The 234,223-nt window shown below is 32.4% G+C and overlaps 6 protein-coding genes and 2 long non-coding RNA genes across 12 annotated transcripts; 5 read left to right on the top strand and 3 right to left on the bottom strand.

The window, feature by feature from the left end:
• Positions 1–54,378: 54,378 nt before the first annotated feature.
• Positions 54,379–56,181, top strand: LOC121121973 (uncharacterized). Its single transcript, XR_005865641.2, has 2 exons — positions 54,379–54,680; positions 54,749–56,181. It is a non-coding gene; the product is annotated as an uncharacterized lncRNA (long non-coding RNA).
• On the bottom strand, positions 56,055–56,743 carry LOC121121974 (uncharacterized). Its single transcript, XR_005865642.2, has 2 exons — positions 56,488–56,743; positions 56,055–56,442 (listed from the first exon to the last, which is right to left on the bottom strand). It is a non-coding gene; the product is annotated as an uncharacterized lncRNA (long non-coding RNA).
• A 5,314-nt stretch (positions 56,744–62,057) lies between these two features.
• LOC121121599 (dnaJ homolog subfamily C member 27) lies at positions 62,058–79,528 on the top strand. Its single transcript, XM_040716560.2, has 3 exons — positions 62,058–64,573; positions 78,597–78,820; positions 78,873–79,528. Exons 1-3 carry the CDS (start codon positions 64,332–64,334, stop codon positions 79,364–79,366), a joined length of 960 nt encoding a protein of 319 aa, XP_040572494.1. The 5' UTR covers positions 62,058–64,331; the 3' UTR covers positions 79,367–79,528.
• A 2,945-nt stretch (positions 79,529–82,473) lies between these two features.
• On the bottom strand, positions 82,474–83,148 carry LOC121121767 (histone H2B). The gene has a single exon (XM_040716747.2). The coding sequence runs from the start codon at positions 83,085–83,087 to the stop codon at positions 82,713–82,715; it is 375 nt and encodes a 124-aa protein (XP_040572681.1). The 5' UTR covers positions 83,088–83,148; the 3' UTR covers positions 82,474–82,712.
• A 2,128-nt stretch (positions 83,149–85,276) lies between these two features.
• On the top strand, positions 85,277–85,935 carry LOC121121781 (histone H2B-like). The gene has a single exon (XM_040716756.2). The coding sequence runs from the start codon at positions 85,331–85,333 to the stop codon at positions 85,703–85,705; it is 375 nt and encodes a 124-aa protein (XP_040572690.1). The 5' UTR covers positions 85,277–85,330; the 3' UTR covers positions 85,706–85,935.
• Positions 85,936–91,574: 5,639 nt separating this feature from the next.
• On the top strand, positions 91,575–97,167 carry LOC121121810 (probable glycine betaine transporter). 5 transcript variants are annotated; one of them, XM_040716787.2, is made up of 10 exons: positions 91,575–91,885; positions 92,269–92,419; positions 92,475–92,710; positions 92,780–93,006; positions 94,018–94,286; positions 94,335–94,821; positions 94,878–95,181; positions 95,746–96,102; positions 96,170–96,361; positions 96,442–97,167. In XM_040716787.2, exons 2-10 carry the CDS (start codon positions 92,312–92,314, stop codon positions 96,797–96,799), a joined length of 2,538 nt encoding a protein of 845 aa, XP_040572721.1. In that variant the 5' UTR covers positions 91,575–91,885; positions 92,269–92,311; the 3' UTR covers positions 96,800–97,167. The 5 variants fall into 5 exon arrangements, with proteins under 5 accessions (XP_040572721.1, XP_040572722.1, XP_040572723.1 ...); XM_040716788.2 differs by having other exon boundaries at positions 91,615–91,869; positions 92,312–92,419; XM_040716789.2 differs by having other exon boundaries at positions 91,653–91,885; positions 92,312–92,419.
• A 7,295-nt stretch (positions 97,168–104,462) lies between these two features.
• LOC121122239 (uncharacterized) lies at positions 104,463–123,187 on the top strand. Its single transcript, XM_040717227.2, has 5 exons — positions 104,463–104,600; positions 115,059–115,163; positions 116,501–116,534; positions 119,625–119,790; positions 122,956–123,187. The coding sequence occupies exons 1-5, from the start codon at positions 104,508–104,510 to the stop codon at positions 123,185–123,187; spliced, it is 630 nt and encodes a 209-aa protein (XP_040573161.1). The 5' UTR covers positions 104,463–104,507.
• An 8,611-nt stretch (positions 123,188–131,798) lies between these two features.
• Positions 131,799–222,663, bottom strand: LOC121121647 (uncharacterized). The gene is made up of 4 exons (XM_040716616.2): positions 222,371–222,663; positions 135,732–136,024; positions 135,326–135,657; positions 131,799–134,283 (listed from the first exon to the last, which is right to left on the bottom strand). The coding sequence occupies exons 2-4, from the start codon at positions 136,006–136,008 to the stop codon at positions 134,041–134,043; spliced, it is 852 nt and encodes a 283-aa protein (XP_040572550.1). The 5' UTR covers positions 136,009–136,024; positions 222,371–222,663; the 3' UTR covers positions 131,799–134,040.
• Positions 222,664–234,223: the final 11,560 nt, after the last annotated feature.

Genomic DNA, 234,223 nt, shown 5'->3' with positions numbered 1-234,223 from the left:
CTGCCCTGTTTGTATCTAATATCTTTTGGTGGGTCTTAATTTTCTAGCGACGCCTATAAAGCTCCTTTTACCAAACTGAGTCTGCATAAAAAATAACTGAGACTGAAGATCAGAACTGAGACCGATAAAGCTGAACCAAGACCAAAACCATTGAAATGAAAGAACCGAGACAAGAACCGATAGAACCGCCGAGCCTGAACTGGGCACAACTTTGGTGATTATTCTATAACTATAACCATTAATTTTTTTAATAGAGTATTAATTAGGTAAATTCTACAAAAGAAATATATAATTGTATTCGTCAAATGAATCAGTTACGTCACACGTTTGGTACTTAATCATAGACATTTTACAAGGAAAAATCATTTGTGTAACCAATTAAATTAGGACATAAATTTGATCGTCATTTTGTATTTCTAAACAACTGAACGGATGAATTAAAAGAAATTAGCGAACAAAGGCCTGAACGGGAATTTTTCAATAATGAACAGATGAACGAATTAACGTAAAAGGGCGAAGGGGTCCAAGCCTGGATTGATCATCAAGTGTAATAACAAATAGAGATCAGTTTGAAAAATTACTTAAAAATTATGATGATGGCAAATTTATTTGTTATACTAATATTTAATATCGTCATTGTTAAAAGCTGTTGCTTGTAGAGTTATAAACAGTGATGCTAATTGGGAGCCTTTTGGGCATGTTAGAAAAGAAGAAACAGAAAATCAACAATATAACCCTAACAATTTGACGAATATTTTTGAGTAGAGCAGCTTAACTATCATGCTTGATGTTACATTATATCAGCTACAAGGAGTTGTGACAAGGGGATGAGGAAAAGTAAATACTTAAGGACATAGGCTGGAATTACTCCAATGTCGATCCCCAATTGCATTCTGAGTCCAACAAGGACTTATAATTATAACTAAGAAAATTAAATATAATTAGACTAATTAAGAAAATTTACTCTTCAGTTTGACGGTTAAAAAAAAAACAAAAAAAAACAACCGTTGAGCTAAAAAATGCGCCCGATTTTCATCACTGTTCATAATACATGTTATGTACCTTATTCACCAATGCTGGCTGCTCCTGTTCGATCGTCAGGTTCAAACAGTCGAGTTGTTCACAGTAGAGGGCAGAATTGACAAAAAAAATAGCTCGAACCAATGTTGTGCAACACGAACTGACAAAGTATCAGCCCCGTATATATCAGAAATTAACTTGGTCATTTCAACGCTTTTTTCCCTTTCATATTTTCAAAATCTATAATAGCGAATTTCTTCTTTTGAGACCTCCATACTCGACGCAAGATGATTCACAACTGAAACGGCCAAAGACAATACTCTGCGAAAAACGTTGGTATTACACACTCACACCTTTACAATGGTGTATGGTATGATCTTATGGGACCAATAAAGAACAAGATATACTTACTTAAAAAAGGGGCGGGAAATACAAAATTACATTTTCCCATCTAAATAACAGGCTTTGAGAACTTTTTTAAAAAGGTTAGTGGCGAATAACTATAATTTAAAACAAAAAAAAAATGTTTTTTTGCTACTTCAGGTTGCCGGACAAATCGACTTCCTTTGCTCGGATATGTCCTCATTTTACATTCTGTCCAGAGCGTCTGTCCAGAGTGCCCTGCGGATTTTTTTATAAATTTATGAAATGTGCGGGTTTTTATTGCTAAAGTTATTTTTCATTGCATTTTTGTTGAAAAAGAAAACAGTCGATCTCCTTAATTTAATATACAATATGAATTTTTGTAATAGTTAAAAATATAAAATACAAGTCAATTTAAAAATTAAGAAGTTCAAAATCATTTTTTTCCCAATGACATAAATTCTAAGACAATAAACATAAGGTACTAAAATTTAACCTTAAAAACCTAGAAAATATGGAGATCTTATCTATAGTATGTCAAGAAATTGATGATACCTTCATAAAGAGTAAATAACACAATAAAGACTTAAAAGAACACATTATTTTATTTGTGTATCTACCCACCCTTGAGTTTTATACACCTCTTTAAACGCTTTGCCCTACATGAAATTACGTTATCTAAAATATCCGGGATTATTTTTGACTAGGCCAATTTTACAATTTCAATCAAAGACTTTTCACTTGTTACTGGATGCAAAGATTTGAATTGATTTTGGCAATGTGCCATAGATTTCCAATTGTAGACAAATCTCATCTGTTGCTGGGCCATGTACCCTTGGACCAAAATGTATGCAATTTTTTTTTAAGCCAATCATGTGCCAGTTGAGAGTTATGCTTCTTAGTATTGTAGGATGATCTCCACATAGTATATTGCTGTAACAGTTTGCCATCGTGGAACAAATATGTAGCTCACTCAATGCTGTATAGCTCATAAGTCTCCATACTTGAATTTTCTAGGGAAATTTCACAGTTGTAGTGGGGTCAACGTCTTCCTTACTACAAGCCCATACTCCATCAGTTTGCAGATTGGTATGGTGGCACAACTGAAGTGGGGAATTTTCAGAAAATATAATCTTCCTCCACTACAAAATACCCCAATGTCTTCTCTCCTTCCATAATTCAAGGCATTTTTCCATTTGAACTTTGTTTAATTTTGACTGAAGCTGGGGCTTGCATGGAATACATTTGAGATATTTCCTCAAGTGTTTTCTCATAGTTTCATGAGACACCTGATTACCATTCTTTGTGAGTTTTGCAGCCTTTTTTCTTGTAGATTAACGTCTTTTGGTAAGGGATTTTGCAATGGGGATTTTAACTCTTCTTGAAAGTTTATTCTTCCTTCCTATTATTTACTTCAGTTTGGCCAACTATATATATGATAATTGTAATCATTCATTATCCCCTATTGCACAGCCCCTGTCAAATGACAGATAATCAGCTCTACTCCCAAACATTCTTCAAATTGTCAGGATTACCACATGAATTTTCGTGTATGTGTTTTTTTTTACACAAAAATTGCTTACGATTTACTACCCTATTAACAAACATAAGTAAGTACTTTCCCTTATAAATAGTTCATATGTATACAGTCATGATATATGATATGTACAGCGTAAAACTAAATGTCAAATGATCAAAAATGTAATCATGTTAAAATTAAGTCTACATACCTTTTTGTATTTTTTTTAATGCCAAAAACAAACACTTTAATTGAAGATACTTTAATTAACATTAACTTAATCATGAGTATAATGAATTAAGATACTTATTGATAAAAGTAATAGTAGGTAATGAATCCCCCTTCAAAGTAAAGAAAGTCTGTTTCCTCAAGAATTGATGGAGGAATAATTTAATATGTAAAAAAACTGCAATGTACATATTAGAATTTCTCTCAGGATCCCGTTTTTCCGGTATTTCTCGGGGTTTTACACCTACAAGATATTTCCAGGACATCCTGCATTTAATATAAGCTTCATTTAGCAGTAAATAATTAATTAATAAATGACGATTAACAAATTACCAAAATATTTCGACTCATGGAACTTTACAATAAAATCAATTTTATATAGGATGTTTAATGTACAAGAATAGACACAGGAGACCTTAGATCCAATCAAAACCTGACATGATCTCAAATTTTGAACACTAAGAGGAAGGTCGAATTTTTGGTCACAAATTCAAATTATTCCGTGTCATCATTTTGAAATAGAATATGTATTTTTAAAGCAGTATGAAATCTGACATTTCAGATGTCTCATAGTCATATTTTATAAAAACATTTACATGGATTCTAGTGACGCACGAGTCGATTTTCATCTTATATAGATGACAATAGAGAATATATTAGTTGGAAAAAAGTAATGTCGTATTTTTTGCTATATTTCAATCCTGTATAACAAATGTTACAGTCATCCGATTTAAACCAAGGATGCCCCGTTCTATTTTATAAATTGTCACCAACAAGAATCCAACTTCATAATGTCCTTCTAGTAGAAGCCCTTGTCACTATTGACGAAAGACTCCATAGACAGGAACAGATGGTAGTCACCTGGTGCCAGGTCCGGAATGGAGGATTGATTCATAAGAACTAATTCATTTGAGCTCTGTGAGCTTCTGGCGTGTCATCAATATTTGTTTGCAGCGTAGTGTTGACTTGATGAAGCACAATTCTTCTCGTTTTCGAGTTTTCTTTTGTATTCAGCCTTCTGCAAATCGTTAAAAAAAGAGTATGGTGATGGCCTCCAGAATGAAAAATTATCGTATTTTCGTCTCAGAGCAATCCGCCATTTAAGACATGTAGTTTCATTCGAAGGGAATCGAAATTATCCTCTTCTCGAGCACCCAGGGACAACACATTTGTATAAATTATTATAATAACTGTCTTACAATTTACAAATATGAAATACTGCAATGCCAATATTGCAATTTGTAAAGATGAAATATTATTAAAAAATAAAATAGCTAAACAATATACCGGCTTCACACAACAGTTGACATAATCTTAAGTGATACCAGCGCGTTAAGCAATCCATCGTTATAAGCGACTGTAAGTCACACCCCTGGCAGATAATGTATATTTTTTGTTTGATCGTGCCCATTGAGTTTACGTGAAGCGGGTGAGAGGAAGTATACTTTATTATTATATTAACACCTTAAAATTCTGACATGACTCACAAGAAAGGTACCATTTGGACTGGAGAAGAGGCACTTAACCTCCTCGAGTTAGAATTGGGATTGGTTCATGAAAGTTATTTGAATGGGGAGATTGGTGCTCCTACAAATACTAGCCTCACCTTGGCTATTGGTGGGATAGATCCATCAAGAGTCAAAAGTAAAAGAAATACGAAGGATTAAAGGTATGCTATTCAGACCTGCCTTGAGACCATTCTTCCCGAGCAGGGGTTGATACCAAGGGATACAGGTGGGTTAAGATATAAGGTTGGAAGTTGGACTACTTTGGAGAAATCTAAAATAGCAGCTCTAATTGCAACCAATCCCGGTTACAATACGAGCGCCATACTGGAAGCACTGGTACAACAACTTGCGGGCAGGTCCCGTGAGAGTATACTCCAGCAACTCAACAATGCTGAGCAAAAAGTGAAGATTAAAGGTGTAGCCGATGCTATAAGTAGTGCCCAGCCAATAAGTTTCTCGGACTGTTAGCAATATTTTGATGACGATGCAGGACAAAGGGGCGAAGGATGTAGAAGGCAGGCAAGCCATCCTAGATTGCTCACCCAATCGGTAAGTAATGAAGTTGAAACTAAAGGCACAGATAAACCGCTCCTGTCGTTGAGCATGCAGAAGAAATGAAACGAAGAGTATAGTTCTTAATCGAAAAACTACAAAACCCCTCTGGTTTGAGGATCCTCGAGGGCTGGTGGGGCAATTTCTGCTGAAGGGTAGTTATGTTCCTAAGGTGGGTGGGATAGAGCTTCAGATCAGGAAATGGTGGGAGGATTTCGTCCGTTCACCGTTACTAACCACATGTTGCGTTGTTTTCACAAGGCTTTAGCAAGACAGGTAGGAGAATACTCTCTGACGGAGGATTATTTGCTCGCTAACAGATACCCCAGATAGCCGTGGAAGGGGGTTAATGCTATTAGACTCTTTTATCCGTGAGCAGAAGGGCAAAAAGCTGGATCTTGGAGTAGCTTGGCTGGACTTTGATAAAGCTTTTTGATTCTATCACCAGTCTATCGTTTAAGTGCTAAGAAAAAGATTGGTACCAGAGGGATTGTTTCTTATAATCAGAAGGTCTATTTGAACGCGACCACCTCAGTTGAGGGCGGAAAAACTACTAAAATAAATTTGCATATGCAGGGGGATCCACTTATGGATACCTCATCAATATGATCTTAGATGATGTGATCATGGAGTGTTCTGGTCACCTAGGCAGTCTCTGTCTATAAGGGGACACCTTTATACACCTACTGAGGTGTATAAAGCTGTCGTCCACAGTAATGAAGGACTATGCATATGCAGAACGTATGCTAAGACATGTAATCAAAATATGTAAAGGGAGTGAAAGAATGAGGAGGGAAAGACATAATAACATGGGTTGGCGAATAGCGAAGGCACTTAAAGAGGCCGGATGGTTCGTTGAGCAGGAAAAGTCCTTGGTACTGAGTTTGGTTTCGCTTTGAGACCCAACCTCTTTGCTGTAAAAGGCAATGTCACTGCTATAATTTACCCGTCTATTATAGGTAACCTTTTATCTCTGGAACGTGTCTACAGAGCAAAGAAGTTCAGTTTCAATAAGAAACTCGTTCGACGATGCCCTAGTCAGATTAATGGCTTTGAAAAACATGAAGTGCTACATGTGATCCCTTTAACCTTTACCGCCCGTATGTTACTAATTCGTCACATCATAAATAAATACATATATTATGAATATCGATGATCGATGTTCAGCTCCTGGACGATGCCACGACTGTTAATATGATAGTATATCTAGATATTTTCCACGATTTTATCAACATTTCCGACAACAGACCTGCCAGTGCATGTTGTATCATTCACCTCCACTACACTAGAAGGAAATCGAAACCACTGTTGTTCAGCACGAATCAAAATAGTATTAGTTCCGTATACATACCAAAATTTCTTGGTCGCTTTTGATGCGTTTTTTCCTTTCAGGTAGTAAAAATCAAAAATATCACGAATTTCTTTCTGATAATCCACAACTGAACCAGCCATGTGTAATATTAAATTAATATTGTTTCTTATTATGATAGAATCGAACTCTTCTTTTACTGATGTACTTTAGATGAGAGAAAAGGGGAAGAATGAACGCAAACAACGAGATCTGCAAGGATGTTCCTGTGGAGCAGCACGAATATGGTCTGAAAAACTTCCGACTTAACAAAGATACAAGCCATTTTTTCTTTTTTTTAAATTTATTTTTTCGGCATAGTCTCCTTGTAACTCTACACACTTCTCCTAGTGATGTTCCCATCTCTATAACCCGTCCAAATAATACTTGGCGTTTTTCTCTGTAAAATAATTGTTTGAAAAAATCTTTGTTCTCCGAGCACAATTTTTAGATGAAGTAACAAAAAGAAGTAGTTTAGGGCCCAGATCTGGTGAGTAAGGTGGATTTTCAAGGAGTTCAAAATGTAATTCGTGGACACACTCAATAAAACTCATTCAAACGACTATTACATAACAACTACTCAGAGTACAAAATTGCTTAAACTTTGGTAAGTAACTGCAACAGATGCTACATAGATGTAACTAGCTTTTATTTGCGATTGCTGCCATCTTCACGTTGAGGTCGGAAACTTTTCGGACAAGCATCATATACCTACGAGGGTTGAAAGTTCCCAGGGCGAAAATTCCTGTGGCGAAATATCCTAGAACCAGAAATAACATCTCTTCTTGATAAGAGAGCTACTAAAACCTGAGCACGACACAATCCATTCATCCAATATCGTCAATTTCTGATTTTCCACTCACTCTACATACATACTACGTATCAGCAAAAGGATCAAACAATTCAGTTTAACAATGGAGAAAAGCTATACATGAGTGTATGTATAAGTAGGTACATATATTGGGTATAGAATACAGGTGTATGACAGGAAATATACCATATCAGACCATCTGCAGAGTTGATCGATCACTACCAAAAAAGAGATCCAATTCGGGGAACAAAGCTCCTTGTTTATTTATGGTCCTTGGAATCTATAGTTAAATATATAATATTTGGCCGAGTTTATACTTCCCTCATTTGAAGTTTTTCCCATGTAAAAAAAATTAAAATAATAAGGAATTAAAAAGGACTTCAACTGCAGAAAGAACCATTTTATTGATGAAAAAATGAGTGTAAAGATACATTTATAATATAATATAAATAAAGGCGAAATTTCTGAATGCAAAAAATCTCCGGTAACCGTTATTTCGATGCAGGTTGAGCTGGTATAAATCATCTTGCATCAATTTACCTATTAACGGAGGTAGGCACCCCTTAATTTTTCATTAATTTGTTAATTTTCTTGGGTCTTCCACAAGCACTAATTCCACTAATTTTGTATCTTCATGCATCCACTGCAATTTTAATCCACGAATTAAATTATTTTAATGCAAAGGTCTGTTAAATGACCCGTGGATTACCAAGGAATCTGTATTGACCAGAGGTTCCTATAAAAAAAAGGAATTATAAATATTCAGGGGGAACACAGATGTGTCTTGTTGTTCACCTAAAACTCTTCTAAATGGCCGGCACCCCCCCCCCAAAAAAAAAAAAGGTTTTTTTTTTTTTTTTCAGTCTTCATTATAATTTGTATGTATGTTCCTTGAGATTTCTTCCTCTTTTGACCTCATGGAAGTGACGCTAACAGAGAGCGAAAATACTAAGGCAATAGCTGTATATATCTGTTCATTTGGAAATTGGATTTTGGTGAGCCAATTAAGAACAAAATCAAAGCGTTACTAAAGCTATAGGCTCCAATATCAAATCTTCTAAACAACAGTAGATATCTTAGTCAGCAAAAAACAATGATGGGATTAGTGTTCTTAAAATTTGAATATTCGGCTAGTCACTAATCCACTAATTCTTTCTTTATCCACTAATTAACGGATTAACAATAAGTGCACTTATTAGCTGATTGTCATCTCTGTTTATTAGCATAGAGGTGAGCTCGGGACAGGCTGATATATTGAATATTGTGATTATGACCTATGATTTTAGTTCTAATAAATAATTTTTATCTACAATTTCCAATTGTCGAATAAAAAGCTAGATCTTCTAGCGGGTTTACTTAAAAGTTCTACCGTTAATAGGTCTAATCAATCCAAAATTGAACAAACAAGTTATAACTTCATTTAGTATACATATGTAGATGTGTGTTAGAAAACAGTGAAATGAAATGAAGTATTTTCATGTAGTTCAGAAAATTATAGACGTAAATCATTCTTTTTGATTGATAAGGTATCTAGTATCCAAGCCTAAATATTGCGAAAATTTGTAATACTTTAAAAAATTACATGACAAATTCCAGGACAATTGAACTTACATTGGAGGATCCCCCTTCAGTTGAAACCCTATTTATAACATACATATTTTGTGTATTTTTGAAATATTTTTTCTCATATTACCCATTATGCTCAGAAATTTGATTCCTGGAGTAATGTGACTGGTATTTTTAAGCCATTATAATGAAATGGTTGAATCTTTGTTATTATTAAAGAAACGTTATATTTCCTATTTTTTATGCATTAAGAGAAAAAAAAAGAATAGTTTCAATTTTTTATACCTTAATTTGTATAATAGTAAATATCCAAGCAATAGTTACTCCTTTAAAAATAATATAAGTAGAATTATTTTTGTCTACACGATAGAATAAATGGGGTAATTGAATCATCCTTACAAAAGAAATCAATTATATGAAAAAATAGGCATTTTAAAAGGGTATAAAATACCATGGAAGTGCATCAATGGTATTTTGTTTTTCCTTCTTTTTCCACTCGGGTCAAAGACCTTTCTTCTTTTATACAAGATGACAATTTTAAATCCGGAACCAGTTCAGGAATCTATATCTTTGCAACCCTGATGGCTATGGTTTTGAAAGTGTGCTTATCAGATTTACCTGACAAAACTAATTAAGGAAAAATACAAATCCTTTATATGTCCTCGGAAAAGGAACGACTTGAGGCCATAACTGTCTGCCTTTACGTTGGACTCACGCCTAAGAAGATTATTGAGTTTACATATCTTCCAAAATCAACGGTTTATGATGTTGCCATGGCTTTCAAGAAGTCTGATGCGTCGGGAACACGTTCAAGGAGAACATTTTGGGCTAATAACTTATGATAAATTAATGGAATACACGATTGAAATGGATGGGCATGTGACCTCCTAGCTCTGTGGATCTGAATCCTTTCGACTAATATGTATGGTGTGTCCTAGAGAGAGACCCCAAATACAAATTTTGCTTTAATTATAATATAATAAATAACTCCAGTAATACAAATCGTTGGTATTACTCTCCGTTTTTTTTTAGCATACTCGCGAGTAGGTATTCCCTCAATAATAAAGAGCCAGGAAGTACTTCAACTAATTGTTAAACCTGATCCAAAGTCAAATTAATTCTCTTAAAATTTTATATCAAATATTTCCAGTTTTTTAAAATATGAGTTGAAGTAAAGGACTGAGAGATAAAATTCATTTTATAAGGTGCATCTTGTACATTATACACCTTAATATTTCTTTATACTGTATTGGTATACGATATACATCAGTGCAGCCTGCGACTGTTTGGCATACATTCATACATACAGATAAACTTTGTTTTATAAATTAGAAATAATAAAAGAAAAACTTACTCCTTTGGGAAAAGGAAAAATCCCGACTTTATTTCAGATTCTTTGAGTTACACAAATGTAGAGGTTATTTAACAACCAACACAATTTTGTTTTTCAAATGGATTTTCCCCATTTTTATACAAAACAATGCCAAAGGAAGGCTGAATAAAACAAATGTACATATTATTTTCTATATAGTTACAGTTAGCGTCAATAATGGCCGCGACTCGACCTCATAAATGGGGCCACGTCTTGATGACAATCTCCTATGGTAAATTTGAGAATTCTTCCAGGATCCTAGACATCAGCCAAGATTTTTTGTTGCAGGAGGATCTGTTGATATTGAGGTCCGATGAGCTTGGAGGTGAAACACTAGGTCCAACAGTATCAAAAAGAATTATGACGACTATGTCAAGGTATGTCTTCTTTGTTTTGCACAGTTTATGCCACACACATAATGATCAGCCCTAGAGAACAGATTTAGATTTCAGTGCAATGGCTCTGATTGATTTGGATGGCTCATCATCAATGTTTTTTTGGAAATTTGCAATGAAGTCCTGATCCCTCCGGCAGTCTGATCTCATCTTCTGATCAGTAAGCTTAGCTATTGATTCATAATCTCCTCCAGACTCTTTCAGTCATTTCTTAACTCTCCAGAAAAAGGACTTGTCCAGTTTTAAGATGTTTGTTATCTCAGTATTATCTCTCCGGTGCAGATTGCAACAATGACACTCTGCCTTTTCCCTGATTTCCGAATAAATACTTTGTTGATAGATGCTTTTTTTTTTAATTGAGGCTAAACACTTTTGGCTAGCCTCAAAACCAAAGGCTACGTACACCTCTACAGTCCCTCAAATTTCGTTGTTTAACTACGTATACAGCCTGTACATACATGCATTGGGAAAGTCCTAAAACCCAAGTTTATATTTGACAGAAATTATTTGTTATAGCAAACCACAACTTTCCCGGATACCCCGATTTCCAAATTGAAAAAAGTTGTCCAAACTCCTCCCCAAAACGACCTACCCTAATTTGCATGTCTGACACATTTACATTTTATTAAATGAAGGAACTTCATAGGAAGACTCCCTCCTACAACACAACACACCTCAATGAAATTTTCTTTTGAATGAACATTGTTCATACACATTTGTATTCGTATATTTGTTTGTTTGTTCGTTTCTCGGTCCTTTGTAGTTTGTATACATTGTCTTTCACCATCCAATGTTGTTTTCATTATCAAAAAAAATACGTACGATATGATAATCAAAATACATACAATAGGTACCGAGTGTTCCATTAAAATCTGAACACTTTGAATTTTAAAATTCAACTTGATATAATTCATTAATTAACAATAGATTTTCATCAAAATTAATACTATAAATAGATATGTGTCTTAGCAATTTTAATCATTAATGTAGATCTCTTTGGCGGCAATGATGGCTTCCAGGCGGCGGCGAAAGTCCTGGCACCCGCTGCAGATGTAGTCCTCTATTATGACGTTTCAGTGATTGCTGAAAATGACTTTGAGGTCCTAGGTATTTGGATGACGGATAGTGTAGGCCTTCTTCTCGACATGCAACTAAAAGGTGTAGTCGAAGGGCTGTAAAGGAGCCAAAAGTATCAAAAAATGAGTTCAAAAGGACTCAAAAAACTTATTCAAAAGAGTCTTGTAACGGAGGAGATGGGGTTCTTTCATTGTTGTTGTCAAAAGTGGTCTCTCTACCCCAACAAGGCTCTTTTGACACACTTTTTTTATAGAGAAATGAGCATCACTGCAGGTATACGATGTTTCTATGTATGATATGAATTGGGGTGGAACCTATAACATAAAAAGGTGGAGAATATATCATCCGACGAAAAGTTTTGTGAGCATGTGACTGGTCATGTTTGATATGATCTATCTATTTCAATATAAGGCGGAATCTAGCTACACTTTGAAGGACAGGGAAACAAACTAACTCACTCTAATTAAAAATATCGAATAAATTTTTTATTGACATTATGAAGATTTAATTGAATTTCCTCGACACTATACCTACTCTCGTATACATATTTATGTAGATATTTTAATCTATTTTCAGAGATGATTATGCAAAATACAAAACCTTTATTGCAACGTCATAACCTTTTACACCCTACTCCATTATGTATATAATTTTAACGAACATAAAATGTCTCATTTTATTGGTTGGTTTTCCAAAGGAAAAATAGACAAACATATCATCTAGTGTTTATCTCCTTGGATCACAATTTCCGGGATTTCACTGGGTTATACACTCTTACCCGGTAAATCCCGTGTGTTTGTCTATGGAGGACTCATTTTTAGCAAGAAGCGTGTGTTGCTTAAGCTCCGAGCCTCATTTTGAAGAAAAAAAAAGATGAGTACATATAAAATTGAGTATGTCATATTAAGAAAAAATAGGAGGGGTCATATATTTTTGTTTGTAAATCCTTACCATTTTTGAGGGGGCAAGTTTGCTCCCCTGAACAATTTTATTTTTTGTTATACATAGCTATTCTTTCAACATCGAGAAGAGAAAATTTATGTATTAAGTAACTAGATCTTAGTCTGCAGATGGAAAATGAAGATTAATACTGATTATTTGTTGGGTTGGTATCTTCTAAATTAATAAATCAAATATATATTATTAAAGCAATGCGTGTCTTTTGGTCGACCCCTAATAAGTCCGAGTAGTGCTGAATACTGGCACTAGTTATTTTATATAAACTTCATTTAGTTAAATAATTAATTAAGTACAACGTTAAATACATATAAGAGGGTCGTTTGAAAAGTCTGTTCAAAGTCCCAGGGACGGTACTACTGGCGCGTATTGAGACTATTTTAGTTAATACCGTGTCTAGAAAGGGCACACACCAACTTTCAACCAGATAGATCTATTTCTTTCTGTTTGGCATTCGTTTGAATCGAGGAATCCTTGGAAAGATTATGGCGACTGTCTTTTGGATTCGCAAGGAATAATCCTCATCGACTATCTGGAAAAGGATATGAATCATACAGTTGCATATTATTCATCGTTATTGAAGCGTTAGAAAACTGAGCTGCGAGAAAAACGCCCACAATTGGCCCATAAAAAAGTCATTTTCCATCATGACAATGCACCAGCTCACACCTCAGCAGTTGTGGTCGTTCAATTAATGGAAATAGGGTTGCAACTCGAGATGCCCACAGCACTATCAATCTCATGCACCTTCACTCTACTATCATCAATCACCATATCATGGATTTTATCAACGATTTCTGAATGTGGTAACCTCAATAGGGCATCCAGAAGGTTCAGCGTCATTTGTGCCCATATGGCACTCCGAAAATTTTGAAACCACATACAAACTGTTCTAATCGAAGGTGCAGAGTCCCCATAATGTTTATCAAGCTTCTTTTTAATCTTCTGAGGCGTTTTTTCTGTCATAAAGTAATGTTTAATTAACAAACAAAATTCTTTTTCGTCCATTTTTTGAAAATCCCTCCACTTCCTCCATCCAAAAGAATACCAAACAGAAAGAAATAGACCGATCTGGCTGAAAAATGGTGTGTGCTCTTCCAAAAGAAGCTACTAACTAAACATAACTTCGATATGCGGAAGTAGTACTATCTCTTGGACTTTGCACATACTTTTCAAACGACCCTGGTAATCTAAATGATCAATGGTCTTAAAGCTATATGGAATATGCTTTGTATTAATGAATTCTAGTCATGCATAGAGACATACTCTCTATTTCACAATTATAAAAGCCCCTGCTTCATTATAAATTTAAATCCTTCATCAATTGTTATTATTATTTTTTGTGTGTGTGTTGCAGGTTGTATCGGGCTAAGGAATTCCAAAAAGTGGGACCCACATGCTCTAAGAACCCCAACCCTTTCACTATATAAGTGAAATTGATAAAAATGAAAATTGAGGATGTATTATTGGGAAAATCTATTTTTACTTCTTTGAGTATAGAAGGAAATCCATAAGGTTAACAGTATATATACAGATATTATATTTTTGCCTCTGTGTGTGAGCAGGATTAGGGAAAAGAATTGCGCACTGATTTGGACAAACTCTTTAGGAAGATTATATGTATAAGTTAACAGTAAAATCCATTACATTTTGAGAAGGGAAGGTCACACAAAGCGTAAAAAAATGCATGATCAGTCATAAATTTGGACCAAATACAGGGTTTGGAAGTTTGCCGTGGACGAGGGGACAGTCAGGAGGGCTGTGAAGTAGGACTTCGGGCTGTTCTCTTACACAAGGACCCACGCCACCTGTTGACGGACACTCTGAAGGAAAGAAGACTGTAGAGGTGCAAGAAAGTTCGTGCGTGGATCAAGGCAATGGATCCACAGTAAAAAAAATCTCTGACGAGAAGATTTTCACCGTGGACCAGGTTTACAACCTGCAGAACGACCGTTGGCTTGGGGGATCACCAGAGGAGGTCAAGGGGGGTTTCTGTACAAAAAAAAACCTGCCCAAACAATGGTACTGTGGGTCGTGGCGTGGGAAGATGCTTCCCTTCTTTTTAAAGGGTTGGAAGAAAATCGGCCAGGAGGCCAACTATAAGGTGCTGAGTTTCACCATACTGACATGGCTCAAGGCCACCTATCCAGACGACAACTATGTATTTACCCAACATGGTGCACCCTCACACACATCGGCCAAATGCAAGAAGTTCTGCGCCGACAACATGGTTGATTTTTGGCCCAAAGACATGTGGCAATCATCTTTGCAGGATTTAAACCAGTTGGACTTTGCTGTGTGGGGCACTTTGTAGAGGGAGACTAACCGGACATCTCACCCGAACGTTGACTTCTGAATGGCGTTGCCATTGTGAAGGAATGGAATAACTTGTTCGAGAAGTTCATCATCAGTTCCTGCAAAGTTTGCGCCAACGTGTGGAGGCTGTGATTGCTGCTGAGGGCGGTCATATTGAGTGAACATGTTGACAAAGGTCTTGTCTAGAAGTTTCGTGAACAAAAAATTTCCAAATTATTTATCAGGAAATAAAATTATTGACATTTTCTAAAATTAGTCATTCAGTCCACGTTTTGCTTCCAAATGCTGTATATGTTCATATATTATTATTTTCTAAATTATACAGCATTAGGTTAAGGCAAAGGTCACACAAAAAGATCAAAAAATGTTCAACATTGCATTGATATCACTTGGCCTAATACAGTTTTGAAATTTTTTGCATTAAACTTGTATTCCTTGAAAAAGTACAACACCGAGAAAAATGGAAAGCTTCTTTTATTCAAAACTGTGTATATTCAAAAGATCTACTAATTCTAAAACCATAATATGTCTGTAAAACCAATATTACCAACTCTGGGACCGTTTATGCCATATGAATATTTTTCTTTATGAAGTACAATGGTTACTCCGTGTGAGAATTGACACAGTCATTGAGGTCCATGGAGGGCAGGCATATTGAAAATTCAAATGCTATTACAATCTATGTTATTAAATAAAACCAAAAAAATCGTCAATATATATTTGTTCATGATCAGAATGAGATCAAAGTTTGTTATCATTTTATTGCACAAAATTGGGACAAAATACACAAAAGTGCGTAACTTTTTTGTTCCTGATTAAAAGAAGTATGTTTTCCCGAAGCATAATGAGCAACTAACATGATAGATTGACATTCAAACCGACTTAATCTAGTGAAAATCTACACTTTTCACAATTAGTCAAATAATCAACTTTATCATATTTAATTTCAAAATATTTTCACACAACCATACATTGCTTAATTTTACTAGTCATTTCTGTGTTCTATGGCCTAAATAACAATAATAATTGTGGGTTTTAGCAGGAGGGCAACAGTATTGTTACATAGTTTTATTTATGACGTAAGAAAACAAATAAAAAATAAATTTTGTAGAAAAATGATTCAATATTGCTGAAGTGTTAACAAACTTCCATGTAAATGCCATAACGAGTATTGTCAATATTCGTTATGTATAAATTAAAAAATTTGGATTGATGTAGCTATGTATAAATTCATTTCCCTGATGGCATACATATTATTTATGAGTGAGTGTGTACAATATATGTACTTATATAATAGGCGGTTATAACCCCCTTTCAAAGTATAAAACAATGAATTTAGATATAATAGTTTGGGGGAAAAGTAATTTAGTATTTTTCGCTTTATTTCAATACTATATAAAAAAGTGTTAAAATCATCCCATTTAAGCCAAATATGCCCCTTTCGCTTCAATAACGTGTTGTCAATTAGGATCCAACTTCATAACGCCCTTTTCTTTTTCGTTTTCTTGTCCCTACAGGCAAAAAGCTCATACAACCAATTTTTACAGGCCTCTTTTGCCGCCAAATTTGTTCCACAAGTGCAATGAGCATAGACATGGACAAGTAGTAGCCACTTTGGTGTTTAGGTCCAGAATGTAGAGTGGATGCATTAGAAATCCCCATTCGAGCTCCCAGAGCTTCTGGGGCGTCATAAAAGATGTGTGCAAACTGGTGTTGTCTTGATGATGTCTTGTTATCTTCTACTCACCAATGCTGGTCGCTTTCGTTCAATCACCAGCTTCAAACGGTCGAGTCGTTCACAGAAGAGAGCAGATAAACAAATCGCTCGAACCACAAATTTTCTTGGTCGCTTTTCACACATTTTTCCCTTTCTGGTAGTAAGAATGTAAAACAGGTTGACCTCCATACTCGACGCTCAATAATTCACAAATGAACCGACCAAGCGCAATATTTTCTAAATGTATTTTTTGTATAAACTCGCACCTTTGCAAAACCGTATCGTATGATCCGATGTGACCAGTAATGAACAAGATATACTTAGTTTAAAATAAGAGCGGGAAATACGAAATTTATTTTTCTCCAACCTAATATTTAGCATATACTTTTCTTTTAAAAGAAGGCACATTTATCATTGGTAGTAAATTGCTTAATATTATGCATTTCATAAAACATAAAAATTTCGGTTGTTATGATTAAAATACTTTAGCAAAGAGTGTACAGGTGTAGGCAGGATTTAGTAGTTCTCATTTCTGATTGACTTAAAATTAGAAGCTCCTACAAGTTCCTCCAGTTTGAACAGGCAGTCTCCCCCCTAGTAAAAAGAGAAGAATAAGGGCGACTTCGTCACAACAATAACACGATCTCATAGGTCGGTATTATGAACATAGTCTTCCTTGTTCATAGACTGAATTATTTATTTTTCCCTTAACCACTCTTTACCTAGAGTCCTTTAATTATGACTAGGGTTGTGGGAACCGTGTTTTGCGCAAAGGCACCCGCACTGGTTCATCTGTTTTCTTTGGGACATAAACAAACCTATATTCATAAATCATACATGATGGACGATGGGTAATTTCGCTCATACTTATATAATATCTCAATTATGATTTTTTTAACATTTCAACTTATCTGAAAATTTACTACATATAGAATCTTTCCTTCACCAAAATATAACTTTACTTGGTACTACTTAATCAAAATAATATTATCCAGAAAATGTCTTAATGTTAGTTATAATTTATTGTATGATACAAATAGTATTAAATATTAATTGTCATAACATAAAATTTTGGTATGTAAGTATAGAGAAGCACAATTAAGATTATTTGACGACGCAAATAAAATATGTGAAGTATATATTAATGGAGAAAACGGCGAAGAATAATCAAAATAGTCTAAATGATTTAGTATCAAAGGGTATTAACGCAAATACAAAGTCATGTGGATTCAATATATATCGAAGAAGTCAAAGCTGTAGGAGATTGTGGAACAAGAGTCAAGAAAGATTTTGTAGGCATTGTAGTTTCCAATTTCCTCATAAGAATGGGAAAGTTTATTTTCCAAAAAGTGTCGAATGCTCAAGATGTGGTAAGAGAGGTCACTATGCAAGAGTATGCAGGTGTCTAAAAGAAAGCTCTATTTCGATCATCAACTCTATTCAAAAATTCCAATTGAATAAATTACCCATCGATGTATTGAATGACCATTGAAATTATTTCAAAAATATAATAGCTGCATATGAGTGTGGTGCAATTGTATCTGTGCTGGATCAAGAGTTCAAAGTAAATATCGATTCCAACCCAATTAAAAGAGAATCGTTTAGAATATATCTTTAACTTAAATTATTTATTTATTTACACATGAAGGAGGAGAGATTGTTGTATATTATTAATATATAACTTCCCTATAAATAACTTTATAAATGTATATTATATTCTGTAAATTTATGCAAGACAAAATATATTGTTCGTTAGAGAACATCAAACCCATCATTACAGGAAGTGTACTCATAACTTATTTGTGACCACTGACCATAAAGGGTGTATAGAAAACTTTGGCACGAAATCTAAAGAATAGAAATGAGGCAATAAAGTAACAAATTATTTAAAAAATATTGTTCATATTTACGCATTGATAATTAAATGATAACAAAAAATTCATTTCATTTGGTAATCAATAATTCCCTCAATTTCTTAGTACTTAGTTTGGACCACCTTTTCGTATTGATGATATTCATCATACTAAAGACTCTCTCAGCATCACAACTGACAATAGGAGTATTTTTGTATACAAGGTGGTTTTCACTTGTAGAAGAGTTCCTTTAGTTTTGTGTAGCCAGGATTCTTTTGAAGCACTTCTTTTAACTTGGTCTTGAATAGCTCTTCCTTCAAATCTTGAGACAGATTTTCTACTATGGCTAGACTGGTAAGAAGAGGCAATCTTTCCTCAAGTGCAGTTATTGCCAAAGGTATTTGACAAAAATTTTCGTGTATAAATACGACTTCTTCTCTTAAGGAATCATCATTAATTACTTCTTGTGCTCTTCTGGTTACTGCCAAATCATCATCAAGGCTGTTGAAATATTCTCTGAAAACGTCGAAGTGATGGTAGTAGTACTCCACTGCTTTTAACTAAGTTCCCTATCTTGTTATAATTGGTGATGGAGGGAGGACAATTTCGTACAAAGGAGTAAATACTCTCTTTGGGATGATCCAGAACATTTAAAGGGATGTTACACGACACAAATAACTTTACTACGTCCAAATTGAATGATGAACCGTGTAATTCTCCTTCGTCTCTTTGAATCTTGTGTTTTTTGAAGACTTTCAAGTTATTGATGTGATGAAAGGCTTTAGTGGCGGATTAATTACCATAAAGAACGAGATGGGCACGAGAAACCGCAAAAACGGCAAGATATACTTTTATTTTCCAAATCATAGTTCCGCAAATCAGTACCTCTATTGTTAGAAACACATGAAAAAAGGCACGTTTTCTTCGGCATGATGATTATGCACGTGAGAGAGCAGTAAGGGGAAACTGTTTTGCTGATGATTATTACAATACTGAGGAAAATTTGTTTATAAGATGCAAGCGTACCAACGTGTTTTATTCCTTTTTTTATATAATCTCTTTCAACCAATCAAATTTGGGTTTTTCTTTCCAACGATTCCAACAACCCTAGTTATGACAAGACTTTGTGGAATACCTTACTTAACCAGAATCATATATTGTGAAGAATCCAAGATAATTATAATTATCTGGATCTTTTTCGACAATAACGAAACATTCATATTATAATTATTTGTATACTAGCCAGGCTCCGACAGCTAGGACTGCTGCCCTCAGCCTTTTACTTTACTTTGCTTCGCCAAGATTGAGATAATATGTATGGCGATAACATAAAAGTAAGCTGGGATATTTTTTCTCAATTTTGCGACAGTAGGATAAACGTATCTGTTGATATAAGTACTATAATTTATATTAATTCAAAAAAGTGATAAAGTCCTTAGTAGCCGGGGTTTTTAAGGTTAACTGTACTTGATAAAAATCGATTATATTGTAACACAAATTATAAAAGATAATGTGACGTCCTGACGTGAAAATTATATTAAAGAAGAGTGCATAAGTATTCACGTTGCAAGAATAACGAAAAGAAAGGGATTAGCTGGTTAAAAACAAGCCTCGCCAACTGAAATGGATTATATTGCTGATATTGAAATTCGATTTAAAGTTCAAATAGCGCACAATCAAATGACTGAACTTGTATAGAATATGTTCATGTAAAAATTCAAACAAATATCAATCATATTAATAACTTGTTGGACAGTTTTTCAGTGGTTTAATACTGTATTTGACTCGTTAAAAAATCCTCTTCTGTTTTTCATTGAAGTAAAAAACTTATAATGCGTTTTTCTCTATTTCGTCAAAACAATCCCAGCTTGCTTTTATGTTATCACCATACATATGTTCCTCTTCCATCCATAATGATTAATGAAAACACATACTAAGACTAACTGGCTAATCTTATACTTCTTTTAAAGTAATTTATCTTACCCCCTTTTTATATGTATGTAAGTAATATATGTATATTTTTCCTTTTCCTTACTACAATATTTCATTTTTTAGATTTTTTATTTTTTTGGTTCATTTTCGGATGTACAACCCATACCTCAAAAAAAAAAAAAATTGAGACACGGAGAATCGATCTTGTTTTATTAAAAAAATCAATTTATTTGCGAAAAAACAAACTTGCCTTCCAGAGACCATATACTTACGATAAATTGGATCTATCTTAAAATTCGACCTGCTTGTAAAAATGGAATTTGGAGTAAATTTGTTAATTTGAAAAAGTTAGACATGATATTAAACATTAAATTTATTCAACATGTCCTCCCTCAGCAGCCACCATCTTCTCCATCCTGCCCCTAAATCATTTGCATGCCCGGATGACTTCCGCGGAATCGACAGCATTCCATTCCCTCGTAATGGAGCCCTTCAGGGCCACGATGCTCTTGTGGCTGACCTTGCACACCTCCCTCTCCAACTTCCCCTACCAGTAGTAATCACACGGATTGAGGTCGGGTGAGTTGGAGGGCCAGGTGTTGCGATCCCAGAAAGTGATGTCGTGGGAGTTGAAGATGTTAGTGCTCCTCATGGCGATCTGTTCGAGCGCTGAGTCTTGTTGGAATATGAACTCCCTCCCAGCGGCCGTATCCTTCATCCAGGGTATGATGAACTCCTCCATAACTTTGCAGTACCTTATCGTGTTAACCCTTTCTTTGGGATTGAAGAAGAAAGGAGGCATCACCTCTGTGCTGCAGATGACACCCAGGGTCATCACGGAGGCTGGGAACTTTGTAGTGAAGACTGCAGGGATCTCTTCTCTCTCCTTGGCAAGCCACCTGTCATTCTGGACGTTGTAGCTTCTGTCGACAGTCCAGTTCTTCTCGTTGGAGAAGAAGATGATTCTTCCTCCATGGTTCTTCAAGTCATTGAGGAGACGCTTACGCCTGGTGGCCTTCATGGATGCCGTTAGGATGTGTTGTTTGGCCATTCGGTATGACCTGTACGCAAGGTTCTCATTCACAGCCTTGGAGACCAGCTGCTTGCTCACTCCACGGTTCTTGGCCAACCTGGACAAGGAAGTCCCCGGTGAAGCCTTGATGGACTTCCGGAGGCCTTCAAGGAAGCGGGGAGTGCGGATTTGGTCACTTCTCATGTTGTAGGGCTTACGGCAGACCTTCCCCTCAACCTCCCAGGTATTGAAGAACCGGTACACCGTGGTCTTGGGGTAGTTAAGAAGCTTGTAGATAGCAGAGGGATTGTGTCCCGCGCGAGCCAATTCGAGGATGGCTTCTCTCCTTGCTTGTTCCATGATGACTATTGTTTGTTGTCAAAACAATTGTGGTGGAAGTTATAGTGTATTGTTCACACAACCTTTGATATTAGTATGATTTAACTCCGAATATTCACATTATGGATCTGGATGAAGTTTAAAGTAGTTCCGATTGATCGTGGACACCCTGTAATATATATATATTATAGAAGAGACTAGACAGGCTCCACTGGGGGCCGTGGCCTTTTTCTTGGATTCCCCAAGTTTAAGATAATATACCTTTGTTTCAATAAACTTGTCGACAGACAAACATTTGAAGTTCCTTCATCATAATCAATGTTAATAGAAATAGAAGGTTAGACCATCATGTAATCGTGCTTTCCAGAATTTTCAATTGGATTTATCATACTGACTGCTGGATAAGACAGGCTGATTTTGACAAAACACGTAACCACTCATACACTATGACGTCAATATTAAAAAGTGTGGTGGAAGTCAAACATCAGTCGTACACGTGCGTGCTATTGTATAACCTTTGTATTTCTATTAAACTTGATAATTATTAGAATAATAATAAATATGTTCTTCCTTCATCCATAATGGAAATATATTCTAAGATTAACTGGTTAATCTTCAACTTACTATACAATCATTTACCTTAATGCTTTAAACCGGAGCCCTATAATTAGAGTTACGTCACAAAATTTAAGTGCCCCTTGTGACAGATGTCAAATGGCTCAAAAAGAAATGGAATACAATAAATGAATACTAAAAAAATGATTTTATTGAGCTTACATAAACGATTAATTATTATAAACAAATGGAATAATTACTTTACTAATAATTTCTTTAATTTACTTTATTTCGCATACGTATTCTTCGTCTTCAGAGAGTAGAAGATTTTCTTTGATAATCGCAGTTTGCGTTCGTATATGTATGTGCATTCTTTTCCTAACATACTGAAACACAGTGAAATATAAAATGTTCTAAACTTTTATAGACGACACAATTAATGGAACAGCTACTTCGGCTATTGAGTTTAGAATTATTATTTTTTTTTTTTTTGAACTTATGGACATCAGATTTGAACTAAGCTCTATTTTTGCAAATTAATCCAAACAATTCTTGCCACCGTAGATTAATTCTCCTTTGAACGACATATAATTTCTCAACAAATCTTAACTAAAGTGAATTTTCGATGGTTTTATTAGACCAAAGGTGGATTTTGGAATGTGAAGACTTGCAACTTAAAAGTTTTATCCAGTCTGATTTCAATACCGAAGAGAGGGGCATTTTTAAAGACATAAAATTTGATTCTGCGTCCCGAATTTTGATATCTTTCTCCTTCAACTTCTTCTTTAATTCCTTTATTTCTGTTTCATAGACTCCAAGTTGGATTTGTAGGTTGGTATTAATATCCTTTAGATGTTTTACTACTGGAGAAATATCTGGTATATATATCAAGCAATTATTATTTTTTAGAGATAAAGTAACTAATCCAAAAACAAAATTACCAATATACAAAAATTAATCTTCTATTGTTGATTAAATTAGATTCATGTCCACTAAGTCTATTTCTCCATTTCCCGAAGTAGGCGGTTCCAAATAAGGAGTAAAGTATATACGATCCTGAAACTGTGGAGTTTTTTTTTTACCTGAAATTTTATCTAAAAAAGTTGTTTAACATTTCCTCAGTTATTAAATTTGCTTAAAATCACAAAAAATGGGTTGGTTGGAGTTTTTGATGAGCCTTAGAACTTTGGGTTTTATATGTTTCAACACTGTTGAAATGGCTTGAGAATTGGAATACTTTATATATTGATTTTCTTCAAAATGTTTTGAGCACAATCGAAAATTATCTGATGGTTGCCAAAGATAACTTTTCATTTAAATGAACTATTGCCTTCAAAGAAATTCGTCCCTTGGATATGAAAAAAAAGTGTAATCCCCTCAGCGCGAGAGCGATTCCTGTAATCCACGGCCTAAGAGGGGGATATTTTAACAAAATATATCGCCTTTGTAGATTTCTTCACCTAAAATATAGTATTACATTTTGAATGTTTTGGGCCGTGACTCAAATACATGAGGAAGTCAGCTATCGTCAAAGTGGTTAGCCTGGTGACGTAACTCTACTTAAATGGCCCTGCTTTAAACCAAGTAGCGAAACACGACAGATAGCCTCAGGAAATACCGGGTGCGGCGAAAAAATCTTTACACTTTCAATCTAGAAATTTATCAAGATGTATTTCAGAAACCAGTTGTAATAGGGTATGTCGACAAAATAAAAATAACTAATGTGATGTCTTGGCTACCTTAATCATTGCCCCTTGGCAGCAATGATGGCTTTCAGGCGCCACGGAAGGCTTTGTACCCATTGCAGAGGTAGTCCTCAAACATGGTATCCCAGTGCTGGTTGAAGAACCTGTCCTCAAGGGAACATACAATCTTTTGATTTTTGATGATGAAAAGATTCATTTTGAAGTGAACGAAATTAATTCCCCATATAAGCCATCAATCAGATTGTCATCTTAGGTCTGAGTTACGTGAAATGATGATCAAATTTAAGAAACTCGTGCTCTCCTATCCTCCAGAAATTCAATCCTTATTTAGAAATGAATACTGATGCATCAACGTCCAGGTTTCCCATCTCTTTTTCGGATGGGAGGTTTGAACAAGGAGAATGGTTTCTAGAGGAGATAAAATTATACATGTATATCCCTACAGGCATAACTTTTACTCAAATTATTCTCAAATTTGTTAGTACCATCTTTGAAAATTACGATTGTATACCTACTGAGAAGAAATCAGAAGAGCTGAAGGCGCCGTTGCGGGATGAGTCGTTTCAATGTAGTTCAAAATATCTTTATAATATGATACAGACTTTGTATAAATAATTTTTCCAGGAAAAATTGACCTTGAATGTGCTCTTATACATGTGACCATTTAATGTTTTAATATGAATTCAAATTATAAATAGATACATTAAATAGTCATGAACGAGATATCTAACTTAATTAAAACTAAAGTAACACATCATTAATAGTAAACCTCTTGAGAAATAAATTAAAATTGTCGATATATTGTTTCAATTATTTTATATTATCATTGGAGACTAATTAATTTTAATTCTATTCGGCGGATTCTTCATAAAAAGATCCTCTACGTGGTGATACATGTGTGAAGTGAGTATCTTACCATAAATGAATCAAAAACTAAAGAACAAATAAAATGTTTACAGCAAACAAGTAGAAAAGAAGGATCACAAATTCAAGCAGTATTTATATACAACTTTATTTCTTTTAATTGATTAAGGAACCTATATCCTTCATCTGACCAAAACTCGGAAAAACTTACTAAAATTCCGAATCCAATAACGGCCTCTTCAGTAGTCTCCTCTTGAAGGTTCCATCCAGGCTTGTGAATGGAATGCAAAATTGAATATTAATTTGATCATAGTAATTTCGGAGGGGGGTGTAGTTATCTAAGGGATAAGCATCCTCGAAACATGACTATGCAAATTCAGGGGCAATTTTTGAAATTGAGGAGGGACCTAAAGCTTCTACCCCCTGCAAACGCCCCGGATATTAATATTCATGTAAATGTGAATTAACCACTCTAAAAAGTACATAATTATTATTTATGTCCCATTTACGCAGTAATAATTTAATTTCTCTTGTACTCAATTAAACACATTCTCACACTGTTTGTTTTTTATTTTTTCTGTGTACGGAATTAAAGTACTTCACATTGAGTAGATATTTGAGTTAGATATTATGTTTAAAAAACCTATTTATTTTTATGAAAAATATACAAATCATATATTCAAAGATTCAATCATTTATATTTATAAAATGATAGGCAATATTTCAAAGAGATATTACGGTCAATTTTAGGCATTGAATTCAAATTTCTGGAATGAAATGAAATACCCGAGAGTGTTAACTGTAGTTTAAAAAATCCATTTGATCTACTTGACTTAGTTTGGCCTAATATTGTCCTAGAAATATAATTCATTAATTTCCTAATTCTATAAATGTGTGGGTGGAATTTTGGCTACTTTAAGTACTATTAGCAGTGCCTCCAAAGGATTAATCAGAATCATTTGTTCATTGAAATGAACTATAATTTATTGGTAAATGTATTAAATGTTCAATTTAGAGAAAAATTATTTTAGCTTCCTTTTGAGTTGACGTGCTTCAAATATGCAATTTTATTAGAATGACTCAGTTGTATTAAGAGTTGGTCATAACTTATTTACAATATATTTAAATAATTAATTGTGACTTAAATGGAAATTGTTTAAATTTGGATAATACAATACATAAAACATTGAACAAATAGAGTATTTAAAACAGTTGGATGGACCTACAATCAATGACCATGATAAGACTAGTATGAGCCTGTCCCTTCCACTGAGTCAGTGGGGGGGGGCGAAACGAATTTGGACACAAAATACTGGGGGTGTATAGTCCATGTTTTTGTCTCTCAAATAATTTAAAAGTTCAAATAAATAATGTTATTTACAACTTATGTTTATCCATTTAAATCGAATTTAAAAGTACCTAACTAATTGATGAACAAAAACTCAAATATATTTATCATTAAAACCCAGTAAACAATCAAAACCCAAGTTAACAATTTTGGGAGGTAGCCTCCTGTGTTTGATAAAAAAAAGTTTAAGTTCGTCAGTAATACTAATGAACGGGTATTGTATACAGCAATACCCCCACAGTTAGGCCTGCTTTGAAGAAAAAACAAACAAATTGCAAGGATACCAATTGCTAACGTTCGTATTCAAAGAATCACTAACAGTAAACAGCAAAACCAAATTTATGATAAATATCATTTATCTTTTTTAATTTATTTTTTTAAACGCGAATAAAAAGTTTATTATAACAAGTTTTATAAATTAAACCCTGTTTAACCCTATGTTAATGAACTAACCTACTGCTAACATGCTAAGATTGCTTAATATATGCACCAACTACAAAACAACTCTAAAATTAATTTACCTCCTAATAAATTAGTATCCTGTGTAATATCCAATGCTTCGATAGAATGCTCATAAGTGTTCATTTAAATTGCAGCAATCCAAGACGAATTAACTGGTTAATGCAATCTTCCCTTGACTTCTTATTTTTAATAGTAGATAGAGCTTGAAGAAAACAGAAACTCTTTGCTAGTCAGCAAAAGGGGAGGAGGAAGATAGATATGTTTCTTATTGTATATGTATATAAAGATAATATATTCTTCCTTTTTCGCTTAGTACAATAAATGTTTTTTTGATTTCTTGGTTCATTTTCAGATCTACAACCCATACATTTAAGAAACTTTGAGGCACGGGGGATCGATCTTGTCTTATATAAAAAAAAATCAGATTCTTAGCGAAAAATCAAACTTGCCCTCCAGACCCCATGAATCTGACCCGATCATAAAGAATCTTCGGCATTGCGACGTAACTTTGAATTCAAAACAACTTTGATTTTATGTCTAAAGTTTGTATCTGTCTTGGACTTTTAAATTTGGACGTTATAAGTTTAAGTACTAAAGTTTTTGTTATAGAAGAGACTAGTTGGGCTCCGCCGTCTGAGCCCAGCGTCTTGCCACCTTTTACTTGGCTTTGCCAAGTTTTTCTGAATATTTTTTTAATGTTCTCAATTAATTTGAACATTTTCAATGTGATTTCCCTCTCCCTCCAATACTTGCACTCAATTTTTCCTTTACTCTAATAACTGAATATTTTTTTTACCTAAGAATGGTGGGGGAAATGCAAATCAAGGCGTAAAATGCAAAATAATGCAAAGGAGGCAAATTATGCAAATTATTTGCATAATTTGGACATCACTAGTTATGAGCATTATTTTTTCCCTTCTCCAAAATATTCTTCAAATTGTCAGGGTTACCATGTTTATTTTCAGTTTATCTTTATTTAACTAGATTTTCATCATTCTACAAATATATGTATAATATAATCAGACATCGAAATTATCTTTTCTTTGAAGTGGGAGCGTTTTTTTCTATTTAACAATACTTTTAAAGAAGCTGTCATCATTATTATTTATTCTTGTGGAGGACACATATCAAAATTCTTAATCATAAAAAAAGGAGTAACCTATAACTACTAACTACGTATTTATCATTTAAAAAATTTTTAGAAACGTGTAAAAATTTTATCGTGATGAAATTTGAGATACAATATTTACTATTGATATTAAATGCTGGATTGCTGATAATAGTGGTAAACATTACAAAGATGAATCAAGGTTTTTTGCATGAAGTCTTTGTAATTATGGAACTATAGTCCTGAAGACGTTCAAACTAGAACAACACATTAAAAATCGAATTTATAAGAGAAATTTTGTATTGTATACAAGTCAAATAATTAATTTCAATTATGAACATGTCAATTTTATTACTGATATAACCAAGATCCTTATCTTCTGCAATATCCCACTCCATATCATGGATCATCTAAATTTTGTTTAGTTGATGGAAATTTACTACATCAGCAAGTCAAATGGACCCTCATAGTAAAAAAGTGTTATCAAAGATTAAGTAAAATTTCAAAGAACTTGAAGGGAAGAGTATGATTCTTGCAATGTACGAAACTACAGACACTCAACAGCGATTAATGACTGCAGTGTTGGTTGCTCCATTAAATGGTTATTTTTGGGTAGTCCTTATCTCATTAATTTAGAAGATTTTACGAAAGCCCAAAAAAACGATTATAAGGTTTCCTGTAAAAAGTATGAGCAACGTTCTTGGTTCCGATTTCAGAAGCAAAAGACAGAAGGTTTTCATTGCCGATGAAGCATCATATTGAATTAAATCAGCCAAAAACCTTAAACAACATTTTCCAATGGCAATGGTTTAGCTCATGATCGTAACAGAATAGTGAGAGTAACAATATTAGTAGTATTAATAACAAAACATCAAATTGAGAGAATTGGCTCCTGAAACCGGCAATCAGGATAGTGAATTTTTTAAATACAAAAACTCTCCTTTCCGTAACTGTGATTTTAAGTTAATTTAAACGGAAATAAAGACCTCAATGTACCAAAAAGGTTCTGTTTGACGGAGAATCACGTCGAAGATATTATGAGGATCAAGGGGAACATTGATTAATTATACTTTGGAGATTTACTACGAAGATAGCTATATGATCTAATAAATCATTTATTTTTATTATCCTTTGCTTAATTGTTATTTATTTAATTTATTACACTTTTACGTACTTAAATTTGGCTTTTGGAACCGTTGTCTACGATGATGGATGAAAGTTTGGTCATTATAGACGTTGACAACTGTAATAGATATTTAATATTTAAAATTAAAGTAATAATTTTTAATTATTTATTAATATTAATTAGTACATTTAGAACTGATGGGGTCAATCAGCTCTCTTCATAGTAAATCTCCATATAATATTCTTGACGAGAACCTTCGTCAAACTGAACTTTTTTGGTACATTAATGTCCGACATACTACTGAAAACTCTTTTGGGAATCAATCAAAGTTAACAATAGGAGTGTTTTTGCATTTAAAAAACTCGCTATCGTGATTAATGCTTACAGGTGATCATTCCCTCAATTTAATGTATCTCTTGTCTTTCTCTATTCCCTCCTGACATTCAGTTTTTAAAGGTTCAAGATGAATATTTTTGCATAGAATTTCAACGATAGGTACATTTGGGAGTAGTGGCAATCTATATTATATAATGCTATAATGGTTACATGGAATAGATTCAAATTTTGTTGAATAAACATTATTTCTTACAAACGTGGATCATTCTTCAAAATATACTTTTCTTCTTAGATTGAAACTTTGTTTTCATTTGTAACATTAATATACTCTTTGACTGAATTGATGTCTTTTGCGTAATAATGAATTGTTTTACATCACCTGAATTCTAAAAAATGTATTAACTCTAGAGATGATAGTGTTTGTATTTTAGAAGTAGTCAGGACAGAATATTGATATTCTGTTCACACAATAAGGGTAACAACTGATATGGAACATAAATGTTGGATAAGGTTTTCAGAATCTTTAATGCAATATCCTGCTCTATTAGTAATGAAAACCTTCACTATTTTGTCTCTGAAATCAGAGGCAAGAACGTTGCTTATATTTATTGCACAAGGACATTTAATCATTGTACACCTTCCTAATTAATGAGATAAGGACGACAAAAAAATGGCCATATTAAGGACCAACCTGAATCGCCGTCGAGTCTGTAGTTTATTTTATTTCAATAAATATATCCTTATCCTCAAATCCTTAATGGATCTTGGATAACACTTCTTTACTTCGATACTCAATTTACTTTGTAATGGAGAAGTGAGAGTAAACCACTTTTCCAGTGTGAAGTTCAATGGACTTAACAAAATTTGGACAATTCTCAAAATGGAGTTGAACATTGTAGGAGACAAGCATCTTGGTTATATAAGTAATAAAATTGGAAAGGTCATAATTAGAATTATTTATGCTACTAGTATAAAGTTCAAAATTCATCTCGTGAACTCGGATTTTCAAGTGCTTCTCTACTTTAAACTTATTCAAAACTTTTATCCCACGATCACAAAAACACCATGTCAAAGACCTAGAAGAATCTTCTTAACTCAATATATTTTTTTTATCAGCGATAAAATAAATTAAAAATATAAAATATTAAAAAAATTGTTTCTTCTGGAAAAATGCATATTGGACTTGTATGTAATAGTGTCGTATATCAAAAAATATGTATGTAAAACCATTATATTTTTTTTTTTTCATTTAAATTGTATTAAGGAAAATGACAAACTATCAAATTAACATAAGGTATATTTTTTACTAATACAGTAAACAATTTCATTTATGTTTTCATTAAACTATGATGAATATAAACTCAAATAACGTGTTTATAATTTTGTTGGTCTCGGCAATGACAATGGAAGTTATTGTTCGTGTTTTTTATAATATTGAATCCGATTCTTGGCAATAACAATATTCATATTGCAATTAAGAAGAAATAATTTATAATATTTAGCAATTTTACAATATAACAATTAACCCTTGCATTATTACTGATATTAACGAAAATTATTTAATAAAAATATGTCAAAGACTTGGGATAAACAGTAGTTTGCTGATCCATAGGATCAACTCTCCTCATGCCTTTGTTCAGAAGATTACCATTATAGGGCAAAACAGGAACGATCCACGTTGGATCGTTATCCTTTTATTTTAAAATTTGTCAAGATGTTCATCCTTGATAAATACAAAGTCAAATAATGGGTTAATACTGAATAGTTAGTGCCATAGTGAAACCATTCATACTTATATACCATTGATAGACACAGAGTCGGATTGAACATTTGCGTATGTTTATGAAAGATGTTAAGTAACACAGAAAGATTTGTTGGGGAGTTTTATGTGTAACTCCAAGTAGATCTCAGATTTGAAATAAGGATATACGTCGGAGTAAGTCTTGTTTATGTTCTTCTTATATACAGAGTTGGATTTGTCACATGTTTGTTTACTCCGTTTCCAACCCTCTCAGACCTGCCCACAGCTAATTTAATAAAAAATCATGACAGCTAAGCTGCTCTCCTCCAAACATTCTTCAAATTGGCAGAGTTACCACATTAATTTTCGGTTTCTTTTTTTTTAACATATCGAGGGGATATATAATGTTCATCACTGAATATAATACAGTTTGTGTGTGCGGGTCCTTTATGAGTGACCACACCGTTGGACCTAGGAGGCTGAAACTTTGTTCGGGTACATCATTTGAACCTGGTCAGGCTAAGAAGAGGGTGCCGATTTCCGGGGGGAGGGTTCATATAAGAGGGGCTTATTCTATACTCAAAACACATATAATTGACAAATCATTGTCAGGGAGACAAGATGGGGGGGTGAGTTTTAAATCAAAATATGATTAGCCTCTCAAAAAACAACTAAACAGTTGAATAAGTTTTCTAAATTTATTTAAAATCAAAAACAGTTATGGGAAAAATAAGAAATCAGTCAAAACTATGGTCTCATTTTTTTAGGTTAAAAAAAAATGGAATAAAACGATGGAATATTGGATTTGTATATGAAATAAAGTTTGTAGAAAATTTGTCTGGAGAATCGTTTACTACATAATTTTTTTTAACTTAAATATCTGTCATTTTCTGAATAATTTTTCAATGTTTTTCATTTTTTTCATCAAAGGTCAATTTTCACTTTTTAAGAAAAAATACCACATAACTATCAATTTTGGCCTAATAATTATTAACCTCATTAAAATGATATATTATTTTCAATTTCTATAACATTTTTTAATTTAATTTTTTGCAAAATTTGCAAAAAAAAATTGCCAGTTATCGAGGGTTACTTTTTTGACGGCATTATTCTCTGTAACATTTTTCTTTTTGCAAGTACAAAAAAATATATTAATAAATTTTTGTTCCTCATTACAATACTAATAAAAAATATTTTCTACTTTTTTATGCTAATTAGTGAAAAACAGTTTTTTGCGATTATTTTCGCGAATTTTGATTTAGGAATTTTTACACAAAATTAAAAGATAGAATTATCATCTAAACAATTTTTTCATATATATTTTTTGGTTTGTTATTTGAAGTAAATAACAAAAAAACATTACTTTTATTTATAATTATATATATATATATATAATATTATAGAAGCCCTATACCATTATAATGCTTGCCCGCACCGAAGGGGTCTGAACATTAAAAAGAAATAGCATTGACCATTTTCAATGGGATTTCCTGCTCATTCCCTACTCCGAGCAACGCCGGATTTTTTAGTATTAATGAAATCTTGCAGGCGTTTTGTATGTAGCATTGAGCGGGTATACATTGTCCACTGTGTAGAGTGCTTCCTGATGTATATCGTATACATATTTTTAATATAAGAAATGAAAATGTAGTCATATTAATGAAATCTCGCAGATATTTTGATTCCACATTAAGCGTATGTAGCTAAGGGTTATCCAGGTAGCACTCTATAGACTAACGTACTTCATCACGTCCTGTTAATTTCTTTTCTAAAGATTTTATTATTATTATTTCATTCTTGAGAAGAGAATATCAATATATTGTGTAACTAGGTATTTGTATACCTCACAAGTCTGACTCATCTTGTCAATCCATAAATTCCGTTATTAATAGAAATATAATCAAATCAATACTTTTTAAACAATGACGGTGAAACTAACATAAGTAGATTTTGATCAATACCTCAAACTTTTATCTTCCTATTATCTATATAATTCCAACGTTTATTCTTTTTTGACTATGACGTCAAAGGCTTTCTCTACCTTGACAGAGCTCTTAACTTTAATACATAAATTCATTATAATTATTTAAGGAGGTAAATAGTTCAAAATCAAAGGATTACATATTACAGTCATCATCATTCAGAAAAGAGAATCATTCCAGGTCAATTTTTTAGAAGATCATATTACACCGGAAACGTGTACCTATTCCTTCCTGAATCTGTTCACCTTAATCTGAGATATAATACGTAATATAATATACAATACAATGTTAATGCTACCTTGTAAAAAATATACAAGGGTATCAAATAGTTTCATTAAGTGAAGATCTAAATACATATTTTGGGTTGCAATTTATCAGACCAAAGTTACGTCTCCAAAATAGTAAACCATGTAATAAAAGATTCTGTTATGATTAAAGAAGTGATCTGTCTAAAGAAAAAAGGGCTTGTTAGAATTTCAATTTGATGTATCGTACCGACTGCTGGGCAAAACAGACAGATTTTGACCTCATAAAGCAGGGATTATATATGTTACCGGGAATATGTATAATTAGGCATGATATCAAATACCTCGGTCAGGGATGGGCAACTGGCAGCCCGGGGGCCGACCATGGCCCTTCTCCTCACTCCGTGTAGTCCGCAAATAAATCAATAATAATTATCAAAACAAAAAAACTAAAGAAAAAAATGGTAATGTGGTAAAATAATAGCAAAACTGAGACTGAAAATGGAAAAGCTGGAATACACTAGCTATTTATATTATTCGCCAAAAACTATTCAAACACAAGATGTATGTGTGTTACACACACATACATCTTTCTATTAAAAAATCTTGTTACATTCGGAGGAACAGACTCATAGATATTATAGAAGGAAAGACTAAATGACATTTTGAATTGCACTTAACTTTCTTTACTCTATTTTCTAATGTTGGAAAATGATACGCTACTAACACAATGATAGTCATCATAATAAAACTTATCAAATATTACTTCATTATTATGACGTCATCAAAAGTTATTCTTATATGTTATAATTTATGAGGATATAATGCTGATTCAAGCCAGAATTACCTAGGTTGGCCACATAAAAACTTCAGTTTGTGTAGTAAAACTCCCTTCTTCCATCTTTGACTATATTTAGATCTTAAGGTTTGGTCCAATTATTATTATATTTGAAAGTAATCCCCCCCCCCCATGTTCCAATTCAAATGCTTTAGTTCATGCCAGCTCGATCAGTTTGTAACCGAAATATGTTGTTGATTACAGCGAATAATTTAACGCACACAATGCATAAGTACCTATGCACTATGCTTCACTTTGCATTTTTATTTACAGTGTGTATTATATACATTGCCGACATGTGACCCCAACATTATATATTATATCTAGGTAATGTATAATACATTGTTTATTATATAGTTTGCCTGAGAGTATCTTTATACAATACCTAGGTATGTATATGATGCCCGATTTTTATACCTTGGCGGTAACATATATATATATTTTTTTTTTTTTTGGGGGTGCTTGGTTTTTGGGATTTTTTAGAAAAAAAAATCCAAAAAATTAATTTTTTTTGTAAAAAAGTTCAATGATATATAGATATTCACAATAAAAAATCATTTTTTTTTTTTTTTTTTGGAAAAAAATTCAAAAAATCATACCTATCCACAAAAAATTTCCAAAATCCACAGCTACTCACAAAAAATTGAAAAATTAAATTTCTAATAATGATTTTTTTTGGAACAAAAAAATAAAAATCCATATCTATTAACACAAAAGTAGATTTTTTGGGGAAAAATTGAACAGAATAAAATTTGTTGGAAATTTGGGATGGGGGGGGTACAGCCCCTACAGCCCGCCCCTGTGGACACCCCTGTAGAGTATAACAACCGTATACTACCAATAAAGAATACTAGAAATTATATGATTAATAGTATTAGTATAATATACTCTATGACGTCACTATTAAAAAGCGTGGTGGAAGTCAAACATTAGTCGGAAAAGTGTTATGATGGTATACAAAGCCAAAAACATATTTAACTACAGGCCTTGAACGATAAAAACACATTTGTATATTTTACAAGAACTACATTTTCTTATTACTAGTTACTATTATTTATAATATTTTACTTAATGTTAAATATATACCCATTCTATTCATGAATTATCGTCATTATCCATTCACTGTTTGTAAACCATAACTTTGTTTGGATTAATTGAGTATTAATTTTATTGTCGGACATTTATATTATTTTTTAAATATGCGGATACTATTAGCTCAGAATCAAACTAACAATTTTATATTAATATTATGTTTACAAACTGTCTGAGAATGGTTTTTAAGGATAAGTTTTTGTAGACAAATAATGATGAATAAATTGTAAGGTGCAATTCCAAGAAATCAAGCACCAGATATTATAGTTGTAGTATCAGTTACATCGAAACTCATTAATTAAATTAGTATCAATATGATTTAAAAAAAAATCATATTTATTGTATCTATTCAGAGTAACACAGAATAAATCTATTAGTATAATATTATAATACTTGTGTAAGCCAAAGTACCAAGAATGTAATCAACTACTACCATTTTTTTATTCAATTATGTGCGCAAGTTGATAGAGCTCCTCCATGGAAAATAAAATTGATTAAATCTTAATAATATAAGTTGATCAGTTTTAACTTCTAGTATAACTTATTTATCTTGTGGCTTCACTATAAAACTTTGTATGGGAAATTATGATGAAAAAAGGACATTATTTTCTTCTTTCCGTCTGTAAAATGACTTATCTTCAAATATATATATACATATATATATATAATCCGAATTCAAGACAAACAGAGTTCAGTTCACTATTAACAATTGTATGTGATGAATATCATTCTTTTGTAGAATTCTTTCGAACTATATCAAATACAAATTCAAACTTACGAGTATATATAAACATGCATATTCGCAAACGGAGCTGTTCACAAGTAATTTTTACGATCACCCGTAGAATTTCAATTATTGAGGGATAAGTTCAAGGGAAATCTGAAATTTAGGACACGAGTTACAAGTACAAGTCAAGTACTGAGTTTTTGGGATGTGAGTTAGTAACTTTCAACTTTCAAGTCTTTAGTCAAGTATTAAAATCCAAACTTTGAAGTAAAAGATGTCTTTGGGTATAATCTCGTATTTTTATTAACCTTGGTAGGTTTATTAGAAAAAGAAAAACTGTTGTTGCGTTTACTTTTTCTTCTTTTTTGTTCATTATTTGATAGGTCGTAAGGGTATTAACAGCTCCTTCTAAAGGAAGATTCCTCCTATATTTGGGTCTAAATTGATTCTAAAATGGATAATAAAATAAATATATCTGAATTTAAATATAATTACAATATTTTCCTTACACTAATGCTATTTTTAATGTAGAATGGGTTCCTCTTTATAGCAGTAATTTATTTTCTCCCCAAAGTAATATAACAGGCAGCTGGTATTAACAATGGACTTAATTAATGTTCGTTGAAATATTTAATTACAAAGGATTTATTTACTATCCGTCAAGTTTAGGTGCGCTACTCTCGCACATTTACCAATAGTCTTTGCCTCTATATGTATATGCTATGTGGTAGTACTTCATATATATACAAGGTAGGACAGCAAAACGTGGACTGTAGAGATGGATTTAGAATCATGCACATAAATAATTTTATATTTTCAATAATAGGGGGAAAAAATAATGCTAACAAAATATGTAGAGAGGATTTTTGCAAAACTTTTTTTTCACTCAAAATGGTAATCTTAATTATTAATCATGCCCTTTACACGTCGCCAGAAAACCATGGAGAAATTGATTACAAACTTCTCTGACAAGTTGTCCCGTACAACTACCATGAATGACTTCTTTTTTTTCATTATTTGAAGTTCACAACACTTAAAAAACCTAAAATACAAACAGTACCATAATAAAATAACTGAACTTAAAACAAAGCAGAAACATAAAAATAAAAATTGTAGGTAAAATCATCAATTAAAGGTAAATGTGTTAGATTTTTAAGAATTTGAAGGCTTCAATGAGTCCACATTCGGGAGTGAGGTCCTGTTGGTTTGTCTCTCCAAAAAGCCCTATATAGAAAAGCACAGTGCGTTCAAAGGAAGGGGTAATACCTCTTTGTACCAGAATCGAGTCGTGTTATCTGCACAGAACTTTTGGCACTTGGCAGACGTGTGAGAGGGGGCGCCGTCCTGAGTAAACAGCCCTCCGATAGTTAGTCTCTTCATCCATGGCAAGATGGTGTACCTAAGCACCTTTTAGTAGGTCTCTTGTCCTATTTTCTCTCCAGCCTTGCAAAAGAACGGATGCATTTTCTTTCAATCAGAGGACACAACGCCCCTTCTTTTGTTTCCGCAAGACAGCGGTCTTCCGGTGATTGTGGGGTTGTTTCTTTTTGTACCGAGTTACAACTCAATTAATATTCGGGTCTGGTTTAATACAGGAAAACGTCAATATAAATATCTCTATTCGAATACATTATAAAAATTTGTAAATAAAAGCAAAACATAAATTTGTTCATACTAATTATCAAAGTAAGATTTGGTGATTTTAAAATTTTGTCAAAATATGGCATTTATTATTTCATGTTTGTTCAAAAAAGGTCATTAAAAAAATACAAAAAAAAAAATATGTATTATCAATAAAGTTTAAAAGTGACTCGTTTTTAAGAAGGTCCTATATATATATATAAAGAAAAGTGACTCGTTTTTAAGAACTTTCTGAACTTTTGAAATAATTTGAAGGACAGTTTTGCCAGATCTCTCTTGTTTCTTCACATTCTGCGAGCAACTGACTTTGTTTCTCTCTGCAAACCTTGCAGAAGAAACATTGCCTCTCTTCCAGAGATATAGTATGCCCCAAAAATTGATGATGGTGTTAAAAATATCCGTTTTATGGTTTAAAAAAATATTTTGGTCGAAAAAAATGAAATTTGGTTGATATAACCATTATGCAATATTGAATTTTTTTTTTGATGCAATAATTTTTGATAATTGCATCATACATCAGTATAAAAGGGCTCAGAAAACACCACAGGAGGTTGTTGAAATTCAATATCCGAAAATGATGATTTCAAAATCTTTGACCAAAAAGATGCTATCCACAAGGAAACTTGTTGCAAGATTGATTTCAATGGGCTATCCAATGTCCAAGTCATCTATCCACAACTACTTGAGGTACTTTTTGAATGTTTTGGCATGCAAACCTCGTCTGCACCTCAAACTTTCAGAAAACCAAAGGAAGGCCCGGCTTCAATTCTGTCGTGAGCGGCTACACTGGACTGCAGATGACTGGAAATGTATCCTCTTCAGTGATAAAAGTCCATTTGAGCTATTTCATGCCCCAAATCCCCAAACAGATCAGGTTTGGGCTAGAGAAAAGGGAGATGTGGAACCCATTCTAACTGTGAAATTTCCTCTGTAAATTCAGGTTTGGGCCTTTATCAGCCACCAGGCAGTGTCAGATCTTCAGCTGATTCCACGAAACCAAACTGTGACGGCTGAGTACAACGTAAAGGAGATCCTCAGCAAGACTCTGATGTCAGCTTTGTCTCGTAATGAAGAAACTGGACCTCCTTTGAAGAGGAAAATGTTGTCTGACACATCAAGAGCCATTTTCCGGCTGGATAGTGTCCCTGCTCACCACTCCAAAAAGGCACAAAAGTGGTATTCGAAAAACTTGGATTCCTGGCAACAGTCCTGATTTGTCTCCCATTGAAAATTTGTGAACCTTGATTCAGAGGGAACTCAATGAAAATGCGCCGGTAACTTCAGAGGATGAATGAAAAAAAACTGACAAAAGCTTCTGAAAAAATTACTCCAGATACTTTGAATAATCTGTATAAAGGGCTGCCAAAATGCATAAAAAATGTATTAAGCTTAAAAGTCGTTATATTGGGAAGTAAATAAAGTTATTTGCCAAAAAAAAATCACTTGTTTAGGTTATTTTATGATTTTTTTTTTAAAACCACCATCAATTTTTTGACATACTGTATACCAAATATCTTTCCTGTTGTGAAAGTATTGGTGATTATACGGTATTTGTACTTTATAGCCCTCCTGATGGTCATAGGAGCCATAGATAAGTCACTGGCGAGGCGATTCATGAACTTAGTGGGATCCTCCTTTATATTATTCTCCAAACTTAACAAGAACTTCGTATCCCTCTTTAAACTATACCCTCCACTTCTTGACATCCTGGAGAGGTCTTCTCCATTTTTTATTTTTTTTTCATCTTGGCCAACATAGAACCAGGCTCCTAGAACACTTAAAAATATCCATAATCTTTATCACATCAACTCGAGCACCTAGGAGATCTGGGATACGCTGCCTTATTGCTTGTTGTTCGCTCATCATGATGATTTTTTTTTCCATGCCCACAAGGCGTATCTATTTCAATCAATAGTTTGAAGTCAAAGTTTTTAAGAGAAATGTTCAAATAAAGACATTGTTTATTGAAAAAGATAGAAGATAAAAAAATTTAATTGTCTTTTTTGACACACGGATATGAAATTTCACTATCAATAAAATACTGGATATATCCGTAGTTGAATAGCTTCTCTTTGTGTATAAAACTTGTTGGGCCTTGGAAATGACGGCGTTAATCATATTTCCTTCTTTTCCAATGTAAAATGCTATGTAATCGTCTCGCTTTGGGTGATAAAAGTTTAAATTATCGTTATTTTCTTCTTTTCCAATGTAAAATGCTATGTAATCGTCTCGCTTTGGGCGATGAAAGTTCAAATTTTCGTTTAAAAGGCTTCTAATCTATATATACAAAGGCTTAAGGATTGCGCAGTCGAAAAGAAAACTCACTTCGAGAGTATCTGATAGTTTAGCCACTTCTCCGCTGAACATAGCAAATAATTATCAATAACACCAAAGCACTGCCTGATGGGGTAGTCTATTTTTCTTCTGCTAAATAATTGCCAAAAGGCTTCCATGTGAGAGTAATATTTAATTTTCTAAGAGTAGTTGGGGTTAAAAAGATAACCGAAGGTGGATGTACTGCCGGTCTTGGAACTGATACAAAGTTCCCAAAATCGGATTTATACCGTCCAAGCGCAATTTTTTATTAGCTCGTGCGAACAAGCTGTTTCCGCTGCGTAGTCGACTCCCCTGGTTCGAACCTCCATGTCGAAGATGGAGTACCTGGTGGGGAATTCTCATCTAAGAGATCTCTTGAAAGAGTAAAAGATATCCCCAGCATCCTTAGATAGCCTTTCCATCCTTTCAGAGTACTCTGACAGTCTTTGGAAGACTTTTTTAAAGTCCAGAGTGGGACTCATCCGAGTAACTTCTCCCGAATAAGTTAGATAGATGACTGTTCCAAAATTGATCCACTTTCCAGAGTTGCCCAGTCCAGTAGGTGTTAAGGTATTTCCACAAGTCATCAAAAAATATGACAAAAAGGCCACCATATTTTAGAGAGTTATGGATCCTCCTCGAGGATATATTTTTTTTCTTGATTCGCCCAAGAAAAGACTTTTCAAGCATGAAAACCTGCGCAGCTAAGTTTTTTTTTTTGATATGGTGTTACCCGTAATGAATGTATTACCTTTGAGACTATATATGTGTTTCAAGCTTGAACTCTTTCCCAGGTATTGAGCTTAAAAGATGGAAAAAAGAACAAGTCCGCCCAATCTTAAAACTAATTTCGTGTAAGTTTTTTTTCCCATGCAATCAGTTCCAACCCAGGATCGTAGCAATTTTCTCTACATTATAAACATGATTTCGACTAAGGATAATATTTGTACGTTTGTACAATAATATCAATTATTTCGTCGTTTATCTTGGGGACATTTTAAAAGTGCTGAGTTAAGTTTCCAAATACCTTTAATCCTCAGTTCCTTTGCACATGGGTTAACTCGAATTTGGATGTCCTTATGATCAGATAGCATGGTATCAATAACATTATAAGAGACTATTGATTACCCCAAAAATCCCTTCATTAAAAATAAGTCAATGTGCGAAGATATTTGTCTTAAATTTTTGTCATTTCTAAAAAAATTTATGTGAATAACCGTTCTTCAAACTCCCAACATCGTAAAAGCCATAAGAAGACAACATTAACTTCAGTACCTTAGTAGTACGAGATGATCATTTACAGAGGAGGGTTGAAAATCTCTACTTACTTGCAGCTCAATATTAATATCACCTCCAATGATGGTAGGTATCTTTGAAATTATTGACATTAGTTTGGCCTCATAAAAATCGGGGTCGTCTTTATTAGGACCGTATAATCCTATTATGTCAAAATCAGTATTATAATATCTGCAACTCGCTTTGATGATGCCTTCGGCATATCCTTTTTATGTTGAGAGGCCTTTTATTTAGTTCAACATTCCCAGTTTGCTCTGCTGTGCTCGACGACATCTGTTTTCAATTTTGGTCTTTTATTATATTTGTTGAGACTAAAGATTCGGGTTCTTTTTTATATACAGGAGGTATATTTTCTTCTTCAAGAAAGCTTTGTTGCTCCACAACGTTCAAACTTACTACATTATTCATGTATCTGTTGAGATTGGGAGTTCCAGTAATATTTGAATCGTTCTGAGTACGCTCCTCATGTGACTCCTAAGGAGGTATCGTGGTTGATGGAATTTGATAGTTGGAGAGGTGAATGGGATTTACTTAATTCTTTTTCATTATTGGGGATTCCACTAATATTTGAATCGTTCTGAGTAAGCTCTTAGGGTGTTTCCTCGGGGGTTTTACCACTTTTAGAGGTATCTTGATTGATGGAATTTGATAGTTGGAGAGGCGAATGGGGTTTACTTAATTCAAGGTTTCAATGTAGTTCCTTTTTATTTCTGTAATTTATTGCAGGAGGACCGCTTGATAGTCCACGGTTTGGAGTCTCTTGTCTGTAAAATTTAACCGAGAGTGTCCGAATTGAAAACATTTCTGGCATTGTAATCTTACACAACTGAAAATTTTAAAATGAGAAGACATCCATCTACAGGAATTATTTGAGGGAGCTGTGTTGGGTCTGCTAAAACTATAATTTGAGGTTCTCCGAATCTTTTTGTAATTCTTGAATCGAGATCTTTGGGGGTTCGGTTCTGGGAAGGATTTGTGGATTTCGGCAAATTTCCCTATCCATACTTTTACTTTATCTTCATAAGCTCTTTTGAAACTGTTGATAGCAGTAACCTTCAAGTGTTTTCTCTTATCACATTCGAAATTTTCGATTGCTTTAATTTTCATAACAATGGACATTCTTTCCCCATTTAGTTCTTCAACTCCTGTAACGAAATTAGTTTTCATTAAACTCAATCTGTTACGAATTTCGACAGGCTCATTAGTATAAAAGAATGCAAAGCCGAACCCGTATTTAGGTTGTGCGCCGGGGATTTCCTCTTCGGCGAAACTAGTTTTAAATTTACATTGTTATAAACATGACCATTATCAGCTCTGTTAAGCTAATGATGAAGGTTTCCCATTTAAACATTGAGCTCAAATTAATTTTTTTCGGAGCTTCTGTGATAGTTTTTCTCTCTTTACAAGAACTTTGGCGTAAGACATTCCAGATTTATTGAATCCATTGGATGGGGCTTCGTCCGGAGGACGGTCAGTTGGACTTTTATTCATGTTTAAAAAAAAAAAAAGTCTAGTTGTAAGTATTAATCAAATAAAAAAAATGGCGACAATCTTTTCCAGACAATACGTTAAAGAAATAAGAATTGCAGAGAGTAGAAACCTTTTGAGAGGCTAAAAACCTTGTTTGAAAAGGCCTCAGATAACAATGAAACACTATTTGTGAACGCTTAAAACTTCACGATCCCAAATATTCTCTTTTCAAGTATGTAAACAAACTCACTTTCTAGATTTATTTATGCACCATGAAGGACTGGCAAGTCTTCACTGATCAATAGATAAAAACACATTTCTAACAAAATGATTTGTATAGAATTTTATGTAACAAGGACGGCAGAAACAGAATATCAACAAATAATCACCAAACCTTTCCATAGTAATGACAAAATAAACATTATTTATACATATGTCCATGTTTTGATGCCCTACCCTGTTTACATATTAAATATTCATCAACATAATAAGGAGAAGGGGTTCAGAAGATCCGTTGGATCACTTGAATATACACAACAGATACAGAATCAATCAAAACACTTTTTAATCATAAAAATACTTTGACATAAGTTTTATTAATCCTACTTTTAATTTGGGGATTGTTTTAAGGGTAAAAAACTACTCTGAACGATTATAGTACCGAATTATAATACTCCCAGATATTTCAGAATTCAGATTACTGAGAAAAAAACTGATATCAGGCTTGGAGCTCATGGATAGATTGGGTTATTGTCTCCAATTCATTTGTACAAAATTTTCTCCCCATCCCCCTAATTTTTCCCCTGTGAAATCATCAAATACACTGGTCAACAATTTTTTTTTTCTTGCATGGACTTTGAACGGATTCTTATAGAGTTTGGGCTGCTGATTCCGAATATATGCTTAGATTTGCCACATCACATCAAGTTTTTGTGATATCTGATATTTAATATTTGTGGATGTTTACATAAAAAAGCCTATAATGATACATCGTGTTCCTGTTATGTATGTATCTTTCTCTCTCTATGTGTGCCAGCTCTTCCTTTAGCAAACAATATATCCTTTATTTAATCCAATCTATACTAGTAAAACTCTCATTGTATATTATTTCTTGTGTTCCTCTCATTTGGATTTAGTAAACGTTGGAGATTATATATTAAATATTTTTTAAATCACCATCATAGCTGTTTACGATATCCGAACACATCTGTATAACTGTATAAGCTAGCCATGTCTACATCCTCACGGAGAAGAAAGTGCCTTAGCGACACAAAGATATTCCGCTATATCTGTGAATGCATCACTTTATCACCTCAAATCAAAGACGGAACATAACTCACTTCGTTAAGAGTGTGTACCTTGCTTATTTTAAAATTCCGCTTGGAGACCAAAACAAAAAATGGGCACCTCACATAGTATGCACGACTTCTCTCGAAACTCTGAGATCTTATTCTTAAGGAAAAAATACTAAGCTCAAATTTGGTGTGCCGATGATTTGGAAAGAACCAACAAACCACCTAGATGATTGCTACTTCTGCCTTGTAAATATTAAAGGATTCAATAAAAAGAACAAGCGATACATGACATACCCTAGCATCTCCTCTGCAATACGGCCAGTTCCTCATTCAGACGAAATAACTATACCTGTTTTCAGCAAGTTAGCAGATATTGATGATGAATAACATACTTCAGTCGATGATGATTATGAAGAAGATACAGATGTAAACCATTGGGTACATTGTTTGGTCAACCTTTTCTGTATAGTCAACCTGAACTGAATTACCTGTTCGAGATTTGAGTTTATCTAAACAATCTGCTGAGTTGTTGGCTTCCAGACTGCAACAGCGAAACATACTTGCTCAGGGCACAAGTGTCACATTATATCGTAACAGAGATGCAGAACTGAGGAAGTTCTTTGATTCCGACAATCACTTTGTATACTCCAGTGACATTGAAAGGCTTCTTATGGCTATGGAATTATCTGCGTATAACTCAAGTGAGTGGAGACTCTTTATTGATAGCTCAAAAAGAAGTTTAAAGTGTGTTTTACTTCCTAATGGTAACATATATGAATGTATCCCTATTGGACACTCAGTCTCCATGAAGGAGGAGTATGGGATCATCCAAAATAGTACTTGAACGATTGAAATACCTCGATCACCAGTGGTTAATCTGTGTGGATTTAAAAATGCTGAACTTCCTTTTGGGTCAACAAGGAGGTTACACAAAATATCCTTGTTTCCATTGCTACTAAGACAGTAGAGCTGATAAGGATCACTGGGTTAGAATAGAATGACCATCAAGGCATACGTTGGTACATGGAGAGAAGAATGTCCTTTATGAACCACTAGTTGATCGAAAAAATATCATCCATCCACCATTGCACATCAAACTCAGTATTATGAAGCAGTTTGTAAAAGCTCTTGATCACAATGGTAATTGTTTTCAATACATATGTTCAACCTTTCCGAGTCTTAGTGATGCGAAGAAAAACTCAGGGATATTCGACGGACCCTAGATCAGAACATTACTCAGAGACATAATTTCATTGAGAGGATGACCGCTGTCGAATCTCGAATCTCATTTACTAATGTGGTGCAGGGGTTTCTTGGGAACAAGAAAAACGACAATTACCAAGAGATTGTGGATGAACTTCTCCTTAGTCTGCGAGAGCTCGGGTGCCGAATGAGGATCAAACTGCACTACTTACACGGTCACCTGGACACGTTTCCAGACAACCTTGGAGATGTTAGCGACGAAGAAGGTGAGAGGTTCCACCAAGACATTAAAGTCATGGAAGACATATATCAAGGTCGTTGGGACTTGCATATGATGGCTGATTACTGCTGGAGTTTGATGAGGGGTCATTCAGATGCTCTACATAAGAGGGCGTCGTCAAAAAGGAAGTTTACCCCAAAAATGAACTAATATGTTTGTCTACAAACAAAAATACACTGTTCCTGCATCTACTAGTTTGATATAACATTCTATGTTTGTAATAATATTGAATTTGTCAAATATGTGTTAGTACTTTCATGTTTTATATTTTTTTAGTTTTGTTTGTTTAAACAAAATTAGATTGTTGTGTCTTGTATTGAAAAATAAAATAAGATAAAACCTTTTAATCAACCTATAGTTCAAAAACCTCATGTGATAACCAACAACTAGTGACACATTGAAATGAGCAGCCAATATGCAAATAAAACCACAAAAAACAAAAATAATGTATCATTTTTCTCTCGTAAATGAAGGATTTTTGGTATGTGTTGTAGTATTTTTTCATCACCCCGTTATTCAAAAATTTGATGTGATAGGTAAAAACTAATGAGAGATTTGGAATTAGAAGCCAAAATGGAGTTAGATTCACTTTAAAAACCCCATGCAAGAAAATTGTGTTGGCCAGTGTTATATTTGGACTGGAGGGGATTGGCCCGGGTTATTTTCTTTAACTCATCCGCATCATTTTGGCATTTTTAACAAATTCCTTCTTTCTCTCCAACGTTTCTGCCTTGCCGACGGCGTAGACAGTGGTCCTATAGACACCCAAGTGCTTCAAAGTTCTCTAATGGAAATTCGTCAATCACGTCCAAGTGTCATTTCTCGACTTGTACGTAAGCTAAAGAGCTCTGGTTTGTTTTATTTTGTAACTAATTCTTTATGGTTTAATATGTCAAAATATGAATTTATTTCAATCATTCAACTTTCATTAATTATTTAGTTAGTAAGTGTCCAGTTTTCAATGGGCCACCCGGTATATATGAAGTAAAAAAATTAATATAGATTTTTATCCCTTTCTTGATTTTTTATTAAAGATTGTTTTTATGTTGATGCATGAAATATTTAGTGAATTGAATTGATCCTGTAAGTCTTTTGAAGAGATGAAATGTCAAGTACATATTTCATTTGAGTTTAAGGGTCTTGAGTCGTGGTGGCAATACAAACTATTCGATAATTATTTTCAATTGCTAGAAAGGAATTGTGTCAATATTTGGAGATTATAAAATCATTTTAAGTAACGTTCATTCCTCCTATTTTCTTTCTTGGGCTTGATTCTGTCTATTCTAAGAAAACATTAGGTACACTTACAATATATTATTATGTAGTTCTTAGGTACAAAGCAATTCTTGTTATTCACTTATACGCAAACAAAGATGTGTTTTATTTTCCTCTCTCGTAATGGATCTTAATAATGTGTACTACTTAGTGATATATCGGGCTTTCATAGCTCATTCAGATATTTCAGTGCCATGATTTGAGTTGGCATGTCTGTATTCAAAAAAGGAGCACGAGAAGAAAGTGGAAGGGAGAATATGGTATTACTGAATGAAGAACCTTTTTAATATCAGCTGTATGTCATATGATTGGGGGGAGAACATGAGTTACTGTTATAAATAGGAGAACCTTCCACATAAAAATAACATTTGTGTAGGGGAAATTTTGTAACTATATTTAAAATTAATTTTATTCTACATTTTCAAAACAATTTACATCAAAGATGCATACAATAATGCAATAATGCATACTTCAGAGGGAGAAGTTTACACCACGACGTCCTATTAAATAATGAAATAAAAGAGCACACGCAGAAATTATTTCTTCTTTTCTAATTTTTAAAAGTAGTTTTTTTCATTATTTTTGTTATTATTTATTTATAAATGTTTCATTGATCGGGCATTTGTGACTTCATACTGTGATGTATCTATGACACATTAAATGAGTCAAGAGTAGTGAAATGTGCCATAATCAGTGCCGTTCAAGCTTTCTCTACATTTTGGAAGGCCTGAACGAAAAAAACCTTTGTACGACGTTCATTTCTTTGCTCCTTTTTTATTGTTCTCCATAAACATATTTTACTCAAGGACCAAAGCTAAAACCAATTAGTGGCAAAATGAGGACGAAATGATCCATTTTGATCCAAATTTAATTTGCCTCAAGAAATTTTTTTATCAACGAGGGGGGCACTGAATACTACCCAGACCGCTCTGAGATCGTTATGATTTTGTTGGACGGAACTAATTCGGTCCTCTAAAGAAGTTTTTTGTAGACTGGTTCATAAAAAAATTTCGTCTAGATCGGTTCAAAGGAAAAAAATTCGTTTAGACCAGTACAAAGGAAAAAAGTCGGTAAAGATCGATTTACTGATAATAAGGTGTATCATAGCTAGTGATGATAATAATATGATCTGCGGGAATGCTAAAAAAGAAACAGAAAATTAAATTGGTTAACTTAACAATTTAGAGAATCCTTGGAAGAAGAAACGAGTTTAGTTGTCACGACATTTCATTAAATTAGCTGTAAGCAGCCGTGAGAGGAAGGAAATAAACCGAAATCCCTACTCCGTATCTAGTAATGATGTAGGCATGAATTACTCAGATGTTAATCCTCAATTTCACTTTTAGTCCAACAAGGAGTTACTCCATAACAAATCATCATGGTTACTTTTCATCTTTCACTCACTTGTGATTGCTTTATATCCATATGTTCTCTCTTCAAGAATAAAAGAGTACTGGCTATCATAGTTGAAAAAAATATGATTTGCCAGTATCCTAAAAAAGAAACCAAAAATTAAAGAGGTCACCCTGATAATTTCAAGAATGTTTGGGAGAAGTTTAATTAAATTAGCATTATATTTATGTGATTTATATAATTTCTTTAAAAAAAATTCAAAATTTACGCTTATTTTCTCTTTAAAAAAATAGAAAAATGTTCTAGTACAAAACCAAAATCCCTTCATTTGAATGGGACGACAGCTCCAATCCCTGCGGACGCCCCTGCAATTAATCAAGTTTTAATAAAGATATAGGCAGGAATTAATCTCATGCAGATCCTCAATTCTACATTGACTCCGAAAATGACTTAGACTTATAACTCTTCAACCAATCATCAGTGTGACTCTCCGTCTTTCACGCGCCAGTGATTACTTTATACTTATTGCTTCCCGTCAAGAATAAAATAATATTGATAACAGCTTTGGAAAATATACAAATAGACCATTTCCACTTCCATTGCTAGTTGTTTTTTGTATCCTTGATCATAAGCCATCACCATCACTAGAATATACAAAAATGGGTTTAGTCTACCATTATACATACATGTAAGTATTGAGACAGTATAATGTTGTGATGAGTTATTGCTTCTCAAACTATTGAGACATTATTTAAAAAAACAAAACAACAGAGATAGCTAATGACATTTTCTTATTAGGAGCCATAATGGAAGTAATTAGGAGCATATTTAATGTGTACATATTATATACTTTCATGGAAATAAGAACATGATTCAAACAAGGTATTAAAGGTCATGTCAAATAAGGGCTACATCGTAGGAACAAATAGGCCTCATTTTTGCTGTGTATTTGACTTCATGTGAGTATGTGAATTATCTTGCACCGCACACTTCAGATGTTGTGTATTAACATAAAAACAATCTTGAACAAAAATAATAAAAAGGAGAACTTGTACTTGATAAATGCACTCTGGGTGCGGATTTTCAATCTTTACAAAAAGGTAATCTTCTTTCTTGATGTGTTTCGTGACATTTATTTCGAAAAGTCTGAAGTGCAAAAGATTTATTGACGAATCAGCTGCAGTGTGTATTACTTGCATTTTTCTCTCCAGTCTAAGATGAGCACAGAAAGAGACAACAGAATCAAGATCTCGGTAGAAAGATAGTTCTGTATCTAGAACTGACCAAAAACCATTTGGAAGGAGACCCAACCTAGTCAATGAGAGTTTATGCAACAGACCTAGATGTGAATGAAAAGACAGTGAGGAGAATAGTGGAAACAACATTTTGAGATGGAAATGTGGTGCTACAGCTGAACAAGGCCTCTGTACATACGGCTAAAGTAGTCCAACACTTTCTCAAGAATAAGTTGCACTTCTGGACCTTGGCTCCCATACAGACCAGACCTGAATTTATGGATCCAAGTCTGCTACTGAGCTTGTTGGGCGCCAATAATATGACTACTATTATATTTCTTAAGCCAGAGTTTCCCAAACTTTATTATGCCAAGGCCTCCGTACACTAATACATTTTTAGCTGCGGGCCCTTATACAAAACATGTGTACTATGTATTTGTAGACTGAAAGCAATCCTCAATTCTGCATCTTCCTGCACCTCCCCTCACGGCTCCCACTTTGAAAACCATTGTTCTATGCAACCTTAGTTTTCAGGCCCACTGTAGGAACCTCGAGCACTACGCACTCGGTCCTAGCTACGGCCCTGTTTGTATCTAATACAATTTCCTGGGCCAGAATTTTCTAGCGATTTCTTGTTTTAAGTTCCTGTTACCAAACTGAGCCTGTATAAAGAAGAACCGAGACCGATAAAGCTGACCCGAGAACGAAGCCGTTGAAATGAAAGAACCAAGACTGGGATCGATAGAACCGCTGAACCTGAACTGGGAACGACCTTGATTACAGCAGGAATCATCATCAAATATATATATTATTATTTTCGGCAAAATGAAATTTTGAAAAAGTTACTTTCGGGTAAGTGTCCTAGAACCGGCACCATGGACGTAAACTTCATAAAGAAGTGCTGTCATACCTTCAGAAGATGGCCAACAGCCGTCCTCAAGGCTGATGTGGGTTATATTGAGTATATTAGTTATTTCGATGTAGGAATATAAAATTTAAAAAAAAGTTTAATTAAATTCATTAATTGTCACACGCCAACATGTGGTCGAAGTTATTCCATTCATTTGTAAAGATTGAAAATCTTACCAATTTTAATATTTGACACAGTTATAGCCTTTGTACTCTAATTTATGGACTGAGTTGAGTTACTAAAGAATTTTGGACATTGTTTAGAACTTTTATTTCATTTAACTCCGATATGGCTTCTTTAAAATAAAATTTGGAAAATGATCATTCTTTTATTGTCTACTTTAAGTGTAATTTGCAACACAACCAAAGGTTTAATTTGAATATTTTGTTAATAGAGATTGAGGACAATTTTTTGAAGGATGCAAATATACACGATACATTTAAGCTTCCTTTTTTGTTGACGGGACACATGTATGGAAAATAGATGAACATCCCTATTCATATATGATTAAACTGAATATTCTGTCCGAGTAGTTTCAATGTTTAATCTTATTATATTATTGTAGGTATAAGATTATGGAAAAAGTTATATTACCTCATATATATAAGTTATAGTTAGAGGAAACATTTTATATAATTATCTTAAAAGTTGGAAACCCACATAAATCCTTTGATTGGAAATTATACTAATTAATGTTTGAATGAATCCACTCTACAATTTTAAGATATTTTATTCAATCATTAACATAAAGTTTTTTCCAAAAAAAAACCAACACACAAGCTAGCTGAAATGTTTTTATGTGTTAATTAGATTTGTAATGGTAGTCTTCGACGAATTATAGTAATAGTGATGTAAATGACAGTGTTTTGTCGGTCCTTCTATACTCAGTCCAGTCTGGTCTTAGGATCGGACTCAATGGAACATGATTATTAGAGGATCCTTATTTTAATATTATACCATGTCGGGCAAAAAGTTTTGTAACAAAATTAACGAATTAAACAGTAACATATAATTTTGTATAGACTTAATATCTAAAAAAAATTAACTATATATTTGATATTAAGGATAATTAATATTGAATATGAGTATCGTAGGTTAGCAATAAAAGCAGTCATTGAAGTCCTCAACATTTGGGTGTTGGATTATAAAGGACTTGAACTCTACATCCCAACGAATACTATAATCCAGGAGATTTAGATCTGGTGATTGGGGAGGACAAGTGTTCACCAAAAATATATCTCAAACTAAATAGATGGTTCACTTTTTCACCATCCAGGAGTGGTACTTTTTGGGCTCGTAGAGAGACGCCACCAGCTTCTTTAATGTGCATTGGTACGGTGGACCTTAAGACATTGAGGTCCATGGCCATCTCTGTCATAGGGAGATCAGGCTGTTCTTTCGCCTTCGTTGTTTTTGGGACATGATAATAAGCTCTAAATTTAATGTAAACAAAAAAAGAGACTCCGGAAACTCTCTAGAAGGGAAAAAGAATCAAATAGTCTTAGTATTTAATTAATTAAGTTTTAAAAACTGTATCAAAAATTTTGCACAACCCCGTACTACTTCGTTGAGACTGGATCTTAACAGCATAACTGGTTGATTGTTGGTCTAAGTGATCAATTTATCAGATGGTTATGAGAAATACCATATATTTAAAATAAAGCTATTCTTAATTAAAATATATTTAGGATATATTGGTACCCAAGGGTTATAGAAATACAAGGTTATACCATAACGCGTGTACAACTAATGTTTAACTTCCACCACACTTTTTAATAGTGACGTCATAGGATATGATTGGTTGCGTGTTTTATCAATATCTATCTTCCTTACCTAACAGTAGGTACGATACATCCAATTGAAAATTCTAGCAATAGTGACTTCATAATATGTGATTGTTTGCCTGTTTTGTCAAAATCAGTATGTTTTATCAAAATCTGTCTGTATTGTCCAGCGGTCAGTACGATACATCAAATTGAAAATTCTTAGGAAGGCCAATTACATGATGGCCTAACCTTGTACTTCTATTAATGTTGATTGGTACCTAACACTTCTCAAAATTAAAAGTGACTTGTTTATTATAAGTAAATAACTATATTTCAGGGGTGGGTCCACCCCTCACCAAATCGACAAGTTATAAGAAAAAAAATTATATGTAAAAAAAAATAGATCCTCCCAAAAATATAATCCTGCGGACGCCCCTGTATTTCCTTATATTTTATAAATCATGAGATTATAAAATTATCACAGAACCACTGTCAGCTTCTGCAAAATATTAAAAAAAAATTATAACAAATAGTAGCACGAACTCACTATCTTAAAGATAGCGGATGAAAAATTAAAAAGATTTTATTTATATTTATTTTTTTACAATTTACAATAAACTATTATTATATAATAGGCAAATTTCTATTGTAAAACCTCCTAGTATACAATTTTTTGTGGTTTCCGTCCATTTGATGTAGATATCATCAAACTTGCACCCCCTTTTGACACTCTTGAAAATGCAACATATTTTGACCATGTGAAAATACTGTTTTTGGTAAATATAAAGCAATTTTTTCAAATGTTTAACCCTGTGATTTATTTATTGTCATTACCATTGCTAGCTTACTATGTTCCTTCTTCAATCATAATAAAGATTGAAGATATATATTAAGATTAACTAAATAATCCCCGTCTTCATTTATTTACCTAATTCCCTTTTATAATTCGTAACGTATTTTATAAGTTCTCACTTTTTCCGTTAGGACAATAATTCGTTTTTTGGACTTTTAATTGGTTTGGTGCATTTTCGAATCGACAAACCCATATCTTAAAAAAACTTTCAGACACAGGAAATTGATCTTGTTTTATGAAAAAAATCAATATATGGGCGAAAAATCCAACTTTCCCTCCATAGCCAAAGAATCCGGTATGATCAAAACTAAACATACCCTCTTACGCACGTAACTCAAAATTATAAACAACATTTATTTCGTGTCTCAAGTCTGTATCTGGCTCTGTTTTTGAAATAAATGCGTTTTTATCGTTGTTTTTCCAAGCGGGATGTACATCACACACAAACACTAATTATTTTATTACTATATAGGATATTTATTCAAAAGATCTATCTTAATCCCATGGCTTACAAAAAAAAGTTATTTAAAGGAATAAGGATCGTAGTAAGGCTTATTTAACGTAATTCCAATCAGAAAGTGAAGCATTCACTTTCCAGCTGTATTCATCTATTGCAGATGATTGGTACTTGCCATTGGACAATACTATATGTACTTTGCTTCTTTTGAGTGGGAGGAGGGGAATGTTCATTGATTATATATTAATATACATTCTTCTTATAGAGAGAGATTTACAGTGATTAAAGTCCGTTCATTCGTGAAAGGTTTTGAATTAAGAGGTTGAGTGATACATATTATCAATATGTTACGTATTTTATATATATAATTTTATTTCATCTTCTTGATTCACTTATAAAAATGTTTATAATAATATGCTTCATTCTTTCTTTCTTTTTGCAACTATTGATTATATTGTAAAGCATAGATAACTTTCTTTTTATTTGTGTATATAGGTATAGTATAAAGTATAGCTTTCATTCTCTCCCGGGCACTAATGTTTTACTATATATTAGGTGCACCATTGAATACGTTGGACTTAGTATGCAAGAAAATACTCCTTGTTACATTTGTAAATGTATTATCAATGAATTTTTATACTTTTTGGAGGAGCACATTTTATTATTACAATATTAATATATATTAAATGAAAAAATATCATTTGAATGAAACTGATACTATACTTAATCTTGTGCAAACACAAACTGAAGTTGATACTTTATTTTTGAAGGGCAAATTTATCCATTTAAATCATTAGTTCAATAATTTTTTTGACGATATACTTTAGAAAACCTTTTTAAAAATATCTACTTTGATTTTGAGCTGTGAACGTGAATTGAGTCCATCATTTTCGCCTATAAAACAATTTTTGGGGATTTAAAATGCTAACCCAAAATGGAAGATTTAAATAATACACCACGTGATCTTGTTAAAAAACTACAACAACGACAAATTTATACTCTTTTATAATTAGACAAAGATCATATGAGTTTACCAACAGGAGGAATTTGTAATAAAAATGATGTTCATCACCACAACAGGTTGCATGATTGGAGCTTGTGCTCCTCCAGATAGCATAAGAACCATAGAGATATTAAAATAATAGAGTACTGATTTGGAGGAAAAAGTGAGATTATTCAGCTGTCGAGGAAAAAAAATATTGCGCCCAAAACAAACAAGTCGTTAGTACTTCTCCAATACTATTACTTTAGTTATAGGAACATTGTTATTTAAAATTCATTTATCATCCTTTCTGGATTTTAATACTCGTTGTTGGTAAGTTATTAAAATATATATTCCTTTAACTATATATATATTACACTTATTATTTTCACAATTTGTAGGTTTACAATGCCTACTTGCGTGGCTTATAATTGCACCTCCAGAACGGTAACCTTCTCTCAGTCCTTCAGGGCTAAGAATTATGAGGGTCAGCATTATTCTCAGCATGCTGAGAATGATAATAATCCTTATGACCATGATCTCAAGACAAAAATATCCTGATGAATTGAGAAAATTTGTTCTAACTTAGAGGTATGCCTATGTTCGCAAGACATTTAATATGTTTTTGCCACACCCTTCAATTATTAGAAGCTGGTACGGAACAATCGATGGATCTCCAAGATTTACGGTGGAAGCATTTAAAGCCTTGAAACTTCGAGTGGAACAGCAAAGAGTCGCGGGAGGCAAGGTTTATTGCAACCTAACGCTCGACGAAATGCCATAACTATGTGGACGTTGGAGCAGGAGATTCAGAAGATTCCATGCCTCCCGCCACTGAAGCCTTGGTACTTATGGTGGTTGCTATTAATAGGAATTGGAAAATTCCCATAGGAAATTTTATGATCAATGGATTGTCGGGGGAAGAATAGGCGAATATAGTACAAACAGCTTTAATTAAAGTCCATGAAGTTGGTGTGATAATACCGAGTATTACTTGTGATGGGCCCTCATGTAATTTTGGAATGTTTAAAGCTCTTGGAGCTGCCCTTCATTCAGGCAATATAAAACCTACATTTGCCCACCCTTCAAACTCTGACATAAAAGTTGTTGTTTTACTTGACGTCTGCCATATGCTGAAGCTTGTAAGGAACTCTTTTGTATCGATTGGGAGCTCCGAAATCATAAGGGAGATACTATTTGTTGGAATTTTATAGAAGAATTGTACTCAATACAAGAAAAAGAAGGTCTAAGAGCAGGGCCGAAGCTGTAAAAAGCTCACATGGAATGGAGAAGGATGAAGATGAAAGTAAATTTGGCGAGTCAAACACAATCTAGAAGTGTAGCCGATTCTTTGGAGATGTTATCACACGATCTTAAATTACATAAGTTTTCTAATTGTGATGCAACAATAGGGTTCATCCGTATATTCGATGCTCTATTTGATGTATTTAACTCGCGGAATGTGTTTTCCAACTCTAACAAAGGGCCCCTAAGTAGAGCTAACTTCGATTACTGGCGTCCTCTATTCGAATCAAGTTTCTATTATATAAGTGAATTAAAAACAAATAGTGGGCAAAAGCTTATTATGCAAGGATCAAATTATATCATTTGGGAAAAAAAGAAAGTGAGAAGATTCAAGGGAGCCGAGTTCGAAGTATTCTCACCAATCTCGTCCATTTCAAAAATCAGTAATTTGTAACATTGTCATTAATATTTGGAAAGACTAAATTATATTTCAACTTAATAACTTAATTATTATAGTAAAATACTCCTTCGAATTATGTTGATTACTTTTCTACGAAATATAAGGAAAAATACTTGCCAATTTATACAACATAAATTTACATACTTATTACATAATTAGATTGGAGTCGATTCCACGCTACTTTTAACGTTTTATTGCTCATGAGGAGTTGATGAAGTCTAAGCTGCACGGATCGTTCCAAGAGAATGAAAAAATTGATGGCATTCTCATTCAATGCATGAGGTTAATCCTTAGTCTTGGAAGATTGAGTAAAAATTCCTGTCCTGAAGGTGCAATTGAACGCTACACAAATAGGCATTTTGACCCTACAAATTATGGATATAATAAGTGCTACAGGGAGTTAATAGAATACATATATAATATGTGATAACTTACCTATAACACGCATTTCAATTAAAAAGAGGTGGCAAATTAATCCCAATTAACAATATTAATTGATTTTAAGAGTTAATTTGTTATGAAAAATACTATAGATTTGTTTGTTTTGGGCGCAATCTTTTTTTTCTTCCACAGCTGACCGATCTCAAAATATTCTTTTGCTATTGAAGATAATCAGCTCTCTATGTTTTTTTTATATTTCTATGATAAGAACTCATTGCTATTATATACAATGCTATTTCTAAGAAATATATTCTACATTTTATTTTTCGAAGACTCTTAGCCTTCGATACCATCCTACACTTGATGGTACTTAAGCCTTGCAAGATGTCTCAATCTTGAACTCATTTATCTTGGTCCTAGACTTTCCGATATGTCCTTTCAGGCTTGAAATATTGATGTGGGTCCAAGTACATTTGTGCTTGTACCTAAAGTGTCCTAAAGTACGAAAATTTAATACTTACAGGTTCTAACACCGAAATCCGTCGCTTCAGATTTCTGGATTTTTCTGGTGTATATGATGACCAAATTGCCCAATACTTTGTGGTGAATTATACATTTAGATAATGATGAAAAACTAGAGTATTTTTTAGCTGGCCTGTTTTTTTGGAATTGGTAGAGTAATAATTAATTTTCTTTTCCTTAGCAGTTGTTATTATTATTTAATTCCTGAGTTGTAAACATCATTTCCTAAATAGATTCAATTATATACAAAACCTGATTGAACATTCGTGTGTGATCATAAAAGCCCTGTGGATTTTATTATAAGTCATTTATGGACTCAAAGTAGAATTGGGGATTGCCATTGGAGTAAATCTAGCAAATGTCCTTGTTTATGTCCTTTTCTTCTTCCTCCCTTGTCGCAGCTGATTGTAGTTTATCTAATCAAACATTATTAAGATTATTCTTTCTCTCCTCCAAAACATTCTTAACATTATTAGGGTTACCATTTTTATTTTCAGTTTTTTTTACCTGTCCATTCTACACTAGATTTCCATTATTACATATAAACGTTTTACTTAGTAGCCAAAAAACTGCCATTGATTCAACAACAAAAGCCTATTATATTTTCAGAGGGAGAACTCAGGTGCGTGGTTGTGATAAATATTAGCAATGCTGAGGTTCCAAAGAGCACAAGGATCGACAGGAGAAGGGTTACTGAGCTGAGGAAGGCCCTGGTAGAGACCAAGGACTCAGGATTGGCCCCAGGAGCAACTAGATGTCCAAGGAAATTTTGCTTCCTAGTTCCCTCGACCTGAATCTGATGGATTTTTTTTTCTTTCTGGAGCTACCTTGATTCAAAGCCCATAGGTCAACAGAAGTCCTCACACAACAAACAAGTATTTGATCGTAATGGAATGCAAGAATTTAGATCGTGATCTATCTTCCAGGCCCTGTGAACCGTTCAGGATACGGATCGAGGCTGTTATTGAGACCATCGAAGGCTATATTGAATAAGATATATTCTCAATAAAATATGTCCGTTTTATGTTAGTTTAAAGTAGACAGCTCAAAAGCCGGATTACTTTGTTATACCAATCCTATTTTAAATGTAGAAAGTTATCGTCTTCGCTCAGTATTTTATTTCTCCTCCGGAAATTATTTAACAAGGAGCTGATATTAACAAAGATCTTAATTCCGTAATAACATAAGTCTCTTTTTCACCTTCTCCCTATTCATTAGTCGTATTAGTTGTTGAACATATTCTACATTTAAAATAAATTTAGTGCAGGGAAAATAGGATAATTACATTCAAATTTATAAGAAATAGGCTAGGGAAAAAGTAATTTCGTATTTTTCGTTTTATTTAAATGTTTTATAAGAAGTGTTACAATCATTTGATTTAAGCCGAGTATGCCCCGTTCTGTTTGATAGCTTGTTGCTAACAAGATTCATGGGGCGTCATCAAAGATGTGTGTCTCCTGATGTTATCTTAATGATGTCTTGTTGTCTTCTATTCAGCAATGCTGGACACTTCTCTGCGATCGCCAGCTTCAAACGTACGAGTTGTTCACAGTAGAGAGCAGAATTGAGTGTGTGTGTGTGGGGGGGAAGCAATAATTCAATCCATTGTTGTGCAACACGAATAGAAATAATATTGGCCCGTTTACATTGCAAATTTTATGGGTCGCTTTCAGGTAGTAAAATAAGAAATATAGCGAATTTCTTCCTTTGAGACCTTCATACTCAATGTACGATTATTCACAATTGAGCCGGTCAAGTGCAATACTGTCCAAAAAGTGTTGTAGTATACACTTAGACCTTTACAATACCTTATCGTATGATCCGATATGACAAATAATGAGCGAGATACTCAGTTCTAAAAAAAAGAGGGGGAAATACGAAATTACTTTTTCTACAAACTAATATTAATTTTATTATGCATTTGTGAATCAATTTACACCAAAGATAGGGGGGAATTTTTCCTGTACATAAAAAGGAGTAAACAAAAATAAAAACTGATTACGCAAGTAACTGCACATAAACTGTTAAATTCCAGGTTAATGTACCTCCGTCAATTATTTATAGTAGAAGCAAAAATTAACAACTTCCCATATGATTAAATATATACTCATTTATCCTATAATACAGTCTTTTATTCGCTTTTAAGGGGGAGGTGCCTTTGGGGACTAAAACCACAGGATCTTAACAGATTATAATTTTGGGAAAAATTATATAACATGTCATTGATCAAATTAGCTAGAATTGCCTAACAAATATTAATTTTGTAGGGTGTTGGAGGCTACTTTAACGAGAGGAAACGGCATTTGTAAGTTTTTTTCGAAAATAAATATTGAAGGAAAAACAAAATTGAAGTTGGGATATGTTGTTTACGAATTTTAATCAATCAGCGTTCAGAAAAATGAAATGGGGGGAAAGAAACAGAAAAATACAGAACAGAGAACAAAATAAAATTATCTTTCTTTTGTTAGAACTGTGACCGGTGTTTTTGGTGCAAAAATTTTCGTGGCCGGTAATTTTTTCGCATTTATTTTCACTCTAGTAATTTTGCCTCTTGGAAATTTGGCTAATGACATATCTGCCGCCTTTTTATCTTTATATTATAGATCCAAACTTTACCTTTAGCCGTTACTTTTGTATCTCAGCCTTAGATATAAAGAAGAGGAAGATTAGAAAATAGTAAGGAAATAAAACAGGAAGTGTGATTATAAAGACAATGGAGTCACAAATCCAAGATGAGGATTCTATTTCGAAAGGACTAATTGACAAGTGGCACCTTACTATAAGTCATGATATCATTTGATACTTAAAGAAATGTAAGAAACTTCAAAGATAGAAAGAAAGGAATATTTCAAGATTAAAGACTGGAGGTCAAGCAAAAACTATTTTATAAAAACATAAAAAAGCCGGCGAAAATTACTTGGGGCGAAAATGTATGTGGGAAAATTCCGTCGGTGAAAATGTTCACGGCAAAATTACCTAGAACCACCACGGGCTTAAATGTACTTGAATTATAGGACGCAAACAAAAGATATGCATAGCAGTAAGATATTGCATATATTAATTTAAGACACTAGCAAGTAAATAACGCTCATATTTTATCATATTCGAACAACCTAAGACTTGTTCATGATTTTACAGTAAATGATAATAAATAACGAATCAAAACATAACTGAGCACTCGTTTAAGTGCAAATCCCGGCTTAAAATCATTTTCCCTAAAAATTAACAACAAAAGACATTAATATGAGTGATTACTCTAATTTTGTTTCCTGTCATCTTCACTTATCAAAATTTAATTTGATCCATTTTTATTCAAAAGTTATGGTCCATTTTGTGTTTTTTGTGTTACCTTGACCTTTGACCTATCAAAATGTAATGGACTCATACTATTAGAACAACCTAATTTACTACGTATTTAAAAAAAAATAAAGGTCATAATTCTTCTTAACAAGCTGTTATGGGTAGGAGAAAGGGATACTTTCGCCTAAAATTATTTTGCCTCGGGACATTTTGCCGTACACCCTTTCACATTTGGGCATTTCGCCGTAAATATAAATAAATGAGGTTTTTGGGTGTTATTGATTATTTTCGGTTAAAATTGATGTTTTCTTGGAATTTTTAAATCAAAATATGTATTGTTTATTGCTATAAAAACGCTTTTAATGGTCGTCTTCTGTTGGAAAACTGATAAAAATATACTCTTGGCTCATATTATGCATGTTCGCCAATCCATGAGTCTGCTCTAGTATGAATTATCCATGATGTTAATGATTATTAATAACGTAGGATTGATTAGCACTTCTTTCGTTCGTATTGTTGTCGACTTTATTTTTATTATTATTTAAATTTTATTAACTATTTTGTCTCTGGTTTGAACTTATTACATAGTGTATTACACAGGGAACAACAACCCGATCTTAGCTTTTCTCTGGGTTGTCAGGTTTTAGAAATATTTGCAATTATAGTCATTCGAGACTATTATCGTTCAGAGACATTTTTCAACATTTAGACAATCCCCAAATTGAAGTACAATTAATAAAACTGATGTAAAAAGATCGTTTATTATTATAAAAGTGCTTTTATTGATTCTATATTCTCTTTTGAACTCGACATATTTCCATTTTTAGGCTGAAAAATGATGGAAAAAGACGCTCTTCTTGAGACTATAATAACTTATTCATCATTCATAGTGATAAGGAGTAACATATTAAAGAAAAATATTATATCTTTTAAAGACTTTAGTCCGATTTGGTATCTTTTGAGTGATCCAATTTTTTAGGGGGGGTGTACAAGCAAATTTGCAACATAATCTTATATTTTGTACGATTTAAATGTCCTCATAATGACGTCATACCCCGTAATAAATAAAATCATAACATAATTAATATCGCACTTCGCACGAATTTAGATAAAATAATTGGTAATTACTATTAGGTGTATTTTAAATAATAAAATTATCTAGTCATCATGAATGGGTCTCCTAATTGTTATTTGTTTCTAACCTAGAATCCCCTTTCCAAATGAAGGAGTCCACTCTTCTTCCTTGTGAAGCCTTCTAGTTTTTCTTGGATGAATTTTCATTCTGTCCTCCCTTGTAGAAAACGGAGTTTCGAATAAGACTAAGAACATTTCTTGAGATGGATGATCAAATTAGAAGTATCTTCCTTTGGTCCTAATTCTTGGAGAACAAAAAAGTAAATTTCTTCAGGTATAAATGAAGAATGATCTTAGGCTTTAAAAATTGTCTAAGTAAAATTGCATTTCAATTTAAAATTGTAGTATATTTTAGTATTATGACTATATCTTCTCATTGTTGTAGTACCTAATTAACAAAATATTAATAAAATATTTCACATCTGGAGCATTTTATCTGAATCTGAAATTAAATGGATCCTGTCACGATTGAAAAACCGTTGATTATATTCATTGTTATTTATGGATGGAGATATTCCCACCAAAGGAAAGAGTCGTCCCTACTCTAGTATGAAGTTAAGTTTTGCTCGGTTTTCTTCTTCAACTAAATTTTCATCCTGTTACACTTCTGTAGATATTGAAATTCGAACATCTCTTGTTGAGGATAAAGTATCTGGGCTCTCTTTTTTTTTTTTTTTTTTCCTAATTCATAAAGACATTTTTGTCTTTAATTAATGAAGATCAATCTTAGCAAACAAAAACTTTTAAATTTATAATTTGTCCCTCCATTTACTCAAATACTTTTGCATGTTATTTTTAATATATTTAAATCTTATAATTGTAGCTTATGTATAATATTCATGTTTGGATAACACCTAGTATTTTACTTAATTATAATTGCATATGTCACATCAAGTCTTTTCTTATATTCAATTAGAATTGTATGTAGTATCCTGTCAACATAAAGAATTAAATGATTTGATTCGTGATTTAAGATTAGGGATATCATCCCTACTTCTTGCTTCACGGTTCAGTGAAAAAAAAAATCTTTAAGGCCGAGTTGAGTGAGTCATTCTATCGAAAACGAGAAAATAATTTTCTGTAATACTTTTAATGTCGGGAGGCCCTTGTTTAACATTCCTGGGTTGTTAAAGGAATTATGACTTCTAGCTTATTAACCCGATGAATGGAGGTTATTTATTGATACACAATGGAAATATTTTGGTACAATTCTAATTGGACATTCTGTATGGGGGCATTAAGAAAGTTCTTGAACTAATTCAATATGATAAACACAAGTGGATCATCTGTGTTGATCTCAAAATGGTGAGTTTCCTTCTTGGCCTACAGTTTTGCTACAATAAATATCCCTGTTTTCTATGTTTATGGGACAGCAGATGTAGAGAACAGCATTGGGTTAAAACTGATTGGTCTCCGAGACTAAATTCAAACCCTGGAGATAAAAATATTATTAATGAGTCGCCAGTTGACTCATAAAACAGTATCAAAGCTCTACCCTATGATGGAGAATCTTTCAAATATATTGTATCAAAATTTCCAAAACTTTCAACTAAGAAAATATTTGATGGACCAAAAATACGAAAACTCATCAGTTAAGGAAAGGAATGCCTGGATTTCTCTCAAAGATGTTGTGGATAATTTCCTGGGAAACCACAAAGCCACAAACTACAAAGAGTTAGTCAATAGACTGATGAAGGACTACAATGTAATGGGATGTAAAATGAGTATGAGACATCTTGACAGAATGTCATGCAATTATAATATTTAAAAAAAAATATTTCGTCCCAATGTAACTGCATTGAGATAGCCAAGAAATAAACAAAAATTAGTATAATGGCAACATTTATAGAAGTGTTCATACCTCTTTGTGCAAACGCCTCTATGAATGTTGAAATATGAAAAATTTTGGCAAAAAAAAATTCAAATATTATATTTTTTTGGGAAAAAATGTAATATTTACTCTCCTGCATAATTTGATCTAAAGACGAAAAAAAAATATTGTAAAAAGCAAATACTCCTTAATGTGATGGAGGGGGGGGGGATACAGTCCGTCCACTCACCCCCTGCAGACGCCTCTGTAAGTGTAAGTCCTTGTAGGGCTCGGAGTAGAATTGAAGATCGACATCATGGCAACTAAGTTGCTCTCTTTTCAAACATTCTTTAAATTGTCAGGTTTACCAGGCTCATTTTCAGTTTATTTTATTTGTAAATACCGGCAGGACATATTTTATAGATACCCCATTCTATGTATATTTAAAAGATGTCGAAACTAAGAATCTACATGTTGTTTAAAGTAGGGGAAAATACTCTCCTGTCAATATAACTTCAAAAATCTCTATTTACATAATGATAAAGTATAAATAACAAACACTTTTTAAAAAGTAAAGAAGATTCAAAAGCAGCTAGCTTAAAGTATTATAAGTATGACTTTCAATTATCCTAATAAAATAAACGTGTGTGATATAATAGTAAGACTATTGGGGGCGCGCCCTCCCTCATGAGAAATATTCAAAGGCAGTTTAAATATGGAATAAATCCAAAAACATTGACTTCGATTGATCCTTGAGCTCTCAACTCCTCATTTTTCGCCAAATTATCCTTGTATTTTTAAAGGGAACAATCTTTGGTGGAGCAATCTTTATTTGAACATTATCCCTTGTTATAATTATAATCATGTTTCAAAATTAAAGGATTCCCAATTGAAGAAACTCCCCGCTCCAAGGAATCATAGTTGAAAGCAAGTGTCTCTTTCTGTATACGTACATACCCTGTACACCTTCTATGAGTGACTTACGCACACTCCCAGCTGACACATGTTAAACTCCCCATCTTCGCATCTATTATGACCAAAACTATTTAATGAATGTGATTTGTGCGTGTAGATACATATATTGAGACTCACGGCTCAGAGAATACTCAATATTCTCATACCATGCCAAAACATGTCTTCATCTACAAATACAAGCAGTAGTACTAACAGCAAGGCTGAAGCTAAAACAGGATCATCCGCGACGGCCAAGAAAAAAACTTCCAGCTCTTCCTATGGATGTAGGCCAATGCGACTCCGTGTTGTAATGACCGGAGGGGAGAAAACAGGGAAATCGTGTATTATCAAGAGATATTGTGAAAAGAGATTTGTGGATAAGTATGTTCCTACGATCGGGATCGACTATGGGGCTACACGGTAAGAGTATTTTCTTTTCATTCTTCAAATACTTATATTTTGATTATCCGCCCATTTTTTAATTAACATTGTTAGAGCTTTAAATACAAGCATTTATTTAGCGTGCAATTTTTTTTTTCTAGTTGCACATGTGTTTTTTTTTTTTTTTTTTCTAAGGCTGTTATTTCATTCTTGAGGAAAGACTATCAAAGTATAAAGTGTAGCCGCTGTTATTAGATTAGTCTAAAAACTAAAAGGACTATCAGTCCGGACCTAATATAATTTCTCAGTCTTAGAACTGATCTTTACCAGTCTTTTATGGTAACTACAACAGCTCAAAGGACGTATTTACTAACTATGCCCTTACAGCCGTTCAACATAACCAAAGAGAACAGATACCTGAAGTTTAAAGGAGGAAGTGTGTGGCTAGAATTTATTATTATAGGTTTCTAGCTATCACTCATAATTTTCTTGGTTTTTATATTCTCCAATCCTAGCTAGGAGTGAAGAAAATAAAAGGATAGCTAGGACCTTTATCGGTCCTTAAGATGGAGCGATCAAAAAAGTAATAATAGTGGGAAAATGATTAGGAAATCAGTCCTAGGACCGTTCCAACATTACTAACCACGAGTTGATTTGCTCATAAATGACGGAAAGTAACGTTGAGGATTTGTTGAGGAGTGATAAGTTCCTATTGGTCTCAGAGTAGACTTGAGAATAAAATAATACAGAGTAATTCCTATCAATGCCCTTGTTTGATACGGAGTGGGACTTGTAATTATGTCCTTCATGTAAAAGCTGCTTGTAGCTAATCTAATGAAATGTAAGTTACTTTTCTTCGAAACATTCTTCAAATTGTCAGGATTACATCGTTCATTTTCGGTTTCTTTATTTTTACATATTGAAAATGACTACAATTTACAGCCCTAAGCCATATTTCTTTATATTAAGGGTCATATAGGCCTATAAAATGTATAAATATATCATTACAATAGGATACATTTTTGAAATAGTTTCATGTTATTTTAAATGATAAATGATAATTAGCATGAATTATCCCAACGTAATGAATTTCAAAATGGAAACTGATTTTGTTTAAATGTAGTAAATAATAGTCTTAATTCCTTGTATAATTATCGGCCTACTTTGTTGTTTTACTCAGCACTTATTTATCAATCAAATTGTCACTATTTCGATTCCCCATCACTTCAATTTCTTTCATTACCGAGTGGTGGTGCATTGAAATCTGAACACTTAATAATTTAATTATAAATGAAAGTTGAGTGATTGAAATTAATTCATATTTCGATATATTAAAGCATAAACAATTAGTTACAAAATATTACAAACCTGAGCTCTCTAGCTTACGTACAAGTCAAGACAATGACACTTGAACGTTAACGACGAATATCAATTCGCGCACTCCAAGCACTTGAGCTTCTCCAGGACACCTGTCAACACCGTCAGCAAGTCCGAAACATTGGAGAGGAAGAAGGTCTCTCTCAAAAAGGCCAAACTGGATACGGAAGAGTTAAAGATAACAGCCGGGGATAATCCCCTTCAGTCCCTGATGGCACATGAAAGAGATATCGGGGTATCACACCAGATTGTCCAGAGGTCTATCAAAAAAGTTGGTGGAAAGACTACTTTTGACACCAGCAATGAAAGAATCCCATCTCCTCTGTTGCAAGACTCTTTTAAATAAGCTTTTTAGTTCTTTTGAACTCTTTTTTGACACTTTTGGTCCCTCAATCCACTCTACTACAACTTTTGGTTGCATGTCAAGGGGAAACCTGCTGTGTCCGCCATCCAAACACCGAGTCCCTTAAAGTCACTGTCACCTATCACTAGGACGGAATGACAGATGACTACATTTAAAACGAATACCAGGCCTTCTGCCGCCGCCTGGAAGTCATGATTGCCGCTAAGGATGGCTACATTAATGATTAAGAGATCTCAGATACACATCTATCAATTTAGCTCTAGGATATTACCCCCCGGGCAGTTTCGCCCAGTAGAAGTTTTGCCCTCATACATATATTATAGAGTAAATGTATCTCCTACGCATAATATAAGATTTAAAAATAGTCTCCCCCCCAATTGAAGTGATTTCTAATGCATTTTTGCATTCAGAATTGTAAAAATGGGCATTTAATTATATTTTAAGATAGAACATATCAAACGGTTTGAATTCTTTATAATAAGAAACAAAAATTATTCCATATTAATTACTCAAATGCCATAATTTCATAATTAAATACTATGTATTTCAAATAAAGGAAGACCTTAAATTATATAAGGAAGATATATTCATACTATAATATATGTATGAGGACGAAACTTCACAGGGCAGAACTTCCCAGGGCGAAACTTCAAAAGGCGTAACTTCCGGTCCCGTATTTATAGTATTAATTTTGTTGAAATTATATCTTGTTGAAGTTTAAAATTATAAGTCTGCAAAATTTTATTCAACTACTCGGTATTTCCTTTTTGAGGATCACAAACATTCAACATATGTCTACATATTTTTTGTGCTCATCAATTCACCTTAGGATTGCTAAGAATTCAATTTTAAATGAAAAGGTATTTCTTTGTGTAGGTAAGTTAATTTTGGATAAGTTTTTTTTTTTTTTGATAACGAATGACATCATAGGTACAAACAGTATTTGCCTTCCGCATACTCATGTAATGAATCAAAGACAAAAAAAGAATTGAAGTTTATTAGTGTTTATTTTGCAAAACTTACACAGAAACTAAAAAAATTATTTGACATTTTTAAATTCTACAATATTAACAAACATTTTTCCAAATTGTCAATTATATTTATCCGGTATTCGAAAATCTTGAATAGAGTTGAAAGAGAATGCGAGGTTGTAAGATCTCAAACTTTCATGTCACATGTTTTATTGTCTTCGATTTTGAATTACAAATTTTTAGTGGAAACTCCGCCTCTTGTATTTTGAACAAAGGATTTTCAAGCCTTTAAATCACTTTTATATATCTCTCTCAGACACTTCCACAGGATTATATATATATGTTGAAGTTTGATTTGATCTTATTTGATATTATTATTATTAATCTAGAATATAATCAGTAGATATTTGATGATCAATATAATTATATAAAATAATTTACATTGGCGACCCCGATGTGATTCGAAAAATGCCCTGAAAGCAAACTTTAGCACCTGTGTCTCCCCAAAAACAAGCTTAGTCGATTAAATCGGAAGAGGCAAATTTATTAATGGCCACCGCGGAACTGTGCCTTCCTAGGTTCTTTTCTTCGGATGTGGAGAACTGGTTTCGGAGAATTAAGCTTGATTTTGAATTGAGTGGGATTTGTCATACCAAAGTTAAATGCATCTTATGGTGTCAACATTGCCGGGTGAGGTGTTCAATATTATTCCTATTAGTGAAGATAATCTCACTTTTGAGGGAGCGAAGAAATCCATATTAGCCCAATATGGGCTACCATCTTCCACCAGGATAAAAAGATTCGTCGACATGATGGCTTATACTTCGGGGCTTTCAAGCATGGAGGTCAAAGATGATGTTGAATGTCTTCTGGATTCTGATTTCTAAAGGATTTATGTGAAAGTTTGATTGAGAGGCACTAATAACGAATGCTCAAAAGGAACAACATGGATATTTGAGAGCAGAATCAACACTTACGACCAAGAATTGAGCAGATATGTGTACGGCAGCGAAGGAAGTTACAAACACTTCTATTTCTACTGTCGAGAATCACTCTTCTTCTCCAACTGTCGCACTTTTGATTAAAAAGAGATCTAGTTGAGCTTTTTCGAAGTACTCAACAACTGCAAAATTTAAAAAAAGTATGTTATTATCATTCAAAATTTGGATTGGATGCAACTGTGTGCTCTGGTCCTGATTGTCATTTTAATTTATTGATTCAAAAAAACTAAATTGTCCTCGGTCGCATGGCTACTCAACTTTCATTCCGTGACAACTTGTTACGTTTAACACTTAAAACAGATGCGTCTGATACTGAAATGGGAACTGTTTTGAGAACTGTAGCAGAGTTTAATTGCATAATTGAACATGTTAGAGGAAAATTAAACCACACTACGGATATTCTTTAAAGAAACATAACCAAGATCTACTTAAGTCCCAATTTTCCTTAAGATGTCATTGACGATCAAAGACTCCATGATCCTAAATTGTTAAATTTAAAGTTAAACCTTATCTCAAGTGTGTTTCAGGAACTTTACTTGCAGACTTTTTTTGTGTCGTAGTGTCCTCTCCAGAACTTCACTGACGAATTATTCATTCAAGCCACAAAGATAATCATCTTGCATTTCTAAGCTTGGGCTAAATTACGTAATGTTGAAAAATTCATTGAAGAATGCATTGCATGTCAACAAACAAAGCTTTTCTGAACATTCAAGCCCACTTCCCCCTTAGATCCACCATCAGCGATACTTGCTTTCATCCACGTTGATATAATTGTCCCGTTCACACTTGTCAAAGGACAGCACTATACCTTGAATATAATGAATCGTTATACAAGGTGGCCGAAAGTGATCCCAATTCCAAATATCCCCGCTAGTACTATGGGAGTGGGAGGCTTGGTTTTTGGAGATTTAAAAAAAAAATCCATGGCTTTTCACAGTAAATTTATTTTAAGAAAAAAAATGATGAAAAATTGAATATTTTGTAAAAAAATGGTAACAACTTCTCCTCCGTTTGTTTCTTGCCAGCGTTCACAAGTGCACGGACTAAAATTCGTTGGTTATGTTCAGATGGTATTTTCCGGGCTTCTAAGACACTAAGGAGGATGTCTGTTTTAAGTACTTGACCGGGACTATTTTACCACATTCACAAAAACCTTGATTTATGTAGCTAAAATGAAGTATAGAGATTTTTTCGCCGTTCCCGGTATATTATTAAAGTAAAATGTGTATGTTTCGCCTAATAACTCCGGGCAATACCGGATACTACAGCTAGTTTATTAATAAGACTCTATGACAGTTCATGTACAGAAAATCAACATTCTATTAATGTAATTTCTTCAAATTTGAATGAAGGTGAATACTCATTCTAAAAATGGGGTGGTAAATTATATAAGTTTATCTAATACAAATTGAGGTCAAAGAGCGTGTGTGTTCTTCATTACTACTCCTTAAGACATGCATAGCATACGATATATACATATGTAACTACTACGATTTCTAATGTCTTGGGGAATTGTCTTTTAGTGAGATAACGGAAAATTGCCTATTTTCAAATTACAGGATCCCAGGAAATATCAGAATCCCGTTGGTGAACAATATATATACTCTAAAATGCAAGTATTTTCAATTATATTAGTTTGGGTAAAAAAGTAATTTCGTATTTCCCGCTTCTTTTTCTTTTTAATTTTTTAAGTATATCTTGTTCATTATTGGGTACATCGAATCATACGATAAGGCGTTGTAAAGGTGTGAGTATATACTTTTGAATATCATTGCGCAAGGATTAAGAAAATAAATTTTCACAACAATTCTGCCCTCTACTGTGAACAACTTGACCGTCATTCACAGAAATCCTGATCTTCCATCTATAACAAATAATCAGGGGTACTGATAATGAGATACCTACGTCTAACATGACTCTTGAATATATTGCCAAGTTCAAACTTTCTCCCATTATTAATGTGGGCGTTAAACGGCCTATTAGTATGTTCAAAACTACAAATATGGATCATAGATAAAAATTTATGGAAGGAAATCTTAACTGGTCGTTATAATATTGCAAATGAATTATAAAATTATAAAAGACCGATTCCTTTAAATTATCCTTCTAAAAATGGTATTTTGGGTGCTCATTTTTCAAAAAAAACTTTAGTGCTCTTTTTTGCCCATTTTGGCTACAAAAATCGCTCCAAAATCCTAAGTCTATTTATTAACTAACAATGGAAAATCAACAACATTAATACCATAAAGCTGAACTCTCTTAATCATTAATGTAGCATACCCTTATTGACAATGATGACTCTCAGGCGGCGGTGGCATTCATAGCACCCACTGCAGATGTAATCCTATATTATGAGCTGGCAAACAAGGGTTTTTTCCCTCTTAAGTTGAAGGTTGTTTTTATGCTTGACGGTGAACAAATGTCTTTGTAGGTTGCATTTTTTGTAAGCTTCGATTCTTTTTTAACAAGAATTACACCAAGTAGCTTTTGAGTCCGCAGTGAGAATTTGGCACAAAAGTATTTCTCCTTCGTTACAAGATTCAAGAGAGAGATTTCAAGAATCAATTTTGAGCCAAATTTTCCCTTCTTCTGATTGGCTGTAATTGGAATCTTGTTTCCTCACACATTCATGTATGTAATAATAAATCTGATTGCATTATATGCATAGTTTTCCCTCCAAAAAAGATAGAGTTTTTCCAAGGTTAATAGAAATATATTTATATTAACTTGAAGTGTTTTTTTTATTGTTTTCCTGCCTAATGATGGAAAGGCTTTGCATCTCCATTTTTCGAGCAAACTGCTGTGTAATCCAACCAGTACCCAATTTTTCTCTTTATATTTCATACCACTTTAGAAAAATGAGCAATTTTCAAGACAAATAATGCAAGAAGAGCAATTTCTTGAGTAATGAAGCGATTGCTCACAAATCCTAAGTCTATTTATAAATGATATCTTGTTGAAGTTTAAAATTCAAAGTCTTCAGATTGTAATGGACCACTTGATATTAAAATGAAGCTTATATTATGAAATAGTTCAATCCAGGATTATCCAAGAATATAAAAAGAGGTAAAACCCCGAGAAATCTCGTAAAAACGAGATCCTGGGAGAGAAACCTACTAGCTACGTACATAAATAGAAAAAAGATGAACTGTAGAAGATTGGAATTTGACAATGAGATGATCTAATGTAATAAATGCGTTGAAATAAGGAAGCTATAATAATGACCATATTTTTTTAAAATAACTTATCCGTTCCGCCTTTGTTTATCAAAATAGCAACAATTACGTATTGCTTAGTTAAAATTAGCCTGATCCTAAAAACATCATTTACATATATTATTATTTAACTAATTAAAATATACAGTTTCCGCTCACTAACGATAGTTTGCCAAATAGCAGGGCTGTTGAAAGCTTTCAAACATATTTTTTCCAGACAAGTTCGCCTTAATCTATAGATACTTATCTCTTGAGTGTGAATATACGTATATACAAGGTTGATCTTATCCAGTGCTACATGTACATTTTAAAATTGTAGATTTTTCATGAGTAAAATTTAAACGAGAGGTTTTGTGAGGGCATTTATTTGACAAATAATATTTTTAATTGAGTCGAAACTTTAAAAAAAGAAATCTTGAGTCACAAAACCTATCTTTCACCAAGTTTGAAGACAATGGAAGAATAAATATCCAATTTATAAAAATCTAAATTAAGTGTGCTACCAGATAAGATCAACCCTGTATATATAATTCTTTCAGCTTGAGTGAGACATATCTTCAGAACACAAAATCTAACCGGAACCATGATCTTGGGAATTGTGACCAGCACAGGTGAAGTCTGCCCTTCCATTTTTGTGGAGAGGAAAGAGAGGCTCGATGCAGATGTTTACATCGAACTTCTGGACAATAAAATGCTACTTTGGCCCAGAGAATAGTGAGGGGACAACTTTGTTTCCACTCAACAAGGAGCTCCGTGTCATTGCCCCACTAAAATGCAGGCCTTCCTGAGAGACAACTTTCCAGACTTTTGGGTCCTCAACATGTTGCCGCCCTCCTCTCCGGACGTGAACTCCTTGGACTACTCTATCAAGGCGTGTATGGAGGAGATGTTGTGTGCTACTCCTCACGAGAGTGTACAGTCTCTAGAGGCTTCAATAAAGAAGGAAAAGGACCAAGCTCGAGTCTGCAAGGAATTTAGGTCTCGTATTGAGGCAACTATTAGAGTTGAGGGCTCACATATTGAATAAAAGCTGTGCTGAGTACTATTTTCAAATGAATTTGTTAAATAAATGATCTGATAAAACCTCTCGTTCAAATTTTACTCCAAAAAATTAAAAATAACAAAATATGTACCATTGTATAAGACCAACCCTGTATACAAAGATAAAAAATATGTTATTGTTTAGAATATCAGGTCTTTTTAAATTAAATTCTGATACTTTTTGACATCATGTTTCCACTTTGATATTTTTCAATTTAAATGATTTCTTGCACTCATTTTTGAACGAAGTGTGGGATGTTGGTTGACTTAATCCCTGCCCTTATAAATTTAAACAAATCTCTCGGCACAAGGATCGTTTTCTACCTTCCATCAATTAAAAATATCCATTTTTCAATGGTTGAGCTTTTTCAAGAGCCCACTTGATTTTATAGTCCTAGATAAGATTTCCTAATGGAGATGAATAAAGGATAGAGTTGGACCCAAAGCTCTAACTTTTGAGTCCATGTTTTTATTCAAATATCAATGTTTATCAGTGGCATTGTTTAGTATTTAATGGAAGGGTTAAGACTGTTTTTTATTCTTAAAGCAATTTGATGTCAATATTTATTTAAATGTTGTTCATTTTAATTTATAAAAATATCAACTATGAACAGCCAAGATGGCGTTGCCTTCATTTAGGATGCACGATATGACGTCGGGGTTAACGCTCTAATGCATTTGTTTACTTCATTGTTTATGTATCAATGACGTCAGATATAGAAGGTGCATGAATAACTTTTAAATTATGATACCACATACATATCTAGGCTTTACACTACCAAGGCATAATCATGCATGGAGCTATCTGGTTTGTTTTTTTTGGTTTTTTTTTTCATTATTTCCCTCTTGAAGAAATTGAGTAATGAATTATGGCTCTTTTTCCCCTTTTTTTCAAACAATTACTCCTTTTATATTCCCCTTATGTAGGAATAAAAAGTGCGTGTAAGTACTCCAGGTCTCTAGAACTCCACGCCAAACTAAAATATGTAGTATATTTTGCTGTTAGCTAACGATGTATCTGTTCTTTCTCTTCTAATCAGTGTCATGAACGTTGATTAGTTCAATTAGAATTAACTATTGTTAAGCTGTAAAGAAATCTCAACAATCGTTTCATACTTTGGATGAACTGGCTAACTACTGATTTTAGGCCTTTTATATCTTTTGCTTTGGAGGAAAGGTTTACCAGATGCAATAAAGTTAAAGACGTGATAGAAAACGAATTTTTATCTGAGACTGATCCAGACTGAACTTTTTTAAAGGACCGAATTAGTTCTATCGAAGGAAGATTATAATATTCTCACACCGATGAAGGTTTTCCAGACCGAAATCCCTACACTAATATTTATACAACCTTAATTTTAAGTCAAAAAATATTTGATTAAACAGATATCTCAACACGGTGTTTCCCGCTAACACAGAAATACCCTATGTATTTTTTATTAGATGTCGATTCATTCGGTTACATTTGTTACGTCATGGCAATTGTTTATTTCATAATGTATTATTTTCAATAAATAAATGAAGTAGTAAGTTATACTTAAGACTGGACATCGAGCAAGTGCGAGGAAAACGCAAGAGCGAGACATATGGTACTATTGATTAAAATATGGTTTTGGAGCATATAATATGATATGATTCTGCATGATAATGAGAATATTTTATATTTTAAGTAACATTAGAACATTTAAAATAAAAAGTAGTCGAAATTTTCAAATTCAGGAATACTTTTTGAAATTAAAAAAACAAAAAAACTTTTATATTTCTATATTATAGATCTATTAACATTGAGATCTCTTATATTTCTTCGCTAATATGATATATTATACAATGAGTAATCAAAAAATAATGGAAACAATTTAGCCGTAGCAATAGAGTACTTGTAAATTGATAAGTTAAAGTATTATAACGTATATTAGTGATATTAAGTTAAGAAAAATTATAGGTAAAATAGAAAATGAAAAAACGATTCACTATTACAAAAAAAAATAATTAGAAATTTTAATAGAAATTATACATAGAAAAGCAAACAAATTAATGATGACAAATGATACGACATAGAAGTTATTAATATTAAATATTACAAATGGATTCAACAAATTATTAGGGACAAATGTAAATTATATTTATATTTACAAAATATAAGACACATTTTATACAGAAATAAATATACTGATTATGAAGAGAAATAAAATCTGTCTTCATCCTATCATACTTCAAATACAATAAAAATACTTATAATTATGATAAATAAATTGTACAGCTACATGTTTGAATCCATGAAGCATACTCAAGTCTTTACTCTAAGTACCGGATGTTAGACAAACACCTTCACCAGTATTTGAAGCTAAGACTTCCTTTGAGACAATTCAGGCAGTTGTTCTTCGGTATTCGTAAATCCAGATACAACTTCACTTACAACGGCAAAAATCAGGTCCTATATTTTTGATGAGACGGAAATACGGAAACTCTTCAAATATGGTCTCCAAGATTATATGACCAAAGCTAGATAAATGAAATCGAAATATGATCCTTCTAACTTGATCATTCATCTCAAGTTAAATAAGAATGGGTAAATTTAAAAAGAAATACTACTAAAAAAACAATTATAAATTTTAATAGAAGTTATAAGCAGAGAATCAGAAAAATTTAAAACGATACAATATAGAAGTTATCAATATAAAATAAAACAAATAGATTCAACAAATTATTAGTGATATTATACATATATAAAATGAAAGGAAACACTTTTATACAGAAATAAATTTGCAGAATAGAATATGCATTGGCAATGCAGACAAAACTTTCGAAAAAAGAGAGGTACATTATCTTTAGGAATCTAGAATTATCTTCAACTCGTTTTCTAATGACAAAAGAGGCACACAAGTAAAGAAATCAAGGAAACTGAAGAACTCTTATCAATGAAATATTTTTATGATAGTAAGAGACGAAGCAGAGTTGACTTAAGAACAAAAGAACTTCAGAATTGCAATGAAGAAGCAGTGGATTGAGGATTATAACTCTTTCTGTTCCTCACTTGGGCTTTCAGTTGATAATTCAGATATTTTTATGTATCTCTTTAGTTCTTATAGCTGTATACGATTATTCTGTGGAAGATTTGGAGGAATTTATGTTCTTTTGAGTATAGAGACAATGATTTAAAATGTCAGAATTCATTATTAAAGACCTTTATGGGAAGGGGCATATACACAGTGAACGATCTTTCCATCAAAGAAGATAGAGAACAACCGAGTGAGGCACACAGAGACAAGATCCCTTAAACAGAACATGAAGAGAGGATCAGAAAGCATGTGGCTAGAATATCCAAATAGAAAAATATGAACTGCTAGGGGAAATGGATAGATACAGATCCAATGAATTGCATACAGGCGGAGGGGGAACATTTTAAGGTATTTGACCAATAAAATTAATCACATTCATTATTCAATATTGCACTAAGGTAAGCCAAAAAATATAGTCTTTCTTAGAGGGAGATGTTGTGCAAGAATTATTAATAAATAATGAGTAAAAAAATAAGAAAGAGGACACACAATAACTGTTTTCCTATTCTAATCTCAAAACAGTAATTTATTTGACCAAACGCACCCAGCCATAGTTATACAATATTTATGTTCCGTTTCCAAAAGGACAGGAATACAATTTCGCGTTGATCCTTCATTGTATTTGGCCACCTTATTATTACTATGAATAAATTTTGGCAACCATATATAAATAAAAATGTATAGCTGCGCTTTTAATAAGGTATTGCGAAGCAATACTATAATGCAGTATCGAAAAAAATACTATGTAGGATGTTAATATTATGAAATATATTGATGTAACTCATTTCAAAATTGTGGATGACAATGATAATCTGGGAATAATTAAGAGATAAATAGCAGTTTTATGATTGACTTATTTGTCTAACTACCAGATGATTTCGAGCCATTTTTTCTATTTCTTTTTTTTTAAATAAAGGTTGCATGATACAATAAAACTACCGACGTGTCAAGTTATTAATACTATGAGTAAATTTTAAAAAAACTATCAATATCAGCAAGATGGCGCAGATGTACTTAGCTGTCTTAATAAGCAAATAAGTTAACAAACTATTAATACACAATAATAAACGCAAGCAAGATGGTGCCACTATTCTATGGCAATGTAGACAAACTATTAATATGTAAAAAAAAACTGATACCCCATTATTGCCCATTTTTGATACTATAAGTATAAACTAGATAAAAGACTAGTCCAAAGTTTGAATTATTTATTATGACGTAAATTAGAACATTAATATGATTAGTTAATTCCAATAAGTAACATCGAAACGGGATTGATTACATTAATTTATCTTAAACAAACACTCGATTTTATTATTTTTTTATGATAGTACACTCGTCAGGAACATATATTTACTATTTCAGCTAAATCATAAATTTAGTTTGTTTGTGAGAGGCATAACGTTTAAAAGTATTTTGCTTGTTCGGCGATTTTTGTTATCTCCAGTGTAATTATTGGGCATTGTTTTCGATATTATAACCATATATCCATGATTTGTCACCAATTATGACCCTTTTGAGCAAATCAGGATCATCATTGACGTATGTGAACAGCTCAAAAGCGATGCTCATGCTACGATACCTTTGGGCAAAATGAACCAGTTTCTGAGCAAACGTCGCTGACACTCGTATTGTGTTTTTCAAGTGTTTTTTTATTATTCACCGTTCTTTTATATGCACAAAGCAATTACGTAAATTAATATATATATAAATAAACATTATAGTTTAAAGAACTTCATTTAAGAACTTTCAAAAATTTCCATCAAAGAGGACAGATGAAAAATAAAATGACAAAATAGCCTTATAAGTGTTTTGGAGCACTTAATTTGAAAATACTTCTAATCCTTATGTTTTCACAAACTTAACATATAATTTAGCTGAAACAGTAAATACATGTTCGTGGCGAGTGTACAAATATAAAAAAAATAATAATGGAGCTCACCAAATTTGAAAAGTCACCTTAATTTTTGATTACACCTCGTATTAAAATCTGTATGATCCATTCAGTCATTTATTTAAAAAAATCTACTTCATCGAAATGATGTTGATTTTACTATACTTGATACGTTGCTTACTAAATAAGTATTACATGTATTCAAATTTTCTTCATTAATGAAGTTGAGTTTAAAACTTTACAATTTATTTAACTAATACAATGCATACTATATGTATACTAGGACTAAATTATTATTATAATGACAATTATTCATGAAGTCTTAGTATGTATATATAGTAGTCATTGACTAACGATAGTTACAATAAATTGTTGATAAATACGGAACAATATATTTGAATCACTAAACCTATGTTGTAATTTCCTATGGGTTTTTTTATTATTCGATGATCAAGTAATGTGCCATAAATTGACCAATTGACAATTTAGATGTATTGAGACTAAAATTAGAATCTAATGCGAATTTTTATTATATATTAGACCCTAATAATAAAAATTTAATTGAAATAGCATTAATTATAATTATAAATTATTAATAATTTAGCATCAAGTAGTATTCAATGCAGAAGTTAAGTCTTTTTTTATTCTCAAAGTCATATGATGAAGTTTCATCAAGATTTATCGGAAATTTGTGTATATGATTTTGTAAAATTTTTTTGGAAACAAATTTAAAATATTAAATTTTCTAGTAAAAAGTAAAATTGCGTAATTATTTTCTTTTTCTTTGTGGGGAGGATACAGCCCCTCCAGGTCACCCCCTGCGGACGTTTCTATCCTTTGTCTTCATTTAACAATTTGATGCGAGTTTTATCAAGGTTTATTGAAGATTTGTCCATTTTATGCAGTAAAAATATCAACTTTGAGCCCTCAACATGGGGGCATCTTCAATTTCTATGCAATTTGTGACGTTGTAAAACTAGATTTTCTTTTAAAGAACTTGTATTCATTTCATTAAAACTTTTAATAATTATGAATTATAAGAATCCTTAGTAACAAATTTAAATACAAGTTATTGATATTAAAATTTTGGACATTATGTTATTCATAAGACATAAACTAAATAATTTTTATAATCAATAGGATATACGTGGACAAAAAAGAGATCTCTGTGCACATCTTTGACACCTCTGGATCCAATTTATTTAGAGATGTCCGAAATGAATTTTATAGAGATGCCCATGGAATCCTCTTGGTATTTGATGTGACGAATCGCCAGAGCTTTGATGAACTAAGCGGTTATATCAAGGATGTTGCCATTGAGCTGGCCAAGGATGGTCGTACAATGGATAATACAGTCGTTCTGGGTAAGTGAGTTATGATTAAATTACCTATCCAATACTCATATTATTTTACAAGTTTGTGGTAACAAGAGTGATTTGAAAGAGATCCGCATGATAGATGAAACGGAAGCAAAGCTCTGGGCGGAACTGCGTGGATTTGACTATGCAGAGACCTCAGCTCTAAATGGTGATGGAATTGCAGACTTATTTCGTTCCTTTTTTACTCTTGTTCTCAAATCCACGGAATCAAGTCGTAAAACACCGGTGGCCATGCGGAAATCAGTGAGTAAAGCTCCTTCACAACATCGACACTCCCTTCCTATCAAACCATCACCTTCACCTGATCAACTCATTGTGATTGACCGACTCAAATCCTCTATTGACCCTTGGTGCCAAATGGGCCTGGATCGCTCCACCCCTTATTCTCCTGAAGAAATCAACAAGACCTATAGGAAACTTGCAGTACTGCTCCACCCTGACAAAACAGAAGTAGATGGTGCTGATGAGGCCTTCAAGATCCTGGGATCCGCTCGGAAAGCTATAATGCGTGCAAGCTTCGTCAAACCATAAATTGTATCAATATGTACATTTAAAAAAACCTGCTTTCGATCTACACACTATTTTTATACACTCTTCATATCGATGTTCGTAATACCCATTTTGTGTCATACATACTTGCATTTCAAAGAAATAAAGAAAACTAACTGAGTAAGGTTGCGAGGTTAAGCAACATGTTCCGGCGCTAAAATCATTTGTCTTACATCTAGTGAACTTTTCAACAAAACCTCAGATATAGCTATAAAAAAACAAGACTACAAGTATATCAATATAATCAGCAGGCTTTTTTTTGGGGGGGGGGAGGGGGGAGTTCAAGTTCCCTAAAAGTTTCGGAAGACCCCCCAAATTCATATATATATACAAATGTAAAGAATGTAAATATATAATAAACCAATGTAAAGAAATAATTAAATTACGGATGATAATTTTTATCATCCCCCCCCCCATGAGCAACTCACATGAATATTTTTATTTATTTTCTTATCCTTGTTCGATAAATTTCTGTAAAAATAGTAGGTTGCAATAAACAGTAGAGCTTCTATTGATCATCAAGATAGTTTTCTGTACGTTTCAGTGAGATTAAGGAAAAATGGACATCTAATGGAATAATAGAGGGTGCTGAAATGTTTTGAGATACTTTAAGGTCTAGTATCTTTAGTCTTGCAATCATCCAATATTAATCAAAATCAAATATTTTTCATACATAATTACATAGCTAGAAGGAGCTTTAAGCAATCATGTTTAAATTTTCCACCAGTAATTTCATCAAACGGGTTATTTATCAAATGCCTTTCCTCTAAGATTCACTTAATGTATACTTTTATAGTTCCTTTGATTATTGGGATCGATTTCTGACAATTAGGGTGACTGCCGTACTTGATCTTTAACGAAGATGCTTGACATTTTTTTATACTCCGATGATATCATCATATACAAAACATGTAGTCTAAAATCATTTGACTGAAATTCAACATTAAGCTTGTTTACTGTTTACAACAAATACTGTAGTTTGGTTCTTCAATCGCTTAACCTTTTGAAAATTCCGCCTGCACCGTAATGGGTTAAAACATAACACTTTTAAAACAGTTTCAATTGTTTATGTAATCTAAAGCACAAAGCTGTATCCATTAAAGAATTAGTGATGTATCCTTGGCAAACGTAATAGCTCTATGAGGCGGCTCTTTGAAGTGAACGACGGGAGACGGCTCACCACAACTAATGGATTTTTGTCAGGATAGAAAATTTTGAAGCGAAAATAGTCCTTAGCTTATGCAGCCCAGAGTATACATTTGAAATGTTTTCTATAAAAAAGGAGTTTATACATTCTTGAGTGTAGAAGCAATGATTCACGAGCTCAGGAACAAGGCATTTCGATCTTTTTTATATGAAGATATATTAATTTAAAAAATATTATATTGCTTAATTAATAAGTAGTTATATCTAAGACGAGACTAAGGTAGATATTTTTAATAAATATGTGTGATGATAACTTAAAAGCAAGCTTGGATGTTTTTGATGAAACAGAGAAAAACGCATTGTAAGTTTTTACTTCAATGAAAACCCAAAGAGTATTTTTAAAGAGTCAAATACAATATATTAAACCACTGAAAAACTGTCTAACAAGTTATTAATATGATTGATATTTGTTTAACTTTTTACATGAACATATTATATACAAGTTCAGTCATTTGATTGTGCGGTATTTGAACTTTAAATCGAATTTTGATATCAGCAATATAATCCATTTCAGTTGGTGAGGCTTGTTTTTAACCAGCTAATCCTTTTCTTTTCGTTATTCTTGATACGTGAATACTTATACACTCGTCTTTAATAAAATTTTCGCGTCATGACATCACATTATCTTTTATAATCTGTGTATTTGTATACCCAAATAATCGATTTTTATCAGGCTTAGTTAACCTTAAAAACCGCGGCTACTAAAACTTTATCACACGGTCTCAATATTGAGAAAAAGTATCCCTACTTGCTTTAATATTATCGCCACACACATATAATCAGTTGTTGATCTGGATTTCAGTTGTTTAACACAAGACAAAAGAAGACTTCCAATTCATCAGAACTGCCCTATTTTTCTTCTACATATTTCTTTATATGTATGTGGCGATAACATAAAAGGAAGCTGGGATACTTTTTCTCAATATTGTGACAGTGTGATAAATGTATCCGTTGATATGAGTATATAATTTATATTAATTTAAAAAAGTGATTTAGTCCTTAGGAACCACGGTTTTTCATGTTAAGTATAAGTATTCCCGTTGCGAGAATAATTAATAATTAATTATATTGATGATATCAAAATTTGACTTAAAGTTCAAATTCTGCACGATCAAATTGACTGAACTTATATATAGTATGTTCATGTAAAATTTTTAACAAATATCAATCATAGTTATAACTTGGGAGACGGTTTCTCAGTGGTTTAATATTGTATTTGACTCTTCAAAAAATCCTCTTCGGGTTTTCTTTGAAGTAAAAAAGACGTATTATGCGTTTTTTTCTTTCGTCAAAGAAATCCAAGCTTTCTCTTATGTTATAGCCACACATATCTTCTTTTGATATACCTAAAGTTTAAAATAGGAGCTAGCACGTTTATACAAGTAATATGGTTCTAGCTTTCAATTCTTCGTACTAAAATAAATCAATCTTAGTAATTGTCGTTCGTGAATGTAACGGCTCTAAGAGAACTCTCCTCCAAATGATGGATTTTTGATTTTTATTATCATAATAAGTTTGAATCGAAAATAAGAAGGACAATTATTTTTTTAAAGAATTTATTTTCCGAAAAAAATCACCCGGGCAAAGTACGTAGCAGTCAGAAATGGAAATATTTCTAAGTAGTACTAAAAATAATTACATTCCCCTAACAAATCAAAAACAATATGAATCCCGAGGACCTCTGTAGTTCAAATATATCGGTTTAAGCAACAGAAAATGTCTGTAGGCTGGAATCCCAATAATTAAATCCTAGTTAGGAGTGTAGAAACAAAAAGTAGCCAATTAATGAAGACCGGACCAGAAGGACAAGAAGAAAAGGGCTGATCAGAAATGCAGTCACATGACTGAACCTAGACTACCAACGATAATAAAATAATACCAGATGAGTATTTAAATACACTGTATTTAACATTAACATACATATAAATATATTTTTAACAAAAAATCATTAGGATTAATATCTATAAGATAATAAACTTGTATATCAAAGTGAAGGTGTGAGATCATGCACTTCATGACTATGTGACGACATCAGCTCAAAGAAGTATCTTAGTGAGAAAGACTTTGTGTTCCTGAAAGGACCTGTTGAGATGATTAATCCGAACGCGAGTTTGGATCATCTTTACTTGGAGGAAGTGTATTTTGTCACAGCCTTTGTTCCTTCAGAGACCGCGTGCTTGGCCAACTCGCCGGGCAGGAGAAGCCTCACAGCGGTTTGAATTTCTCTGGAGGTGATGGTGGATCTCTTGTTGTAATGAGCGAGACGAGAGGACTCGGCGGCGATTCTCTCGAAGATGTCGTTCACGAAGGAGTTCATGATGCTCATAGCCTTTGAGGATACACCAGTGTCAGGGTGGACTTGCTTCAAGACCTTATAAATGTAGATGGCATAAGATTCCTTCCTTTTGTGGGACCTCTTCTTTCCATCAGTCTTGGTGATGACCTTTTGAGCTTTTCCAGCCTTCTTTGCGGCTTTACCAGTAGTTTTGGGAGGCATATTGAAGATAAATACGTGTGTAGGTTGCAATATATAATTATCAAGTGAGAGATGAGTCACATGGGTATCAAGGTATTTATATGGAAAAAAAGAGATTGAGAGTGTGTAGAAGGAGAAATATAGTTTTTTCTTAGTAGGGGTGACTGGGAGGAAAATGAATGTTAACCAATATACTCATAATTCTGAAGTTATTATTATCCAGTTAGCTTGGCCTGATACTAGATGATGAAAATGGATACGACGACCTAATTTAAGAATAAGAATTACATACTTCAAGCCACTATAGGCAATAATTTATTTATTTTAATCGTGTATTTACTAAATTCATCTATTCCGATTTATGTTACTAAGTGTTTATAACTATATAAGTAATTTGAAATAAAAATATATATTAACATGCAATACACCTAGCAAAAATGATTGTCTCTATATCATATGATGAATGATCAATTTTAATACGTCATACTTGATCTTTCTATCTCGAAATTGGAGACAGCGGAAGGTAGAAGTTCAATTATCGCAACTTTTAATGGTAAGGAAATTACTGGGGGAGGAGAGATACTTGGTAGTCGATCCGTTGACTGAGGGATGAGGCTAAGATACAAGTCATAGTGCTGGATGTGATCTCCTCCGGCCTCATCACATAGTCCACGGATATACCCCCTTATCAGGGCATTCGCAGGGGGTGGGGCCGTAGCTGAAATGAATTACTATGGATTTTTGAAATGTTTCTCCAAAAAATTTAATAGTTGAATTTTTTTGGAAAAAAAATTACTTTTTTGTAAATAGCTGTCGATTTTGTAAATGTTAATATTTAATTATTTTTTTAAATCCAAAAATCAAGCCCTCCCCCTCAATGTAATCCTGTCGACCAACTGCTTGGAGTGCGGGAATGGAATTTTGTCGATCACATTCAAGTGGTATTTTCTCGAATTGACTCATATATAAAGAGCTCAAGTTGGTTCTTGTTGTATTTGCAATCCATCACATCCATGATTGTGTTCGTGTTTCCTTAAGTTCTACTTAATTAAAGCTAGACCCTGTTACAGAGTCTAGCTTCAATAAAGATTCTTTACTCCTTAGTACCTTGTCTATTTTATTTTGGCGACGAGCCTTTAATATACCTAAACTCCCGTATATTTTATCAGGTACGCGTAAACATTACACAAATTTCTTAAGCTTTAATATATCGAATTATGAATTAATTTCAATCATTCAAACTTCATTAATGATTGAATTAGTAAGTGTTCAGATTTTAATGGAGCAACCGGTAGCAAGGACACATAGACTGGAATTAGTCGAATGTCAATCCTCAATTCTACTTCGTTTCCAACAGGGACTTACACTTAATAACCAGGGATACACCGTGACTAGTAAAAAACCAGTCGGGCTAATGCAGGGTACCCTATATCTAGCCCGTTTCACTATGTAATCCTGTACCTTAAATATCGCATACACACAGGCAATTTTGGGTTCAAATCATGTCAACATCTCATAAGTTAAAAATTGAAAACAAATATTAGGGATGATTTTATAGTAATATATATTTTTAAATTTCGCAATATTTCCCTTCCTGTGTAGTCAGGAAATGATTTATAACAAAAATGATATTTCTAAGCGCAGTACACAATTTCAATTCCAGAACCAATCGATCTATTTTACACTTTTCATAAACCGCTTTGTATCTTCATTTCTGATTGGACAAAAACGGTATTGTAAAGGGTCAAATTTAAGTCAATCAAATATCTACGTATATATACTTATTACCTAGGTAGAGTATTTTGTGGTATTGTGAGCAAGTTAATTTTTCAGAGGGCTAGCAAAAAAAATCGACTTTCACTAGTGGCTAATTCTAAATACCACCGAACCTTGCTTGTAACAAGTGATGAAAATCGGATGTATTTTGGGCATTTTAAAAAAAATAAACTGAAAATACACATAACTAATCCCAATTAGTTGAAGTATGTTTTGGGGGAGAGCAACTGAGCTGTAATGACATTACATATTTCTATAGGGGCTATCATTCATATAATAGTTCCTAAACAAAGTGTTTCTGACCCCCCTATCTGTGTGTCCGCCTCCACCGTTCACTCCTATTATTCAATTTTTTAAAGAGAAAAGTATTCTTCTCATTGCACACACTCTCAATCCCTTTTTTTTCATATAAATACTTTGATACGCACATATCTCTTCTCTCACTAAATTTATATATTTCGCGACATACACACATATACATTTTCATAATGCCTCCCAAGAGTACTGTTAAAGCCCCAAAAAAGGCTGGAAAAGCTCAAAAGGTCATCACCAAGACTGATGGAAAGAAGAGGTCCCACAAAAGGAAGGAATCTTATGCCATCTACATCTACAAGGTCTTAAAACAAGTCCATCCTGACACTGGTGTATCCTCAAAGGCTATGAGCATCATGAACTCCTTCGTTAACGACATCTTCGAGAGAATCGCCGCCGAGTCCTCTCGTCTCGCTCATTACAACAAGAGATCCACCATCACCTCCAGAGAAATTCAAACCGCTGTGAGACTTCTACTTCCCGGCGAATTGGCCAAGCACGCTGTCTCTGAAGGAACAAAGGCTGTGACAAAATACACTTCCTCCAAGTAAAGATGATCCAAACTCGCGTTCGGATTAATCATCTCAACAGGTCCTTTCAGGAACACAAAGTCTTTCTCACTAAGATACTTCTTTGAGCTGATGTCGTCACATAGTCATGAAGTGCATGATCTCATACCTTCACTTGAACCTACCAGATTAACTTCATCTTACTTATTTATTAATTATAAATATTTTTAATTATATGTTAAAGTTAAATACATTGTATTTAAATATTCTAACCTTTTTCTTAAATAATTCATTATGGTATATCTGAACAAGTTTCCTATTCTCGTAAAGCTTTTTCAATGAGAAAGAAAGAATTAAGTTAATCATCAATGATTTTTGGAGTACTTTAATCGATTCAATCTGACTGAATTCCTAATTCCTTATTTTTTCTAGTATTAGTTACATTTTAATATTAAGAAAAGACCATAAGCGGCCTAAAATTAAAGTTGTATTAGAGGCTTACGGAAATTATATTGTTGATATTTTCACTTAGAATGTTAATATTTGCCGTCTGAAATGGACTACCTTTTTTTAACTTATAGCTAGGATTTTACATTTTATGATATTCAAAAAATAAAAATAATGGATAGTAGCTAGAACGTAAAACAGTTAAGTTTTCAGCCACACCTCTAGCTCTAAACTTCAGACTGGGACATTTAAAAATCCTTTAACCTTACTACTGATAATTGCTTAATACTATTGTGGGTGGAAAAATAATACTATCACCTAGTTAATAGTGCAAAAGAAGTATTGGCTCTGAATGGAATTAAGAATGTTTATTTAATTATAATTTGATCAGAATTTAAATTATAGAATCAATAATTTAGAATTATTGAGTGAGATCCGGGACTCCCTAATTCTATGAATTAAAGTATTGATAGAGTTGTTCGAATAGAGCTCAACCTAGGATACCAATGTCTTCATTTTAATAGTGGTAATAGGGATTCCAAATGTCCTAAAACATGTATTAGATAAGGAGGATGGATTAATTAAATTGATGATTGAATAGAACAAGACATCGACACTTGACTGACACGATCATAAATACATTGAGTGAACTCAAATTCTGTTGTGAATAAAATGGGGATTTTATGTCACAACTTCAGGTATTTTGTCTCGTGAAAGAGGTTATGTTGAATATCGGAATGGGCTTATAGTTTTACTTCGTTATTCTCGGTGTTATACCCATATCGTAGATCAAGAATGGTCCTTGGATTGAAATTTTTTTTTAGGGCCGAACAGAGTATTGTTAGTTTTTTTTATAGACTGATGCATCACTAGTGGCCTCTGATTAAAATCTATGTACTTGTATGAGTAAAAATGAAAATGAATGATAAATCTATGAAGCCCAATATTATCTCTAACATAATAATAACATAAACCACTTTATAAGAGTTGTAAAAAATATGATATATCTTTTTTATTTTAAAAACCTAGAAAATTGATGTGGTTATTCTGAAAATTTGAAGAATGTAAGGAAGAAGAGCAGCAAAGCGAACTCTTTCGTGAATAACATCTTTGAGAGAATTTTCTCCAGCTCCTCTTGTCTCTCTCATTACAACAAGAGTTCCACCATCAGATCCAGAGAAATCGAAACAGCTTTCCAGCTTCTACCGCGCGGGGAATTGACCAAACTTGCTGTCTCTGAAGGAATAAAGGATGTGACAAAATACACTTCCTCCAAGTAAAAAGGATCATCAAGTCTCTTTCCTTCACTTAGATCTACTAGATTAATTATATATTAATAATTATAATTATATATATTTATTTGTATGTTTACGTTAAATACAGTTTATGTAAATACTCTACTTTTTTCTAGATTAATTTATTATTGTAGATCGGAACACGTTTATTCATCACTCAACCTTTCTAAATGATAATGAAATGAATTTATTTCTTTGAAATATTAACAAGCGTCAATGGTTGATGGTAGTCTTCTGTAAGTCCTTATTTATTCAGTCCAGTCCTGTCTATTATTAGGACCGGTCCTTGAAGACAGTCAGTACTAGAACTGATTAAAAAGGGGAAATAAAGTTGATTGGCGTCATTAAGGACCGAACTTGATATGCAGGACTAAACTGGACTGCAGTCTTCAGTTCTAAATATAGACTGACATAACACTACTTGTTGGAGTACTCCTTAACAGTTGTTTAAATCAGATTAAGACTACCTAGTTACTGAATTATTATCAGTTGCTTATTTCAATTTTAGGCTGGACCCAAAGCGCTCTGAAAGGATTATTAATAATTTTAGAGCGGTTATGGGCCTTATTACATCGTTAGTATTTTCACTTTATAAGTTTTATTAATTACATATTTGAGTCTTATAATTGACTTAGGGGATATTCTTAAAAAACATGGTCATTTAGGACCCTCTGAGGCCTAAAAACGTTATAAATTATGTCAAAGGGAACAAGGAACAAACATTTGAAAAAATAATAAGAGGAAGAACGTTTTTTTTATTTGAAAAAAGATTCAAAAAGTCATTTTAGAAAATATAGAAACGAAAAATATTTGTTATTTAAAAAAGACGTACTCCTATGGTGTAGGTATAGAAAAACGTGTAAATCCACATGGAATTATAAGTTATTATAACCAAAAAAAGAACTACGTTTTTAATTATATAAAATTTCGGAACTTTTTTCAACACTCTCGCAACCTTAAATCGAATATTTATTAAATATTCCATAAGAAAACTTGAAGCTAAAGGGAAAAAGTCCATCAAAATTGAACTCTTTTTTAAGGGTAATTCATTTAAGTTGTAATATAAGTATTATTCTTTTATTTTACCTATGATATAAAGCATTGGAAAAAAATATATTAGATAAGAAATAATAAGATCCTTCATTTTAATAAGATATATTTTATAAGAACTGTTTTCAGGATAACTTAATAAATAATTAATATATATCTTTCAAATGCTATAATGGGGTTTATCAATTGTTATTACTTCTTATTTTTAACTATATGAATAGTTATTTCACGTTGAAATATGACTCTGAATCTTAACTGGGTCTAAAAGGTTCACTTCAAGACAATTCTGGACAAAATTGTTGGGGGTAACATCGTGAACTAAAATAGTTTAGATTATATTTGGAGAATAATGAATTGAATATTGAAAGATGAAGATACATGACATCAAAGACCCCATTTAATACCCCACCCCACAGGTTGTACAGATTAACTTCTGGGCCCCAAGGTAGGTAGCATCTTCTTCGAGCATTAAAGACCCCCTCAAATATACAGTAATATACCCTGAGTCGAGGGTTGTGTAGGTTAACGGCATATTAGAAGGTGTCCTGGATGCTTAGAAACGCGATGGCGGCGTTGGAATTTAAACTATCTTGGTCCTATCACTTCACCTGTACAACCGGGGTGTATTTTTGGATATCCGAAGGTGTCCATGAGGCTCAAGGAAGCGGTGGCAAATTACTTTTTTTTAATCATTCAATAGTCCGACAGCCCGAATATAATATAATTGTAATGAACATGCACACGATGATATTTTATTGCAATGAAATTACTCACAATTATATTGATTTCAATGATGTTACTGTATTATTAATTTAGTAAGTCTTTTTTAATGCAACATTAATATTATATTTAGAAAAGTTTTTATTCATAATACAATGGTAAGTATTTGAATCATAAATCACCTGTAAATTTGAAGTTTTGATTATGTCCCTCATAATATGATTTATAAGCATTTTCATCACAACCTTGAAAATTTTCGTAACAATTTTAGTAATATACAGCGTTCGGACGTTGTTTAAGAATGCACTTTGAGCACAATGTTTTTTGGTGTGTGTTTAAAAGAAATTGCATCGATCAACGAAATATTTATTCCATAATCGTGGAAAAGGCAGAATATCCTTGTTTCGATCCGTGCCCGACGAGACAATGTTGAGATTGCAGACTTCTTAAACCTAGACAGGTATTTTTTTCTGGATAGTCAGGAAGTAACTGTAAGAGTCTGGAGGTGACAGAAATACTCTGCTTCACACCACACTACTAAGAAAAAATTGATCTGGTTATCATAATTTATTTTTTTTGACTTTGCTGGATCCAATGTTTGACCTCCAAGCTCACCAGATCCCAACCCCATGGACTTCTTTGAGTAGGGTGCAGTTGAGTGACACACCAATAGATCCTCTAGTAACTAAAAATCAGAGATGATGTCTAGGATACGGGAGGAATTCCAGAAATCCCAGAAAGTAGAGAAACATTAACTAAATTAGCAAGTTAATGATAATATATAACATAATGTTGGACAACATATAACTGAGGCATTTCATGTTAAGTATGTTATGATGTTCAAATAATGTATAGAAATGGAGCTAAATATGCAAATAAAAACTCAAAAATCCAAATAAATCTAGTAAAATAGGATGTATTCAATCAAGCTCCGTTGAATTATCCTCTGGAGCGACTATGCATCGTCTTCTTAAGAGCACTTCTACTAGAAGTCTTTCAAATCCCTGTTGTTGATCTTGGCAAGGGGTGATATTAGCAGAGACCAAGGCCTTCACTAGGTCAGTATTGATGAAACTATCGCTATTTTTGTTGCAGGGGATGATGTTGAGCACCTTTTGTGAGCTTTATCTCCCTTGTTGTTTAAATCTACATTCTTTTTGTGTCTAGTACACTGTCCATTAGGCCTGTTCAAGTTTTAACTTTTTTTTTTCAAACCTTTTAATATTGTACTTATTTTTGTTTGTTGTATTTTTTGGTAAATTGGTACCTTTTAATAATTTGATGTAAATGAAACACGGCGTTACCTTTAATATATCACGCAACCTTTCTTCCAAAAAGAAACAGAAAAAAGGCCCTATATCATTTGATAGTTAACGAGTTTTCTTTTACTGGCTACAAGACTATTTATTATTTCATTATTATAATCAGATGCGTGATGATAATTTTGAAATGCAACTTTTAATGTACCTAAATAAATCACGACTTTTATAATGTATTCCTTTTTTAAACTTTGTTCCTATATACAGTATATAAACAAAATCCAATATAAATTATATAAAATAAATTATTTTTAATCAATAAGTAAATTTTTGGAGTTGTTTTGTAGCGTTTTCCAAAATTTTTATTTACGTCACCGGGGTGATATTTTGAATCTGAGTTTCAAATAGCTAAGCCCACTTCTTATGGATCTGAAAAGGAGGTTTTAGGCTCCAGACTGTGTAAATAAAAGAGAGAAGGGGCGGGGTTGATTATGTATCCAGTTCCGCTATTAAGCTTTTCGGGCCTGATAATATGATTACTATAATCTTTCTTAAGCCAGGGTTTCCCAAAACTTTACTTTACTCAGGCGTCCCTACACTAATACATCTTTAGCTGAGGCCACCTTAATACGATGTATGTGTAAACTGAAAGCACTACTCAATTCTCCATCTTCCTGCCCCCCCCCTAGCCTCCCTTACGGTCCCCACTTAGAAAACCATTGTCATAAAGCAACCTTAGTTTTCAGGGCCCCTTCTGGAACTTGGGGCATTACGCACTCTCCGTATAAGATATCTGCATCCCTGTTTGTATCTAATATAATTTCCTGGGCCCGAATTTTCTAACAACGCCCTTTTTTCTATGTGCTTGTTACCAAACTGAGCCTGTATAAAAAAGAACCGAGACTGATAAATTGAAACGAGACAGAGATCGTTGAAATAATTCAACCTATAGAACCGCTGAACCTGAACCGGGCACAACCTTATTTATTCAACAAATTACCGAAGGATATATTTGATTTCATTTTTTCATAGAAATAATTGACTTGAAGGAACTTTTTTTTGTTCATACGCGAATACCTTAATTAATTCCTTATCACGTTTTAAAATTCCATTAGCCTACGGAAATTTCCAAAGATTTGTATAAATATGTAGCTTACTGTTCCTTATATACTACAATATTATATTCTATATTAAATTGTTGAATCAAGTGTAAAAATTAGCAAGTGGCAAACTTTCAATGAATCAATTCTTAAATTAAATAATAATATGAAATAAAATTGCATAATATATTAAATAGAAAAATGTTAGTTTTTATTGGATCAACAAAAAAATAAATTATTAGTTAATTGAAGACAATAAAGGTGGGAAGTCGATCGCTCCTTAGATTTATCATCTTTAAATTGTTTTATTAAAGTTATTTGTTGGATACATTAAAGTGAAGTATATATGTGGTGCGTCAACATAAAAACAAAATTGAACAAATATCGCAAAATATCCTTATTTTTGACTTTACTTTACATATGGCCTAATATTTTATAGACATATTTGATTTAATTATAGGCTTATTGCCCAAATTTCTGGGATGAATTAAGAAACCCAAAAATTTAATGAATAGTTTAAAACCCTTATTTAATTTAAAATACTTATATTGTTTCCGATATGGCCTTTCAAATAAAAAAAATATGTCAATTGTTTATTCCTTTAAATGTGACGATCCGTTTTTCCTACTCTAAATGTAACTTGCAACACGCCCAAGGGGTCGATCCGAATATTTTGCCAATAGAAATAGACTATAATTTTTCAGAATAAAAAAATATTTCAATAATAATTTTAGCTTGTTTTTGTGTTGACGTGTCACTTATAACATACACACATAGATGAAAGGGGAAAAGGGTAGTCTCATGATGTCCACTACAGTCCTTTACAATGATAATTCCTCATCAAATGACTCACAATATTTTTTGTATAATTATGGACGAATTAAAGTAAGTTTTAAATACTGTATACTTGATTTTTGTCATTCCGTATATTCCTTTCAAGGATCAGAGCATATGGCTCAAGTTCCGATTGCCTCTTTTGGGTCATATTCGATTTAATCCCATAGTTTCATTTTTTTCCGTTGTTTTAATATGGGTTTTTGTGGCCTCATGCATTGTGATGGATCCCAAGGAGTTGCCATTTGAAAGAATTAAGGTTTGGATCGTTGAGAATTTTACATGGCTCTATATTGGAACACAGGATGTATGGGCTATATTTATAATTGTCTTATACTTTAGGTAACACAAATCTATATGTTGCAAAATAGTACTTAATACTTAATATTATTGTACACTTATAATTCAAAGTAAATATTCGAAAATTAAACTGGGATGTGATGACGAACAGCCAGAGTATAATGATGCAACTTGGTTTATGATGCTCTTTGCTTGTGGAATCGGAACTGGGCTTTTCTTTTATGGTGTAGCTGAGCCTATTTACCACTATACGACTGAAAATCGATACTATGCAGATCGGGCAATGACTGATAACATATTGGCTCAAAATAGTGTGAATGTCACACTTTATCATTGGGGTACATTGCTTTGCTTTATTCATATACATAATTAGTTCTGTAAACAGTGTTTATTTTTTAGTTGGTCCGTTAGTTTGTAATTGGTAATATAAAAAAGGGATTTTCTTTTCCTGAGCTGTTGTCACTATCACTATACTCTTGAGTAGATAACTTCCTTTCCTCAATAGATTCAATTATATTCCAAACCTGATTGAACATTTGTGTGTGCTCATAAAAGACGGATATTAACCTTGAGGATTTGTTGCAGAGTTATAATTGTAAGTCCTTGTTTGACTCAGATTAGTAAAGTATCTCATTTTACCATTTGAATTCGCTTAGTAAAACGATAAGTATCCTTAAAACACGTCAATATTTCCGCATTATTCTTAATTTAGGGCTAATTAAACTATAAATTAGGCATATTATACTCATCTAACATGATTATGATGATGTCACTGATAGATATCCATAATGTTGTCTTTTATCAAATATTGTTCTATATAGACAATAATGAATAAAACATTTTGGCCGAACTGTAAAAATAAAAGAAACCAAAAATGAACGTCGTAATCCGAGAAGTTGAAGAATATGTTGGAATAGAGCAGCTTAGCTGTCATGACGTTGTGTTAAATCAGCTGCAAGCAGCCGTGAGAGGAAGGAAATATATATTAATCCCATTATGTATATATAAAGGACGTAAAGGCTTGAATTACTTCGATCCTCAATTCTACTCCAAGTCTAGCAAGGACTTACAACTCCCAATCAAACCTTCATTGTTTCTCTTTGTCTTTCATGAGCAAAAGCACTAGTTATTACTTTATAATTAGATGTTCTGTCTTCAAGAACTAATACAGCTTTGGAAAATAAAAAAACCTGTTCATATAGCCAACTGGAAAAAGCCAGTCCCGCTTTCTAGCACATACTTTTTTGCCTCCGATTCGGACTAGTCCTTTAAATTCTAGTTCTTACTATTAAAATGATTTTCTTATATAATGTTCGTACTCACATACAAACTTAAATAATTATTTATAGGGATTCATGCATGGATTGTTTATTGCTTGGTTGGACTCATCCTAGGTTTGCTATCCTACCGTGAAGGCCTTCCTATGACAATGAAGTCCTGTTTATATCCCTTAATTGGAGATAAAATATTTGGTTGGATGGGGGATCTTATCGATACTGTCTCAGTTATAACCACTCTCTTTGGTGTTTGTACAAGTTTAGGACTTGGAACTAAGCAGTTGAGTAAGGGTTTTGTCATAGTCAGTGGAATGGACCACCTTGAAGGAAAATTAACTGAGGTTAAACGTATGATTACAATCATCTCTTATCTATTGTATTTTTATTAGGTTGTTATCATTTGGATTGTTACATCTATAGCAACAATCTCCACGTTGTCTGGCGTTGGAATGGGAATTCGGCGTTTATCTGAGGCCTGTTTTCTCTTGGGCGTCTTTTTAATGACGGTTGCATTTATTCAACTGAGTCCTCAATTTTTGATGAATCTATTTGTTCAATCCATTGGTTATTATTTCCAAAAAATCATACAATTAGGATTCCATTGTGATGCTTTTGAACAGTCTGGTGAGTCTGGAGGTTTGGAGGATAGGGATCGTCTCTTGCCCGAGATAAATGCTCCTGAACAAGCTGATGTTCATGTATGGATGAATTATTGGACCATGTTTTATTGGGGATGGTGGACATCTTGGTGTTCCTTTGTTGGGATGTTCATTGCAAAAATATCAAAGGGTCGAACCATTAAACAGTTCATTAATGGTACGCTAACTGCTCCTGTATTGTATTCGTTTTTATGGTTGGTTATCTTTGGAGGAAATGGTAATTATAGAGTGTGAACTTATGAATACAAATCAAAACCTTTTTGTTTACTCTAGGGCTTTTATTGGAGAGGACTTCTGCAGCTAAGGGATATTGTTGTCTTCTAGAGGACCAAGGACAATCTTTTATGAATATTCCTCAAATAGAAGCTATCATTGATACAAAATCACTCGCAAAGCAACCCATTATACATAATCAATCTGATTTTCTTTGTAGTGGGGATAAAGGATGTGGTCCCTGTTCTTCATCTTTCTTAAAAATGAAAGAGGCATCAAATGAAACCTACGAAGACCTTTTGAATGAGTATAAACTAATGAAAGACGATTTTGTCCGAGCAAGTCCAGATAGGAAGTTCTCCAGGTATTAACCAAAGGTGGGCAGGAGTATTTACACAAGTTTTGTTTTACTGCGTAGATTCTGCAAGCGGGATTTTTTCAACTAAGTGTTGAGTTATTTTGTGAGTCAAAGCATTTTTACACAACATTTATTAATAACATTTTGCTCTCACTCTTCCAAATAAAGGCCGGGAGCAGCGACGCAAAGTGATCCAGGATTTTTACTCGGCCGGTTCCACCACAAAGTACAACATATATACATTATCCAAAGTTATGAAACGGTGGCAGAAGCATCAAGCATCATGCTCCGTGCAGTCCTCACAAGGTCAAAATCACACTTCAAAAAAGGTCACTCTGCGCGTTCTCCGCCTTCCGTCGTAGCCTGGACTTCTTCATTAAAGCTAATGGCGGCCATATTCAGTAGAAAGTGTCCAGAAGTAGGCCCTGCAAATTGTTAAAAAAAACACCTCTACTCAGCTATGCTAAAAAAATATAATTATGGAGCTTCAAAGTTTTGTGTAAATACTTCTGCCCGCCTCTGTCTTTATCCAAAGGCTGTGAATAATGATAGTAACTCTACAAACTTTAGATTATCATGCAACATCAAAGGGAAAAATGACGTAGAGAAAACATGGTTTGACGTCATGAGAGCCTTTGGGGACATTGGTTTTGCATTTTGTCTAATATCCTTAGCCGGGATTGTCTTGTATTTTGTCACTTCTTCGGACTCGGGATCTTTAGTGATCGATTGTCTCTCTTCAAATGGTGATCCTGATCCACCCAAGGTACAACGTTTGTTCTGGGCCATTACGGAAGGAGCTACTGCAACTGCACTCATCGTCGCCGGAGAAGATAATGAGGGTCTTAAAATGCTTCAAAATGCAGGTCTGATATCGGGGCTTCCATTCACACTTATTGTGTGTTTGCTATGTGTATCTATATGGAGGTAGAGAGGCTTTTTAGGATAAATAATACTAGGGGATTCAAATGTCTTTATTTTTTTTGCTTTGTAGGTACGTTAAAATGGTCATGGGAGATCTGGATGTGTCAGGGCCCAAGTTTAAAATTAGTCTCTTTGATCCTTTTTTCACAAAACCCTATCTTAAATGGAGTAAGGGAGTCTTTAAAAATATGATTTTTTTGTTTATTGAAGTTATAATCGAGGTTTGTCTGGCTCCTTTGACCATTGGGAAAGTGGCTGTCATGTAAGATACATTACTTTGTTCATAGAGACGTCACATTGTTCTTTCTTTCAACAATAATTATACAATTCTTTTGATTTCAGATTATACGACTCATCAAATTCGTTTCTTCTTCCATTTGTTGCTCTAACCTTCATTTCCCTAAGCATTGTTTGCATCGCAACTTCTGTTATATTAACTGGCTTCTTGGCCCTTGGCTTTTGGTGGTATCTCTGCTTCATTACCTATATGACAATTGTACGAGCAAAAGCCAGAAAGATATTAAACCTGACGGAAGGAAATATTTTTGAAGACTTTTTCGCCTCATTGTTCCTATATCCTTGTGTTTCATTACAGCTGAGACATCAATTTCTATCACCAATCCTAGTCCAAGAAGTCGTGGAAGTCCCTCAAGAAGGGTTGGAGAGTAATCACGAAGAAATCTCAATTACAAAAATGTGAAAGGCCTCCACATATGTACATATTATTATGTATTTTCTTTCTTTGTATGAGGAGAATAAATAATTGTCATCATGGCGACCATGGCTCTGTAACATTTGATATGGATTCATTGGTGTATTTGAATAAATCTATTGTTGATATTAAATACTAAAACTCTAGCCATGTAGTTTATTATTAGTGATAAAAAAAATATATTATGGAAAAGTAGTCTTTTTATCATTTTTCTTTTTTCTTGAAAGGAGAAATATAAGTATGAAGTAATCACTCGTGGTGAAAACATTTCTCTTTATTACAATTATTTATCTTTTATTCTCACGGCCATTTGTGATACATTATACATAAAATGCATAATAAAATAATACATCTTATCTAGTGGTACATATTTTTTATTTTCAGTTTTTCAAGAGTAAAATTTAAACGAGAGGTTGTGTGTGAGTACATTTATTTTACGAAATCATCTGAAAATAGTGCTAGGCACAATATGGATCACTCAGCTCTAATTATTCCCTTATTAAGAGGCCTAAATCCTCTGGAGGCCTTGACTATGTAGTCATACTCGAGCTTGGTCAACTCCTTCTTGATGGCAGCCTCTAGAGACTAGACAGTCCTCTGAGGAGTAGCACACACCTTATCCTCCAGACGCACCTAGATATAGTAGTCCAAGGGGCTAGCGTCTGAAGAGAAGGGCGGCCATATGTTGAGGTCCCAAAAGTCCAGAAAGTTGTCTCCCAGGAACCCCTGAGTACTAACGGTGCAATGACAAAGAGCCCCGTCTGAGTGCAACTAAGTTGTCCACCAACTTTTCTCCGCCCCAAAGTACCACTTTTTTATCCACAAGTTTGATTTAAGCATCTACATTAAGACGTTCCTTCCTCTCCACAAAAATAGGAGGGTAGACTTCGTACGTGCTGGCCACAGTGCACAAGACACTGGTGGGGGTGAATAAATAGCTCCAATGGGGCTCCTTGGATATCTTCATAGGAGACATGTTGCGTGAGAGAAGCTTCAAAACTTTACTCCTTTGTTGGTCCATTTGTCTCGTTCTCGTTGGAGTTGTTTTTAATAGAGTCAAAGCTTAACATAAGGAATTATGAGTCAGAAAACCTTTCTTTCGCCGAGTTTTAAGACAATCGACGAATAAATATTCAAATTTAGTGTACTGCTAGATAAGATCAACCCTGTTTTATATATTTAAATAATTTCCTACTTGCACTAATAATATTTTAAATGAAGTTTCACCTCCCAAGAGTTGTAATGCACTCTTCTAAAATCATAAAACAGACAAGAGGTGAACAAAAAATTATAGTTATAAATCGTAAGCCTTTATTAGTCCGCAACATTATTAGTAGTTAAATATATTTGTTTTATATTTTCCAAAGATGTTATCATTATTCTTTAACTCTTGAGGAGTTAACATCCTAATATGGAGTTTTTATCCTAATGGATGAGAATAACACTCATGATTTGTTACAAGTCTAAGTCTTTGTTGAACTCGGAGTATAATTGAGGATTTACATCGCTGTAGTTCCTACATATATCATAACTAGATACGGAGTGGGGTTTGTGTTGATTTCCTTCATACCACAGCTACCAACTGCTAATGAAACGCCTTAACAGCTAAACTGCTCTTCTCCCAAATATTCTCTAAGTCGTCTGGGTGAACAAGTTATTTTCCGTTTCCGTTTTAATTTGCAAGATTTTCATATTTTTTTGAATCTATGGTTATATTCGTACGTATATATATGTCCCTGTTGCACTGGGAGTAGAATTGAGAATCCATATCGGAGTAATTCCTTCATTCTTATTTATTCATTTTTAAATTGCTAATTTTTTTTTTTTTCAATTTGCCCTTTTTGTCCCAAAAGGGACTTAGAATTATAGCCCCCCCCCACCACACACACCAAATCCTCAACGTTACTCTATGTCATTCATAAGCACATCCACTCGTAGTTAAAACTAACACAATAGAAAATGTTTAGAAATTAAAAGCCTGAAATTGTACGCGTTTTTAATTGACTATCACATCAATAAATGATATCCTTACTTTTAGACTAATCAAAATCAACGACTCTACTTATAATTATAGATAGGAAGGCTCTTAGGGTATAAGTGAATTTGTATTATCAGAAAAGATCATCCAAGAGTGTAACTGGCTTCGGGTACTCAAATTTTAACTGGTCATAAAACAAGTTTCAAGGGATTTCTCTGATCTTAGAAAGTTTAAAGTATTGCTTAGTACTTAATCCTAGTTAAAAAAAAAGATATTATATATATCGAACGTTTTAAAGGTAGTTTATCACATCTATTGTGCGTGTACAGGTTATCAATGATGAAAATCTAGTGTAGAATGGGCACGTAAAAAAAAAAAATAATCGAAAATCAACATGCCTTTATTTAGGAGCTAGAAGCAAAAAGTAATAATTCCCTAATAAAAATTTCATTGACTTTCATCAGTAAAAATGTTGGACACTTTTCTTGAAGCTCCTTGTAATTACTGCAAATAACTATATTTAAGTCACTTTTGATAAAGGAAAATTAATGAGTTAACTATATTCAGTTATATTCTCTTGAAAAATCCTGATCAAAAACGATGTAAGCTCTTCATTATCTTCATGAGTCAATACTTTGATTAAACTTCTTTGACATTAACATCTAAATGAGAATGTGAGTCAGTCAAAAGTAATCTAGGAACTATTTTCGAAGAAACAGTAAGTAAGACTTAGGCAAGGAGACGAATAGATGAATTCCTATTGGCAAATGAAAGTTTGAATACATGAGATAAATAATTCCCCCAAATAATAAGTATATAGTTAAATGAAGCTAAGGTTTTTTATATTTAGTAATGTTTAAATACTAAGATATAAATGAATTATTTAGGAAACTCCAACGGTTGAAAAAAAAATGGCCAAAAATGATGTTCTTTGACAAATTTGACAAGAAGATTTATATTCAGGAGTGGGTTACATCAACTTCCCTTTCCCTCTTAATGCCAGGCCTACCCAATTGATGGCTAATTTTACTTATAAGGAAACATTTACCATATGATTTTAAATGGACGATTCGACATGAAAAACAATTTTGAGCGTCCAAAAGACCATACATAAACTTTTTATATATATTTAATAGAAACCAAAACAGGGAAACATAATCATTATCAATAAAGCAAGTAAATTAATTACACAAAATTTAAATTATAATAAGAGTTTTTTTTACAAATTTTAATTGGGAAACTTCGAAACTTGTATAAAATTATGAAAATTTTAGTTATTGAAACGGTAATTTCAATATGTTTAAAAGTAAAAATAACTTGTCTTTTATTTATCTCCTCTTCTCTGAACTTTGTTTCTTCATAAAAATAAAGATAAAACTTATCCTTTTCTTTTCTAACTATAAACTTTCTTTGTTTTGAACTAAGTTTAATAACTTTAAATATTACAAATCCCCTCCCTCTCTCTTGCATTGGAGTAACATATAACATATATATGTAGGTATATAAATTATTCTTTCTGCGTACATATAAGTTATAAGTACACTATTTTTTATATGATAAATTAGGGTAATTACTTTTTGATCTTTTTTTTTTTAAATCAATTTCTTGTAGTCTGAATTTTATAAATTTAGAATGTTAGAAATGACAAAAATAACCCTTTTTTAATTAAAATACAATAAAAAATCACGCATAAATTACTTTGAACATCAACAATATGAATTTAATAATAAAATATTAGTGTATTATTTAAGTGAGTTATTTTTTTATATTTTTTCGGGTCCCAACAAGAAAAAAAATATTTTATAATTTGGTAGTTTCATAAAAAAATAGTAGCCTCTACCAATATCAAGGGACTTTGATTCCGTCACATATATGTACTGCATACAAAGTGCTGACCCAAAACTTGCAGCGTCATTTAATTACGATTTTACCCGCGTTATTTTGAATTACAATGTCTTATTACATATTTTGGAGTGTTCAATAATTTACTAATTTCACACTCTACTAATAAATCTCTTTTGAACATTTATTATATAATAAACAATCTCTTCACTTCAGTACAAAACACAACTGATTAATTTTTAGTAGTACATATGTATATTAATAATTAAAAGGAATAATAATCAGATCAACAAATGCAAGTAAACCCCGGAAAGTAATTCGATAAATAATATAATTAATAAAGATTTAGGGACCACAGCCTCCTGTGAAAGATCTTATCTAGTTATTCTCAGATAAGATAAAAATTATATTAAACCAAGATGCATCACTCAAAAAAACAATAGGTGGTTGGCAAAAAGTCCTTTAACGTTCTTGACGTTGTTAAGAGCTAAGGTAATGTTATGCCACACGTAATTTTTAAGCAGGACCTGAAGGTTAATGCCAAGGTCTAATTAAAAAAAAAGGTTTTCCCTGGATCCACAGCATCATGAAAGACTGACCGTGGATCTGGCAGTAAGACGAAACATACTGTTGCAACAGTAAAATAATACTCGATTTTTTAAATTCTGAGAAGGTGATGCACGTCCCACAAAATTCTTGGCCTCCTAACTCACTGGAATTGATCCCCTTTGGACAATTTTGTCTAAGACAATGTTGAATGGGTTTCCATTAAAAGTTCCCACAGCACTACAAGATCCCTGAGAGCTGGGATAAGATGGACATTCTTCACTTTACTAAGTGGGACGGTCAATAAAGCAGTAGGACTTTACGGGGACGTTGTGAACGTATGGTCGTCCAAACTAACGTCGATTTTATTGATTGAAAGTCTAATTTATTTAATAATGTTGATTTTTTGTAAAAAAATAATAAAATCCATTGAGAAATAAAGTCACAGGAGCGTTTGGCTTGCAAATGTTTAGAAGAATCACAATATATATTAGCTAATAATATAAACTTGAAGTCATGTTATGCGTAACGTTTTACTCTTGAATCATTTTTAAAACTATGTTTTATTCAAACGGTATATATAATTTATACAAAACTAAGCCAGTGATATAATATTAGAAGTAATTCAGTACCCTAATATATATATTTATATAAATAAATAGGAATAACTTAATTATCATTCTTAATAGTCATCGACTCAGGGAAGGAAGATAGTTTTGTTGGTAGCTTTTAGATGATCCCAAGCTTTAATGTGTGAGTACGTGTGTGAGTATAAGAAGAAGAAAAACACTGTAAGTTTTTGTAGCACAAAATCCTATATTTTATGATATTGGCCCGTTAATACAAAAGTAAGCTAGAATGATTTGTCTTAAAATTATATTTGTATTATTCGACGAATAACACAAGTCAACAGTAAAAAAAATCTTTTCAATAACATAGTCAATGACGTTAGTACTTGTCGTGTTAATCATAAATATGTAATTAGTTTATTCGTATCAAATCTGATTTTCTAGAATTTTTAGCTTTTTTATGGGGTTGAGTCAATTTTTGAGTTAAGAGGTAAACCAATGATCCATTTGAAAATTAGAACGGACTTCTCAAAATTTTTACACCAATTTCAAATATGGGCTTTTATTTTATATACTACAATCTATTCTTGAGAAAATGCAATCTAAGAGTTAAAAAACACCTATATTTAAAGGTTTTGTTTGAAATAGAATCAATGTATCAATTTTTGTACTCCAAATAAATTTATTTGAAGCACGAATATTATAGGTTTTATTGAAAAAAAACTAATGGGTCCAAGCTCAGTTGCAATATTTATTTGTTTTCATTTTGTAAAAGAAAACTTTTATAAGAGGTTTATAAAAAAAGTCTATTTTTTTATATAAATATATTTAAATTGACTGATTTTATTTTTTATAGCATATAATTCATTACCCCAAAATGTTAACAATTTCAGCACTTAACCTCGATCAATTTATTAAAATAGAATAAACTATTAGAACCAAATTAAGTTTTAGTTTTTGAAAAGTAAAATTTTGTTGATTTGGGTAATTAGTCTAAACTAGAGTTGCCAATCAGTAAAGTGCAAACAAACTGCCCACAATCAAAACCATTTTTCCTAAAAATTAACAACAAATGACACTAATTTGAGCAATGTATCTCAATTTCTTGATAAGTTATGGTCGGTTTTGCAATTTTAACATTTTTAGGAACTTGACGTTTGACCTTGACCTCTCAAATTTTTATGTCCTCTTACTGGTAACATAAACGACCAACCTACAAATTTTCACCAAAATCGAAGGGTAACTTTATCCGTAATTCTGCTATAAATTTATACAAATAACAATTTGACTTCTTGGATTTTAAATGGGTGTACTCTCTTAACATATATAATGTTCCTACAAAATTTCTCTAAATAGACTTGTAACTTTTGTCGTAATCCAGGTGACTAATAAACAAAGACACAAACAAACTGAGGTGAAAACATGAACTCGGCGGTTATAATATGTAATTTTAATATGTCAAATGAAGTAATAATATCCATTAATTGTTTAAAATTCAAAATGACTGATGATGTAATTCTAATTGCCTAATGAGACGTAAAAGTTGTAATTTGCACAAAGTGTTGTTCAGGGAAATGTAGACTGTCAATTTTTTCAATAATATAGGAAGGCTTAGTAATTATTTTAGGATACTCTGGTTGAGCCATCCTTTTTGTATAAACAAACTATAATAAACATTTCGCCACCCGTTATCATGAGTGAGAAAAAGTCAAAAGGCAGGGTATCTCAATTATCCTAGATGCTGAAGTTGAGGTGGGGAGTTTTATGGACATTGTGAAGTAATCCAGGAGCCTGATTTTCAAGGTGACCAAGTTGAAAAATAAAGACCTCTCTAGGAAAGGAAGAAGTGGAAGACACAATTTAACGAGGGATCCGAAGTTCCTGTCCGGTTTGGAAAATAAAATCAAGAAGGACACCACGAAATCGAAGATTCCCCCGGCGAACGAGTTCTCTGTAGCTCCTAGGACAATCAGTAGGGACGTGAAGATGAAATGGGATTGTCCTTAGACACGAGTCCCCCACCACTGATAGAGATCACGAAGACCATGAGGCTCGAGAGTTAAAGAGGTGTGGCCTTTCCTCGCCATATTTGAACCCGCTGGACTTTACTACGTGGTGCACTCTGGAGAGCGAAACCAAGAAGACTCCACATCCGAATGTGGAATCACCAAAGGCCGCCATAGTAGCTACGTCTTAGGAGTTTGTCAGAAATTCCTTCAAGGCCTTTTGGCTGCGATTGATGCTGAAGGTGGACATATTGAGTGACCAAGTTTGCAAAGGCTTTGTTTACAAGTTTTGTTACAGTTATTTATTTTTATTATTATTGAAAATCCAAATATATTGAAGTATTTCAGAAGTAACCTTTCGAGTTAACGTTTGAGTCCTCAGCCCTGTTCAATTTGCTTAGACAAGTTGTAACTTGTACAATTTTCTTATTCAAGTTGCAAATTGTATACAACATATACACGAAGTGTCAAAATAAATTGTAATTTTCTCCATGTCTTGATTTTGATTCATTTATATATATCAAAATAAAATATAAATAAATAAATAACATGAATCATATCTACAAAATATCTCAAGTCTCATAATTTGTTTTGCATTCACATATCTATTTTTTTTACAGTGTACAGTTGCTTGATGCTTTCTTCCCATTTGAAATACCTACATATATAAAAAGCCTTCACCACTCACAAATTATCGTAAGTCACAAAAATATTATTTTGGAGCCCTTTAGTTTTGTCTTAGAAGTAAAATCAGAATGTCACTCAAGCCAAAAGTTGTCATGGAAATAATTAAGCAAGTCTCTGATCGTATAGAAGTAAATGAAAGGGATATTCAAGAATTTTATGAGGTAAGGTACATATATTATATAGTTAACAAAAAAGCTTCAAAAGGGTCGGTTAAAAGGGACATAAGAGGAACCCACTCCTTGCTCCACTTCTAGGCTGGATTTGAACTGCAAATACAGAGTGGGGAACCAAACTTGAAGTGGCATTTAATTACGATTTTATCCCTGTTATTTTAACTACGGGTTTTCTGGTAGTTAGCCAAATAAGTCAATCAACCCAACTCCTATATATTTTTCTTAAGTAGCACAAGACTTTCATTGTTATATTTTTTTAAAATTAATTACATACGCATATATTTCAAAATATTAAAATCCTACATAATGTTCTATTCGAATTAGTAATATTCATGTAAAGCGTAGCTATATATTTGTATTCCTATAATTTAATGTCCAAAGTATATATACAGGTTTGATGTATATCTAGTGGTACACATTTTAATATTTTCAAGAGTGAATTTTTTTAAGCAAAAGGTTTTGTGAGGACATTTATTTAACAAAATCCTCTGAAAATAGCACTAGGCACAACTTTTATTCAATATGTGAGCCCTCAGCTCTAATAATTGGCTCAATGCAATGCGTAAATCCCTTGCAGTCCTAAACTATGTAGTCATTGTCGAGCTTGGTTCACTCCTTCTTGATAGAAGTATCTACAGACTGGACACTCCTGTGAGGAGTAGCACACACCCTCTCCTCCAGATGTGCCTAGATACAGGAGCCCAAGGGGGTCTTGGGCGCGCACATGTTGAGGTACAATGTTGTCGCTCAGGAAGGACCGGATCTTGCGATGACTCGGACCTCTGTCTTGAGTGAAATAAAAGTTGTACACAAACTTTTCTCTTGCCCAAGGTAGTACTTTGTTATCCAGAAGTTCTATGTAAGCATCTACATTGTGTAGCTCCTTCCTCTCCACTAAAATGGGAGGGAAGACTTCGTTTTTGGTGGCTACAACGCCCAATACCATGGTAGCGGTGAATAAGCATCTGGAATGACAGAAAGTGGTACAGTTGCATCCGAACTCCTTAGATATTAACCTGGGGGACATGTAGAAAGGAAGAACCTTCAAATTTACATTTTTTGTAGCTCCATTTTACTCGTTCTCGTTTGTTCTGTTTTTAATTGAGTCGAAACTTTACATAAGGAATTTTGAGTCACAAAACCTAACTTTCCTCGAGTTTGAAGACAATCGACCAATAAATTTCCCATTTATTATAATTTAAATTAAGTGTACTACTAGATAAGGTCAACCCTGTATATACTACGAGGGATAAGCAAATAGCATTCAATTATCAATTAAGACGGGGAAATCGACAGCTGACAAAAAAAGGCATTAGATATTTTGGTGTTAGCGAGCTAACGCCGTGCATAGTGTGAAATTGTCGAAGCAACAACAAAAAATGGAAAGCGTGAGCGATCTCCTTCGCACCGTCGTAAATATCGAGAAGTCTACAGAGACAGTTGACATCTCCATTCATATTGCCTATAACATCAATAAGTCGATTATATCCCTATACAGCCAAAAAGAACCAAAACTTCTACATTTACAATATGGGAGACTTCTGGACTGCCTCCATGTTGTCCTCTTCAGCCTTGATCTCAACTTCCTGGACTTTGCAGTTTAGAGCATCTTGGAGAACAATGTCTACCTCACTTCTCATCCAAATTTGAATTCGCTCTGAGCTTCTATCATGACAGCGTAGTACCCCATGGAGACGGTCTTCATCCTCAAGAGCTGCCAATTTGTTCGATGTCGTGTTGAGGCTATGATTGGTTGTGAACTTGAACATAGTGAATGAAATATAAAGCTAACTACAGGATTTGAACATATTAAAAGTTGGTAGTTAGTTGTCTTTTCTTGATTCCATAAAAATAACGTTCGTAATTTAGTCATGTTTTTGGACCGATGGGGATTGTTCAAGAGAGTCACTAAGTTCGGGGATGAAGAAAAAGTCGACCAGTTGTTTCAGTGCTGTGAAAAGATTGGGGTAATGATGTTAAATATAACCCTGGTATCTTAAATAAATACAAATAGACTGCCATAGATCTCATAATATCACTTGGAGTATTACATGAGATAAAATGTATGAAACAAACGGATGTATTCTCTATGAAGCAATCTCCTAAGGAGTCTATAAAATCATTTGCAGTGAAGGCCTGAAGTAAGGTAAATACGTGTGGGTTTTCAGTGAAAGTCGTGTTGGTTATACAGGGGAAATAATTCGTATCATGGTATTGCCAGGAATAAAAAACCCAGAAATTTTCAAATATATCATAACTATCATAACAATTCCGAATGTGGATACGAAAATACTATCCGAGCTCATAAAAATTATTGAAAGCAGAGAACGTGCTAGTAGTGTCATTAGTAATACATCGATTTCAGCAGCACTGGGATATGAAACTGAGTCAGGAAAGGTTACTTAAAAAAATGTCCCCAGTGTGGAAATGTATTTAAAATATTCAGTGAGGGTTTCAGGGGATGGAATAAAATGATTTTACTACGTCTGGAAACAAAGGGAAAAGTTTGGAAAGAAGCCGGAACAATGGTATATGTGAGTCTCCAGACTAAAAGTTTGTACCTATCTAGAGATGTTTTACAACAATATAAAATATCGATCGTTCGTTCCCTGTGCCTATCAACGCAGTGATTTAAAACAAAAATAAAACTAGAAAGGTATACCAACCTCGTGATTCAATTGCTCCATCACAAGCTAATTATCTTTCGGTTAGGATTTCTATTCTAAGCTCTCTATTTGAAGCCGTTGTGGAAGATTATTGCGCTATTAAAGGACAAAGGTATATTGTAGTCGCTGATAGATTTTTAGAGTGGGTTATGATTGCATTGGGTCAAAATTCCTTTTGGCAGGCTTAAGAGAGTAAAAGAAGCAAAAAGAAAAGAATAAATTATCCCAGTTTGTGAAAATATATCTAGTATTGTATAATATATGATAATCGGGGAGAGGATGAAGAAATATACTAGATTTCGTGAAGATAAATTAAAAACATTGCGTCATGCAACGATTTTTATTTTAAATAATAGTTTTATCTCTTATGTACATACACTATGGACTTATTAATATTTGTTAGTGTATCTGTTTTAATTAGTTTAATTATTGTTATGTTATTTTATATTTATTTTTTTAGGAAAATGCATCTTGAGCATATATCTCAAGAGGATTATTATTCAAGTGTGAATCACGATTCTTCTATTGTCCACTGTTACCAATCCTTCGAATATAGATAATTTAATTCGTAAATTCCAATACATCTTTATTTCCTCTGGTAACTTTCTCATATTTTTTTCCAAATCCGTTGAGAACATATTCGACTAGTTCCGGATAACTTTTATCTTGTTTAGCATGCTCTTTCAATTTTGGCAATCTCTTGTCCCTTATTTGTCCACAGACCTTATCTGTCTGATCTCCAAGAATAGTTTTTATTTATATTCGTCTTGTTTCCCGAACTGTATCAGTATCTGCCAAAAAATATTCACTTATAGGTGGTTTCCAATATGTCTTTCTTAAAAGTGCGTCTGCAATTACCAAATTTTTCCATTTGACTGTAAAATTATATCTCACTTGAGTACGTTCTTTAATTTCTTTTGGTCACGGATTCTCTATATCGTCTCTAACGTTTTATTATTCATAATAGTAACTATAGCTTGATGGGCTGTTTCTATCACAAAGTGATCCACACCTTGTAAATAAAGATTAAGCTTCTTTGTGTCCCAATAAATGTACATCATATCCATAATACTCATCCCATAATTTTCTTCTGATTTACTGAACCATCTTGAATTAGCTTCGTTCGAATTCCATTTTCTATTCTCATCCCTCTGCTTCAAGGCGTAACCAAAATCCTTTTTCTTTGCTGCATCAGTCTCCAAAATATTAATTCTTCCCAGAAGAAAGTGACTCTTCTGAGTCACCTTTCCTTTTTACTTCTATAAGTTTTCAAACGCTTTTTCCTGTTCTCTTATCCATGCAAGTTCTTTTTTGTTCTATAAAAATGAATGTAATGGTATTACAAGTTTCACAATACCTTTAGAAATTCAATTCATTTGATTGCCCATCCCCAAAAATGAACACAGTTCAGAGATTTTCGATGGAGTAGGGAACTTATCTAAAGCTTTTGTCTTTTTTGGGTGGATGTTGATGCCTTCTTCTTCTGCAACAATATATCCTATATATTCGACTTCTCTTTTGGCAAATTCATACTGATACTTAACATTTTTTTTACCCTCGTTACATGATCTTTGAAGTTTTTGTCGGGCAGCAAAATATAATCATCCAGTTTTTTCATACTATTAAGCCATCCGTAAGCTTGGACCATCATATAATAGAAAAATAACTCGTTTCGTTCAATCTCATCAGCCACCTTTTTAAACATATATCTTCCCCAAGCCGTAATAATAAATGTCGTTATTTCCCGACTATTACGATCCAATGGTATCTGCCAATACCCTTTATGAGGTCAAAAATAGTGAAATATTTAGTCTCCAATGACATAATGGAAATAATATCCTTAGGACTTGTCATTGGATGTATTAGCGTTCTGAAAAATTTATTTAACTTTGTGATCTACTGTAAGTGTTATACTGGTGTGTCTTGACGAAGGTGACGAGGTACCAAATATTTAATAAAAGGAGGGATCCACGACGAACGGGCGAAATGAGGTAAGGAATGACGTGGAGGAATACAAGGATTGTTTAATAGGAACAATTATATTCTTATTAATACAAAACACTACTCTGATACATACACATAATACATGGCTATTTATACTTATAACAATTTAAAGACAGTACTTTACAAATATATATATAAGAAATAAGAGAATCAAAGGGAAGGAGATACGAATACATTACAAATACCTCCACTTTTCTTTCCAATTGCGACTAGAGGGTGACGCCATTATGTTGGCCAAACTATGACTTATAATTTTAATAAGCTGCGCCCATCTAAAAACGACTAGGTCCTCTTTCTTTTTTCTGGATAGGCTCGTCATACTTTTTCTTGAATATTTCCTAACTTCCTGCTCGGCTTTGACAACATTCTTTTAAGGATTGTTTTTATGCAGACAGGGCTCATATTTACTTTTCGAGCATTTAATATTATATCGTTGTTTCTCAAGTATATTTTCTGATCATTCTTCACTCCGCCTCACTCCAAATGGTCCAAGTCTCTTCTTCTTGTCCAACTGAGGTCGCCTCCTTTTTCCCGAGCTCTGTGGGGGCTTTCCATCTAATTCCATCCATCAAACACCATACAACATTTTGCATTATACAATATATAAGGTATAGCATCTTCTTTTAATGTAATTTTTAATAGTTTGTACTTCATCTTCTTCAATGGCTTATATCCTTCGATGATGATGACAACATCTTGCTACTTTACAAGTAAATTTTGACGTACTTTTTCAATCTTCTCCGTCGTAGGAATATTTTCTCCATTCCCTTTACCAATCCCGCTTCATTTACGATTTGATTTTAATTGTACTGGGTATTCCTCTGGTAATATTTTCAATTCTTTCCAGGTCTTCTATGAGTGTAGGATTAAGTAAATACCGTGATTTCTTCTTCCACTTCTTCCGATCCATAGCTGATGTTAATATAAAATCTAGCATAATATCGTGAACAGACTCCCGGTTCGCTACTAATACAGTTAACTTTAGATTCCTTCAACATCGTTGGAGTAATACCCATCCTTTTAAGGAATTGTTGATTGGTTATAGTCATTTCATTTCCTGAATCACGTAACTTTCCTTAACGATTCCATCTTTATTTTAACTTGAAAAATGGAAGATTTTTCAAAATTTCTAAATAATCTTACTGTAATTCTGCTATTTTCCTTTTTTTACACATTCTTGACTATCCAAAATCACCCTATGGCCTGGCCTATTTACTTTAACTCTTCCAGGCCCAATTTGACTTTTTTAATAGAGTTCGTCTTCCTCTCCAACGTTTCGCCTTGCTGACGGCGTAGACGGTGGTCCTTGAGATGTCAAACTACTTGGATTGCGCGAAATAGAAATTCTTCAATCACGTTCAATTATTCTTTTCTCAACTTGTACATAATCTAGAGAGCACAGATTTGTTTAGTAACTAATTGTTTATTCTTTTGCCTATCGAAATATTAATTAATATCAATCACTCCACTTTCATTAATTATTGAATTAGTAAGTGTTCAGATTTGAATGGACCACCCGGTATAATACTAAATACATAACAGATACGCCTAACAATTCCGCATGTAACACATTCTTTTCATTGACGAAGTCTGTTTATCATCAGTCAAATTGAAGAGAATTAATGATTGCATAAAATTAGGTAGAAAAATTTGATTAATTATATATTAGTTTAATCAGAGGAATAATGAACAATGCGAGAGATTAACTCTATATGTTATGAGCTAAGATGTCATGTTGTCCTCTCGGTGGGTTTGCACAAATGCCATTTCGGATTGAAAATAATAAATTGTGTACCACTAGATAATATAAGCCCTCTAGAGGGTCAGGTATACTATGAGTTATTTAAAAATACATATAAATTCTACATTTAATTGTTAAATAATTTATTTGTATTAGTCTATGGTTTTTTTCTTTCCCAATACGGTATAACCAAACTAATTATATCCATAATTTTAATGTATACAAGACTATATTGTAATTCTACTAAAGATTTAAAATAAAGTTATTGTAAAGTTGTACATGAATTTTTCCCTTTTTTTAAGAAAAAGTTGTTCTTACCTGCACCATCTATCAAAGAATGAACATAATTTGAAAAAAAAAAAGAACAATATGTAAAACTTCAATTTTTCATTACAAAAGGTGCACCCTTAGTTATAATACAAGATGAATGCTGAAAAATAATTATGGTTAATAAGTACGAAATATTAATTACGTATAGTATATTTATAATTATATATTTTAATTAATGCTGGGAATGAAGGTTATATTTAGTGAGGTGAATTACCTGGGTCGGTTGACTAAAAAGATTCGTCAACAATTTTTCTGAATGATTTGGAATTATATTTGAAAAATAAATAAATAATTCTAGTCGATTTACGAGTCTTTCACATTGAGTCCTGGTCAAATCTAAAATTTCTTTTTTCTCGTGTGAATCGAGTCTTTGTGGAGTTTGAAGTACCGATTTAATACGAGTTAAGTACAGCCCGTGCCCGATTATCCAATTCTGATTAGTGAGTTATAATTATAATTATTTGATGGCAGAATAAACCGAATAATATTTTCTTCACTTCAGTTCTATGTATTGAGTGTAACTAAGGAAAACAGCACGCACTTTCAAGAGGTTGCGTGAGCATTCAGCCCTGAAGTAAAATATGTAAAAGTGGATCATTACCCACCACTTTCCTAAGCATCAATGACCTCTTTTGATATCCTATCTCCACTCAGGGGTTGTGCAAATAATCGAAGGTTCAAAAAGTGGAGCATTACCCCCACCACCTCTTCCCCGAGCATTGAGGATCCCTGTCAATATCTTATAATACTTATGGGTTGTACAAGTGAACGCTGGTCGAAAAGGTGGGTCGGTATTCTCATAACTCTTGAACTTTTTTAGGTAGTATACTTAGTGGTCTCTGTAGTAAAGGTACAGGGAGCGGGGATCAGATTGTCGCCTACTTTAAACCTTGATAACTTGAAGACGACATTATCAAATAAAAAACTGGTTACCAAATAGGAAATCTATTCTTGTCAGCTGACGATACGTAGTTCAGTTAGCATAATGCCGTCATCATATGAGGAGATAAAGAGCTATAAGTGGAACGAGGAGCTCTCCAGGTCCGCCTTAGGTATGGCATTGGTTAATAATGGAGGTGAAATCTCCAATTCAACGATTGCTTCAACCTTAGGAGTGAATTTACGGACTGTTCAGCGTATACGTAAGAAGCTAAAGGACACCTGGGAGGTTGATGCCACCATAAAGAGGGCACCCAAAGAGGAGGGCGCCAACAGGAAGGTCAGGGACACCGATTTTGTCGACAAGGTGAAGAAGATGTTTGAAGATGACCCAACCAGGTCCATGAAGGCCGGAGACAGGCCCTGGGTGTGGCAACAGGACTCAACACCCTACCATGTGTCCAAAATCTCCATGCAGTGGTTAACCGAGAACTGTTATGATTTCGTAACCAAGGATTTGTGGGCTCCTAACTCTCCCGACCTTAATCCTTTGGACTATTTTGTCTGGGGCTATGTCGAGAGACATACCAACAGACATCCCCATAGCACCAAGGCCAGCCTGATGGACTCCATCAAGGAGGTATTCAGCATCATGGACAATGAGATGGCCAAAAGAGCCTGTGGTCGGTTCAGAGGCTGTATTGAGGCCGTTATTGATGCCAACGGTGATTATATCAAATGAATGGCTACTCTATACCTATATGCTCGTCATAGTTTTGATTTTCAATAAAAAAGTTAAAAAATGTATATTTTGGGTTGTTTTTTGTAGAAAAATATTTTGGCGACAACTTGATCCCCGCTCCCTTTAAGTTTAACTTTGGTGGTTGTTTATGACCGGCATACAGCTCCTTTGCAGCCAGAGGTTCAGTTATTTTTAATACTAAAATGTAAGCAATTTGAATGGACATGAAAAAAATTTGGGCACATCAGGATGAACAAAGCAACTAGTAAAGATCTAATAAAAATTTACATTAGAATTGTTGATCCTATTTCATAATATTCAAACTACCCAGTTATATCTTTCATATAAATGTTTTTAGTTTGTTCAAAATAGACATAAACAAAAAAATTATTTAAACATACTTTTCAACATAGAATGTAATAATTTCAAAAAATCATCTTTTTGAATATACCTAACATAACTAATGTTACCTAAATATATCTTAAACATAAACACATTCACCAAATAAACTACCTTTGCTGCATGATGTGTTATTATGTCATTTACTATGACAAAGGTGTCCCTTTTTTGTAGATGAACTTATTTTTTTGGAGTCTGTGTAATTGTTCATTCCCATCCGACAGAATTGATGTGGTCAGTCGCAATGTAACTTCCTTTTCCCTGAAACTTACATCAACACCGAAGAATGATTCTTTGCAAGGCTTAGACTACTTTCTTATATTGAACTGTTTTATTACATCATTTTAGTCCCTAATCTATAATATGCGTTTTCTGCTACATGGATCACAACAGCCATGCCGTAGCGGGGATCTGTTTTTCCACGGTCGATACTTGGAACTTGTCATACTGAACAAACCACTGTCTATGAACCAACTTACTTGTCTTGTTGTTACGATGCCACATCAAAAGAATGTCTCCATTTGCTCTATCATATGATTTCTGAGATTGTGAGTGTTGGTGACTTCCATGCACAAGTTACAGGCACAACCCGTGGTCCTAGGGTTATAATATACTATTACAAAGGGATTCTTAATACTCAATGAAGCGGTAGTGGTGGTTAATGACCCACCTTTTTGACGCCCGTATCACTTGCACAACCCATGGGCTGGGGTGTATTATAGGATATCGAAAGGGTTCCTTGAAAATCAGGGAAGTGGTGGTTAATGATCCAACTTTTGGACCAGTGGTTCACTTCTACAATCTGAGGTGTATTATAATATATATTGGGGTGATGAACTTTACAGACTTTGGACTCAATCTATAGCCAGAAAGCAAAGTACAGTGGGTTCAGGTCTGGGATGTGCTGAAACCACATCTCCTAGAAGTAGAAGTCCATGTTATTCTTGAGATAATTCTAGACCACTTTTGCCATGTGTGCAGGGCCCCCGTTCTTCTGTAGTACCACATTTCCATGTGAAAATGATGTCTTTACCCATAGTCTTCACTTTCTTCTCATCCGCAACCAGGTCTGTTGCATGAGTTCTCATTGACTTGGTTGGTCTGCCTCAAAAAGGTTCTTGCCCAATTCTGGATCAAGAATTTTCTTCTCTGACCTCCTGTACGCTTCTCCATTCTATTGTTTTCTTCCATCCTCTTTCTGACTGTGTACACAGTGGGTCTGGATACGTCTGCATGGCATGCAGTTTCTCCCAGCCCCCTCCCCCACACAAAGGAGAACCGAGATCTTACTTATGTTGTCTCTTTCCGTGCTCATCTAAGACTGGAAAGAAAAGTAAAAGTAATATATACTTCAGCTGGTTTGTTAAGGAATCCTTTGTATTTCATTTTTCTTAAATGAATGGCACAAACAATTCAAGAAAGAAGCTTAACTTTTTGTAAAGATTGAAAATCTGTACCCCGTAAATGAAAGATAAGTTTAATATTTATTGACAAAATCATTTCTATTAATGTTAATTTATATTCGTTTGTCTGTTACGAATAATTATAGACCTTATTATTGATTACACTTCTTTAAAAACTTTCAAAATATGCAAATTTCGAAAAAAATCCATGATTTATTTAGTGTGTAGATATGCTTGTTAAGATGACTAATGTACTTCTTTTTTGCTATTCTGTTATTTTAGGCATTCTACGAGTACGATAAGGATGATAGTGGAAACATATCAACATGTGAATTAGGACAAGTAATGAGGTCCTTGGGAGCTAATCCTACAAGCATTGAAATTGAGGTAAATGAATAATAAATGTAGTTTAATTTGTCATATCTGTTGTTCAATAGTTTTAAACATCTCAGTTTGCATCATAATTATTTTGGCGCTGAATTATGAATCGTGAATCTGATTGGTTGACGCTGAAAAGAGATGCAATCCTCATCAAATAGGTAAAATAAATTTTGACCCCCTAAATCGTCATGCAGCACTTACAAAATGAAGTCGAAGTTTTTCTTAACCATGAAAAACGCCAATTCAAATTTATCCACTTATTTCCGGAAATTAAGCTTAAGTTAGATTAAATGCACAATTAAGAGGCACTGAGAGACCAGAAGTGTCAATGATACACCAAAATTCAGTCGTCCCAGAACTTAACAAAACAGGAAGAACATCGAAATACTTCGACTAAAGATTTATTGGAATCCGAAAAGATGGATGTCCCAAATAGGTAGTGAAATAGGAATTTCAACGTTGTCATCTTGTAAAATTGTCCGTGAGGATTTGAAAATGACAAGTTACGGTAGTCAAAACATTAATGCCAATACCAGAGCGAAGAGATTCGAACGTTGTCGAGAATTGTTACAAGTTAGTACGCCGTGAACAAAAATTGTTTTCAGAGATTAAAAAAAAGTGGGATTTGAACCAAAAAGTCAATAGACAAAAAGATTAAACTTGATCCAGGTCCGATGTTTTGTCATTGGATGATAAAACCATACCTGTTCATACCAATAGCCGATCTCTTATTGTTTGCAACAGAGTTTTGAGTTCCGGAGACAAACTCCCCTTAGTTTTTTGCCCAAAGGTCTCTGTATGAGCCAAGATGATTACACCTCAAGGATTTTAGAACCTGTGGTGCTTCTATCGTCTGAAAGTAACCCTTTGTACTTTTTCTAGCAAGATGTGGCTCCCATAAACATTGGACGCCGAACTCAAGTATGGTTGGAACATCACATTCAATATCGGGACAAATCAATGCAACCACCTTTAAGTCCAGATGCAAATCCCTACGATTATTTTGTATAGGGGTATCTAGAGTCGAAGTTGAAAGTCCAGTCCTATCAAAGTTTGTATATTCTACGAAATGCAATCGAAGTTGCTTGGGAGGAACTACTTGAAAAAAGGATCTGTACAGCATGCAACTCATTTCAACGTCGATAAACTATTGTTGACGGATATATAGAATAGGTCATTAATAAGAAATAGAAAATAAATATACTTATAGACTATTATTAAAACTAAATTTAGATATGTCTATTGATAAATTAATTATTGCATTAATAATGAGGTTTAAAACTTTTGAACAATCTTGTATATATGTACACAACATCCATTAATTTATTTTTTATTTTTTGAAGGGTCTCATTAATGAATATGATGACGACATGAATGGTAAGGGGATTGGAGTCGTCTCCGTTTCATAAAAGTATTTCATTGAAGCCATAGGTGTATTATGTAAAGTCCAGACTTGAGTCCCTTTTTTTATAGACTTGGATTTGGACTTCTTCTGACTTGAAATGGATTCAATTTTTTTCCAAATAGCTTTTTTTGCAAAATTTGTCAAATAACCCTTTTTCCAAGTTTGCCAAATAACCATTATTCGACTTTATATGACTCGGTCACAAGACCATGCGTAGTTAGAATGGTAAATTTGGATTTTTTCTTTTCTTGACTTTTCTTCAAGATTAGAAGGGCAAAAGACCAAATGGGTTTAACTCTATGAGGGCGTCTCTTTTTTTTTTTTTTTTGTGGCAGATACGTTTTTATTTTAGCAAATTTTTGTAAAGTTTTAGGCATCATGTCGATAGCTGCTCCAAATATAAAAAATATTGTATTTATGGAGGAGGAATGGTGTTGCACTATGATGATGATTTTAGTTCATATTGATATTTCAAATGGATCCAACAAGACTCATGACCTTGTCATGTCTCAGACAAGTAACTGAAGTTGGTGAGTGAGCCCTGCTATGACTTCATTGGGAAGAAAATATGGGCCCTGGCAGTCCGGACTAAATGTGATGGATTATTTTGTCGGGGCCTACGTTGAATCTAAAACCAATTGAAAATCTCATGCCATCAAGGACTCCCTGATTCTGTCCATCAGGGAAACGATGACCAACATTCCAGAGAACTCCCTCGTTACTGCTTGCGCCTCCTTCCTTGGCCTGATACAGGATGGGATTTAAGCTGAATGCGGATACGTCAAATGAACTCTTTTTCAACATTTATATGTACAATTCAAGCCAATTTTCAAGTAAATTCGCCGAAAAATGTGGTTTCATTCACAATTTAAATATTTTGGAAAAATGCACGGATTTGGTCTGAACAACCTGTATTTCTATAAAAGACACATCTCATTTATCGAGTGTATAAAACTATATGTATTAAGTGATTTTGAGTATATCGCAAGGATTAAGTATTGGCATATAATTAATTAGTTTATTGCATGATGGATCATCAAAATATCAATGATAACTTTCTTAACATGGAATCGTTCATCCAAACATTGACTAGAAGAATCAATATTTACTTATTTAGTCAAATTAGTATGTTTTCAATAGATTCACGATATTTTAATTAATATTAGCAAAGGATTACCCACGCGTTGCTCGGGTCAAAGAGGAAATCACATTGATAACGATTAATGTTGTAAATCTGTTGTGTCTTTTAGCCGGCCCGTTAATTTTTAATTGGTTACATAACGAAGGAATTTTCTTTTCCTTTGCAGTTGTCATTATTATTTAATTCCTGCCTAGTGAACATCCTTTCCTTAATAGATTCAATTACATTCGAAACCTGATTGAACATTTGTGTGTGCTCATAAAAGACGGAGAGTAACCCTAAGGATTTGTTGCGCAGTTATAATTGTAAGTCCTTGTTGGATCAACATCGGAGTAATACTAGCAAATATCATTGTTGATATCCTATTCCCCTTCATCTCTTGTCAATGCTAATTGTAGCTGATCTAATAAAATGTCGTGAGCATTACGCTTTATCTCTTATTAAACATTCTTCAAATTATCAGGGTTACCATGTTGATTTTCGTTTTTTTTTTTAACTTGACCATTCTACACTGGATTTTCATCCAGGGTTGATTATAATATACGAATATGTATCATTATGACTTAAAACAAAAAAAAAGTGTTATAAACCTCAAAGAACATACCAACATATATGCATGAAAGAAATTGTCGTCAAGATGAGAAGTCCATTCTTTATATTTGTCAAAAAATTACCAAATTGAAACTTGCGAAGAAAATAACAAGAAACTTTTTAGACCTAATTTTGAAAAAGAAGAGGTGGTTAAGATCATTTATTAGAATTCTAATTAAACTTAATAAAATTTCTTTCGTACCTTAAAAAACAAAAAAGTTATGGAGAATTATGTCACCGAAAAAATAACCCTCGGCAACTGGTTCATTTTTGTAAATATTGCAGAAATTATGCTGTAAAATGTTCCGGAAATTGAAAATATTAATTATCAAGAAGGTTTTATTTGTGTAAAAAATGGCTTTTATATGCCTTTGAATCCCATAAAAATATCGTAGGAACATGCTTGGTTATTTTATAGGTTTACTTGCTAAATTTTAGACTGATCTGTTTGATCATTTTTGGATTCCATATGATGTGGTAACACCAAAAAAATAGACTATGTATATATATAAGAACTGATAAAGCATTGTGGTAAGCTTCCAAAACTTTTAAGGTGCTCAAAATACAAAAAAAATGGGCTAGATACATCATCTGTTGTACTTACTTTAAATGTTCAAAACTAACTAAAAAATTAGGCTTTTTGGAGACGATATTCCGCCTTGGTCAATTTTCCTAGAACCGAAATATTACTGATCAAATAACGAATCTTGAGGATCAGAGGGCTTGTCAGAGCCCCCCCCCCCTCCGACTTCCGACTACCTTTATTTATGAAAAAGGTGGAATAGAGACTTTTCCATGGCTAGCTAGTTTTAAAGAGTCAAATGTCTTTGAATTTAAATAAACTGAGAAGAAATTATCTTTTCATAAAAAGAAAGGTAATTAGATAACAAATAAAAACAAAACAAAGTGTCATTCATGAAATATGAACACCATTTATATTAAAAGAGTAATAGATATTTTTTTTCTAACAAAAAGATACCTGCATTTAATAAACTTCAAAAAAGGAAGGGAAAATCTAGGCCCTCATACATTTATCTTTATCTAAGTCCAGTCTATATGGGGGGCATTACTAGAACTTTTCTTGGGTATGGTGGGGGGCGGGGGTAGGAGAGGCTTGTTAAGAAAAGTTTGATAATATTGACAGTATTTTTTGAATAACCTTCTTTCAAAAAACACAAAATTAAGGTTTCTTTTAGACAAATTTGACAGCAAGATTATAATGAAGGAGGTGGGGTGTAGCATACCGTCACGTAGTCAGGGGCCTCGTCTTATCTTAAAATTATTAGCATTTATATGATTGAGACCTTAATTAATTTCATTCCATTCACAGGTACGATTGAATTTCCAGAATTTGTAATTCTCATGGGGAAAAAGTCAAAAGAGGGTGCTTTTGAGAAGGAACGACTCTACGCGCTGGAAACATTCCGTGTTTTAACATCCGGTGTATGTAAAAAGAAGCAAGTTCAGGATCGGACTCTGCCAATGGATCATTTAAGGTTAAAATACAATTTGGGTTTTTTGGGTTTTCATTCAATCGGGATGAACGTTGTTTACTTGGATTTTTTTTGTTTTGTTTTTTGTCTTGGAGCAAAATGATACAGCTTCATAAAGGATAGTAACGATATTAATAGAGTTGGATTCGAGTAAAAATTAACAAGTTCGAGATTTCGATGATTGAAGTCGAATCAAATTAGAGTAAGAGTCCTATTTTACTTCAATTTTTTAAAATCGGATTCGAGATTTCTATAAAGACTAAACTTTAGATGTGTCGCAGATAGCCCATAAAATAGTGATAATTAATTTTCACAATAAGTGAATGCGAGATTGAAAGATTTTATAGCTGAAAGGGGTCATATCGGAGCGAATATAAGTCTCTTTACTCAAATAAAGATCCTAAACTATATCTAAAATTATTGGGTATCTTTATTCATACCACGAATTTTGATTACAAGGTCCATAGTTTGATTTTTATATTCTTTTCATTGGTCAGATTTTGGGATGTAAATCCTTATATTTTTTGAGACGGGATTTTTTGTTTTCTTTTTGGTACCCTGAAGAGTGTTTGTCAATTTTTAAAGCTTTTCACATGACTCTTTCATTATTCAAGAGAGACCATTTAAGTATTATGTGTAATCAAGGAAGGTTTGTGCTCCTTAATGACAGAGAGTAACACTGACGAGCAATTGCGGAGTTATAAGTGGACTCCGTATACAAATGAGGATCGACAACGGAGTAATTCTTACTTGACACGTAGTGGGACTTTTGTTTATTTATCATCTCTCATAGATGCCTGCAGCTAATCTCATAAAACGTTATGACAGCTAATCTGCTCTCCTCTCAAAAATTCTTCAATTGTCAGGGTTACCATATTAATTTTCGGTTTACCGAAAGTATTTACGATTTACAACCCATTCCATGATTTTGATAATATTAATATATATTTCCTAACCCTCTGATAGATAACTGGGATATTTTACACCCCGAGATCTATAAAAATGATTTTTATTCCTTTGAATCTACATTGTATCGTCAATACTTTTGAGTATGATATTGAAACAATAAATGAATTTTTACCCATAAGTGATGATGCTAAAACCAAGCATATATATTGCAAACATTCGAGTATAATATCTAGTATATATATGCAGAAATTTGCTCTACTAACGCACACATTTTCATCTGTAGTATTTAAGTGGATTCGAATGCATCGATACAAATTTGTTATATATGTTCATGATATATTACAAGTTAATATATAAAAGTTTGACTGAAATTGTATATGAACATGTTTGTAACTAATATTGAAATATGTACAAAATTTGAAAAAAAAAATCCAAGATGTTGCTGTTTTTGATTGGTTGATTCGGCTTGGAATGAACCCCATACCCTAAATTCGCGTATACGTAATGAATATTTCATCAAAATTTTATTAAAAATAAAAGTTTATTGCTTCAGATTAAAAAAATAAATCTTGTTGAAACCCAAAACTCATGTTGTTATGATGTTAAATATATATTTTTTCTCCCTGTCTTATATTCATACACGCATTTTTGGGATTAGCTAGTGCAAAATGAATGTAGTTGTTTTAATTGTTCAACTGTTTATCATGTAATTCGATATGTTGTAATTTTGAGGGTTCCCATCTCATTAACCGCGTTATCAAAATTATGTTTTCTAATTCAAGAGTTGCTCTCAAACATTTCCTTTTAATTAGACATGTTTTTATTTCTAATACACGGTTAGTAACTAACATCAAGTAGCAAAGTAACTGTAATTTTACACCACAAGAAGGAAATATCCCAAAAGTTGTGGCTAGATGTATTTTATTTACCTTATTTACTCTCGTAATACTTTTTTTAAACAATCACTGTCAAGGAGTAAACACTCTTTAATAATATGTCTAATATTGATATTCATGATGGATAGTATTTATAAATTTGTAATATCCACCATAAAATACTATTTCCTACCAAATTTCAGAAGAATTGAACGTATTTTGGAGGTTCCCAATTTACTAGAAACTTTATGAACTATTAAGTGCTGTATTTAATTTAATACATGGCTTTGGTAATGTGTATTTCGCATTGTATAAGTACAATCGAAAGAACGTTAGAAAGATAAGATTTTGCACTAAAATAATTTTCATAACAGTTCCATGATTGTTTTACTCCGACATTTTTGAGCGTGCGTCAAACATGGATGCCAGCAAAGAGAAAATACGCAGTTTTTCTTTGAACAAGGTGAAAATGAGAGCTAGGTGGCTGAAAATTAAATAACTTTATGATTTGATATTTTAAAGCCAATTACGTGCAATTTTAGTTTCTTTGATATCCATACCGTAATTTTGATGTCAAAATGTACCACTCTCTGGAAGGCCAATTGTTGAAAATATGGATAAAATAATGGAAATTGTCCAGTTCGACCGTCAAGTTGGCTAGAAAATTAGAAGATAACTCCATAATAATTCTTCAGTATTACTCTCTGTTTTTCATGTGCACACTCACACGAAACTAATCAATACTTATTATTTAATTCATTGTTCTGTCCATGAGAACGAAATAATATTAATAACAGTTTGATAAAAAAAAAATATTCTGATTTGATGACTGATGAGTACTTTGGTAATCTAAAGCGCTCAATATCAAAAATAAACAAACCCTTATTCCTGTATCCTAAATACAAAACGTCCGGGAGAGTTAATTCATTTTTTAATATCAGAGTTTATATTTTATTCTAATCTTAACATACAGGGCTCAAAGATGAAATCCGAATCCTCTCTTATATTTAATACAAAAACAAACATAACATCTGTTAGTTTTAATTCTTTTATTTTAATTAAAAAACAAGGTTAGTTTATCTTGAGCCTTACTCGATATAACTGCACTCAGCCTTGATCACGGCCTCTGAATAGGAGTAAGCCTTGATGTCGAGGTCTCTTGGCATAGATGCGAAGTGCTACTAGATGGCAGCCATCAGACTTGCCTTTGTTGTATCAGACGTCTATTAGTGTGTGCCTCAAGGTAGCCCCAGACAAAATAACCCATCAGATTAAGATCAGGGTTCCTGGGGAGTAAGATCTGGCTGGTTTGCATCTTGTAAGACTGACATTTGAGATCCTCGTTAACACATTCAATAACTGTCTTCTTCTCACTGACTTGAAGTTACTTTCCAATTGAGACAAAGGAACTGGTAAATGATGTTGCAAGCCTTCTCGATGAACTACGCGTCTTTGACCTTCCTGGAGTCCTCTATCTGCCTCTGCCACCTCAAAATATTCATTTAGAGGCTCTTCGAATCCTCCAGTTTCTTCCTGGTTTCCTGTATGTAGCATATTGTCAGCCCAGTGGTGTTACAGATGTGATGGTTGCTGATTTGTCCTTGATTATTAATTAGAAACACAACTACGGTGCATCTCCATTCCTCCTCTGTGAACTGAATCTGAAGCAGGTCCTAGTATAGTTCTTCAATTGTAACGAAATTAGATTGAATAAATGTATGTTGTCAGTATATTCGGGATCTTAAAAAAAATATGATATGGCGAGGGCATTTGATTCCAGGACGACCCAAAGAGGGCCCGGATTGTATCTTCGAGCTCGGTTTACTGAAACTGTCTATGAATTATGATATACAAACAAAAACAAACAGAAAAATGGACAAGCATGCAATAATTAACTAATATGACATCGTTATTTCAAAATATTTTTATAAAGTATGTACATCAGAAGTACTATATACAATCCACCCCGTAACTTTTTGTCTTACAGAAAGACAGATAAACTCTCCTTTATTAATAGGATAATGGAACAACGTAGGTCAATGAACAACCCACTTGAGAGAAGTTATTCTCTTGAACTCAATATACGAAAGTACGTTGCTTAGTCACTCCTAGAGAAATAAAGAATAAATAGTAATGTATTTACATAAAAAATCGTATGGGGAATCTCTGAAACCCATTCCACCCAGCTCATATTTCATCCAAACTATTTATTATACCAATGCACAAAATTCCCACTAATATCTATGTTTCATATGATTACAGATACATTTTAAATCTTCTCGAGTCTGATGGAATTTTAGAGGGAGCAACGGTGCAAGAATTACTTACGGATTTGGATCGAAACGGGGATGGTTTTATTACTTTTAATGAATTTATGAATTTATTCTTGAATAAATAAAATTATCTTGGATTACATAAAAATAGCAATACAAATAAATTTTGTCCTAAAGAAAAAATAAAGCTAAAAAGTTTTAAAATTGACATGTTATAAGTAGCGATTCTAATTGGTAGTTCATTGGGTATGATAAAATAATAATAATAAAAAAAAGAAGGGTAACCCTGACATTTTCAAGAATGTTTTGGAGGAGGGTAAGTTAGCTGTAATGACGTTTCATTAAATCAGCAGTGATGAGGGGGAAATGGAAATGTTCAAATAAAGTAGGAATTGCATTATCTACCAAAAGACACCGTCCTTCTGGAGACTTCTGAAGAAACATTGATTCTTCTAAGTGGACCTAAAGCGAATAATAAATAATTAGAATATGGATCCCAGTGATATCCTGATATAATAAGCCATTCATTTAATTTTCACACACATCACATAGAAAAAAATAGTTGATTATATTACTTGATAAACTCTTGAGTCTTTGGTGGGAGTGCAATTTGCAATAAGTCAGAATACTTTTTAGTTGAAGTTGATCAATTGTCAAAATGCACTGCACTACACGTTACCCTAATATGAAAAATATATTTCAATGAATAAGTATTGCCTAATTATCATAAATATGTAATTAAGTTAAGCTCACAAAGTAGAACATAAATTGCCTTCAATACCTTTAAAATAGACCTGATGGGAGCTGACAATTTTAAACCAATCAGCAAAGAGAAGAAAAAACATGCTCTTTTTTTTTTACTAATTGCCCTTCTCTTTCCCTCGAGTTTGATACATATTAATCAATATTTATTTGTTGTGCAAGGTCCTAGAAGTTGTAAATTTGTAATGATGTTTGTAATTTAAAAAAATCATTAACATTGTAAGAAAAGTCCTTTGTGTAATGTTGATTCCAACAATCATTGAATTTGTAAAACATGTTTATATATATACATCTTATATTATATATCAAGGACAAACAAAGTGCGTGCAATATGGGGTATAGTCATACTTTATATACTATTTTTTATGAGAAATAATTATTTTAATTCAAAATAATATATGGTCCTTAAAAAGATTGTTTATTCATTGAAAAATTACAGATATTAAATACTTTAAAAACGCGTGTGTTATGTATCTTGTGCATTTGTGTGTTGTTTAGATTAAATTTGGAATTAGTTAGTTCGAAGTATATTTTGGCCTTTTTGTCTATGTCAAAAGTGTTTTAAGTACTAGAAGTCCCTTTTTCCGTCGTTTTTTTTTTTTTTTTTTTTTTTGACTAAAGTATATTAAAGGTCAGCTTTTGAGAGTCGAAAATTGTATCTTGACTTCTTCAGAGTAAAGCAAGTCATTGTTTTTTATTGTTCTTCTCCTCTTTGGGAGGGTGTATATATTTTATTTCATATACACAGACTATATAAGGTTCGCTGTAAAATATTTGTGGTAAAAAGGTTGCGGATAGAAACGTTGGGGTAATATGGTTGCGAGGTCCTTGTGTACATTATCATTGTGAGACAAAAAAGTTGTGGGTAATATCATCGTGAAACAATATGATTGTGACTAATATGATTTTTGTAATTTCATTGCAAGACAATAATATCGTACAGGTGGATAGCCACCTATGAAAAGTTTTAATTTTCAATAAAAAAGTTAAAAAATGTATATTTTGTGTTGTTTTTGTAGAAAAATATTTTGGCGATAATTTGAATCACTGTAAAATAATTGTGGTAAAAAAGGTTGCGGATAAAAACGTTGGGGTAATATGGTTGCAGACAAAAAAGTTGCGGGTAATATCATCGTGAAACAATATGATTGTGACTAATATGATTTTGTATAATTTCATTGCAAGACAATAATATCGTACACCAATATATAACTGTCCGTTTATAAAGAAATTATCGGAACTTTAAAAAAAGTATACTAAGCCTCCTGATATCCTCTTGATGATAATAGCTGGAAATCATGGAGGATTGATGGAAGAGGTTACTCAAATGTCTTTAAAGAAAATAACAGCATTCATAGACATACAGCAGTTCATGTAAGCCTGGGTAATAACTGTAAATGGGAGACTTTTGTGCTCACAATGGAAAATGCAGAAGGTCTTTGCTTTAAAGAAGAAAATGTTAAACACATTGATATTTATTTGGACCCCCAAAGTCATTAAGAGGTTTTCTTTTGTCGGAAATAAAACCTACACTCCGTTCTCTCTGACTCTCCCCTCTATTTTTCTCCGTCTGTCTCTTTTTACATCCCTCTCTCTGTCTCTTTTCTTTGACCTTCATTCCTTGTTTTTATTTCCCTTCATTTTCCCCTCCACTGCAGTAGTCAATATAAGTGAAAATTAAGTATTTTATATTTTGTAAATTTTTTAAATGAAAAAACAATCTTTTAAAAGTTCATTTATAATTTTCAATTAAAATAATTATTTGTCATACAAAATGGTATATAAAGTATGACTGTACCGCATATTGCACTATTGTCTTTGACGTATGTATAATATAAGATTTCCATATAAAAATTCGAGTATTGTTGGAGTCAACATAATAGAATGAACTTTTCCTTCAATGTTAGTGATTCCCATTTTTTTTAATTATTATTATTCACCGTTCCTTTTATATGTACTAAGCAATTAGGTAAATAAATATACATAACTAAGCATTATATTTTTAAGTTATTGCTTCAAATAAGCACTTTCAAAAATTTCTATCAATGAGGCCAGTTAAAAAATAAAACACAAAATAGCCTATTTCAGGCAAGGAGTGTATTCTAGTGGGGGAAATTAAGTGGTAGTGATTTAAACTTTTTTTTAAATGAAGCACATCAATAATAATAATTTAAAAAAATCATCATTAATAAAACACATCCATAACTGTTACTATATAAAAATAATAAAAACCAAACTAAACAATAGCAATCAAGAGTCTGGGTTAGAAATTCTAAAACTTCTGAGGGTTGACTTTAGTAGCTTCTTATTTTGGAGTGATACCGATGGATAGAATTTCACTTCTTTTGCCGGCGGGATCCAGGACGTGTCATCATCATTGGGGATTTTCAAGGAAAGGGTGGCATATCTAGCAGCGGATGCCATAAAAACTGCTCTAAGTTTGTAAGGGTATATTGGCTCAAAGGATGTAAGCATTCCTCCAATTAATGCCTCAGAGTTTAATAAAGCAAAATAAATGGCTTTAGAATTCTGTAGAGACTGCTTCTTCCTTTGAGATGATCCGAAGAGTATCGAGGCTTTGATTAAATTCAAAGGTTCATTTTCCAGACCCTTGATGTTGATGGAGACAAAACTTTGTAGAATTTTGACAGCCTTCCAATCTACAAAGGCATGCAGTATATTATTAAACATTTTTCTACAATCTTTGCATGTTTTATAAAATTTGATACAATTGGCAAAGATCTGAAATCGTGCGGTAAATTTCCTTCCATCCGAAATATACAAAAGGGAAGATAAAATTATTTTTCTGCAATTTTCTCGAAGCTATAAAAAATTTAAATAGTAATCACAAATAGATTGAGCTTCTTATGTTGGTTTCATAAAAGTCATTTTAACATCCCAGGCTCTAGAAATATTAAAATCTTTTATCGCTCTTTTTAAAGGGAAGTAAAAACGACTATCAAAAAAGGGGGTTTGCGTCTTTAGGTCATGAAAGGTTAAAATATATTTTCACAGGGCTTCTTCCTCTAATTTCTTTGGAGTGTTAAGATTCCTACAGAAGACAGGCTTCTTAACCTTGCCTCGGATTATATCCAAAATAGAATCCCTAATCCCCATTGAATAAAGGAACACTTACCAAATAATGGTTTGAGCTGCAGACCATACCAGGGAGTGCTTAGCAATTTTGTCATTGATGAGGTCATTACCAATCGTGACCCTATGTTAGAACTCCTTGATTGAAATGTTTTAATTCGTTTTTCCATGCAATAATTGTGATTGTTTTACTCAGACTCTTTTGAGCGGTGGTCAAAGATGAACACCCCCAAATAGAAAATACTCCATATTTGACATTTTTTTCTTCGAACAAGGCGAAAATACAAGTCATGTGGATGAAAATGTGAATAGCAGTAGTGATCCTGATACTCCAACAGTCAATTAAGGGCCAATTTTAGTTTTCTCGATTCTATTGCACAGTAATTTTGATGTGAAAGATGCAGAACGCTCTGGAAGGCCAATTGTTGAAAATGTGGATAAAATAATGAAAATTGTCGAGTTCGATCGTTATGTAAGCACAGTTTTGATTGCCAAAGATATAAACATTAATAGAAAAAAATATATTAAACATAATAGATTTAGTTTTACAACACCTTATATATAAGATTTTATATGTAATAATTCCATTTTATTCACAAAAATGGTGTAATCTACAACTTCAAAGGCCTTGTGCAATCTCTAAACATTGATTAATATATTTACCCTTAAGTATGGAAAACAGTTTCAGGGTACACTGTATATAGTACACTGTATTTTAGTGCCTTCATCCGCTGCACATTCACAGGCTAAACGTTGTTTGTTGTTTTGACAGCTAGCCAGAAATGTTAACCGTCTGTTTTTTTAAAAAAACGTTGACTTGATTGTAAGTATTTTTTTAATAATAATATGTTGGAGACACTGTTTGGCTTCTACTGTGACCAGACCTCAACACCATGTACTTCTTTATGTGGAGCACATTTGGGCTACACAACAACATATCCTCCTGCAACAAACAATCTGAGCAGATGTCTAAGATCCTGGAAGAATTCTGGAATCTGCCTATGGAGATTGAGATCAAGACCTGCTCCCAATTACGAGATCGAGTCAAGGCTGTTATTGACGGGAATTTTTTTATCCTTGAGGAGAGAACGTGCGTACGCAAAACGTGAAAAAAAAATATTTCTTGAACTTCATTAAGATTAACATGAAGTACAGTAGTTAGAACAATGATAATTAATATATTTATTTACAAACTAGCCGAATTACGAGGCATTCCCTTGAGTAATTAAGTGTCGGCTAAAGCAAAAATTTTGCTTTAATAATAAGGAAAATAACTCCCCAAGAAATCCTACTACTACTTACGTAACTACTTAATACTTATATCAAAGAATGAACGAATAATAATTGAGTTTAAATCTTGACAATTTAATATGTTGGGATATCTGATGAGTACTTTAGTCTTTAGAGCTCTCACTAATAAAACCCAGCAAAACTCATTTTAAAATGCCACCGTGTATATTTAATGCAAATCTTGCTGACATATGCACATGCTTTTTGATATATAATAGAGACCAATAATAGAAATAATACAGCACGCACATGTCTGCAATATTTCATTAATACAAATACATTTTTACTCATTTTGTTCGAAGTATGTTCACAATATACATCATGAAATACTAAAAGTATATCTAATGTACCTGGTGACTCGTTTTCATACATACATACATTCAGATATTCATAAAGACATGCATACTTTGCTTTATAAATATAGATATATAGTGAATAAAATTTGGTAGCCATCTGTCTCATGTCAGGCCACTCTTTCACAACTGCAGCCTTGAGGGGTCATTTATATTGGCATGGGGAGTTGTATGGGCCTTTGTTTCAACGGCGTCCAAAATGGCATATTCGATGGGGTTACAATCTGGTGATAACGAATGTCATATTGACCATGGCCAAAAATCAGCAAAGTAGTCTTTACACTATTAAAAAACATGCATGTCAAGGATTTTTGTTCCATTTTGTAGTGATCCCATCTTTTATGGGGTTGTACTAGCAAATATTCAACATTATCATCATATTTTTTCCAATTTCTTTATAAATAGAGTTGTAAATCCTAAGGATATTTTAGCTAGTTTTTGTTGTTGGCAATTTGAAGAGTGTTTTTATTTTATTTTCTAGAGCTATTATCCTTATGTGTGCCTATTTATGCAAGAGAGATTTGATAATTTTTTGGAGAGTTGTAGTTGTACAGACTATCATACTACTAATAAAAAAAATAGGATTTTCTTTCTTATAAAATTGGGTTGTTTAGGTCCCCAAAATCGCTGACATATATAATTCTGATGTCAGGTAAAAATACTCTATACTTTGAGGTACGAGTTTTATTCGTTCCTTGACGGAGCTTGTAAGTCAAAGGAGTGAACACTATATACATGGAGACTGTATTTCTGTTCAGGACATTCATAGGTTGACATAAACAACCCTCATTAGTATTTCTATTTGGTTAAGAAAACTATTTGATTTGATCAGATTATGTGTGGTGATAAAATTAATTATTCCACCAAACAACTTTATGTTTGGCAATCTATCTCGTATATTCATGATAAACCAAGATACATCCATCTGTTCGTCTCCTTAACTCTGTTTTCATGTTTCTTCGGAAAGAGTCCCTTGATGAGTTTTGACAAGCTCTCATTCTCATTTAGATTGTATTGTCAAAGTAGTTCAAAATCTGTCTCTTTAGTAACCTAGGATGACTTGCGAAAATATGGAAGATCTCATATGGTTTTCATAAAAAAAAACAAAAAAACTTGAAGTGGCTCTCGCGTTCTGTCTCCAACTCTCAACTAGATTGTATCCTAATAAAAATTCGGATGTTGTGGATCTCGTATATCAAAGTATTCTTGAATCTTTGTTTCTACCCTTTGCCGTAACTGACGTTCATTGCTGAGACTTGATATTTTTTGGGGAATGAGGTTTCAAATTTTTTCTCTGATATTCCATTTGTTCCAAATGATATCTCATTTTCCGTAAAACTAATAACTTTAAAAACATTTTTAGATCTGATATATAAGGTGTATTAAAAGTAATCAATTTTTTTAATCGATAAAAAAAATCTATTAATTTTTATCTCCTTGGCAATCAATCCTGTCCTAATACCTTATGAATTTTGTTGTTAGGTTTCGATTCCTTACTCTCGCTTTATACGTCATGGCCATTTCATAATTTATTCTTTTTGATAAATAAACAAAGAACTAAGTTATAAATACCCTTGCTCTGTTTCCAAAAGGACAGGAATACAATTTCTTGCATTTTATCATTTAGCCATTTTATTATTTCTATGAATAAATTTTGCTCTTAATATATAATTATATATGTAGCTACGCTTTTAATAAAATATTACTAATCAATATTTATAATATAGTATCGAATAAAATACTATGTAGATTTTAATAATATGTAATTCATTTTAAAAATAGTGAAGAAATAATATGACATTGATAGACTGAGAGTAAATAAGATATAAATGACAGTTGGTATGATTGACTTATTTGGCTTACTACCAGATGATTGAGGGCCTTTCCCCCCGTTTATTTTTGGAAGAAAGGTTGCGTGATACAATAATGGTAACGACATGATGGCAGTCATCTTGGACTCGACGATTTATATTATTTTATCCACATTTTCGACAACTCGATTCGCATCTTTGACATCAAAAATCTAGAATGGATTGACTAGACTAAAATTCCACGTGATTTAAGACCCTGAACACTATTTACATTTTCAGACACCTGTCTTGCGTTTTGTCCTTATTTGAAGAAAAACTGTCAATATCACGTATTTTCTATTTCCTGGTGTCCTACTGTGACGCACACTCAAACAACACTGAGACGAACAATCACAAAAATAGCTAAAAAGTTCTTTTGGTACGAAATTCCATCTTTTCAAATCTATCCCAGGTACACCAATAACATTTATACAATGTGAGATACACATTACGAAAGCCCTCCATCGGGAAAATAAGGGAAATTTATTGAAAAAAAAGGCTTTTTATTACACTAAGACTTGCCTGTTAAGTCCCCTACAACGATCGGTATCCACAACGAAGACGTCACAAAAAAATAAAAATATATTCGACAATATCATTTGTATATATATTTTAAAAATGATTTATTCAACTCTTAAAACAGTTGTTGATAGAGCTAACATTTTATTAATCTATATATATTTATCAAATTGGTATATTATTGTACAGGACTGTGAGTAATAAGTATCAGCATTTCCTTTTAAGCTTATGGAATAGTATACATGTATGTACATTAAGGTGTCCCACAAAAATATAATTATCTCCGAATAATTAAACAAAACTATTCACGTCTTCCCTACGGTAATATTATATAGAAAATATATATTAAGGTTTTATTTTATTCTATTCATTATAATGGTATTCCAACAAGTCATCAATTAATTCTTATTTTGTGTTCAAAAATAATGGCAAACAAGATTTGAATGATTCTTTTTAAAGGTTATTGATGTTGTTTTCGTCATGGAACTCAAGATACCAGGAATAAAGACGGCATTTTTATTTTTTCCCAAATGAGTCAATAGTATTTTGTTAAGTACTATAATATATCTGAGAGTAAAATATATTGTGCTTAGCATTTTTAAAATGCAAAACCACAAATTTAAGCAAAAATTGAACTTCCTCGCATTTTTTTATGTCAAGTTTTAATCTACACACTTAATTTGACTAATATTTTAAATGTAAAACTCATTATTTTAGCACAGATATCATTTAAAGTTTTATTTCTAAAGAATTACGATGAAAAATGGATCGTAATACAAATTAAGCTCTAAGAGCTGTAAGTGCATGAAGTATATATGAATGAAAAATGATCTATGACTCAAGTGGGAAAAAAGGGGAATAAAAGGACGTCGATAGTCTTCCATGTATCCGTTAATTAATTAAACTAGTAAAAATAAATTTAACTTTGCTTTGCCATAGAATTAGGATAGTATATTCCGGATTGCCTTTACTTTGAGAAACATAAAAATGATATTAATAACCGGGAATCTCTGGTTGTGTGTCCTACAGAGTGTTTTATGACAGATATATTTTTATAATATTTAAATGATTTACTACTACTTTTGGCCTTGAAATATCTAAATAAATTGAAAAACCAAAACTACATATTTCCAGATTCCAAAAATAATTTTGTTATTTCTGTATCTTTTTCTGAATTGGAAAAAATGTCTTGTATGTACAAAAAAATTAAAGTTTAATAAATTCCTCAGTTTTAATCACAAGAATAAAAATCATAGTTTGTCATATAAGAAAATACATGTTACTTTATAATAGACACTATCGGTTTTATTAATAAACATTAGGATGAATCAAATCCCCCTTAGTATATCAATACCAGAATAATTCTTAAAATTTTACATTCCATATTTTGTGTTTTATTTGAAATATTCATTTTTTAGTCAAAGAAATAGTTAATAGAAAAATGCTATTTAAAGACTTTCATGGCCTTTAAGTACATAAAATTGTTACTAGAACCATCTATTGAACCTTAAAAACCAATATAAAAAAAATCAGCAATATCAATTCGTTGATTTTGGCGTGATTGTTAGATAAACACAACCACACACACACATTTATGAAGAGCAACTTAACAAAATCAATATTATGAAACCTTTTTAAGATTGTAATTTGAGTAAATATGTTGTTATATTTATTAAGCTATGAAGGTTTATTGATAGCGTATGAAATGTTGTTCTCTGATGGTCATAAAACATGTACTTTATGTTATGGAAGTCATAAGGGGCGTCAATAGGTGTGGGCTGGAGGGGTTTTTAGCTTCCCCCGCCCCAAAAAAAATATCCAAAAAATATGATTCTTCAAAAAAAAAAAAAAATTATTTTTTGAAATTTTTTAAGAAAATCTATGGATTTTTGAAAAAAAAATTCAAAATTTTTTAATTTTTGGATTTATTTTCAAGAAAAATATCCAAAAACCCAGACCCCTCCTCCCCAAAAATAATTAATCCTGCGGTAACCCTTGGTTATTGCCAGATTTCTGTAGGTAAAAGCAATCAGGAACAGACAATCTCATCCCACGGCCAAACATTTATTGACCTGTATTATCCTATAATATTTGAAAGAGATACATGACAGAACTCATTTGCATTGTTTGATCTTAAAACTGTATTCTAAAATTTAATATCTGAATTACCGAGATTTTTGGAGAATAAAATTGATTTATATCCCATGGGACAATCTAAATTGTACATTTATAATAATTTACATCAAAATAAAAACAAGAGTAAGACAACTCCAGGCTCCATGCCACTAAAATATTACAGATTATGTTATCTTCTCCGTTTTCTACTCCCTTAGAGTTGTGAATAAGTGTTTACGGCCACTCCTGAGTGATATTTGTGTCCATGAGTCATAACCCGAACAATATGACTAAAGAGCTCCATCCATGCATCCTCTAACTCCTCGCTCCAAATACGTGAATCCTGAATCCGTGGTTTTGCTGCTTCGATAAAAAATGTTCCGAGGACTCCAAAGTAATCATAGGGGATGCCAGCATGCTTATGAAACATCCCTAATTTTAAAAGATACGGCGTAGCCTGAAAAATATAAATAATATTTATATAGCTATTGAAATATATGTAAACAAGTTTGTACGTAGAGGTGACAAAAATGAGAATGATTGAGCAAGGATACCAGCTGACAAAAAGAGTATAACCAACCTTAGTGTTGTGTCAGTCCTTTTTAAGGACTGAAGACTGTTACAGTTCAGTCTTGGTCCGATCCATTTCAGTCCTGCGCATCAGTCCTAAAACTTATAAAGTTCGGTCCTTGATGACGTCAATCAACTTTATTACCTACCCCAACTAAGTTTTGCCTCTGTTTTTTTTTTTTTTTTTTTTTGGTTTGTTTATTAGTTAGTTTATGTATTAATTACCAGGATTATGGCAAAACTTACAGATCGACTTTAGTTCAAGCTTGGTACAAATATTATGTATGGCCATACTAAGAGTCCATTTAATAATGCATAATCGAATATATCTTTGGAACAAACTGAAATGCCTGCCTCAATTTAATTTTAAGTGGAGATTTTGCACTCTACCGAGTGCCCATTCTAGCTATAAATTATCAACAATAGAAGAGGGTGCCCGTGTTCCAGTGCTGAATTGAGAAGAGTAGAAACAAATAATGAAGGTAGGAGAAAATAGATAATGAGAGGTATGTAGGAAGTTAAAGAGGAAGAGGAGACAAGTGAAGAAGAGAAGGAGAGATACATATATTCAAAGAAAGAAGGATAACAAGGTTTTATTTTTGTCAAAAATAGGCTTTTAATGACCTTAGAGGCCAAAATAATATCAACTGAACATATTTGCTTATTTTATATGTCTACTTGCTAAATTTCAGACTAATCTGTTCCACCATTTTGGATTCCATGGATGATAACCCCAAAAACAAATTTATAAATATATATTTGATATGGTAAAAAATTTAGAAGGGGTTCAAAAATATATGCCCCCCCCCCCAAAAAAAAGGGGGCTAGCGATGTCACTACTGCAGACTAAAGATTTTGATCTATACAGCCTTTCTATGCTGATCCTCCCTTTGTCGCCTCTATCTATATCGTATAAAAAAATATCTCACTTTATCCAAACTTTCTATCCGAGAAATGGTTTTTTCAATGACTTGCATAACTTTGATGGAGTGCTCATGGAGTAACTGCACCATATTTGTATTATTTGATAGCTCCTCGAGGGGTACATTTCGGAATGTAGGGAAATAATCCTGGGTCTGAGGATATTCTTGAAACAGTCGAATAAAAGCCACTGTCATAAAGGTCCTTTCATTCTCGGTCATTGTTCCAATAGAGCCATAGCAAAGTGCAGACTCTAAATCCGAATAAATTACTTTCCATGAAGAGCGTAGAATTTCCACTTGCCTTGGACTAAAAGTGATGATCTCAAGCTCAGGCTCCACTAAAAAGTAAAAAATTGGAATTAGGTTTCGAAAATAAATAAATAAATAAAATAAGAGTGATTATCTCTCTTACACATTGCAGTTTGATCATCTATATTGTTTTCTCCTGACATTATATTAGTTTCATTGTTGTATCCCGCGGGTGGAGTCCGTCTCCGAGCGGATCTTCTTTTGGAGGATTTAATACTTTTTCTCTTTTCTTTAAAAGTTTTTGTGTTTTTTTGATTATCATCTTGTGGAGACACACCAATGTTTTCACCATCTGCTCCTTTGGATGGGCAATTCGATAATGTTCCTTCATTTCTTTCGTTGTCGTTGTGAATAAAGTTTTGGAGGAGTCGTCGAAACATTTTACACGCGTATGATCTGGAATAAACATTTATATATGTATTATGTCAAAATAAAACAATTAAAAATAAAAAAATTAGGGAAAGAAGGAAATCACAATTTAAAATCCAATATTTTATATACATATATTGAGTCTAATATGCTGATTCGACTCAAATTTCTAGAATAAGTTAAGATACCAATGAATTTAAATATAGTTTATAACCTACTAGTACAACGCATTATTCGAAGTTAGAAGGCATAGACGAACAGATAGATTTTGATTAAATAATATGGAAGATAACTCACTAACAAATCCTTGCTATTATTCTCCGTTGTTCATGAGGACACTCACACGTTGCCCAATATTTTATAAAGATATTTGAGTCAATTGTCAGGGGCGTTTGCAGGGAAAGACTGTAGCCACCAGCCCAAATTAAAGAATTTTTGATTCTGACTAAAAAATTTAATATTTGTATTTTTTTTTCAAACAATTTAACATTTGTATTGTTTTTTCAAAAAATTTAATACTTCAAGTTTAATTAAATTTTTCATTTTTTCCCCCCAACATTTAATTGTAGTAAATAGGTATAAAATTTTGAAATTTTCTCCGAAAAATTTAATATTTGAAATTAAATTTTGAATTTTTTTTCCAAAAAAATTCAGTTTTGTCCAAACAACTTTAGATTTGTGAATTTTTTTTCCAAAAAATTTCATATTTTGTAAATAACATTGGATTTTTTTGAAATTTGTCTACAAAAAATATAATATTAGATTTTTTTTTCCCTAAAAATTTTATATTTGTTATTTATTTTCCCTAAAAATTTTATATTTGTTATTTATTTTTAGACTTTTTTTTACAAAAAATTCATTTTTTGGAAACAACTCTGAAATTTTGAACTTTTTGTGAATAACTATGAATTTTTCAAATTTTTTTCCCAAAAAATTGTAATTTTAAACCAAACTGTTCCCCCCCTCCCAATATAATTCTGCAGACGCCCGTGATTGTAGCCTTAATAGTTAAATTTGTGGGATGAGTTTAAATATCTAATAATTTTAATTTAGTTTGAAACCTTTAATTGATTAACGATACTTATATTGTCCCGAATATCCACCCATTCAAATAATATAGAAATATTTCGGTTATAACTATGCGTTTTAATTGTAATCATCATTTGTGGGATGAGTTAAGATACTAAATAATTACAGTTATAGTTTAGAACCTTTGTTAAAGTTATTAGTTAAGTTACCCCCATATGATCAATTTGGGGGTTTTTTTGGGTTTTTTTCCTCAACAGCCGATTAATTATGTCTAATTATTTATATAAATATACAAATGAAAAAAATGAATATATAGAAGGAAAAATGCGTTTGTAAAAACATAATTCAACATTATAGTTAAAAATTAATTTCCTTTAATAGTATCCTATACCCGGACCTAAATAATACATTTTTATTTTCTTTTTAACTGCCTTAACATCAAATTTAAAGTTTTGAAATGTCTTGCAGAGATTGATGGATAAAATTTGACCAAATATGCGGCAAAATCCCAATTCCTTCCGTGCAACTGTGGAATTTTGAAGGAAACCATTCAATATCTTACTTCTGCTGAAATCATTATTCCACGTATATCATCTGGCTCAATAAGTTTTTTTCCAGATAATTTATGTGCCACATAAGCTTAGACACTACTGAGGGCAACATTCAATGCCTTTTCTTCCTCAGTATTGTTTAAGTGACTAGAAGTAATACCAAATAACATTGTAGCTTTTAAAATATTGGACTACATTTCCTTCAAATTCAACCCCTAAAAACTTATTGACTATACAGAAAGAGAGACAGTCAAAAAAAGTGTACAGTCTATTATTAAACATTTTTCAAAGTCTTTGCATGGCTTAATATAACTTATGATTAAAATGGAATGCTTACTTCCATCAAATTATAAAAGCCGTGAGTGACACACAATTATAATACAGTACCTTGTCTTTAATCATGATGCGACATGTCTGGGAAGGGGTTCCGTAAACAGTAACCTTTCAGTTCTGTGAATTATGTTTTTTTTTAAATTCAGGTTAAGGCTCCGATGCACGTATGAAAATACCCAAAGGATGACTAGGATTAAAGCTAACAGCATTTTTTGTTACTGTACATGTATAGTTAGAATTTAAGTGCCACTTTTTAATTCATTTGAAAGATATCTTTAACTTGGCGTTTTTTTAGTAGATTTTTTAAGAGATGAACTGATGATTAATTTTGGAGTAAGGCACCAACAATTCTCTTAGTTGGAATGAAGAGAAAAAAAAACCACAATTATTTCAGTATACAAAAATATATATGACTTCTTCTTGGGAGACTTTTCAATTGTAACTCTTTATTTTCTTTGTATTTCGTAAGAATTTTACGAGTAAATCGTAAAGTTAAAATAAAATGAACTATATAAAGATCTTCATTTTATATGTCATAAAGTATCTGCAGCTCTCAGTGTTTTATTTCCTTTGGTAAATGAGTCAAATGGCTCTTTGAGTGTAAAAGGTTGCCAACCGCTGCACTAGAGAAATACATCCGCTATTTTTGACATAGCAGGAAAAATAGTCGATATTAACTACGAAATATATTAATATATTATGAACTGTTGAAATTTATAACAGATACTCTTTGACGAATATAAAATATGATAGTATTACATATTTTTAAATGAAGAGGATTATTTTAATTTGGCATTGATGAGCATTAATGGATTAATGTATAAGATGTCATTGACATTTCAAGTAAGATTAGAGATGGATATGCTTTAGGTATAAGAACAATGCGTATTAAAAAAAATAAATAATAATAGCTGGGAGATACTCATCCTTAAAGATGTCAAAAGAGTATACACTCTCGTGAGTCTAAGTCCAAAAGAAAAGTAAAGGGATGTGCAACAAAATGTGGACTCTAGCCGTTATTTCAAAATACCTCGATATATTTTTTTATTTTCAATAATATCAAAAATATGAAGTCAATCCCAAGTCTCTTAATGGCCCTAGCAGCCACGTAGAAGTTGTTGGTAAGGCGATTCATCGATTTGGTGGGGGTTCTCCTTGATTTTCTTCTCCAAGCTGGACAGGAACTACGGATCCCTCTTTAAATTGTGCCCTTCACTTCCTGCTTTCCTGGAGAGGTTTTCTTCATGATTCTTCATCTTGGTTATCTTGAAAAACCTGCAAGACTTTACAATGTTCATAATCCTCGCCACCTCAACTTCAGCATCAAGGAAATCTGAGATGCACTGCCTTTTTGCTCACTTATGATGTGTCGAAATGATTAGTACTGTGCTTTTATGAACAAAAGATGGCTGAATCAGAGTGTCAAAAAATAATCACAAAGCCTTACTATATATTAGATAAATTTAAAACTCATTAACAGTCCACGTTTAGCTGCCCAACCCTGTAAATGTTCAGAATAATAATGGAGGATATATTTGATGACTGAGATCACTTTACAAACGAAATAAGGATAAATAATTAATAAGAGCATAAATTAATTCCGGGTTACCAAATTATAACTTTTATAAAATTTATGCTCAAAGAGGATTTCGACAATTTTCTTATCCCTACCCATCCATGGTCCTCACAGTGAGAAATATGTGATGAGATTAGAAAGGCTGGTGATTGCTTGTACTTTTAAAAAAAATAAAACTTTGATAAACTACTATTTTGAGATTTGAATAGGAAAATTGGTGATTGCTTGTACTTTTTAAAAAAAGTAATGAAAGTACCCTCATCCAGAATCAAACGACACTCAATGCCCTCATCCCACATCAATAACATAATTGCATATAATCAACATCTGACTCATAATGATTTTGGTAGCTCTAACTTTAATCTCCGACCTCTTAAAGATGTTTTTTCATGTAATATACATTGTTTAGCGTAGAGAACCCCAAATTTTTGAAATTTATGGAGAAATTCGTTGGTAGAACCGTCCTTAGTAGAAGGACGGTTCTACAAATATTAATGAAGGTTGTTAGCTAGGATTAAATCTCTAAAATTAAGCGGGAAATGGGAGAAAAGGATATTTTCTTAACTGTTGATGAGACTAAAGACAATCAGGAATGATCAACAACAGCTATATTGATGGGTCCTTTGGGTGACCGTTTCTTGTGTCGTCCTTATTTTATCAACACGATAAGATATAAAAGTTACTAATACTAATAATATATCGAATTTTGTGGTTCAGAGTTTTTAAAAAAATATTCCTTTAATTGGTCATATGGAGTTGCACTGATTAAGTATAAGTAAACACTTATATTTACTCCATCTGCCCGAGGAATTTCCTTTATGTGAAATTAATTCATATTTCGATATTTTAAATTATAATTAATTAGTTACAAAACAAAACAAACCTGAGATTTGTAGCTTAGGTACACGTCGAGAAAATTACATTTGAACGTGATCGACGAATTTCTATTTGCGTCCCCCAAGCAGTTGGGCGTATCTAGGACCACCGTCTATGCCATCAGCAAGTATGAAAGGCTCGGTCAAAAAGGCCTAACTGGACCAAGAAGAATGAAAGAAAACAGCCCGGGCAAATTCCCTCAATTCCAAGAGGGCCCATGCAAGTGATCACGGGATTCCACACTAGACTTTCCAGAGACCTATCAAAAAAAGTGGGTGGAAAGAGCCTTGTAAGGTTGACACAAGCAATGAAAAGAACCTATCCCCTTCTTGCAAGACACTTTTGCATTAGTTTTTGATCTCTTTTTTGACACTTTTGGCTCCCCGACAGCCCTTTTGCCGGACCCTCTTCGACTACATCTTTTCGGTACATGTCGAGGGGAAGGTCTGCAGTGTCTGTCATCCAAATACTGAGGTTATGAGAGAGTACTAAGCCCGCAGCGGGTGCCAGACCTTCCTCCTCCTCAGCATCATTGCCGCAAAGGATTGCTACATTAATGAATAAGAGAGCTCAAACACAAATCTATTTATACTATTAATTTTGTTAAAATTCTATTATTAATTAAAAAAAATTCTTGTTGAATTTTAAAATTTAAAGAGTTCAGATTTTAATGGACCACCCGGTATAATGTAACTGAACGTGTACGTACAGACTTCCCAAAATAATCGATATCTCAAAGAACAGAATCCGACAGTAAAACTCAAGATAAGGTTTCATATGGTAACAACAAGATCTGGTTGAAAAGTTAAATTGACTAAATATAATAGTATTTGTTAATTACAAAAATCCTATCTATTACTCCATAATTTAAGGGGTGGAAAACTCTTTTGGGGTTCTATAAGTAATCCTTGTTTGCTCTCCTTTGTGTATTTTAGATTATTATTAACAATGCAGTAAATCCTTTTTCCTGTATAATGATCACTCAAAATTTTTAAGCTCTTCTAAGAAAATCTATAAATATCTCAATAACATGGATTGCATCAATTCTTTCGAATTTATTAGAGACTCCGATCCTTCGACTTACATCTATAATTAATCAACTTACAAATTCTCTTTAATTGTAAAGAACATATAGAATATATACAAATGTATACATTCATATCCTTGCTATTATTAATATAGACAATAATACTATTAATTAATTAATTATTCCTTTTGTAAATGAAATATGAGAACAACAACCAAAATACAACCTTTTAAATTACAAGACTATATACTAGATTTGGGCTTCCGTCTGAAAATTCCAGACCGGTTTGAGACCGTTACGATTTTTTGTGTACTGAACTCACTAGGTCTTGATCGATCTTACAAAAAATGGGCCTCATTTAAAATTAGTACTAGACGGATTCTATAGATAAATTGTTGATGACGTCTGCATATATATTTTGATATCAGCCCATGTTTACAAGGTCGTTCAGGCAAATCCAGACCCTAACAATTGGAAGATTTTTTTTGGGAGGAGAGAAAGACGTTTCTTTAGATCAGCTACAATCAGGTGTCATATAGAAGGAAGAAGAAAATGATATTAACAAGGACATTTGATAGAATTCCTCCAATGTTGATCTCCAATTCTACTCTGAGTTCAACAAAGACTTAAAATTATAACTCTGCAACAAATCGTCAGAGGATAATGCTCGGTTCTTTATGAGCACACACGAATGTTCAATTGAATCTATTTTGGAAAGAATGTTCATAAATCAGGAATTAAATGATAATGAAAACTGCTAAGGAAATGAAAAATCATTCTTCAGATTACTAATTTAAAAAAACTGGGCAAGCTAAAATATACAGCGGATTTTCATTACTGGGATATACAACCCATGATATACAGGCCACATTGCAACTCGCCTAATATTTAGGTGCGGCCCACTAGTATTTTTTTGCGAAATTGTAACAGTACCATAACGCCCATAATACGTACAAACATACTTGAAAAATATTTGTAAGGGTTGCCAGATTTGTCTTTTTGAGGTAGTTTTGCCTTGAAATATCAGACTTGGCCTTTCATACTAATTGTCCTAAAGTTGGAATCGGTCTATAAAAAATCCCTCAAGACATAGCAAAAAATATATTCGGTCTTGGACTTAATCTGAACCCTATAAATGTGTTTAAACCGGGACCTTGCCTCTTTCCTCAGAGCCGTTTTAGAATGCACAAATTAAAGCCTTTGAAGAACTTTAGTCTGGACGGGTTTCTAACAAAAATTTTGTAACAGTCAGTTCCATTTAAAATTTGGTCTACAACATTTCTATAGATAAATAGTTTATGCGATCATGTGTGTTTCAAAATTGTGAACATCGACCTACAAGAACGTCATTTGAAGTTAAATGTGTTGTGCAGGGTCGTTTAAGTAAATCCGGATCACATTTAATTGCATTCTGATCAATAAGGGAATAAAGTAGAGGCTTGAAATTTTATTTACAAGATATGATAATACAAAAGAAAAAAAAAATCCTTCGATGTGTCTGCCATCTTCGCCAATCATTCGCTTGATACGAGGCCTAAATGATTTGCAGACCTTAACCACGTCCACGGGGGATACTTTGTCCCAGTTCTTGGTAATCGATCCTTCAAAGGGTCGATGCTGTCGCGTGAATTGAAAAAAAAAGAAAATAAGTTATATAATAATACATATATTGATACCGAAAAAATCGGTCAACTATTTGAAAAAGATTAAACCTCACTCTACAGTCTGATATCGTGCTCTGGACCAAAATATTGGTGCAAATCATTTCAGAAAAAATCAATTCTGACCAACATGAATAAAAAAAATCATTCTTGAACCGAAGTTCAACCTAAATCTAACTCTATTTATAGTTAATTATTCAAAAGCAATTATGATGATGATTTTTTATTATATAATATTTTCTTCATAGCTGTTTATGCCTATAATTATAGTTTATAAAAAATGTTAATAAAGATAAATCAAAGATGCATTCATACATCCTTTCGTGGTCTCTTCATAATTATATATACGAATATATATATAATTTATAAATCCATTTAACGAACCTTTTCATGGTTTGTATGTAGATAGTTCTTTTTGATGAAAGTTTTTTTTGCATATATAGATACAGGGTGCTCAAGATAAATTGGGGAAATATTTAAAGGCGTAGAGCAAACGAAGTAAATGGGGTTAGAAACATAATGTGTTTCTATTATTTGAAAGCTACATTTAATCTCTCTTGATAATCTCGGCCACAGGGTGTAATATGTATAAATCAATTTTCGAGTCCGGACTCATGTCTTTTTTAATGGACCTCGGACGGGTACTGATGACTCGAACTTTACTGCCAAATTTATTGACTTTACCTCTATTCTGTTATACATAATATTATTCAAAAAACATACAAAAAAGAAATATTTAGTAAAAACGTTACTTAATGGGGTCAGAGTAAACTGCTCATCCCAACTCCTACCGTTATAGAATTTTGAATCGACTCATGATGAAATTCAAATTTATGGGCACTAAAATGTGGGGATTTTTAAATTGTTACTTTCAAGTTAATTTCCTGTACAAATCTGCAAATTTTTTATAACCTTTCTATCTATTAAACGACGTCGTCTAATCCTACTTTTTTATCGATTTGTAACCGTTATTTTGTCTCCAAAATTAAGCTCAAGTAAGTCATATTATCTACATATATAAATAACTATGCACAGGTATCGTTGGAACTGGCATTATTGAGCCGATTTATTTTTCACAAAATTCACAAGAAGTACTTTTACACCAAATTTTTCCTTGAACCTTCCTTGAATTTAATTTGAATCTGTTAAGAGTCATGGGTAATATCTACCATCTAATACACAACCTAAGTTTGGTTCTCTAAATATACTTTCTGAAGACGAAAAAAGGATTAAATACATTCTGAAAAAAAGGGAAAATACTTCACAGAAAAATAATTTATTTGATTCACAAAAATTCTGATCATGACATCACTGATCGAATGCAAAACTTAACAGAATAAAATCTTTCTAATATCTTGATTTGTCTATATAATATAGCAAAATTTATCAATAAATTATGGTTGATATAAAAAAACACAAATAAATTAAACAGTCCTTTTAAAACTGTCCTTTTCTTTAAATACAAATTGCTCAATTTCGATGATTTTGTTGCTCATTTTTCAAAATTGTAGCGCTCTTGTTTTGCTCATTTTGGTCAAAAGATCCCTAAAAAATCCTAAGTCTACTCATCATCAATGATATTTTTTTCCAAATTTACAATGAAATCCTAATCCTTCGGGCAGTTAGATCTCATATTGGGATCAGCACGCTTTGGTGTTGATTTATAATCACTTCCAGACTCTTCCGTTCCTTCCGGACTCACCAGATAAAGGACTTGTCCAGGTTTAAGAGGTTTGCAGTCTCATCATTGTTTTGTCCTGTGAAGATTGTAAAAAAGACTCTCTGCCTTTTCCATGATTGATGAATAAACACTTTGTTAATTGATGCCAATTTTTTTAAACTGACACCAAACACTTATGGCTAGCCGCCAAACCAACAAACAACGTTCTACCTGCTCAAAGTTTTTGTTAAATAACCATCGCACACTATATACGAAATATGGCATTAAAAATATACAAAGTAGTCACCATATAATTCTTAAATGCAATAATTGATACAACTAGGCACAATGATAAATATATATAGTTCTGATTAATTATATGTCGTTTGAAGGAGGAGAAGATCATTATTAGAATGTGATTGAGTCTAAAATAGATTGAAATTTGTTTTATTAATGAGATGTAATATGTAGTTATATTATAGGTATATTGCTTCAATCATCAATGATGGTTCTCATACAACTAAGTCTATATTCAATTAAACATAAAGATATAACAGAAAACCATCCATTGAAAGTTACATTAACTTTGTTGTGTATAGCATGTATCGGCAATTATGAGGTACTAAAAGAAGACTAAAAAGCTCTATAGTGATCTAAACATTAAACAGTTTCAATCATATTGAATTAAAAATTTTAAAGATGATGAAATCTTTCAAATACAGAGTATTATAAAATTTATCAGGGCCGTCCACAAGATAATATATATATTTTTTGATTTTTTTTCAAAATAAATTCAAATATTAATTTTTTTTTGAAAAAATCCATAGCTATTCACATAAAATCAAATTTTTCAAAAATTTGTTATGAAAATAATCATATTTAATATACATTTTTTGAAAGGTATTTAAAAAATCTAAAGTTATTCACAAAAAATTAAATTTTTTGGAGTAAAATCTTAAAAATTAAATTTCAAATATTAAATTTTGTCAAAAAAACCTTCAAAAATCTACAGCTTTTTACATAAAATTAAATTTTTTAGATTCAAAATTTATATTTCAAATTTTTTTTTTTCTAAATATAATTTTCTTTATATTTATCAAATATTATATTTTTCAAAAAAATTTAGTATGAAATTTTTGAAAGCCATTTCAAAAATCACCATAGCTATTCACAAAAAATTATTTTTTTGGAGCAAAATATTACAAATTAAATTAAAAATATTAAATTTTGTCGACTAAACCTTCCCAAATTCATAAGAAATTTAATTTTTTGGAACAAAATCTCTTAAATTAAACTTCAAATATGAGATTTTTGTATAATATCAAATATTATATTTTTTCAAAAAAAATTTAAATATGAGATTTTTTGTAAGTTATTTCAAAAATATTCAGATATTCACATAAAATTAAATTTTTTGGAGCAAAATCTTAAAAATTAAGTTTCAAATATTAAATTTTGTCAACACAACCTTCCCATAATCGTGACTATTCACAAGAAATTCAAAATTTATATTTTAAATATTCAATTGTTTGGAACAAATTTTCAAAAGCCTGCAAATATTTACAAAAAAAAAAAAATTATATTTCAAATATTAAATTATTTTGAACTTTAAATCCACAGTTATTCACAAAAAAAAACTACAAATTTTTTGCTCTGCTGTATAATTTGCCTGAATGACAAAAAAGTTTTCTAGTAAAATGCAGAAATTCCTTAATTTGTTTATTGACAATTTTTTTTTTTTTGAAAAAAATGAATTTGATGGTTGAGTAAAAACAATAATCACACTCAATGAGAAGAATTTTCAAAGTGCTCTCTATGAAGAAACATATCTCCATTCAATGTATCATAGTGGTTTGGGCAGAGTGTCTCCTAATTCATATAACATAAAAATAAATAGAAAATGCAATTATTTCCATACATTCTTATAGTATATTACATACAATGCAGATAGGAAAAAGAGATGCCAAAGGATTTTGTGAAATATTGACGTCATTTTAGGACATTATGTTGCATCCTTGGTTTACTAAAAATAATATGAAAATAAAGAATTTGTTATTAAAATAAATTATGCACCCATCACAACAAAAGCAAAATGGAATGATTTTTTTTTCTTCAAAATAGAATCCTTTGTATTCTACGATGAGTAATCTCAATTTCATTCAACAACATTATTTTCTTATTTTTCAACAAATTATCTTCAACTTCTATCAACAAATTATTACTATTAAACCTTTGGCTCTTAACACTAAAAAGAAATAATATTGCTCATTGTCAATGTGATTTAAACAACAAGCTACAGACTGCCACACCACCTTTCGGATATTTTTTGATTCACTCATGTTTGTTTGTTCCCTATTGTTCACATCTTATCAAGAAATACTTCAAAATAAACCAATCCATGCTTAGGGCACTGATAAAGGGGGAAAAAGTAGAAATATCGACAATTTCTAAAAAAATACAGAGTGCGTCGACAAAATCTGCCGACATTACTCCACCAGCTGATGTCTGATCCGTCTGTTTTTGTTGTTAAATTTTTCCCGGATCATAGGCTTCAGTTATAGCATCATTTTAAGTGCCCAAGAAAAGTCATTATGTTCAATGAGAGAGATCGTAGGTGCGCTGCTATTCAGATTATGCTTAGTGATCACATGAAATTAAGCAATGTTGACATCTCTGGCCTTCTGTCAATGCCAGTTAGAACGGTCAAAAGTCTCAGGAAGCAGCTGGAGGAGTCATCGGATCCGATGGACGTTGTTGACAGGAAGAAGAAGGAGGAGAAGAACACCAGAATTGTCCGGGGCGTCACCTTCATCAACAAGGTCAGGGACATCATCAACGAGGAACCCCAGCGTTCCATGAGAGCCATGCTAAGTCTGTTGTCAGCGACAGGCAGTGGATGTGGCAGCAGGACTCGGCTCCGCCCCACAAAGCTAAGCGGACGCAAGAATGGCTGAAAAGTAATGCTTTTGCGTTTGTACCTTTCTCCTCTTGGCCTCCCTCATCACCGGATTTGAACCCGTTGGACTACTTTGTCTGGTCCTACGTGGAGAACATGACCAACCGCTCCTCCCATAACACCAAGCAGTCTCTCATCACCAGCATCAAGGAGAAATTCAGTGAGATATAAGCAGTGCAGATCCAAAATGCCTGTTCTCAGTTTCGTAGCCGCATTGAGCAGGTATTGGCCGCAGACGGCGGTTACGTTGAATAGATAGCTGTTCTATATCCTAATAAAGATATTCGTTTTTATTTTATCAATAAATATTATAAAATAAGCTTGTTGTTGTTTTTTGAAGCGGCAGATTTTGATCACGCACCCTGTACAGTGTACATTTTTGGATAGGTGAAGTAACGCCGTTAGACGTGGATAGGCGACAGAACATTAAACAATGATAGAGAGACCAAAATAAAGAGGGATTAGTACGATTTTGACGAGTAAATAGTCATTTACTCTTAAACTCTCATTAAAAGGCACTTAACAAACTGTTCTGTACGGTTATTTCTCCATAAAAATAAAAAATAAAGTAGAAATGATAAGAGTCTCAAAAATGGGATTGCACCTCATTCAACCATAGACCATTAACATATAATATATCAAATATTGGTTTATCATTAAACCATAAACGAATCATGATGAATAATTTAAAAATGGCCTCAAACCATGGTTTTCGATATATGTATTAGGGTGGGTCGTTTTGAGGGGGTTCGATCATTTTTTTGTCATTTTGAAAATGGAGTGTTGAGAAAAGTGGTGTATTGGTATAAAAATAATTTTTTTGAAGTAGAACCTCAAGGGTGTGGGACTCAAAGGTTCCCCCCAATGGTATATACATTTTTTAAATGTCTATTTTAGATGTTAAGAGTCATGTTTTTACAATGTTCATTTAAGCAATGTTGTAGAACACATAATTAGCTGTCGATTGCTCAGAAAAACATTGTCCTAGTCACCACCATGAGCACACTATACGAGAAGAAAGCTGAGATCGCTGTGCTCCTCCACGCGGAATTGTCCCAGAAAACCATCTTGGAGCAGACTGGGGCTTATTTGGTTCAGTTTTCTCTCAGGACAGGGCACATCAGTCCTTAAGACCGTCGGTCCTTCCCACGCTCAGTACTAGAACTGATTAAAAAATAGAATAAAAAATGAGTGTGGGACTGAACTTTATAAGCTTTAGGACTGACATGCAAGATTGATCTGGACCCGGCAGAGATTGAACTGGACCGGACAGCAGTACTAAATAAAGCCTGACACAACACTAGCTATGTGTGAGTCTGCACATGAAAAATTGAGAGTAACACCAAGGATTTGTTGGGGAGTTATCTTCTATTTAATCGACCCCTATTAACTCCGGGCAATCGGGTTGCTTCATTAAATTGGAGTTTCTGTGACCTTGGGGCAGCTGTGTCGTCGCATATGTCCAGGGGTAAGAATAGAAAAAAAACTCCGGGCCTGGTATCCTATAGATCAAGATTCAACTGAATAGGGGAGCCCCCAAAATATGTTCAATCCATATGTTGTTGTGCCTGGTAATTTTTCTTTAAACCATTTCGAAATGGGGCATTTTGTCATAAAGGCATTCTGTCTCCTGGATATTTTGCCTTAACATATAAATGATTGAACTTTTTACGTCGTTTTTGTTAATTTTTGGTTGAAATTAATGTCCCCTTTCAATTTTTAAAATCAAAATATACAATATTTTTTTGTTTGAAAGAATTAAATGTTTTTTTTCTGTTGGAATAATGCAGGAATGATGCTCTTGCCTTTTATTATGCTTGTTCGTCAAACCATGAGTCTTTTTTAGTATGAATAATCCATCATATCTAATGATAATTACTAACGGAGGAGTGATTAGCAATTCTTTTATTCGAATCGTTGCCGTTTTGATTTACTTTTGTTTTTCTTATTATACTCATTTTATTACCAATTTTGTCTCTGGTTTGAATTAATTACATACTGAGATTTTCTTGATGTATGAATTGAAATTTTGGCGAATAATTCCTTCATTTTTCCCAACAGAAAACAACCATATAATGCAATTTATAGTAAAACTTAAAAAATTTTAAAAAATCCAAGGAATTTTAACTAAAAAACAAAACAAAAACGACGCATAAATCTCTATGATTTATATATTAATCCATGAGGCAAAAATGTCCAAGGCAAAAACGTCCTTAGTCAAAATTACATAACGCCGTCTAAAGTTAGTCATGGAATATTTTTTGTTGTTGTTACACATTTCCCAAACCCCCCTCATCGACGATTGATCAAATTTTGACTTTCGACCCACTCTAATATGTATTTACATATAAGTCTGTGTGATTTATGGACCATCAATGATTTGCATTTCATATTTTTTTCATGTACCATGCTATACGATATGTATTTTAATATTATATACATATACATACAAAGAGAACTAGGTAATTTTGTACACAAATTCTGCTTTGTTACTTACTTTAAGTAAATGTCTATTAGTACATACATATACGTGTAGTATATTTATATGCCAATATAACTTCTGAATATTCATATGTATATTGTATATGAAGTGCGTCAACAAAAAAACAATCTTGAATAAAAATCAAGAATAGGAGAAAATCCACATTTATTATTATTTTACTTCATAACAAATGGACTGAAAAATACAGGGATTTACAAATAAATGGCGTTGTTCCTTTTTTTTAAATTAACCTCATTTTCAGTCTGACCCAGCCTTAAAAAAACGCTGTTAAAATTTCAGTACAATTTATTCTTTAGTTTGTGAGTTATTGTCCTAAGAGAGACGCTACTTTGGTTAATTCCAAAACAATGGATCAAATGAATTTAGTGTTTTGATTTTACACTATTTCTAACAGTCAAAAAAATGAAATTAATCCGTTGTGGAACTTCAATTTTTTCTCCGGGTTTAATAAGGATTTGCACTTAAAACGGTTTGTAAATTCTTAGCTCAAAAATTCGATTTTTTTCATTTATTATTAAAGACAATCAATTGTTTTGTGTTTTGCCACTATTCTTCCCAAAAGAAACAAAAAAAAGGCCAAAATCCCAATTGATAGAAAAAAAACAACACAAAAAATATCAGTTGTAACATTATGTACTTAACAATGTTGATTCGAAATCATTAAGTCAATCCTCAGAAAAATATCATCTGGAGTAAGACTATATCGATTATAAACTAAACATTACAAATATATTATTGAATGTCTATTAATTATTATTTTGTTAATCCTTTGAAAATTGTTGTTATGATTAATTAATAGCAATATTTATGAGTCTATAATTCAAATAAAGAGCTTATTAAATCCTTCATTAAAGTAGATCGATCTAAGTAGTGCCAATCTAAAAAAAAATAGATGGTCCCCTGTCTTTTGACTTTTCTCTTATTTATCTAGAAACTTGTACTAAAATTTTATTATAACATGCTCTAACATATCATTTTTAGATACAAAATAGTAATATAATTCTGCGAAATGTAAGATTAAAGTACTTGCCCCCCTCACTTACTTTGAGATGGTTTGACTTACACTCGCTCAATTTTAATAGAACATTCCTGAATCTTGACTTTAACAATATATAACTTCAACAATTTATAATTTATCAATTAACCGTAGGATTTCAACAAAATTAGTACCATAAGTAGATGTGTGTCTGAGTTCTATTAATCATTAATGTAGACGGCCTTATCGGAAATGATGGCTTCCAGGAGGTAGCTAAAGGCCAGGTACCTACTGAAGATGCAGTCCTCTGTCATAGTGTCCTCATGATGTCTGACAGTGGCTTTGAGGGCGTCGGCGTTTGTATGAAGGACACCTGCTGTCTGTCCTCGACATGCAATCAAATGTGTAGTCAAGAGAGTTGGCATCAGGGGGCCAAAGGTGTCAAAAAAGATTTCAAAAGACTCATTCAAAAGAGTCTTGCAACGGAAGAGATGGTTTTTTTTCATGTAAGCTGTGTTAAAAGTGGCCTCATCACCTTCACAAGCTATTTCAATCCACTTTTTTTGATAGCACATTTTGCTGTGAAACCCCAAGATCTCCTGCGAGGGCCCTCATGGACTTGAGGGGATTGACCTGGGCTGCTTACTTTAACTCCTACAAGTCCAGTTTGGACTTTTTGACAGATCCCTAGATTATTTCCAACATTTCGGACTTGCTAACGGCGTAGGCCGTAGTCTTAGAGACTCCCAATTGTTAGGAGTGCGCCAATATAAATTCGTCGATCACATTCAAGTGCCCTTTTCTCGAATAGTGCTCAGGTTTGTTTTGTTTTGTAAATAAGTGCTTATGCTTTAATATATCGATTGATTTCAATCACTCATCATTCATAAATGATTGAATTAGTCAATGTTCAGATTTCAATGGAGCATTCTGTATATGAATGTGGGTATTGTGGATTTACAACCCTATGTATAAAATACTTGATACTGAGTTGAGACTTGCTCTTATTTTCTTTCTCTTATACGTAGTTGCTTGAAGCTGATCTAGTGTAACTTACTGGTAGCTACGCGGCTCTACTCCCAAACGTTCTTAAAATCTTGAAGGGTTACTCCATTTATTTTCAGTTTATTTTTTCTTATGATTTACAAACCTATTTATGAACCTACAACCTATCGTCAGCCGCCCAATACCAATCCAGAGTATTACATGGGACACAGTTGAGGAAATAAGTATTAGATCCCATGAGATTTTATAAGTTTGTACACTGATAAAGATTAATATGAGAGAGAGGTTCAGAGACAGTTGATATTAACAGGGATCTTAATTCTGTAGTAACATACATATGTCTCACTTTCACTCGAGTTTTTCCCTTAGAAAGATATCCACTCTAGTTAAATCATATTATTTATTTATATAGGGATCAGATATGTAATAAGATGAATGTATTCTTTCATTTGTTGGTCCCATTTAGACATCCAAGAGTTTAATGGTTTCCTTAATATTAATGAAAATAATGGTAAAAAACTAGATTTCGTAGGCACCCCAAATACCCCCCTACACCAATAATGATGACGTCAAGTAAAAATGTTCTATATCTATTTATAAAAATTCAAGCCTAATTTATTCTTACATCCATATGCAATTATAGTTTTCTTTTTACATAAACATCGCCCAAATAGATCATAATATACTCTAAAAACGATTACATAGATTCCATAATTACGAATTCTCTTTTATTTTGATTAGAACGCATTTCAAATTATATGAGGTAAAGGATTTGAAATATTATAATAAATTAATATCTGCAATAAGCGTACAGATATACTTAAATGCATCATATCATGTCGAAATATACAGGGTGTTAAGATCAAATCAAAAAAAATCTTTAAATTGTCACCGAGATAACATTTTTTGGCGGATTTACCTGAAAATTGGATTGAGTTGTACGTGTGAATATTGAGAAAAAGTTCATATGATGTATCTAACTCCAGCATCAATAGAAGAGATTTAACATCCGTTGAATCTTTTTTTTTTTTTGGGCCTTACATTTTTACACTTTGAGAAATGGAATAAAAATGCAACTTGTTTATTTTTGTTTTCACTGTCGTTTAGTTGCGTAATAAAACATTTTAATTAAAAATAAGGGGAATCAACTTTTAATTAAATGCTCCTACAAGTTGTTGTTTTTTCCCCACTCTGTATATCTTTTTTAAATTATTATTTACGTCATTTTTTAATTGTACTAATAACCTTAAACTTATAATCAAAATGTATCAAAACCTGATTTGATACTGTTAGATAAATAATCTTAATCTCAAATGTTATGTGCTACCTGGAATCCTTTCTTCGTAAGAGCGAATCGAAATTAAAATGATAGGTGTAGCAGTCATTTTTCTTAATGACCCCTATACTGCAAAGATCAGAGGGCTGATGTCAGGCCTGAAGGAGACCCACATTAAATCAGGACAGGGGTCAGCCATATTGTTACACATATAAATGTAAGATTGTTAGATTCAGAATACAAATTTCAGCACCATTCACATTATTAATGGAGTTTTTGATGTTGTAGACAGTTAACAGAGATGTTAATTCCTTTTCAACAAATCAACATTTAGAATACAATGAATTAAGGAGAAAAAAACATCAAAATATAAGTTTTTGATCTTTTGGGGATACCATTGTTTATGACAGGTGAGTCCTATCTTATCATAATTTTACCTATACCATTAGGTATTTAATCAGTCTTAAACCCTTAAAAATATATGCAATATTTCTTAAAGATAATCATAAACAAAAATAAGGAAAACATATTTTAAATATATTTTTTTATATTTCCCTTGAGTCTCGTTTATAACCTTGTTTTTTTGGATTGTTTGAAGAAAAAAACTTTGGCTTGCCTTGTAAAGATCTTCTTGCACATTGGTAGTAAATAAATAATTAGATCCCTACCTTCAACAACTCAATTTCTTGCTAAATAAAAAACAATTTTGAAGAAAAAGGCGCTTCAGAAAAGTAGATCCTTTTCAAAACTTTTACGTACCATATTCAGTAGCGGAAGAACCCTTCATTGCTTGGAGTTATTAGACCCCCACGAATATATACCCTATCAGTTATTAATATAAAATATAACTAGTAATGAAAATTCTGTTTATTTTGGGCATGCTAAAAAAAGAAACAAAAAACAACGTGATAAACCTGATATTTTAATGCATGTTTTGGAGGTGAACAGTTTTGTTCTCATGACGTTTCATTAGATCAGCTGTGACAAGGTAGACGGGGAGAAGGAAATATACAAGGACGAAGAATTACTCCACTGTCGATTCTACTACTCTGAGTCCAAGAAGGACTTATAACTATAACTTTGTAACAAGTTTTTAACATTAATCTCCGTTTTTATGAGCACACACGAATATCCAATCAGGTTTAGAATATAATTGAATGTAGAAGAAAAAAATGTCACTACTCAGGAGTTGGATAAAAATGACAAGAGATCCGGAATAGAAAATTCATTCTTCAAATTACCAATTCCAAAAAAATGGGGCAGCTACAAAATACACACGATTTACATCTCTAATGATAACTCCCCAAGAAATCATCAGTGTAACTGTCCGTTTTGAATGAGCACACTCACACGTATGTAGTTACTCAACACTTAGATTTTATCTCCTCAATAAAATAAGACTAGTAGTATGAGCTAGGGAAGATATACATTTTTTAGGTTGCAAAAAAAAAAAAAAATAATAATAATTATAAACTAAAAAAATGCTAAGGATATACAACCCTAAGTATATGTAATCTCCATAAGGGGCTGGATGGAGCAGCTTTTTGATTTTTACTTGAAAATTTAATATCTGAATTTTTTTTTCCAAAAAAAGTAATTTTTTTGTTAACTGATTTTTGAAGTTTTTTTTTTTAGAAAAAAATTAATATTTTTAATTTTTGTTCGAGAAAATTAATTTTTTTCTGAACAGCCGTGGATTTTTAAAAATTTGTGACAAGTGACTAGTTGTAGATTTATGAATATTTTTTTCCAAAAAATTTGATATTTTAAATTTTTCTTCAAGACCTTTTCTTTTTCTGAACAGACGTGGATTTTGCATTATTTTTCACTCAATTTAATATTGAGTAACTAGATGAAGATTCATTAATATTTTTTTACAAAAATTAAATGTTTTAAATTTAATTTTTAAATTTTTTTTTTTAAATTTTGCATTTCTTTCCAAAAAAAAATAAAAATCCTAAAACCAAGCCTTTACTAGATAGCCATTTTTAGATCGAGTAGTAACGCAGTTCGAAAATATTTTGTGCATAATCAAAAATGAATAAACGGCAAACATCCAGACACACTTTACTTTATTAATTATTCATAAATACTTCCTATTTTAAATTTTTCTTTAATTTGTTAAATTAGTTCTACAAATACGATGAATGCAACACATTTAACTTAATATGATGTTTTTGTTCACAATTTTGAAATACAATTGAAATGATCAACAATTCATTTATAGAATTTGTCTAGACCGAATTTTAAATGAAACTGCTAGTTTTGCAAGAACGATTAAGATCGAAATTCTCTTTGGAACTAATGATAGGACGGATTCGGGTGTACAGGGCTCTAAAAAGGCAGGAAGAAAGAACCTCCCAGACCAATAGTTCTCACTACGCGTACCCATTAGGATACTTGGAAGCACCCCATGGGTACTTGAGATTTTGAAATAATATTTTAAAAGTGGTTCATAAGTTAGGGGCGTCCACAGGAGGTGGGATGTAGGGGCCGAAGCACTCCCCCAATAAAGGAATTTTTTTTGACGAGAAAATTTAATTTCTTTCTTTTTTAAATTTAATAGAAATTTTTATTTAATTTTCTATAAATAGCTATGGATTTATAAATTTTTCTCCGAAAAATTTAGTATTCGAAAATTTCTTTTTTAAATTTTGATAATAGAAATTTTTTCCCAAAAAATTTAATTTTTCGTGGATTTTGAACTTTTTTCCAAAAATAAATTATTTCTTTGAGAATAGATATGTATTTCTGAAATTTTTTGAGAATAGCTAGGATAGCATTTTTGAAAAGATTTCGAAAAAATTTAATATTTCAAATTTTTTTTCCCAAAAATTTCAATTTTTGGATTTCTTTTGTTTAAAAAAAATCCAAGAATCCTGTCACTCAGGCTAAAAATGTTTTTTGCAGGTGGGGAAATAGTTGAGTCAAATAAATATTTTACATGTGGTACAACACTTAAAAAAAGGTTGAGAATCCCTGTCATAGACTATTCCATCTAAGGGCAGGTGAATCCCAAGGCCTGCAGGAGACGCCACAACAAGGCCAGTGCCCAGAATACCTCCGTCAACAAGGCACATGCCTCCATGAGCGCCGAGCACATAATAGTTACTAGTCAATAAACTTGTTTCCTAGTTCACCCAGGATCTTGCCATGCACTTCAATAATTTCTGTGTTAAAATGGGTAAATAATAAGGGTTGGCAACTACGTACCCAATTTACTTTTCAATACTCTAAGATAGTATTTAGATAGCTAAACTAAGCCGAGCTTTTGAAGAGTAGTCTCTTTTTCCTTTCACTTCTTCTCTTTAAGAGTTTGAATTATATGCAGTTTCTCATATCTTAACTATTTGGACCTTTCTTTCCTTTCATATTTTCTTTAAAAAAAAATTATTACTTAACATTTCACAACTTTTAAAGGTTTTTTTTATGTGTTTATAAGCACACAATATATGTATTGATACTTGATTCTTCTTTTTCTAGAGTTTTATCCAAGCCTTTTTTTCTCCTTAGCTCTTAAGAAAAACCAATATTATCGGCAAACAGGTTTATATTTCTATTTTCTTATGAGAGGAAAATGTACATATTGGGGTTTCTCTCCAAAGATCCCATTTCCCCGGGATTTTACAGCAACGGTAAATTTGTTGAAAATATAAAATTTTCTTGATAAATCCCCGTAATAACTATTTCAAAAAATAAGTATCATTTCATTAAATTAAACACTAATTGAATATTCACTCGGTTGTAAGTTTTTATGAAATTTTTGAGTTTTACAACTACGGGAAATATCCAGGAAATATTTATTTTCCAGTGAAATCCCCTAATATAGTATATATAAATGAAGCAAAGTTTTTCTGTATGAACGTATACTAATGGACAATCTTAATAGAAATACAAGGTTAGACAGTCATTTAATCGGGCTAGCTAGAATTTTTAATCTCATATATGTATTTTGCCGACTGCTGGACAAGACAGGCAGATTTTGACAAAACACGGAAACACTTATTGTCTATGACGTCACTATTGCTGGAATTGTCAATTTAATGTATCGTACGTACCGATTGCTGGGCAAGAAAACAGATTTGGACAAAACATGCAACCACTTATATAATATGACGTCAATATTAAAAAGCGTGTGGGAAGTCAAATATCAATCGTACACGCGTTATGGTATAACCTTGTATTTCTATTAAACTTGCTACTAATTGTAATTGTAATAATATATCGAACAGATCCGTCTGAAATTTAGCAGTTAGATTTATAAAACAACCCAGGATATTTCTTTGATTTTTTGTTTCTCCGAGGTCATTAAAAGACTGTTTTTGAACGAAATATAAACTTTTTCCCTTTTTTCTTTCAACATCTCTCTTCTTCTACCTCTGTTTCTCCCTTCTTTTCTTCTACGTTTCTTCTTTGTTTCTATTCTCCTCTATTCAGCCCTGCAACGATAGTAGTTTCTGCTAGCAAATTTTAAAAATTAAATGTTAAATACATATCAAAAGAGGAATCACTCGGTTGAAAGCTTTTATGATTTATGTTTTGCAAAGGATCAATCAATATGTATAATAACAAAATCTTTCAATAAATATAATTTTAAGTCCAAAAACTCATGGAATCTAAAAAAACTGACCCGGGCACTATTAGAGACAATGATAAAGGCAATGAAAATTGAGCATATACATATATAAATGATATGATTTATTCATAAAATATAAAAGGTATTACTTAAATTTTAATGCATTTATTATTTACTACGGGGATATCTAAATTAATTATGAAGATATAAAGCTAAATTTGTGTCCCGGCTTACTACTCAAAGACAATTTCCCGGGAAATGAGAAAACTTATAATATGTACAACTACACAAAAGATCTGTGAGTACCCTTCATGTAGAAAATAAATAGCTTTAATGCAAAAAACATAAATGTTGTCTTATACATATATCAAAAAACATACTTAACCATGAGTTGAAAGACGACGCTACAACACATTTTATGTACCCCGTCAATGTTTGCAGTTTTATGGGCCGAAACTTAAATAATTGAAGGAAGGATTAGACAGCCATATATGTTTATTTATTTGACTTTTGAATTGGAAATTGGTAAATTGAGTGGACAATAACAACACCACAATCATGCTTCAACCCCACATTCACCGGATTTGGCCCTATGTAACTATTCCTTCGAACCAAAAATGAAGATACCTATCAACGGACGAATATTTGCAACGATTGAGGAGAAAAACACTGCATCATTGGAAAAGGTCAAGGATATACCGAAAAGTGCTAATAAGAAGTAATTCGAGAAAGGATTGGAAAAAATATTTGCAAAAGTGTATTATATCTGAGGGGTTCAACATAAATATTGATAAATGAATAAATAAATATATTTTCCTAAAAAAATACAAAGTTCCCTTACGGCTTGAACACAGCCTGTAAGTACATAAAATGATATGAAAACTACAAAACGACTAGAGCTCAGATTCACCACCGGATAAAAGCGTAGTTTTACTTTGCCAGTTGCTTAACCAAAAATCGACCTTATATTCTATAACTAATGGATGCAAAGGAGATATAAAATAAAAGAGTGCAACCCGCTTATTGTGACAACATCAGGCCGGAGCAAAATTGTCACTATTTCCGTGTTGGTACGGAGGGACATATTTATAGATGTCCAATACATCAAATATTGTCATAAAATGATACTTTTGCATCAACTTAGATAATGCACAGTGATGATTACAGGGTGTCCACGATAAATTGGAACTATCTTAAAATTCAACCTGCTTGATAAAAATGGAATTTGGAGTGTATTTGTTTATATGAAAAAGTTAGACATGATATTAAACAATAAATTTATTCAACATGCCCTCCCTCAGCAGTCACCATCTTCTCCATCCTACCCCTAAAGGATTTGCATGCCCTGATGACTTCCGCGGAATCGACAGCATTCCACTCCCTCGTAATGGAGCCCTTCAGGGCCGCGATGCTCTTGTGACTGACCTTGCACACCTTCCTCTCCAATTTCCCCTACCAGTAGTAATCACACGGATTGAGGCCGGTTGAGTTGGAGGGCCAGGTGTTGCGATCCCAGAAAGTGATGTTGTGGGAGTTGAAGAGGTTAGTGGTCCTCATGGCGATGTGTGCGGGCGCTGAGTCTTGTTGGAATATGAACTCCATCCCAGCGGCCGTATCCTTCATCCAGCGGATGAAGAACTCCTCCATGACTTCGAAGTACCTTATCGCGTTAACCCTTTCGTTGGGATTGAAGAAGAAAGGAAGCATCACCTCACCGGTGCTGCAGATGACACTCAGGGTCATCACAGAGGCCGGGAACTTTGTGGGGAAGACCGCAGGGATCTCTTCCCTCTTCTGGGCAAGCCACATTTCATTCTGTCCAGTCCAGTCCAGTTCTTCCCGTCGGAGAAGAAAATGATTCTTCCTCCATGCCTCTTCAGGTCATTGAGGAGACGCTTACCGATGGTGAGCCTGGTGGCCTTCATGGATGCTGTGAGGATGTGTTGTTTGGCCATTCGGTATAACCTGTACCCGAGGTCCTCATTCACAGCCTTGGAGACCAGCTGCTTCCTCACTCACGGTTCTTGGGCAACCTGGACAAGGAAGTCCCCGGCAAAGCCTTGATGGACTTTTGGAGGCCTTCAAGGAAGCAGGGAGTGCGAATTCGGTCACTTTTCATCTTGTGGGCCTTGCAGCAGACCTTCCTCTCAACCTCCCAGGCATTGAAGACCTGGCACACCGTGGTCTTGGGGTAGTTAAGAAGCTTGTAGATAGCAGAGGGCTTGTGTCCCGCGCGAGCCAATTCGAGGATGGCGTCTATCCTTGCTTGTTCCATGATGACTATTGTTTGTTGTCAAAACAATTGTGGTGGAAGTTATGGTGTATTGTTCATGCAACCTTTTATATTAGTATGATTTAACCCCGAATATCCACATTATGGATCTGGATGAAGTTTAAAGTAGTTCCAATTTATCGTGGGCACCCTGTATAATATGTTTTATAACTTTGAAGGGGACAACATCAAAATTGGTGAATAAATGAATATACATATTTCTTAATACAAAAACACAACTCGTATATTGAGTGTACAAAATTAAGTGTGATTTTCCCCTTTTCTTTTTTTTGGTCAAATGGGGGTTTTATGTTGACATACCACGCATGCTCTGTACTAATTAAGAAATTCTACCAATTAAGCATTTTTATGGTGTTTGTTTGTATACAATTTATTTTCATAAAAGCCATTAAATAGTTACAAAATCTTTTGAATTTACATTATTTCTACATTGTAATTAGGGGATTTGTCCCTTGTTTATTTGGTTTTACTATTGTAGAGGTAGAGCTGATTGTAAGGGCACTTTAGTATAAGGAATAAGGAAAAGAGTAAAGCTCGTCTGTTGGTCTGTGGGGGACTCAGTTGTTTTTAGTATGGTCTGTGCTTAGTATATTAGAACTGATTGCTCTAAAAAAAAAGAATGTAGCTACGAGCGCGTGTAGCTAAAGCTCAGCACGTCATATTAAAAAGGAAAGGGAGTTCGAGTTAATACTATGACGCAAAGTTTACTCACCCTTCTAACTCGAATAAAGATGTAAAAACTATCACAACATTTCTTTCAATAGCCGATAAATTGTTGGAAGAGTTTTTATATTCTCTATCTAGAAGTATCCAATCAGGTTTTGAGACATTTTGTGTTACAACTTGAAGGTTATGACTGGACTTTTATGCAACTTCCTCATTGACAAATAAACAATGGCATTATAATGTTGGGTAAATAAACATTTAAATAGATATACAGATTGGGAAAAAAAAAAAACTTGTAGGAGCATTTAATTAAAAGTTTATTCCCCTTATTTTTAATTAAAATGTTTTATTACGCAACTAAACGACAGTGAAAACAAAAATAAACAAGTTGTATTTTTATTCCATTTCTCTAAGTGTAAAAATGTCGAGCCAAAAACAAAAAACAAAATAGATTCAAAGTGTGTTAAATCTCCTCTATGTACGTGCCAGTATCGAGAAGGCTGCTGAGACTGCCTGTAACATCAAGAATGCAGCATCAATATAGCTGACTACTAGGTTACCTCTATGTGACCCTCCTACAACCTGACCTTAACTCTCCAGACTTTTCAGTTTTAGGTGTCTTGGAGAAAAATGTCTACCAGACCTCTCCTTTGAGTTTGGATTTACTCCGAGCTACCATAACGTCAGTCTGGTACACGATGGACACGGCTTTCATCGCCAAAATCTGCCAGTCTGTTCGTTGTCGTTTCAAGGCTCTTATTGCTTGCAAAGAGAACATCTTGATTAAAAAAAAAAACCCTGCTAACTAGAGTATTTAAACACATCACCCATGGGTTTTAAGTTCTCTTTTCTTGATTTAATAGAAATTACATACTTTTATCTTAATTAAGTCAGCCTACTGTAAGATTTCTGTTACCATTCAGTAATTTTTTTGCACAAAATGTCGTTGACCCTTTGCAAAAACATACTAACTGACAAAAATAAAAAAGAAGAGTTAATTAATTTTCGGAGATAACCATAAATGACATTCTCATTTTAAAAAAAAAAAAAAAAAACAGCCCAAAGTCAATATTTTTCCATGTTTCAGAAGCAAAAATATGTTAACTACAATGTAAAAACCATGCTTTGTGGCTTTAACAAAGAGCGAGTTGTTCAAAAGCTACAAAATAAAAAAATCTGTTGTATTAGTGAAAATGACAGACTCTACTTAGATCCTTTAATTTTCAAGTTTATAAAGTGAGAGAAATTAGGACTTTTTTACACTAGCTGCAGGTGTGTGGAATTCATATTAGTAGCTTTTAACAAATATAGGGATAACAATATTTTACTTTAATAGCTAGATATACTAGATACTAGTATACAACAACATTCTAATTAAACTTTATCATCTTTAAGTAGAATGAAATAGTAATATATCCTTAAAATGTAAACTGTACTAAATAATCCTAACCAGATAGGACAATTTAAGTCACCTTGGTGGTAAATACATTTAGTAAATTTGGTATTTACAACAGGCATAAATTATTTAAAAAAACTGACCATCTAGTAATAGTAAATGCTAATGACGATAGCAAAATAAGTATATCCTGTCGTAAATATTGGCGGATGCACCGACTGTTCCATTAAAATCTGAACACTTCGAAGTTTAAACTTCACCAATTTATAATCTATTAATTAAAAATAGAAATTCAACAAAATTAATACTATAAATAGATGTGTGTCTGAGCTCTCATAATCATTAATGTAGCCGTCCTTAGTAAAGCAGAAAGCTTTACACTCACGGAAGACATACAGGGTGGCCATGCTAATCGTGGACGAAATTGGATTCGGTCAACAATTTACATAAAATGAAAACGGAATGAGATACAAACATAAAACTTACACAGATCATTTATTATGATATTAGGAACACATTTAACTCAAAATAGTGCCCCTGAGCCTCCACACACTGCTCTGATCTTGTCCCGAAACGGGAACACGCACATTTCAGGGTCTCCACGTCACTTTGGGCATGTCTAATGGCACGATTCAGCAAGTTTAGTGTGCTGTGCGGCTTGGCATTTGTATCAGCTTCAACATCGGACGAGAAATAATAATCCAGGGGATTGAGGTCAGTTGACGAGAGGGGTCACATTTCACGTGACCAGAAATTTGGCGATTCACGTGGCACCAGTCTTGGGCCTTCTTGGCAGTGTGAGCCGGTGCTTCATCCTGCTGGAACGTGTATGCCACTCCTCCTGCCATGTTATCCATCTACTACTTCACTACAGTGCGCAGCACGTTGATAGAAACATCAGAATTGACTTCCAGACCCTTTTCAAAGGATAGGGAGGCATAATCTTGATTTGATATCACTCCAAGGACCATAACGTGCGCTGGAAACTTTGTTTGAGAGACTAAGGGAATTTCGTTAGGATTCGAGCATACCCACCTATTATTAACCTTTTGGTCTTGGTAAAAGTTTTTTTCATCAATCTAAAAAAATCAACTTCTTGGTGCCCTCTCCGTTCTCGTTTTGTCTTTTCAGAAAGTTCAACAATTTACGCGCCCGAATCCTTATTTGCATTTGACAAAATTTGCACATTTTGACGGACATAAGACTTCAAAACGAGCTCATCGGATACATTTTTGTGCACTGTTGTTTGGCAAAGTTCTGTTTCCTGCACAATTTTCCGCATCGATTTCCCAGGATTTTTGTCGATTTTGTGCTTAATTTTTGCTATTGTGGATGTTGGAACAGTATCAGAGCACTGATTTTGCTCGCCGCGGCGTATATCATACTCGTCTGGGTCTCCACCATTATCAAAAAAGCGCAGAAACTCACTTTCACCTTAGAAACTGTTTGTTTTGGAATGTTGCACAGTTCACTTATTTTGCCATTTTCTTGTCCGACGCGGATGAGTGTCACAATAGCTCCCCGAAATTGTTCCTGCCTGCGAGACATGCTGCAGTAAACTAAAAAAGTCAGCCGTTGCTGTGTAGATCACACGCCAGCTGTTCAAAAGAGATAACATGAGAGCGTCTGCCTAGTTCAAATGTCTTCCACGATTAGCGCGGCCACCCTGTAGTCCTCTTTCATGGTGTCCCAGTCCTGGCTAACAGCCAATCCCCTAGACTATACCCTTTGTATAAATTCACACAAATATTGAAAGTTAAATAATATGTTTTCGCACTGGTTCAACGAAACGTATATGGAATTTTCGTACTTAGAGGAAAATTACACGTCATAATTTAATCAATGAACATAGGTTATTTTAGTTTCAAAAATAGTATGTATTTATCAGTTCTTAGAAAAATATTCTTCATTTTAAACTACTCTCTTCAAATAATCATTTTCTACAAGATTACAATAAATTACTTTAGTTTTATTAATTGAATTTGCTCAGTAAAACTTTAAGGATCTTCTCTTGTTGTACCTACCCATTGGGTACAAGAATAGTTTACCATTACTCTTCATTTAGATTTAATTAAAGTATTTATTATTTTTATATGCATGAATGCTTATCCCGTCGTTATTTTTATTGGTCTTAAAACCTTTCTTCCAAAAAAAAAATGTAAAAATACCAATAACCTGTAAGTAGATATCAACTGTGGATTTATAAACGCTCCAGTCAAATGTTGAAGTAGATAACAGGCTTGTGTTAGATACATTCTTGATGGCACTGTTCGTTATCATTTACTATACATTGTCTGATATTCATTTTATAGATGTTGTAAAAATATATGAATTATTTTTTACAATAGACGTCTTTAGTAATGTGTATCCCTCGTTATATAAATGCAATCTGTTTAGATTAAATGGGGTTAGAAAGACTAGTGTTCGTGTTAGTTTTTTTTTTCAACAACTTTGTGGTTGTATGACTCAGTATTGTTTGAGTGTTATTGAAAGATGGACGCACGAAAAGAAAAAATGTGAAATGTTATAAATTTTTTCTTCGATAAAGGGTAAAACGCAAATGAGGCAGCTGAAAATGGGAATAGTGTTTATGGTCCTAAAACTCTTACATTTAATCATGTCCAATTTCGGTTTTGTTGATTCTGTTCCGTGCAGATCCAGCTTCTTCATTGTATTGGTTCTGGGTTTGTACTTTTAATCTACATTTTCTGGCTGGATGGAAGAGCCAAAGGAAGAAATTAAACCTTCCAAGAGACCATCAGACCGATCCACAGGGCCAAGTGCAGGTTGTTGTGGCTGAAAAATGTCTTCATTTTTTGAGCCCCGGTTTAGGGCCTGCAAACATCACCCGCTTGAGCCCATACAATTTCTATTTCTGGGGGTAGGTCGATCATGAGGCCTTTACCAAGTATCATTCGTCGGTGGAGTCCTTGAAGAAGTTCATTACCGATACAATAGGAAAACTGGATCTGCACGACGTCGCCCGGGCCTGCCGAGGCTTCTGACCCTGTGTGACCGACGTTAAAAAGAAAGGCGGTTCTCTCTATGAATAATTGAATGTCCTTAAATGTAGCTTCCAAGAATTCAAAAATTATAGTTCTGCGCCCATCTAGTTTGCTTGTTATAAGCTTTAAGAAATCAATTTATCTGGACCACCCTGTACATAAACTATAATAATTTTCGCAGCTGGAATCGGAACCAGTAACAAATTTTCCGACTATCGCCTTCAGTAACAACATAATTTACATTCGACATCCATGTTTGTATCACAAAATATCTGCTTTTGTGGTCTACATTGAGTAATACTCCAGATATTACCAATAAACTATGCAAAAATATTTTTTCAGCAACCAATCTTAAAATACTTTTAAATTATTATTTTTTAGGTGTTCTGTTTATTTATTATGAAGTTGCATGTCTTCCTTTGTCGGCAAATTTTTTTTTTTTGCCATTCTTATAACAAAAATGAAGGATTTATGAAACATTCAACGAAGAGATAATTTTTTTTTTCATTTTTTTGTATTTCTCTGATTAAAAAAAAGATATAGAAACAATCAAAATTATGCTTTGAATCTAAAAACAATTAAGAGATTAACTTGTAGTTAGACAGTATCGTTAAGACGGGTTACCACATTTATCAATCCATTTTTTTTTAAATTCAAAAATCCATATTACTTACAAAAAACTAAATTTTTTGGACAAAAAATTGAAATTTTCTTTTCCAAAAAAATGAAATATCAAATTTTTGAAAAAAATTCAAAAAATCCCCAGCTATTCACACAAAAAAATTAAATTTTTTTCTCTCCCGCATAATTTGCCCGAATGACGTATAGCCCCAAAAATACCTTAATTGGGGAAAGGGCTAAAAACCCTCCAGCACACACCCTGTGGACGCCTCTGCCGAAGTTACAATTACTTATATAAATAGGTTTATTTTATATATAAACTAGCAGAGGGTGCCGGCGATTCAGAGCTGAATAGAGGGGAATAGAAACGAAGAATGAAGGTAGAAGAAATGAGGTAAGAGAAGGAGAAAGAGAGAAATAAAATGGGGAGGGGGGTATTTAGGTCAAAAACTGGGTCTCTATGACCTCAGAGGCCCCCCAAAAATATCATAGGAAAATGCTTGGTTATTTTATAAACAAAATTATAAATACATATATAGGGGCTTTTGAGACTTTTAGGACGCTCAATCCCATCAAAAAGGGGCTATCGATGCAACTGCGAGTATAAACAATTTATTTATGAAACTTTGCATTCATATCATCCTCTTCAAACCTCAACAGTGTTCTCCTTTCAAAATGAAGAGGTTTTGTGATTTCAAATGTGCCTTGTCTATTAGAGTAAAATAGACTATCATATGTAACATTCTGAAAGCATGAAAAGAACTAACGTGGTATTTCTTCTACCAAAGCAAAAGATTGTGTAAATCACATAAATTTTTCATTTGGAAAGGGAGAATTGTTGAGATTTCTTAGAAATACATTAAATGTAATTGCTTGATAGATGTAATAACCATTTGTTAGTCTTAATGGAAAAATAATACGACAATAAAGTCATTTTGAAAAGAGTGTCAGTCACTGACAGTTGGGAATAGTGACTTAATGTGCGCATTGCCAAATAACTTCATGTCTTTTTTTTTGTTATATTTTTAAAGGATATGTTACATTTGTTGTGTCCATCAAGTTTTTTTTCTGATAGTTTCCTTATACAAGGAATACCATATACAATATGGAACTTCTTCCTTTTTTTTACACAATTAAGCTATTTTTTCCAAATGTACTCATTATACAATTCCTTCTTCTGTTTTATGACTATATTACTCTAAAAATTACCATTAGTTCGTCAAAGAGAAAGAAGATGAAAAAAGTGTGAAGTATAAATTATCCCTTGCCTTATCTAAGGTATTATATGTCATTATTAGGTTTGTAAATTGTAAGGTTTTTCAGGTGGTAAAAAAAGAGTATTTAATCAAGATGGTAACCCTGACAATTTGAATAATGTTTCAAAGGAGAGCAGTGTCATGATTTTGCATTAGATTTTCTCTATGCTGCTACGAAGAGGAAGGAAATAAACACAAGTCTCACTCCGTATCAAGAAAGGAGATTGGCGGGAATTGCTTTGTTTTCGATCCTTCAATTATATTCTTACTCCAACAATGTACTTTCAGATATAAATTCCTGACAAAACATATGCTCCTGCTTACACAAAAAGCTTTGGCGTTCCCTACTCAAGCCTGACAAGTTGACAACAACAACCTCTCTGTAGTTGCTAGAACCATAAGGTAGGCCTTGAAGGAAGACTTGGGAGTGTCTTCATTGGATTATTATTGTTTTAATGCCTAAGCCTGCTATTTTTATTTATCCCTCTCAGTAGAGATTGCTCTTTCTAAAAGTGATTATACTTTAAATCAAGGTTAATAGAAAGACATGGGTAGACCATCATGTAATCAGGCTTACTGGAATTTTCAATTTGATGTATCCTACCAACTGCTAGGCAAGGCAAACAGATTTTGACTTCATAGAGAATAATAACAGTTCTCTAATAGTATCAGTCAAGAAGGGTGATATCTGACTTCACTTAGTAACAGTTATTCTCTAAGACGTCACTATTAAAAAGTATTGGTAGAAGTTAAATATCCGTTGGGAAAGCGCTATGATATAACTTTATATTTTCATTAATCTTACTTTTAATGACATTTTCTTCAGGCGTGGTTTTTATGCTCACCGTAATTTCGCCAATATTCACATCCCTAGTGATAAATATAAGACCCATGTGAGTAATATATGAAAGATAAAAATGAGCAATGTATGGAATAAAGATTGAAACAGAAGTATTATTTAATTTTCTTTTATAAAAAGTTTTTTTAATTTTGTTCAAGGAGCAATGTACCTTCGTATAAATTATAAATGAGATAGGACCCCAGGGTTGAGCTGTTGAAAACTTTTTTTGATTAACTTAGTCCTTTATATACAAATGTATGTAATGTAGTTACAATACTTACAAGCGCTAAAAATTTAAGGAGTTGTAATGTATAAGGAGATTTCTAAGAAACTTTTTTATATGAGTGAAAGCACTTGAAGAAGGAAAAAAGCTCCCAGAAAAACAACAAAAAACTATCACATGAAAATAATTAGAAAGAAAGAAAAATTGAACCAATAGAACAAAAAAAATTAAAAAAATTAATGGCCTCTAATATGTTATCCCACTACTTAAATCACTATCATGCCAAGAGCAGGCTTTTTTCTTCTTTTTTTACCCTCCCCCCTAGATCATACTATTATTGTAGGGATACCTTTGGAAATATTTCAAATTCGAATTTTAGCATCAAACGTATTATTACAAACTGATGTTATTATCAATTTCTAAAGACTAAGCCTCACAGTGGTCTTTATTTACACTATTACTCATAAAAACTGTCACAAATGTTTAAACTTATGTAATTCAAGGCCTTAAAGGTCAGAGAGATTAGCCGAACCTTCATAAAACGCACTGTTGACAGATACGAGGGGACAAATAGTGTCTTTGAATTGTGGAATACGAACTGCACGGACCACGAAGAACATCCAAATCATACAACATTTGATTTGGCGAAATCCAAAGAGGATTATATCGGATATAATTGGGAACTCATTAAATTTGGCTTTAGCATCAAACTTATTGCAAACTGATATTATTATCACTTTTCAAAGTCTAAATCCCATGTGTCCACGGTGATCTTTATTTATTTGGAGGAGCGGTGATAGTCAAAGGGTATAACGACTGACTTATAGTAAATATATATAAACATAAAAATTATCATTATTATTAAAGTTGAGAGTAAGAAGTAAGGTAAGAATCTACAAGTTTTAAAAATAACATAAAAATGCGAAAAAAGAAAAAAAGGCCCCCAAAATGTCAATAACATATATAAAAATATATGACACAAAAGAAGAATGAACTAAAAGTATTCGTCGAGGTCAGTCTTACTTGCCGGACGAAAGCATAGGGGTATAAAATTATAATAATATATAATATAAAATATACTTGAAAATCTCTATATTTGGTTTAGGGAGGTAGATGGTGTTGTGATCAGAGAGTCTCATTTCCTGGTGAAGGGTACCTTTGTTGTGTATCTAGGGTGGGGAGATTAGTTTATCTTTAAGGATCGGTTTATCGTAATTATATCCTCAATGGCACATCAATGATACAGAAAAATGAGAGCAATTCTATTGATTTTGCATGGATAGTTGTCATAATCTCCCAATGAAGGAAAAAACGACACAAACCTAACTTGTAAATTTTCCAAAGACGGAAGGATTTCAGATCCCTGCATTAAGATTGGAGGGCATAAAGTTTAAAAAGTTTTACCATGAAATAAGGAATAAGTTTTTTGAGACTTCTTTTAATGATTCTGAATTTTTGATTAGCTTTCGTTATAATGTAGTTGATAGGATTCTTAACCCTTCAATATGTGGTGTCCCAGACATGGGACCAACCGAATTTTGGAAATTATGTCTCAAGTACTTGACTTTTTCTTCATAAAAAAAAATTGAATAAAAATGATGAAATCTTAATTATACGCCTGCTTATTTACAGTATTTTTGAATACCAAATTCCTCAGAATAGTACATCAATTATGAAGTTATTAGAATTTAAAAATTAATTTTTTTAACTACAAATTAAAATTAATGCATTTAAGGGTTCAATCTCAGATCATGAATGTAAATTCCTTAGTCTAAATAACCATCTAACACCTTGTGAATCAGGGCTGTTGATTTTAGTATCATCCGCCTATAAAAATAAACTTTCAGAAAAATTATCTATTCAATCATCCAAGATGATGACGTTTTGGTCTACTTCCAACATTTGAATGTCCCTCATAGATATTTTAAAACTAGTTTTGGTGATGTTATGGATATACCAATGTGGATGATCAGCCCTACCTTGAAAGTGAAGACATAGGTGTATTTGTAATGTGACAAGAAGAACTGATTGGAATATGATGTAATGAATCATTTAAGGCGTAGTTCAGAGAGGGATAAAAATGAGTTGTAACATAAAACAGCAATCCCTGTTGTATATCATACTTTATGGGCTATTGCAATAAATTGATAGCTTTTCTATATTTATATCTCGAGAAAAAGGACTTCTGTGTTAGAAAATTTTCTTATAAAAAAAACAAAAAAACAAATCGATTACAAATCATTGAACGTGGAGACTTGATATTTAATCTGATTAATTTGAAGCCAAATGGTGACACATTGTTATCAGAGCATCAAATGATTCCTTCTTACTATTGATTGAGTGATTTTTGTTAGTAATTTTAAGTAGGAACTAACATTACTTTTTATTTTATTCGTTTCGTTTGAATTTTTATATCTACATGGAATTGTTTTTTTTTTTCAATTTTACTTTTTCTCCTTTCTTTTGAATACACTTGTCCAATTGAAAAAGAACACTATGAAAGTAAAAAATCACTGTGTAAGCTGTCAAAAAAATTTAGATTGAATTAACTTAAGAAAAATAAATAGGGGGTTAACGGAAAATAAAAAATCGACAAGTGGTCAATGTGCTAAAAAAATTTGCACACCTTTGGTCTAAATGAACTAAATATAACTGTTACTTTTATCTTTAATTTTCAAAGACATGTTGCTTTATAATTATTGACTTTTTTTCAAAAAACTCTTAAAAATTTAGGATATTATTATTTTTTTTTTTTTTTGTAACAGCATCCTAGAGATTGAAGGTATAGCATGACAAAGTACTATCAAAAAGAAAGCCAATAAAGTTTTCTTGAATGCGGTAGTAGTACTTCTAAAAATTTGAACATTTATTTTACGAACATTTTCGAAAGCGTCATGAAGCTTAATTGATAGAATAGTGCGTTCTATAAATTGTAAACGACTGAACTTTTTCATTTAGAGAATCCTAAAAGATACCCTTTTACCCTTTGGAAGCATTCATAAAAAAACCCTGAAGGAGTTATTCGTTTTATGTGTAAAACTGAAAAAGAGACCCAGTTTCATTTTTTCTCAGAATGTAAGGAAACAGTATGGATAAGGAGTTGACTTTTTGAGCGATATCCTTTTCGTTTTATATATATTGTTCCTCATCAAGAGTTTATTAATTGGCCCATTATAAGTAGGAGGGCTCATTTACTAGGAGATATTTTATATTTTGTTCATAAGATTTGTGGTCTGTATTAAATTTACAAGTCCAGGAATTTTTGTTTCTTACCTATGTAATGTAAGAATTTTTATTTTTACATTTTATAGTTAAGAAAAGACAAAGAAGAATAAAGTTTTACTTAAGTACAAAAAAAAACAATAAAGCTTGAAGCAGTCATAATTAGAATCTAAGATCAAATTGATTGGTATATATAGTAAGTTTATACATTAAAAAATGTGAATTGTTTGCATACGTTTGATGAAAATGTGTATTCATAAGAGGTCCAGGGATACAAAGGACTCAAATGAATTAAATTGCAAACCTTTCTATTTTTTTTTTATAAATCTAATTATCGATAATAAAATTTTGTACAATCTTACTTTACAATTAAATGGCTTGTGAAGGAAGAGAACTCTTTTAAGGAACTGTTTTCCTTTTACCCTTTTTTTCCATGATGATTTCATTCTTAATTTTTGTATTATTTTTTTTTTTTTATAAACGTGAAAGTAATTAGCTATTAGGTGTGTGTTTGAAAGAGAAAAAAAAATATTGAGAGAAAGACGGTGCTTTAATGTTATTAAATATATAATTTGTATTATTATTTTTTTCTTTATGTAGTTACGATACACTTTCTGCGATTAAGAAAAAGATATAGAAACTATTTTAATATTTCTTGAATCTGGAAAAATGTAATATGTGAAGTCAAAAGTTCTGAGCGTTTTTTCGTTTTATTTTGTTAATTTAATTAACATAGCTTGGATTATCTGATCTATAATGTACCACATGGGGTTCGGAGAAATTCTTCAGTACTCACACGCCGGTCCAACTCGACGATTTCCATTATTTTATCTACATTTTTGACGCCCATATTATCAGAATCAAATGGTTTGGAACCTCCGCTTTGTTGTTGGATTTGATACCGTATTAGGTCCATAAACTGCAAAAATTTTTGATAGCCTCCACATCCTTCTCACTTTTGTCATAGCGATACTGAAGCATGTATCGAATTTTCTCTTTTTTACTTCCATTTTGGAACGCTGTAACACACAACAGGCTTGAGCAAACACAATTCTGTATATACACTTTTTTCAAATGTACGCTTAACCTTTACGCATACTTTAAGCTCTTTTTATGCGGTGTTTAATCCTGAGATATAGATTACTAAAGGCATTTTCGAAAAACGCTACGAACATTTTACTTAACCTAATAGTTTATTTATTTAGATCCTTGAAGGTAAGAAACACTATATGTAAGTTGTAACAAAGCCGTTTCTCTCTCAAAAATAAATCACTCTGTATGCCACAAAAACTGATACAGTCAAACCTGTATTAAATAGCTTGGCAAGTGAAAATGAAAAAAAAACCCGATCGCTTCCTGCGTGCAAGTGATCTTTAAAGCCAAGTTTCCAATTTTCGAACAATTTAAAATTTGAAAGCTGAATATGACCGCTTGGTGCAGTGAACCGCTTATACAACAGCTAGCAATATTTCGAATAACAAAGTCCATGTTTCTCGAGGTAAAAGCAATCAAGAAAACATCCAATGGCAAAACAAAGTTGAAATTTTGCTGCTGATGTAAACAAGCCGGGTTTTATCAAGCATAAACAACCCATAGATTACTTAACATCTGGATAGACACGAGACACGCAAACTTTGTTAATAGAGCCTTGAAAAAGAATAATAATATATTTCATTAGATAATAATTATAAAAGAAAATAATTAATTGTTGTTAAAATGTGATTCATCATGAGCGGGGAGACAGGTGTTTAAACCATTTCCATTGAAGACCCTCTGTTTTGATTTAAGGAATCAATCTTGTTGAAAGGTTTTTTCGGAAAATTTCATTTTTTTGGGAGTAAAACTTGAAGAAGTGCTTGAAAAACAATTATCAAGTATGGTTCTATTTGGACGAAGAAAGAGCTAATTTTTCATATAGAATTTTGTTTTAGTAACCAAACTTCTAATCCCATATGTCCTTTATTAGTAAGTATGGAGAAAGGACCTCTTATTAAATTTCATGGAGGGAAGACATTTATTGAGGGCGTATCAAAGTCCGGGGGTTCAGGTAAGGGCTAGAGTAGGGGCACATGAAGGCAGGCCATAATTTATGTTTCTTCTTGGCTGTATGGTGCTGAAAGTTGACTTTTAGATGTTTTTAGGCAGTCTGGAGGGAGATGCCAACAGTATCTGCAGGTTTCTCAGAAGTGACACCGGCAGCATGTCAGAGATTACACACGCGTTGCCTTTTTGATGTTGCTTCGACATTTATACAAATAGAGATATGGGATCAAAACAAAACTTGTTTATTTTTGTTCAGTTGTCGTTTTGTTACGTAATGAAACATCGTAATTAAAAATAAACGGTGTAAAGTATTTATTTAGATCCTTCTAGGCAAGAAACAGCATGTTTATGTTGTAAAAAAACCTACCCCGGTCAAATCCCTTCGTAGGCCACAAAAAACAGATACAATTAAACCAGTATTAAGCGACTTGGCAGGGTAAAATGACATTTGTCTCCGAGACACCAAAAACTGAAAAGTCCTCTGAGTAAAGGTCAGAGTTGTAGGAGGGCCACATGGAGGCAAGCCAGCAGTCAGCCATATTGATGCTGTCATTCCCATCCTTAATGGACCGATGCTGTAGGCAGTCCCGATGGAGATGCTAACGGTCTTTGCAGCTTTCTTGGCACTGACACCGGTGCGAAGGAGATCTCACACACGATGCCTTTTTTGTTATTGCTCTTACATTGTTACATTTAGAGTCATAGGATAAAAACAAAACTATTTCATTTATGTTTTATCTGTTTTTTGTTTGCATAATGAAACCTTTTAATTAATGCGGATAACATTGAAATTCAATACTACTGCAAGTAGTTTGGAGTACCCACTCTGTACATTTCAAAAATAAAACCACATTTTGACTTGCCATGCTTTAAATTAACAAGCTATTTATTCTGTTTATTTAACAAGCCCTTCATAAACTGAGACAAGCTCGAGCATAGAGTTGTTTCAAACTCTACATTTTATCGACATGTATACAATGATTTACCAATCATTTTTTTGTATACAAACTTTATAATATTAAACAAACATAAATCTTCTTAAAAAGAATGGAAAAAAGTTTTGCTTAGGAGTGAAGACATACATGTATAATATATATAAACCATAATTGAATGTGGTATTTAAGAAAAATATATAGGAAATATATATATTTTGCTTATATTCTTTAAAATGCTTGCACAAAGGAAGCAAAGCAAAAATAAATAAATATTAAAGTGCACAAAAAATTATGCACTCACTCACCCTGTAACCGATTTTACATTGGGGTACCCCTAACTGTGTCTGAGATGCCTTCAAAAATGACCTTTTCTGACTACTAATTTGAAAAATTGTCATTTTGAAAACTTCTTCTCCTGGTTTGGCAAACTGAAAAAACAGTCACGGAGTGGCCTGTATATAGTCCTGTCAGATGTATATCATACACATACTTTTGATGTAAGAAATAATAATGTTGTCGTATTAATGAAAAATGTAGGGTTGTGCGTATAGCATCAAACGTCTACAGGATGTACTGTACATAATGCTCAATGATGTATATAATAAACATATTTTTGATGTAAGGAATAAGAATGTAGTCGTATGAATCAAGGTTGATAGAAATACAAGGTTAGACCAACATGTAATACGGCTTTCTAGAATTTCAATTTGATGTATTTTAAAGATACATCAAATGTAGGATAGATAGATTTTGACGTAATTGAGAATAATAGGGGTACTCGAACAGTAACGGTCAAGGAGGCCCATATATAGCTACTCTTAGTAACAGTTATTCTCGTTGACGTCACTATTAAAAAGTGTGGTGGAAGTCAAACATCAGTCGCAAAGGTGTTATGGTATAACCTTGATATAGTATCAAATGTGTATACAGGATGTATTATGCTCCCTGATGTATATCATATACATACTTTTGATCTAAGAAATAACAATGTCATCGTATGAATGAAATATTGGAGTTGTGTCTATGTTTCTGTTTGTTTTTGGAACTATTATTGTATAATATAAAATAGCTTATGGATTTTCAGCATATGTTAATAGTGAAATTAAATATAAACGCTGATATTTCCAAAATGAATTAATTATTGCAGGTGTATTTGTTAGTGAGCGCTCTAGAGAATAAAGTAAATATCAATCATCCTATCACTTTACTTCTTTTTTTTATCGTATTCTTGAGGAGGAACTGATATAAGTATTGAGTAGTTTATTATTAACCAACAGGATCTAGTGTTTTAACTGTATTACGAAATTTTTGTGGTGGAACTCAACAATAATTCAATTGGTGAAAATCCATTGTCAATTATAGTGCAATTATTCAAACTTGTGGGATGAGTTTAAATTAACCCCAAATTAGAGCTATTATTTAGAACCTTTGTTACATATAAAAGACTGGCCACGATATGTACATATATATATTCCAATAAAATCATCCATCTCTTTTTTTTATATTGGGACGATCAATTTTCGACACACCCAAAGGGCATATAACAATAATTTGCTAATATATAAATGAACTATAATTGGACGACAAATACAACTGCTATTCACTCGCAATTGAAAAAATAATAATCCTAGACTCTTTCTGTGTTACGAGCTCTATATATATAACATGGTTATTGGTTAGTTAATGACGGGGTTTGTATCTTTTACACTAAAAAGTATTTATACTCAGTTGATATCCATTAGATTTATGTTTATATATATATATAGCTTTAATAATTAAGTCCCTTTCTTTTATTGACCTTAAAAGGTCATAAAATATTAAGTGTTTCCCTTTTTAATATACCTATTAGGGTTTCTCTCCTGATATCTCGCATTTAATTATTACTAGTGGGAGTACCCGGCATTGGTAACATGGCAATCCAGACAGTTTGAAGATTTTTAGAGAGGATAGCAATGTAGGTCTTATGACGTTTTATTGGATCAACTGCAGGCAGTCGTGAGAAGAAATAAATAAACACAAAGCCCACTTCGTATATAGCAAAGGAGACCAATCCCCACACACCCCTCCTTAATTTATATTGTCTCCTCTTCAAGAATGAAAAAATAATGATAACAGCTTTAGAAAATAAAAATAAATACTTTTCTTGTGCCCAACAACAAAAAATCGTAAGATAAAAATGCTTAAGATTAACTGGCCTCAGTACTCAGTGCTTTTCCTTTTGAATATGATACGCTGTTTTTATCTAAGAACGCTTGTTGTTAAAAATGAATAATCTATAGACAAACAAACACATTTTGCTTCATTAATATAAATACTATGTGTACCGAGTTGATTTTTAGCGTGCGGATCAGCAAATGATTCACTTACTTGATAGAGTGTAACATCTGCTATCCTTATTTATTTTGTCATTATGAAGAAAAAAATGAATTGTTATAATATGAGAAAATTTTAAAAAGAAATTACTCACAAAAAAATAAAAGAATATATAATAGATGTTTAGTTAGACATTAAACTCCGAAAATGCGATTTAAAAAAAGAAAGAAGTTCAATATAGTGATATATAGCAGGTACTTCTGTTTCTATATATATAATTGATTTAATTAGAATCTTATCAAGGACAGTTTTCGAATATGGTCTATTGTCTATAGCATAGAATGAAATTTTAAGTAGGTACCTACTATGGGTTTCCTCTCAGGATCCAGGGATCACATTTTATCGGAAATCCTCGGGATTGAACCCCTACAGGATATTACCTCGAAATCTTACACTTAATTATTACATCATATAAATTACTTTTATTTTTTCAGTATGCGAGATAAAATCGTGAAAACAAAAAAACCTTATATGGCTTAATAAACCATCGACATTATTTTGGAAAAATTCCAAAGACCCATCCCAAGGACTTAGAATCATAATGAACAATAACCCAAAGGACAGACAGTATGTGCAATGATCTTAATATATATATATATATATATTTATAATTCCAAGGACCGAAAGTTCCTTAGACTGGACTGGACCGAATAATTTAGACTGACACAACGTTTTTTTTCAATCATTTGATAATTTTTAATCCGGGTAGAGTCTAATGAAGTCAAATTGCATTATGCATAATGTCAGATTTACTCTCATAGATACTAGCATTAGTACTCAACTTAAGATCGATTCTTATTCTCGATTAAGTCATACATAATATATTTTGAACTAATTTCAACTGATACTTTGATTAAGGAATGGTTTCAGTCTATGAACGAAAGTTTAATATCTATTTTGATTGTTCTTTGTCTTGCATCAAAATGACTTACTGTGAACCATTATATGACGTCATAATCAAAGGGATGATTGGACATTAAATAGAATAATATAACAACGATTGTAAGTCCTAACTCAAGTTTTAAATGGGCTCAATTATCTTATAACGACCGGTCCAAAGTGTAAATTAGATCGTGTTTTGTTCTTTAAAAAGGTCTTGGGCCTACTCAGAATTTAAAAACTAAATTTAAAAATTAAATGGAGGTTCACATAGCGGCGAGAAAAAGTACTAGAGGTGTATAAAATATGTCCTCGAAAGCAGTAGGTTTTTTTAAGTTTGCAACCTCAATAGGGTTTTTTTAATTTTCTAAAACTGTTATAATTACTTTTTCATAATTGAAGGGAGATCATCTGAGTAATAACTATTGTGTTTGCTCTACGTGTATATACGTGTAAGTCCTTGCTGGTCTCAGAGTAGAAGTGGAGATCGACATTTGAGTATTATCCAGCATGTTAGTGCATGCTTGCAGCTGATCTACTACAATGTCATGACAGCTATGCTACGTTATTTAAAATATTCTTCAAGTGGTCAGAATTATTGGATTCATTTTCGGTTTCTTTTATTTTGTCATGTGGACATAAATATTTCATTCATCAGTGGTAAGTAAATTTCAATGTCTACAGCTTCTCCAATTCACCTTTGGCAGACGCCCTTGCCAAGGATTTGTTGTAGAGTTATAATTCTAAGTCCTTGTTAGAATTTCCTTGAGTAGAATTGAGAATTGACATAAGAGTGATTCTTATTTATTCTCATCCTCCCTGTGACATCCTTCCAGAAAGTATTTTTTACACAAAATTAAGTTGGTAAACTTCATAAATCCTGGTCCTTTCCTTTATTTGTAGAGTTGGAAGGAATTGTAAGAGTCTGGAGGAGATGAAAGCAAAACTCTGCCTCACTACATAGAAAAACGTTAACCTGTTTGTCAGAATTTGTTTTGACTTTCTTGGTCCTGTGTTTGGGCACCAAACTTCCGGACCTGAATCCTATGGACTTCTTTGTGAAGGGAAAGATCCTCCTGCAACACAAAATCCGAGCTTCCGGGAGTAATTTACCAAAGGATACTGTCATTGAGACCTACTCCAGGAGTCGAGGCCGTTATTGACAGCAAAGGGATATTATATTGAATAATAATCATCCTAAATTGATTCAGCTTTACTTTGGATAGGTTTTTATTAAAATGGGATTTAAAATAAAACCCATTGAAAAAAATGTGTTTGTAGTTAAATGGAAGAAGTACCCAATTCAATATATAATATTGATGCTATTTTGTGTGTTTAAATAGCCAGTGAATGTTGCTTTTAAGTACGCTCCAATGCCATGACTCAAAGGGAGTAGAACCTTCATAAAGAGAAGCTTTCTATCAAAAAAGAAAAGGAAAAAGAAAAAGGTGGATTTGTTTTTTGAATTATTCTATAACTTGTTTGTCAAATAATTGAATTTACAAATGATTAAAAAAATAAAAGTTTCTTTTGAAGATGAAATACATAGTTATATACATACATATAGACAAGTATTGTATGTACCAAAGTTATTGGGATTCTTTAGTTTAAAGACTTTCTTCTTCTAGTTCCTTTTTAGAGGACCTTTCTTGTTAAATATCTATTTATGACATGGGCATGTATTGATTGTAAGTAACAGTACCAATTCAAATTAGAGTACACGTTTCCTGAATGACCTTATAAAATTAAATCTATATAAGCAAGGTATTACTTTTATTATATGAGTACGAGATCCACAGTTAATTACTAATGTGAGAGATGTATGAAATATGAACATCCGGTATACTGAAACAAAAGAAACCGTAAACGGGGGTTGAAAAATGCTTTGGAGGAGAGCAGAAAACTGGAACAAATGCCCCCCAAAAAAAAAAGATCTATTTAAAAAAAAAAGTAATCATGCATATACCACTCTGTATCGAGCAAATACATTGACAGAGCCGATGTCATGGTGGGTGCAGGTGACAAAAGGTCTAAGAGCCACAAAAAAGGTATGACCTTTAAATAGAAAAGTCACTCAAAAAATAATAAAACATTATTTGCCTAAAAAAAGTTATTATATAAATTATTTTTTGTATTTAAAAAAAAAAAAAAAAATATTTTTGTATCTTTTTAAAAAAAAAATCCAAAAGCCATGCCTTAAATCATATATTTTTACTACTCTAACTATTCTATATATTGTATATTTTTTCGAGTTGGCAATTTGAGAAGTGTTTAATATTTTCCATATCTGTTATAATCTTTTTTGTTATTTTTGAGAAAGGAACATCCTAGAAAAAAGTGTTTGTGCGTAGTGTAAGTACTCGTAAGTCCCTGTTTGATTAAGAGTAGAATTGAAGATCTACATGAAATGGGAGTAATTTCTATCAATGTCCTTCCGATATGCAATGTGGGATTTTTTTTTTTTTTTTTTTTTCATTTCAATGCTGCCTATCTAATAAATAAGCTAAGCTGCTCTACTACCTATTATTTTTCAAGTTGCCATTGCTGCCATGACTTTTTTTGGTAACTTTTAATATTTTAATGAAGAGCAACTTACATGTTACGACGTGATGTAATGAAATATCGTATACAAATATCACTGCTTAAATAGCAAGGATATATATGCTGGAATTAATTGGATGTCGACCCTTAACTCTACTCCAAGAAATCTTTTTTATGCAAGCATTAGTGATTACTTTATACTCATTCTTCACTCTTCAGTAATAATGATAACAGATGTATAAAATAAAAAAAATACTGTTCATTTTTAAAAAAGTTTAAGTTAAGCAGAAAAAGTTAAGTTAAAAAGCTACATCAAAAATTTCAGCAAAATCCATACATTGGTTCGGGCGTGATTGCCAGACAAACACATACAAAGACATTCGCATTTAATATATAGATAAATTGGTGATAAAGTTTTTCTTTAAATGTTCCTTTAATTGGTCAGATGGAGTTGGACTGATATACTGAAGTATCAGTATGCATTATAGTATTACATTTACTCCTTTTGACTAAAGAATCTTGTGTGAAATCCATATACATGAAATATATTTCTTTCTGTAGGAAATACTAGGGAACGAACCTACGCACCTAGACTTCAAGAGAATAATTTCTCTAAAAAAAAAGAAGAAGAAAAAAAACAGCAACCCATGAATCATAAATACCTTTTGCCACCTCTTCATCCTACCTACCTAAATACATTACCATAAATCAGGCCTCCTTTTAATCAATCAAGTGCTAAACCCCTCCCCCTACCAATTCACTTTCAACCATAAAAAAGATGAAGACATTTTTATTTATTAATTACTTCAGGTTTGTTCGTTCTGCATAGGTGATTAAAAGTGTTTAATTGATGTATTAATGGACATTAGGGTCCCTATAAAGGAATTATAGTCGTCTACTTATACTTTTATAGATGCTAGACAGTTATAAATATTTCATGTGGATTTAGTAAATTACAATGTAAAATGCAATAAATTGTAATTTAGAAAATGTTATTCAACATGCATCTAATACAAAATACTTCCCCCCTAAAAGGAAAATAACTTGGGATTATACGTTTTGAGTAGTATATTAAATTTTTATTTATTTAAATATATATTCTACAGTTGAGCCTCGTCTTTTGCAGAATCTGTCTGCTATTTATGAATTAACAACAGAGCAGAACTGCTAGTTCGAAGCCCAAGAGTATAAAGGTTCTATATTGAGCACGGCCAGAGGAAATTGTCCCAAAGAGGGTGGAGAAACATCAATTATTTGTTCGACAATTATTTTGTTTATTTGTTTGTTTGTACTATTTTTTCAATGGTACTGCACCTCAGCGTTAATCACTTTCTCAATCCTAGCCCTGAAGCTCTTGCAGGCATTCTCCAACTCGGCTACCGCGATCCTCGCCCAATCCTTATTTATGGTTGCCTTCAGGCTGTCCACGCTGTTCTGCAGACCTCCCTCTTTAACTTTACCTAGAAGAAGTAATCCAAAGGATTGCAATCGGGAGAGTTGGAGGGTCAGGTCTCGAGGGGCCAGAAATCGTAAAAGTTGGTTCGTATGAACTCTTGGATGTTCTTGAACGTGTGGCAGACGGCAGAGTTCTGTTGCCACACGTAGGGCTCAGGGACGTTTGCATGCACCCACAGAAGCACAGTGGACAAAGCACTCCACATACACAGTGGAATTTACCTTTTCTCCTTTATTAAAGAAGAATGGTGGCATGATACTTCCTGTGCTGATGATGGATGCTGGAGTTCTTGGACTTTTACACATAAGGAACATTGTCCTTGGACGTGGAGACCCATCTGTTATTTTGAGAGTTCCTTTTGCTTTCAATGGTAAATATTTTATCATCCGAGAAAATGATGGTGTGACCTGCATTGGACGACGACGTCTTGAGCCTAGAGAGCAGAGTCTTGCAGTAGGCCAACCTGACCTCCTTCTGTTCGTCAGTCAGCAGATAAAGCACATACAATTTGTAGGAGGTCATACCAGGCTCCCTCGGTAGATGGGACAGATCGTAAGCTGAACCATATTTTTGGTATATTTGCTAGCGAATTTTCCTCCGGGTAATTTTCCAAGGAGAATAATACATTGGAGCATACAGGGCTCGAACATGAAATCTGCACCCATTCTTGTCTTTACGAAAAACAACATAAAATACGTAATTTGTAATTTTTTTTATTTCAAATAAACAACATAATCATTGTAGGTCATGGGTCTTGAGACTTATTCGATATAATTGCTCTCATCCTCGATGGCAGTCTTGATACAGTCTCTGGTTGTGGAAGCAGGACTTGATGACGAGTTCCCTTTGCATGGATGCAAAGTGATCCTTCATGGCGGCTACCATACGTCCCTTAGTTGCATGAGGACGTCTATTAGTGTATATTCAAGGTGGTCTCAGACAAAATAATCAATCAGTTTAAGATTTGGGCTTCTTTGGGGCCATTTGTCCTTGGTCACGAGGTCGTAGCAGTTATACTTAATCCAGGTAAGATACTTGTTTGTCACATGCCCTAACTCTCTTCTCACTGAACTCAAGTTCCCTTCCAATGGAACCAAAGGGCCTTTTTGGGGACTGGTCAATGACGGTGCACAGTTCTTCGATGAACTCCGCGTCCCTGAACCTTCTAGAGTTCTCATGTGACCTCAGCAACCTCAAAATAGTCCTCCGAATATTCTTTTTCTTGGTTTCCTAGATGTAACGCATTGTCAGCCGAGTGATATTACAGATGTCACGGTTACTGATTTGTCCTTGATTATTAATTAAACTAACTACAAACTTCGGTACATCTCCGTTCCACTTCTGTGAACTGAATATCCTGCAGCTCTGGGTATAGTTCTTCCATTGTGACGAAATGACACATAATAAATGTGATTTGTCTGTATATTACAAGAGATTTAAAAAAATGAAATGATGACGACATTTGGTTCCAGGGAGACCTAAAGAGGGCACGCAGATTTCATCTTCGAGTCGTGTATTTATATAAAAGGTATTCACAATTGGATATTTCACATTTTTATATTAGAACATAGTTTTTTACTCGAGTCAAAGACAGCATGCTCTAAAATCTAATTAAATTGTAGAAATAAAAAAAATCATACTTTATATTCTACACCTGTGACTATAACATGATTACACACTTATATAAAAGTATTTTTATTATTTTTCTTGATTAACTTTTTTTTCCTTATTCATTTTACTTTAATTTATTTGAGTTCTTTATTTTTTAATGTGGAGGCCCCTGAATTTACTCCTAAATACATATATAAATCACATTACACTAATGAAAATAAATTGATGGGTTAAAGACTTGTTTCATTATTTATCCAATGTGTAAAATGCCAAATATTAGTCAAATGGATAAAAAGAATTAATTTCTCATTGAGCTTAATGCCTAAAAGGATTCGACAAATGAATATATATTTACATTAGTTTGAGGATATATATTAGAGTCGTGTAGATATCAGTTGTTCAAGATACACTCAATCAATTAAAAATGGAAACCAGAGCAGGGACTCAGTAGAGTGCAAAACCTTCCCATAAAATCAAATTGAGTTAATTCTCCCAATTTTTTCCAAGTTTATGGTGGATTATGCATTTTTTGTGCTTCCTTGACCTTTGACGATTACCTCTCTTAATTTAAAGGACTCTTACATTGACAAACAATGAGCCAAAAAACAAAAACAAAAAAATGAATAGTAGCTAGCACGTATAATAATAATTTATAGCCACATACTACCTAGTTTAAACTTACGGTAAGTTCAACAATTGAAATGACATAGTTCAGCCCCCTACAAAAGATGATAGACAATAAAAATAGAATTAATGATTTTATCAATTAGATAACATAAGCACCAAATACTTGACAGAATCAAATATTGTGATATAACGATAATTCCAAGCATAACACATATTCTGAGATGTCTACCATATGATGAAGAATGTGTGAAGAAATGGAATAGGAGGGGCATTGATTAAGTAAAATTTCCAGAATACATAGGACATAGAAGATTGCTAGTGGATTAATGGGGAGGAGGTATAGGTATGATAGATTTGATGCTTCATTGAAAACTTCTTCTGTTCTCCTGGTATATGAGAGTATTTCAGGTCAATTTTTCCAAGAAAAAGTACATGTATTATATAGGGAAACTTCGTGTGCACTACAAATCAAAAGCCATGGAAAAGCCTGGCCCCAGAAACGAAGATCAAGAATATATATATTGGAAAATAATATGTGCAAGTGGACCACTTCAAGGAAATACAGAGGTAAAAATACACTTATCTAGGGAAATACGAAGGAATTTGAGCCTCAATAATATAAATGATGTTTAAAATGCAATGAAAATACTCATCCTACAATAGCAATGCGTAAGTAGTCCCTTCAGGCCGACCAGAAGACTTGAACCCATGAACGTAGTTATGAATATTCCAAGTCACTTAATCAAAAAAAGTCTGCCTTTGCAAAATCCAACAAAAAATAAACCCCACATTTTTATGAAGGCTGCAATGGGATAGGAAAAGACAAAAGAATGTGTCAAAACAATTTGGGACCCTTTACTAACAGTGAAACAAAGGTATACGAAGTACAGAATAGCATCGAGCCTCTACTTAAACCCGAGAGTATTCCACGATGAGCCAAGTCTCTGTTGTCACTGTAATGAGACGCAGACATTGGAGCCCGACTTCAGGGAGTGCAAAAGAATAGAGGAATCGTTCGGAGTCTTGGCAGAGAGCTTTCTCCAAAATATTGGGAGAACACCAATGCAGCACAAACGACTATACAGCTTCTTGCCAAACAGCTAAAATGTGGCTTTGAGGATAGCGTCCAAAGTAGTGGCAAAGTTTCAGACAATGGTGGCAAAAAGGTATCCCTTAGGTGCTATATCTGAAGAAGAGTGGCCCAGGTCGCGGCGGGGGAATTTAATTTTAAAGAAGACCTTAGCCGGGAAAAGTAATGATTGTGTTTACTAATCACTAGTGTGATATGATATTGTTTATGTATACAATTATTTATTTGAATAATTAATTTTCTCAGAACATTTCTAGAAATCCACGAAACCTCGAGTTCATGAATTGTAGTTACAAATATTTTATTACTCCTAGTGTGGTTTTTATTTTGTTTTAACGGAATTAAATTATTTATGTGTGTACATTATTGAGTGTATTAGTTGTATTATTCTCCACGGAGTAACGAAGTTTTTTATCAACAAACTACTTTTAAAAATTAGAAAAGGAAAAAGGGTTGAGGCGTGTGCTTTTTCTTCCTTTTTTACATCATTTAATAGGTCGTCCTGATATTAATTCCTCCCTCTAAAGAAGTAAGCATTCTTGCATATTTTTGGTATAAAATTAAAAAAAAATACATAATAAAATAAATATGAAATATTTGAACTTGAATTTGATTACAATTGGCTCTCTTCCTTATAACACTAATTCATATTTTCTCCCACAAATCATATAACAAGCAGCTTATATTCACCAGGGTCTTAATTCAGTAGTACCATGAGTCTCACCAAGGTCATTTAATCGGGCTTGCTAGAATTTTCAATTTATTGTACCGTATTGACTGCTGTGCAAGCCAGACATATTTTGACCTCACAGAGAATAACAGCTGTACATTAACAACATGTAATATTAGAAATTATATGATTAATAGTAATAGTATATAATCTTTGACGTCATAATTAAAAAGCGTAGTGGAAGTAAAGCATTAGTTGGAAAAGCGTATTGGTATAACCTTGTAGCACACCAAAATACATCTAAGCTTTCTCAATGTCAAAAATAAGCTAACAATGCTAAGTGGCTTATATTGTCATAATTTAAATAAATATGTGAATTAAAAAATTGAGAGTACACCCTTCTAATAAATTTTTTCGATATTTTATTAAATTTCCTAATTCTAATGACTTTTTTTTTTTTGAAAAAATGGAAATTTCAAAGTGTCATCACATAATGCCTTATATACTTTTATAAATACATATAAGCAAAGTACACACATTTTTAGCTTGGATATAAAAAAATACTTTTCAAAGTCATACATGATTGATTTGTTTCTTTCGAGGCTACAATAACTTTTTAAATATTTTTATGACCTACCGGGTGCAGCGATCTTTATACTTCCTTTTTGCTTCATAAATCAAGGTTTTTGTGAATGCAGTAAAATTGTTCTGGTCAAATATTAAAAATAGACATAAAAACTAAATTTTTCTAAGTGTCTTAGCAGCCAAGAAAATGCTATCTAAACGTTGCCAACAAATTCCGGTCCGCACACTTTTGACACTGGCAAGAAACCAACTGAGATTGGAAATAAGTTGGGGATCCAGACCAACTACCAGGACATGAACGTGGTGTTCTAGCAGGATTGTGTGCCTGCACAAAACGTCTAAAAAGGCCCAGAAGTGTTTGGAGGACAACTTGCCTTTCTGGCCAAAGACAATGTGGCCCCTTAGTCACCAGATGCCAACCCATTGGACTTCACTTTTTGGGTGTATATTGAGTCCATGCCCTGTACCATCCGTCACCCAAATATCAACAACCTCTAGGATACCGTCCACCAGGAATGGGATGTAATGTTTGAGAACTAAATCTGCAATGGGTGCAAGGCCTTCCTTGGCAGCCTGGAAGCCATCATTGCTGCCGAGGGGGCTACATCGATGATAAGGATAGCCGAGACATCATATTAGTATTTTTATTTATTTATTTGACATAACCTATTACAACTGGTTGCTGAAATACATCTTGATAAAGTTATAGATTGAAAGTGTAAATATTTTTTCGCTGCACCCGGTATATGAAGATTATAATATTTTTAATATGGGCACCATCAATCAATAGGCATCAAATGTACCTGATTTATTTAGAGTAAATTAAATAATTACTACTGTTATAACCTTTTTTTGTAGTCAACGGGGACCAACCTTTTAGTTACTATCAATAAGCCTTGATAGCTTAATATATAAACACAAATACTTTACCAAGCCTCTTAAATAACTTTTAAAATATATTTTAATATTCATTCACAAAAAGTTGGGGAAATAATAGCAAAAAAAATTAAACAAGAAACAAGTTCCTAAAAACTATATTTTACGATTTTTTCTTTTCTTTAAAAAATAACACTAAATTAATGGAGTGACGTAGTTCAAAGGATAACACGCTCAGGAAAAATTATTCCGTTGAAAATGAAATCAATGTGCCTTGGTTTGATACTCGTTTGCTCCTACAAAAGGCAATATTCCATATATAACACATCGGTCAATAAGTCGGCCCTTGATAGGAAAACAACATTTGTTTGTAAAATTCATTTTTAATTATCAATATAACCTCCTTTTAGAACGATACAATCATTCCAACGTTTCTCTAGTTTTTCGATACCACGGGTGTAGAACGATTTATCGATACCTTCAAAATATGCTTCAGTTTCGACAATCACTTCCTCATCTGAGCCAAATCTCTTTCCACGGAGCATCTATTTGAGTTCTGCAAAGAGCCAGTAGTCTCTGGGAACCAAATCTGGAGAATACGGTGGGTGTAGTATTTGACCAATTTTTGCGGCTGTTTTACTGATTTGTGACACAGTGTTTTGTCTTGGTGAAAGGACACCTTTTTCTTCTTCAAATGAAGTCTTTTCTGGGTAATTTCGGCCGTCAAACGATCCAACAAACCGACATAATAGTCGCTGTGGATTGTTTTTCTATGTTTCAAGATGCCAATGAATAAAATTCCATCGGAATCTCAAAATAAAGAGACCATCACCTTTCCAGCCAATGTTTGTGTCTTGGACGGCTTTTTCCGTCTACACACCACTCAGCAGACTGCCGTTTTGATTATGGAGTCAAGTAGTAAATCCATGTTTCATCCATTGTGATGTACCAATGCAAAAACTCCTTCTTATTTCGCGTGAGCATCTCCAAACAGCTCATTGAATCATCTCCTCATTATTCCTTTTGTTCTGGTGTGAGCAAACGCGGCCCCCATTTGGAAAACAGCCTTTTCATTCCCAAATGTTCGTTTATGATGGTGTAAATACTACCTTTTCATAACTTCAGAGTGTCAGCTATCTCTTGCATTTTCACTTAGCGATTGTCCATGATTATTTTCAGAGGTTTTTCAATGTTTTCCTGAATAACCACATCATTTGGCCGACCAGGGCGTTCAGCATCATTGGTGTCCGTACGACCACGTTTGAAATCGGCAAACAATCATTTGATGGTTATTTTCGATAGGACAGAGTCCGAATAACATTTTTCAATGCAAGCTTTGGCTTGAACGTTGTTTTTTTCCATCAAAAATCAATGATAAATCAAGACATGAAATTGCTTTTCATCCATCGTTTTTAAGAATCACACTCAATAAATAATAAACCAAACGTCATGAAATTTTGACAATAAACTTTTGTATGTTTGAACTTCTGAAAAATATTTTATTAGTGGTTCCATCTGGTAGTTAGGCCCGGGACTTATTGACTGATGTAATATATGCACTTTAAGGACACTTCCTAGGTAAGATAGAGTAATGGCAATACTTAAAGAAGGGATGTGTGTTACTAAATAAAACTCTTTCTTCTATTTTGTTCATTATTTAATCGGTTGTCTGGTGTTAAATTCTATACATATTTAAACTTTTCCTGACTTTTTGCAGAACGCTTTGAATAAAACTATAATACTGTACTACGAAAATTTCACAAAGAACAATTGAGGCGGAATATTATCATCAAAAATCATAATTTTTAGAGTTTTGAACATACATAGTTACTTACAACTTAACTATGAAGTCAACAAAGTTTTGTCTTAAAGGCAAAAAGATTCATGAAACTAATATATAAGTTATTTCATATTACCCAATTAAAAGTTAATTCGTTATATTACTTACTAATTCTTCTCGTTATACTATGAGTTACTAGGAAATTTCAATTATTATAGTAATATATTACTTACTAACATGTTACTATCAAGGCTGGTGAGTCTATGTTTGTGCCTTTTTGGTGGAGTAGGAGTCAGTAGTCGGAAAATCTGTGCCAACTACAAAAATTGTTGTAATTTATATAAATAAAACTTAGGAGTATTTACAATGTAAGGCATGCATTGAGTGATCATTAAGTTTTTTTTTTCTAAATGCTCATAAATTAAAGTGTTATTAATTCATAAAACTTGAAAGTAAACTCATTTTTAAGTTTACATCTCAAATTTCAAATGTGCTCTATGCTCTATACAACCACAATTCCCGAACATCTCTAATGTCTAAATTTTTATGTTGGGTAGATAATAGTCACAAGCCATGATAGTTCATTATTTAGTATTGTAAATAGTCAACGTCATCAGGGTAAAGTGTGACGTTCAAGTGAGAGGTTGTGTGTATTGTTGTTACTCGGTTACGAGGGAATAAATTATTTTTATTATAATAAAATATTACAAAGCAATATTATAATACAGTATTGAATAAAATAGTAATTAGATTTTAATAATATGTAATTCATTTTAAAAATTGTGAAGAAATAATGTAACAATTATGTTTTTTCTTTTTGGATGAAAGATTGCGTTATATGTATGTCTAAAGTACATTACGGTGAGAAGTGCATGTATATCAGCATCAATTGTCATGAGTTGCACAGTTGGGGGAGGTAAACCCACTTTGGAAGATCAAATAAGAATTCGTATCCATTATATTTCAATATCAATATCGGGATTGTAATTGTAATAATAGAAAAAGAAGCAAATGTAGCAATCCTGACCATTTGGAGAATACTTTCGAGGAGAGCAGCTTAGCTGTAAATAATTTTTATTAGATCAGCTGCAGAGGATGGAAATATGCACCAATTCCAATCCTTATATAGTAAGGAAATATAGGCTGGAATTACTCGGATGTAAATACAGAATTCTACTCCGAATCCATCAAGTACTTAGTCTTAGAACTCTCGAGAAAACTCTCATTATAACTCTCCGTCTTTCATTAGTGATTTCATATTAGTAATATTTAATACTATTATGTTGCTATACTTAACACTTAAATTAAGTCCATACAGGATCTTAAGTCTTTGTTGACTCCAAGTTCTAATACAAATATTCATTCAAGGGAAATTTACCTTTTTATTTACTTATACCTGCAAATGAAATTAATTGGGCCAGTCAGCCAATGAATATATATGAAACTGTAATAATTTCAATGTATGCTTAAGAAATGATATATTTATATAGCTTATCTTATTTTCCCTCCTTTTTTAATATAAGCCTGAATAAAAATAAGAAACCGAAAATCAACATGTTAACCCTAACAATTTGAAGAATGTTTTGGAGGAGAGAAAGAATGATGCTCATGACGTTTCATTAAATCAGCTACAATCAGCTGTGATAAGGGAGGAAGGAAAAAAGATATAAACAAGGACATTTGCTAGAATTACTCCGATGTCGATCCCCAATTCTACTCTGAGTCCTACAAGGACTTACAATTATATCTCCGCAACAAATCCTCAGGGATATACTCCGTCTTTTATGATCAAACAAGAATGTTCAGTCAGGTTTTGAATATAATTGAATCTATTTAGGAAAGAAATTAAATAATAATGACAACTCCTAAGGAAGAAAAAAATCCTTCTTTATACGACCAATTGTAAATTAAAGGGACAGATAAAAAAAACACCAGATTTACATGTATAGGCCTGAGTTTGTATACTCGATATTTAGGGACACCCTCCTTTTCTCCAGTACTTTATCATTAGTGTGAGGCGAAAGACCCAATTTTTTCCATATTGGGCCTGGCAATATATAAAGGGGGAATTACATTTTATTTTAATACTATTCCCTTGTAGATATGAGAATTAAAAAATAGGTGAACATCTATCTACATTTATGAATATAATACTGTAGACAATTATTACTATTAGTTGCCTTGTAGTTGTAAGTTTGAACAACTGCATCTAATTATTTGTGAATATTTTTCAATTTTCTTTGGATAGGGGATATACGCCATATACCTTAATATTAGGGGTACAGTTATATGATAACAAAACAATCATTATATCGACGAAATCAATTATATATTAAAAATAAATCGATGTTATTTTTTCTTAACATGAAACACTCATGCAAAAAAAAAAAAAATTACAACTATATCTTAATTTGTTATTTATGTTGATATTTACCTTATTTTGATAACAGAATTGAAGATGATGCATGGAATAAGCTTCTGTTGCCTATTGGTGTTTACTTTTCTCTCCAGAAAGAGATATATATTTTAGTAAAAATTTGATTAATACTCGGATATCAAATTGTCCAAAGATTTCTCACTTTTATATTGCTTGCAATAGTTTGTAATACAGACCAATAATAGTTCTACAACAATTAATCGGAAGGATTTTGAAGCTTCTACTCGCCTGACAACTATCACAATAACAAAATAGCTTTTGCATGTCCAAAATAAAACTGAATTAATCAATAAGATAAAAAAATAAAATAACAGAGAACTCATAAATAGGGAATGTAAATTTTGAAGAATATCCTTGACACTTTATTATTTTTTTAATCAATACTAAAATAATTGTATTATTATATTGTTACATTTTAACTATTGTTTTCAGTAAAACATCTTATAACTATCTAGTATAGACAATATTTAATAATTTATTCATTCGTGTTGCGATCCTAGATCTTTGCAAGAGTAATATTCCAATAGTAATTTGGCTGTTTAGAGAAGGATTCCCGATTCAATAAGTTTGGGAATTTCTAGAATCATGTTCCACTTATTTTCCAACTCCAAGTGACTCAGTAGTAATAAAGAAATCAGGCAATAGCTTGAAGTGTATAGCTTTTATATAATTATCCCTATATTAATATTATTGTTTTAATTTTTGAGTGAATACAACATATGTGACGTCACTCAGCTTAGCCAATCAGAATGCAGACGCTAACCGACACACCTATAGTATCCACTACCTTGCTAGGAACCTAATGAACACATTAGTTCAATTTCATTGAAATATATATTAATATTTATATATAAACACAAAGCCAACGATGAAATTTTGGAAAAAGTAGTAGATTGATGGTCCTTCTTTTACATTTTTAACTGCTCTTTCTGTAAAAATCTTTGTTTTATTATCACAAATCATACTAGGAAGAACATTTATCGGGTAGTTCTTTGAAATCTGAACACTTACTCATTCAATAATTCATGAAGGTTGTTGCATGATTGAAATTAATTCATGTTTCGATATATTAGAGGAGAAACAATTGGTTACTAAGCAAAACAAACCTCAGCTCTTTAGCGTACATACAAGTAGATTACGTTCAATACTTGAACGTGATCGACGAATTTTCATTTGCACACTCCAAAGAGTTCCATCAGCAACTCTGAAAAGTTGGAGAAGAAGAAAGGTTCTATCAAAAAGGTCAAACTGAACTCGGAGAAGTTCAAAAAAACAGCCCAGCCAATCCTCTCTAGTCCATGAGGTTCCATGCAAGAGATCTCGGGATTTCACACTAAACTCTCCAGAGAGATATCTAAAAAGTGAATGAGTATTTTGAGTTTCTGTTTTTGACCCTTTTAGCTTCCCTACAACTCTGATGCCAACACCCTCTACTACACTTTTTTGGTTTATGTCGAGGAAAAAGCCTCCAGTGTTCGTCATCCAAACACCGATGCCCTCAAAGCCACTTTCAGCCAGCAGTGAAACGCCATGACAAAGGACTACATACACAGTTAGTCCCAGGCCATATGCCACTCCCTAGAAGCCACCATTGCATCTAGGTCGGTTACATAAATGATTAACAGAGCTCCGACACACATCTATTTATAATAACTATTCTGTTAAAATTCTATTGTTAATTAATAAATTATATCTTGTTGAAGTTTAAAGTTCAAAATGTTCAGATTTTAATGTCCAACTTGGTACAGGATGAGACATTTTCTTGGACAACTGTTTAAACAATTTCTGCTTGCTTTTTAAATAATTTTAAAGCTTGAAATATATGCTCAATCCCATATTTTATTAATTAATTCTTCTTTATGGTGAACCACATAGAAGTATTGATATGCATTTCCAAATTTACCGGACAAATCAATTTATCAGAAGGATTTTCTTCTAAAACATAAAGAAGTATAATCCCATGGCAGTAGTCAGCCATCTTGCATGATTTATATTTTGTGGATTTTTAAAAGCAATAATATCCAAAGCCTCTCCTTCCTATATTTTATAATGAATTTAATATAAATGTTTTTGATCTGTACTCAATATACATTACTTAGTCTTAACATGGGTATACTTGGAGAAATGTATATAATATCAATAGACTATAATACTATATCAAATGTCTTTATGAACAAGATTACAAAGAATAAACAACTTAAGTCAAAATTTTCACATTTCCACCATAATTTTTCCTACTTTATTTATTTCTAAGGGTTATAACAGTGGGGATATGTGGAGATGCTCTAGGTGAGATGCTCAAAATTATATATTTATTTACATACAAAAAAAAATTGCATCTTTCTAAGGGGTACATCAATGGAACAAAGATTGAGAACTTCTTGTACGTTGTGACAAAAAACGAAAAAAAAAAAAAATATATCATTGAGCAAAACAATCGAAAACATAGTTGCATCTTATTGGCCTTTACATAACATTAACTGACAAATACTTAGTACACTCGTCTTTATTTTATCTCCTGAACCAAACCATATACTCACACTAATTAAATCTATTACAAAATGTAATGCATGCATCAAATTATATTATTTGGGAAAACGTAAAAGTGAGAGTATTTAAAGAACCAAAGTTCAGGAGATCAAACTATTGAATTTAAGAATTAATAATAACTGAATCTTGAGTAGAATTATAACTGAGTTCTCACAACATTACTTTTATTTTATCACAGAACCTATTTGATAATATTAAAACCCTACATAGTTTTTAATTCGATACTGTATTCTAATATTGCTAAGGTATATTTTATCAAAAGCGCAGCTATACATTTGTACTTGTATATAACTGCCAAAGTTTATTCATATAAATAATAAAATGGCTAATATATATATATATATATATACAAGGGATCAAGAAAAATTTATTACCTTGCTATAGGAGAATAAATATATTATTTATAACTTAATATTTCGTTTATTAATCAAAAGGAATAATTTATGAAATGGACATGACGTATCAATTGAGACAAGGGAATCAAGAGCTGAGAACAAAACGGGGCATTTTCAAGTGACTTCGTCGTTGTTGATGTCCGGTATTTATGGGGCCTAAACAACCAAGTTATATAAGAATGGAACTCCTTTTTACATCAATATTATGGAACTTAACGAAATCTGGAATGTAAAAATGGATCAACAAATAAAAGGTATTAACTATACAAAATTAATCCCTCGATTGACTAGTTTTATCATATATCTTCCAGGCGTCTGCAGAACCATATATATATATATTTAGGGAAAGGCTAAATATTTGGATTTTGTTCTGGAAAAAAATCTATAAATTAATATTTTTGGAAAATATTAAAAAATCCAAAGCTGTTCACAAAATACTAAATTAATAATTTGAATTTCAAATATTAAATTTATTGAAAACAAATTCTTATATTTCATTTTTTTAGAAAAAAATTCCAAATTCCATAGCTATATTCAAAAAATATAATTTGTAAAAAGGAATTTTCATTATCTGCAGCTATTTTAAAAAAATTAAAAAATAAATTTTCTAATATTGAATTTTCTTGAAAAAAAATTCAAAAATCTACAGCTATTTACATAAAATTTAATTTGTAGGAAAAAAAAAATTAAAAATCCATTTTTATTCACAAAAAGTTTAATTTTTTGGCCAAAAAATTCAAATATTAAATTTCTTGGAAAAAATAAAAAAATCTTAATTATTATTATTTTTTTCTTTTTTTTTTGGAGGGGGGCAGGCTACTGCTTCTCCAGCCAAAACCCTGCGCACTCTCCTGAACCTAAAATGTATATAAAATATATGATTACATATTTATACAATCTTATTTCCGTACTGTAGATAAAAAATAACTATTACAATTGAAAGAAAAAGATACTTTTTAATCCCTAATCAATCAAGAAAGATTCAGGGGTTGCGAGATACGGAACGTTCAAAATAAAGATTCCTAAGACGATAGAAGGTGCTTGGGAATGAGCCACTGATATGATTAGATATCATCCATCAAACTCATCTAAACATTTTTTGGATATTGCGGAAGATAGTAAAACTTTTTAAAAGGAGCATGAAGAAACAAACTAGCCGAAATACAATTTTGCTCTTAATATTACATATTTACATTGATTTTAGTGGCTTGTTCTTTTATTTCTATGCTGACGGGAATGGATATGAAAATTGATATATGACATATTGTTTTATATTATTGATGTTTATTCAGCTAATATTTTATGTATACTTTGTTGTTGAGATGCTATTATTTTTAAATTGGATTTATGACTATTTATGTTTGTAAGCCTGAATATGTTTGTGTTTAATTATATTTCTTGATATGAATTTTCACCAGAAAATTTTAGATATTTCTTATATATTATTTGCCATCTTAATAAAGGTATTATATATATAAAACGTACAAATATAGCCATTTTAAGGGCTATTACTACGTACTACTTTGATTGAATTCAAATATCACTGCTTAGTATTAGTATTAAGTAGTATTCAATGCAATTTTTAAGTCTGTTTGTATTCATAAAGCTCTTTGATTCGAGTTTAAAGAAGGTTTTTCGGAAATTTGTCCAGTTTATGTGGTAAAAATGTCAACATTGAGACCCCAAGATGGGTGTTTCTTCAATTATGATGCAATTTATAACATGAAAATGCTCTCAACAGTGTGTATTTTTGCGTTAGCGAGATAACACCGTGATATATGTAGATTCGAAGAAGAATAAAAAAGTAAGGTGGTGAGTAAATAATGGGGAAGTTTTGTTTTTAAAGATGTGTCACGGATCCAGAATCATGGATTAATTTGAGAATGACTCATTGTCTAGTGGCATCTTTCTCATAGTCATGTCTTAGTTGAGGCTTGAAGGAATTCAAGAAAGTCTATTGATAGAAAGAAAAAAATGTCTCAACAGTAAAATCTAAAGGTATATGTAGTTGGAATTTATGATACATATATTAGGGGTAGTAACCTGGAAATGCCCGGAGTAATTAGGTATAGGCTGAAAAATAATTTTTTCTCTAACAATATGGAAGATACCTCCCCAAGAAATCATTGGTGTAACTCTACGTTTTTCATGAGCACACTAACACATATTTACTTTATACAATAAATCATAATGTCAATTATTCATATGACGTGTTCTCTCCTTCAAAATGAAATAATAATGTTAAGAGTTAAAGAAAAAATATATATATATATATGTTGGGATGACTGATGAGTACTTAAGTCTTTTTTTTAAAAAAGGAAAGAATGGAAATTGTTAATTTCAAATTGCAACAAAACAAGTAAATAGTTTTTGACAAAACTATTTACTTGTTTTAAAAGAAAACGTGTTTGTTTTGACAAATTTGACAACAAAATGGTGGTCAAAGGGATTTCTTACGTTGCACAATTCTTGTTAAAAGCCGTCATAGAGGTCCACAAAAATTATATACGCCTTGAGGCTATTCTAGGAGGGAGAATATCTAGAGAATAGCTTATAAAAGTTGTATGTTAAATATATGTACAAATAATTTTTTTGTTCAAGAAAGTACTCAGTTTTTAAGAATTTTTTTTTTGATAGGATAGAGAAGAGAAAGTATTTAATTTTTTACCTTTTTTTCCGAGAAAGACAGATGAACTTAAATACACATTGCTACATAATTTTGCTTATATAGGCATACTATGGCAAAGTATATAATGTATGTAGTAGACTGTACGAGGCCAATAAATTTTGTAACAAAATTGTCAGTAGGAAACAAATACATTTCATACATAAATTTAAAGGTTTTCGTTTAGAAAAAAAAAAAAAAAAAGTCGAAAAGGAACAAGGTAGGCCCGACAACTTAAAAAAAATGTTCAAGAGGAGAGAAGCTAAGCTGTTCTTCTTTCGGTCGGATTAGATTAGCTGCAAGTAGCTTTGAGAGAAAGGTAATCAACATTATTCACACTCCGTATTTAGATATTAATCGCATATATAGGGTTGAAAATCTTAAACATTCTCTAGTGGTTTACTTTTTAAAGCTTTTGATTATTTAGCGGGTATATTAAAAAAAAATTGTAATCACGGGTGTTTGCAGATGAAATACGATTTGTTGGAGAACTATAAGTTTTAAAAAAACCCTGTAAATCTACAACCCTGAAACTCTGACAATTTGGAGAATGTTTTTGTGGAAAGAAGCTACAATCAGATGTAAAAAGAGAGGAGGAGAAAAGGAAGTAAACAAGGACATTGGCGAGATTGTTTCCGATATCCATCCCCAATTCTACTCTGATTCCAAGAAAAAAAGTTTGAAAAATCCATTACTATTCAGAAAAAGTTAAATGTTTGGAGTGAAATTTCAAATATTAAATTTTTTTGATTTTTTTTTCTAAAACTCATAGTTGTTAACAAAAAAAAAAAAAAAAAATTAGAACCATTTTTTGCTGAATTTTTTTTTATCTTGACGAAAAAATGTTTAAATAAAAGGAAAAATTCCATTAAAAAAAAGGAAATTCACTATCAGGGGCGTCCGCAGGGGATAGGTTGGAAGGGTTGTAGTTCAAATATCCCAATTTCTAAAGCAATTATTATTATTATTTTTTTTTTCCCCAAAAAATATTATTTTCTGTGAATATCTATGAATTATTAAATTTTTTTCCAAAAAAATTATTTTTCTTGAATAGATGTGGATTTTTGATTTTTTTTTTTCAAAATTTTTTTAAATTTTGGACTTTTGTTAAACAAATTTAAAACAAAGAATGAATAAATGAACTTTGTATAGCTTAAATAATATCAATGTATTGCATCAAAAGGACACATAAATATTAAATTCAAGGTTATTTTAAGTATGATGTTCACATACTAATGTATTAAATTGACATTTCTTGGTTTAACAATATTAAAAAAAAAAAAAACATTTTTATCAAAAGTATAAGAAATTCAAATTTGAAAAACGTTCAAATTGTTCATTAAAACAAATACAATTTATATGGGATATTTATTTGCGGAAAAATCTTTTTTGACTTTTTGGCTTGGGGGTATGAAAACTTCCAACAAAGTTTTCACATTAGGGATTGAAAAGAAAGTCAACAAAATTTCAACTTTTTTTTCTCTCTTTGTTTGAGATAGTGTGCTTTTGATTGCTTTAAACTCAAGAAATATGAAAATGACTTTTAAAACCAAAAATTTCTGGTTTTGTGGCCTACAAAGTGTTTTTTTTGAAAAATATTTTTTCCCGCATATACATAATTCAGTGTCATTTTTCTACTTGAAATATATAAACAAAAAAAACATAAATATAGTTTGTCGTAACATATTTAAAAAAACTATTTTCAAAAATCAAAAAAAACTATTTTAATTATTTCTGTATCTTTTTCCGAATTGGAGATAAAATTATAAATGGTTTATAGAGTTTGTTAGAACTAAAAAAAGACTTTTTTGTTAAAACAACTAAAGAATGTTGTCAAAAAATGATTTTTTTTTTGTTACAGTGTGAAATTAATCATTTCCATTTTTCTGATTATTTTTTTTTATATTGCCTCTTCTAAAAACTGTAAGCACAAAGAAAAATACTGAAAATGAACCTGTTCTTTAAAAGTCTTATTTTTGATGCCATAAATAATAGTTTTATGTAAAGTGAATACATTTATTGAGTGACGTCATCAAGTATCAAAATTTATTAGTTATAGGACGGATATGCAAGCCTGAACTAAGACTGAACTGAACTGCATTCTTCATCCTAAATAAGGACCGAAATAATATTGATTATGTATTACTTCACTCATGAATGATGATTTTATAATATATTATTTAGAATCATAAAACTTCTTTTATCAACATTTAAATACTATATAAAAAAATTAAAATGTTATTGATTTTACTAATATTATTGAGTAGTCAATTAACTACGATAATTTTCAATAGTGAAGTACACAGTTTAAATCAAATTTGATTTTAAAATGATAAAAGTCCCAAAGCTTTCACAATACGGAGTGCTATAAAATTTATTATTAAATCTTTTTGAAAAAAAATAAAATAAATTAATAGCCCATATATCCATTTGAAGTTGAGTAAAAATATAATGTCACTCGATGAGAATAATTTTAAAAGCGCCCTCTATGTTAGTAACATATACCTATAAATGCTATAGAAAATCATTTTTATTCACATTATAATAATAAAAATTAATTAATCATTGATATCATAGTTGTTTTTTGGTGTGTTTTCCCAGCTTTGGCAAATGTAACTATTTATCAACAGAGATGATATTGTTTTATCAACTTTACCTAATATATGTAATTAGGTGATATTTAGTTAGTGTATGTATAAACTCAACTTTGGTTTGGTCGTTCTAAAATCGATCACTATAACTAACAATGTCAGAGGAAGGAAATTAGAATCAGTAACATGAAATAACTGATTCTATGGGTTTAAATTCATTTTAGTAATTATTGTTACAACTGTATATATACCCAAAAAAAAAAAAAATAATAATGTACATTTGAATACTTTGAATATTTCATATTTAGGAAAATTGTGAACTATTACCAGGGTTTTTGATATAAAAAGGGATTTAACAAGTAAAGGGACTTAAATCTAAATGCATATCCAAATATGTCCCTCTAACGGTTAGTTTTATTGATTATAAGACCCTAATATTGTATATAATCGTATATAGAATACAGTTTGTTTGTGTGTGTCCTTTACGAGTTTTATGAGAAAACGGGGGAAATTGCAATTCGTTTTTTTTTTCAGGTACAAAAAAGAAAAAAGATATTCAATTAAATATTGGATTTGTAGATAAAATATAGATTATAAACATTTGATTTAAGTTTGTTTCCCGTTAAATTTGACAAATGAAAATAGATGTTTTACTGAAATATCTGTTATTTTGCATTTGAACATGAAATTTTTCTGACTCTGATCCGATTTCTTTGACCTTGAGTGTCAAGAGGCCCAATATTAAAAAGATATGGAAACTGAATGTGAGCCATTTGTTAGGAAATAGTGTGAGGAAAGAGTTGGAAATTATAATAAAACTCCCTGAACAATTGTTTGAATCAGAAGTGAGTGTGGCTCCTGGCGATGAATGGAAAAAAATGATCAAAAGATGCAGAGGTTTTCTTAGAAATCATGGCTCGAAGATCCAAGAAAAGAAGAAAACAAAACGCCTTGTGTATCTCGAAAGCCTCATAAATAAGCAAAATACCGGAGTGGAAATATATAAAGAAGTTAAGGACTTGGTTGGAGAAGAAACTAGAGAGAAGATAGTCCGTTGTAGGTTAAAGATTGGAACTGAATACTTTAAGGGGCAGATACCTCTTCAGAGAATGGAAAATATAAAGCAAGAGAAGAAAAGTTTGAAGGCTCTGTTCAATAAACAAGGTAGGATCCCTGAAGACCCAAACGAAATTGCTGCAACTCTGAAATATTACTACAAAAACCTTTATAAGTGTACAGATTGTAATGAATATAACCTGTACCTGAAATGTAAGTACAATACAGCATATTTTGTGGAAAATATAACTTGTATAAAGAGTAATGATCGAATTCTGAATGAGAAAGACAAAAAATTTATGGATACCAAAATTAGTAAAGAGGAGATTTTGATTTATTTGAAAAATTATAAAAAGAAGAATAAGTCACCTGGAATTTCAGGATTCCCGATGGAGTTCCTTTAGGGAATTGCTTTCTCCAATACTGAGTAGGATATATGAGGAATGTTTTTTAGAAAGGACACCTTCGAACTTTTATGGCGTAAGGTTTAATTTCTTTAATACCAAAAGGGAAAAAAATCCCAGGTATTTACAAAATCTTAGACCGATTACTCTTTGAAATAGTAGTTATAAAATAATAAAGGCAATTCTCACTGATAGATTAAAAATGGTTTTAGCAAAATTATACATCGATATCAGAAAGGGTTTGTCCCTTGTGGATCTATAGAGGAGGCAGTGAGGAGTGTGCAAGACTTGTTGGAGGAAAAAGAAACTACTGCGATAACAGTTGACTTTGAAAAAGTATTTGACTCTGTTTCACACATTGACATGATTAAATCATTGAAACGCAAGAATTTTGGAGACTTTTTTAGTGGGTATGTGGGGACATTGATTTTGAAAGCAGAATCTTGCATACTTTGAAGTGGCCAACTAAGACATTTCAAGATCCAACGTTCTTGTAGGTAAAGATACCCTTTATCTGCCATTCTTTTTATAATTGCACTAGAAGAGCTGATTGATACAATATATAATAATGACCGAATATGTGGGATATTGGTCGGAAACATGAAGGTGAAGGAATAAATTTATGCAGACGACATGAATGTCTTAGTATCTTCTCAAGAAAGAGAAGCATCAATTTTAGAATTAATAAAAGTGCTAGAAGGTTTTGGAAGTAAAAGTGGATTAAAAATCAATGAAAAGAATACTGAAGTGATCACTAGGGGGAAACCGAAGAAAAAAAGTCACAACTACGAAAAACTACACATACTAAGCTATTAGGTATAGGGGTTGGGAGAACAAGTTACCTAAACTTTGAAGAAGAAAAAAATAGAGTGAAACAAATGTGCTTTCACTTTCAAAATTACCGTTTGGATCTGCATCTGCCTGGAAGAGTGTCCAAGATTAGTCATTTAATGTGTTTTGTTCCATACACTGAAGAAAAAGAAAAAATAATTGAACAAATGAAGAGAAGATTAATCGTCGATGGGAAAATGTGTGGCACAATATCATAGACTAGACTTCATAAAAAAGTTCTTGTGGGGGTCTTGGACTTGTAGACACCAAGAAACGCTGGATTATGAGCAATTTCAGATGGTTTAGAAGATTGAGTGGGAGTCAAAGTACATGAGCAAGCATCATAATGGTAGATATGAAAATAATATATGGTTATGATCTTCATGACCATCCTGAATATGGTCATGCCGACCTTATTAAATTATTTAAAATTAAGGGAATCTTTTGGTATTGTATAGGTGGAGCATGTTAGAAGTTGCTTGAGAATGTTTTATTGGGTATGAAAGGAGAGGAACCTCTAGTTCGAAACCCAAGAATATTACGGATCTTTGGAGAACACGGTCAGAGGAAACTGACCCAAAGAGAATGGAACGTGGTGAGGGATATAAAATAAGAGGAGTTACATAATGATTGGCTCATTTTGATAAATGTATACCCCATTAAAAGAAATGCATCGTGGGTTTGTTCTGAAAGACCTGTAAATGCATTTTCAGATCAATAATGAGTGTTTCGAAGGAGACGATCAAGAACTCCATAACTCCACCAACCTCATCTAGTTTGAGGCTTATCAAAACAACATTTAGGAAGAGATGGGGATCAACAAATGTGCCAACGTCATTTTAAAAAGTATTCAAACCCCTCTGACTTGGTTGGTAAATTATAGGCTGATTACAAATTCACTGCCTACAAATAAATGGTCGAAAAAGAACAGTACAAGTATTTATAGACTGTGGGAGGAGGAAGAGGAGGATGATATTAATTTATTCCATTAGTGAACTTATTTACAACATGGAAGAATGAGACTTGCACAATATTTGGGAATTGTTGATGAGGGGGATATCTACTTATCGTCAGACTTATGAAAGCTAATAGAATTACAGTGAAATTTGTGTCTACAGTTTATAAACTATTATCGATTGAAAAGAAACCAAAAGTTCTGGTTGGAAGTTTGTTTGATTATGAATTGTCTATTTTAAATGATAAACTATTTTTCAATATGTAAATATTTTATGTAGGCATTTTATAGTTTTTGTTATTATAAACATCTATATGTTGGTTATTTTGGGTGTTTGTTTGTTTTAGAGGGTAGTTACTTTTATGTGTTTATTTTGAGGACAGTAAACCGCCCAAACTCCGGACCAAGAAGAAGAAAAAAATAGCATTTATTTTGATCATTATGAATGTATTTCACGCCCCAATTTGTTCCGAGCAACGCCTGGTAACCCTTTCCTAGTCTCTATTAAAGTATGTTATTTAAACATTATATAATATTTTTCCATATTAAAAACAATTAATTAACAATTACAATGGAAATAATAAGTTATTTTTCTCTAATTATCCTAATTTTCTCGTCAATAATCCAACGAAAACAACAAAAATATTTACATAGACTAAGCAATTTTTGGGGATTTTTATTACCTATTACTTTGATTTTATTCAAATGCCACTGTTTATCATCGGCATCAAGTAATATTCAATGAGCCTTCTAAATCTTTTTGTATTTATAAATCGATTTGATTCCGTTATATCAAGATTTACATCAAATTTGTCTATTTTTTTTTAATATCAACTATGAGCCCCTACTAAAGATGGCGTTTTCTTCAATTATAGTTCAATGGATAACGTCAGTAAAAACTCTTTACATCTATATTTATAAGGAAAAGTTTGTCTCTAATCGTGTATTTGAGATGCTTTGTAGTATTTTTGTTATTATTTTTTTCTAGAAAAGTAATTTTATACTAAAATGCTGATTTCCATCTGTATGATGGAACTTTTCTGTATAAATGAAGAAAAACAATAAGCCGATATTCGAGAGATTGCCTCATCCTTTAAGTAAATAATATATCCAGATGTTAAATAATTCATAGATTAAGTTAGACACAGAGTTTATAATTTAATGATCTTTATACTCTGAGCCTTTAAAATTGAATATATTTTTCCCTGAATGAAATGCTGCTCCCATTAAGAGCAAATTATTTTTCTAGATGGATATTTATACCAGTTTAAACATCTAATATCAACATAAATATTTAATTTATTTGAATTTTTCTTCTTGCCAAAGATACCCATGATGATCCAGATAATGCCCGTTTTATAAATTTGGGGTATGAAGTACTTTTGATAATAATATTTGTAGCTATATTCATTGGAACAAGTTCAAAAATGGCGCACCTCACATTTTGAACGTAGGTTAATGACATTTTATACATAATCTTTTTTTATTTTATACATACATTAGAAAAATAACACAGGGATATCTGTACAAATTCTGAGACTCGTAAATCCATTTTTTATGTAAAACCTATCATTTCGATATGAGGGAGGCTGTATCAAATTTCTTCTTGTTTGGACAACAATTAAAAGAGTCGCTTAGGGATATCTTTTTGCATGTTTATACTCAATTTTTAAGTTATAGTCAGATAATATATGTGCGAATTTTGAGACTTATCGATTCATTTTTATTTAAAAAAATAACAGTTCAAAAGAAAAAGCTGCTCAATTTCAGAAGAATTATAAAACCTTTGGTCTTAATGGGTTAGTAAAAACAATTAATTAATTTCACAAAGTATAATATAATTTGATTATTATTTTATACAACTATATTTTCAACTTTTCAATTAACAAATACAATGAGAAAGATTGTGGTATGACATAATCAAATGTGATATTTACTTCTTTTCCTGTGGATTTCTTGCCAATGTAAAAGACTAAAAAATCCACGGGAGAGAATCCCTGGTGCTGTAGCTACTTACTTTATTCCATTGTTGTCATTGTTGTATAAAAGAAATTTAAGTATTTAAATTAATCATGGATACGAGATAAATCGATAGACGTGTTTTTTCTACTAAATAAAAACAAAATTTTAAATTTTCATTGTTCAAACTAAGGCCTATGGGTCTAACAATGCATCAGAATCGGCTCAATAATGCCGATTCCATCTATCTATGCATAATTATTTATATGGGCAATATGACTTATTTGAAATCATTTTTGGAGACAATATTACGGTTACAAATCAATGAAAAAATGGCAGAATAGACGACGTCATTTAGGCAAATTTATAATATAGATAGAAAGATTATACAAATTTGTAGAGGAAATTAACTTGAATGAACCAATTTAGAAATCCCCACATTTTAGTGCTCCAGAAGTTGAATTTTATCATGAGTCGATGCAAAATTCTATAGCGGTAGGAGTTGGGGTGTGCGGTTTACTCTGAAACCATTAAGTAACTTTTTCACTAAATATTTCTTTTTGTATATTTATTGAATAATAATATTTATAAGAGAACTGAAGTAGAGTCCATATTTTCGCAGTAGAGTTCGAGTCATCAGTATCCGGCCCAGGTTTATTAAAAAGGCACGAGTCCGGACTCGAGCACTGATTTATACATATTTCACTTCCTAGAACAAACCTATAATACTCAGTTAGGCACTGGAGACAGCTCGAGACCATTTGATATCATGTGAAGAGAACCAATGCACTAATAGAAAATAGCCTTTAGTTACTGTCGCAAGTATTTTTTTAGCATTGAGGTAGTTGAAATTAGATCAGAGGCCGGGGAGGGAAGAGGCTAACTTTAAATATCTCAAAAAAGAGATCCTCCTTTGTGAGATATTGAAACTCCGTAATATGAGCCAACCTGATTTAATTGACTCCTGAGTAATTAATTTCTTAAAATTTAAATTTATTAATAACAAACTATGATTGATAAATTTATGTATATTTTTCATATTAATAAAAAGGTAAACAGTCAATTAATTGCTTCCATTTCTTATATACAAAAAACCATTTGATAATTCATTATCATAATTTGAAATTTTCAAAGTTATTTGAAGGTAATAAACTCCACGGATAATTATCCTAAAGAGCTCAAATCGGTGCCATCAGATCCGGTTTCCTTCTAACATAAAATTAAAATTAATGTAATTTGTCCAAATCAAGAAATTAAAATCGTGTGGATCCCAGAAAAGCCGACATTTTAACTCAACATCTACAACAATGAAATAATATATGCAACAAATAACTTTTTACAATTGAGTTACGTAACTCAATGGACAACGCGCTTAGAGAAATTATTCTCTTGAACTCAATTAGCGCCACAGTCGTTCCTAGAGAAGGAAATATACATTATGTATATGGACTTCAAAGAAGATTCCTAGATCAAATGGAGTAATTGTAATACTATAATGTTTACTTATAATTACTCGGTGCAACTTCATTTGATGAATTAAAGGAACATTTAAAAAAAACAAAAAAAAAATACACATTTTATATATTTTCATATATATCCTTTTAAGACCTTATATTAAAAAGATATTCAAAAGAAAAAAAATGATAAGGAATTAAAATTCCAAAGTTTTCATATTTAAAAAAGTTGTTTTATTACCTTTGAAACAAAGATAGTTATGATGCAGCACACTGTACTTTGCTAATTTCTAAGGATCAACATAGGTATTTTACGTAAAAAGATGAAAAAAACTTTCTCAATGAGTGAAAATGTGTCATGTTCCACGAAATAGCCGATTAGAACTTCTAAGATCCTATTATATATTTTAGAAATCTACACTTTAAATTCAAATTAATGAGCAAAAGAGCCCATATATCTTTCAATTTTTACATTTTAGATGTAGATAAACTAATTGATAATACGAAGAATTTAATTATAAATGGAGAAATTGTTTTTTTTTTTAAATTAAAATAATTATTATGGTCTCTTAATTGGATGGAAGAATAGATCTCCTCCCTGCGTTTTATGTTTTATCTGTTGTCAAAAACTATTTTAACAAAGTACTTTGCCTTTTATTGGGGGCAACTAAATTACAAAGCTTTTTAATTTGCCAGTTATTCCCGTCTTGAAAAGCTTAAAACAAGAAGATCAGCCCAACGAGGAAGTGCAACCGCCTCTATAAATGTTGCTTTTTTACTTATTTTTGAATATATTAAATATCAAATGTGCAATTAGGTTACGATGAAATATATACATATTTTCAAAATTGTTTTTTCTGGAAAGTTTAATGAATATTTTATTTGGATTCATCAAAAAAGTCATCAACCAATAGAATACACACTTTATATCGCTCTTAAAACAAAAGATCATTCACTAAATTCCTATCAAATTCTAGGATATCCTAGGACTTACAAAGATGGAATTAATAGCAGTAGTTTTTGGCATTGCCAAGTTATTAGACGTTGTCCAACATATACATTTAGCTTTTGATAAAAAAGAAGATAACTACCCCAACAAATCCTTGGCGCCACTGTCCCTTTTTTCATGAGTACGCTCAAACGTAGCTACTAGTATTGGGTTTTGGTCTGGAAATCTTAGAACGGTCTGAGATCCTTACATTTTTTGTTGGACCGAATTTTCTCGATCCTAAAAAAAAAAAAAAAAAATCTCGGTCTGCTTCAGTCTCAAAAATATCGGTTTATACCGATTTTACTGATAAATTGCTTATAGCATGACATTATATGTTCTTCCCGAGTACGCTGACGTTGTACGCAGTTTAAACAGATATAGCTCCGATTAATTTTGATCCTGCCGTCTCTTATATGTATACTTTTGAGATTTTTTTGAAAAAAGTTAATGATAGTTTATCTAGAAAAAAAAGATCGGACCATAAAGTGAGACCGAATCAAAATGGGTCTACAAAGTGAGACTGAAAAAATCGGTTCACGGTCTGAGACCGCGGTCTGGACAGAAAATCGGTCCAAATTGGTCTAGAAAAAATTACTTAAGGCCGAAACGAAAAAAAATTCGGTGCTCTACCGAGTCTCAACATTAGTAGCTACTCACTCAAGACATTCAATCCTCAAGAATAAAAAATTGATAATAATAACCTCATCGAAAGTCCCATTCATTTTTAAATTCTTACATAAAGTGCTTTGCAGAGCACTATATATGTACATTAGTGCACCCTGTGACTGTTTGTCATATTTTTGACCCCAACCCTCCCCCAAAGATCGACATGCCCATATATACCTGACCAGGTTCAAAAGAGATACCCACATAAAGTTTCATCTTCGTAAGCTCAAAAGACAGACATACATTAAATTTTATATACATATAGGTATAGATTATTAAAAGTAATTTTATATATTATAAAAACCATCGTCAACAGAGACAAATTTAACTTGTTTCTGTTTGTTCAACTATAATAAGAATAAAAGTAATTACAAATTGAGTAGTATATGCTATAGAAATAATCGGGGGAGGGGGGGACAACAATGGATTTTGAACATCATTTCTTCTACCTTTTCTTTTTCTTCTTCCAAGGGTCATTTATTGTTCAACGTTTGTTTGAACATTGAACAATCATTCACACAATATTCTTCTGTAATTCATGGAAAAGAGAAAGTCAAATATAGAAATAGTAAGCACGTAGTGCATATGAGACTCGTCAGCACAAAAACAAGCAAGAATGATATTTCTCAAAATTGTCTCTGGATTAGACTTTTATTCATCAAAAAATATCGTTCATTTCTATTAATGAATCATTCCTATTAACCCTTTTTGGTGTATCACAAATAATTATAGGTAATTTCGCCTCAAACAACATCATTTGCTCCATTTAGACCAGAACACTTTGAGTTTTAAACTTCCACAAATTATGATTTCTTAATTAACAATAAAATTTCAACAAAATTAATACTTTCAATAGATGTGTACCTGAGCTCTTAGCGGGAATAATGGCTTCCAGGCGCCGGTGGAAGGCCTGGCACCCGCTGCAGATGTAGTTTTATGTCATGACGTCCCCTTTCTGGCTGAAAGTGGCTTTGAGGGCCTTGTCGTTTAAATAGCAAACGCTTCAGGCCTTCCCCTTAACATGTTCCCAAAAGGTGTAGTCGAGGGGGTTGGTATCAGGCTGTAGGGGGTAAAAAAAAGTTCAAACGAACTCCTTCAAAAGAGTATTTGAATCGGAGAAGATGGATTTATTTCATTGCTGGTGTCAAAAGTGGCCTCTCCACCCTAACAAAGCTCTTTCCACCAACTTTTTTGATAGCTCTTTAGACAATCTGGCGTGAAACCCTAGTATCTCTTGCATGGACCCTCATGGACTTGAGGGGATTGGTTTAGGCTGGGCTTTTTAAGTCCTCCAGCCTAGTTTGTAGTTTTTGGCAGACCCCTTCTTCCTTTCCAACGTTTCAGACTTGCTGACGGCGTAGACACTGGTCCTAGAGACACCCAATTGCTTGGAGTGCACTAATAGAAATTCGTGAATCATGTTCTAGTGTAATTTTCGTTACTTTTACGCAAGCTCGGGAACTCAGGTTTTTTGTTTTGTTTTTTTTACTAATTATTTATGCTTTAATATATCTAAATATTAATTAATTCCAATAGATTCATATTCCTTTGAATCTAAATAATATCGCCAATACTATTCAGTATACTCCTGAATCAATAAATTTGATTATATGGATTTTTTTGTTTATCTTGATGATGTCTTGCTTAGGGTTTATTCGTATAGTTAGGAATTTTGAGTCAAGGTTTAGTTAATTTAATTAACTTATTTTTGCATAAAAGTATTTCATTTGGTTAAATTTTTGATTTGAAGGATTCTCTTTTTTTCAATGAATTACTATTTGATTTGAATATGTATATTCTTATATGATTATGCTAATCTAACGGGATTATTTAGTGTGACTTAGGGTAATACTTATATACAAATTTGTTAAATGCTTTCTTACATCCATGAAAGATGATGATACATGAGAGACTATTCTAAAGCATTTAAAAAAAAGTTTATAATGGCATTTATATCACTCTGTATTTAAAAAAAAAAAAATATTGCAAATTTTAAATTTAATTTGTGGTTAATTAATCGCTCTTGTCTGCTGATGTGAGCTATATAAACTCAAATTTATATAATTTTCAATTGCCAAAATATATTAATATATACTATCTTAGAGTTTTAATAAGTGTATAATGTAATATTAACGGAGTTGAATGATTATAATAATCATAGATGAGTGAAGTAATAAATGAATTAAAATAAGATAAAAATTTTTTTTATTAATAGAATTATTTTTCTATCAAATGAAATAAGTATTAATTATCCTTATTTACTAAAATTACAAAAGGGGCATCTACATTCAACGTTATTAGAGAGGAGAAGAGAGTCAACGATTCCTCTTCGAAAAGTGACGATATCCTTTTTTTTTTTTTTTTTGATTTATTTCGAAAAATAAAAATAAAATAAAGTGTGAATATACAGGGAGCGGGGATCAAATTGTCGCCGAAATATTTTTCTACAAAAACAACACAAAATATACATTTTTTAACTTTTTTATTGAAAATCAAAACTATGACGAGCATATAAGTATAGAGTAGCCATTCATTCGATATAATTACCGTTGGGATCAATAACGGCCTCTGAACCGGCCGCAGGCTCTTCTGACCATCTCATTGTCCATATTGCCGAATACCTCCTTGATGGAGTCCATCAGGCTGGCCTTGGTCCTATGGGGATGTCTATTGGTATGTCTCTCGACATAGCCCCAGACAAAATAGTCCAAAGGATTAAGGTCGGGAGAGTTAGGAGGCCACAAATCCTTGGTTACGACGTCATAACAGTTATATCTTCCAGCAGGATATGGTTCATCGTTGATTCGTGTATCAATAGATCGGTATTTTTACTCAAATCGATGAGACAGGAATTTGGCAGTGTGTCTCCCGTATAAATTGAAATGAAAGTTATATTTTGAAATAAAATTAGCACACTAAGAGTTGAGAGAGTGAAGTCCCAAGACTTGACTTTAGAATAGAGTCAAATAATAGGAAATGAACAAACTAAAAATCAACAAACCTCCGCGAGATGGCACTGATGTACTAAGTTGTCATAACAATACAGAGTGCCGCTATCTTCTGCTATATAAACAAACTACCAATAAAAAAACAACGCACATGCTCCATTAAATGAATTTTTGAAAAATTATCAATTTTTTATGAAAAATGCCATTATGTAATTGACGTTTTTTAAAAGAAAATATATTAGTATCTTCTTTTTTATATAGATGGCGTTTTATAGGAGATGTCCATGAACAAGGTTAGGCAAATAGACTTTTGATGAATCGAAATAAGTTTATGTTTTCCCTATGCAAATTAGCTAATGTTATTTATCCAAAAATTAGTTTATAAAAATATTAAATCATCATACGAGTTTTGATCAAAACGAAGTCGTTGTTTTCTACTTCAAAATTCCATTTTTTTTGTTCATCATCTTGCTATTGATGTCCACAAGGTTTACTGTGTTGGTTTGTTTTTGACAAATACAAAGGTGAGACGTCATTTTGTTTGTTACGGCATTTTCTATGGACTATTGACAAAAATTGGAAAGAAAAAATCAATTTAATCGGAAATTTTTTAAAAACTTTTGAAAGATTGGTTATTCTTCCAAATAAAGCTTTTTGTAAGAAAAAATATTTTAGGACGATAAATAATCTTTAAAAAGTTTTTAAAGAACTTTCTCCTAAATTGATTTTTTTTCCTCCCATTTTTTCTAATAGTAGAAAATTTTAGAGCTCACAAAAGGACGTCTAACCTTTTTATCTATTAAAAACAAACTAAGAATGCAAAATGGTAGATGGTTTTAACAAACGTCGTGATCGTGTCTACCCAAATTATTAAAAAAATCAAAAATCGAATGACAAATAGATAAAAAGGTTGTTGCTCTTTAATCAGAGTAATATATGTTTGATTAATTGAGCACTACTGATTAGTGATTACAATCAAACTTAATCGTTTTATATAATAGAATACTTAACCTTCATTATTGTCCAATTTAGCACCCAATAAACCATGTATTCAGTGAGCATCGAATTACTAATAAACTAAATCTTGTATGGCCTTTACTTTTTATATAATTTATTCAACAACATTATCATTAACTAAAAAATTAGATGGACGCATGGCTTAATAAGATGATTGAGTTATAAACACCACTATGATCCAAGACAATAGAAGTTAAATATGGGGTTGTTCTTAGTATGAAAGCATTCTCAATATCACGAAATGAATCGGTAATTTCAATTCCTGGTGAATAATTAAATATCTGCTCTTTAAAAATAGAAGCAATCTAGATGGGAATCTTAAATACTTTGTGATTTTCCATTAATAATAACACTAGTAAACAAATTTTAGCACTTTGATAAAGATGTTGTTGCATTACTAATTGCTTTTACCTCGAGAAAAACGAAAATAACCAGTATAACTTGATACAAGGGTTGCCCCAAAAGAACCTGGCGCATGACTAAAAGATGGAGGTAGTCGTTTAAAAAAATAACTGTTTTAGAAAGTGCACAATCTATTTCTAAAACATATGTTCTAAGTTTGAAGGCCCCACGTTACTACTAAGTATTTATTGGGAAGCCATCAATAGTGAACGTAATAGTACTTTTGGGAAAACGAACAAAATTTGTCATCTTTATATGATACAATACACTTATCTGAAAGGCCTTAGCCCAACCATTATACAATAATAACTGGCTTATACTCTAGTAGACTCTGTTCCTTCGTTTATAAAAGTAAAACTATTTTGTCTTTCTGAGTTTAAAAGAGGTTGTACGAGCTTTCAAGACAAGTATTGAAGTGCTTGACTGAATAAGCAGACATTTTCAGAAATTGTGACGAAAATTCACAAAGAAGTACAGGTGGATCGTAGGCTGAAAATGTACGAGCCAGCAGACAATGTATGTAGTTCAAAAAGTGTAGTTATTGCATATTTTATTTATTTGAAAATTTGGACATGAGAAAGTTGTCTGCAAAATGACAATATATATTATTTTTCCAAAAAAAAGGGTGTTTCCTTTGATGGCTCGGGTAATTCCGGGAAAAGTTAAACACACAACGATATATTAAATAATAAACGACTCAGAAGAAAGAGTAACCGCAACAACCATTACTCTTTTTTTTTTAATTATAAAGATAGACATCCTTAATTATAAGTAGTATTCAAATCAATATTAGGGGAATACGAACAAGACATAGATGTTCAAAGAAAACCCTTCTGGAACCCTTTACTTTATGACAAATAATATTTTTTGACATTGGGATCTAAAATGACGAATGTATTAGACTTTCAAAGAGATGGTTATTATTATTTTTTTTTTTTTTGTACTTACAAAGCATTTACTCTGATTAAGAAAGAGATACAGAAACGGTAAAACTATTCTTGAATCCGGAAAACATTTACTTACAAACTATATTTTGTGCTTTTTTTCTAATATTTAGGTCCTACAAGTGGAAAATTAACATTAAATCATATAGATGTTGGAAAACAATATTTTCAAAAAAGACTCCACAAGTCACATAAACATAAATTTTGAGCAATAAAGTTCATTCTCATGGTTACATTTAAATATCATTTTTGGCAATATGGCAACGTTAAAGTGTCCTAGAACCTAAGATTTTTTCTTATTTGTAAAAGTTTTGTAATATTTTGTTTATGGAAAAATGTTTACTGACTACCAATTATAAATTTAAAAAAATATTACAGCAATGGTGAAAGAAGACTATTTTCTCCCAGATATCTTTAAAGGTTTGGAGATTTAATTCAAGTGACGTAATTTATGTGTCAAGTGATGGCATGTAAGAAAAGTACATAAGTTTTTTATATTGACTAATGTGGAACTTTGTTAATCAACATTCTTCATTAATTTATCAATAACACGAATCAAAAAAATTTAAACTTTTTTTGCTTTTTGATTGATGTAGTGGGGAGCTCTTGAGTTCTTTTACGTCGATAAACATGGAAAGAGAAAGACTGCGTTTTAAAAGTATTTAAGATTTGTTCCTTGAGTAAATATTTTCTTATACATTTTAAACTATCGAGGCTTATTGAAAGTACATGTTTCTGCACTACAGTTATAACATCATCCAGATCCTGTATGAGAGCAATACAGCTGCCCCCCCCCTACTCACTAAGACTAATAAAATAAATTTATGTTTGTTTTAAGTTTGAGTCAGTCGTTGAGATGGAGAAGCTTCGAAAGAACAAGATCCCAGTTATTTCACGCGTCCCAGGAAGCAAAAGTAATCACCAAACTCCCTAGCTACCCCAGAAAGACAGTCTGGAAGGTTATTAAGAAGCTAAAGACTTCCAACAACATCAGCAGGAAATTCCAGGATAGATCTCCGGTGAAGAAGGCGACCTATGGGTAGGGCTGAGGAAATCCATCTAGGCTCCCTTGACCTGGACCCCTTGAACTTCTATATTTAGAGGGATTTGGAGAGGAACGCCTACTCCACTTCCCATAAAAGGGTGAAGTCCCTCAATGCTATTATCAAGCGTGTAGCTGTAAAGTTCATCTCTGTCAAAGCCTGTCGAGCATTCCGTGGAATGATTGATTGTCAGTGGAGATCAAATTGAAAATGAATATGCTATGAATAACACCAAAAAATTCTTGATAGTCCATTTATTCAGGTTCTGAATGGGGTCTAAATTTGTTTCAATTGTAGTGCACGATCCGGTATATAAAATGTTGCTCTCTGTAACCAAAAAAAAAACATACAGGGAGCGGGGATCAAATTGTCGCCTACTTTAAACCTTGATTTTGACGACACTATCAAATAAAAAACCGCTTACCAAATAGGAAAGCTATTCTCGTCAGCTGACGATACGTAGGTCAGTTAGCATCCTGCTGTCATCATATGAGAAGATAAAGAGCTATAAGTGGAACGAGGAGCTTTCGAGGTCCGCCGTAGTCATGGCATTGGTTAATAATGGAGGTGAAATCTCCAATTCAACGATTGCTTCAACCTTAGGAGTGAATTTACAGACTGTTCAGCGTATCTTTAAGAAGCTATAGGAAACCTGGGATGTTGATGCCACCATAAAGAGGGCACCCAAGGAAGAGGGCGCCGACAGAAAGGTCAGGGACACCGACTTTGTCGACATGGTGAAGAAGATGTTTGAAGATGACCCTACCAGGTCCATGAAGGCCGGTGACGGGCCCTGGGTGTGGCAACAGGACTCAGCACCCTGCCATGTGTCCAAAATCTCCATGCAGTGGTTAACCGAGAACTGTTATGACGTCGTAACCAAGGATTTGTGGCCTCCTAACTCTCCCGACCTTAATCCTTTGGACTGTTTTGTCTGGGACTATATGTAGAGACATACCAACAGACATCCCCATAGCACCAAGGGAAGCCTGATGGACTCCATCAAGGAGGTATTCGGCAACATGGACAATGAGATGGTCAGAAGAGCCTGCAGCCGGTTCAGAGGCCGTATTGAGGCCGTTATTGATCCCAACGGTAATTATATCGAATGAATGGCTACTCTATACTTATATGCTCGTCATAGTTTTGATTTTCAATAAAAAAGTTAAAAAATGTATATTTTGTGTTGTTTTTTTTTAGAAAAATATTTTGGCGACAATTTGATCACAGCTCACTTTACATATTGGACCAATAAGTTTAGTTGTACGATTCTTGAGTTAAATTAATCATGAACAAACCATTTCAATCCAACGGTAATAAGTTGTTGACTAGTGTAATACAAAATTAATTTGTTCACTTGCGTTCACATTGGTACTAAAACTCTTTGCCCATCGGTTATTTCATGATCCCTTTAATAAATTCTCAAATGTTTGCTGCATTTAATGTGTGATTTACATGGATAATATCTTTTTTATATAATCCCCAATATGCCAACAATAAAAAAGTTTTCTTTTTTTCAATGCCTTAAATAAACACAAGTTAGAAGCATCAATCAAATCTGTCAACACATACATGGGATTCATTGATTAATATGGTCACTTTCCCTAGCTTTTTATTTGTATTGGATAGTGGAAAGATTTGTATTTTTATCCGGAGAGACCGGAGTTGTAACAGTTATTTTTTCTAGAATCATGAAAAGTTTACCCAAATTTACATCACAATTGTATAATATAAGAAAAATAATTGTCAACTTGTCTTTGACATATTGGATAAAAACTGATTTTGATTGAAAGGGCGTTCTCAGGATTATATATTATATATATTTTTGAGGAGGGTGGCTTGGTTTTTGTAAATTTAAAAAAGGATACTCTTTCAATAAAAAAAGTTCATAATCCACAGCTTTCACAAAAAAGTTAAATTCCAAAAATTTTAATTTTACAAATTTCAAAAATCCAAGCTCCTTCAAAAAAATTCAAAAATCCACAGCTGTACACCAAAAAATTTTGTTTTTTGGGGAAAAACTTTCAAAAATCATAACTGTTTTCAAAAAATTAAATTTTTTCGAAAAAAAAATCAGAACAATTAAATTTTTTGGAAAAAAATTTCAAAAATTCAAAGTTATTTACAGAAAATTAACTTTTTATTGACAGTCTCAAGGACTTGTCCTGGGACTGCACTGGACCGAATGAATAATTACGTGCACAGTTGCAACACTTTGTATTCAAATGCAATTTGAGAGGAAATTACTGTGAAAAGGCTTAGAGTTTAAATAGATTCAAACTATGCTAAATATCAAGTTGAAATTGACCTGATACATAAAAAGTGTAACAACTACCCCAGTCTTCCCTAAATATCATCATAAATATAAAGTGCGTTTGTTTATTTATTATATAAATTATTGTCATTTAAAATTTGTATTTTCTCTCATTTATTTTATTAGACCATTTCCATTTTTTACTCAATTCACACTCCCTCCACTCAATGTCACAACGTTTTTCTTTAAAAAAAATTGTTTTCCAAATTTAGAATAATAAAAAAACTATATTAAATCATTCTTCCGAAAAACTTAAATACAAAAATAGTTGGGGGGAAAAAGTAATTTTGTATTTTCCAACCCTAATTTTTTTATAAATTAAAATATATGAAATTACGTAACCCCCCACCTAAAAATATTATTTAAATAATAACTCAGGAACCAAGAAGGCTTTTACATAATGGGCATTGCCTCAATGCCATGAAAAATATACTACATGATATATTTTTCAAAGAGAATTGGACCTCTCATATACCTTGTGTATCAAAACTATTTCCTGATTCTGAACCTCGAACTTAATGAAGAACATTTTACTTAATGAGTCACACCTTTTTTACTATAGTACTTTTATACGTATAGTTTAGGTTTATTACAGCTCAATATGACCTACCTTACCCTAAATTATGGCATCGAACCTACGCCTGAAGGCAGAACATAAGCTCCTGATCAAATCTCACAATCTCATTGACAGAGGCTTTCAGGGGCTCAGTGTTTGGGTGTTTGCCACAGGCCTTGCTCTCCACATGCATCCAGAAAGCAAAGTCCAACGGGTTCCTGTCTTGTGAGTATGGTTACCACATTACGTTGACTTACGATAATTGAGCAATTTTTGACAAAGAAGAAGATATTTGATTGCGTCCGTGAGAAGGGGCTTATTCTTCATTATCAACAACTTCCCTTCATCCTTATTCATGACCCTCCTGACTATGTCTTTAGAAACATTTAGGTCATTGCCATGTACTCTCATGGAACCCATGGCACCCTCTTTTATTACCAATGAGAACCTTTTTATGGGGTGACCAATTCAATTCTTCGGCTTCCATACATTTTTTGACGTTTTAAGTGGTCTTCAGACCAATACAAACCGATCTAGACCAAAATTTTCTTAATGACCCGTTCAAACTAAACTTATTTAGTAAAACAAAATTAAGAATTTTTACAAAAAGTATAACGGTCTAAGGCTGCTCTATAATTTTCCTACCGAAACCTAACACAAATACAGACCCAGTGATCCTAATCGTTATCATTTTTAAGCTCCCCATTTACTTCGAGTTGGCAACCCGAAGAGTGTCTTCTCTTTTCTAAACTGTTATCTTTATTATTCAATTAATTAGAAGTAAACTTCATTTTCTACAACATTCAAATATATACAAACCCGATATTGAATATTTTGCTTGATTTAACTGTTTTGAATCAGAATGGGTACTCAAAACTTATGGTAGTATGACTAAAGTACGAAAAACGTGATTTTTATTCAATGAAGAAAAAGATAAATCAAAACGAATTTGTAATAAGTTTAAATACTATATTTTATATTCAATTTATTCACAAACAATAACAGCCTACACGCTGTAAAAAGATTAGGAGCTCTTGACATTGAAAGCCGTGTCTGTAGCATGCCACCCTGTCATGATGGCATCTCGGAGAGAATCTAAATTTGGAAAAGAGGTCTGGCAGACCTTATTTTCCAAGACACCTCAAAATTCCCAATCCTGGGGGCTGAGGTCGAGACTGGAGGAGGGTTTCCTGGAGGGAGGCCAGAAGTCAGTGATATTGTTGCTGGATAAGTTTTGCTTCTTCTTGGCTGTAGAGGTCTCTGCAGCTTTCTCGGCACTAACAATTATTAAAGTTCTTTTTTTTTTTTAAATCGAAAATCTACAACTATTAACAAAAAATAAAATTTTTGAAAAAAAAATTTCTAGTTATTCTCCAAAAAATACCTGTTTTGGAAAAATGTTTAAAAAATCTACAGCTGTTAACAAAAAATAACTATTAATTTATTTAATTACAAAAATTGACAACATTCCCACAAAAAATTAAATTTTTGAAAAAAAAATTCCACATATTTCACTTTTTGGATAAAAATTTGAAAATCCCGAGCAGTTTACAAAAACTGTAACTTTTTGGATAAAAATTTAATTTCAAATATTAAATTTTCATGTAAAAGCAAAAATTACTTTATATTTTTGGAGACCACCCCCTATGTACGCCCCTCCTCCTAATTAAGAATATCCGGGATATAATCGTAATTAATTGTTATTGCGAGTTTACATACCCATAACAGCTTTTAGTTTTGATGTACAAGTTACCTACTCTTACTAACGGCCGTATACGAGTATATCATAGATCCAAAGATGAAAATCCAGTATAGAATGGCCATGGTAAAAAAAAATAACCGAAAATGAACATGGTAACCCTGATGATTTTTAAAAATGTTTTGGAGGAGAGAAAGGATAATGCTCATGACGTTTCATTAGATCAGCTACAGACAAATCCAGACCCTGACAAATGGAAGAATTTTTTTTTGGGAGGAGAGAAAGACATTTCTTTAGATCAGCTACAATCAGTTGTTATATAGAAAGTATGAGAAAATGATATGAACAAGACCATTTGCTGGAATTACTCCGATGTCGAACCCCAATTCTACTCCGAGTCCAACAAAGACTTACAATTATAACTTTGCAAAAATTCCCATGGAGTTACACTTCGTCTTTTATGAGCACAATCTAACGTTCAAACTGGTTTTGAATATAATTGAATCTATTTAGGAAAGGATGTTCACTACTCAGGAATTAAATAATAATCACAACTGCTAAGGGAAAGAAAGTTCCTTATTTATATTACCCAAGGTTATAACATAACATGCGTCCGACTAATGTTTGACTTCCACCCCGCTTTTTAATATTGACGTCATAGTGTATGAGTGGTTCCGTGTTCTATCAAAATCTGTCTTTCTTGCCAAACATTTGGTATGATACATCAACTTAAAAATTCTACCAATAGTGACGTCATAGACTATGACTGCTTAATGGGACAGCTTAAAAACACAACGGATTTACATCATTGCATATATACATAATAGAACTAGATATCTATGATGAATTGAATATATGTACATATGTAATGTAATGTATGTCTAATGTTCATAGATACTTAATCATTACTCATATCTTCTTGTTCTTAATGCACTGATAGGTTCACTATTTGTCTCCCTCCGTATCATCATAAATCTTTTGGAGGGCATTTCAGTGTTTCAGTTTGTATACAAGCGCGTCCACAGGATAATATTTTTGGGAGTTTCTGGATTTTTTTTTAAATACAAGTAAAAAATTATATATATTTTTTTGAATAAAATATGGAAAATTCAATTTTTTTAATTAAATTTATGGAAAAAAAAATCAAAAATACTCATAACAAATTAATTTTTTTGGAAAAAAAATCAAAAAATCCATAGCTATTCTAAAAAAATTAAATTTTGAAAAAAAAAAAAAAATTCATAGCTATTCTCAACAAAATCCAAAGCTATTCTAAAAAAATCCATAGCTGTTCTAAAAAAATTCATAGCTTCCCCCCTCCCAAATACAGACGGTCTTCTTCAACAAATGTAGAGTCGTTTACAAGGGGTAAGCTGGAAGGGCTATTGCTCCCCAAAATTAAGGAATGTTGGCTTTTTACTAGAAAATATAGTTTATTAATTTTTTATTTATTTCAAAAATACACAGCTTTTCACAAAAATTTTGAAATTAAATTTTTTGGATTTTTTTTTCAAAAATCCTCAGCTGTAAACAAAAAATTTCAAAATCTGTAACCATTTCGAAAAATCTTTTTTTTTGAAAAATATTACAAAAATTAAATTTCAAAATAAAAAAATTTCGGAAAAAAATTTCAAAATAAAAATTTCGGAAAAAATTTTAAAATAAAAATTTTCTCAAAAAAATTTCAAAAATCCATAGCTATTTTTAAAAAAAAAATGAAATTTCAAGTATAACATTTTACATGAAAAAAAAGAGGCATTCACAAACAATTTCATATTTGAAATTTTTTTCGAAAAAATTAAGATTAATGGATTTTTTTTCAAAAAATATTATTTCTAAAAATAAATATATATATATATGTAGGTATATATAACCCTGTGAACACCCCCAACATTTTAACAATTTGATCCTTAAAAATGAGAACGTTATTTATTGAAGACAAACTTGAATTACACTGGTAATAAATAAAATTTATTTTGGATTTTTTTCCTAATTTAATTTTGTGTACCACTGATTTTAAGAGTTACATAAGTCATAACAGATGTATTCATTCAAACATCTAAATGTGAGTACTCTCTGTGTGAAGTAATCCCTGACTACAAAAATAGAAAAACAATATTTTTTTTTCTTTCTTTCTGATTGCATCATATAAAATATTGAAACTTGTATTCATTCTCTCTGACATCAATAGAATATAAATATAAGATAACTTACTATTTATCATTCTACAAATTATCAGAATTTTTTTGTACTCAGGAAAACATATTATTCCTATTATGAGCCATGTATGGTGCAGTACTTTCTCTCATAAAGTTGCCTATGAGCAACACTTCAAAAAGGATCTAAGGATATATATTAATGCATTTCATCATCGGAAATACCAAATTTGACTTGTTTCATGATTGTTTTAATCCTTTCAGTTTCAATAATCTTTATATAATTCTGTCTAGGAAATTCTAAGTAAACTATTTATTACTAGAAGAATAATAAAAAATTTGTTTTATGAAATGAAATTCTTGGTAACATTCTTAATTAGTTATAAAAGTATTTCGAACTTAATTTTTTTCTATCATGAGTGTTTTATATGCATTCTAATATTGTATTGTGAAGTAATGGGCAAAGTAGAACCATGGCTAATTGCCTTCCAATGAACCCTTCCCAAATGCCAGTATTGTTTGACATGGAGTCTTTAAGTCAATTTTTAATAGAGTATAGGGCAAAGTGGATCTATGAAAGCATACTCTACAAATCTACATACATAAAACTATACAGACAATAAGTAAGGGCCTTTGGGGCAATAAATCACAGCACCAGTTCATACCCAGTTGCTCCACCAAAAATCGAAGTAGTGTTTGTTTCAAAAATTAATCACAATACCAACGCTCCTTGAATTAATTCAAAGTAATTTTAACTATGAGAGACGAGCTTTCTCTTTTAATAAGCAAACAAATCAGTTTTTTTTTCTTTTAAACAACAAATTCATGGAAATAAATAAATACTATAAACTCTGTAGTTGTCCGGAGAATGTTGTCAAATGGGAGGAGTATAGAGTTATTCTTGTCAAAGGTATGATACTTTAATGCATGATCTTCTTTAAGTTGTGGGCCTGGGGCATTCACATATATTCACTCTGCCTTACTCCTCTACCGTCATTTCACAATATCTTGTATTAAAATTTTAATACATATATAGATTTTATTTAATTAAAATTATGGAAGTAAATAATGCCTTAATAATAGATCATTTTAAGACACAAACATTAACCCCCCTAAAATTATATGTCTTTAGGTTCCAGCTTTTTGAAATTCTTTTACTCGATTTGACCCGTAAAAAGAACGAACTAAACAGTAAGTTTAACAAACTAATTTTGATGGATTATATATCATTTAATGAACCTTACACTTAATTAAATAAAGAATTTAGTCTAGGAATAAAACCCTTGAGAAATACCGGGAAAACGGGATCTGGAGAGAGAAACTCCAGCTCATAGTATCTCACTTACCGATAATATCTTTTTGTGGATTTTTTTTTTTTTTACTCAAGGAGATTTGAAGATTAAGATGACTTGTACTCTATTGGTTGTAGCAGCTGTTCTACTCCTGTTATACATCTAAAGGTTATATCCATGAACTCGAAAATAAATATTATCCATCACTCACATATTTACACGAAACCAAACAAATATTATTTTAAGTTATTAAATGAGATTTGTCCTTCAAGAATGAATTTTCTCTAACTAAAGTATCTTATTTTGAAGGAAAGGTCTGTTCTAACAAGTGTGCTGTTGCTCAAAGCGCAAAAAATGGTGCTTATTCTTTTTTTTTTTCCTTCTTTCTCTCTTTTTTTCTCCACGAGAAGATTTTGCGTCTTTGAATCACTCCTGACTAAATATACAATATATATAAACTGTATAATCATAATAAAAAATCATCAGCTTTCGAATGAGGAAAATGTGTTCATACACAATACATTTGGATCCCAATACGGATCCATTTTAATTCAACAAGGTGCAACAAGTTCTTACTTTCTAACACATGATGTGGATACCCACAAAACATGTGTCAACATCAAAGTAAGCTAGAATTGTTTTTGTGAATAAACAATTGATAAAATTAAGCTTTTTAAATTTTATCTCCTAATTATTTTAATTCTTTGAGTGAAAGTCGTACTTTTACGATTTAATTTGATAGTTAAATGAAAACCATCTACCTACTTCCTAGAATGGGCAATACGACATGTCCTTACCTTTATTGTATCAGGCAACCTTATGGGGAAAATCCGAAAAGTCTAAAAATCAGTGGTTAGTTAACCGCCAAATTTTGCAAACTATGGAACTATTATTCAGTAATTGTTGAGCATTGATCACTGCTCCTACAGAGAGCTAATTCGAATTCAAGCAATCGACGTTCAGAAAATGGATTAGTAGAAAAGAAGCTGAAATATCAATTGCAGACAATGTAATACAGTGAATTTTTTTATTTATTATTTACTAATTTTTTTGTGATGTAATGATCATCATCAAAACGTATAAAGTCTTAAAAATAAAAGCGACAGCAGGGATCTGCGTGAAGGAAAAAATAGGTTTAGCGATTATAAAAAGGAAAAACAGTTGTTTGATGTGATTGTTTTTCTTTTTTGTTCATTATTTAGTAGGTGGTCGTGGTGTTAAAATCTTTTTCTGAAGTAAGCATTCTCACTTATATTTGTCGTAAATTTATTTAAAAATGCATAATAAAATAAATATAATTATTAGATTTTCCCTTTACCAAGCATTTCCAATCTTCTCCTCACGAGGACTTCAGGAATTGTTCGTCATTGACTGTTGAATACGGTTCTTCTAATTATCTGATTTTCAAACAGCTCAACACCAAGAAAAATGGAATCGGAGGCCGTTTTACACATTTCCCCCAGACTGAGATAAACTTTTTTAACCCCTCCATTATAGTATAAAGTCCTTCAAGCCTACTTCTACCTGGTAGAGGGATTGAGTTGCTGAATAATAAAGGTCGACTCCAAAATCATCTCTACTCCTCAGTCTCGGGTTAAAATTTAATGGCTTTTTAGGTCGAGAAGGGGAAGCACGGAATTGAAAATAAAGGCTTATTATCATCCCATGTCACACCAATACGGTCCGCATTTTTTGGTCACTGATAGGAGTTCCGTTGTCCCCATTCCCACTCTGTTCAAGAAGTTGCATTCAGTAACTTCATTAGACTTTTCTTTAACTCTTTTAGCCCACAAATCTTCACGGTCAAGGAGTCTATTGATCCAGGAGAAGTTTAATGTTTGCTACATAGACTTAATGACTAGAGATCCAAGTCCCTCGCCGTTTGTCAGAATATTAAATCTATCTTTTGCTATACAAAGAATAAGACGTACTTCACTACTCGCTCTGGGTAAATCAATCTTTGACGAAACACTTTGTAGAATTGCTAACACCATTGCAACGAAACCAATAGGGAAGCCATACTTGCTCAATTGCAATTTTTGAAAGAATGTGTAAAACGTTTTTTTTTTCGAAATTGACCAGAAGTGCTGCGTATCGTACGTTTTTAACCTCGGTGCAGTATGTTTATTTTTGATATTAGAACATTTTGGTTTTTTTTATCATACTTTATCTAGTTTATACTTTACAATATATTTATACCTGAGTAATTTCGTTTGTTATCTGTTGCACCTTAAATATTTAAGCAACCACCATTCAAGAATTATTTGGTTCTTTGTTTTTAGTTACTCCAAATTAATCTCTATTTTATTAAAAGATTTTTCTTGAAGCATCATCGACCAATAAGTAGCCATGGATAGCCAATTTGTTTTATATAGGTACATTTATATAAAGTGAAATATTTTTTAGACAGCTGGTGATATTGTGACTGCTAATCGATCTTGATTATGACCGGAAAACTTACACAAACTCATTCTTTTCAAAAAAAAAAAAAATATATATATATATATAAATTCAGGAATAATAGTATTTTATAAACCCGTGTATATTTGATATTCACGTGTTTTTTTCTTTAGAGAAGTTAAGTATATTTAGGAATAATTTATTTGTAGAGAAAAAAAAATTATTAGAATTTATATCTAGAAAAAACTTGAAATTTACTATTATATCGTAACGAACTGCGTCCCATGGAGGGTTTAACACGGTTTGTAGCAAACTGCGTCCAATGAAGGGTGTACTACGGTTTGTACCGAGCCCCATATTTATAGACAGGGGGAAGATTAGAAGGAGTTCTTCTTCACACGAACTTCAATACAGTTTTGTACGAACAAGCGAAACACTTCGTGTGGGCTCTAAAGTAATTATTCGACTTTAGATACAGGACACTGAAGGTTTTCCCCTTGACATACAACTAAAAGGTGTAGTCAAAGTGCTCGGTATCATGGCTGTAGGGGGTCCAAAAGTGTCCAAAAAAAAAAGAGTGCCAAAGAACTCAAAATAGTCTTGATATGATCAGATGAGTTTCTTTCATTGCAGGTGTCATACTATTTACCCTCACAAGGTTCTTTCCACATACTTTTTTATAGCTCTCTGGACAGTTTTCAGTTAAACCTCGAGATATCTTGCATGGGCCCTGATGGACTTGAGGGGATTGCCCTCGACTATTTACTTTCACTCTTCCAGGACCAGTGGGGAGTTTTCCACAGATCCCTTCTTCCTCTCCAACGTTTTGGACTTGTTGACGGCGTAGACGCCCAACTGCTTGGAGTGTGCAAAAAAAAATTCGTTTATCACGTTCAAGTATCATGTTCTTCATTTGTACGTCAGCTAGAGAGCTTAGGTTTATTTTGTTTTGCAACAAATTGTTTATGCCTTAATATACCGAAATATAAATTAATTTAAATCACTCAACCTTCATTAACTATTGAATTAATAAGTGTTCAGATTTCAATAGACCACCCAGTACATGTATAGACAAAGTTAACATATTGCTTGAGAATATTTTTGAATTTGAGCAATGAGAAGATCAATCCTATTGTATCAAAAACTTTAGACATGAGAAAAAAACTTAACTTATTTATTTTTGTTTCAGCTGAAATCCTTATTAAATGTTATTTCAAGTTTTTGATCCCCGCAAAAGGGATTTCTTTTATTTTTAATGTAGATTGTTTTTATGTTGACGCACCCACATATGAGGAAAGTCAAAACTGTTGATTTGTCAAGTTTGTTTGTTTTTTTGTTAGTGCATATGTTTTTTTCTTTTTATGACTCCATCAAAGGAGGCAGAGAGAAGGAAAATGAGTCTTGAATCATTATAATAATTATCATTTGGACAAATTGTTAGAGATAAAAATAGACATACATTGATAAAGGAGCTTTGAGTGATAAATGATCAAGCGACAGAGACAAATGAACCGCTGCTGTTGCTTTATTTTATCCCCCCTCTCCCTTTATTTTTCGTCATCTGCAGAAAAAACTTTAAACGAAAGTTACGATATAGTTTTTTGTTCTTTTTTAATTTCTCAATTTATATTCAATCAGTTTTTTTTTTTTTTTCCAATTTTCTTCAAACATTTCTTCTTGAGATAACGAGGCTCTAAAAGAGCAAGATGTAGGGAATACCCATTTTGTACAATTATATTAAATGAACCATGAATTTACCTTCTTCAAGTTTGATATTATTTTGAAGAAGGAGAAAAAAAAGTTGCAATATCTTACGTTAAATAAAATTACACAACACGCCATCAAACCTAGTTAGTACATCAAAAGAAAATGAGGAATAACTTCTATGATGATATAATAGAAAGCCCATCTCTACTTTAAGTAAAAGGGCTGATCAAAAAGAAACTTTATTTTCTTATTCCGAATTCGTTTCTTAAATTTATTTTTGTAGTATGTTGCAGGGGCGTCCGCAGGACTTATATAAACTATATATATATATTGTGCTTGGTTTTTGGAATTAAAACCTTACGAAAAATATTACAAAAATTAAATCCAAATATTACAATTTTTGGAAAAAATTTCAAAAATCCACAGCTTTTTTGAAAAAAAATCATTTATTTGGACAAAATTTTAAGTATTAATTCTTTAAAAATGAACTTCAAATAATAAATTTTTCGACAAAAATTTTCAAAAATTTATAGTTATTTAAAGAAAATTAAATTTTGCAAAATAAATTTAAGAAATTATATTTTTTGGAAAAAATATGAAAATCAATGATAAAAAATAATTCATAATTAGACATATAATAAATTGCTCCTCTGCGCTGAAGGGGTCTAAACATTAAGAAGGAACAATATTGACCATTGTCAATGTGATTTCCCGCTCCCTCCTTGTCTCGAACAACGCTAGGTAATCCTTTGCTTGTATAATAGATATTCGTATTATTTTGCATTATAATGAACTCAGGAATAGTTTTCGCCAGATATGTGCGATACATATATATTTTATTTGCAAAGCATTAGTGACTGTACTCAATTGATTGCCGCTCAAAATTCAAAATACAATCGCTAAATTTTTTGCTCAATTATATAAATTTGTATTACTTTTTCCGTTTCTGTATCTTTTGTGATAACGTAAAAAAATTGAGAATTAAAAATAATTTTAGAGATTGCAAAAAAAAGGGTTGAAGTTATGTTTCAAGATAAGCTAGAATATTTTTTTCTATGGTGTATCTCTGATTGTCTGCTGTCTTCGGTTGACGAGTTTGCCTCTCATGTAGCTGGCTAATCAAAGAATACTCAGACATCAGTTCCCTCAGGAACATCGCCAGCGTCTTCGTGGGTGAAGATACCTTTGGAATATAAATCTTCCTTTTTTGTAAAGGAATTTTCAAGACTGAAATACGATTTTCTTATATTTTTATGTAGTAATAAATTGACATACTATCTCATAATCTTGTGCAAGCATAATTTCAAAAACTTGAGAACCCTGGGTTCAAGGTCAAACCAATTAACAGCCTTAAGTGGATGATAGTGCTCGAAACCTTGTAATAACATGTCCTTCAAGACAATGGTTTCCAAACTTTTTTTCTTCAAGCCACACCAAAAGACAAATAAACATTTCTTGACACAACTATTTTAATTCAATCGATTATTTGTATTAATATAAGCTTTTGCAAATAATTGATGGTTGTCAGAGTATTGAGAGGTTGAGATAGTATTTTCTAAAGGTGGTTAATTACACTATGCAACATATCATATTTATTTTGAAACGTGTCAAGTGTCTTATTATATTAAGTAACATCTAAAAACATAGCCCATTTGAAAGCCATATTTTGTGTCTCTTCAGTCGTTAGACAAATCTTGTCTTGGGAAATCCCTAAATGTATGGAAAACGGTGACTGTAAGATCTGGATTTGTTGTCTCTCTTCTTCCTTTTATTCACCTTTACCTCCTCTCGGTGAGGTTGCGTGAAAAGTTTATGCACAATTAGTTCCGTTATAATATAGGCAGTGAGGATTTTTCTTTTCTGATATTAATATTATTATTATATTTCTTGTTTATATATGTATTGAGGAGGAAAGTAGTGATATACATTTATTATGAAGAATCCTTTATTATGAGAATCCTACTGACCGTCCTCCTGACAACAGCCTCTCTTTAATTAAGACTAAAATATCTGATGTAAAGGCTTTATCGAAAAGCGAGATCTCTTTAACTGAAGAAGATAACGATCTTGTATTTAATAATGTAAACATGAACCTCTTGAAGTGTACAATGCTGCACTTCATTTTGGTTTTACGGAGGATGAAATAGCCAGTGCTCAAGCACGCTATGGCTTTGGCTACACTTCTTTCTATACAAAAACTGCAACGGACGTGCATCCCCCTTTGCAAGTGCTTAAAACAATATTTGTCACAAAAATTAAAGGTTCCAATGGTCAAATGAAATCAGTATACGCATGGTGATAAAAGACATTGCAAACATTGAACTTGATGTCTGGAAAAAATATAAGATTAATGCAGTCAATACCTGAAAAAAAGCTTGGGGTTGGATGGGGAGATTTTCTGAAGTTATTCATTCATACTCAGAAACTAACCCAGATGATAGTGAGGATGAACAAAAGTTCAAAAACTACAAGTATGTTTAGAGATCACCAAACTATAGCTTTGACGTTATTGGAGACTCGTTGAATATGCCTCAAATTATTCCTATTGATGGCAACTTGGTTAACTTAAGGTTTAATGAAGTCCGTCAGCAGTGTCAAAAATGTTTCCATTTTGGTCATTTCAGGATTAACTGCTCTAGCAAAAGGCTTCAGTTTTTTGAATATAGATATATTCCCTTCCAAAAATCTACTCTTCTTCGAGGGAGAGAGTTGTCTAGAGCTACAATCGAGGAAAATGAATCAACTGCCAATAAGGATATTACTACAACGACAAATAAAGATGCTAATAATCTTAATGAAAGTGTTCCTATATCGAGGAGGTTGAGAGCAACTGTGTTAGTGCTATTGATGAAGAAGCTGAGGCTCAGGTATCCTACATTTCAGTTTTTTTCACTGAATCACCTGATAAAGCAGTTCGGTTTAATCATCACGAAAATGCGACTCAAGATGAGTATGAAGGTGAATTATTATCTCAAGGTAGTATCAAAAAAAGGAAAAATATATTACAATTAATAAGTCCCAAAATAGAAATTTGATGTCTAGACGTGCAGAAGAAATTCAGTACGAGTTTATCTGGGGAATTGGAAATTAATGAAAAAATGGTAGTTGGAATATTGAAAAACCAACCAAAAGACAAAATCTAAAGTGATATTTCATCCAGAAAATCAAGAAAACCCACTGGTGATGTTTCTGAAGAAAATATTATTCTGTGTAGATTAAGATCTGCCTCCAATAAAAAAAGATTATGAGCAAACCCAAAAGTTATATAGAAAATCATGATCTCCTTTTTATCTTAAAATTGCAATTCCCTTCAGAGTTTGGGGGGGAAAATACGATTTGATTAGATTCCAGATCTGTGTCCTCGAAAATAGATCATTTTCCCTTTAAAGATTATCCAACAGACACATGAAAGTCGTACAAAGTGATAGACACTAAAATATCTGACCATCGTGGTTTATTTAGTGAAATGAGCCCCATTTCAAGGAAAGCAAGAATTAGAGGTATTTGAAAGCTTAATTCTTTACTACAGGAGAAGATTGATGTGAATGATAGAATAATTGAGAAAATGCAAAATTATGCGTTAAGAATGGACGTTTATATTGAATTGAAAAAAATGTTTATCCAAATAAAATTTGTTTTTCGACAAGCAGGTGCAAGACGTGCCGAGAAAAGAAGCAGACAACAGAATGAACTCGAAAATTCAACTCGAAAAGTCCTTATAGCGTGTTACTTGGAAAGTCTTGCCCTCATTTTAAATAGAAATCAAAGTTACAACTCTTGGGATCTTGGATAGGCGAAGGAAGTTGCAAAACGAATGGGAAAGAGATTTGTAAGATAATTAGGAAGACGGCTTCCTATTTCTCTTCTTTCAATTTAAAAGTATGATATAGGATCGAGGCATGGAATATTTATATTATTCTTAAAGTAACCCACCTCTTCCGTGTTACACCTTTCAATTACAGAATCACTAGGGAAATACGATGTCTAGAAGATTCCTACTTGAAATTAATGACCGAAAAACATAAACCACCAGGAGTCTATAACCCATTGAACTTTAGGGGACTGGGTGTGGTGGATTTCGTATTTCTATAGAAAAATCTGAATTTCTATTGGATTAGAAAGTTATTGGACTATGACGACTGTTGGAAAGTTCATTTAAATGAATTCGTAAAGCTAAACTACGTGGAATTTCAGCTAAGCCCACATTTGGGACTTTTGGATGTTTTTAAAGTGTTGTCATTATATTCGGAGCGTTTTAATTTTTTTTGTCATGGTGCTACTGAAGTAGTTAAAAAGTTTGAATTATCTTTACGATGGGAGATGCCAACTACAGGTTGCATTAATCAAAATGCTGTGTGTACTGTAAACTCCGGAATTAACTTGACAGATTGTCTAATGTTAAATTGGCTTTTGTCTTTTATTTATATATTTTTGGACCAAACATTTCAGTTAAACGTCCTCTCGTACCTTTTGGACTGAAATCATGTTATACAAGTACTTCCTAATTGAGAAAACCTATGTACACACCAACCTTAACACTATTCAATGCATATTTGGAACGACGCAGCAATAAAATACGTAGCCAAGAAAGCCTGAAGGCAATCAGCAATAAGTTTTTTAGTTCGAGCGAAAGATAGTTTAAATACAGAATATTATCCGGGACTCTCGAGGTTGCTTCTAAGTATTTTAATAACAAAAAAGAGAATTTGCTTCTTCTGTCAATGCTCAAAGGAGACAACTGATCATATTTTGTTGGAATGTAAATCAATATCTAAAATTTATGGGGACGTTATTAAAATGGTTAGTACATTATTCAATAAACAACTGGGTAAAGAAGATTTCCTCTCTAATTAAAATAATGAGAGAGTTGATGCAATTATTATTAAAACGCAATATAGTCTATAAATTATGGACAGTAAAAGAAGACAACCTCGATGGAATTTTACTTATTACTAATCTTTATGCAAATGTTTTATTGAAGATTTAAACTCTTTTATTTTTTTTAGTTCATCGTCCAAAAAATTATTTATTTTAAATACTCTTTATTGTACCATATTTTATTGTGGTCGTTTTAATTTTCGTTTGTCTACATGTTTTAACGCATTATTTTTTTAGTATATTGTTTTATATTATAATAAGATTGTAAATGTTTAAATGTGTGCCAATAAAGGCAATAAAAAAAATACACTATGCAACAAAATGAAGATCTTGAAGCGCCCGCAGGCTGAACCCCAAATTTATTAACGTTATTTAAGCTGTATAACACAAATATCACCATTGAAACTTTGAACAGATATAGGTTTGACCTTTAAAACCTTTTTAAAATTCCAGTTATTGGGGTATAACTACGACTCAGCGACATATTTCGAAATAAAAGTACTATATAGATGAGAATAAAAAGTAAATATAAATGGACACAAACATTTCAGCAATTAAAAAAATGATTTATTAATTATTTTACATTGATTACAATTAAATAAAAAATGTATAAACCACAGAAAAATCGATTAAAATAAAGGACCTTACTTAGATGCTAATATCTTTTTTATTTTCAAGTGTTTTATATCCTAGCCGAAGTTATAAAATAAGCCTTATATTTCAATTTAAATAAAAATTGCCTCTAAAAAACGTCGATTTTGATTGATTTTCGGTCAAATTAGTTTTTAAATATTTAATAAGGTGGTAAATTTGCATGAATATTCGGGCAAGTATTCGACTAATTTTGGTTGGATCTGCTTTGAAAGTTCCGGTACCTGAAATTTACTGAATATTTACCAACTTGTGTACTATTAGTGACAATGATGAGAATAAGGGTAATGAGTTATACTGGGTAAGGCCAGTTTAAAATTCGTGGTAAATTGTTTTTGGTCGGGATCCTGGGAAACGAATTTTTAAGTTACGTGATCCCAGGAAATATTGGGAACGCGTAACTAAATAATAAATACTATGAACTTCTTATATAATGAATTTCCAAAAGAAACCATGAATTTTAAGCTAGTCTTAACCCACAATATTCCCTATTCTCATTTTTATAAATAATAAGTGATGGAAAAGTTAATTTTTGGTGGATTTAATTTAATATATAATTTATATAGCAAATGCGAAAGTCTGTGTGCGTGTGGTTATTTTTCCGTGAATTACCCCAAAACCAACAAATGAATTTTGCAAAAAAATTTCATGTAGCTTTTTAAGGCTTCAGAAACGTTTCTGGTAAGAACTTTTTTGTTCTTTAATGTCATGGCAGCCTTTAAATAGCATTTTTCAAAAAAAAAAAAAAATGACTATCAAACGACTATTTCAAAAAATTAAGAACGTAAAATTTTTTTTTCAGTTGTCATATTATTAAAGATGGGTGAGCGATACTTTAACTTGAATATTTTTTCTTGTCTGAACCTTTTCATCTCCGTTAAAGATGCGGTGAAATAATTCTAGGAATTATAATGGCTTTTTTTTTTATGACTAGAAAAGTTCAGAACTAATTTTAATTTCTTAAAGTCTTGGGTAACCTACTTTAGTCTATATATTACATAAATGCAAATGTCTGTGTTTGTCCGGGAATCATGCCGAACCCAAAGAAGGAATTTTGCTGAAATTTTCCATGTAGGATCTGAAGGCTCAAAAGTTGGTTTTAATACCAATTTTTTCCACTTTAAATAGCATTTTTTTCTAAAAAGACAATTTTTCGATAAACAAACGACTATTAAATTTAAAACAAAAAAATAAAAATAAATAAAGACCGTTAAATTTTAAGAATAATTCTCGCTGCATAATGGTATGTATCTTTACATACTTTTTTAAAGGAGATTATAAGATTTAGAGGGGGGAAAAAATGAAAAAGAGAGGAATAGGACTTAAGACAATGATATGAAAAATCAGCGAACGATAGTTTAACTTGAAAATATTTTATTTAAGCCTTATCTTCTTTAAAAATAATCAAAGAGTTCGTGATTAATTTTAATTTCTTAATGTGTCAGGAAACGCCGGGCAAACCTACTCTAATATATAATTAAATGAAACTTATGCAGGGTGCGGAATCATAACTTCCTTTTTTATAACACGTGACAATCAGGATATAGAAGTAATGGCGGAGTGGGCGTTGTTTCATTTTAGAAGAGAAATACAAAAAATTTCTTGGAAATACATTCAGTTGCTATCATGCGTTGAAGTAGTGAGGAAGCTACGTTTACCGTCGAAGATAAGTTTTGCCAAAAATGGTTTGACAGAATATTTCATAAAATTAAACTAATTACAATTTATCTTCTGAGTTTTTAATATTGCAATTTATGAAATATAGTTATTTTCTTCAAGTTCCAATATACAAAAAAAAAAAAAAAATTCAATTCATTTTGAAATAGAATAATAGAATCTAGCTTTTCTGACGTTTAAATGGCTAAAATAGTAACGTTACACGAAAAAGGTTATTCTGAGTGCAAAATTACCGTAAACATGTGATGTAGCAAGATAGCTGTTAACACTGCCTTTATTCATTTTGCAAAATTTGGGATCTATACGTACAAAAAGAGAACAGAGTGCCCAAGAAAAACGTACAAGAAAGATAATGCCACGATGAAGCTGACTGTTTCAAGATCTCTCACTAGTTCCCACCAAAAAAAAATCAGTCTAACTTGATTCAAAAAGGGTACAAAGTAAGTGTCACGCCTTAAAACTAAACCGATCATGTTTTGTTTTATTTCTGAAATACGTTTCTTTTCTACTAAAAATAAGAAAATATCCCCGGTGGACTCAAACTTTTGCAAATCACTGTAAAATCGGATTTACTCTGAAAAAAACAATACTTTT

This window comes from Lepeophtheirus salmonis, chromosome 7 (assembly GCF_016086655.4).
Source record: "Lepeophtheirus salmonis chromosome 7, UVic_Lsal_1.4, whole genome shotgun sequence".
NCBI lineage: Eukaryota > Metazoa > Arthropoda > Copepoda > Siphonostomatoida > Caligidae > Lepeophtheirus > Lepeophtheirus salmonis.
This window is presented reverse-complemented; position numbering and strand designations above follow the sequence as displayed.

Bases quoted from the DNA above. Each gene is read 5' to 3' on its own strand.
- LOC121121599 (XM_040716560.2), top strand. From the start codon at position 64,332: ATGTCTTCATCTACAAATACAAGCAGTAGTACTAACAGCAAGGCTGAA. The intron at 64,574-78,596 runs GTAAGAGTATTT...TATAATCAATAG, and splicing joins ATCGACTATGGGGCTACACG to GATATACGTGGACAAAAAAG. The intron at 78,821-78,872 runs GTAAGTGAGTTA...TTATTTTACAAG, and splicing joins GGATAATACAGTCGTTCTGG to TTTGTGGTAACAAGAGTGAT.
- LOC121121767 (XM_040716747.2), bottom strand. From the start codon at position 83,087: ATGCCTCCCAAAACTACTGGTAAAGCCGCAAAGAAGGCTGGAAAAGCT.
- LOC121121781 (XM_040716756.2), top strand. From the start codon at position 85,331: ATGCCTCCCAAGAGTACTGTTAAAGCCCCAAAAAAGGCTGGAAAAGCT.
- LOC121121810 (XM_040716787.2), top strand. From the start codon at position 92,312: ATGAAAGGGGAAAAGGGTAGTCTCATGATGTCCACTACAGTCCTTTAC. The intron at 92,711-92,779 runs GTAACACAAATC...TATAATTCAAAG, and splicing joins ATAATTGTCTTATACTTTAG to TAAATATTCGAAAATTAAAC. The intron at 96,362-96,441 runs GTAAGATACATT...TTTTGATTTCAG, and splicing joins ATTGGGAAAGTGGCTGTCAT to ATTATACGACTCATCAAATT.
- LOC121122239 (XM_040717227.2), top strand. From the start codon at position 104,508: ATGTCACTCAAGCCAAAAGTTGTCATGGAAATAATTAAGCAAGTCTCT. The intron at 104,601-115,058 runs GTAAGGTACATA...CTGTTATTTTAG, and splicing joins ATATTCAAGAATTTTATGAG to GCATTCTACGAGTACGATAA. The intron at 119,791-122,955 runs GTTAAAATACAA...ACTGACTTGAAG, and splicing joins CTGCCAATGGATCATTTAAG to TTACTTTCCAATTGAGACAA.
- LOC121121647 (XM_040716616.2), bottom strand. From the start codon at position 136,008: ATGTTTCGACGACTCCTCCAAAACTTTATTCACAACGACAACGAAAGA. The intron at 135,658-135,731 runs GTAAGAGAGATA...TTTACTTTTTAG, and splicing joins AGATGATCAAACTGCAATGT to TGGAGCCTGAGCTTGAGATC. The intron at 134,284-135,325 runs GTGAGATATTTT...TATATTTTTCAG, and splicing joins GGATAGAAAGTTTGGATAAA to GCTACGCCGTATCTTTTAAA.